Genomic DNA, 288358 nt, shown 5'->3' with positions numbered 1-288358 from the left:
TCTTGGCTGGCAGCAGCAGTATTAGAAAGTCTTTTTGGCAAGGGAGAGAAATAAATACAAATGGAATGCTACGTTTTGAAATCAGCAGACTGTCCAAGGAATGACATAAGGTATCAGTAAAGTAGCAAGGGGAAACTTTAAAACATTATTTATTGGGGCTCAAAAAAACATTCAAAACATATTCATTTGAAGGTCGTCACAATAGCTATGTCCAGGCATTTAGGCCAAGGGAAGTAAAATCATAAGAGTACACTTTTTTTTCAAGTTAAGGAGAATTTTTTAAATCCAAGTGTAACTGCTATAACAGCAACGTTAAACTTGGTAAACAATAATTGGCAACAAAATGAGTTTAAATGCTGTAAAATCCTGCCCAAACCAGTTCCAAGATACCATTTAATAACCAAGATGCAAACTAATTTTGTTGTAACAAGCCTAGACCCAATTCTATCAAACATGTCCTTGGTCAGTTATCCGGCTGGATTTAACGTTTGGAGAGTTCATTCGACAGCCAGTCCAGACCCTCGTACAGCCCAGTTCCTTGTGTAGCACAGGTAGCTTGAACATACCACTGTGAAGAAATGAGATAAAAAAGCCTATTAACAAGAGAAAACAGTCTGTTAAATTTCAAAAATGTCTTCTAAATCAGAACAAAGAAAGAAAATGGGTTTCCTACAAGCATTCTAAGCTTAGAACACAGAAGAAACTAAGTAATGAATCCTCAATCCCAAATCCCATTCTGTCAAGGAGCACAACCAACCCTAAACAAGACTACAACCACTTTTTGAGAGTGGGCAGATCTTATGATACTCATGTATCACAAAATGACATTTCTCCTCCCTCCTAACATTGCCATCCAGTATCTAACCAACTGAGTGACTTTAAGTCCCAGCTCTGGGACTCATTCTTCTCATCTGTAAAGAGAAGTTGGCTTTAACAATATACCAAAGTCCCTTTAACTCTTAAATTAAGAAAACGGAAATTAATTGGAGGATAAAAGAAATCTTGATCATAGCAGGAAAACACACTACAGGAAAATTACTATAATTACACAGCCAGTTGCAATCCAAAAACATCCAGCTACAAATTTACAAACTCATGCTATAAAAATACAAAGGCCCAACCAATGGGGTTTTTTGGTCTTTGTTTAGCTATACTTTTTTTTTCCTTAACAAGAAAGGCTTTTGGGATTCGGAAGGGAAGTAATAGAGAAATGACAGTAATGTAAAAAGAAGAAAAATCAATAAAACAATTCTTTAAAAATAAATAAGAACCAGCAGCATGAAGCACCTAAGTGCAATATGCCTGCTGAAGGGGCGAGCTCATTAAGGGATGCCTCTGGAAGTGAACTTAACTATTCTTGCAGACTCAAGTAAAAGAGAATGGGAAGGGGTGGAGCTGGCTCAGCACCCCATCTGGGTACTTGGTGTGTTACCACATTCCTCACCTCTTCTTCCACCATAATGGACCCCCTAAATCACAAGGGAAATGAGCTATTTCCAATGAGCCTTTGCCTCTGCACAGTTTAGTCAAGCCCACTGATGCTGTCCTACAACGAGTCTTCTCCATCTGCTGCCCCCAATGATGCGAGGTCAGCTCTGGCTCCAGCACTTACAGTTCTGTTACGAAGGGACTGCAGGCCTAGTTTATCTGTCATTTCACTGATCGCCATGGCATTGGGCAGATCCTGCTTGTTTGCGAAGAGCAGTAGCACAGCATCCCGCAATTCATCTTCCTGAAGCTGGAAATAAATTGGTGTTAATAACATCATTACTTGGAATAAAATCCAATTTCCATCATTAAGCTAAGTGAACCTTTCCTCCTTCTGTTCCAGTCTCACAAATCCCCCAGTTTCCTTCAAAGCTCAGCTCAGGGGCAGCCTCCAACATGCTTGGCCTGATACCCCACCTCCACAGTACTCTGTACATTTCATACCAACTTACCTGTGGGACAAGGTGCTCCCCCAAATAAATTCTTAACTTCTTGAGCGCAGGATCATTGGGGTTTTTTCCTTTGTACCCCTAGCACCTACCCCAATAAGGTGGCATTGCATGCTGAGTCACAGGGCAGGCTTAAGTATTTACCAAGTTTCAGATTCTTCACAGACAAACCCAATGCAAAATCATTCAAAGCAACAGTGCCCAGCGAGATGCCTATCTACCAATTCACCTTCTATGAGGGAGGACATCAGCAGAAGTAAGGAATTGCCAGTCGCTAACTCCTTTGCTTCTCCTGCTCTTTTCACTTATCTTCAGCCAAGCAAGATGAGAGTCAAGACAAAAGCTGGTGGGAAATCAGCCACTCTACAAAACCTGGCCACTTGTGCCTCTACTCACAAGGGCTGCCCGGAGCCTTGCTAGGGGCAAAGTACCTATCATGAAATTTACAAATGATGATGAAGACTTGGCAAGATGCAAACAGGCAGAGAAAAGGTGCCACCTCTGTCCTCAGATGTGAATGGAAGAACATGTATACCCAGAGAAAGGAGTCTCTAGGACCACAGGGTCCTCTTTGCCAAGATGGGCCATTATGGCCAAAGATTTCTGACATAAATGAAAAGGAATATGGGGCAAGCATCAAGTGAGCTAGGTATGCCAGTGGGCACTCACATGACCTCTTTGGAGCTTAGTTCCTTCATCTTAAAATAAGTGTCTGGTACTAGAATTCCCAATGGCCCTTCCAGCACTAAAATTTGATGTCTAACTACAAGATTAAAATATTACAATCATCACCACTTGATGGAACAAACTCAGTTGCTTCGTCCTGAAAATCTCTCTAGTTGAACAACATGCCAATTTTTAATTGAATTATCTATTAATAATGTTAATTTACTTATTTTCTTACCATTTTCTGCAGCTCTTCGGCTCCTTCTTGAATTCTCTCACGATCATTGCTATCTACCACAAAAATAAGACCCTGGAAGGAAAAAAACAATTCTGATGAACTAATCACTGAGTAAATATACCCCCCAAAAGCCATATTATTTCTGTCAGGATTTTAAAGTGATTCATTCCATAGCATGAACAACCAACTCATACACAAAAATTTTACTAAATATGCTGCAAAGTTGTAAAACTGACTCATTTCACCCAAATCCTTTTCCTTTCTTCTCTCTTTTCATGGAAGTAGCCACAGGAATTCAAAAAGTAGTACAAAACCAAAGCATCTAAACATTCATGTTTTAACAATTTAATCAACAGTTGGCTCACACAATTAAATACATAAAATTACAACTAAAAACAGATCAAATAAGAAATTCTAGCAAACTTGATTTCCTTAAAACAAAGCTAAATATTAGGATAGCTTACATCCATGGAACAATTTATGGTTTAGAAAATATTTCCCCCAAACAATGCTGACAGGTAGGTACCCAGACAAGTAGCTCAAACATTCCGTGACATCTAAGATCAAAGAGCCCTTCACAGACATCGACCAAAACTTGGGGCTCTTGTGCCAGTCAGATGCACCCTCTACCAAAAGCCAGAAATGAAGAGGACCACTGTGGGGAGAAGGGAATTCTCAGATACTCTGAGAGATAAGAAGAATGTCTCCAAGATGCAAGAACATAAGCTGGGAACATTTCATTAACAACATGAGACTGAAGTCTCTGGAGGGGATCTCTCTTCTGCACTCCCCTCAAGATGTCTGTTCAGAAACACACTTGAATTTGTTGGCATTCCCTGGTTTAAGACCTTAGTGGCCACCGCTAACTACAGCAGTCAATATATATTAGCCCAGACACCAAAAGCCCAAAGAAATGATTAGAAGTATCTATGGTGCCCATCATCATGGTCAGGCATGGCTACTGGGACCACAAGCCTGGCGAACTCACCACGGTGTCCTCCAAGGTCAGCCCTTGTGACTCTGATACTTGATGGAAGGCTATCCGTATCATCTTAGTTCTTGGGCCTGAGAAGCTATTGATGAAGGCAGAAATGGGTGCCTGCAAGGTGCTACATTTCAACTCTGTGTGACTTCACTAAAGCTAAATCTGACATCGTCTACCAAACCTACAGCAACCAACTGTGACTGATGGAAAGGGACTATGTGTTATGAAGTCTAACAGGAATTCATTGACCATCTTGTAAAGACAGATAACAAAACTGTTTATCCAGAGAACCCAAGCAGGAGCAGTGACTCCTCCATCAATGTTTATGTGTAAACACAAAAAGTGAATTGTGCCTGCAATAAAAGTTAAATCCTAACACCTGGGCAGAGATTGGAATAAAGGTCTTCTAAGGCAGTTGTTCTTTGTCACCATATTATGACATCTAAAACTAAGTCTTCAGAAAAGAATTGACCACCTTGATTCCTGTGTAATACTAGGGGGATCCCCAGTACTTAGGATTATAGTTACTACAATTCGGATTCCCAAATCTAGCAAGCATTGTAAAAAAGGGAACATGAGCCCAAAACAGTAATTTTTAACTAGAATATGGTGGGGGGAAATGAACCATATTCTGTTGTTCTTATAATAAGGACATGAGGAATCTGGGGGAAAAAATTTTAATGAACAACTGGTATCATCTTTAGTTTAAAAAATTATTAATTAAAAAATTTTAATGAACAACTGGTATCATCTTTAGTTTATAAGAACATATGCTATGCCAAGGGGAATAAGGGCTCCTCTCTAAACTGCCACCTTTTGACTCCAACAGCTGGAGTTCCAGTCACCAAATAATCAAGGGAATATTCTAGTCCCAGTCAGATAAACCTCTAAATGTGCTTATGATAACAAACAGTGTCTACTCAGTTTCCAGAGAGCAACACAGTGGCAGTGCAGAAAGGAATCACCAGGAGCAGGCCGGAAACCTCAAAGACAGTCTAAGGCCCAGAATCTCCTGACACTTCACTACTTTTATTACTTAGTAATTCCTCTCCTGCCCCCACTCCTCCCTCCCTCCTTAATGCCAACGTCTTCAGCCTCCACCTCTGGGGGGGGGGGGGGCCTCAGAATTCCCCATTCCAATCTTCCTCTCATGTTCCTTCTATCTACTTGCACTCATTAAGGAAATACGGCCCCCCTAAGGAGACTCTCTCAAGTCCCTGGCCTCCCTTTGTGTATCCCACACCTACCTAGCACAGGGCCCTTCATATAGAGGGTGAATAATACATGGTTTGAGAATCTAGTTCAACTGTTAAGATGGTGGATTTTTTCCTCTTTGTACAGCTGTTCAAGTCCATTAGTTGCATGTATTAGTCCTGAAGCAACAGTAAATTACATTTTTTCTGAGAGAACATATTTCAAATGCCAGCCAAAGAAGTATGCCAAGATGGACACTCATGCCAGGAAACATGAAGACAGAACAAGGCTGATGGAAGCAAGATTTTCTTCTTATGTCTGTTTTGCAGAAGTTTCTGGGGAGTGCCCTTATTTTATGCCCATAATGCAGGGTCCTCCAGCATATTGCCTGCCATTCACTGACAATTCTAGGCCATCCTTACATGGATCTCCCTAGTGACTTCCCCTCCTTTGATGTTCAGTCTCATTCACACAAACAAGCCCACAGGTTGTTTATTCCCTTTTCTTTCTCAAAGCGTTCATTACTAGAATCACAGCCGGCCTTTCCGTCACCCAGCCCCATGTTGGGGCCTTTTATATACACACTACACTGATGGCCCCTCAGATCATTACCTCAGTAAACACTTAATAAGTGCCTACCATGTTCCAAGCACTACGATGCTGTCCTATTGGCCCTTTCCTAGCTAGAAACTATGTTGTTCAAAATGTAATCTTGAGAGAAATCTAAGCACTTCTAGAAAGCAATAAGGAAAATTTTTACTAAAGCAATCTACATCCAAGGCAATCTCTCAACATTCCCAATGTTAAAGATATCCTGGTAGACAAAAGAAAAGTGCTTCTCTATCTGAAGCATTTGAGGTGAGCCCTTCTGGGGGAAACAGACGTAAAAGCAGAGCCCAGGGATGAAAGAACATGGAGAGATATGGATCTACACTCCTGGAAGGAATATCCAAGGCACCACACAGCTAAATGCCAAACATCGAAGCACCCTTGGGGAGGGGGAAACACTCTGGCTGAAGATTAGAAATTAGCTCCTTTCTGAACGGAGTAAGTGAAAAGAGTCACAAAATTTTATGTTTCACAACACAGATACATGATTTCCTCTTTGGGTACAAACTAGGAAAGAATACTGCATCCCTTGCAGGTCAGAAATCTGTTAATGGCCAAAGGTAAACTAAGGCCTTGTCTAACAGAGATGAGTTATGATCAGGCTTTCCTAACAACTCCCACAGCCAGCTATGAAAAGCCACAAGGACTTCTGACAGCAAACTGGACCACAGCTAATTCCATAGTAAAGGTTTGAAGCAAATTAGAAAGAAGTATTTTAATTAGATCTGAGTATGAGAACAAGATTAGATTTGGCTATGACTGATAGGAATTGGTGAGAAAAATATGAAATTGAAAGTATGCTAAATGTCTTCTTTCGAAGCCTAATAAGGGGGGCAGCTAGGTGGCACAGTGAGTAGAGCCCTGGCATCAGGAGGACCTTAGTTCAAATTCGGCTTCACACACTTGACACATGTACTAGCTATGTGACCTTGGGCAAGTCACTTAACCCCAATTGCCCTGCCAAAAATATAAATAAAATAATAAAAGCCTAATAAGTTTGGTATCAGGCAATTAATTATTACCAAATTATTGATAACATTAACATTAATGATAAATGATTATTAGTAATTAATTAAGTTATGCTATTTCAATACATACTTTTTTAATTTAAGAAAAAAAAAGAAAAGCACTCTCCTTTCAAAAGATTCTTTTGGTACAAACAAAAGATTCAAAAGGTACAAACCACTTGACCAAGGGTACCTGAGTCCTAGTGATAGAATCTTACCCCAACCGCAAGATAAGAACTTTGATACATGAATAAACAGAATTAAACCAGCAAAGGTAAGCAAAGTGCCAGAGTCATCTTACTCTTTCTCTGGCTAAAAAGATTTGCCTTCAACATCAATTTCTTTGGTCCAGACCTGGGATTTCACCTCTATGAGGGAGCTTGAAAGTGAGGAAGCTTCCTGAATCACAAAGGTGGGTCAGCACCTTGGAGAGCTGCCTGGGGGTTCTGGGAGGGTCAGAGACCCACTAGCCCTGAGTCACTCAGCCAGGATGCACTGGAGACAGCACTTAGAATCAAGGTTTCCTGTCCACCACACCTCACTGCTCTCCAGCCTCAGCTCCATGTTAATACACTGTAAATGTGGTTCGATGCCTGTACCTTCTGTCCTCAGCTAATCACAACTCTGTCATCCCCTAGGACTCACACAGGAGCACAGCTTTAAAGATGGAAGGGCTCTGGGGACACATCTAGTCCAACTCCCTCATTTTACAGATAAAGAAACTAAGTCCCACAGAGGTTATGTGAGCTTCCAGGCCTCAAACAGGAAGTGACATGTGAGATGTGGATACAGGATTTCATGGAAAGAACAGAGACCTGGTCAAGTTGTTCTTTGCACACAAGTTCTCCATAAACATTAGTTCGATAACATTTTGCAAAATACATTCGAAAGATAAAAGGCCTGAAGTTCCACTTGGATATATAGAAGGCGTAATAGTAACAACAACAAATTATACTCCCATTTTACAGATGAGAATACTGAGGCTGGGAGATGTTAAGCGACTTGCCCAGTGTCACGCGGCTAGTAAGAGCCTACGGCAAGATTCCAGCCCAGATCTTCTTGACCCAAGTCCAGCTCTCCACCCACTCTGCCAGCTCACAGCCACCATGATGAACAACCCCTGGTCCCCCATCCCCCCTCTGCTCCTGGGACGTGCGGCTCTGAGGCGGCTCCTTGAGTCATCCACCATTCCCAAACTGGTGCGCCTCCCCCAGCTTCCTTTTATGTGCTAGGTTTCTTCATTAAGACCTAAGCCTCTTCAAGGTTGAGCCGTCCTGGCTGCTTGTCTTTGTATCCCTAGTCCCTAGTACAATGCCTGGCATGCAGCAAGCAACTGATAAATGCCCTCTTTACCAACCACGACTGAAAGGCTCTCACCCCAAGACTAGTCTCCAGCTGATTAACTGCACACTAAGATGAAGAGGGGCAGAGACCAGCACCAGGGAGAGGCACACACAGCAAGGAAATACTGACCACTTTACATACTATATTCCCAAAATAATCAACAAAAGAATTAATATACTATAAATTTTGTTACTTTTTTTTTTTTAAAGAAAACTATACCTGATGAAATTAAAAAGGCTTCTAAAGTTGGTGTTCAGTACATGAAAATAAAATTTCACTCTGGGTAATTCCCTATCCCCTGCTATTTTTTAAACTAAGACTGAAAAGTCAGTAAAGTGAGGACAGTGACAAGTGGTGGGTGGGACCCAAAAAGCCTCCTTGGGATCACTCAATCAAGTCTACCTCTCCAGGCCAAATTGAGTCCACATGAGTAAAAGGCGGAGTCCACCCAGGGACATGAAAATAACGATAAGAGGAATGATGACTCATGTCTGAAAAACAGCTTGTAATGCACATATAAACACATATTTACTATGTCAGTAATAAGTAAGAAAATCGGTATCCTACCTGTGTATTTTGGAAGTAATGCCTCCAAAGAGGTCTAATTTTATCTTGACCACCAACATCCCATACTGTGAAACAAATATTTTTATATTCTACTGTTTCAACATTAAAACCTAAGAAGAAGAAAAAATAGTTAGGGAAATTGATCAACTGAATCCATGGCTGCAGTATTCTATCATTCCTTTAAATTCTAACAAATATTTAGCAAACTTTCACAAATAAAAACTCGTTTGGATCATAGCAGCATCTACGCAGCAGTAAGATGCATTCCTCCAAACTTTAAAAGCTCTCTGGCCACTTTACAAATTAGAATGAACCATCAGTTTCCTTACCAATAGTTGGAATGGTGGTGACTATCTCCCCTAACTTCAGCTTGTACAAAATAGTCGTCTTTCCAGCAGCATCCAAACCAACTGGAGAAAGGAAAATAGATTTTAGATCCTATTCCAAAGTGTGAACTACAAAATCATTTTACAATCAGCCTTACAGAACTTGAACATAATTTTTTCTTTAAAAAGTAAAACAGAAACATTTCAAGGAATAAAAATAAAAATTAAAAATATCTTTTTACATTCTTTTTGAGCCCTAGACAAAACATATTTCAACTAGAGAAAATATTTTCAATCAGAACTGTCCAGTGATTTAACTTTTATAACAGCCACATCAAATATCAAAAAAATTGATTACAATAAGAGAATATAAACAAAAAATATCAATTCTACTTCTTTGACTAGTATTATAAAAGAGGGGAAGGGGAGAAAGGACTCCAAGATATAAGGGCAAAAATTACCTTAGTATGTCTAAACATCATCTTCCCAAGGTAGACCAAGAGAAACAGCACAGTGTGGAGGGTAAAACTGCGTTGAGGTCCTGTACCATACACTGACTAACTGGGTAACTGTGTAAGACCACTAACTGCTCTGTGTATCAGTTTCCTCATCTGTACGATGACATTGGACTCAATGGTCTGTAAGCACTTTTCAGCACCTAGCACATTGAAAGCCTCATACATAATATACTAAACCTTTAATAAATGTTTGTTGATCGACTCTCTAAGGTCACTTCCAGCTCTGAATCTAAGATCCTGTGAACCATCATCCAGAAATTTAAAAACTAAGCCCAGTAGTGAATTGGGGTAAAAATCTTCTGCAACATAAAGAACGTTCTTCTCTTCAGAACAGATCATTATAGGCCTATTTTAAAACCTGGAAGGTAAAAAACTAAGAGAACAATTCATATTTTTCCCTGCATGAGGCTCACAAAACATTCTACTTCCACTTAGCTCACTTGATAGAGAGCACTTAAGAAATGTTATTTCATTCATTTGTATGATTGACTACTCCTTATTTCACAAACGAGAAAACAGGCCTGAGGGTCTGGCAAGACTGTTCCTACCCACCCCTCCTTTAACACCAAAGCCTGAAAAGACATGGGGGCCCCATCAGAAGGCTTCCCAGCACAGGAGGGCGATTGAGGGAGGGCAGTAAGGAGGGGCAGCTTTCTTGCTGGTGACAAAACCCACAATAAATAAATGAATGAACAGAAGGCAGCTCTCAATCTCAGTGGTCATAGCCTTGCTATCACAGAAGGCATCCAGACAAGAATCATCAAACTCCGCTTTGTCTACCTTACCAAATACACATAACCATATTTTTTAGAGCTTCTGGGGCCTCACCCAGACCACAGAATTAGCTAAAATTTGCAACAATAAAGAAAAATACCAGTTAATTATTTAAAAGAACAGAGTAAAATACATCTATAAATACAAATCTCAAGAGATGTGCATACTTTTAAACATCAATTCCTGGAGAATTCATTTAATGAGAGATCAATAGCACACAATGATTATCATTTTTTGAGATAATAAAAACATCAAATTTCCCCACTTGGTTTTTGTTGTGTCGTTGAAGACTCAAACAAACTGAAATGGCTAATTTTCCACTGTAGTCCAACTTGGCAAAAGGAGCCCAAGCTTTTGAGTCAGAAATTAGCTCTGATTACTATACTATTACTCGCTAGATCCACCACCTCAAGTACTGAAAAATTAATTTTCAATTTTCTTTCAAAAAGGTACTCAATTAACAGTACATTTGGACTCACGGTGGGGGGTGGGAGAGGTTTCAGAGACAGAAAGCAGGGCCTATGATTTCATCACATCCTAGCACTGAACTCTCTTTCTCCAAGAAGATCAGCAATTCATAATCTTGGAGTTAGTTGGACCTTAGAGAGTAAGCAACTTGCCCAGGCTTCACAGAGCCAGCATGCATCGGAGCAGGCCACTCCTGAACCTAACTCTTCTTGACACCAAGTGGGGTCTCTAGCCAATACCATGCTGTCTCTCACGGACTGATTTCAGTTTCAGATGACTGATTCCTTCTGCAAAGAAATTCTTTTTACTTTCCCTTTCCTTATTTATCATGTATTATGGCTTATACTTTTCAAGAGCCTATACCACTCTTTCCACCATCAGTTGTCAACTTTTGTCTTATGGAGGAAGCTACTACCTTCTCCAAGTATGTCAAACAAATTTAGACATTTTTAAGAGGGAAACAGAATTTTTAAAACTTGTAAAGCACTACTAAAATAGTTCAACTCCCTTGAGCATCTTCACCAGGATTACAGGGAGCTCTGATTTCCAACATGGCTACATCCGTTAAAGGTCTGGCATCCCCAGTGGCAGTGGAAGGGAACAGGAAACACTTGCCATACTGACAGGGAGCTTAGTCCACGGTGAATAAATTTCAAAGTGACTTTATTCAAAACTTAAAATTAAAGCAAAACTCACTTCTGGCTAAACAAAACACCATCAAGTCAAAATTATAGCCAAGTTTGATATTAAAAAATTGCCTTCAGACAACTAGTCCAGGAAATATGCAACTTATGCTAATTCTTAAACAAAATTTTGTTATTTCAAAAAAATTTTTAAATATGTTTTATGGATGGCTTTAACTTCTACAGTACTGTCATTTCTAGATATACCCTACTCTCAGAGAAGCCTCCCTTGGAAACAAAAATATTTAAGCAAAACTAACCCTTGGTACCCAAGTATTTGACAACATATGCAGATCTTTGGCATGAACAAGCAGTCCCCACTCTACCAAAAAGAGAGTTGTTTCCTCCTCTCCTCTGGGGCTAAGACTGGTTATTGCACTGCCTTGGACTTAGGGCTCCTTTCAGCACTTTTTGGTGTACATTATTTGGGTCACTGGGTATGTGATTGCTTATTCTGCATCAGTTCTTACAAGTCTTCCTGAATTTCTCTTTTATATTCTGATATATTTTCATACCAATTGGTCGAGTCACTTAATTTTACTTGCCCCCCAAAATATGAACTGCCTAAGGTGGCATACACAGAGCCTGGGCCTGTCTCAGGGCCTCTCGCCCCCATCTTGCAATATTAAGTTCAGACTTTTTTACTCTTTTAGAATGCTAAATTGATTAAGTGTCTTTGACTGAGCCTTACTAGGTGCAAAGCCCCAGGCCCAAACCCCTATTTACTAGGTGCTAAGCCAATGTGGGTGTGAAGCCCCCAGGGCCTAAGGGGAGTTGCTAAGTAAGACCAGAGCCAATAGTAGATGCCCAAGTTCTGGACGCTCAGATGACATTTGATGACAGCTGAAAACTATATAAAGAGAACAGTTATTTGCTTGAGGCTCTCACTCCTGCAGGAGTGTTGGCATGGGACTCTGGGCAGCCCCTCTAAGAGCCTCCCAACTTGTGAACCCAGATCCTGATGGTCTCTTGGTAACTATGAATTGTGCTCTGGTCTGTTTATATTGTGTATGTTTGTAACTTGTTTGAATTTGCTCTAACGTTCTGGTTGCTGGTTTTTCCTCCTGAACTAATTGAGTTTATATGTATACATTGGATTAAAGTAAGACTGTTAACCCCTTAACCATTACTTTCCTTAGTAAAGCCGATCAAAAGAACAGGTACCAGCAGTGCTCTTATTGTTGGGCTTGGGCCGGTTTTCACCCCCACAGCGGCTGCTAGCCAAATTGTTGATACAACCTGCCAAGCCTCAAGGAGCACAGCTCTCTCTAAGTCAAAAGGTACCCCTCTCCCTACAGGCTTCATGGCTTTTCTCACACAGCTAATTACTTTTGTAAACAGATCTTACTGTAAAATAATTTTGCATAAGAACCTTAAGAATCTTTCAAACACCCACACTAAGGTAATAAGTATTTATAGAAGAAGTGCTGTCATATAAAGTTGTTGGTTTAAGAATTAGTTATCTATTAGACACAAGAATATTCATTTCAAAAATAAAAAACAAAAATGCGGATTAAACTTTAGTGTCTTTTATAAAATGAATACATAAATAACAAGACTATTAAATGCCAACTAAAAGGTACAATCATGAAATTATGTCAGTGATCCATAGCTTCTCCCAAGATGTGCTTACTAACATACAGCATAAACTGATACATATATCTTGATATACTGGAACACCAAGTAAGTGATCTAATTCACTTGTGCTAACCATTTAAGTATGAATTTCCTAATGTTGCTACAGTCTGCAACAGTACTCAAGAAAAGGAAACTAAAGCTAATTCTGATTTTTCAGAAAGCTTTTTAGTTTTAAATACATAATTTACAGTAAGTTTGATAAAAATAGATATATTATGAAATTACTAATTTCTATTTCAGCTTTAGTTGAATATATAAAAACTATACATGAGGTAGAATTTTTACATAATCTGCAAACAACTCAGTGCTGTCACAGAATGAAGATGAAGAAATTCAGGAACTATTTATATGACATCTTGAACCAAGCCAGACTTTTAGTAGAGGTGCTAATCATCAGCAAAATGATCAAAAGGTCCTTTCTTCTCAGCTTATTGCATGTTCATCAGGAAAAGTGAATTACCCAAAGAATTTTATAATACTTTATACCCCCAGTACTCTGGCCACCAGAGCAGTACAGCAAGTGCTATGCTCTGAATGTAGTACACAACAAGTTGCTGTGCCGAGATCTGGCCAGTTGAATCTGCTTGTGCCCAAACACATCAGAAACGGCACCCAGACGCGAAGGTGGCACCCTTACAGGGCCAGATGCTCTTTATCTACATGACGACACTAAGCTTACTGTTTCAACTCTTAACAGCGTAAAACTATGAAACTTGGCAAGTTCTACCATCTACTTTAAATTTGTAGTATTCCAGAAATGCCCCCAAGCCAGAGTAAATACTGATTTCTCAAAGTGTTATGGGGACAAATATTAAGGTGAATGTTGAGTGATTTTTTTTAAATGCCCTGACAGAAACTTGGGGAGGAAACACTTCTGCCAGTACATGGAACTTCCACAGAAATGAAGTCAGGATAGACAAGAATCTTGGCTTCTGCATCATCAGCAAAAATCTACCTTGTATTCCGAAGTTTCCGCTAAAGTTTCTTTCACTTCTAGAACTGTAAAAACTCTGGATATCTCAATGAGAGAACAAAACCTTCCAATTTCTCTACATGAGCTTGTGATGAACTGCCCCAAACAAGGAAGTGGAGGATCTAGAGGCCTGGGCTGTGGTTATCCCTGACACTAACTTGGGAGACTCCAGACAAGCCATTTCCCTCCACTGGGCCTCAGCTGCCCCATGCAGAACACCAAGAAAACTGGATTAGATGTTCTTGAAAAGGTCCCTGATTAAATCCTTCCCCCAAAGACAAGCAACTTCATGCTCTTCTCCAACACTTCAAAAATGTGCAGCCCTGCCAGCAGAATTCGTTAATGTGTTCCCTTCCATCCACAAAACTCAGAGCCCCTTTGCAACTCAGTAGGTGGCCTCCATTCAATAAGATGTAAGCTCCTTAAGGGCAGGAACTGTTCCGTGTATCTCCAGCACATAACATAACATATGTATATGTGTGTGTGTGTGTGTGTACACAGACACATATATATAACATATATATACAGAGAGAGTGTGAGAGTGTGTGTGTGTGTGTGTGTGTGTGTGTGTGATTCCACCTGAAGAAAAAAACTTAGGATCACACATTTGAAAGGCTTTCATCTCTGGAGACCATTAGATGTATCCAGTACCACAGGATCATGGAACATAAACAAGACCAGTAAGCAGAAGACAGAGACAAAGAAATCAACTTTGCCTCAATACTAGAAGGTTTCCCACTCTATTCAAACAAAGACTGATCATTTGTCTGGAAAAATATTAAATGGAATCATTCCTTAGGTAAGGATTTTTAAAACAGATGGATCACCTGAGCGAAGTTATTTCTCCTATCGGCTTCCCAATCTATAAAATGGAAGAATTGGGTTAGATGACCTCCAAAGTACCTTTCAGTTCTAAAAGCATGATCCTATGATCTCAGAGGCTCCTTCCAGGAATACCGTCTTCAAATACAGCTTTAGACATTTGCTAGCTGGTAACCCCGGGCAAGTAACTTCACCATGACCTACCTCCCAGAGTTGTTGTAACAAATAAGATATCATATAAATGCTGGCTACTATTAGTACTCATGTTATTTTGATAAAAGAATCACTAAATTGGACATCTTATCATGTACGTAGATACATTTTGGCAATCAAGCCCAAGACAGTATTACAAAATTACCCATCAATTTCCAACTCATATCTCATTGGAAATTCAAGTTAAGGGTAAATCACCTTCCAGACAAATCTATGTATCATTCATATGAACAATTTTTTTCCCTTGTAAGAACTTCACTTTGCTACAGCAGTTTAGTTGGCAGGAAATATTTTAAAGTATATGTGACCAATTTCTTATAACAACTGAAAATTACTTAAAGACAAAAGGCTGAAAATCGAGAATTCTTAAAAGCATTTCTACAATAAGTTATAACCCCATATCCTTAACCACCTTTTAAAAAAGGAAATCCTGGAAAAAAAACACTGGCTCAGGAGGTACAAGGGTTACCTACAAAGGAACAGGTGGAACCACTGGCAAAAATCATGTTGTGGTTACAATGAACAAAATTGTGTCCTTTTAATTGTAAGATTTCAGGAAGGCAAGAGGCTTCATCCGGTTCTCTCATCCTAGCTATGCTGTAAATCTTAAACCAAGAGAGAAAATCTCAACCTTTAAATTGAAATAAAATCTTTCTTAGTTTGTATTTTACAAACACCTACTCGTTGATTAACATATCCTTTATATGTCTTCTAACAGTGTACTATCTTTGAATTGTAAACTATTTAATAGTCTTCTATATCAAGGGGCATGAAGATGGTTTTAAATCCAGGGAACCTAATAATCAGCAGAAGTACAAACAGAAAAGCAGAAAACCTAGATGAAGAAACTTCAGTTTAAATTAAATAAGCTTTCTTTTGATCTAGAAAAGAGGTAAGTGGCAATGTAAGTAGCTGCCATTTCTATAACCTTTCAACATCTTTTACACACTTTCTCACATGACAGTAGTTATAATTACAACTTTCCTCAATATCCTGCCTCCTTGCCTTCAAACCAGGGTTTTCACACTCTCCAGAACAGTCCCTTTAGCCGAGCCTGGACAAACAGCAACTGAGACACTGTGAACCTAAAAACTCTCAATTCATTTCCTACGGGTTCTCAAGTAAAAGGACCCATCCATATTATTTTTGCCACAAGAATACAATCAAATATAATTTACTATCTTTAACATATAGGTCGGAAATTAAATTACAGTTCAAAGTCCTTCCAGACTTCTAATCTCTCTCCAGGTTGCCAGATTTCAGCCATTTAAAGTTGTGCTGTTTTGTAGAAGAAAAACTGAAAACCAAGTGCTCATTCATCCACTGGGGAATGGGTAAACAAATTTGGGCACATGAATGTAATGAATTTACTGCACCATGAGAAAAGACAAATATAAAGAGAAATATGAGAAGAGTCATACGAACCTGAAAGCAGAACCAGAAAGAGAATATATGCAATTATTACAAGGATGTTATGAAGGGGTTTGGCCTGGACCTGTGATTTCACTGGTATAGCAAAGTCCCAAGGAGTAAACTCCTCCATCAGTGCAGGTCAGACTTTCTTGGTAATTTGTGGAGTTATAGAGCTACGTAGGGCACTGAGTTAAGTAATTTGAGCCTAGGTCTTCCTGACTTCAAGGCAAGCTCTTTATTCACAATGCCATGTTGCATTTCATATAAATGAAAGCCAACACCAAAATGTATTAGAACTGGGATTTTACACATACACACATTTTGGTTCCAGAGAATCAATGAGTACAGCAGAGATGGTGGATTTCAGGTACATACTATCAATTTATTCAAATTGTTTTTCACCAGTTATAAGAAAAAGGCCACGTAGAGGCAGCTAGGTGGCGCAGCGAGTAGAGGAGCAGCCCTGGAGTCAGGAAGACCTGAGTTCAAATCCAACCTCAGACACTTGACACTCTTAGCTGTGTGACCTTGGGCAAGTCACTTAACTCCAATTGCCCTGCCTACACTCCTCCAAAAAATTAAAAGAAAAAAAAAAGAGAAAAAGGTTAGGAAACGAACAAATACTGGGAAATGATCAATGGTTAAACAGCATTTGTAAAACTTGTGCTGGGATGAAACTGAATCCAATACACAAATGAAACATGCAAAGACTCTGGAGACCTCTTCACCAGGGAAACCTGAAAAATAAAAATTAACTTTGAAAAAGGAAACCATCTGATTTCTAGCATCTCCTTAGCACAAAATAACAGGTATTGTGTTCATGAGGCCTGGAGAAGTAAGTTTAGGAACAAGAGAGAAAAAGAACTCAACGTGAAGTCAAATTTACGTAGACCTATTCTGTTACTACGAAACTTTTCTTTAAAAAAAAGTTTCTTTTAAAAATTCTGTCGTCACCCTAGTAATCATCATACCAGAGCCGTTCTTTCTAGTTGTAAGATCAAAACTTTAGCAGCCTGCAACACTAGTTAATCCCTATCCCTTTGATGCTCTGAAGCGGGCAGTGACCCGAGTTAATACGGAGGAAATGAACTCTACCCTGAGGAAGGGGTCGCTTTGCATCTCACTCCAGAGACGGCCACCCGGCCTTTATCTCAGGGAAGGAGCGCTTGGAAAAAACCTTCTAAGTGGAGGAAAGCAACTTTTTCAAACAAACCTACTCACCCTCGAGGGTTTCAACAAGTTCACTCGCTAACGTCGGTCACGAGTCAACAAGCATCTCTGCAGCGCCTACTGTGTGCTAAGCGCCGGGGATACAAGAAAGGAGGACACCCCTCCTCTCAAGGTGCTCGGGTTTAAAGGGAGAACCCCGTCGCCAACAACTTGGCACAAGGATAGAGCGATGGACACCGGCACTGAGGCCGGGGTACTGGGTGTGAATCCCGACCCTCCCCCTTACTACCTGGTGACCTTGGGGAGTGGGTGGCCTTCCCCGGGCCTCAGTTTCCCCTTGGTAAAAGGAGAGGGAATGGGTTTCAACGCCCCCTGGATCTACGACACGATGGAGTCGGTCGGTTGGAGAGAGGAGCTGAGACGCCCCCGTAACTCGCGGCCCAGGTCGGGCGGGCGGTCTCTGCTGACCACGGACCCGGCTCCTTCCACTGCCCTCGGACGACAACACTCGGGGGGCGGAGGGCAGGCCGGCCTCGATCCCCACCCCCACCCCGAGCCCTGGCTGCGGGTCAGCCCCGACCGCGGCAGCCGGGCCGGGGACCTCGTGCCCGGGGAGACGACGGCCCTCCCTGCGGGGCCCGGGCCTCACCCATCAGGATGCGCATCTGCTTCTTGCCGAAGAGGCGGGAGAAGAGCGACGAGATAGTGAGGCCCATGGCGGCGGTGACGGGAACAAAGGCGGCGGTGACGGGGACGGACGGGGGCGGCGGGCCCCGCGGCCTGCGTGGCTCTGCTCGCGGCTTCCGTGCGGAGGGGCGGCCCCGACACCGGCTGGGGCTCGGGCGCGGGCTCAGACGGCAGGAGCGGCTGGCACCGGCGGCGGCTCGGCGGGCATTTATTGTAGGAATGGGGCGCTTGCGCTCGACGGCTCGCGCTCGGGCTCTGCCACGTCACGCGGCGGCGGTCACGGCGGCGGCTCCAACGCGGACAGAATCGCGTCAGCGCTTCCACCCCCACCTCCCTTTCTCCGCCCCCTTTTCCTGCCGGCTGGAAGCCACTGCGCCGGCGCCGAGTGGGAGGGGGCGGGGCCTAGGCTGGAGGGGAGGAAGTGACGACACTAGGCCCGCCCCGCCACACGCCCTACGCCGCACCGAGGCCAATAGGGCGCGCAGGAGGTCCCGCACCGTCCCCTTCCACGTCCCCCTCTTCATCAGCTGTGTGCTGATTCCGCAGCTTCCGCTCCGTGGCATCATGGGAGTTAAAGTCTTTTCTCGCCGCCCCGCCCTTCAAGGGCGCGGCCACTTATTGTGGGAAGTGGAGCCTACTCGGCGTCGCTCCAGTACCGCCCTGTCTATCACGTGATGAGTAGAGAGGGTCCCTCGGACCGGAAGTGGAACAGGGTCAAAGTTCGCCCCAGGACCGGGGTAAGCTCCGCGTGTCCTTCCGGCGGGCGACGCCCAGGCCACGCAGCTGCCTCCCTGGGTCCTGAGCCGGTCTAACCCGGAGTGTACAGGAAACCGAGCCCTGAGCCGCGTTTTCTTGCTTCCGCTCGGGAGCGTAGGGCAGGGAGGGGCCAGCCCGGAGGCCAAGCGCTCTCCTGTAATTGGACAGATGGGGAAACTGAGGCCCATGGGGTGGGGTCAAGTGTCTTAGGATCCCAGGGCTAGAGCGAGAAGGGCCTTGTCCAGAGGCCAAGCCCCCTCCTGTAATTCGACAGGGGAGGAAACTGAGGCCCCCACTGGGGCAGGTGACTTAGGCCCAGCGAGCTGGAAGGGGCTTCAGGGGCCACTTAATCCGGCTCAGTTACAGATAAAGAAAATTCGGACCCAGAGGCTGTCCAAAGTCACACAAGTAGTAAGAAAAAGTGGGATTTAAAATCAGATCCTCCGCCTCCGGAGCCACCTGGCATCGGACAAATTGGTGTCCTTTGGGCACTTCAGCGCCCAGAGCTTGGCTCCCAGCAGGGTTTCTCAAGGAAATTCCCGTCTACTCTTAGGCTCGGGGCCCTGGGGATGGGGGTGGGCTCCGGAGGTCCCCGGGGGGGACCTGAGACCCAGAATCCGGAAGCAGCACCCAAAACAGCATTTCACAGCCTTCCTTTTGGGGGACATGTTCCTCAAACTGGCCTGCTTGCTTAAGGGGGGCTTCATAGCGCAGCGGGTCAGAGCTTGAAACCTACCTTTGCCCAGTGGGTGGTGGGTGAGGCCCTTAGGCTCTCTTGTAGAACGCGGGAGTTGGATTAAATGGCGGGTGAGACCCTTTCTTTTAGCTCTCTACCTGTGAACCTTCCTTGTTTTCCCTTCCTTCTCTACCAGACTTTGAAAGATGAGCTGCAGCAGCTCGGGGCCTAGTTTGGACAAATCTCGACCTTTTGCTGGGATTGCTGCAACGACACAATGCAGTATTCTCTTTCAGACAGCAAAGGCAACACGGGCCTGAAAGCAAGTGTCTCACTTCCCTAGAGTGAACTGCTACGGCCACCAACCAAAACAGGACTTTTATTTTGAAGGGGGGTGTGCATGTGCTTAGGGCGCAGAGTTGGTTTGTTTGGACGCTGAGCAAATACTTGAGAGTATTGCTTTTAGTATATAGTACAAAACTTGTATACATTTTGTATATATAGTATATTACATTTCTATTATAAGCATACTGTGCCTTTTTATTGCTATAACATTATATCACAGGAGATACATATATATGTAACTGATCATAGAGGGAAAAATTCAAAGGAGAATCCTCAAGGCACTTTTTTTTTTTTTTTTTTGGTAATCAACAAACAGTAAGTACCACAGTGGTAAAAGTGCTGTCTGGTGAGGAATATTCAATGAATGATTGAAGCATTACCTTCTAATGTTTTATCAGGGAGTCTTCCAAGAAGGATGTGTAGATTATTCTGACATTTCTACATATTCTAGAAAATAGGCCAGTTCTCTATGTTGCCCGTTTTTGTTTTAGTTTAAAACGTTTTTAAAAAAAGGTCTGAGGTGGTTGTGTTGTTCTCACATGCCTTTGGTATAGACTAGCTAGATGACACAGTGGATGTAGCACTGTTTATAGATCCAAGTTCAGGTCCGACCTTACTGGCTATGTATACCTTAGTGTCTTCCCTTCCTTAGAAACCTTGAAAATCAATACTTTAGTGACCTCAGAATCGTGTCACTTCCAATCTAGTTCAGCTACTTTTCCCATCATTTTCTTCAATGCCAATTTCACTTCCTCGAGAAGCACGTTGGAGACTGTGATGTTAGAATCTCAAGGTCGGTCAGTGTCACAGGGCTTGATGAAAAGAGTGTGACGTCTTTTCCAACTTTTCTGTTACTTGTCCTCGTTCCAGATTCAGTTTTATACTCAGGATGAGTTTGCTTCTCTGAACTATCATGTCCTTAAACCTGAAGCTGCAGGTGAAGAGTGTATATATAGCATTTAGAGTCAGAGCAGGTTCAAACTCCACCCTGACATTTCCTGCCTGTGTGACCCCAGGAAAAACCATTAACTTCTCTAGACTTAGTCACCTCTGGACTTGGGGTCAGGAAGGTCTGAGTTTGAATGCTGCCTCAGATAACAGCTCTGTGACCATGGACAAATAGCTTATTGCTGTCACCCTCAGTTTCCTCATTTGTCAAATGGGGATAATTATCCTTGGAGAATTGTGAGGAGCGAATGAGATCACTTGTGTAAAGCAGTTTGTAAGTTGTACATCACTGTCTAGCAACGGCAGTGATGATGATGGTGAGGATGTCAAAAGGTCCTTTCCTGATCTAAAACTATGATCCCAGAACTTTGCCTTGCCTCAATAAAGTACTTGTGAGAATGATCTACACGCAAGTGGAGGGCATCCTTGTTGAAATATATGTGGAAGGATCAGACAGGCTTTCACAAATGATTTCATACTGAAGACATACTTACACAACTGAGTAAAGGGGATAGATCAATCATATAAGGTTCTGTTTTTGACTCAAAGCAAAGCACTGCCATAAAAGATCTGTCATAAAGAAGTCTCTTGTACATGTGTTATGATCATACAAGATTTCTCAATGAATCTCTGATTATCAGTATCAAGGGAAGCACACACAGAGAAATGTATACTTACAAAGGTGTTTTTCACAACCCCTGAAGACAGCACTGCACAAAGTGGAATCCTTTATAGATAGTGAGGTCTTCCACATGCTCCAGTTTACAGATATTATTTTAATCAGTCAATAAGCATTTTTAAGTTCCTATTACTATGTGCCAGGCACTATGCTAAGTACCAGGGATACAAAAAGAGGCAAAAGACCTGCCTCAAGGAGAATACAATCTAATGGGTGAGATAACCTGCAAATAAATATGTACAGACAAGCTATACACAGGACAAATAGGAAATAAGTAAGAGAGGGAAGGCATTGGAACTGGGAAGAATGAGGAAAGACTGCCTATAGAAGATATGATTTTAGCTGGAACTTGAAGGAAAACAGGGAAGCCAGGAGGTGCATGATGAGGATAGAGAGCATTCCAGGCATGGGGCCAGAGAGAATCCCTGGAGCTGAAAGATGAAGAATACTGCTCATGGAACAGTCAGGAAGCCAGCATCACTGGAACAACATGGCAAAGTCTAAGGTGTAAGAAGACCGGAAAGGGAGGGTGGGGCTTAGTTGTGAAGGACTTTGAATACCAAGCAGAGGGTTTTATATTTGATCCTGAAGGCAATAGGGAGCCACTGGAGTTTATTGAGTTAGATTGGGGGAGGAGTGTTTGTGACATGGTTGGAGCTGCATTTGACTAACTAAACAAGCCACTGCATGCTTGAAGACCTCAACCAGATGGCCATGACTGATGAGAAGTTCAGCCTAACAGTCATGGTAAGCCAAATATATGAAAAAATGGCTGCTGTTCATATCATAACATGTAGATTCTTAGACTTATGTTGGACCAAACCATCAGCCTGTATATGTCTAGCCAGGACATACATAGCATATGGTACCAGCTAGGTAAGGAAATGGGAAGAAAAGAACAGGGATATTGTATGGTGCTTTCAGTGATCCCAGCTTTCCTGACATTAAAACCCATCCTTTTTTTTAAATACTGAGATTATTCTGGAAATTTGTGCAGTCACAGATGATAGAAGAATCCAAAAATCTAAGGGACAATGGAGGGATGCATAGCAGACACAAGACAGCTACAACATACTACCAACAATGATTTATGCGCAAATAGTGTTGTAAGGCCTATCATCCAGGAACAGTGGAACTTGAAGAGGAGAGGGGCCAGGCACGCATTTAAAGCAAGGAACAACAAATGGCTAGTGCAGGGGACCTACAAAATTGAAGAAGACCTCCATTTTATTGCATAGATTCTTTATGGAGGATTTATGGAAGGTGATGAACAAGAGTTGCACAGGGATCAGGTAGTGTAGGGCTGCTGTCTGTATTGCCAAAGAGTGTGTTCATAGCAATGAAACAGTGAATCCACTTCAAAAGAGAAAGCATTTCTCAAGCACTTGGGTACAAAGCATTATTCTAGGCAACCAGTCTGTTAACTTTTGACATGTGGTTGAAAACAAACTTACTTGGCTTTATTAAATTTCATGAATTACTTATTAAAATATGTAGAGGCTTAAGAGGCCAGATAGTGGGCAAATATCAGATTCTAAAATTCCTATGAACCAAAGATGATGGTTAACATGTAATCTGAAGCCATTATTTGCAAAGCAATTTTTATACAAAGGTTGGGGACCAGGAAATTAAAGCAGGAGAACTTGTAAAAGTTTGATTGCAAAGAAGTCATAATTTTGTGTGGACATTCTATCTATGGACAGAAAAAGGAGCTAATAGTTTCTTTTTTGTCTTAATTCATCAAGTCCAGAGTCCACACAGACTTTCGCCTTACAAACAAAGAACAAAAGGGGAATGTTTGGTTAGCAAGGCATGATATTAAGGAAGCACTGTAAAACCTTTTCTGTAAGCTATATGCGGACAGTAAAAAGGTCTGTCCCATTATAGACAGATTTGCCCCACCTTTTGAAACCAAAACTCTTTTAAAGAGTTGAGAGCTGACTGCAGTGAGCACAGCCCAGATCTAGAAACTCTAGAGTACTGGGTGAAATAGAATACATAAATCAGAATAAAAAAAACTAGAATTATATTAAAGAATGTCAGCAGCCAGATTTAAAGGAAAAGGTGTATCAGTGTCTTGAGTTTCATTAAACCTTGCTCTAAATGTTATGTCACTTTGTTTTAAGTAGTAATTAAAATTTAATTCATATGGTACAAAATATTAATGGTAGCTTTATGATAATAAAAAGAAATAAAATTTGCACCCACCAATTAGGTCAAATGGCTGAAGAAACTGTGGTGTATGAATTCAGTGGTGCTACAAGGAACGCTCATGAAGAATTCAGAAAAATACGGGGAAGACTTCTATGAAGTGATGCGGAGTGAAGAAAGAAGGGCTTTTTGGTACCCAGTAATTGCAATGAGGCAAACGAAAACAACACTAAGAAGCAACATAATTTGGGTTATGTACAGTGGATAGCATTTGTACCCTAATCATCTTCATTCAGTACATTACTCCCTCTTACCTACCTGGACACCAAAATCAGTGTTATAGAAATGTTAATTACTGTCATTATTACTTCTGTGACTAATAATCATACTACATTTCCATGGCCTTCCAAACTACTAGTTTGTTTAAGGACAGGAACTCCAGGGGTAAGTCATGGCAAGTCACAATAGAGTTTCCAGATTTCCACTTGGAAATAGGGAATATCTACTGGCTTATATAGATGGGAAGACAGAACCTTGAATGTGGTGTGAATGATTTATTGCATGTCAGTCATCTAAGTATACAAGTGAGGAAACATTCACACACATACCTACTTACACCCTAACTCAAATACAGAACAGACCCAGAACAAAAATGAGACAAAGGGATGATGAAGGGGTAGTTGCTTATAAAAAGACCATGTGGAAGCTCTACTTGTTTATTATCCGTTACTCCAGGAATTTCCCCCAGCCTCTATCTTCACATCTCAATATTATAGAATAACTGAAAAAGTATTAAAGTAGGAGTCAGGAAACCTAGGTTTTCAGATCTGTTCTGATTCTGTCAGTAATCCCTCTGAGCTTCAGTTCCTCATCTACAAAGCAAAACAGTTCAACTCAATTATTCTCAAGGATGCTTCTAGCGATACAATTCTCTGTATCACAAGAAAGGCAGGTACTTAATGTGTTCCTGGATGTTTTAAATCAAGATGACTTTTTCAACATTGCAACATCTGGAAGCTGAGAAGTAATACTTCAGATGACAGTGTCCACTTTTTAATACTTTGCATACTTTCAAAGTTATCAGAACCACTAGTTCATGGTTTAAAATTTTCATGGCTAACTCATGGTACAGCAAGCATATAGATTGGTTAAAAATATTTCACAGGACCATGCCTAGCCTTTTTCCCCCCACATTCCTCTCCTCTTCTTCACTTCTCTTCATAAAATCTCTTAGGCCTTGTGACTATTTAGACCACTTCTTTGTTATAAAATACGAAAAAAAAAAAAGAGAAGTAGCCTACCTTTCTTATTGAGATAAGGAACTCCTGATGAAAAACTTCCCCTCAACCAAAGCACATTGTCACCTACTCAGAAACTTCAAGTCCCACTTTCCAAGGGCACTGAAATCAGGCTATTCCTGAAGTCACAAGCCTAGTAGGTTTCAGAGGTAGAGTTTGAACCCAGCTCTTCCTGGCCTTTTCCTTGACTTTGCTGCCTCTAATTATATTATGTCTTAAAATGTAAACATTCCCATCTTCAACAAAGTATTTATATGCTCATTTCAGCCCTTCAGCCACACCACTGGCACAGGAGACCATCCTATGCTGTTCTGAATTAGAGTCGCGACCTGATCATTTCATTGCCAGATGGATAGACTCTGTGCTCAGCTGCTTTATCTCTGACTTTACGGGAGGGGCTGTGTGGCCCAGTTGGAGAACAGCTGGATTTGGAGTCAGAGTCCTAATCCCAGGGCTGCTACTTGCTACTTACCTACCTACTACAAAGTTCTTAACCTCATTTGAGTCACGTACCTCTTGGGAAGTCTGGTGAAGCTTAGGGACTCCCCTTCACAAAGTGTTAAATGCATAAAAAGGAAACAAATTAGGCTGAAATACAGCTATCAAAATCTTAGAAAAACCAACTTCCTAGACCCCAGTTAAGAACCCCTGGCACTAGATGGCCTCTGAGGTCCCTTCCAGCTTCATATCTATGATCCTGCCCTGGGAGATGAGAAGGAAAAAAAAGCATGGATGGCCAACTGCTGGTACTGCCTCGAAAATTGAAAATGAATCTTTCTGGTGAGTGGCAGCCCACAATGGCAATGTAGAGAATGGACAAACTTCGCAAAGTCCAAAATTAGACCTAGCAAGGGAAATGTCCCCCACATACTACAAGCGTTGCCTCTGAAATCCAGGCATCAGAGAAACAACTTTGAAGGCAAAACTTTTGTTGCTCACATAGAACTCTCTTAAAAGCTGTTTATCAAACCACTATGGAATTTGGATGAATTTGAAAAGTGCCAATTCTCTATTTCATACCAGCTTCTTTCATGTATGTCAAGGAATCAAATAATTAGAAGATGTGGGAAGAAATTCTAGAATCAGTACTGTATAAACAACAGATGCTTGATCTATTTGCACAGGATGGCACTATATCTTTGATACGTCAATGAATCTATCATCTCATCGATGTTTACTTCTCTTGGATCGGTTTTACTTACTCCACTAATCTTTGTAGCCAAGTCTAACGAATCATTTATTCAACAAAGCCCAAGCACGTCATGAGGTAACTTGGGCAGGTACTGTCCCAGTTGTACACCAGAGGAAGCTGTGTTGGAGAGAGGAAGTGACTTGGCCGTTGTCCCAGAGGCAGTAAGTTTCAGAGGTGAAATTTAAGTAAAAAGGAGCAGAAAGAACAACTTAATGCTCAGCAGTTTTTTCCCCTGAAATAATACCAAGTCTACACAGTTCTATTCTAATAGCTCATCACAGCCTGGAGGTGACCCTGGTTTTCTCAAAGGCAATGCCAGGGGAGTAGTGTAAGATCTGCTAGATCTTGCCATGAAGGCCCAGGGAAGGCCATGGGTCTGTCATCCAACTAGTAGCAGCTTGACACCAAGCTGGCTGCTTCAGGGTGATCTATTTCTCAGCACAGAAGGGCTACAATCTGGGTTATGGGAGGTAGGACCTGCACAGACACATTACAGATCCTTGGAATATGGAAGATGGACTGCCCACCTAAAAGCAGCAAGGTGGTGCTGGGCCTGGAAAATCTCAGTTCAAGTCTAGCCTCAGACACTTTATAACTGGGCAACCCTGGGTGAGTCACTGAACCTCTGCCTCAGTTTCTTCAACTGTAAATGGGATAATAAACCCTACCTTCCAAGGTTGATGTAAGGATCAAATTGAGATAATATTTGTGAAGTGCTTAGTATATCTTATGACATATACGAGGAGATATAGAAACACTTATTCCCTTCTCCCCTCTCCCCGCCCCCATGAGGACCAAGCGAATTTATATTTGTAAAGTGCTCATTCGCAATGCCTGGCATAGAGCAGCACTTAATAAACTTTTGTTTACTTCTTGCCCCAAAATGACATACAATATTCCAAAACCTTTTTAACACACAAGACTTTTAATTATCCACTCGCAGACCATGACCACAAATTCCTCCTCCTCAGAACCTCTGTTCATTTCCTCAGTCAGTAGAAGGCACAGAACATTCCAGAGCAGCCATAAAGCCAGGACTTCTTCAGATGCTGGTGATGGTGGCCACAAGATGTGAGGGGGTTCAGACTTTAAACAGTGGTTTTTCTGACATAAGAAAATCATTGAAAAATTAAAAGCTTCAAATCAATCTCAACTTCCTAGTAATTTTATGGTCCTTTACAAATTCATAATTTTTAAACAAGCAGTAAGCTATGGCAACATGATATGGTTGTCAATATTAGGCTGCAGGTAAATACAATATTTAAATGTAAAGAAACTACTGCCGTACTAATGGGAATCCTTAACTTGGCTACTCTTTAACTGTGCAAAACAATGTATCATATAGTGGTATAATTTTAAAGACATTCGTGATACAGCACTATGAGATTTCAACTTCTGGTCACAAATTGCATACAAACTGTATGAATATTAAAATACATCTGCTTTAAAAATATACAGTGGTGACCATTTGTACCTAAATAATGCTTCTCAGAAATATATGAAATCCTTTATAATACAAAAGTAATTGCCCCTTTCCCCAAAAGAGAACTGTAGGCTAACAAAATACCTCACTTGATCCAAGGCAAACTCTTTATTTAAAATAGGGTAAGAAGAGCATATTTTTTATAACTTTGAGGTATGATCCAAGAGACCGTATCCATGAGGAAAAGGTTTATGTAATCAGCTTCTCCTGGTGAGGAAGCAGCCTAAGAGTCAAACCAACAAGAACATCTAGCACAGCCTCTTTAACTAGTTTGTCTTTTCCTAATGACTGCAAACACGTTTGTTTTTCTACAGGGTGACAGGATACAGAGCTGGTTACAAACATACTGCTGGGCCTATTTTTGAGGGGCTTTTGAAGGAGTCTCATGTTCAAATGAAAACCCAACGAGTGATATTTTACCAGCCCATCTTCTACAGTTTCTTGGCATGGTGGATATGTGGTCTAAAAGGTAGTTATGACAAAAAATACAGGATTTTATATCTGTCAACAGAGGAAAAAACACTAAATTAGGATGTAGGTTATTTTTAAAGACAAAATAATGACACTGAGGGCTAAATCAATACAAAACACTAACACAAAAGGCCTGTGAATGCTCTTTTCCTAAGAATATTTTAGTTAAAAATACTTTCACTGTGAGGTTTGTAAGTTAGGAGAGATGGCTTTGAGGACAAGCACCCAAACGAGTTTATTTAAAGGGTAAAAAGGTAACAGCTTCTCCTTCCTAATCCATGATTAGTTTTAGACACCTTTCCATCTTTGGAGAAATTGGTAAATTTTAAAAATAGCAAAGAAAATAATGGAATGAAAAAGTACAGGGCAATAAAAACATTTCTATCAATAAATGTTTTGGGAAGGAGGCGTCTGTGATTTGTAGGCAATGATTAGTCAGTAAAACACTTGGTAAGTTTTGCAGCAGGGGTGAGTCAAGACCAGCAGCTCCGTTTTGTGAAAATGTAGGAAAAAGGAAGGCACTAATTACGCATTAATTAGCTAGAGTTATACTAGGACAGCGTGAGACTTTCCTTCCTTTAAAAAAAAACATATAGCCAGTGTGACCAACACATTGTTTCTCCCTGAGTTTTCCCATGTTTTGACATGATTGGACCCAGCAGCACCAGTGTTCGAAGGCTGCAATGCCAGCACTGCAATCTGGGCTCTGGCCGGGCCAGCTTCAGCCTCCCAGGCCTGGCTCAAGAGCACTTATCTTAAGCACAATCAACAGCCCAGAAAGGCCTCTGCACGCACAGACTTCAAAATACTTCAAAATAACGCAAACATCAGAGTCATCAGAAAACAGCGCGCCTGCGCCTGCTGTCCTCTCAGCTCTTCCGCCATGTTGCTGGGTTTCATTGGGGCGTCTTTTTGTTGTGTCTGGGGGGCTCCCCTGTTGCACCATTCTTCTCATCTGGGAAATGTAGGAAGCAGCCCTCACTCTGTGCCAGTTTTGAGCAGTATACCCTGCAGGTCTTCTGGCAGTGCTAAAATAATTGCATCTATGTGAGTCCGTAACTTTTCCAAAGTGCCAGGTTTCACAGGCAGGTGTTCCTGATGAGCCTGTAACTATATAAAGAACATGCAAGAGCTTTTCATAGTCTCTACCTCAATCCAATAAACATTTATTAAATGCCTACTAAATGCCAAGCACTGTGGATACAATTAATAAAGACAGTCACTGCCTGCTTTTGAATAGCTTACTTAATCTTAAAGGATTCATTTATAATCTAAAGCCATTTTAAAAGTTAACTGCTTAATTCGGAGCAAGGTTTGACATCTTATTTTAAAGGATTTTCAACTGTCTGATGTGGGAAATTTTAAACTGCCCTTCCCTGCTATTTATAGCCTTCTTCGGGAGGCACTTTATTGAACAGTATTAATGATGCGCAGAGCCCAAATTCAATAACAACCCACACGAAGAGGTGCAGGGGCTGATGAAAACGGGCATGGTTTATGAAGCTGACCTTGGCTTCCTTGTTTCTCACATCTCAAAATGACAACCATGTGTTCTCAGGAGCTTTTGTGTATGGAGGGAGGACAAAGCACTCCAGTCTCAAGGCCTGGCATTAAGAGCAGTGCGTTGGTGAATTCCCCACACGGGCCAAACCAGATTTAATTCTCACATCTACGTACCAATTTACTCTTCAGCTTCAACACAAGGTCAACTGTCTCTACTTCAGTGTGTTTCTGAATCCAGAGAAGCAAATCCTATAAAGACATACCAACCCAAATGAAGACATTTGTAGAAGTTTTTTCGTACAGTTTTACATGCTGGTGGTCTAAATTAAGATGAGAAAATCTCTTTTCAAAAGGAAAGTAAACAATCCCCATGATCATCCTTCAGGTTTCTTCCTTGTGGCATTTCCATTTACAATGACCATCAGATAATGATTCAAATTAATGGGAGCCACCAGCCTCTTCTTAGCCTTGAGTACATACAACACATCATCTTGGAACCACAAACTTGTACCACGGACAGGGACCTCAGAGGTCACCTGGACTTAATCTAGCCCTTTTTCCAGAGAGGCCACACCCAGAGTCAGTGAAGAGGTTACTAGAAGTCCCAACTCCCAAACCATCCAGTTAATGCACAGCCTCCCCAAAATTAATGCTTTCTGTGAGTCTTTGATTAGAGCTTCCTTCAATCTAGTTTCCCACTCAAACACCACTAGTGTCCACTGCTCCGTCAAAGGTACTTCTAAGCTTTCAATTTCGAAGTTTTCTTTGATAAAATTTCGTTAAAGGAAAAAGTCCGAAAAGCTAGTGATCTAAAAATTTGATAGGGGGCAGCTACATGGCAGAGTGAGTAAGAGCACCAGCCCTGGAGTGAGGAGGAACCCTGAGTTCACTCAGGCTTCAGACACCTGACACACTTACTAGCTGTATGACCTTGGGCAAGTCGCTTAGCCCCAACTGCCTTCTCCCCTCCAAAAAAAAACAAAGAAAACTAACAAGCCAACAAAAATTGATAAACATGTTCGCCTAATTCCTATTCATATCAAATGTTGAATGCTGAATTTGTAGAATGGAACTATTTTGCAATTCTTCATATTAAGTAGAGATTCAAAAACATCTATAAGGGGGTATATTTTTCCAACTAAAAACATACCTTTTAGCTTCGTTTTTAAAGATATTTACGTACAAAAGAAGTTAAAAAGACACTTTCTTACCTCTTCACAAAGAGCTTCTAAATGTAGTGCTTCCAGTTTCTGGGTCATCTCCTTCCTTCGGGTCCTGAACCAGCCGTCAAAGTTTGGAGATTTTAGAAATTGTCTTAAAAGAGAGGGGGGGGAGGGAAACAGTCAAGGAAACATTAATTCTGACTTTGTTATTTCCCCATATCAGTATCTTTCCTAAATATGGTTCAGTGAACTCTGCACAGGAATGAGACTGAACATTCTGGAAGTCTGAGCCTTGAACTTGTGACTAACCTGCATGCGTACAGAAAAGATTAACTGACCTGTAAAGTCCTCTCCAATCACCCTTCAATCGGGACGTCAGCTGGGGGCCTGCTTTCTCAAGGGTTTTCATAAATTCTTCTGGAAGAAACTGTCTCAACTGTGGTGGACTCTAACAAAAAAGACACAGACTATTTAAGTACTGGAAATTAATATGTTCGTAGAAGTTAATTCACAGGCCAGGAATCAATGAAATAAACTGGAACTTTGTGAAAATGTGCATACCTTCCATGGAGAAATGCTCTTTTGCAAAGGCATTAAGCTTGCGACGTATCTTTCCTAAAACCAGAAATAACACAAGTTAATATAAGGGTTAAATGCCTTTTGTTCTACATTCTTGCCATCAAGGTTTATTCATTGGTAGCTTACTTCTGAAACATTTTCAAATCAAACTTCTAAACATATCTGCTTATGGTAAAGTAAACCAAACCAGGAAAATAATAAACACAATGACTAAAACAATGTAAATTGTAAGAAAAAAAAGCAAAAAGAAACTGAATGCCATATAATTATAATGATGAAGCTTATTCTCAAAAAATGAGAAAATGCACCTTCTTTAAAAGAGTAGGAGACCACAGGTTTAGAACATTGTATATTTTGTCGGGTTCAATATGTTGGTTAGTTTTGCCAAATGCCTTCTTTGCCCCTTTTTAAGATTTTTTTAAATCACAAACATGGTTCATTGCATGGGAGAGAAGGATATATTCAGAAACAAAGGTAATGTAGAATCAAGACAGCAATCAAAATTTAAAATTCCACATATGTCTGCTTAAACTAAGGAGATGAAAAGGTTAAAAGGCATTACCTTCCCCCAACTCTCCCTGAGCATCCCCATGGGATCCTACAAATTATTCCCTAAAATCCATTCTTACCTACATAATTAAAGAGCACAATGAACCTCCTGTTTCTCTATTGCCAAAATAAAGGCCAAAATGAAAAAAGGGATTGTATTTGAAAAACTCAATAGATGGATGTGGCCTGCTAATTCCAATCAAAGAATTCAAAGGTTTTCTCCCCAATGACTGACTTCCCATGACCTGAAGTGTCTTCACTCCTACCCCCTTATCATACGTGATGGCACCTAAATCTTGCATGAATTTAATAGAGGAAGCCTCCAACTACCAAAGATCCTCCCACTCAGAGATCTTCTATACTAGGGTTGACCTAGTAGAGGGCAGCTTGGCTCTGAGCTGGTCTAGAACTAAAAATGGCTGCTCTCAGGACATTAGAAAGCCAGTCTCCCGGAACAGCACTGTCTAGTCAGTTCCATTCTTTGACATAAATGCATAAATCTTTAACGACATAACAAATCTAGAAGGGGAATAAAATCTGCAGGAACGTTAATAAGATATATAGTTTTGTGGGCAGGGGAAGAAATGTTAAAGAAACAAAGAAAATTTAAACACGAAATGATGAGAGGAGAAAGGAAAGGCTCCTCAGTGCTGACTGTAGTGGTCTGAACAAGGAATAAGCCTTCTCTGCTTATGCAGCCTGGAATTAGCTCTTAGTACCAAAAATGCAGCCTGAGATTGCCAGCTTCCCTATCCAGCACCAGCTACAACAGACAAAACTTCCCCACTGCCCCTCTCACCTAATTGTGCTCTGTACCAGATACCCTTTATGCTGGTGCTGGCAAAGCAAAGGAGACAGATCTGTCCAACTTGCAGGCACCTTGGCTGGTATCCCAGGCTAAGCTCCTAAGAGATAAGATCTGACAGCAGGGCTCATCAAGGCTCCCCACTGCTGGATATCCCTAAGCCTAGAAAAGATCTATGCCACGAATGCCAATGGACGGTCTAGGCTTGATGCCTCTTTTGGGGGCTCAGCTTCCCTCTTGCAGACAGCTGACCCAGGCCTCTGTACCCATCTAGACAAACAGGTCAATGACACTAAGCAGACACGGAATCACGAGAAGGACACAGGTCAGTGATTCCATCCAGTAAGGGAGGGAGGGAAGAGGAGACAAGAGCAACAGCTGTGGGAGGCTCCGGAACCTTGGTGTCATACTATTAAATAAGTAATTGGTAACTAATCTTTATGGAACTGAAGCTTATTTATTTTGGGGAAGAAAACCATTTCTTCTAATTTGGTTAAATTTTTTTAATTAAGTGTGGTACCATTCTATAAAAATATTTTTCAGTGTATAGGTATGTATTTTTCCTTTGAAAGAGATATTATTTTAATGCTTATATCTTAACTCAGGGCTGTCCAAAACACAGCCTGCAGGTCGCATGCAGCCTGCAGTGTGATTTTATGGGGCCCACTGGTGGGTTTTAATTTTCACGAGTGAAAAAATAAAATATTAATTTGCATGGAATGCATATTAGATTTTTTAATTCTATCACTAACAAATAATCTCGTTGATGTTAATTTTCTTTGGTGTTTTTAAGCAGTATTACAGACAGAACATATCGCACGGGATTTTTGATCCATCTGTGGGATGTGCTCTGTCTGTATGATGCAGACTAGTCAGTATGCATCTACCTTTATACTGTTGTCTTGTCGCTTTGTTGTTTTGTGTTTGCTTTTGTACTTTGTGTCTTCACCTGTCATATTGATGACACGTGTTCCATTTTCTATTAGTGTACTTATTTTTTATTCTGGGTGCAGCCCTTGAATAATTATTTTATTTTAATGCAGCCCTAAGATAACCTAAAGTTGGACAGCCCTGTCTTAACCAACGTGACAAATACAGTGTTCACAAAGTAAGTGTTCTATGGAGTTCCAATTAGGCAAGGTAGAGGAAAGGAAAAAGGTTAGGTCTAACACAGAGGCAGAGGAAGTATCAAGACATGGAGTGGAGCTGGAAAAATTGGAGCTACTGTGACATCCAAGTCTGCTCCAGTAAAAACTAAGGGGCGGAGAGCAGAGTCTTTGCCCCATACCAGTGTGCCCAACAGAAGCAAACACAGTGCTAAGTAACCAAGGCCATGGTCCCCACACTACAATTCCATGTACGTAGTAGGTACTCATCCAGATGCCAAATTAAAGTAAACATTATACAAAGATCAAGTCAGGTAAATTACAATGACTGGATAATTCTATATTCTACTTAACAATGATAGCTTGGGAGAGGAGGAACAGAGATCCAACCAAGAAGTTCTTGTATGTCTTCAACACACTGATAGTACAATCTACATTTGTTAATTTACCAATGGAATGATGAAACTCTGTGTCAATTCCAAGAAATAACGTCGAAGAATCACACTCTGGGCCTCAGAAGGACGCTTCTGCTGTACTCCCTGAAAAAGAGAACTACATCTGTAATCTATCTCCGACCGTTTGGGAAAGAAGCAGTGTCCTTAAAGACCAAGGTTCTAATTCATAGAAAAATAGCCATTTTTTCTTACTATAAAAACTCAGAACTCTAGCATGAAAATATTGATAGGATTTATTTATATAACTAATTTATATGGTGTGTGTGTCTGTGTGTGTGTGTGTGTGTGTGTGTGTATCTCCTGTGAAGTCTTTCAAAAATCAGTGTCAGGGTTAACACTAACTAGATTGCTTTGGCCCTGTGAAATCTCCTTGCCTTAATTCCAAAATCTCAATCCACATGGGAAAAAACCCCTCTTCTATCTTGGTGCCATGGCTATGGTGCTCAGTGAATAAATAAATGCATCCATTCGTGGCTTTGATGAACAAATGAAAAAAGCATTTCTTCCGAGCATAGTGTGAGCCTCGAGTGTGTGCTGAGCACCAGGGAGCCAGAGAGGAGTCAGAGGATCCCTGCCCTCAAGGAGGCTCACGAGGCCTAAAGGAGGACACCGGGAACCCGGTGGTCCTGAGGGGACAAGGCCATGGTCATTCACCTTGTTCAGTGGGAGTTGCACTGATCATAATAATAATGGCTAGTCTGTGCCAGGCACTGGGCGGGTGCTTTACAAATATGATCTCATCTGATCCTCACAACAGCCCTGCAAGTAGGTGGTGTTATTGTCCCCAATTTATGCCTGGGAAAACTAAGGCAAACAGAGGTTAAATGACCTGCCCAATGTCACCCAGCTAGTGTCTGACACTGATTTGAACTTGGGTCTTCCTGGCTCCAGGCCCAGTACTCTATCCACTGTACCGCTTTATCCCCATTTTACAGATGATCTACTGACTGACTGAGCCTCCTCCCCTGCCAGTTGGGCACAACAGGGATGAATGAGTGCTTGAAGCAATTACATGGATAATTCAGGTTTGAGGGTTCTGAACCCATGCACAAGGTTCTCACAAATCAAGGAAATGAAGGAAGCAGGACTCGCACAGGATCCACAATGGCTACAAAGACATAACAGAAAACCATTGCCTGAAAGGCAGGCAAGGCTTCAGTTAATTGTAGGGCCCTGTCTGGTTCTCAGAGGAGACATGATGAGACATGCTTCGAGCCTCTCTGCAGAGAGGTGGGGGACTATGGGAGTGGAGTCCTGCAAACACTCCCAAGTGTAGCCATTTTATCAATGAGTTTTGCTCTCTTCTGGTTCAAAGGATGGTTCAATGTATGTGAAGATTGGGATAAGATTGCAAAATAAAAAATAAAAGTCATCAGTAAAACTAAAAAAAAAATTTTAACTGAAATAAATATCTCATATTTACATTCTACCTGCCTAGGAGAAAGAAGCCAGGACAGTAATTGGAGAGGTGATTAAGTCACAAGCTTCTTGACAGAAGCTGTTATATTCATGATGCTATTCCCTCCTCCTCACCCCCAGCCCCTCATCTGTACATGAAATTTAATAAATTTTTGTCAAATAAAAATTATTTTAATTACCTTCTGTAACTGTTTTATGATATCTTCATCTCTATTTAAAAATGGTTTATAAGAAGTATAAACTCCTAGAGGGAGGGAAAAAAAAGGAAAGCAATTTTTAAAAACACCCCCACAAATCATGACAATATTTAAAAGAATAAAAGTTATTACCAGGTTTAGAATCCAAAGTCTTTAGGTTCTTCAGTTTTTTTACCTTGACCTGTTTGGGAATTTCACCTGCAAAAATCATAAGAGTCTTGAAACTGTTCTAACTATATATATTATCAATTATAATCAACGTAAAGAGAACACAGCCTTTTACAAGGCTAATTATCTCTATGAGGAATAACCCAACTTCATTATTTAGCCAGGGATGTTAAACCTAAAACAGTTTTAAGTTCATGATGAATTGTTTTTTTAAGCCTTCGGGCATCACAGAATTATAGTAGTGAGAAACTTAGAAACATCTGTACCAAATACATAACCTTCCACTGAAATCCAAGGTCCCTTCATTATTTTCCCTTTACAAAAACAATTTTCCTTCTTTTGAGATATAGTTAAAAGCTTAATCCTATCTGAAACCCATTCACTGTACCTTGTGAGAGACACATCTCCAGGAACTTGGGTCCCCTGTGACAACTGAGTCTATTACATCACTTCGAATTTGTGGATTTTTCTGACTTTCAAGATGCTGTCCTTGCAATGTAGGAACTTATGCCACACTAGGTGATCAGTGGTACTACTGGCACAGGCCAAGAAAAACATACCAAGGATGGAAGCAAGGGCAAGTCTCTGAGGACCCAAACAAACATAAGGCACAATCTTTTAGGAAGACAATGAGAACACTGACCCTGAGAATGAATGGAGGCTGGCAAGGAACCAAAGAATGCTGGGGGAGGAGCCTCAAAGATAAGACACATAGGACCACTGCTCTACAGAGAAAGTCAGGCCTGCTCAGCTGCTACTTTGGCTGTTTTCTCTGCCAAGGACTGGAACAGACCACAAAAATGGCTAAGAGGGACTTGAGAACCTGATGAATGATTGGCCAGTGTACTGGGAGAGCTGGCGGACGTGATTACAAAGCCACCAACCTCTGAAAGGCAAAGAGCTAGCATTGCTTCATCAAGATCAAGTCTTGCCAGAGTAGCGTTCTTTCATTTTCGACAGAACTGCTAGACTCAGTGATTAAGACACAAACTTAGCACAACAGACAGGGCCGACCGCGGAACCAGAAAGACCCCTCGGTTCAAATCCTGCCTTGGACATATGTCAGTTATGAGATCAAGGCAAGCTCCCTAGCAATCTTCTTAGACTGTAAACTACAGATGAGTTTGAAAGAAATGATTATTAATAACCAATTCTGGTTTTTCCCTGTTCAAAGCCCAGCCTTGGAAGGACATTACTGACTGACCTCTGCCAAAAATTTACCCCACCTAGCCCATCTTACCCAGGTGAATCCCTGTTCACCGTGTTCTATTCAGGTTTGGTTGGGAATAAATTCTTTGATTAAATTACTCAAGGCTGCGGGTGATTTGGAGGTAAATGACACAATCAAAGTCATGTCTCCCAGCCCCTCATTAGAATAGCTCCACCTCCATTCTCTCTCATTACTTGTTAACCAATCAGAGTTGATGGCCACCCTCCGGAATGCCCACTCTTCCAAGGGCATATAAGCACTGAGTGGGTTCCAGGAGGGGTCTCTGGCATTTGAGAGTGTCACTGACCCCCTTTATTAATAATACACTAGCATTATTAATAAAATGATTAATTACCCAGAAAATATGTCCCTTTAACTTTTTTAATGTCACTAGTTACAGATTAAATCAATGGAGAAAATTTCCACAGATCCAGAGTGGACTAGACTTAGATTAGGGGGAATGTTAACCTAGATTTCAGCTAAGCATCTGACAAAGTCATCCCATTTTCTAGCAGAAAAGCCAGAGGGTTATGCCTGACTCTAGGGCAGTTAGAAGTGTGATGACCAATGATGTGACATCAGCTTGGCAGGAGGTATCTAATGTTTTCATCCATGATTTCAATAAAGGCAAAAATTTCATGTTTAAGAAATTTGCAGATGGCTCCAAGCCTGGGGGAATGAGCTAACACACTGGATATGTCAGGATTCAAAAAGATCTTAAAAAGCTAGAACACTAGACCAAATCCAAGATAAAATTTAATAGGAAAAAATGTAAAGTCTTACACCTGGGTTCAAAAATTCAGCTTCCTAAGTACAAGATGAAGGAAATATCATAGCTAGAAAAGCCTGTCTGAAGAAAGATCTGGGGGCTTAAGGGGACCATGAAGTCACTATACACCTGCAGTGTTGATATGCAACCAAGAGAGTTATGACAATCTCAGGCTGCCCCAAGAGAGGCACGGTGTCCAGGTAGGGACAGCTCTTCTGTCAGCTGCCTTGGTCAGAGCCCACCTGGAGTTCTGTGTTCAGTTCTGGGCACCAGGGTGAAGAAAGACAACGACAAGATAGAGACCATTCAGAAGAGACCCACCAGGATTGTAAAAGGCATCGAGATCATGTAATGCAGGGATCAGCTGAAGGAATCAAAGCTGTTTAGCCTGGTGAAGAACAGACATCAGATAGGAGGGGAACATGAGAACTGTCTGATCTTCAAATAGATGAAAGTCAGTCAGTTAGAAGAGGGTTGGATTTATTCTGCTTGGAGCCAACACAGAGTTGCCAAGAGGCAAATTTATGCTCCATGTAAAAAACCAAATGCTCCAAGTGCCCCACCCAGCTAGGAAGCACTACCTCAGCAGGACTGGGTTATCTCAAAGTAGGGACCTTCCAGCAAAGACAAAATGAGCCTTGAGCAAATATATCGTTAAGGGAATTCTTTCTTACTCAGCTACAGGTTGGTGTAGGCCACCTATGAGATGTCATGGTTTTCTGTCAATGTTAAGATAAATACTTTACATTCAACACTTAAGGGATTAAGTCAAAATGGTCAGAAGTTTACTAAGTTTTTAATTCATCATTTCAGAATAAATCTTTTTAAGGTAGTAGGCACAAAAGCATTACCTTATAATAATTTTAAGTGCCTAGCACAAGTTCCTGGCACATAGTAGGCATATATATAAATGCTAGCTATTATCATCATCATATTTCTTAGGATAATGAAATTTTTCTTGTTTTCAGTTTTATGATTTCTCCAACCACACTATAACCTTGTATATAATCTCAAAGAAAAAAAACAATCATCTTTGGATTCATCCCAAATGTTGGATTTTGCGTCTACACGTCTCCAATGGCTCTGAACCATGCCTTTGGTTAAGTTACTGAGCCACAGCCCACAGCTCCAGGGCTGACTGCTTATTTATACAAGTTAAAGCCCCACCTGACATGTTTATGCATCTGACTCTAACCGTAAACGAAATACTGGAATCTTTTACAACATCTCAGAGGTGAGCTGCAGAAGCTTCAGAGAAGGGGTCAGGAGTTTAATTACACCTACAGCCTAAGTAACCCCTCCAAGACAGAGAGAAAAATAAGCCTGTGCAGCAGCAGCCTAGTGACTAGTCAACTTTCCATTCGAAAGCTGAAGCACCCAAAGGCTCCAAGCACCCTCCGGTTCTACAGAGGCTTCAGCTTCCCACTCTCTAGAAAGTCCTAGCAGCCCACACTCTACTATCCATGGATCAGCCTAATCAAGGCCAGAATTTGCATGAGCCAGTTGGGCACCAGGTCAGGATCATAAAATCAGGGATTTAGACATAGAAGATCCCTCAAAGGACCTCTGTAGGTAAGAAAACAGGCACGGAGAGGTTTCATTGTCAGAAATGAGATATGAGCCCCATTCTTCCGGACTCCAAGTCCACTACCCCCCCCCCCCCGTAATTCATTCCACCATAATTCACGCTTATCCCATGGCAAACTACAACATAAATAGGCAAAAACAGGACAGGGCCATCAGCCTTAAGCAATCCAGTTCTGCTTGTACAGTGGCAGAGCAGTGGCACTAAAGAGGACAGTGGGGACGAAGAACCATAACGCTTGGAGGCTGTTTCCAAACATCAATCTAACTGCTGAAATGCTAGCTGTAATCCCTTTGTCCAACAACCAACAAAGGGAGAAATTACTAGAGAAATTAAACCATAGTGATACTGACATTTTCACTTAAAATGAAACAGGAAAGAAGTAACAAGTTACCAGTAAATGGAGAACTGGCTGGCAGGTTCTCCTTGGCAAGGCGAAGAAAGGAGCGGCAGTGTTTTGTTTTGAATAAAATGAGGGAGGCATAGGGACCCAACTGAGCAAAAGAATTCCTCAAGGTGTTTCCCTAATATTTTTTAAATTTAACTTGGACAAGTACTTTTTTTTTTTCTCTCACGGCAAGGCTGATAAATTCAATTAAGAACTGAACTACTAGATAGGAGGGAACCAGTCCCCTTCCCACACCCCTGCTTTTTACTTTCCCTCCTCTCTCCAGCCCCTTCCATCTTTTCCCTAGGCTAGGATGACAGAACTGTCAGCCTCGGATTGTCCTCTCAAGTCAACCAACTTTTCTTTTATGGGCCTACAAGGTCAGCACTAGACAAATTCAGCCAGTAAACAAAAGTAGTGGTCATTCCTTAGCTAACAGAGTTGGCCCAAAGAGTTCCCCTAAAGATGCCCATGGATCGACTACACTAATAAATCATCACCTGTTAAAACAAAGGGCTCAGACAACAGTGTCACCAAAGTCTTTTCTTGCTTTAAAATTTAAAGCTTCTAAGTAGCAAAAAAAAAAAATTAAAAAAAAAAGATTCAAAAGATAGAGAGGATTTTTTGCTGTTGTTCAGTCTTTTTTTTTTCTATAACGCTAGTGAAATGTCAATCCTAGAATACCTCCTACAGTGGAGCAGAGAACTGGGTCTGCAGCTATTGCCTCAAAACTCATCCCAGTGTGGAAATAAAAAGTACAATGTCCCCTTGATACACTACCTCTCCTTTAAAAATCTGATGTCAAAATCCAAGGTACGTTATTTTGTTAACCTTTATGAGAAACTATCTCACCGAACACCAACTGAAAACCAAAGGCTCCAAAGAAGTGTGGTCAGCTGTTCTCCAGGCCTGCGGTTCCAACTCTGTCCACTAAGCAGAGCAGCAAGTAGTCCTCATTAAGTGTTTCCAAGAGTGACCTGGCACATCCCGGGGGGGGGAAGTGACAGTGTGTGTCAGAAGTGGGGCTCCCTGACTCCAAGGTCACCCCTCTCTCCGCTCTACAACAGAAACTCCAATGTTGAAGACACTGGTAGCATCCAAGCCTTTTTCTTTCAAAGTTTAATCTTCAGTCAGGTCCAAATCATAAATGTAAATTCGACTTTAGTGGTGTTGCTGTGTGAAGAACAGAACCCTAGAGGGACAGGGATAATCCATGGAATCCCACTAGGGTAGGAAACACTTTCCTCTGGTGGCAGCCATGCCTACAGGACTGTTTCTATCAATCAATCACTTTCTGTCAATGCCTACTAATTAGCAAGTCTCTGCTCCCACATGATACCTGTTAATACCACACTACCAGAGGGAGTGAACAGCCTCTTTTTTTTTAAGACCAACCAATAAATTAATTACCAGGGAACATAGTTTGTAAGGACAGCTGATTTACTGGACTGTCCATTAATAAGTGTCTGTTGTGTTAAAACAAGATATATGAATAATATTTTTTCATAAGAAAAATGTTCTCTTAAAGAAAAGGGCTAAATTTCTTATCTGGATCCTTATTTTTTCTAGTGCAGACATAACTTATATAAAAGTTCTTACCCTGCTAATGACTTCATGATAAAGCTCTATTAATCTGTGTACAGAAATCATGGAGAGAGGCTTTTTCCACTAGAAAAAAAGAAAATTAACAATAGAAGACTATTACAATCACCTAAATTGTTTTGATTAGTAGGACAAATCTGCTGAAATAAAATCTCAATATGGGACAGTGGGTGGAGGAGGAGTGCAGAGACAGACTTTTCTTACAGCCTGCCCATCTGCATTGTGAGAGGGAGGTTTCACCAGGAGCTCCTTAAATCTATGAAATAACAGTTCTGGACCAAAAAACTGTCTCTGGGTTATTCGACCACCTCAATCTAAAGCTTCTTAAACTTTTTTCCACTCAGGACCCTTCAGTACTTCTTAAACTGTGGGTCATGACCCCATATGGGGATCTAAAGACTCTACAGGACGTCATTCTTTAAGAATTCATTTAGACTGTAAAGGATCTCCTTCTTTAAGAAGAGTGGTCTTTCCAAATCTGATCAAAGCAAACAGGCTAGAACTTTAAATTCTCTTCAAAGCAAACAAGATCACCTTTTTACACATGGAAAATAAGGATATTTAAACGACTAAGGATTTCAGTGAAAGATAAAAATATAATCAGTTTATATTAAATGAAGGAAAGTCCTTGTTACAAATTATCTCATGATATTTCTATCTAGACTGGTTCTGAGTGCCTTAAAACAATTTTACAAAATTAAGAAACATGTTTTAGGTATAACATCCCAGATTAAATAACAAAGATCCAAAGGGAGAAACCGAGTTTCTCCACTACATATGAAACAGATATGAAAATTTATCAAAGAAGAACATCATATATGGTCATTCTTTTAGTATCTACCTTTTAATAAAACATCCCAAACCACTGGAAAATTACAAAATAGCAAATATCCAACTTAAAATTTATTCACGTAATTTTTTGAATGAATGAATGAATGGATGGATGAAAAATATTAATGTAGCGCCCAGCACTACACTAAACAGTGGCTATATAAATACAGACATGAGATAGTCCTTGCCCTCAAGAAGCTTACATTTGAATAGGGGGAGACAAACTATAAAGTAGCATGATGGCCAGGGAGGGGTGTTTGATGGTCTATATTCAAAGGGCAAGACTGCTAGTCTTGGTGAGGAATATAAAGATCTGAATCAGGCCTAGGGGTCAGCAAGGCAGGTGGGTAAGGACTCTGATGCAACTCCTTTCAATATTTTAAAAAAATGAATATTTTGAACCCAAGAAAATTCCCCTTTACCTGAAAGGTGTTTATTTCGTGATGCAATGTTGCATGATGTTTAGTAAGGCCTCCACTGTTCTGGAAGGCCCTTACAACAGGCACCACTGTTAAGCCTTGCCTAAGATGCACAAATGCCGTATCCACAATCTGAGAAAGCTACTCCAAAGCCCGTACCCCAAAGTAGTTTATAAAGTAGTAATGATTCCTCTTGAGCCTTACAACTTCATAACATAATTTTTTATAACTAAGATTAATTTTATTCTGAGAACTCTTGCAGCACTTTGTGCCCTGTGATAATTGCAATGAAGGTATTACAACAATTAGGGCTCCCTGTTCTAAAGTATAAAGATTTTCTCTGGACTTCCTCTACCTCATATCTCCCACTGTCCCTTCCTCTACCCTAAGAGGCTCTTCTCATCTCTTACCAAGACTACAGCAAGAGCCTCCTAACTGGGCACCCTGGTCCAGTTTCCCTTCCACCTCTAACCCAACCTCCAAACAGCAGCCAAAGTGACGTTTCTAATGGCCATGTCACTCCCTGACTCAAAAAACTCCCAAGGATCCCTAGTGCTTCTGTGAAAAAATGCATAATCCTCTGTTTAGTATTCAAAGCCTTTCACAATTCAGCTCCCACCTACTTTTCTAGGCTCATAACACTCATATCCTCTTTGAGAACTCTACCTTGGAGCCACACTGACAACACTCATTCCATTCTTCTGTTTCTGAGCCTCAGCAGCCTGTTCTGCCATACCTGAAATGCATTCCTTTCCTCCCTTCCCTCTACTTCTGCCTCCTTCAAATCCCCGGTCCCCTAGAGCTTAGCTCAAGTGCTGTCTCCCTGAGCTGCCTGTGTCATCATCCCAGAAATTACTCTGTATTTACTACTTACCTAGAGAGGGACATATTATGGCCCCTTTCAAAATGTAAGCTCCTTTGGGCCAGACTTCTATTTCTGTCTTTATATGCCAGTGCCTACATCAGTACTTAGCACATAATAGGCACTTACAAAATTCTTGTTGATTCACATATAAAAATAGATCTAGGTCCTAACATTTCATTCTATTTCTAGTCATCATTCAGTTTCTGTATACCATTAATACAATTAGTAATAGTGGAAATAAAGAATCCCATATAAACATACATTCATTACACCAACAAATATTCCTTTCCACCAACTCACTCTCCAATTACATGATAGGGGCATCAATTAAACAAACTTTCAATTTAACTGAAGTGTGAAAGCAGGGGGTGGAGAGAAACTCAGAGCGCCACTGTAAATCATTAAAAACCACACATAAAGGGCATACTTTACCTGCCAGTTTAATATCTCCTATTCGAATGATGTGCGGCCAGTGCTGCAGCGTTTTAGCAAAAAACGGATTGGTCACTCCTAAAATAACTGAAGGCCTAGATTTTTACAAAAAGAAAAAAAACACACAAGCATGTTCAACAGGTACAACAAAGTTAAACCTAATCTATAGAGAAACTAATGAAATTCCTTTATTCCAATGATAAGGGGAAGATCCTTCACCTCAATAAATCTTTTTCCTCCCATTATTACTGACTCTTAAGATACAAAGTAACTATGTTTAGATAATTGGAAATGAATAGCATCTGGCAGAAGTTTCATCTTCTAGCCAAGACGGCAGAAGGAACCAAAGGAACCAAGACCAAAGTCCAAACTCTACACATCATCCTCAAAAAAAAAAATGACAAAACAACAACAAAGGGGAGAAGGGGCTGGCCTTGGCAAGGCTGGAGGAGACAAAGAGAGAATACGGGATGATGCAAAAGGCTCCATTTTGAAATATGGAACAGGGAAGAGGAGGCAGCTCCAAGAAGACATCCCCTATTTTCTGAGTAAATTAGTAAATTAGAATGAGAGGGTGTGGAGGCATATGGGTGCCTGGAGGGAAAGGGAAAGCTCTGGAAAAGAGTCAACTGGGGAGAATTAAAGCACTGCCACCGAGCAGTCATACCAGACAAGACTAAATAATGAGATAATAAAATTTTCAGTAAATAATAATTAGCTAAGTAAAACTCATCAAATGAATAAGTGATGATAAATTATAAAAATGACATTATATAAGAAATACATATTTTTCTACACATCAAAATCTATAGGATGTAGCCAAAGTAGTGTTAAGAAGCAAATATATCAAGAAAAAACTGAGTCTGCACCTAAACTTTTAAAAAGAAACCAAGAAATAAATCAACAGTAATGGAAATAGGCACAATCGAAGGGAAGTAAATATGAATGAAAAGAAGGAAATGTTAATGATAAATACAAATAGTTGTTTATTTTATTTTAATACAAAAAAAGTTAGCAAGTCTAATCACAAACTAAAAGTAAATCCAAATCACTAAAATTGGGGGGGGGGGAGGCAGATCACAGTAAGGGCAAAAGAAAGAAAGAAAATTCTCAGAAGTTACTATTCACGGCTCTTTACTAATAAATCCAAGAAGGCAAATTAAAGGACCACTATCTACAGAAGCATAAAATACTACAATTAACAACAACTACCAAAAACAGAAGAGTAGATAACCTAACAGAGCAATCTTAAAAGGAAAAATCAGTCTAGCAATTAAAGAGTTACTCTGGAAAAATACACAGATGATTTCACAGGAGGACATCAGCAAAATTTTAGAGAACAAGCAAATCCTATCTGTAGAGACTTTTCAATATAGATAAATATGAAAAGCTACTTATTTCTATGGAGTGAATGTCATTTTGACTTCTAAAATGAAAAAAGCTAAAAAAGAAAACTACAACCTGGTATCATTCATGGATACCAATGGAAAAGTATTCAATAAAATATTCAAAGAGAATATAGCAGCACATCCAAAAAATTATCTATCACAAGCAAGTAAGATTAATAAATGGAACATGAGAGTGGTTGGATACCAAGAACACGATCAATTGAAAAACCATATCAATGAGAAAAAAAAAACTGCCTGTTATTAAAGATATTACAAAAAAGAAGAGAAATATATGACAGAAAAATAAACAGAAGAGGGCAGAAGGAAGTCCAAAAGGGGACACAGATGGAGGACACAGTTGGACACAGTTGAAACCACCATGTGAAATTTAAATTGTACAAAAAATGTACACAGTAGGAAAAAACACTGTACAAACAAAAGTTTGTAGTTTCATATACAATCTCCTTTTAAAATTTTTCTCTGTATACTGAAATGTTAGTCTATTAATGTTTATTAATTTCAACAATAAACATTTTTAATTCATTTTTTTTCCAAATCAAAAGGCCTTTTTCAGTTTTTATCCTTTTCGATTTTTTTGTAGCATGTGATACTATCATCCATCTTTCCCTACTCCTAAATACTTTTTCTTCTCTAAGTTGTCAAGATACTGCTTTTTGTCCTCCTACCTGTCTGACCACTTCCCTTCCTTCTCCTTTACTGGATCATTGCCAACATCACACGCTTTGACTAAAGTGGACCCCAAAGTTTTATTCTGGGTCTCTCTTCTCCCCCTACACTCTTCTCAGCTGGCAACTTCACCAGCATGGATTTAATCAACATGTCTATCTAGGCAACACCCAAATTCATATATATCCCGGCCTGATACACCTCTGAGTGCTGATCTCCTATCACCACCTGCCTACCGGACATTCTGAACTTGATTTTCAGTAGGCATCACAAATTCAAAATGCCCAAAACAGCATTCATTATATTATTCCTCATCTTTGAAAGCCAAGACAAGTAAGATGAATATTTGTTTTAGAGCGCAGTCTGGGGTCATTAAAAGCACTGTGGAATTACCAAAATGCAATCCAACCCACTCTCTCCTTGTGGACCCAGCTCAGGGTCTCTCTGCAACATCAGCCAAAGCTAAATACACTCACAGACCCACTCCATGGTGGGTGCCTGTCTAAATCTTGACAACAGTTTCACTCATTGCATTTCCTTGTGTGAACTTTTAGGTGGCACCAAATAGTTAGGAATCTCATTTAGAAGCTCTCAGGGTGACATCCCCCACAAACAGGGGCCTCCAGAGGGTGTCACCATCTGGGAGGAATCACTTTCTCATCCTGACCCTGCCCTGCACATTCTCCATGCCAGCGTCTAACACCTTTGGTGAACGTCCATACCTCTACTTTATGATTTGCCCAGGGTTGATGATCAGAGGACAACTCAAAGCTGTTTCTGTTGTGCTTATCAAGGAATCATGTATGTTCTTAACATTGCCAGACAATAGGCTATACAGCTGCACTTTATTCAGTCTAATCAAAAACCTTTTTGTTTTAACAGCCAAACAATAAACAAATTGAGATCCTGTCTTCTCTGCATGTTTCACTCAACTAGACGACTCTAAAAATGTAGAGCTTGTGGAGGCTGTAATGTCCCTTTCACATCCATTCACCTCACTCAATACACGAGTGGTTCATTCTTCTGAAGATCTGGTGGGTTGGTAGTTATTCGTGCACTCTCCATCACTTCCTTTTGCTTATAATAGCATCCATTATTTTTTTCCATGCATTTATGATGCTCTCCTCTTTCAGACACAATGAGAATCAATTCCTCAATGATCTCAAAAGTGTGTCACTCCCAGCATGGATCTCCTTGTGCACATCTGGCTTACTTCAGCTGCTCCTCCCACCTCCATTTTATTTTGGGACATTTTCACTTCCTTGTGTAGCACACAGGGATTATAATGTTAGAGTTCAAGTATGACTATTCATTTGTTAACAAAGAAAATAGTTACTTACAGAAAGGCCAGGTCTTTCCCACTTTTCACCTGTTTTCCTTTCAATTATATCTTGAAAATGCATATTTAATATCATACCATTTAAGAAGTAAAGAGATGATATGAATTAATTAGGTGTCACAGCAAAGTTTCTGCAACTCATTATCACTCTATTGCTACTCTTCCATGAGGTAATAATACTGATTCCAAATTTGCACCATTTTTCTGTACAGTTTTGCAAAAGAGTACACGATTGGCTGTCATGCGTCTCAACTTAACAAGTGTTTTCTGGCAAAAGTAGTTTCTTCAAAAGAAAAAACCACAATGCTTTTTATTGATGGCTTTTGTCTTCTGTCAATTGTAACTGTCCCCCGTCCCTACCCCCCAGCCTTGTGACAAGAAAAACAATGGAGCAAAAGCGCCCATTACAGAAACCTTGTTTGACACTTTCCACAAAGTTCTGTCCTAGAAATCCTCCCTCTCACTACCATGATGAAAGGGTATGTTTCATGATCTCTTCTCTAGGACTTCTATTAGTTTTACCATTACTAAGGCAGTTTCTAGACCCTTCTGACCACTTTATTGGGCAGTTGCTTAACATCAGATGGTGAAGAACATGGAATCCTGGGCTCAGGGTCAGCAATAGGGGTTGGAAACCCACCTTTGGTCTCTTTTGTCTCTTGACCATAAACCACACTTTTCAGTGTATTTTTAATCATACTCTCTTCTATCCACCTTTACAGCAAAGTCTCTAAATGTCTGCACGGAGTCTATGTTGGTTTACTTTGGAGAATCCTAACAAGTTCTTCTGTAGAACTTCTCAGCCTCCTTATCTTCTGCTATAGATGCTGGGGTACAAGCTACCATCCTCTTCATGGTAGTTCTTTTTGCTTATGCTCATCATGAGCACTGTAAGGCAAAATTCATGAAGGGCCCATGAAATCTGTCTTCTGTTGTCCTGGGGCGCAAAAGAAGAAAGTGCCACTGCTTCTTCCTTATTTACTCTCCAAGGATGACTGGGAAACATTCTTCCACTGAGCTGCAACTTCCTTTAACTTCTCATTTACCTTAGAGAAGAATGTCCATACTGTTGTGCTCCACATCTTTGACTCAGTCACGGATGAGAATCTCACATTCAGCATGTCTCCAATTAGATAACGAATTGTAAATGGTCTAGAACTCTGCGGCCTTCAGCATTCTCTGCCACTTGACTACAAGGCTGTGCCTACTGGAAATTAACTTCTCCATTTGTAGCTGAGAGGGTTATCAGCGCGAGTCACCGAGGCAGGCCTTACCAACATGGGAGAACTTGCCCAGGCTAACAGGAGGGGAACAAGAGTCTCCAAAAATCCACTCACCTCCGTGTCAAAAAGAGATATCCAAGCGGAACTTTAATGTTAAAAAACTTTTTTTAAAAAGCAACAGAAGGCTCTTTCATTAATATCACAAAAATATTTAAAACCATGAGTTAATCTTATATGACATAAATACAAGCAACAACAGTAACAGCCAGCATCGTATTATTACACGGTCTCTCCTTCAGCCCCACAAGTTGGGTGCTACCACTACTGTTCCCATTTCACAGATGACAAAGCTGAGGCTGAGGAAGCTCGAGGGATTGGCCAAGGACCACACAGCTAATACAAGAGGGGCTTCTGCCATCACTATCCTATCTGACATACTTTTAGAAATCTTAGCCATAGAAGGAGGGAGGGTGATGCTATGGAAAGAGAATCGCCTCTGGAGTCCAAGGACCTGGGTCCATATCTTGTCTCTAAAGCTACCTGGGTGGCCCTGGGTAGTCATTTACTCTCCAGGAGCCTCAGTTTCCTCATCTGAAAAAATGAGGCAAAGTGATTTTATTCACAGACATTTCCTCAAACAGGTGGAAACCAGTGGAAAAAGACTCAGGTGTTTAAAAAAAAAAAAAAAACCTTTACAGCAGAACTTTTTGTGGTAGCAAAGCACCAGAACCTCAGTAGGTACAAACAGAGTACTTGGAGATTGGCTGAACCAATTCTGGTAAAGAAGTGTAGCAGAAATGACGCTTTGGAGAAACCTGGGGAGATCTGTATAGATAAAGGCGTAATGAAGTGAGCAAAACCAGGGACAATTCACACAATGGCCCCAGTAACAAAACAGATAAGAACCTCAGAACTCAGGCCAATGCACAGGGAAAGCTGACCATCTACCATGCCTTCCACCTGTTGGCAGAGAAGTAAGCAGGGGGTGAAATGTGCAGAATAAGGAGAAAGATATTTCATTGGTTTGCATAACTCTACTTCTCTGTTACAAAGGATTGCTTCTCTTGAGTAAGTCCACTGAGTGGGTAATGATTGTGATCCAAGAACAGAAGAAAAAGAGCAAATGGAACGTTGGAAAACGAGACAAGAAGGAAGTTCAGAAGAGCCCCCAGACAAGAGGGGCAGTTTTGTATTACTGTGTTAAATTTAACACGTTTTTGAAGTGACAGGAGATCAAGGCAATATGCAATCCTCTCTTCTGTTCTTTGTGCACCAATATGTCTGTTACTTGGTGTTTGTTAAGATTCTTATAAAAACTGAATAAGATGAACAGGCTGGACTAGATCGCCTACAAGGGCCCTGGCTCAAGATCTCTGATCCTCTGAAAGGAGCAAGTGTGGCAAACAACAAAGTTAAGATATCCCTATTTACCAGTACCGTGATTCTAAACCTTGAAATCTAGGATAATCAACAGTTAAAAAAAAACCCTTTAAAAAGTAGTCAAATTCAAGACCTAAAACGTTTGCGTTGTAATATATAGCCATCAGGAATGAAGACAAACTGAATGAGAAATAAGCTTAAAAAATGGTAAGAAGCATCAAAGAGACAGTAGTTTATAGAATACAGGAAAACTATACAAAGGCCATTTCAAAATGATTTTCACAAAAATGAAGAAAGAATTAAATAAATGCTCATGATTTTTAACTCTGCTCATGATTAGATCAAAGAATTATGGTTAAAATGACAATGTTTTCTAAGTTAATTTAGATTGAACACAATATCAGCAAAATGACTGATCCTATAGAATCACGTCATTATGACCAATTTCATATGGAAAAGGAGGTTGGCAAGAATATCAAGAAGCACCTGAAAAAGAAAACCAGAAGGAGGGCAGTTGCACAACCTGATCTCAGAATATGCCATTTAAGCCGTCATTATAAAAACTGCCTAATTCTAGAAGAGAAGAGAAAGAGACTAGTGGGATAAAGTAGAGAACTCAGAAATACAAGTCAGTACGTGTGAGGGGAAAACCAGAGGTGAAAGATTTCAGGAAAGGAACCACTGTTCAATAAAAGCAGCTGTCAAAACTGAATAGCTACAGAGTGGAGAATGAGCTTTGAAGGATAACTTACTTACATTATACGCCACAATAAATTCTTACTGTATCAAAGTATTTAAAGACTAAAAGAAAAAAGGATAATAAATTTGCTTCAACATTAAAGATCAAAAATTAAAATTTTGACAGAACAAATGGAAGAAACTGCAATATGGATCTGATTATACAAAAATAAAAGAATTTTGCAAAACAAAGATATATTTTGCAAAATTAAATGAAAACAGATTTGGAAAAATATTTGCAAAGACCACATCAGATATAAATTAAAAAGATCTATTCTACAACTGTCAGATACACAGACTCCAATGATGCATTCATCGAAGAAGGTGAATAGATGATTTTCAAAGAAAGAGATAGAAACTATCTGTCAATAACCCCACAAAAAGATGCTCAAACTCTCTAATAGAAATGCTACTGAATACAACCTCAGGACATTACCTTCCACCCACCAAAGAGGGAAACACAGCCACAAACTGATGAAATTCAATTTTAGAAGGTTTGCAGGGAGAAAGTCCCTCTTCAAGTATACACTGTTTGAGTGACACAACACAAAATTAAGTTTCAAAACACAGGTCTTCTATTGCTAGAACTTTATCCTAAAAATACAAAAGGTTTATCTTTACAGAAATATTGTGCTTTATTCATATTTAATCTTATTTTTACTGATGCTTGCTACTTTATATCACACTCTTTTCCGAACAGAATATCCTCTTCGCCCCCTGCAAGCCATTCATCACAAAAAAGATTTTAAAAGAAAAAGAAACAAAAAGTTCAATAACCCTAGCCAACACACTGACCCTGCTGGACATTATGCTACATTCCACATCCATACCCCACCTCCTTCCTTGCCCACTGCCATGGAGAGAAGGAGAGTTTCCTTCATTTACAATAAAAAAAAAACAATTGGAAATCACTTATGTCCCACACCAGGGGATGGGTGAGTAAAGGACGGCAAGTTAAAACAATGGGATATTATGGTACTATAAAAACAATCAAAAGAATCTATCTGTACAAAAATAAAGAACCTATCTGTAGAAAAATATTTATAGCAGCCCTTTTTACGGTGGCTAAGAACTGAAAACTGAGGGGATGCCCATTAATTGCGGAATGACTGAAGAAGATATGATAGAGTACCTTTGTGCTATAAGAAACGACAAGCAGGATTTCAGAAAAACTGGATAGATTTATATGAACTGAAGTAAAGTGAGCACAACCAGAAGAACATTGTACACAGTAATACTGTACAATGAAGAACTGTGAATGACTTAGCTATTCTCAGCAATACAATGATCCAAGACAATGCAAAAGAACCCATGATAAAGCATGCTATGCCTCCAGAGAAAGAACTGCTGTGTCTGAATACAGACCGAAGCATACTATTTTTCACTTTCTTTTTTTTTGTGGTTCAAGTTTTCTTGCATAAAATGAGTGCTATGGAGATGTTCGACATGACTGCACATGTATAACCTATATCAGCCTGTTTACTATCTCATGGAGGGAGGAGGAGAGGAAGAGACAGAATCTAGAACTTAAAACTTAAAAAAAAAGTTAAAAATTGTTTTTGCATGTAATTGGGGAAAAAAATAAAATATTATTTAAATTTTTAAAAAATTTAGACAATAAAAAAAGAATGGGGCTACACTGTGGGGGAATAAAAAGATCAACAGAAAACAAGTAAGTGTAAAAGATCTGGATATTCAGTGTTGTGAAACAAAATCAGCGGACCCAATAACTGAGGAAAAGAAGCCCCCAGTGGTAGGGAATTCTGGAGGAAATCTGCCAGAGGCCTAAAGTCAACATAGATTCTATTTGTTAACGTGCTGAGTTCTACTTTGTTAAATGCCATAAAAATTATTGTAAGATTTTATTCCTTATTTCATAGTTTTTCCAAATTAATTGGTCTTTGTAAATCACTAAAGTTAATGAATTTTCTTTAAATTCTGCCTTTTCAAAAGATACATACAGACTCAAAATTTAAACAAAACCTTTCAATTCGGGTTTCCCAGGTAACACTTGAACCCTTTAACAACAAAAATGCCATTCACTCACGGCGCTTGGGTCCGCGTAGTGTACTCCTTGAATTCACTGTCATGTATGGTAAAGTATGGTCTGAAATCACTGTAGTACTTGAGCGGTGAAATACAGCTACAGACAAGAAACAAAGATCATAAATAAAACAAAATTCAGAGTTGACTAAAGTAACTACTCAAGAGTTATACATAGAGACAAATGAATATATTATTTGCTTTAAAGCGTTAGTTTTCAAGACATGGAGGAAAATAAAGAGAAGATACTAACCTAACGAGGGCCAACACGGTTTCTGAAGATTCAGATGGGGATGGCGCCATGACAACAAGGGGTTCTCCTAACAACACCAGCTCCCAAAGCATCTGGCTGTGCAGGAACACAGGACAGAAACACCTGAAATGACAACGGAAAACACCCCGAGTGACAAGCATAGGGGCCAGGCACTGCACTAACTCCTGGGGGATACAGACACAAGGGATGACACAATCTTAAAACATGCCCAATCACACACACAACAAACTCAAGGGAGAGGGGCCCTGGCAGATGGTGGAGTGCCACACAAGGCAGCATCTGAGCTGGGTCTTAAAGGTGAAAACGGATCATGTGACAGGGAGGTTTGGTTAAGGAGGGGGCGCATTCTAGGAAGAGGGGGACAGCCCCTACAGAGCACAGAGGTGATCTGAGTCGTGTGTATGGAGAACAGAGAGCAGGCCAACGTAAAGGGAGTCAGAGAGGACACAGAAGTTGGAAGAGCAGGTTGGAAGGGCTTTCAAAGCAAAACATCAGCATCTATGGAGTTTATGAAGAATGGGATAAAGAGACATAGTCAGATTTCTGCGTAAGGAAGATCACGTGGGCTGCTGTGGGATGACAGAAGGGAACAGGGAGAAACAAGTTATAAACTTGTTGCTATGATCTATCATAGAAGGACGTGGGGACTGAATGTGCACCAAGACAGAGGAGGCTGTGATCAAAGAGATTCTTACAGACGCAGAAACTGCAAGATTGCAAGGGGTCGAGCAGGCCACAAAAGCACAGACCCGAGAGCCTGGAAGAATGACAGGGCCTTTGATAGGAGAAGAGAAGGGCAAGAAGCAACTCGGGGGGAGCAAGGAGAGAGATGATGAGGTCTCCTCAGGACATGTGAGCTGAAGACATCCCTTGGGACATCCAGCAAGAAATATCCAAGGGCAGCTAGTGACATGGGACTCAAGTTTCTTCATAACCAACATGAGGCTTTTTGATGTTCTCATTGTGAGAAGAAAAGGTTAATTATATTCTAGGAAGAAGTTATAAAAATTCAGAGATGATGCAAAACCATAAAACCATGATTCTCGAATCACCTCCCTCCTCTAGTCACCCAAAGGACTGTCGGATAAAGACCAAATGAAGACGTCAGACACAAACTTACTGACAAAACAGAGCAGCGCAGATGCTATTTTTCTGATTTAGAGAAAATTTTCAGACATTGGTGCGGATATTACTTTTTCCCTCTATGTCAGAATGTTATCTCACTATACTGACAACCAATCAACGAGCATTTCCGCAACACTTAATGGATGACAGAATCTGGACCTGTGATTTCCTGAGCTTAGTATGCAAAGGAGCTCAAATTTGTCCATGACCATGACAGGCTATGTGACCTGCTGACAGTCACACAACTGTTTTGTGTCAAAGGCAGGATTAGAATCTGTTCTTCCTGATTCCCAGACCTGGCCCTCTGTCCCCAGTGGCACACTATAATACACAGTAAAGGAATATAAAGCAGGGGCTTGATTATCCTATACAACAGATTTAATCTTTCAGCATAGCAATTAAATTCAAATATTCATTAGTCGCTTCCTATGCCTGGAATTCACTTCCATCTCAGAGAATCCCAAGCTTCCTTGATAGCTTGGTGCAAGAGCTGGATGTGTCATTCAGGAAAATCCCCACCTCGCCCCTCCACTTTCAGAAATTTGCTTTGTATATTGTTTGTATCTACTTCTTTGTGGCTATAATAGTCTGTAAGGTCCTAGAGGAGCTGACATTGTGTTTCTGTATCTGCGCCCCCAAAAGCTAACACAGTGCCCCACATGCAGAGTTGCATCACAAGGGCTTCTTGTGTGTGGAGCTCTGGGCGAGGCCCTGCAGGAGACAAGATGGCTGGCTAACACACAATCCTTACCTCCATGCACCTGACAGTCTAGAACAGAGATTAAACCAACATATGATAAGCAACATTAGAAATGGGAAAAAACATGCCCAGGGAGATCTTTACCAACTTTGAGAAGGGATGGGAAGGGGCAAAGGAGAAGCGGACATTCAACGGGGGGCCAAGACAGAAGGAGAGAGCACCTAGTCACAAACAGTAGGGATTCAAGAGGTCCCAGGTTTCTATTTTTCTTACAATTACAGGTGCTAGCATTACCAGAATATGTCAATCAGGGGAAAAGTTATTATGTCTTTCATGGGGTTGTATGTTTTAAGAAGAAATCACTAGGCCATTCTTTTTCTTATTACAATAAAATTCAGATTTAGGAAATTAAGTTTGACCCTGAATATATACTTCTCCTAGATTTCTTTATTAGTTAAAAGAACTGAAATCCCTGTGTGCTTGGGCTACAGGAGGCTGCTCAGAATCCACCACAAGAGGGAGTGCTCAGTCTGGATCATGGGGTCCTTCCTGTGTGGCGGGGACCCAGACCACAAGTGATCCCTTCCAAGAAAGAAGCTGCCCATTTCTACATCTATGGCGCTTGAATGATGTGGACACTTGTCAGGACACTGCTAACCCTGCACAGTCTGGCCAAACAATTTGGGTAACCCTCATTCTTTCTATAATCCCTCCTCCTACAGCTCAGGATCTTTTATGCAGATATATTACTTATCTATGAATATGAGTGTGAGTGTGAATGACCACTCCTCCTGCCTTAGAAGAAAAAAGGAAATGTGCTAAGCCTTGAAGGACTCGGCCAATTAGGAAAGGGACACCAGAACAGCAGTGAGGTGTCACATCATCAGTGGTCTGGAAGATAAAGAAGCTACAGGCCATGAGTGTTCAGGGGCTGGCCATGGGAAGAGAGGCAGGACCTCCTGAAGAATTCCTATTCATGTGACTTTTGAAAAATGAGGAATTCTTCTGAGGGCAAGTTACATCTTACTTTCTCGAGGTTTGAAGAGGCAAGGTCACATTTGCTCAAACAAGTCTTAAAACAATTCACAATTTCCACAGGACTGATGACATTCAATTGCAATAGCTCGTAAGAATAATATACAAAATGTGGGCAGCATGGAGGTGCTGTGTTCATGAGATGAAATTCTAATTTGCAGCTTTTGTGTCTTTTGTGAATTTTAAGGGTGCAAACCAAAAATACTGCTAAAGTTACAAACCAAAGTGTAATACTAATTTCAACCCAAGCCAACTAAAAAAAATGCCTAGTAGTTGGTAATTTAAAGTACTTGAAAACCTTTCATCATTTTTGTCTTCTCAAGTCCCACTGCCTCTCTCCCACTTCTATGACCAACTGCCAAGTAGAAAACTAATAAAATCTCTTGGTATTAACGAAGGAACAATAAGGAAGAAGAGAGGCTAAAATTAGCACAACAAAGAAGCTTTAAATTTTCACCTGAAAAGATCCACTTCATGAACAGTAGGTAAAACCATAGAGATCTGTGAGTCTGTCTGAAAGAGAGAAAAGGGAAAAAAAAAATCACAAAAATTAAAGATGACCACTATGTCCAGGCCTGATGATAAGACAAATATGCTACATAAGAGAGAAAAGTGTAGTTTTTATAATTTGGAAGGAGGCATATGTCTCCAGCTCTAAAGTAAACAAACTGTGAAGCTCGCTAATGCAAATAAAGGTGAAAATAAGCTATTTTGTTTCCTCCACTTCTGTACAAATAATCCAGCAGGCATTAGGATACTTTAGAATGGCGAATAAATAAATTCAGACTTAAAAAGTGAAAAATTCACCTCCACCCACAAATGGATGTAGTCCCTCCCAAGAAATAACTGAAAGCTGATCCAATCCAGTGAATCCTTTAGACCAAATTTCCTAAATGAGAAACCAGCTAGCCCTGCTCCATGAGATGCGGGGAAGCATCTTATCCAGAATCGGTTTTTGCTAAAGTATTTGCCCCAGCCTAGCAAGTACTAAACACATTTCTGAATTCTCCAATATCCACCCAACAGAAAGAGGAAGAAAAAAGGGAAAGAAATTTCAAGCAGTTTCTCATCACTATATTTCAATATACACAAAACACTATGCAAGCACAATGATCAACTGAGAATGTGTGTAAAACAACTGATGACCTCAGCACACAAGAGAAATGCCGGCTACTGTTATTTTTCCCAATAAGTCCGTAGGAATCCACCCATGAGCCTCCCTCTCCCTTTGCCACATCTACCTGTTGAGTTAACTGGGCTATCTGCGTTGTTCCAGGCTTGTCATGGCATGTTGGAATTCGAACCTTAGGAAGAAAACAGAAGACGTTAACTTTTCCCCACAAAATGGCTCATCTATGAATCCTGTGCCTATAACAACTTGCCAAAGAAATCAAACTAAAGACTCATAAAATCTCTACTCTACTAAAACTAGTTTAATAGAATTTTTCATTATGCCAAAATTTGGGGGAAGCCAAGATATTTGTTTTTAAATAAAGAAGAGACTTTAGGGATATGTATTTTCAGTAATAGCATCCCAGTCAACTCCAACACACACAAATTAACATCTTTAATAACAAATACTATGAACCCAAATGGGAAGCAAACAGAATATAAATAGAGAAGTGACCACTATTATTTAATGCTGATTAATCCAATTTTCTTTTCAATATCCACAGATCCTTACATAGCCTCTGAAAACCTGCTGATAAGCTTTGGGATAAACTATCAGAATAAATTAAGACAACTTTCAAGCATTCACATCTCAACCAAAGCTTTAACTTACAATTCTTAATTCTATTCTCAACGAGTTTCAAAGTGGACAGCAGTACACATTCAGTGAATATTCAGAAATGACGCCTTTAATTACCAGGCACTTTCGAAGTCTTGCTGTTATACCCACACAAATAATAGAGGTTTTTCCCCCCATAATATACTTGTGAATAAACAAAAGCCAGAAAAGGAGTATTCAAAAAAAAAAAAACAATTTTATGTGAGACAAATGCTTAAATTCACTTAAGATAAAACTAACTGAAAGAAGTCAGCAATATCCTTAACAAAGAACATGCTACAGACAGCAGAAAGGAGACAAAGCTATGCCTATCTGTTGATGACATGATGGCTTACATAGAAAATCCTAGGGAATCAGCAAAGAACTTAACTGAGACAACAGCAAAATAAATACACAAAAATCAGTATTTCTACATAGCAATAACAAAATGCAGAAGGGCAATAACAGATAGGTAAGTCCCATCCCTGGGTTCAAAATTTATAAAATATCTGAGAACCAATCTACCAAAGTACACTCAGTACCTGTTTCAATACAATTTCAAAAACTCCTTTAAAAAAACAAACTTAGAGAACTAGAGGGATATTCCATTCTCATGATGGGCTGATACTCAGTGTGCTAAAAATAACCATCCTACCAAAGTTAATTTACAGACTTAGTCCTATATCCATCAAATTATAAAAGGAAAGCTTTACAAATTTAGACAAAATAATGACGAAATTCATTTGAAGAAATACAAGATCTAGAAAAGTGAAGGAAAAAATGAAAAAAAGGCAGTAACAAGAGGCAGCTAGGTGGCACAGTGAGTAGAGCACCAGCCCTGGAGTAAGGAGGACCTGAGTTCAAATATGGCCTCAGACACTTGACACACTTACTAGTTGTGTGACATTGGGCAAGTCACTTAACCCCAATTGTCCTGCCTGCCCCCCTCCAAAAAAAAAAAAAGACAGTAACAAAGGGGGAATAGCATCTCCGGGTGTCAAACTATAGTATGAACCTATAATTTTCAAAACCTTTTTAATACTAGTTTAAAAATAGAAAAGCAGATCAACGGAATAGACTAACTTAGAAGAATGAGAAATAATCTAACTCAATAACCAGTATTTGATAAAGTGCGAAAGACAAATTACCTAGGAAATAATTTCTTATTTAAAAAGAATATCTGGGAAAACAGAAAGCAATATGGCAGAAATGAGGTTTTAGTCCAACACAGTGAACTAAAAAACAAAATGTCAAAATGATTACAGAGCCTGAATATTAAACACTATTAAAAATTAGAAGAGAAGCAAAGCATATACCTTTCAGAGCTACTGTTAGGGGGTGAATTTTAACTAAACCAGGAAGAAAGAGAAACAAAAGACAAAACAGATAACTGCAATTACATGAAGTTGAAAAGATTTTGCATGAACAAAATTAAAACAACTCTAAGAAGGGAAGCTGTTAACTAGGGGAAAATTATTTTTTATAAACACCCCTTTTAAGATTCTGCTATCTCAGACATACAGACAATTAATGGTACTTTATAAGATCAAAAGATATTTCTAAGTCACTAATCTGATACAATTTGATGTAAATGAAAATAACACGGGGAGGTCTCACCTCATACCCAATAAACTGGCAGAGATGACAAAATATAGCAAAGGTCGTCGCTGGAGGGGCTAGAGAAGGCCAGGAACGCTAACTCATTGTTGCTGGAGACACCATTGGTAAACATCTTCAGAAAGCAATTTAGAATTGTGCAAAGGAAGGGGTCCAGACCCAGAGATTCCACTGCTAGGCACATAGCCCAAGGAGGTCGAGCACAGAGAGGAAGGCCTCAAACATACAAAAACTATTCATAGTAGCACTTTTTGTAGCAGTCCAGAACTGGACTCAAAGAAGATGCCCATCAGCTGGTGAATGGCTAAACAGACTGTTGCCCATGAATGCAACCAAGTACTCCTGTGCTATGAAAAAAATGATGGATACAGAGAAGCGCAAGAGGACACAGGAAGTGATGGAAAATTCAGTCCACAGAACCAGGAAAACAACATACAGAACTGCTCCATCATGCAGATGGAGAGAACTACAACCAAACTAGCCAGTGCTCTGAGGGGTGCAGCAGTTACAGTGTGAAAGAAAGGCAGGGGATGTGAAAACAAGAGATAATAAAAACCAACAACATGCTGAGAACGGCACTAGTGTGTTATCAACCATTCTGCTAATTCCCCTCAGCATTCCCCATCCATTCCCAGAGATTCTTCTGGTGGGACACTCAGTTTTCTGCAGACAGCAGGCTCCCACAGGCCAGCGAAACCCTTGACATTCCTCAGGCAGAGGGAGGGAAAGCAGGGAGGGGCTTGGGGAGACAATGAAAATAAAATCCACATACTTATTTTCTCTAACGTCTAGGCTAAAAAGAAATAAGTTATGAACAAATTACCTTTAAAACCACCCCCATAATGGGCAAGTGTAACATTTTCCCTGGTACTGGAGCAGGCCAACGATCAACATCATTACAAGCTAAAAAACAGAATGAAATATCTCATTTGTATGAGTGATACAGTTTTAAAAAATGTTAAATATATACTTTACAAAGAAAATTAGAACAAAACAGCTTCAAGAAGTTAGCTAAATATCCATACTAGCATACTTCAGTTCTTCAGGACATTTGTTTAATTTATTTCAAACTACAGAAAAACACCTAGGGCTACAGCAACTATGTGGCAAAGTGGATAGAGTCAAGAAGACCTGAGTTCAAATCCTGCCTCGGAAGCTTACTAACTTATATGCTCCTCGGCAAGTCCCTTCAGTCTCTTACCCTCAGTCTCCTCAACTGTAAAACTGAGATGAAAAGAACACTCACACATCCCAAGGCTGTCGTAAGATCGAATGCGATAACATCATACAAGTGCTAATTATTAGTGTTTATTGATATTAATTATTATCATTATCGTAAAAGGCAAAAATGGGGAGAGCAAGGATGTCTTCCTCTTGATTCACATACCCAGTTTACTGTCTTGGGATGAAAACAGGCTCGCCAATTTTTAGAAAGCAGTGAATAAAATGTTTTAATGAATGTTACGCGAGTTCTCCCTTTGTTTTACTGTGGCTAAAATTCTCCTAAAATTCTCCATGAAGCAAAGCTGGTGGTGCACTCCACCTAACGTCATTACAAGTTCAGCCACAACGGTGCTGAAAAGACATCACAAGAAATAGCTGAACAATGATACAAACGATGATCATCGACAGAGGAAGGGGAGGAGATTCTACAATTTTATGCCAGAGTTGACTTATTGGACACAGTGTATATACTGAATATACTGGATATACTGAAAAACTACAGTGATTGGGGCAAGCATATGAGAGCAATGTCTGATATGAGGACTACTAATAAAGAGAATTAAGTATAAGGGTGTCTGTTAATCTACTGCCAACAATTCAATATTTAGACTTGTCTTAATAAAAAAGTTCCATGCATTTCACTCTAATTTATTTTCAAAATGGCAACACGGTCTAATACTTCAACACATTTATAAAGTTACTAGAAGAAGTTTAATTCTTGATTCTCTCCTTTAATTCATAGCTTTAAAATCTTCACTGACTGATTTTCAGAAGGTTTCATTTTTCATTAAAACTTTACAGTTAAGTATCTTTTAATCCATCACAAGGATCATATCATCAACATAATGTTTTACTCACCTGCCTCCAAATAAGGTTCACTCTTTTCAAAATATTCAGGTGCTATTTGTTTAAGCACCGTGTGAAAAAAATGTGTATATGGCAGCTTGCTGATCAAAACCAAGGACTGGAAAACAAAGAACACAATGTCAGACAATACTGAACAATCTCATTTTACTTTCACCTTCCTACATTCAGAGCTGCAGAAAGCCTTACTGCTGAATATGTGCAGATTCTGAGCAGAAAAGAGCCATTTGTGTGAGGCCATTATTAAATGGAAATAAAATGAAAATGGCCACAAAATGCTGCTCCTGGTCTTACCACAGACCAGCTGCTTAATTAGAAGCAAAAATCTGTGAAGCAGTTAGAGCTTGACGCTGTTTAAGAAACTGAGAGATAAGGCAGCCAAGTCCAGCGCCTGCCCACATGGGCGAGGGAGCACTAGGATTCTCCAAAGGAGCTGTAAGGATAAAGCAAGTACAAGCAACCCTCACAACAAGACGCCAGTGGCAGACCTTAGGCTGTTACCACGCAGCTGGAGCAGCAGGAAGAGCTCCTGACATCTTGGACTTGGACTTGGCTAGGGTCAAAAACGCTTTTCTTGAAAACTGCCTTCCTCTCTGGCGTCTACACACAGCTCCAAGATGGATTAGCAGGAGGAGCTGGGCAACCTGGACAGTGACAGGCTCTACAGACACAGAAAGCATTCTCCACCCCCGCTAGCAAAGTTTTAACAGAAGCTCACTTTTATTGAGGCTTTGTTTGTTTGTTTTTAAAAGGAAAGGGGAAAACCACCCCAGTCTATAACCTATAGCATGGAAAATATGCATGTTCAGATGAGAGGCAGCTGGGCAATGAACACCATGATGTCCTGGGTTCAAGTCCTGCCCTCAGACATCCCCGCTGTGTGGCTCTGGCCAAGTCACTTCATGCCTCATCCCCAGGGGCTCTCTAAGAGGAGGCAGCCAACGTGCACTGTGGAGGGAGCATCCTCATCTCCTTCTCTCTACCAGTGAAACCACAGGGGGCGCACACCTAAGTTGGAGGGGGGTGGGGATTTCTACAAGGGATGTGCAGGTACTTAATACATCTTTGACTAATACCATTAGAGTGACACTATTGAAAGCTGGGTGATACAATGAATAAAGCACTAGATTCAGAGTCAGAAAGTCCTGTGTTCAAATGCAGTCTTGGACCCTCACTGGCTGTGTGACCTTGGCCAAGTCACTTAAACTCACTAAGCCTCAGTTTCCTCATCTGTCAAATGTGTGCTCCACAACCTTACCATGCTCCATTTGTGTTAACTATCGTTACTAATATTACTGACAACAGAAAAGAAACCATACTTCACTAACTGAAACCTAAAACTCCATGGCTATCTCCACTTTAAATATGTGCGTAATGTGTGTTTGTGTGTGTATGTATATGTTATAGAATGCAGATCTTCCTAAGCAGTCACACTTTGTTTCTCCACAGAAATGTAGTTTAAAATGATAGCTTTGCTAGCACTGAAGATGCTCAAAAGAAGGGGCAATCCATTCCACAGAAGGAAGGTGCAAAGACCTTCTAAGTAACAATCCTCCTTCTAGAACAAGCCTCTGGGTGATGGGATGACCCTCCTAAGGACGCAGAAGGTTGGCTCTGCCCTCCTTAACAAAGCTGCTCACACCTCATTTTCCTGGTGGCACAAATTTAGGTTGGCTCAATACATTTGAAAAGTACACAGATGGACCCACATGTACGAGAATATTTAGGGCAACATGTTTTGTTCAAACAAAAAACTGGAAACTCAGAGGGGGAGCATCAATCAGGGAATGGGAGCACCAAGGGGCACAGTCACGTGAGGGAGTGTTCCCTTCGATGATAAAAGAGCCTGAGTCAGAGAAACTTGGGAAGACTTGTCGGTACTGATGCAGAGAGAAACGAGCAGAACCCGGAGCACATGGTGCCCAGAGACCTAACAGAATGGAGAATGATTCTGAAAGACTTCAAAACTGACCAATGCCATAACTGAGCACAACTTCCAAAGACCCTCAAAGTAACAGGAAAATACAGGAGAGATTGTTTCTAGTGGGAAGGGAAGAGGGAGGAGGGAGGAGTTGGTGGATCATAACAGCAATGAAAAATGAATAAGAAAAGCAAGAAAATACACATGAAACATTTTAAAATGAAGAGAATGGAGGGAAGATCAGAAGGGAAGAAAGGCATGCAGGGCAATTTTGTTACTACCATTTTAATATACACTAAAAAATGGAATAAAAGTTAATTTTAATATACAATTCTATTCTGTATTTCGTAAATTAAAAAGTTCATGTTTTACTTCATAACAAAAAAGGAATTTTTAAAAAGACTATAAATTACCTTCTGAAAGTAGCCTCTTTTTAGTGTTTTATCTCGAACTTGTCGAAAATATACATAACCATAAAAATATGCAGGATCTTTCTGCCAGAGAGGTAAAATAAAATTAAATCCTTATTTCAGTATTTTTTAAAATCATACTTCTTTGCACACCAAAAATAAGATGAGACTCAAAGGGTCACAACTCAACCTTATATCTGAATATTAAAACGTTTAAGTACCATACACAGAATTCTGGAATCAGTTTTGCTTAATCTTATCCAGGAAAAAAATAATCATATGATCAAAATACTAAAAGACAACCAGAAATTAATAAGAAAAATGAAAAAAAGCCATAGGAAAAACAAAACCTATCTAGTAAAAGTTTCCTTCTCCTCTCCTCAACACATATAGTGTTAAGTGGAAACGGTTGCTTTGGGTGATAACCTGGCAAAAAACCCTCTTGGCTCAGACTCCCAATCTCGACAAAGGAGCTAGTAACAAAGTACAGAACAATAGCATTCTAATTTATTCTTGAAATTTTCAATGAAACTAAGCACACTGCGAGAACTTGTGAAGGCTCCTCCACGCTTCTGAATAGTCAGTTTCCTTCCCTCCAAAGCCCTCCATGTGTCACTAGAGGGTGCAAATGAAAGCACCAGCATTTCTGCCAAATACAACCAGTGTATGACTGTATAAATGTTGAACCGATGCTGACCATCTTCTCTACCACAACGACCTCTTCCTGTTACTATTTTTCTAACCTTTAAATACACGGGTGAGTCTCGGTCCAAATGATCTGGGATACAGCGCATTGACATCCTCCGGCCAGATGACTGTCGAAACCTAAAACAAAACTGCGTATCTCCAAGACAGCCTAATGAAAACAAAAATAAAAAGGGTGAATTGAGGAGAGCTCACTCTAGCATTTATTTATACAGAATCACAGAATTTTAGAGCTAAGAGGGGCCTGAGCTTACCTACCTGCTCATTTTGAGGACCCCAAAGTGACTCGTCCAAGACCACACAGCCAAGCTGTGAAGAAGCTGGGACTAAAACTTCAGTTCCATACATTACATTTCTATGCCTGTTAATTTTCTTTTGAAATGCTTATACACAATGTTTAAAAAAAATGCATACAATTCAAGAGGACAACAAGCAGTAAGCCAACTGCTTTCTTCATTATGACTTATTTTTAACTATTAACTAAAGCTCACTTAATTTCATAAAACACTCTCCAATTTAAAAAGCAGTTTATCAAAAGTCCAGACCCAAAGAAGGTTTAGCCAGAGGCATTAATGACATTTTTAAAACAACCAATCCTTACCACATCTTTTGAAGAAGCTACAAAGTGATTCCTAAGGACTCCCAGCTAGATTAGCAAGAGGACTGTCAAAGTTCTGGCTACCTGGGCAACAGCCAGGTTTTCCTCTACCACCTATAGCTGAAAACAAAGGGGTCTCCATGTAAGCTACAAAAAACCAGTCCACAGTGTAGAGGTAATGTGCCTGACTTTGGGGCTGCCTACATGGTCCTCTGTGACTGACCTGCAGGAATCCTGGCTTCTTCCACCCTTTTTCCTTTAGTGAGCCAGACTTCAGGAGCAGCCCTGCAGAAAGGGCTGGCATGAGAGCAGGGAACAGTGCCCAGAGCCTCCCTCCTAGTAGCATAGAACAGGGTTTAGAGGATGACTGGGGACCCAGCTCACTCTCCAACAAAGGCCTGCATTTACCAATAATGCAATCCCACTCTTAAAAACCCCTAATACTTCTACCTTTCCTATTACTGTCCGCACAAAGATATTATTAATTAGTAATTACCGCACTTCCATTGGTAACAAAGACCTTGTCAGGACCTCAGGAATCATAAATTATAAATAGCAGGCAGGGTCTCGAGAGGTCGATCCAGCCCCACACCCTCCTTTTAAGGACAGGACACATACCCAGACCAAAGCGACTTGCTTCCTAAGGTCTCAGGGATAATACAGGGCATTGTGTGGCTGGTGCCACCAGTGCAGCTAGTGCTCCAAGAGCCACCCTCAGAAAGAACAAGGAGAACCCGAGATCAAATCCTGCCTCTGACCCAAGCTGGCTGGCTGACCCGAGACAAGTCCTTTGAGCACTCCAAGCTCCAGGCTATGCTCCAAAGCTTAAGTTTCAGAGAAGGTGCCAACCAGCATGGGGAGAGGGAGTTTCCTCATCTGGAAGTTCTCCATCCCAAAGATATCACAGCTATAGCCCTTACTCTATTCAGAGACTACAAAACACAAAGAATTAAGAGTCCATTTGAAAACATGTTGCAGAAGAAGAGGAGGTATTACTAAATTGATTACACAGAATTTCAGCTCTCAGATGTTTTTTTTCTAACTCCTCCATTAATAGCAAAGAGCAATGGATTTTTATGTATTTATTTTATAGGCAAGAAAATCCTCATCTAGGACATCTCCATGTATAGCGCAGTGTATGTGGATGCACCAGGAGCTGCTTTGGTTTTGTTTCTTATATATATTAAAATCTCTGGCTAAATCTAAATGAGAGGTGGACTTTTGAAAATTTATTTTTCTAATGGAGGACTGTTTTGTGTGTTTACCTCATTAAATGAACTTTAGGTAAAAACTTGATAGTGGAAAATAAATTCATTAAAATGAAGGCATTGACTATAGCCACATTATCTCCTTATAGACTTTTCCTGGGGTTTTTCAGTGACAAGACCAGCCTGTGGGTGGCACCTTCCTTTCAATGAAGCCTTAGAATGGAAGTTGTCAGGAGCTTCTTGTGAACCTTTGTCCCCTAAGCTAGGAGATGTGAGTCCATTTAAAGATTCCTGAGACCATGGGATGCTTATTTTGAAAGCTGCTTTTAGAACAGCCCAAAAGAGAAGCACACAAGGGGAGAATTCTTTAGAGAATGAACATTTGTGGTGGCCAATTTTCTCTAATAAGATTTAGAATTGAAGACTAAGGTTTTCCCCAGGTTCCCCTGACTCATCCTTTCAGGAGACCTTAATTAAGCTCCTCGAGGGCAGGATCTGTTTTTCATTGTCTCTATATCTCCAGCATCTAGCAGGTGAGGTAGACATTTACAAGGCATTTGTAGAATTGAGCTACATTCTTGGGTCTCACCCACACTGACTTAAGAAATATCTGTAGATGCCGAAAGAAAAGATTTCTCTCATCTTGTCTCAGTCTTTACACACCTTAGGCAGTAAGGATTCAAGGGTATCACCACAGCTCATGAAGCAGGGATTCCCCACGTCCAAACACTGCTAATGAGCAATAAGGAAAAAGGCCTGGCAAGTATCTCTCTAACAGCTCTAAGCTATGGGTAAGAAGAGGAAATACTGTTTATATTAAGTGGAAGGGCAGTGGTAAAAGCTCCTAATGGCTGGGAGGAGTCGGGGAAGAGATTTCTTTGGAAATTTGATGAAATCTTCCCCACAACACCTACCTATATTTTTCTTGACTTTTTGTAAATGAATGATCTAAACTGTTCTATTTTTTCTGCTGATTCCATAGAAACCAAAACTCCATTTTTACTGTTTCCTGAAGACTGCAATACAGATCTTGGGTTTCCTTCCACAGAAATAAAAGCTATTTGAGGATTTTTTTAAAAAGTAAATCCATTTCAGAACTGGCACAGTCATAACAACCTCCATTTAATAAGCAACAAGCTGTTTAGAGAGTCACAAAAGAGAATAATGATCTAAATCACATTCCAAATGTGTGGTCTCTTGGCTGCCTGCACTGATGCTCATCTGTCAGGATGGCAAGATGCTGGCTTTCAAGAGAGATCAAGTTTACTCAGACCATCCAAACTTCGGGCGAGATGAGCCCTACTTCATGCAGGGGATCAGGCCAGAGGATCATCGATCAGGACCCAGAAGAGACCTCGGTGGTCCTCCAGCCAGAATCTCTTTTTTAAACCCTTCCTCCAAAAAATGTCTGCACACATCTGCTGATAACACAGCAGATCTACTCTAAACACGGCGATGTGTGCTTCTATTTAAGTCGTTAAGCCTTGATGCTCAGGTGATGTTCTGGTGCTTTTGAGGGGCACGGAGAGCCTACTCCCAAGAGAAGTCAGGGCCACGCCAGCAGAACAAGGCTGGAAAGGCCAAGCCAGTTCCGGCAATGGACTTCGTATCTGCTGTTCAAGCATCAGTCTAGTTAAGTTCAGACAGGCTCCACATCAGATCCGTCACCAGGAAAAGAATTCTTTAGCCACAGGAACTCCAGACACTGTCACTAAGACACAGAGCGCGTGGTGGGAAGAGTGCTCACGCTGATGACACCCCACACATCTTTCTGAAGTACTGAAGGATTTCTTCAATCAAGAAAAAAGGGACATAAGGGACAGACCTCAGCCTCACCTTCCAGAAGCAGAGAGGGGAAATAAAGGGTTAACTCCAAAAAAAAGGACTAATAATAAATAAATATTAAACCACTACTCAGACTGCCCTCGCTGCTCAGCCCTGGTGCCCAGGAGAATAGTTAAGCTCTAGCAGGAACTGCATCGGATTTTATCTGCTTCCCCAGTAACAGCTCCACTTTTGTAGCACTTCAAGACTGGCACAGCACTTCACAAATGTTATCTCATTGGTCTGCACCACTACCCTGGGAGGTAGGTGCTATTATTTCCATTTTACAGATGAGGAAACTGAGGCTGGCAGAGGTGAAGCGACCGCCCAGGGTCACACAGCTGGTAGGTGTCCGAGGCTGCCCACCAGGGCAGCCACTTTGTACACATTTGTTGACATGAGGGTAGCAGGGACCCAAATGACCGGCTAAGCCTCACAGGAAAGCCACAAGGACCATGTGACATATCATCCTTGGCCACTCAGGGAGGCTAACATGCGGCCTGCTCTGCTTGTGGTAAGCCAAGTTCACTGAGTAGGGGAAATGGTTTGGATGATTATTCAGAAGTGCAGATGTAGCCCAACAGGGAAGGAGCCCACAGGCACAGCCTGCAGCTTATCTGGTTTAATAAAAAACCAGCACTGCCATTAATCTGTAGGCAAAAATTCTAAATATTTAGGTCATTTTGATAAAAAGGCAAGACAGACCAATATCTTATAATCCTTACATGCCTTTCTAGAATCTCTCAAAGGCAATAACCCCACACACATATATCGTTCTTAATTTTGAAATAAATTTTACTAATCCATAAAAGGCCTATCCACAGAAGGACACCAACTTTATATGACTAATTTTAGAAGTGATTAAAGAAACTGTTTCAGCAAGCTCTAAATCTGTAGCAAAAATTCGGGAGCATGAAAAAAAAGCAATAAAAAAAAACCAGGGAATGTTAAAAATGGTCTCTAAGCCCCCTAAATCAGAGAAGCAGGATTCTTATAATAGAATTCTTTAACTGTATAAGTATCAGCATGCAAAAACAGCACTAAAATATGCCTGCTTCACTGGGAGCCGTCCTACCAGTGGGTGGAGTTAGTACCACTGGGAGGCCTAGACGGAGCTGGAAGTTGTCAGCAGCCCAGACCACACACAAGGAGGACAGGCCAAAGGAAAAGACCCCCACTAATAAGCTCCTCAGCTGAACAGAGTCTGCCACTGTTAACCCTCTCTTGTTTAAATGGATTCTAACCTCCAGGCCCGGGCCTGGTCACTAACACTGACTGAAGGCCGCCCACTGATAGCAACTTAGGAAACCCATCTGAACGTAGGTCCAACTGCAGCCACTCCATCAACTTGTCCAGCTTGTGGCCTCTGGATTTCATAATGCCTCACTCTACCCTTAAAAGCACAATGGAAACTATTCCTGCCTGGCACAGCTCCCTCCCTGGACTCTCCTAGGCACGCTCCAGCCTCAACACCCACCACACACACACATTTAGAGTGATGCAATAAAAGCATTACCTGAATTCGAATCTGGAAAAGACAGATAGCAGATATTCGTTTTCTGAAAGAAAAAACAAAAACCACAAGGTATGTGTGCTGCAAAAGAATCAAACAGAAATGGACAGTAGTAAAAGACAACGACTTACTTCTTTATCACTAAGTTTGGAATACTCAGGATAGATTACCTATAAGACAAGGGTAAAAATGAATTAGAAAATGAGATCAACATTCGCTCAGCAGATACTTAAAAATAATATATTAAACCAAGATATTGATTTAACATGGTCAGAATTTTTCTAAAAATTGGAAGAAAAATATTCATGAAGAATTAAATTTATGCTTAAAAATGAAAGCCTGCATTTGACTACCCCAAAAGCCTGGCAAAAACTGACTATAAGACTGGCCCAGACCCTGCCTGGGAGAAACAAACTACCCATAAACCATCCATCAGTAACTTAACAGCCCTCAGGATCCCCTATGGTCACGACAATATGGTGTGATGGAGAGAGACCTGAATCTGGAGCCACAAGAGGCCTGCTTTCCACTCAAGCCTCTTCCAATCTCGCAAGTTCTCTGAGCCTCACTCAGCCTTCCAATGTTTAAAAAGGGAGCAGGCCCGGATGATTTCTCAGGACTCAATCAGCTCTAAATCCTAGGCTTTCCCGGGATGGCTGTGAAGCTCAAATGAAATGATACATGTACAGAAAATGGGCCCTAACCATCACTGCTGACCTTCCAAGGCCTGAACCTCTACAGAAGCTTGGGGCCGCCTCTCCATCCCCTAACCAAACCTGCCTCTCCTACAAGTGTCACTATTCGGAGGACCACAGACTTGGAGGTGGAAAGAACCTTGCAGTCTTCTAGTCCAATTTTTACAGAACAGGAAACTAAGGCCAGTGATACGAAGTGAATTTCCCAAAGTCCTACAAGCAGTAAGGGGAACTATGACAATCCCCATTTTACAGATTAAGAGACTGAGGCTCAGAGATGAAGTGATTGATCCAAGGTCACATAACCCCTGAGTAGCACATACCCATGGCTTAAATCCAGGGGGCACCACACTTGGAGTTCTGCTACCCAAAACCAATAAAACCACAGGCCTATTTCCTTTCCCTATTCCCAAAGAGCTGCAAAATGGCAGCAAGGGTAGTCAAAGTCACACCTCTGGACTCATTCTAAGCCTCTGTCCTAACCCCAAGGCCTTCTCCAGAACCTGAGGCCTTTCTTGGATCAGACCCAGCCCTCATTACCAGCTCCTGCCTTGGGCTGCACCACCCCCTGCTCCTGCACTAGATTATAGGGGAGTCAGAAAACTCCTTGCTTCCCACGGCCACTTCCAGACTCTTCCTCTCCCCGAATTACTCAACTCCCTTGAGATTCATTCATTCCAAATTTATTATCCAATGAAGACTGTGATAGCTATTAATTTATCAAACCCCCCTAGACACATTCTTTTCTCTCTCAATGATTCAGTACCTGGCTCATAGTCTTTCTCTCCTCCCAAACCTTTGTCCTCATAATAGAGCTGACTTCCACATACATACTAATCTTCCCTCAAATACTCCAAATTCCCAAGTTCTTTTTTTTTCAGATCCATTTTTTTTCCTTTTTATTTTTTTTTTTATTTTTAGTTTACAACACACAGTTCTACATAATTTTGAGTTCCAGATTTTCTTCCTTCCCCCCCCTCCCCAAGACGGCATGGAATCCCATATAACTTCCACGTATAACTTCACATTGAATTAATTTACACACTAGTCAAGTTGTGGAGAAGAATTATGACCAACAGAATGAATCACAAGAAAGAAGAAACAGAACCAAAAAAAAAAAAAAAAGACACAACCCAAAAACAAAAACAAAAGAGAGAAAAAAAAAAGGGGGGGGAGAAAAAGGCAAGCATGAAGTGTGCCTCAATACCCGCTATAAACAAATTCCCAAGTTCTTCAACTCTGTTATGGCCTACTCTCCCACCCCACCCCAGCTACACACTGAAATGGGTGTCCCCTTGGGACTGCTATCACCCACAAGTTCAAAACCTCTGGAAATTCCTCTGCCGTCTTTCCTTTGGCCCTACAACCCTAACCTTGTTCCATCTCTACCATGCCCTCCTGTCCCTCCACCCCACTGTTTTCTCAAAGGCATACTAGCTACACTCTCCTCTCATCCCTGCCCCTTCCCTTCCCCCCTCCCCTCCCCCTCCATGAACAAGTCAACTCTGGCCTATCCTCTACAAGCCAGTCCCTTGCCCATTTAGCCCATCACTGATCACACTCTGCCAAACCTTGGATTACTCCTGCTATCAATAGATAACCTTCATTCTTATTTGCATACTGCTCAACAGAGCTGGAGGAAAGTCATGAAACCACAAAGAGCGAATCCACTACAAATTACACTACAGAATCTCAACTGAGCCCTCACTGTAGCTTGGCAATCCTTTTATTGGTCCCTAATCAGTTCCCTATCCCATTCACTGCAGCAGCTAGACCAAATCTTTTCATCCTTCTCCCCCTACTCCCCACCCTACCCCCACCAGCTGACGGCCTTGCCTTGTACTTCAAAAGACCGAGGCCATGCAATGAGAATTTTGTCTCCCCTCTTCATTCACATCACTCAGGTGTTGTCCCCCTCTAGTTTCTACCTTCACACAACTCATGTGAAGAATTGGCCATTCTTGCTAAGGTTAAGTCTCTCCACATGCTTGACTGACCCCATTGCCTCCATCTTCTCCAGCAAACTGCACTTTCTATCACCAGTGTCATTAATATTCAATCCTTCCCCATCTAATGGCTATTTAACTGCTGCCTATAAACACAACCTCTTATATCTGCTACCTTTAAAAACGGTCACTGATCCAGCCATCCCACTATCATGAGATCATCCACTAGACACCCTCGTGCCATTTACTCCCTTTCATGGCTAAACTCTTTGAAGAAGCCATCGACCATCAATGCCTCCATCCTTCACTCAGCTGCCAAAGTGATCTTTCTAATGTGCAGATCTAACCATGTCACCGTCTCCTCAACTAACAATGGTGGTTCTCCGCTATCTGAAGGGTCAAATAGAAAACTCTCAACTTGGCATTCAAAGCCCTTTACCTGCCCCCTCTGACCTTGCCAGTCTTCTTATACTTTGCTTCCCTCCATACAGTCTACGATCTAAGCAATGATGGCCTTCATGCTGTTCCCCTCCACCCCCAGCTCTACTTCCACATCACCAGATGCTAGGTGCACATTTCCAACTGGACCTGCCATAGGTACCTCAGACTCAATATGTCTAAAACAGAACCAGTCTTTCCCCCAAAATCACTCATCTCCCCAGCTCATCTATTCCTGCCAAGGGCCCTACCATCCTTCCCATCACTCAGGTCTGCCACCTCAGAGTCCTGCTTGCCTTTTCTTCCTTTCTCCCAGTAGCTGCCCAGTGGTGAGCATTCCATTCCCACATCTCTTTCCCCATCCCCTTTTCAAATAGACACAGCCGTCACACCCAAACTCAGGCCTTCATTACTTTTCTCCTTAACTATTGCAAAAGCTCCCCAATTGCTACAGGACTCTCCTTCTGAAATTCATCCACCACACAGCTACCAGGTCCCTGATAAAGATCTAGGGGTTCCCCAGCACCTTGAGGATAATACACCAGCTCTTTAGCCTGGCAAGAGCTCCAGCCAAATTCTTGTCCCTCTCATATGACCTCTTATCTCCCTTCACCATGCCTTTGAACAGGCTGTTCCCCATGCCTGGAATGCACTCCCTTTTACCTGCAGCTCAGAGAATCCCTGGCTTCCTACAAAGTTCAACTTAAGGGCCACTTTCGACACAAGACTTGTTCTGATTCCCCTCTTACTCTCGTTTGGATCATGAACAGGATATCCCCCAAAACTATGACTATAAATCTCTTACAAGCAAATGACTTCCCTTTATATGGTTCATCTGATATAATTATAGTCAAATCAAAAAGCATTTATTAAGTGCCTAAGTACCAAGCACCATGCTAAGCAGACATGGTCAGATCTTCTAGGGTCACCGAACAAAGCTGTCTCAACAGCTGCATCTAACAAGGAATTTTATAGAATTTTAACATATGCATGGTAGATACCTTGTTGGAACAAAGCCTCTAAATCTGCATTTTCCCCTTGCAAATCCAATGCCTTTTAAAAACCAGGCATTCCCTATTTTTAAAAACAGAATCAATTTCATTTTTGTGAGATTACTCAGTACTCTCTCCATTGAGGGCCTTCCAGTTTTTCTTGCAGTATGTATCCAAAATAAACAGTGAAAAGGCTTCTGATTAGGATTTCATTTCTTTAATTGCTTTCATTTCCAGAAGATCAAAATCTATTTTTTTATCATCTTGTCCCATGCCCACCTTCCCAACTAAGTCACCAAGTCAGCCATGTTAACTTGGTTAGGTGGACTTCAGTTTCCATTCCCTCTTAATCAGTCTTCTGGTATTCCCCATATTCCTCCTTAAAGAAGGAATGCCTCTAGCAGACATTCTTGGGGGACTCCTCAGGACACCAAACCCTGAAAAAGCCAGCTGGACAGCCAGCTGTGTGTGGGTAATACATTTGTGGCTCCCAGACACAGCCCTCTGCAGTTAGGGAAGCCTGTGATAAGGCTTGCCCAATGCAACCACAGACGACCCTCTAACAAAGCATCGAGCCAGGAACCTAAGGGGTAGTCAGAGACGCAGACATAAGATACAAACCGGTGAGACTGACATCAATAACTGGGAAAATTCTACATCATATTATTAATGGGACAGCTTGTGATCACTAAGAAAAGCAAGACATCAGCACTGACAGCCTGCACAGTAAAGAAATGATGCCTATACAGCACTTTCAAATTTACAAAGCATTTTAAATACTCATATAGATTCATTAAGGACAGTCACAGCAGACTGTCTTTACCTCCTTTTCTCACAGGATTGCTAGACTAATCTAGAAGCTCAAGAGTTGCCACAGCTCTAATCTACTTGATTTCATCAGAACAGCAAAGACAAAGCTTCCCATGAAAATCTAGTGGACAAAACTATACACTGGATAATGGTAAAGCTGGTTGGGTATGGAAATGGGAAGCTGGCTACCAGAAACATCTTAACATTAAAGTCAACCTAAAAAGATCTCGAATCCAGAGCATCCTAGGCCTCTGGCACCGGCCATGTCTGTGTTATATTTTTATGAATAACGATAATAACAGTTAACATTTATACAGCGCTTACTGTGTGCCTGGCGCTGTACTATGTGCTTCACAATCGTTACTTCATTTGATCTTAACAACAATCCTGGGAGGGCGGTGCTATTATCACCCTCACTTTACAGATGAGGAAACTGAGGCAGAGACCAGATGAAGGCATAGAGGGAAGGCATGTTGACTAAATTTGCTGATTACACAAAGCTGGGAAGGATAGCTAATATAGTGGATTAATGAATGACAGAATCAGGACCCAAAAAGATCAACAGACTCTTAGAGTGACCCAAAGTAACATCCTGTATTTGGGTTCAAAAAGTCAACTATTGCAGCCAAGGGATGGGGAAAGCCAGAAAACCATTCTTGTAGCCAGACCCTGGGGTTCCAGTGGACTACAAGTTCAACCTGAGTAAGCAGTGAGGTGGCATGTTTATCACATGTTACTGCTTGAGTATTATCCAGAGGCAGATACTGACTTTTCTGAGTTAGACAAGCCTTGGGAAGGCATTTTATACGGAAATGTATGTGTTTGTATGAGGCTCAACTCACTGTGGGGTCTGAAATGTTTTACCTTCACCAGACTACGTCTAACACACTGGTAATTTAAATAGTTCTGGGTGCCTGTCTGAGGTCCGTTTTAGAAGGACGGACACTGATACACTCGTGAGCACCCAGGCTAGTGAGCAAAAACTGGTTAAGTTGCCACATGTGGGGAAACAAAAAAGTAACTAAGTTTTGCCCCCAACAAGAAGGCTGGGGGGTGGGGGGTACAAGGACAGAATATCACTGCAGTCCTCAAGTACTCAGAGGACTGTCATATGTAAGGAATACTCTGTTTGCCCTCAGATGGAAAGTGCAGAATGTCTAACTTTGTCTCGCCATAAAGCAAAGTTTCTGAGAAGTCCCAGTTGTCCAAACACAACAGGGTTAGCCTCTGGGAGCAGAGTTCTCCTCATCACTGGAAGCCTTCAAGCAGAAGCTAGTTTAATGGGGGAACAATGATCTGGGTGTGAGCTAGATGAGATGACCTCGAAGACGCCTTCCAACTCTAACATCCTATGAGGCACATTATTTATACCTCGATACCTAGCCACAAATCCCGCTTTCAGTTTTCCCATTCTGCAGCTCAACCCACAAGGCCACTGTTAAAAGACACTCCAGTTGAGTGGTATATTAACCAATATCTTTTAAAATCCATACCAATGAGCTCCTCTATTACAAGAAATTACATGAAGTGACTACATAACTCATCAAGAAAATGGGGGGGGGGACACATTATGTCATCACTAACTGAAGAAAGAGTTAAAAGAAAATAGCATAAGTACACCTTCACTAGAATGCAAAGAATATAAAACAATCACAGGAAAATAACAAAACTCACATCGACACATCAAGGACCTGTGATTTCCTACATGACCTTCCTTAGCCATCAGCCTATAATCAAAACTCCACCTATTACTTTGGAGATAAGTTCGAGTGGGGGGAGGGGGGGGCGTTGCTGGAGACTCAGATGTGCCCATTGTCACACTGCTAGAAAATGTATGAGGCAGAATTTGATTCCAGGATGACTCCAACCACATCATTCTATCTACTATATGAGGCTGCCTTTAATGTTTAAATTTACCTTTAAAAATCTGTGCTAAAATCATCATCCAAAGTCGGAAGTCTAAGAAGTCAAAAATGGGTCATTGATTTCCTATCAAGGATAAAATGGTCCATGTGGATCCCTGCTGCTGTCCCCTAATTCTCATACCTGGAGCTAGTCTCTGCCTAGACCTCAGACCCTGGGCTTCCTGTACCTGATCACGGTCCCCAATACTGTACCAGACCTGCCCCACTGCTGACCATGCTGCTCATCTAGACCATCACTGATCACCTGTGCTCCCCCTACCTGGAAAAATGACCTAGGTCTCTGTATCAGACTTCTATGGCCTTTGTCAAATCTTCCAACTTCCAATACCAACACCCTAAAGCAGATGTGGGGAACCTGAAGCCTTGAGGCCACACGTGGCCTTCTAGGTCCTTGGGTGTGGCCTTTTGACTGAGTCCAAGTTTTACAGAACAATCCTTTTATTAAGGGGATTTGTTCTGTGAAGTTTGGATTCAGTCAAAGGGCTGCGCTTGAGGGCCTAGAGGGCCACATGTGGCCTTGAGGCTGCAGGCTCCCCATCCCTGCCCTAAAGGAAGAAGAATGATTCAAGAAAGTAACTATCAAAGAGAAAAATTTAGATCAAACCTGACACACTGAAGTATCATAGCCAGTTTTTTGTGGTATTATCTGCATTTTACATTTCTTATTAAGAATACAGTCTGGCAAACAAGATGGCCCTCTCCTGAGAGAAGACCAAAGACAGGAAAAATAAAGCTTAAAGGGAAAGACACCATGGGACAGTCTCTACAACTCCCGTCCCCAACTCTACAAAAAGCTCCCAAACAACAAGGTCTCACCCACTGACTGCTCTCTTTCTAGCCTAAGTCACCACAACGCTGCACAGGACATAAGATTAGGGTTTGTTTCTTAATACAAGCAGTAAAAGCAGGGCTTTCCTCTCAGTCTGTATATGCTGAAGACAGGCCCACCAAAGAGCTGGTCGTGCCCTACAGCCTCCTGTTCACACCTGCTGCCTTTTTGCCTTGTAGTGCTGGGGCCTCTGCTCTGAACTTGGGCCTAACACTACATGCATTCTACCTGTCCTTTTCCCTCACAGACTGATTTCTTAGTATGGAATTTACTTTCAGAATCATATTCCTGCTTGCCCATTCCTCAGCCCTTTGCTACCAAGTTGCAACAGCCAGCCTTTGCCTAAACAAAGGGTCTACATACACTTGGGGTCCTAGCTGCCCAAATGCTAACCTGCTGCCACAGGAGCTCTGGTTCTGACAGAAGTTTTACAAAATGATGATTAAACCTTAACCTAGGATGAGAGTACAAGTTTCCAACAAATGTTGCACATTCTAAACAGAACAGCAAACAAACAACCTTCTTTAAAGATTCCATTTGATTACAGTTATAATCCAATTCCATAGTTATTAAGTATCCAATCTGTGCAAAGACCACCCCCCCTTACTGTAACAAAACAATTCCCAAGTTTGATTTCGGCAGTGAAACCGTGGCAGAGGAGCAACAGACAACAATAGCCAGATGGAGGTCTTGGGTTCAAAGTCTGGCTCTGCAACAGACCACCTGGCCAAGTCACTGACACTATAAAAACGGACTAGCTAATCTCCAAGGTCCTTTCTAGCACTAATTCTAGGTCCTAGGATTTCATCTCATTTTTAAAATAGTCACAATCCAGGAGGTCAACTCTAGACAAAAGACTGGAATCAAAACCCAACCACTAGCAGAAGTCAAATTAATCCATCTCCAAAACACACTAGACTCAAATAAGTTTAAAGCTCTAAGAAGGACACCCAGTTTCAAGTTTAAGAAGCTAATCTTAAACTGCAGCATATTCTCTAAATTTAGTCTTTCAAACACGCATCCAACAAGTTCAAAGGCAGCCCACAAACATTTCAAGAGGATCTTCCAAAGAAAGGCATAGATAGGAGTTTTCATTCCTTTGACATTCACAAACAAGGGATGTCATTTACCATTCAATGATTTTCATGACCTTGGTTAGAGGGAGGAATGGGTACTATGAAGTGGCAAGCAAGTAATGCTAGATCTGAGTCCAAATACCGTAAGTACTAGAAATTCTTCTGTATCTTTTCACCTCTACTCGCTGTTTTAAAACTAATCCCTACAATGAGATTTCTTACCTTCAAAGTACATGCATCAAGTATTTCAACCTCAGCATCTCTGCTCCATCTAAAAGTCCCCTCCCCCTTCCCTCTGCTCATCAAAATTCTACATCCTACCGCCCAACCCCACACAACTCTGTCTCAAATACTACCTCATCCATGAAGCCTTCTGCTGTTTCACACTTCACTGCCATGAGATTTTCAGGGTTTGGGGGTGAAACACTAAATATGAGTAATAAGTTAGCCTTTTCCCCAAAGCATAGCCTCCTTCATTGGTTCAGGCGAGTTCGGCTGGGTCATAAGTAATACCACGATCATCCACAGAGAGCCACAAAAATCATTCCTCCTAAAGTGGAAATGATTCCACGTCCCTGGCATTCTAAGTGATTTCCAGTTAGAATATGGCTTGCAATTTCATGTTTCGAAAACTTTTCATTTCCACTTTAATCTCACTGCATTAACTCTTCATCCCACTCATTCTTTAGTGCTTAGAACACAATCAACAAAGAGATAAATAACTGGAACACATCTTCTATGGTCTACCCTCCCCCTTTCCTTTTCCTTCTTCATCATCTTAAGTCAACAAAGGCTTGGAAAGAGCTCAGAATGCACACCTGAGGCGAGTTCTTTGTGCTTCTTCCTCAGTCTCTCCCTAGAGTTAGAAGCAGCCGGAATTCTAGTTATTTGCATAATTACTTCAAGTGGAAACAGGAACTGAACAGAATCAGGATTTTACATAATTTCTCCTCCAACATCAAATTATCCTGTGTTTATTTTCCTGTTATTTTCTCAAACTATATTGTCCCCTATCAACCAACCATCGAGCACTTGATTTAGTGCCAATGGGCCAGGAGCTAAAGATTTGAAAAAGAAAAAATGTTCCTGCCTTCAAGGAACTTATGTCAAAGTTGGGAGTTTATGTACATGCCCATTGCCCCACGACTAGGTCTGCACCCCACAGAGATCAAAGAAAGAAGAAAAGGGCCCAGAGGTACAAAAATACTTATAGCAGCTCTTTTTGCCATAGCAAAGAACTGGAAAATCGGGAGATGCCCAACACCTGAGGAATGGTTGTATGGTGTATGAATGTGATGGAATATCATTGTGCTGTAAAAAATGATGAAGGGGATGGTTTCAGATAAACCTGTGGGGACTTGTATTACTGATGCAAAGCAAAGCGAGCAGAACCAGGAGAACAGTTTACACAGTAATAGCAATAAAGAAAAGAGAATCAACTGTGAAAGACTTAGGAACTCTTATTACCACAATAACCAACCACGATTCTGAAAGACCCACAATGAAATATGCTATCCACCTCCAGGTAGAGAAATGATGGACTCAGAGAGCAAACTGAAGCATATTTTCTTCTATTTCTGGCTTTTTTTTGGGGGGGGGGCAGGTGATGGTGGTGAAATACGGCTAATGGAGAAATCTGTTTTGCATATCTATACATGATGGTCATGGGTTTTATTTTTCTTGGCTTCTCAATGGCAGGGCTAAGGGGACGGTGGAAAGAATCTGGAACTGATACAATTGAATTTTAAAACAATTTTGAGTTTACTAGTTTGAAAATATTGTCCTGCTACAAAAGCATAAATATGACTTAGCTCTAGATCAAAACAACAAAATTTGCAACATAGTATGTTAGACAAGGCGGTAAAGAGAATTGTGTTCAAATCCCAACTCTGCTATTTACTACACAGGTCAAGATAAAACTGTTGATTTGTTGAAGAAAGAGTTTCGGAGAAAAGTGTGAAGATTTGCCTGGACTGTCGCAAAGTGGAATAAGCAGAAGCAAGAAAACAATGTATACCGACATTGTAAAATGAGCGACTCTGAAAGACCTAGGAATTCTGATCAAAGAAATCACAATTGCAGAACTACCCATCTCCCGCAAGAAGTGATGCAGATATACAGAAGGAGACACATTTTTTAGACATGGGTAACATGGGAATTTGTCTTACTCAACTATTTATGTTTGTTGCAAGGGTTCTGGTTTTCTTTCTCTGGGGCTAGGGGAGAGGTAGAAGAAAGGCAATAGAGAGGAAAAAAAAATGAATGCTTAATAATTTTAAAAATAATATTTCATTTTTTAAAAGAACTCATGCTTATTCCCCTGGGGGGGGGGTGAGAGAGAGGAAAAGTAATTGGCTGATAATTTTTAAAATAAATTTCATTTTTAAAAAAATTAAGATGAACAAGTCACATGACCTTCTGAGCCTCCGTTTTCTCATCTGTAAAATGAGGGAGCTAATGATCTCTCGGGTTACCTTCCAGTTTTAATCTTATAATCCTGGAAGATATCTTAGCCTTTATTTATTAATTGTGTGTTCCAAGTTGTACAGGCCTCCCCTTAGAAGGGCTATTATTTCCCTAGCCCAAGAGTAAGTTCTGAATTTTCAAAGCTGAACATCTACATTCGGAAATCCAGTAAAGGCTTTTTTAAAAAAAAAATCTCTGCCACTGATGTCACACATTGGGCCAATTTCAGTTTTCTTCATTTACCAAATGGATAGATTCTCATTACTCACTACATTACTGCATTCTTGAAAATACAAAGCATAGCAGAAATTGTCAAAACAAGCTGGGTATACAACATTCATGTTGGTCCCAGACAGAAGTAATTTCCTTCAGCTCTGATATAATACTGGGGAGAAACCACAAAATGATTTTATATCTGGAAACAGCATTATGTCTAACAATTAGGGATGCTAAATAAGTTGTGGCTTGTCAATGGAACAGATTATTATCCCACCACAAAAAGCAACAAATATGAAAAATACAAAGAAATATAAGAAAGCATTACACAAATGAGAGAAAATAAAGCATAGATAAAACATGCAGATACAAAAAAAAAGCCCAAAAGTCTGTTAAATACACAAGATGAAAAGATCAGAAAAGAATAGAGCAAAAAAGAAGTTTTTGCTTATTCAGTTCCTCTTTTTGAAGATCCTTTTCATTTTAGCAAATTACATTAAGTTTATGCTTTCATGTACACTTTACAACTTTGATTTTTGGTTGAAACTTACTTTTAATCAAGTTTCTTCTTTATAAAGAGAAGGCAATTTCATAACTGACTAACTATAACTGTCAAGAGATTCAAACTGAAATCGCTATCTGGCTACTCCAATTCCTCCCCAGGATCACTGAAGGCTCTGTCAGTGCGGTACGAACCCCTGCCAGCTGTAACAAACTGGGAAGGCTTCAGGTATGAGCCCTGAGAGTATGTGCCTGCCTGAGGGCTCTGGGGACCCCAAGAGTGCCTGCCTAGGCTAAGTAGTAGCATAGAACAAAGCAGCACATAGTAAGCACTTACTAAATGCTTACTGACTGACTGATTAATTAATTAGAAATTCTGGCACTGCCCTACCTGGCTTTCACCTCCTACCATTTCTTTCCTCCCAAGAGTTGCTTCACCCCTTCTTTACCCTCATGAAGATCTCTCATTCTTCCACCTCTTTGTACTCTCAGACTCTGACTCTACTTTCCTCTTTCTCCAATCTTAGCCCAAAAGTCATTCCAACTGTGGTCTGGAGTCCAGGGCCCTCTCCTCCTTCCCTCCCTCTCTCTTCTCTTGTCCAACTCACTGCCTTGCATCTCAACTCCTCCTCCAGAGCCACTGAAGAAAGCTGCAGCCGGCCTCCTAACCTTACTGACTAGGCATATTCCAAATGCAGCAGGCCAAGCCTTCTGTCCTCTAGTGCCTCCCTAAGCGATTCCCTACCTCAGGACCCACAGAAGCTTTCGTCCCTCTCCTACCGCCCCCCCCCCCCACCTCAGCTGAGAACCTTGCCTCTTTGCTGAAAAATAAAAATGGAGGCCACTTGACCAGAGAAAACTCCCTCTTCTCCCATTCTATCTCCCCTCAGATCCCTTGCCATCATCTCCCAGCCTCTCCCACTGTTCCCTTGTCTCTGAGAAAGGGCCCTCTACATGGGTTTTTGATCCCACCCTCTCCTGGCTTCTCCAGCAGACTACATTCTCAACCGTGCCCTTTGTCCCTCTGACCTCAGCAACTGCTCCTTTCCCTACAGCTTTCAAATATACCCAAATCCTCCCCATCCTTAAAAACCCTTCACTACACCCTCCCATCTCCTTGAGTGCACATACGCACGCACATTTTAATTCAAGTGAATAAAAATTTGGCCAGCAAGTAGTGGCTGCTGATCACAGCAGGGCTGAGGAAGAGAGAAAGTTGAGATAAGACACAGTGCCCGACCCCACTAAAGAGGTTTACAGGCTAGTAAAGGCCTATGACATGGACACTGACAAGGACTACAGCAAACATCCATTAGAGAGCTACAAAACATGTGTAAGAGGGAAAAGTCATTACCAAAGTGGAAAGTGAGGAAAGGCCTCATGGAGAGGGTAGCACTGGGGCCGAGCTTTACAAGAGGAGAAGAAACTCAAGCAGAGGGAAGAGATTAAAGGCACCGGAAACAACTGTATTCGAAAATAATAATGGCTAACATTTACATAACACTTAAAGTACTTTCCACATATAGAATAAATCTTGGGTCACAGATTTAGAGCTGGAAGTCACATAATGATAATACCCAAAATTCCTATACAGTGCTAAGTGCCGAGCACTGTGCTAAGGGCTTTACAATTATCTTGCTCAAGTCTCACAACACTGGGAGGTAGGTGCTATTATTACCCCATTTTACAGATAAAGAGACAGAGGCAGACAGAAGGGAAGCAGCACATATCACACAGACATTAAGCATCTGAGGCGGCCTTTGAACTCAGGTCTTCTCAGCTGCAAGTCTAGCATTCTCTCCCAGCTGCCCTAATCAGACAAGGAGACTGATTTCTTCCCCTCTGCCTGACATGCCCAATTCACCCCACCCTCAAATAACATTCACTTAACCCTGACTTCCCCTCAAATGGTGGCCCAGTCTCTCTCCTCCAATGCAGGGCCACATTCTTACAAAGTCATCTACATAGGCTTCGGAACATCCCACTTGGAATTTGGCTTGAGTGCCCACCATTCCACTGAAACTGCTCTCTCAAAAACTTACCAACCCTCTCTCAATTACAAAATACAATGGTCTTTTCCCAGTCTTCAGCCTTTCTGAATCCTCTGCAATTTCTAACATTGTCAATCACCCATTCTCCTGGATCCTCTCCTCCCTGGCCTCAACGCGTCTACCCTCTCCAAAGTCTCCCTTGCTAGTCCAATAACCATGATTTATTAAGTGGCCATTACATGTAAGGCACCATGCTAAGCCAGGTCACACACAGATAAGAAAAAAAATAGTCCCTGCTTTCGAAAGGTTTATATTATTATTATTATTCTTTAATCTCACTGGTATTTCTTACTTAAATTCAGTTAACATCAGTTACTAGCTAGTAGAAGCCTAATATTTACATGGTTCTACTGTGCAGTGGGAAAAGGCAATGACAAACAAGCACCAAGGACAGTAAGCCAGAACCTCACACCAACTCTCTCCCCATAGATACAAGCCAACCCAGACCTCATCATTCTGGGGAACCCACCAAAGCAAAAGACAAAGAAGGAAAGCTCGAGGTAGATATCAGAGATTTCTTATCTAAACAAGAGAGAGTGGCAATTAGGAAAGATAAAGCAGATAATTTGAATTAGAGGAAACTGAAAAGTTTCTGTACAAGAAAATTAATGCAACTAGGTTAAGAAGGGAAGAATTAAATGGGAAAAAAAATCTTAAATCAAATTTTCACATAAGGATTTGGTATCCAAGATATGGAGATAACTAACAGACCAAGGCCAAAAGCCATTTCCCAAAACATAAGTGGTCAAAGAATAAAAACAAATTTCACAAAAGAATCAGAAACTATTAATAATCATATGCAAGACTGCTCTAGAGCACAAGACAAATGAACATCAAAATCACTGAAGTTTCACTTACTATCTGGCAAACTGGCAAAGAGGACAAAAGTTAGGATCAATTACTACTGAAGCACTTGTGGGAAAACAGAGACACCAGGGCCTGGCTGGTGGAGTTGTGAGTCAGTGCTATCATTCTGGAAAGCAATTTGGATTTACAGATAAAGTGACTGAAATGCCCATATCCTTTGACCCAGAGATTCCACTACCAGGCATATAAACCAATGAGGTCATTGATAAGAAATCCCCATATTCAAAAATATTTATAGTAGCATTTTTTGTAGTGGCAAAGAACTGGAAAGTTGATCCTCAACAGGGGAAGGGCCATACAAACTGTGGCATGTGAAGTAATGTAATGGTAATTACTATGTTATAAGAAATGACAAATATGATCAACACAGAGAAGCCTGGAAAGACTTCTATGAATGGGACGGAGTGAAATCAGCAGAGCGAAGAACACAATATAGGCAACAACATCAGTGTAAAGAACCACAAAATAACTGAAAATGAATTTTGCAGAATTACAAAGAACAAGCCTGGCCCCAAATGAGCGCTACAAAGACAGCTCCCTCCCTCCTCCCACACTCTTCAGCAGAGGCTGTAGGGTGGGAACAATGCACGTATTTTCAGACTTTTTGAACCCTATTAATTGGTTTTGTTGATTTGTTTCTCTACTTTTCCCCTTTTAAAAAATTTGTTATATGGGATGGCTCTGTGAAAGAGGAACGGGAGAGGTACTTATGTGACATAAAAATAAAATATATCAAAGTTTATTCATGAAAATCTAAAAGAAAGCACATCAGGTGCATATATGCATACAATCAGCCTCAATCCCAAAGCCAGATTTGGAGGAAAAGCCTTTTCTCTGCTTCCAAAATTAATCCCCAGACTGATGGCTGCCCTTAAGTGAACTTTTCCTATTCAAAACTGACCTTAATATTTGTTAAGCATATTTCATCTAAATCAAAATGTTCAGAGATCTGTACCCAGAGTGAGATTTATGTGGGTCCCCGAAATCCACTAAAGATAATCCTGCCACACTAGCAAGGAGACTGGAGAAGGCTGTATGAGAAGGATTAATCTAATGCTATTCTGAAGTATGGGGGGAGGTATGAGAAGAGTAGAGGCAAGATTTGTTTCCAAGGGGCCAAAAGCAAAGCGTTTCCTACTGTTAAACAGAAAACCCACTGAACCTCAATACCATATTTCTCAGGAGTTCAAGTGCAAAGACATCGAGAAGTAGAAAGAATTTCAAGTTAATAGATGGTAAGGTTAACACATGGTTTATAAATTTCTTCATTCATCAAAGCCTTGAAAAGCTGTGCCCCTGTTGATGAGCCGTTCGTTCACTATCTTTGATTAATTCTTCAACTCCCCTATCTACTCAGATTATGTAATGGATCATCTTTATAAATCTGCTTAGAGGGCAGTGCTAATAGGGTCCTAAGCTCCAGGCTCCACATCTTTCAAGCACCCATCCTGTAATCTCAATGGCAGAAGAATCTCCCTCCACTAATGAAGATGGGTCCCTATTCGGCACTGTAAAGTCTTGGAGAGTTTCCAGGTAAACTAAGAGGTTAAAAAACTAGCCCCAGATCCCTAAGCGGACATGAGTCAGAGGAGGGGCTAGAACTCAGGTCTTCCCAACCAAGAGGCTAAGCTAGCCCCCTGTCCCTAAATCCCAATCCAAGAGCCATCCCTTCATTAGATCAGTAGAAGGTCCCTGAGATCAGACTGAGCCATTTCTTTGGTGTTTTTGCATTCTGTAACACAGTGCCAGGCAACATGGGAGACATTCAATAAATGCTCTGGTATTCAATAAATGGTCTTCCCATCTCAGGTAAGAAAAGCTCTGTACCACAGTCAGATTTCACCCTTCATCCTAGCCAGTCTTCTGGCAAACCCAGCAGGTCACAAGATCAAACGAAATAAAAACCCAACGCTAATACTGAACCAGACAACTTGAAATGCATGTCCCGTAGACAGTGACAATTCATAATACTTGCACCCATTTTAAAAAGCACCTTCTTTTTGTCTACAAATACTGGACTCCTTATATAGAAGGGACAAACCAAACTCAAATTCCTTTTTAACTAGCCCCTCTGCACCAAAAATGAAACCAAGACAATGCTTCCTCTTCTACACCCATTCAGACATTTACTTCCTAAATATTCCAGAAGCACTCATCAGGGTCAAGAAAAAAACATCAAAAAGGGAAATGAATTTAAATAGAAAACACTTGATACGAGGGCTGTTCCAAGATTAAAGACTCCGTGGAACAGTCGGATGCACCAAGAGTGAAAGCCTCAGTTTCTTCATCTGTAAAACATGGGGGAAGGGGCAGACTGGATGGCTCTGAGGTCCCTGAGGCTTCTCCCAGCCTCTTCCCTCTTGCACTGCCCACCTCCCCAGCCCCCAGCCCCCCTCGGCCCCCCCCCACCCCAGGTCAGGCCACCTTTTTCCATTACGGTTCTAGAAGTCAATGGCAAACACCCAGGCCCAAGCTTCCCTCCCATCCACCTTGCCCCTCATGAAGTCAGTCAAACCAAGGGGATCAGTGAAAAATTGAACACTTATAGAACAAAGAACAGAGAATCAAGCGGTCATGCCCCTTTTCTCCCCATCCCCAGCACGGCCAATGAGTGCAATGCAGAGTTGCTGGGTTTGAGGTCGAATGATCTGAGATCAAATTCCACCTGACACTACCTATCTGTGCCTCAGTTTCCTCTTCCATAAGATGAGAGGTCTGAGCTAAACAGCCAGCTCTAGATAGTTTTTGTTATTTAGTTGTTCAGTCCTGCCTGACTCTTCATTATGGGGTTTTCTTGACAAAGATAATGAAGCGGTTTGCCGTTTCCTTTTCCAGCAGATTAAGGCAAACAGAGGTTAAGTGACTAGCGCAGGGTCACACAGCTAGTAAGCCTCGAAGCTGGATTTGAACAGGTCTTCCTGACTCCAGGCCCAGTGCTCTATCCACTGTGCCACCTAGCTGCATTCTAACGCTAGGATCCTGTAGTAAATGGAAAGAAATACGCATGGTCTTTTCCCACTCTCAAAAAAAGTATCACAGGCAGTTCAGCTTATCAACTGCTTTCTTCCACTTCATCAAGGATCCAAAGCAAACTCCCTGCTTAGCTTTCCCAGGGTGAAGTCGAGTCAATCCACGGAAAGATGTCAGTGAAAAAACCCAGTATGAACAGAGCAAAGACGTTGCCCCTTCGTCCCCATCCTGGATCACAGCCAGTGAGATGATTTAGAGTCATCAGACCTGAGTCTGAATCCAGCCCAATACCGAACTACTGATGTGATCTTGGGCACGACCCCTGAATGCTCCGTGCCTCAGTGTCCTCCTCACAAAATGAGCGGACTGGACCTCGAGTCCTTGACAGCTTTAGGTCCGTGGGTAAGAGAACCAGCTGGGGGCTCCCAGGCCTGAGGGGGACACAGGGGAAGGACTGAAGGGGAGGGTATGGAGAGGACAGGGGGAAGGGAATGGAGGCAGAGGAAAGGGGGGGAGGAGAAGAGGAATGGAATGGAGAGAGGAAGAGGACGAAGGAAACAGGATGACGGGGATGGAGGGGAGAAAGATGGAGAAGGGTCACAGGGGAGGGGCATGGAGGATATGGAGAGAGATGGAAGGGGACAGAGGTGGGGGGAAGAGGGGAGCAGATATGGGGGTGCTCCTTTGTCCGGGGGAGGGGAGGGTGGGGGAGGGGGAGAGCGCGGCGGAGGGGGAGGGGAGGGGGCTCCCGCGCGCCCCCGGCCCCGGCCCGGCCCCGGGCCTCACCTCCACGGCCTGGCCCAGCTCCAGGTCGAAGCCCACCACACACACGCAGTGCAGCCAGGCCGAGAAGCCGTCCCAGCGCAGCCGGCGCCGGCCCAGGCCTTCCTCCTCCTCCTCCTCCTCCTCTTCTTCCTCCTCCTCCTCCTCCTCCGTCGCGCCTGCGGCTGCCTCCTCTTCCTCCTCAGCCGCAGCCACCTCCTCCTCCAGGTACCGCCCGGAGCCCGAGCCCGGGTTCGAGCCCTCCAGGCCCTGCCAAGCCATGGGCCGCCCCCGCCGGAGACGGCTCCGGAAGATTGCCGGATGGCAGGGCGCGTGCGCGGGAGCAGCAGGGGAGGAGCTAGGGGCGGGGCCACTCGGCCACGTGACCCGCAAAAGCTGCGCCGGGAGGGGAGGAAGAGAAGGAGGCGGGGGAAGAGTGGGAGGGGGAGGAGAAGGAGGGGGGAAAGTGGGAGGGAATGGGAGGGGAAAGAATGGGAGGAGGGGCAAGAGGAGGAGGGGGAGGAGGGGCAAGAGGAGGAGGGGGAAGAGGGGGAGAAGAGTGGGGGGAGAAGAGTGGGGGGAGAAGAGTGGGGGGAGAAGAGTGGGGGGAGAAGAGTGGGGGGAGAAGAGTGGGGGGAGAAGGGAGAACCGGAGGAAGAGGAATGAGACATCCTCCCCTCCTCCCCCTCTCTGATAATAATAAATTGAGAGGAATTGATTGATAGTGGAGGCGGCTGGAACCTAAAGGATCAGAGCTGACCTTGGACAAGACTTGGATTCAAATCCTCCCACATATACATAACGAGTGACCCTGGGCAAAAGCCTTCCGGGCTCTTAAAGTCTGTTTTGAACCTCAGTTTTCTAATCTGTAAAATGGAGATACATAACTTCCCTCAAGTGGATAGGCTTGCATAGAGAGAGAAAAGAGGGCTGTTCTTGAGGTCAGGAAAACTTGGGTTCTTTTTCTGACATTTACTGAATTAATGAGCGTCCTCACATGACTTCCCTTCAACACCCTGGGCCATTCACAGAGACTTAAAGTTGTAGGAGGCTTGTCTGTCAGCTTTGACAGATAGAATTTCCCTAGGGAGGGCTCTCTGAAGTGATGACACTATAATTCCACCCAAAAAAAAAAAAAGGAAGGAATAAAATGGCCCCAGTGGTACTACCAGAGTCTGCTGTGTCGTGTTCTCTCTTTGGAGGGAGAAAGCATGATGGTTGTCACCTAGGGCAACCTCACTGCAGAAATCTACAACAGCCCCGAAAAATGACCATCCTGATATGACAGCACCTAGGATTTCGCCATCTCAAAAAGATGCCATTTGGGGCTAGTTCTAAATGTTAGAAAACATATCCCTGACCTGAGCTGAAATCTGGAAATTCTGGGAACAGGGAAACTCCCTTAGAGGTTTGCCCTAGCCTAGGTCCTAGGGCATTGAGAGTCTGTTGAGGGTCCCATAGCCAGTATCTGTCAGAGGTAAGATGTGACCCTGAATCAGACTCCTTCTGTATTCACAATGCCTCTAGATATACACAGGAGAAATAAATCTGTCATCCATCCAAATCCATCCTCGTCTTCTCTTTTCCGAGCTAAATATCCCTGATTTGTTCATTCAGCCTCAAAGGACATAGGTGCCAGACCCTCCTCACCCCCATCTGGATGTGACAGTCTTTATTGCAACCTGCACAGACAATCACAATTATACTCGGTGTAGTCCAACCAACAGGATACAATGGGACCACTCTCTCCTTTGATTGGGACTTGATACATCTATTAAGGCAGTCTGGGATCGTGTTAGCATTTTGGCAGCCATAAGACACTTTTGGCTCCTAATGCCCCTGCAGGCATCTAAAACCCTCATCTCTTTCACTTGAAAGCCAGGCTAGGACTGCTTAGCCAAGAACATGATGGGATGTGTGCATGCATGACTCTCCTGCCTTCTAGTATTACTAGAGAGCTCTGAATAAAGGCTTAAGAGCTTTCCAAACCTGGCTCTCCTCACTAGCCAAATTCCTGGCACTTTCCCTATCTTTTTGGTTCAAAAAGAAAAAGAGAACACTGCTCCCTGATGGGGCCTCGCTCATGGTCTCATCTTATGGAAGTAAAGGAGAGGAAACCTGAATTTATCCAAGTTCATATTTGTGCTGCTGTGGCTTACAGCTACGAGGAATAAGCTTATTATTCCCAACCCAGCTCAAATTCCCACTTCCCCTAGGAATATGGGGTTACATATTTTTAAAAACACTCTCCTCTTCCTCGTCCCTCCCCTGTGTCCATAACATCTGCAGGCAGAGTATCTCTCTCACCCTCTCCTCAAATGTCATGGATATCATTGCAGTCAACAAGCGTGTGACAGACAGGAGACAACATGCACGGTACAGTAGAAAGAATGGCGTATGTGAGGTCAGTGTACCTGGGTCCCCTCCCAGCTTTGCTGCTATAACGTGGGTGACTTTGGACAAATTGATTGACTCCTCTGGTCCTCCATTTACTCATCTGTAAAATGAGAGGGTCAGATATGAAAGCTTCTTACGCCTCTCCCATTTCCAAAGCTATGACTCTGTGACCCTTACTGTAACACTGTTACATACATCCTTGGCACCGTCCCAGGTTATACCCAGTCCACCTTCTCTAGTCTCCTTGGAACACTCTTATGGTAACTGAATATCCAGACTCATGTCATGTTTAAAATTCCTGTGGCCTCTCGGCGGATGACTCCCTCTCACCCTGACCTCCTCTAGGGTCCAGTGAGTTCCACTGAGTCTAACGTGATGCTGTGGAAAGAATGTAGGATTTGTATATAGTCAGGGGACCTGGGTTCAGATCCTGGTTTTGCTATTATTTACTTGCTATGTATGTGACCTGGACGAGTCACTTAACCAGAGTGATTAAGTGAGACACAAAGATAACCTTAAATGACCCTTACGATCCCTCCTACATATCCTATAATTTATCCTGTCTCTTCCTATATTTCTTGAAATATAAAGATTGGGCGGGGAGGCCTGAACCAAGCAAGGTTATTTCTAAATACTATGGAGAAGGGACTCAACCTTTTCCTGGGTGATGGAGCCCGCTGGCAGTATGGGGAAGCCTATGGACCCCTCAGAACAAAATGTTCCAATGCATAAAATAAAATACATAAATTACAAAGGAAACCAATTATATTGAGCTAAAGATGTATTTTCCTTTTCAAGTTCGTGGACCCCTTGATATCTACCCAGGGGTCAATGGACCCCAGATTATTAACCTGGGCTTGAGCCAGCCACTATCCGAAAACCACAGTCCCACCCTTCCTTCTCCTTTGGAGAGTTTTGTACCCTTTAGCCAACATAAAATTCACCCCCCCCTTTCACTAAATGCAATAGAGAATAAACAAGAACTACAAATGAAAAAGAAATTGTAAAAGGTGGGAGACCCTTGATTTGAGCTCTCAGTTATTAGCCCATGTGGAAATCTCCAAAGGAATTGGCTCCTCTCTCCCTCTTCTGCCCCATCATGTCATCCATGGGAGGTCTCCCTGCATGTGCTTGGGAGTTAGGAGAATCTAACACCCTTCTCTAGAAGAGCCCTTTGGGCTGTATTGAAATCTTTTCTGTGAGGAGACAACACCCATTAAAACAAGCCTAACTTAACCAGCTCAGAATTTTTCTCCATTTCCCTGCCTATAACCTCTAGGTGGTGTCAGATACCTCCAACCTGGCCCAGAAAGGCCTGAGTTGGCCAATAATTTTCTGTCATTTCAGAGACTTTTTGTGAGGAGCTACCTGGGGACCTCAGGGCAGAAGGTACTTCCCAAAAGATAGGAACATCTGCATCCCAGGGGCACAGACATAGGGGGAGGGTCATTGCAGAGGAGGGCGTGTATATTAGGAAGGCAGAATTTATGATTTCGAAGAGAATCTCATATGTGCCTAAAAGGTCCGGAACCGCAGGATATAAGGAATTCTCTAGGCAGAAGGCAGGAGAACTAAAGCATGTATTTACACTCCACAATAACAAGCCCACAAACCAGCGTCCCCATTTTGATATTTTCATCAAAAGCTTCCAGGCCCAATAAGTCCGCCTTATAAGGGTAACCAGAAGGCCACAGAGAAGCGAGATGGTATAAGGCAAAATCGTATACATGCTTCCCCTCTACGGTAAGAAGATTACCCACTAGCCTCTAGTCAGCTCTGCTACCGGCGGCTCAGCTTCGGCTGTAGGTGTCTCTGGCTCCAACCAGAAAAGGAAAGGAGGATCTTCAAGCTGTCCTCTCCCCTCTTATAGAGTTTTTGACATCATCAAGCGCCGCCTGAATGACCAGGGCCGATTGGTTCTTGACTTGGCCCCTCCCCCAGCGTAGACCACATTAACACACCTCCCCTCAGCCAGCGCCACGACTCATCACACAGGAAGCTCTGGTCCTGCCCCGGAAGAGCAAGCCCCAGCGTCCAGGGAAGCTCAACGAGGCAAGCTGAGTCATTCAAAGAAAACAAAGTCCATTCTGGCTACACTCCACCCCTCACAATGTTCTAGGATGCACAATCCAATCATAATTCAAATTAAATTATATATCCTAGAACATTGTGATCCAATTATGCAGGAAACTAAAACATATCATTCACAATAAAGCAAAACATATCATTCAGTGACATTCCCAAATATTGGTTTACGATTCAAATGTGATCCACCCCTAGATCTTCGTATCCATTACATAGGATCAATAATATCATAACAATAAAACAATATAGCAAGGATAACACAAAATAAGTACACAGAACACTATCATCATCCCCCCCTCAAACAATTGGGGCTCAAAATCTTGGGGTAATGGGTGAAGGTCTCATTTTCCATAGCTTCTTCTTGCTGAAATTGGATGTAGAGGTGTCCCTGCCCCAAAGAGTCCAATTCCAGAGTTCAGTTCTTTAGCGAGCTGGCAGGAATTCCAAGAATGCTATGTGCTTAGGCAGTCACCGGAAACTGCAGGGTGCTTAAACCTGCAGGAGACAGAACTAGCGACAAGGTTAACTAAAACAGAGAACAAAAAGAGTAGGCAAGTATGGGCTATTATCCTTTAAATAAAATCATCTCCAGTTTAGTTGAAATTTCAGTTATGCAGAGATCCAATATCAGAGCCAAACTCAGATGGGAAATGTTTCTTTTTAAACGGAACACAATGAAGAAACTAAGCCAAGAAGATCCCACCCTAGATGGAGACCAGGATCGTCCTCCCAGCCTTTCCCCAGATGTACAAGGGAAACCAGGAGGATCCCATCCTAGATAGACTAGGATTGTCCTCCCAGACTTTCCCCAGATGTACAAGCTTTCATCCGTTAATCACACAAAGTCACCTTCCCTCTGAGTGGCTTGTGTCAATTACCAGCATCAGCCATACCTGTGGGGTCCGTGAATCTAATATTATAGCCCTATTCACGGTAAAATATATGGTTCAGGGGCACGATTTGGTAATTATCTTCCCCTGAATAGACAACTGTTACAGTGTTGTTCTTCCCATGGGCTATGACTTCTGCAGCCTTTGGAATATCATCTGGCTTCCGTTTTACCCATACCTTAGCTCCCAACTTTATTCTATCAATGGAGCAAGCCCCTTTTGCCCCTCTAGTAGTTATTTTGGGAGGAGGGTCAGTTTTCACAAAGGGTATTTTTTCACAGGGGATAATAATCACTTGAACTATCCTATCATTCCTACCAAATTGTACAGGTTTTTCACCCAAATTCTGGAGTGTCACAACAATTTCTTTTTGATAATTCGAATCTATCACTCCAGCCAATACATGTACTCCTTGAGCTGCTAATCCTGGTTTAGGTAATATCTGTCCAAAATGATTCTTGGGGATTCTCATACATACTCCAGTAGGGGTTTTTCTTATCTCTTTCCTATTCAACCTAAAATTCTCTATACAATGTAAATCATATCCTGCCGAATCAGGTGTTCCTGGACATGGTAGGGGGACATCTTCCCTCACAGTCCAAAATTCAATATTTTGGATCTCACGTGTTTGCTGTTCTCTAATCTGCAAATTTGGGGTCATCATTCTGGCTAGAGGTGTACTCCCCCCTAAGGGCCTATTATTCAAATTACGTAAGGCAATAGACAAATTATCCTTCCAATGTCGATATGAATTATTAGAGCTTAATTTTCTCAGCTGTTCTTTCAACAATCCATTCATTCTTTCAATCAGCCCAGATGCTTGTGGGTAATATGGAATATGATATATCCATTCTATATTGTTCAACACACAATATCTTTTCACTTCTTTGCCCTTGAAATGTGACCCATTGTCACTTTGAATCTGCATTGGGGTTCCATAGTATAAACTTACAATATCTAGGGTTTTACAGGTGTTTTTCTGAGTTGCGTCCTTATAAGGACAAGCCACTAGTACACCTGAATAGGTGTCAACACACGTACATACATATTTACATCCTTTATCCTGGGGTAGTGGGCCAATATAATCTATCTGCCAAATTTGGGCTGGAACTTTTCCCCTTGCTATTTCTCCAGTTACTATCCTAGGAAGAGTTCATTCTTTTTCTAATTGACATATACAACACCCCTCTGTTATTTGTTTTAACAACGCATGAGAGATACTGATACCCCGATCCTGTGCCCATTGGTGGGTGGCCTGGACCCCTAAATGGCCGGCAGTCTGGTGGACCCATCTTGCTAAGGCTGAGTCATCAGTTGGAGTTGGAGTAGGGACAATACATTCAGTGGCAATCTTTGCTAGTCAATCCGCGTGTGCATTGTACTCACGCTCTGGTGTGGTCAGGGTCGCGTGAGCATCAACATGAAAAACTGACAAATCCGTAACCAAAGACATGTCCCATATATTTTCCCATAACTCTTTACCCCAAACTTGTTTGCCATGAATCTCCCAATTCTGATTCCTCCATATAGGCATCCAAGTAGCTAATCCATTAGCTACCGCCCATGAATCAGTAAATATATGACACTGTCCTCCCTTCTCCATTCTGATGGCCTGATGTACTGCCATCAGTTCAGCATATTGGCTACTTCCCCCTATCCCAGAACTTTCCAGAGTTCACCTAGTACAGGGGTTATGGGCTACTGCTTTCCAATGTCTCTTCTGTCCTAAATATTTTGCTGTCCCGTCAGTAAACCAAGCGTGTTTCTTCTGTTCTACACTTAGTCCATCATATCCATTATTCCATTTCACTAAGGATGGCACCATCTGTTGCTTAGATTCAATGGGTTTTTCATTTCTCTCAGTGCCAATGTTCGCCACTGATTCATGTAAAGCAGAAACTCCACTTTTGCCTGCTCTGGACCTATTCTGAATATACCACTTCCATTTGATTATGCTCGCCTCTCGTGCATGTCCAATTCTGTGAGAAGCTGGGGTACTCATTACCCAAGTCATAATTGGAATTCCAGGCCTTAATATCACTTCATGACCCAGGGTTAGTTGCTCAGTTTCTACTAAAGCCCAATATGCAGCTAACAGCTGCTTCTCAAAAGGTGTTAAAACAGCGTGGCTGACCTTGGAGAGAGAATGAAATACAGCATGATTGCCCAAGAACCACAGAATCTCCTTCCATTTGGGTGGGCAGGATCCCCAACATGCTTGTCATGGCATTTATCAAGGATAAATGTGATCCTGCAGCATTCACCAGAGCAGCCTACTGGGGAGAGCGGAGGGGGCTTCCAGGGCAGGGACAGAGAGTTCTTTCACTACCCAGGCAGTCTGCATGGAGATCTAAGCCTCTGCTGAGCACTTTGGTTATCACTTGACAAAGTACTTTGGATCCCTGGGTAGGGATCCTTTGGATCCTTCTAAAGGCCCCAGCTTCACATGGATCCGAAATCAGATGACAAGACCCCTGGAACCTGTCCCTGGGCAGTCTTCTGGACTTGAGCAAATATCAACAAATCCTGTGTTGTCCTTCTTTGGCCCACTTAAATCCACTTAAATCTCCAATGGGGCATTCCATCAGCTCTTCAGCCCTCCTTCATTCTTCATTATCCAATCAGTCCCCAGGCCACATCTTGCCAATGCTACTTCCACAGCATGTGTGTGTGTGTGTGTGTGTGTGTGTGTGTGTGTGTGTGTGTGTGTGTGTGTGTGTGTTTCTTTCTCTGTGGGTCTCTGTCTTCTCTCTCTGTCTCTCCTCTCTTTCTCTTTCTGTCTCTATCTTTCTGCCTGCTCTTTGTCTCCATCTCTGTCTCTCTGTGTCTGTCTGTCTGTCTGTCTCTGTGTCTCTATCTCTTTGTCCCTGTCTCTGTCTCTCTCTGCCTCTCTCTCTCTGTCTCATCTCTCCTTTTCTCTACTCACACCACCACCACCTTAGTTCTTAGTTCAGGCCCTTGCTCCTTCTCAGGTCGATGCTGTAATAGCTACTTAATCAGTCTCCCTGCATCCAGCTTCTCCTTTCCCCAATCCATCTTCCTCACAGTTGCCAAAATGATATCCCTCAAACAAAGGTCTATGTTCTTCCCCTGCTCAAGAAGCTCCTCATTTTGCCCCAAGATTCAAATATAAACTCCTCTGGCTGTCATTTAAAGCCCTTCACAATCTGACTGCAATCTATCCTTCTAGACCTATTATATATTACTCCCTCCTCAGGGACATTTCCCCTGGTTTCTTAAAGAAATCCAATTTAACAAGCATTTATTAAGCACCTACTATGTGCATTGCACATAGATGCTGTGGAAGCAACTAGGTGGTGCAGAGCATAGAGTGCTAGGCCTGGAATCAGAAAGACCCCTCTTCATGAATTCAAATCTATCCTCAGACACTTGCTAGCTATGTGACCCTGAACAAGTCATTTAAGCCTATTTGCCTCAGTTTCTGTCTGTTAAAAAAAAACACTCCAGTATCTTTGTCAAGAAAACCTCAAATGGGGTGACAAAGAACAGCAACAACCATATGCCATGTACTAGGGTTACAAAGTCACAAACAGTTGTTGCTCTCAAGCAGCTTACATTCTACCAGAGTTTCTACACACAAATAGAGAGCAAGGAAGACCGAAGGGGGCGGGGCTGGGGGTACACTGACCACTTGGGGGAGTGAGGAAGGCCTCACAGAGAAGGTGGTGTATGAACTAAGCAGGTCAAGATACTGAGAGGCAGAGATGAGAGCATGCATTAGAATGGCCTATCATAGAACATTCTGTGAAGTTTGGATTCACTCAACAGGCTGCACTTGAGGACCTAGAGGGCCACATGTGGCCTCAAGCCCTCAGATTCCCCACTCCTGGCCTATACAAATGCATGTAGGCAGGTAACAGAATCAAGTTCAAGGAACATGTAATAAACAATTCCTTTTGGCTGGAACATATAGTTCATGATGGGAAATGGAGTGAATCTGGAAAGGCTGGTTGGAGCCAGATTGTGGAGTACCTTGGGTGTCAGTTTAAGCAGTCTGGATTTCACCCTCCAGGCAATGGGGAGCCCCTGAAGATTTCTGAGAAAGAGAGACATGTACCCTACAAAGATTTCTTTGACAACTCCATGAGAGGTCGGTTAAAGAGGACTAGAATCAGGTAGATGATTAGGAGATACCAGGTGAAAGGTGATGAAGGCCTGTTCTGGGGTGGTGGGTTTTTTAGTAGAGAGAAAAAAAATAATGCAAGAGATGTGGTGAAGGTCATATAGGCAGGAACTGGAAATAGATTGTGTAATGGGAGTGAAGGAGAGAGAAGAGTCAGGGAAGATGCCAAGGTTAGAAACATGGGCAATTTGGAAAGTCATGTTGCCCTCAGGAGAAACAGGGCAGTTTAGGAAGGGTCCACAGAGTTGGAGATACCTCCAGGCCACCAAAAGGTGATATCGAGTAGAATGTGCTGCTCAGAGAAAGATGAAAACTGGATACTTCGATTTGGGAGTCATCTGCAAGGAGATGAGCCTTGGACCGTGGGAGCTGGTAAGGTCTCCAAGGGAAAGTATTAAGAGAACAGGAAAGAGGGAACAGCACAAGGACCTAGAGAATCCATATTATCTTTCATCGACCTTTGTTGATCTGACCTTCTCAGCTCCCTTTACAGATGCTAGAATGGAAGCTCTGTGAGGGCTTGTCTTTTGGCTTGTTTTTGTATCCCCGTCACTTGGCGCAGTGCCTGACCTGTGTAGTTGTTATTCGTGTGACTCTTCTAGACCTTGTAGACCACATCACACCAGTGCTGTCCATCCTGGATTCCTGGAGGGATTTGCCATTTTCTTCTCCAGTGGATTAAGGCAAACAGAGGTTAAATGACTTGTCCTGGGTCACACAGCTAGTAAGTTGTCTGAGGCTGGATTTGAATTCAGGTCTTCCTAACTCCAGGACCAGCACTCAGTCCACTGAGCCACCTAGCTGCTTCCTGCCTGAGGCATAGTAAGCTCTTGATCAATTCTCCTGACTTGACTCGGATTTAATTAGCTGTCCTGGGAGGTGTCTTTAAACTCTAAGATTCTGTGATTGTTCCATTATTTTCATGTACAGAAATAGTCAAGCCAAAATTAGAAAGGAAAGGAAGTTTCTGCTACTCCTGGAATTCAGTCTTCATAGATTTCACATCTCCTGTTCACTTATATGAATTCAAGAAAGTCAAAAATAAAATGTCTCTTGAATGTGGTTCAAAGTCAAGTCATGGGTATGAGTGCAGTTATACATCACATGTCCAGGGACTTTGAAATCTATGAAATACAGTCAAAAACTGATCAGGGTCATCCCTCAGGGCCTATTAACTTTTACTTTACCAACAACTCTAATAAGATTAATTATCTGGGTTCTCATCCCATTGTAGATCACAGGTAGCAAACAATTGTGGGTAGGAGAAGAAAAGTCAGTATTCCTAAGTGTAGGCACATTGACAGCAGCAAAGTGTGGGAGGTAACAGTCTTCTAAAGGAAGGAGACCCAAAACCACCAAAGGCATTGCCCGTTTTGAAAAGCACCATCATCATTCCTGGCTCACCCTTGTGCAGGATGTCAAGGTTCACAAAGCATTTTACAGGTGTGATCTCATCTGACACAGCGGCATGATAATAGAAAGCCATTGAGCACAGCAGCCTCAGAAGCCTCATTAGCCCTTCACCACCACACTCTGGGGTTCTCAGGATGCCTTCCCCCTCCTCCTTAGGATTTCTGTTTGTAATCTTAGCCAGATAATTGATGAGGCAGACAGCAGAGAGTTACTTGACAGGCTTGTGATAGGAAGCAAACGAAATCACATCCACATAGGACCATTAAAATGTAGATGATTATTATTATTATTGCTAATAACCATAATTATTATTATTAAAGATTACTGAGTGCAACTGTATCTAATCACAAGTCTATAATTAAGGTTATAATTCACTACCTATGGGACTTTCACTCGGCCTCAGTTTTCTCAAAGGTCCCTCCTGGCTCTAAAATCGGTCTTCTCTATTGTATGACGCTTAACCTCTCTGGGCCTCAGTTTCCTCCTCCATAAAATAAGAGATTGGAGTAGATGAGCACAGAGGTCTCTTCCAGCACTAGCTCCATGATCCTGTTGTAATCAGGTGTGAGAATGTATGTGGACTAAAGGGGAAGGGCCACTGGGAAATCCCACCTCTACCCAGCACCGCCAACACACACCCACACCCACATACCCACTGTTCTTCCAGGATGCTACCCCATTAGACCCATGCTCTCTGCCTGCCAGTAATGTGTATATGTAAACGTGTGTGCCTGTGTGTATTAAATCAGAGCTTAAGACTTAACCAGATTGGAACCAGAAAGCAAACTAGACCTTTGTTTGTTCAAGAACAAGGGTCAGTCCAGAAAAGGGAAAATAATAGAGGTCAGAATGCCTGGTGAGGACAACCTAGAAAAGCAAAGATCTAACCAGCCTGGAAACTATTTTCTTGCCCCCTTACAAATCTCCCCTTGTGTGGGTGAGGCCCACCTGGGAAGCAGGTATGGGCCTTTATTTAAGGTTCACACCTGAGAGGCAGCCCGGCTCCTATCAGCCAGAATTTGACATTTCCAAAATATTCAGAAAACATTGCCTTTGTCCTGGATAAACTTACATTCCATTCTTGTGACGACCAAGTTTTCCCCTCCATTGGCTAGAATATTTCCATTCCTGGATCCTTGTCACTCAGGCAGATTGTCAACACTGAGTTTTAGCATAACAGAAATAAAACAAGATATTGGGGGCTGGTGGGAGAATGTCCAAGTTTTATTTATATGTACATATATAAACACATATTAATGTCAGGTTAATTCAGTTTTACTACAGATGTCTGGGGGCTTATTTCATAGGAATAAAATTTTATGAAGGTTCCACTTTTGTAAATCAGACTCGGAAAAAGCTGGATACTTAAGGCAGTTTCTCTGTGTGTTAGAGTTGCTGTGCTCTTGGTTCAGATCAGCTCTTCTTAAATCAACTATTCCATTCACTCATTTTAATTGTATTTCCTCAGGGTTTTCTTGAAGCAAAAATTAAATGGTCTTTCTTGAAAGCCACAGTTGTTTCTACAAATAAAATGATAGTGGTCACACATTCATTTCCAATCAGACTGTAAAAATCAATTCTGAACAATAGCAAATGAAATGCCTTGGATGTTTATTGCCTTTATTTTTCCTGGCAATTTTATTTTAGAAATCTTTGTTGGAAGAACGGCTCTTACTTTACTATTTAAATCTTGGCTGGGGATCAGGCTCAGCAATCTATGGCATGGATATAAAGGGATATTCTGAGGTAGTAAGGAATGACAGGGCAGCTAATGGGCACTGGAGGGCATAAAGTGCTGGGCCCAGAGTTAGGAGGACCCCAGTTCAAATGTGACCTCAGACATACACTAATTGTGTGACCTTGGGGAAGTCTCTTCACCCTGTTTGCCTCAGTTTCCTCACCTATAAAACAAGCTAGAGGAGGAAATGGCAAACCAGTCCAGTATCTTTGCCCAGAAAACATCACAGTTAGACAGAACTGAACAAGGAATAACAAATAGGAGGAATTCAGAGAAGCACAGGAAGGTTTGCATGAACTGATGCAGAATGAAATTAACAAAACTTGAAATGACAGCTAAAAGGAAGCCACACCACAGAGGCCCCTGGCAAAGAGAAAGGTTTCCAGAGAGCCGAGAATGTGACACTTCTCTTCCGCAAGCAGAGAGGCTTCCCTGAGACAGCAGAGCTTCACGTGCACTGTTAGGCAATGGTCTCCAGCAGTTACCATCGTGGTTGTTTTTGCTCAATTCCTTTTCTTTTTACAAGGAAGGGTTCAATTAGTGTCAGGAGTAAGGTAGGATATAAGAGGCATAGGGGAATGTATCCAGAAATGACAGCCAACTAAAAACAATAAGCCACAGTCAATCAAGCAGTAAGCATTGATGGAGCACTTACTATATACCAAGTATGTGCTGGGTCGGTGTTGAGAATACAAAAAAAAAGCTTAAACAGACTTTATCCTCAAAGATTTTATATTCCATCAATAAAACTTATGTGGAAAAAAATAAAAAGTCAAGGATAGCAATAACATATGTACACACACGTGTATTTTATATATATATATATATATATATGTTTATAAAGGCATGTGTATGTATATATACACTCATATATGTGTATTTCATTGTTTTGTGTGTATGAGTGTGTTTCATATCTACCTGAGAGACAGTCCTTTGGGGTACTGCCTAGGGAATGCTCTTAGGAAGGTAGAAAGGTAGAAAAGGTAGAAGGTAGAAAAAGACTTAAGAAGATGGGAAGTAGCCTCTCAGCAGGACTGTATTTGTACTGGAGCCAGTAACTGTACTCCTGAGGCCTGGGGCCCAGGCATCTGACCGTAAGAGAATAAAGATGCCACTCAGCCAAGGCAGGAAGAAGCAGTGTGAAGAAGCCAGATAAAAGAGGCTTAAACAATGTCTCTCTGTCTGTTTGTCAAAGGTATATGGATATATGTTTACATATGTGTTTATACATACACACACACACACACACATATATATATATATACACACACAGACACATAAATGCATGTATACACACACACACACATAGACAAGCTCAATAGAGTCTGAGTGATAGACATTGTTCATCTACTTGGTTTTTCCTGGTTGATAATTGAGCTAAACTTGAGTGGTTATAAATCTCATTTAACTGTCTCTGCAGTGTTCTGATAATTGATGCAGTTTGAACAGTGTCAGCTGCAAATAGGATCATCTGGAGCTGAGAAGCCTGAGACAGCAGCAGCCCAGAAACCCTTCCAGAGAAAGGTCAGCATCAGCAAATGAGAGCTTTGGAATAGAGTCATTTTTCAGTCCCATCTGAACCCCATTTGGCAGAGATATGGAGTGGTTTGCCATTTCCTTCTCCAGCTCATTTTACAGATGAGGAAACTGAGGCAAACAGGGTGAAGTGACTTGCCACAGTTAGTATCTGAGGCCAGATTCGAACTCATGAAGAGGAGTCTTCCTGACTCCAGGTCTGGCATTCTATCCACCGTGCCATCTAGCTGCCCAAGTGAGAGCTACAGGGGTGGAACTGTACTAAGTGGCACCTTAGGAGGCCAAGACCTTCCTGGAGGACTGTGCCAGTTGCAAGGAAAGGCAGCCCTGCCTCACCCAGGAACACAGGGAGAATTTGCTTCCTGCAAGATCTCATCAGTCTTGGGAGTCCACCTCATGAGTCCTTAGGAATTGTCTTGGCTCATTGTATTGATCAGAATAACTAAGTTTTTCACATTTGATCATTTTTACAATATTGCTTAAACTGTTTTTTCCCTCTTTTTAGTTTAGTTTAGTCAGTCAATCAATTCACATTTATTAATCACCTACCACATGCTATGCCCTATGCTAACTAAGCACCGATGATATAAAAAGAGGCAAAAAATAAAAGTCCCTGCCTTCAAGGCAGTCTCAATCTAAGAATAATCTCATTGCTATAAGGGATGGTTTTCTGGGAGGAGGAGAGAAGAAGAATACATTGGAAAATGTAGGTGATGTAAAAACAAAATATATCAATTAAAATGTATTTTTTTAAAAAAAAGAGATAAAAGAATTCTATCATAATTAAAGGTTCCAATGACAATGAAAAATTGTTTTGGTATTTAATGGTCTAGCAATTATATTTATAAAGGAAAAGTTAAGAAGAATGACAACAGTAAGAAAATCAGTAATATTAAGAATTGGAAAAGTCCATTCATTTCTTACAGAGAGCTAGCCTCAGAGACTTGAAAACCTATGTATAAGCCTCACTTCTGACCCATAATGCCCCAGGTGACTCTCTATCCATCCCAGAGGAGGTACCAACACCTGTTAGGAAGTAGGTTTCTCATGATGCTGATAAACCACAGGTCTGGTCAAAATAATATTAACAATAAATAATTTAATAGGATAAATCAAGCAAAATTATAAATGTAACATACCCTTTCCCCTTAAACCATGTGGCCTTGAGAAACTTGAAGTTTTGATGTTGTCTCATTTGTCATTTTCAATTGTAGGAGCAAGGAATAGAGTCAAGAGCTCAAGCTATGGGGATCTTGAAGCCCAAAATTCCATGTTGGATGTTGCAGCTCTCCTAGCAGGGAAACCTCGAGGAGCAATCGTGTGCTAGTCCAATGGGGTTTTGAACTTGAACTTAGTGGAACTAATGCTATGTAGGAACTAAATTAAGCAGCAAGTCTAATCCCTTCCCCCACCCAGAGACCAAGGTGGTATGAAGGGATTATGTCCCAAGGTGTTGTTAAAATGTTTATTTGTTTGTTCTTGCTGTGCCTTTGAAGTAAATGTTCCTCTGTAAAAGCTAATCTGACATTGAATGGTTAAATGGAAATGAGATGCCAGTTACTGTTGTCAATAGCCCCTAAAAGGCAGTGTAGGGAAACAACCAGTGGGGAGCTCTGGCTAATGGGAGAGAAGAGACACCATCTCCAACTCCCTCAGGGTAACAGAGAATGGCTGAGGATGGGACTGGGGAATGTAACATCCCTGGCTCTCAGAGAATGGGAACAGAACAAACACATATTACATAAATATTAATCATTTAGAGCATTTGTTCATATGACTATTGATAGCTTTGATTTCTTCTCTGAAAATTGTGTGTTTGTGTTCTTTGACCATTTATCACATGGGGAATGGCTCTTATTCTTATACATTTGAATCAGTTCCCTATAAATCTTAGAAATGAGACCTTTATCAGAGAAACTTGTTGCAAAAATAAAATTCTCCCATCTATCCGAATCAGTTTCATTTGTGCAAAAGTGGGTAATGATACATCTACCTGACAGGGTTGTGTGAGGATCAAATGGGATTGTGAAGCATTTAGCATGGTACCTGGCACATTCTAAAAACTAGAATTTAAAAAAGAAGTAAAAGCTTAGAATAGGTCACTGTCTGAAAAAGGGATTCATTTTTCAATAAAAATTACTAGAAAAACGAGAGCAAAATGACCCAAAAATGGGATTAGAATTGCATTTCATAATATATATCAAAATAAATTCAAAATGGCCTACATGTTTAAAATAAGTAATTAGGAAAAAAAAACATAAATTGCAGAGAAGAGGAAAGTTTGTAATTATTCATCAAATAGAAGAAATTATAGGGAATGAAATGGATGCATTTTGTCACATAAAAATAACATTTCAGTACTATAAAAAGGAAAGAAACAAATTGGGAGAAGACAGTTGCCCATAGTATTTCTGATGCAGTGGATTTAAAAGGGGAGTTAGCTGACCAACTTGATAAGCTTGTAGGGTGGTGAGCCTTTGGGACTTCAATTGTATCTCAACTCATTGGGAATGAGTCAACGAATGAGTCAATGTATTGTTTGTGCTGACGTATAGAGTGCCTGAAATCAGGAAGACTCATCTTCCGGAGTTCAAAAATCTGGCCTCAGACACTTCCTAGCTGTGTAATCCTGGGCAAACCAGTTAACCCTGTTTGCCTCAGTTTCCTCATCTGTAAAATAAGCTGGAGAGGGAAATGGCAAACTACTCCAGTATCTCTTCCAAGAAAACCCCACATGGGGTCACTAAGAGTCTAGCACAAACCAAAGCAACTCAACAACAAAAGAATAAAGAGAATCAGTTGTGGAATTTCTTTTTTCTCCCTTTTACTATTCTGTTTTTGAGACTGAGGGAGCTAAACATAAATAGAAGAGTAGCAACCGGAAAATGGCCTTTGACCCCTAGTTCCCTAGGAACCAAGCAATGGTCCTCAGTGCCAGAATGGGCAGCCAGATAATTTCTGGACCTTGAGCTCCTGGTCTATGAAGATCTAGATTCAGCCTTGGTCAGCAAGAGGCATGTGACAGTTGTGCACAGGCCCAGAGCCATGGCCTCTTCCAGAGAGAAGAGCTACATGATGCTGCAGCCCTCTAGAGAGAGGGAAAGTAGTGCCAACCTTAGGGAATTCTGGAACCCAGACTTCTAGGCAGGGAAAATTCCTGGACAGACCAGCTTCCTAAGGAGAAAAGGGTTGCACATGAGACCCCCTCAGAACAAGAAGAGCAGCAAGGGACTAGAGCCACACATAGGGAAGCAAGATACCTGAACCTTCTCTAGTCTCTTGCTATAACCTTGCATTACTTGGACAGTTCAGCTCTAAACAGAATGTTGGAAAAACTAGGTGTAATAGATCTGTGGGATCTGATGGGAAAGATGTTACCAATCTAGAAATTCCAATTTGGTTGACCATCCTGCTGGGGGCAGGAGGTGAGTGCAAGTACCATGAGTCTGGAAACCTGTAGCGGTATCTGGGGTGAAAGTGGGAGGACTAGAATGGTAGGGGAGTTTCCTTTTTAGCAATCCTAAGTATATTTTACTTGGGGGTGGGGGTGGTCCGTACCCTTAGGATAGTACCATAATACTGGATGCCTGGAGTGAAAGGGGATTCAGCACAATGTTGGGGGTTGGTCCCCTTTGAAAATCCAAATTTGTTTCCCTTACAATGGAAATCAGAATGACCGGGTGATGCTATGAGTCTGGGAGATTGAATTGGGCCCTAGGACAAGATGAGACTCACTGGACAGGGAAAGGGAACCCTATTAATTATCTATGAGCTGCAGTGAATCCCTTAGGTTGTTTTGTTTTTTTTTTTTCATTTTCTGTGTGGTGCACTAAAGGTTTTTCCTGTACCTAATATGCATTGTTACCTAGAGTGCTTTCATGAAATCTGGCAACTCCACATCTGTGAAGAGCTATATTGAAGTAAGATTTGGAGATTTGCCCAAGAAGCAAGCCCCCCAATTTTAACCCTGTCTGTGTTAAGTCCAGAACCTGAGTCCCAGGCCATGGTTTATACTGATAGAAATCTAACAACCAAAATATATGAGAAATTTACACAAATCTGTAAGAGTAAAATTCATTCCCCAATAGATAAATGATCAAAGGATATAGGTTTCTGAGGTAGAAATGATCAACAACTTCACGAAAAAAATTTTCAAACTCTCCAATAATCATAGAATTACAAATTACATAAATTCTGAAATATCACATCATATCTATTAAATTAGAAAATGTAATTTTAAAATGATAAAAATTAGCTGCTGGCCGGGGCTCGGAGTGGCCCTGGCCAGGGCCTTCTGCTGGTATCCAGTGTCCTTGGATGCATGGATTTAATCCAGAAAAACATTTTTGTTGGGGTTAGAACAATGAACAGGTCCTAAAGCAGATCTTAGTGATTGTCCCTAAATTAGCTTGAAGCATCTTTGTGAATTAGAGATGGTAGGATAAAGTTCAGGGGTCTGAGGGTCTGCTTCACTGATTAATCTGGTCCAGCTTCCTAACTGACCTCCCACAAGATGGTAAGCTGCTTGTAATTATGTTCATTAATTTTGAATGGGAATTAATTCATTAACTAATTAATTATTTGAATTATCTACAGCTCCATGAAACGTACCCACTTTATTTTTTAAGACCAAATAAAATTATAAATACCAAAAGGAAATTCCTACCCACTTAGTCCTCTCCCAGAGACAAAAATAAACAAATAAAGGGAGCTTATGTTTCACTGGTCAATAAACCAAAGGTTTTTTTAGATCAACAGGGAAAACTAGTTTTAGAATATGTCCTTTGTCATTACATTCAGAAACCTTTCTAGGAGGAGGTGCAGTTTAACTGGAAGTGACTATGCTGTATAAAAGATGTCAATACAATTTTAAATTTAAAAAATAGGGAGGAAGAGAAAACTTTTCCATAATGTTAAGACTTTGTCATCATGACAAGCAAATCCTCAGTTGAGTTATTAACAGTCTTCTGGGCAGTAAAGTAGTTTTTCCCCCTTTACTTCCTAAGGAGATTCTAGCAGACATTTCCATCTTCCCTTTCACAAATCATAGCATTTTAGAGCTGTCCAGGGACTGTGGGTGTGGAACATTGCATATACATACTGTCAGACTCAGTTGATGTGTTGGCTACTTTTCCTGAATTGCTTTTTTTTCTCTGTTAAAATCCTTGGTTAGCTTACTGGGAAGGAGAAAGGAGAGATCTGGAAATTAAAATGATGTAAAAACAAAAGACATCTATACATACATTAATTTTTTGAAAGAATTTTAGAGCCAGCAGGGACTTTATTGACCATTCTAATCCCCAACCCCTCTTTTTACATATGAGGAAATGGAGACACAGAAGATTTTGTGCTCAGGGCCAGTTAATTTCCTGAGTTCTCTGTTCCTTTTGGCAGCTGCATCCCTTTGTTAGTGGCGGAAGTAAAAGAAAGGTTAACATAGCCAATTCCAATAATGAGATTCCTACACACACTTCATCTCCTTCTCTCATATCCCTGAGGCTATTTGGACCAATTTCCATTTAAATCTGAAGTTTAATTACAGGAAGAAATCATAATCTCTATCCTACTCCCTCTAAGTAGCTTTTCTGAATTTTCTTTGGAGGTGGCACAGTAGAGCTGTCTTTAAAAAGCAAACAAGAACAGCACCTTCACTTGACTCCGCCATCCCCGCAAGCTATCGTCTTTTATCTCCCTTCCCTTTCACTGTTAACTTCAACGATATTAGTTGCATAAGACTGATGACAGCAGCCACCAATTTTGCCTCTTCCCCCTCTACTTTTCTAGGACTTTCTTGGGCTTCTTGTAATCTCAAGATAATTGGCATTAGGTCATCAGAGGGCTTGACCGGAATCAGAAAAAAGGGATGGAAATGGGTGTAAGAAGAGTCTGATAATACCTCTCTAGAAACCCCAATTTGGTCTATCATCTGCTGGGGGCAGGGGGCAGCGGGCGGGTGCAAGTCCTTAAGGTACTACTACAAGTCTGGATACCTGCAGGGGTCTCTAGGGTGAAAGTGGGAGGCACTGGAGTGTGTTCTCTTTTTAGCAATACTAAGCCCGTTCTCCAGCCTCCCGGAAAGTGTTATTGATAGTGAAAGAGGCACCCAGAGGCAGGGAAAATGTGAATACAATTTAGCTAGCCTAATTTATCTACAAGTGCAGGCTCCAAGTCAACTGCAGGTTGAAGAGTCAGTCAGCCAGTCTTCAGGGAGGCTTATCGGAAGCTTCCTAAAGGAGCATTTAATGAATATGGTGTAGGCTGACTAATAAAAAAGTTGAAAATGTGTTAACCAGCCCAGAGCATCTTCTCCCAGGCTGTTTCGTTGTGTAATGGGGACTAGCTGATGAGAGCCTAGCCTTAGGAGCATATCTCATGGTCAGATTCTCTTCACTTTTAGAAAAGCTGGGGAAGTATAGCCCAGCAATGGATTGGTAGCAGCAGCTGAGGTGGGAATAGAGGCAGCAACAGAGAAGAACAATGAAACCTTGATAAGAACTAGAGTTCGAACAAAATCAATTGTGTGGGCCTGGAGGTATTGTCTTGAACCGATTAGGGGAGTTACTAGTTTCATCAGAGAGCTTTAAACACTAAAGCCCAGGGGTAGTGAGTTTCAGAGCCAAATTGTAGAGGAATACAGACCTTCCCTTTACAAGTACTGTGAGTCGTGTGTGGACTGTATAGATCCAGATCCATTGCCCATACAAAAGCTGGCTGAAATTGTCCAGGTTATATGACAAGAGGAGTCCATCTCTATAAAGGTAAAGGAAATAGATTGTCCTGTAACAATCACAGAGGTCTCTCTCTTAGTCATTGCTGGCAAGATTCTTGCCAGAGTCCTCCTTAGTAAGCTGATCCTTCACCTGGAAGGTGGTCATCTACCTGAGAGCTGGCGTGGCTTTAGAAAGGGCCCAGGAACAGTCAATATGGTGTTTGCTGACTGACAACTCCATGAGGAATGCCAGGAGCAGAACAGAGGTCTGTACACAATGTTCATTCTTCTGACCAAGTCCTTTAATACTGTCAGTCGTGAGGGCTTTTGGAAAATTACGTCAAAATTTAGTTGCCTGGAGAAATTCATCATCATGCCTGGTGTATATCAATTTCACTGTATATCAATTTCACGACAGCATGCTTGCCTGGGTACTGGATAATGGACGATGCTCTCATGCTTTCCCAGTGGCCAGTGTAGTGAAGGAAGGCTGTGTACTTGCTCCATGCTTTTTAGCATGACGTTTTCAGCAAGGTTGATGTCTTCAATGAAGATGAACATGTCCTCAAGGTCATCTACCACACGGATGGTAAATTATTTAACTTGAAAAGGCTACAAGTCAAGACTAAAGTAGAAGAAGAGTTGGTGCATGATTTTTGTTCACAAATGATTGTGCATTCAATACAGCCTCTGAAGCTGAGATGCAACAAAGCGTGGACTGATTCTCTGCAGCTTGTGCTAATTTTGGCTTAAAAATTAACATCAAGAAAACACGAGTGCCCTGGAAGCCAGCAGCACACCATCCATACATGGAACCATTGGTTACAGCAAATGAAGAAGTTTTGAATACTGTGTTCACTTATCTTGATAGTATGCTTTTCAGGAATGTATGCATTGATGCATGCATTGCCAGAGCTAGCTCGGTGTTTAAGAGGCTTGGAAGGAAAGTGTGGGAGAGAAGAGGTATTAGACTGTCTATCAAAGTGAAGGTCTAAAGAGCTGTTGTGGTGACCTCATTCTTGTATGCTTGTGAAATCTGGACAGTATTCCAGTGCCATGTCAGGAAACAGAATTGCTTCCACTGGAATTGTTTTAGAAAGATGCTGAAGATCACCTGGCAGGATAAGGTACCAGACACTGAGGTACTTTTTCAAACTAAACTGCCAAACATTCAAACTACTGCAGAGAGTTCAATTCCTACGGGCTGGCCACCTTGTTTGAATGTCAAGTGTATATTTGCCTAAAAGACTATTTTATGAAGAACTCCTGAAAGAAAGGTGCTCACATGTAGTCAGAAGAAGCAGTACAAGGACACTCTCGAGGCCTCTCTGAAGAACTTTTGAATTGATTGCATGACATGGAAGACACTGGCACAGGACCACCCAGCATGGCAAGTCTGTATCAAAGAAAGCCTGTGCTCTATGAGCAAAGCATAATTGCAGTAGGGCAAAAGAAACATGAGATGTGCAGATTTAGAGAATCCACCCCAAATGTTCCCATGGACTATTTGTGTGACCTGTGGTAGAGCATACAACTCATATTGGTCTGATCAGCCACCGTTGGACACACTGTAACTTGACTCTAACGTAGTGATGTCATTTTGGTCCTCCGAAAGAACGAAGGACAACCGCTACCAAGGTCCAAGTAAGCAAAGGGAATCTCTACTTATCTCAGTTCTTTCTTCAGTTTGGAGGGACTTCTAACCCTGGGTGACACTGAAACTAAAGAGAAATTGTATAGTCTCTCTGGAAAGATGGGGCCCACCAGAGAGCAAAGTTTACTTAACTATGAGTATGTATACTGTCAGAATACTTTCTTTTGTATGAAAACACACACACACAACATGTTAAACATTACATTCCTTACAATCTTAGTGCTTGAAAGAACACTCAAGGAAAGCTGAAAACTAGCCTAATTCTTTTTTTAAATAGTATTTTTTCCAATTACATATAAAAACAATTTTTAACATTCTTTTTTTACATAATTTTGAGTTCCAAATTTTCTCCCTCCTTTCTCTCCCCCCTCCTTAAGGCAGTAAGCAATTTGATATTGGTTATATATATGCAATCATATAAAATATATTTTCATATTAGTCATGTTGTGAGAGAAGAAACAGTTTGCAGAAGGGAAAAAACCCCTAAAAATAAAGGTAGTGAAAATGGTATGCTTCAATCTGCCTTCAGACTCCATAGTTTCTCTGGAGTGGATAGCATTTTCATCGTGAGTCTCTTGGAATTATCTTGGATCATTATATTGCTGAGAAGAGCTAAGTCAATCATAGTTGATCACCAGTCTAATTCTAATGTTCTCAAAGTAAACTAGTGCTGGGGTACAAGCCAGAGTCATTATAGAAACACTTCTAAGATATGAAATTGGGTCCATGTGATGCTAGAGCTTTGGCAATTGATAAATGGACTACACTTATACTTGCCACCTCCACATCTCAAAGCCCACTCCTCAATTTCTTACAGTTTGGCTTCTAAGTTCAACATTCAACTGTAACTACTCTATGTGAGCTAGGGATCAATTAACATTAAATCTGAAGGCCTTTTCTAAGTCTTTCTCTTTCTTGAACACTCCATCTTCTGATGTTGTCAACTATCTCCTCTCCCTGGTTGTACTCTTCTCCTTTGATAGCCTTGACGTTTCATTTTCTTGGTTCTCCATATATTTGAGGAGTCAGATAGGTATGGGATCCTCCATCTTCTTTATGGCACCATCCATCATCTGGTTCTTCTCCTACTTCTTGGAGTTTTCCTTATGATGTTCCTTTGCTGAATCTTCATCTAGGTCAAATTTATTAAGTACGAGTGTTCGCCAAGGCTCTGTCTTGGACGCCTTCTCTTTTCCCTCTATACCAACCACCTCACTTGATGATTTCATTGGTTCCCTTGGATTCAATTATCATCTTTCTACAAATAATTCCCAGATCTGTGTATGCAGCCCTAAACTTTCTCCTTAACTCTGGTTTTACATTTCCAACTGCCTCTTGGACAGCTTGAACTGAATGTCTTATAGACATCTCAAACTCAGCACGTCCAAAACAGAACTCCTTATCTTTTCCCCCAAAACTTCTCTTTCCATCTTCCCTCTTATTTTTAAGAGCATCCTCTTGGTCACTCAGGCTGACAACTTAGGTATCTTCCTTGACTCTTCACTAGCACTCAACCCAGATATCCAAAGGGTTACCAAGTCTTTTCTACTTCCACACCTATTGCATGCATCCCTTTCTCTCTAATCACTGAGCTACCACCCTGGTGCAGGTGCTCAGGTCTCACACATTGAATATGGAAGTAACCTTCTGCTTGTTTCCCTGCCTCAAGTCCTCCTACCTCCAATCTATCTTCCACTTAGCTACCAAAGTGATTTTCCTAAAGCGCACATCTGTCCATGTCACTCTCCCCCTCTCCCCTGCCCCAATTCAATGAAACCTTGTGGTTCCCTATTACCACCAATCAAATAGAAAGTTCTCCTTTGGGTATTAGGAACCCTTTATAACTTTACCTCTAACTTCTTTTTGGTAGTTCAGGAAGATCCAAAACAGAGAGAAGCCCCTGGCCAGAAGGTTAAAAGTAGTTGACAAGTCAGTTCTTTGAGATCCTATAAGTTTCCAGCCAAAACTCCTAAAAACTGCTTTTGTGCTCTTCTTGCCCTAAGGACCCCAGGTGAGTCCCACAGCAATCTTCCTGGGAGTAAAGTTAACTCAAAGGAATGCAGACAGGCACCACAGCATCCTTGCTTACAACTGTCCTACTGGTATAGAGGGAGTATGAAGGCTTAACTCAGGCCCTACCAGTTCCACCACCTGGTCCACCACAAGCGGTGTTTTCCTTTTCTTTCGTTCTTTCCCCCACATAGAATCATTTTCTGAGTTTTGTTTCTAAAACCCCAACACGTCTTTAATCTACGTCCATCTTCTACTCATATTGCACTGGCTACGCTAGTTCATTCTCTCATCATTTTTCTCCCAGAACGCCATGATGGCCTCCTCACCGAGCTCCCTCTAGATTCTCCCTTCTCAGATCCATCTTCCTAAGGCACAGTTTTGATTAATTAACACCCAGTTAACGGTCTTCGATGGCACTCTATTGCCTTAGGGATAAAGGACAAACTTCTCAGTGTGCCACTGAAGGCCCTCGGGCATCTGGCTCCGACTCATTTTTCAGACTTACTTCATAGTACTACCTTTCATGGATTCTATAATCCAACCAAACCAGACCAATGGCTATTCCCTGAATTCAACCATCTATCTACAAGTTGCATGTGCAGACCATTCCCCCATGCCTGGAATGCTCAGAGAAGCCTCATCTTCCTTCAAAGCTCTGTTCAGCTCTGGTGCTAACATCTTCCGTGGAACTTTCCCTGATCCACACACGTTAGGTGCCTCAGTAGGGGGCACTGGGCCTGGAGGCAGGGAGACCTCAGTTCAAATCCAGCTTCAGACAGACCCTGGCAAGTCATTTAACTTCTGTCTGCCTCTCTTTCTTCAACTGTAAAATGGGGATCATAATAGCACCTAGCTCCCAGGGTTTGGGTGAGGATTTAATGAAATTATATTTGTAAAGCACTTTGCATAGTGCCCGGCACATAGTAGGTGCTTGATAAATGCTCTTGTGCCCTTCATTTCCTTTACAATTCCTTGTCTCTTTTCTTCTTTGATTTACTCAAAAGGATCTGTGGTCCTTTCAGTGTGGGTGTTCTTTACAACAACATAAATTGAAAGTCATCTGTGCCTGCCCATGCTGTGAGACTCCTGTCCATAAGTTTGTGATGGGGGTCTACCCAATGTTCAAGGGACCTTGCTCACTGTCTCTTGACATTGGAAAGATAGTAGGGGAGCCCACAGGCTGGATATGTGTCGTTGTCTTCTCTTGCCATGTGACCAGCCCATCTTTTTTCTCACTCATGCATTTCTTTGGTATTATCCTTTATTCTACTTCATAATTCCACATTTATGTTGTAGCCTATTCACACCCACCATGAATCTTTCCTTGCCCTCTGTGTGACATATATATTTTCAATTCTTCAGAGATTGTAGTGTTCTAAGTCTCGCAGCCATACAACAAAACAGGAAGGATTTGGCATTAAAAAGATGAGCCTTTGTTTCAGAGGGAAGTTTGAGGTAAGTAAAAGGATTTTACATTTTTCCAAAGGCGATCTAGTCCACTCTCATCCTCCTGTTCAAAGCTTGTTGATTTGAATTTAAGTCCATTCTCCATTCAGCTTTCAAAGCGATCTTTCAAAAGCTGAGGTCTGACCATGTCACTCCCCCACTTACTCCCATGGCTCCCCGTCACCTCCAGGATCAAATATAAAAATCCTTCGTTTGGTGTTCAAAGCCCTTCATAACCCAGCCCCTCCTACCTTTCCAGTCTTCTTACATCCTACACCCCACCCTCACCCTCACCTACTCTGCTATCTGGTCACACTGGCCTTCCTTACACCACATATTCCATCTCCTAGTGACTTCGAGCTCTCTCTGCTCATCTTCATCTACTGCCTTCCTTCAAGTCCCAGCTAAAATCTTACCTTCTTTGGGAGCCTCTCCAAATCCCCATTAATTTTAGTGCTTTCTCCCTGTTGATTATTGCTAACTTATCCTATACAAAGCTTGTTTGTACATAGTTGTTTGCATATTGTCTGTAGACTGTGAGCTCCTTGATAACAGGGAATCTCACCTTTCTTTGTATCCCCAGTGCTTGGCACATAACTGTTGTTTGTCCTTGTTTTTGAAGAGGACCAATGACATCACAGGTGATGACTTGACTTGTGTGTGAACTGGATTTAAATGAGGCATTGTAGTACAAAGTTGACAGTCCCGCTCTCTTTCCCTGAGTAATCAAAGTCCAGTGGCAGGACAAAAGTCAAGAAGGCTGGTGATGGCCCAAGAGTAGGTGGATTACCTTGGCATCTTTGATGTCTGACCAAGCTCTAAGCTGCCTTCAAATTGTTCTTATCTGACCATTCCACCAAGGAAAGTCTTCACATGCTTGGCGTAGACATCTCCTTAACTTGCTGACAGATTGGTGGCCAGTGGGTTACCCTTAACCTGGTTTAGCCTATCTGCCAAGGTGGTTTTACCAGGGTATGGTCACTGTCATGCTACAGCTTCTTGAAGCCACAGATAAAAGCTGGGTGGCAAATGGACAGCACAGGTGGAGGAGCAATCTTGAAAAGGGCTCAGCAAGCCTTCACACCAGAGGCACCGGTCCTCCCTGAGCACCCCATATACTCCATACTAGCACTTAATGAATATTGATTGCATGGACTGATCTGCAAAATCTGTCCAAAATATACATATACATGGTGTGTCTGTATGTATGAATTTATGTGCGCGCACACACACACACACACACACTAACGGACAAGCTCAACATCAACTGAATGACAGAAATTATTCACCCACTTGTTAAGCCTGACTCTTTTGACTGCTCATAAATCTCATTCAGTTGTCTCTGCAATGTTCTGATAATTGATGCAGCTTGCATGATGTCAGCCACAAATGGGAGCATCTGGAAGACTTCATCACCTATGAGCAATCCCTCTTGGCTTGAGCTCTCTGTTGGATCTCCTCCATGAGGTGGCATGGATGCTATTTTTTTAAGTCAGTCACCAGTAAGCACCTTGGGATCTTACATGCTCTACATCTTTGTAGATACCTTGGTTATTACACCCCTCTCACAGGCATCAGATTGGCCTCAGCGCTGTTCCTCATATGGGATACTTCATCTTCCATCTCCATGCTTTTGCACTGGCTGTCCCATCTGCTTAGAATACACTTCCTCTCAAGTCTGCCCCATAGAATGTCTTCAAGATGTAGCTTGAGCACCTTCTCTGGGAAGGCTTTCTTGATCTTCTCAACTGCCAGGACCCTCCCTCTCAAACTAACACGTGAATTACCCCCTTGAGGTTTACTCTCCCAAGATACTCCTTAGGCTGGTGGGGGAGACAGCTCTTTTGCCCTCAGATATAATCCTGAGAGGTTGAGCCCCCATTAAATATGCTCCCTAATATTGATTAACCGATTGAAATCAACCAGACAGCAAGAGATAATTTGCTTTTAGAAAGGTGTATTTACTAAGGTGGTATAGTAAAAATGGTTGGTACAATATCAATCCCCCTGAAAATCTGGAACCCACTCTCCCACAAGTCCCTACTGAGTCCAAGGGAAAGTGGGCTCAGACTTAGGGGGCACACCTGGCAAAGGGGTAACTCATAGTTCCTGGTTGGATGGAAATCCTTCTCTCCCTTCTGAAATCCTCATGAAGTTCCCCTTAGCTATGGCTCTCTGCCAGACTTTGAGAGTCAGTGTCCATGCAGAGAGCAGATGCTGCCTTTGCTCACTGTCTCTGGTTTCCTTGGTGAGTCTCTCAAGTTCCAAATGCAGATACAGCTGCTAGCCATGGCTATTCTGCAGATACTATTACTAACAGCAACAGTAAAGCTTCCAACTTTTCTATGCCCAAAACATCTTGGGTCAAAGGAGAAGGGAGAGAGATACTCAATCCTCCTCCCCACTTGCTGTCCTCTGGTTACAAGTGTCTGCCTCCTTAAAGAAACTTGGCTCCCTTTCCTGCTCAAATCCTGTCTCTGAGATTGTTGCTGCCGTTGAGCTGTTTTTCAGTTGTGTATAACTCTCTGTGACCCCATTTGGCGTTCTCTTGGCAGAGATATTGGAATGCCATACATTTACCATTTCCATCTCCAGCTCATTTTACAGGTGAGGAAACTGAGGCAAGCAAGGTTAAGAGACTCGCCCAGGGTCATACAGCTAGTAAGTGTCTGAGGTCACTGTAATTGTGAGTTCAAGTGTGGTAGATCCATTGTCCTCGATGTTGAAAAGGAGTTTGCAAACACTTTCTGTCTTTCATCCATTTCTTGGCCTCCTTCCATCTTAATCTTTAAATGCCTTCAGGATTACTTTGAACAGGCTTTACCACCTATTGTTTCTCTCTATCTTATGGAACAACACAGACAACCGACTTCTACCCCCCTTCTCTGTTTGATTTTACAAATGAGGTTGTCTTTGCTTGGCAGATAAATCAAGTGTTTGCCGCATCTACTCATTAAGGCAATTGGTTTATTTTGCTTAAACATAGGAGATTAATATATTCTATGCCTATTCCTTTTCTTTCCATACCTCTCTCCCCTTTTTTGACTTCAGCATGGACTCACCATATCTTTCTCTCATTTTTATTCTTTTGTCTAATTTTGTATTAATTTTGATCTTTGTTACAACAAGTCAGTGGTCTGACTGTATGCAGTCAGATGATTCAGGCATGACTCCTAAGTCAGTAATGAGTCAGATTCCGTGGGTTAAAGCATAATCAATTTAATTTTTTTGGATGTCTTTATTTGGTGCTTGCCTTTTCTGATACCTTCTGTACCTTCCCCTCCCCACCAAAGTGTAACTGTTACACAGTTATGAGGCTTCTGTTCAGTATGTATACCTTTGGCCTCCCTCGTTCCTTACTTCTGATTCACACCTGTTCTGGTTCAATCTTGTCCAACTCTTGGTGAGTCTTGGTTTTCTTGGCAAAGATATTGAAGCAGTTTGTCATTTCCTTCTCCAGCTCATTTTACAGATGAGAAACTGAGGCAAGCAGGGTGAAGTGACTTGCCCAGGGTCACATAGCTAGTGTCTGAGGCCGGATTTGAACTCAGGAAGATTGAGTCCAGGCCGTGCGCCCTCTGCACAATGGCGCCACCTAGCTGCCCCGTGCTTACTAGCACATTTTTCACCATCCTCGCCTATTCCTACCATTATATTGAAGTCCCTGAAAATCAAAGTTGATTGTACTTTGAAGGCACTGAATTCTTCCTAGAATTTCTCTACCTTTTCCTTGTTTGCCGCAGATCGATCAATGAACAAGCTGCAATTATTTTCATGGTGGACTTTCTGCAGATACTGGTCAGGAGTGCCTTGCTTCAAGATAACCCAGTGACCCACAGAATGATACTTTCTTTTTGCCTCTGGAAGAAAAATAAAGCCAATTCTGTCCACTCCTTTCTTTACTTCTCCAGGGAGAACCTGGGAGTCATCCTTCCATCGACCTGACACTTCCTTCCATCTTCTCGTTTGGTTTAGGGTGAGTGGATCAAGGTTGAGAGGAGACAATTCAGTTTTTTCATAATGTGGCCACTGGTGGTCATTGAACAAGGACCCACATTCACAGTACCAGCAGCTAAGAGGATATATATTTATACACTGTCTAATAACTGATTCTTAGCTCCCTCTGACCCCTGTTCTACCACTTGGCCCCCGTTATGTCAGAAGAAGGAGGCCCCCAAGGCCAAATTGGTGTTTTTTCTTTGTTTCCTGGGTTTCCAGGATGAAAAAATTGTGGTCAACCTATTCATAATGTTCCTCTCCCTACTCATCTAGGCTGATCAACCAATCAATCACATAGCATTTCTTAAGTGCCAGGCACTGTTCCTGGGACTGAAATTGAAGCTTTCCCAGCATGGCAGAACCTGTCAGAACTTGTATTTTGCTGGCATGCCTTTGAGCATGCCACCTGGGCCACTGCCAAGCCATGACGAGGGAGGCATCCAAATAGGTCTTGGAGGAGTCTTTCCCACCCCCCACCCCAAGGCACACATGCTCTCTTTTTGTTCAGTTGGCCTGTTATATTTATGTGTTCTCCACCTGGATCCCCCTAGTAAGGTATAAACTTCTTCACAATTGATGAGCAATAGAAGGGAAACTCCTTGAGGGACATGATGAGTTCATTTTCATCTCTACTTCCTCAGGGCCTGACACAAAGGAGGTGCTGAAGAAAGAATTACAGCTAACATTTATATAGTGCTTACTAGGGATGGCCATGAGGATGGTAGAAGGGAAGGGCCACACTGGGAAATAAAGGTGATGGAAAAATAGAAGATACCAATGCAAGTTAAAGGATGCCAGGAAGGCTTCCTTGCCCACCTTGTAGAAATGTGCCCTCTGTGACTTGATTTTGCAAACAAGGAAAGATGCCTTGGGCCTTTCATGGGGATGTTTTCACAACCACAGCTGATCTCTCCTTGACTAACACATGTGCAGATTGTGCCTGGGGTAGCTGGCTGGCACTAAGCCATCAGTGAGCACTTTCCCCGTCAGCCACCAGCTTTGTCATCCACAGCAGGCGGTGGATAGGGAGCCAACATGGGCCTCTAAGACAAACAGAAGAAGTCTCTCTCCCCACACCAGTGCCTGATAATTCTAGCTCTCTCTGCTAGGCACACCCTTTGCTTAGGCCTCAGGCTTCCGCCATGAATCTGGTATGCCTGTAGTACTGCAGAGAGTCCTGCATTTGGAGTCAGGACGATAGCCAGTTCAAATCCTGATTCAGACACTAGCTAGAGTTGTGACCCTGGGCAACTCATTTAGTCGACTGCTACTTCTCACCCAGCACTCCCAGCAGGCTTTCCACAAGAGAGGCAAGGGGCAGCAATGAGTGCTGGTACCACCATGGTAGGTTGAGTTCATTTTCCACCTAAGGGATCTGCCCCCTGTTATGTCAGGGTAGAGAAGGGTTAGCAGTGCTGTGCTGGCTAACACTTAACAGCCTGGGTAGGGTGGAGTGGAGAAGTACAACCTTTTAGGTTTACTCTGCATCATGCACATTTACTCCATCACTTTCTTCAGTCTAGACAATCAACGAAACAATAAATCAAACCCGGGTTTGCAGTGTTGACTGATTTCTTGAGCTGAAGATGCTCATGGGGTCTTTCTAAAGTATACGAAGTGCTGGGGCAGCTAGGTGGCACAGTGAGTAGAGTGCCAGCCCTGGAGTCAGGAGGACCCATGTTCAAATCTGACCTCAGACACTTGACACACTTACTAGCTGTGTGACCTTGGGCAAGTCACTTAATGCCAATTGCCCGGCCTCTCCCCCCTGCAAAAAAGAAAAAAAACAAACAGAAAATTGTACAAAGTGCTGAGCTACCAAGTGGCTCATCATCCCCAAAAACCCAAGCAACAAGTCCCTTGGTCTTTGGGATCCCCAGAGATTTCCAGAGAGCTCTGGGTACATGTTCCCTGGGTTGGCTTATGGAGGCTCATTCAGCCTCACTACATTATTACTTGCCAGGGTCATATAGCTATAATCTTCAGTGTCTGAGGCTGGATATGACTCTAGGGCCAGTGCTCTAACCCCTGTGCCACCTAGTGACCTCAGACACTAGCTGTGTGACCCTGGGCAAGTCACTTAACCTATTTACCTCAGTTTTCTTATCTATAAAATGAGCTGGAGAAGGAAATGGCAAACCACTCCAGTGTCTCTGCCAAATGGGATCAAGAAGCATCAGACATGACTAAAATGACAGAACGGCAACAGAAATGCTGGAGGAGAACCAAGAAAGAGCAGAAAATTTGGAGTCAGGACTTCAGAAAAGAAAAGAATCGAGGAGAAGAGAGCAATTGATGGTGTCAAAGGCTACAGAGACGTCAGGAAGCGCAAAGATTGAGAAACTGCTGCTGGGTTGGGTGATTATCGGTAACTTTGGACAGTATTGCTTTAGTTGAATGATGAACTTGGAGGCCAGACTACCGAGGGTCTCCAAGGACGTGAGAGGAGTAGCAGGGGGAGGCCCCAGGATGGAGGACCGTCTGTCAGATGATGGGTGGTGATGATAATTGGATGAAGCGAGGGAATTTTTTTTAAGAATGAGGGAGGCACGGGCAGGTTTGTAGACTAGAAAAGGAGATTGGATAGGGAGAGTAGTCAGATACTTGTTTTCCTTCTGAGGGGAGATGGAGACAGAAATGGAGTTTTAGAAGCATATCCATGGGGATCATTTTGAGCCCACCCATTGGAAACTTGATCCAGCTTGATTTGGAATGATTGAGGCTGTCCTATTAAAACTCTTGACTTCAGCCCAAATGAGATTAAAATGCAATAGAGAAGTGTTTGACATAATAAAAAGTACACAACATAGATAATGTGAATTTCTGGTTTTCAAAGTCAAAATGCAGGGATACGTCTCTATTTAAGTTTGACACCATTGCTGTAGAACTCTCTTTCTCTTTCCATATATGTGTATTTGTGTCTGTATGTATTTATATATTTCTATTGATCATTTCTAGGTTATTCATTTTTAACTTACATTTTTTGGATTGACATCTTTTGTTTCCCCAAAGAGAAATCTATCTTCCCCCTAGCCAATTAGGAAGGCAGGAAACAAGCATTTACTAGTCACCCACTGCGCTCTGGGCACTTTGCTACGCATCGTACAGACACCATCTCATTGAATCTTCATGACAACCCTAGGAGGAAGGTACTATTATTATCCTTATTTTATAGTTAAAGAAACTGATGCAAAAAGGATTAAGTGATTTGTCCAGAGTCACACAGCTAATAAGTGTCTGCGATTGAATTTGAACTCAGTAAGATGAGGCTTTTTGGTTCCAGGCCTGGCACTCTGTACACTGTACCACTTAGCTGCCCTTATACAAAGTGCTTAATAAATGTTTATTGGTTGACTCACTAAAGTAAGAAAATTACATTTTTGGGTGGGGGATGCCACTTTATAATGCTTCTTCAATTGAATTAGCTACTTAGTTTATAGCTCTTAAGGGTTTATTAAAAAACCCAACTAGATTCAGAAGTATTTTTTAAAATATGATAAACTATGATAAACAAAAAGCAACTTGAGAAAGGTGGAAAATTATTAAAAGAAATAAAATTCTTAACCAAAAAGGGCATTTTCCTATAAATGAATATTTATAATAGTCTCCTAGGTTGAGGATAACAGCAGATATCCCACTGGAGGTACCTGGTTTGGGGGAATTGACCAGATAAAGCATGGAGACCCATGTATCAGTCTATGAAAACCCAGGTTTGGGGTCAGTGAAAGCAGCTTTAGGCCACTGAGAGTGCCTACAAAGGGATATATCCTTTGCAAATAATCATTGTGCTGGGTCAGGATTCAGAGGCCAGGGTTCCAAGACTGTGGCAAAAGCTAAGGTGTGGTCAGCATGTAATATAATACTCTGAAATGTACACCATGCATGAAGAGCTTCCAGGAGCAGAAGTTGATTTTTCTAAGTGGTTACCTCCCAGCTTCCACTATCTTTAGAGCCCTTGGGCAGATACCTGCTGAGTAATGTGGTGGCTGCTTAATAAAACCTAACCTCCCAGAGGCTAACAAAAGCCTACTTATTTAAAAAAATGAAATGCTCAGCAACAAGTTCATATTGATGGGTGTGATGCTTTCATAAATAGCAAATAGACATTTATCAGAAAATAAAAAAGTAATAAATTTTAGTTTATAGGATTTTATTAAAATGAAACAGAAAGTAGAATTGTATTTAGTAAAGAGATTTTATATATGTATGTGCATACATACTATATATAATTAAAAGTATTAAGGCTGAGGGATTAGTAATAACCAGTTACCATAGGCATGATCTGCTTGTGTCTTTATCAATGAGAGATCTTAGCCACAGTTGGAAAAAAGCTCATTATTGGCAAAGCCTCATCACCCTTTGAGATCCCATCAGCTTTTGGACTCCACCTTATCACCCCACTGTGTCCCTCTGATTGGAGGATAGAACCATGAATTCCAAACTCTCCCTTTAAGGAGGGCACTCAGCTCAGAACATCTCATCTCTCACCTGGCTTTACTACTTTGGGACTTCTCTGATTTTTTTTATCATGTTACCTGGGAGATTTTCCAAGTACTCCCCTTCCCCCCATATTTCAGGTGTCCCTCAATAGACTGTAAGATCTCTGAGGGCAGGGAGTGTCTTTTTTTTTTTTGGCATTTGTCTCCTCAGCTCTTAGCACAGTGCCTGGCACATAGTGGGCTCTTAATAAATGTTTACTTATTGATTGATGATCGACTGGATGGATGGAACCAGCATTTTGTAAGGCCTACTATGTGCTATGCACTGGGCTAAGTGCTTTACATATATTATTTTGTTTGACTTTAATTAAAAACAATTCAACAGATCCCACTATGTGAATATCGCTGGCTAGTTCGAGTCACGCTTGCCTCCACTGAAGTCCTCTTTTGATCCCCCATCCTGTACTTAGATGACCTTGGTTTCCTGTAAGCCAGTCCAGTGGAGTTCAAACTGTGGTAGGTGCCACCAGGCTGGAGTATGGGCCCATCAATGGGCTGTATATCTGAGGACAAGCCTCGTTAAATTCGGGGAGACTCATTCCCAGCTGAGCTGCAGTTGGATGAATGTTTTAATCGTAGCTACGCCCAAAGACCATTCACTGAAGCCAAGTGGGAGAAAAGAGAGCAGACAGACAGGTAGAAACAAGAGAACTTTTCCAGGAAAACCCAGGGAGGAGAGAGTGTCTCAGAACAGGGTCTGTTAGTAGTGTCAAATACTAAAGAAGAGAGGACAAGGATGGTGGTGAATGCACATCTGATTTAGCAAGGATGATTTGTGGTTTGGTACTGAGTTGGATAAAAGTTGCAGCTAGGTGGCGCTGCAGGAGATAGCACGCTGGGCTTGGAGTCAGGAAGACCAGAGTTCCAATATAACTTCAGAGATGTAGTAGCTGTGTGACCTTGGTCAAGTCACTTAACTCTGCCTCAGTTTCCTCATTTGTAAAATGAGTAGGGCTTCTTAAACTTTTTCCACTTTCGACCCCTTCAGAGCTTCTTAATCTGTTAAACTTTAACTATGTTAACTGTGTTCTTAAACACAGTTTAAGAAGCGTTGATCTAGATGGCATTTGAGGCCCTTATCTATGAAGTTACAAATCACCTTTCTGGTTCAGGAAAACAACAACTTAACTTTCAGGTTTCTAAAGAACAAAATGGCATCTTTAAAAAAGATTTTTTTTTAGGTGTCTGTATTGGAATAAAAAATTTGTGGCAAATCACAAAAATTTGTGGGATTATAGATGTAGCTATAGCTTCTCTGTCTGGGCTTCTTAAAGTATCGTGTCATACCGCAGTGGAAAGAACACACGTCTGTCTGAGGAACTGAATTCTAGACTCACCTTGGCTCCACAAGTTGTTTTTTCTGTCACTTGGGGCAAGTCCAGTCCTGGTCTTCCTCCCTGTCAATTGGAGGCTGTTGAATCTGGGACTTTCTAAGTTCCCTCCCGGTTCTCCTAATCTATTATTCTCAGAAAAGGTGCTTTGTGAGTTTTCCATGTCAGTGTTTCTTCCTGGGGCACTTTTTATTACCTGAAAAACCAGAGGGCCAAAAATAGGTGAGTATAGGCTATGGAATGTTTCGCTGCTCCACCCAGGACACCTGGTCAATGACTGGGTATTTCCACACACTGCAAACCGCCCTGGACTGAAACAACCTCTTAACAAGGAAAGAAGGATCAAGATCGCTTGGGTCTTAATAAAGACAATAGAGGTATTATTTTTAAAAGCATTGGATGCTTTCAGTTTGGACTTCTACCTAATCCTGAGCTAATCCTCCATTTTTGGCTTAATGATATTTGGTACCAGCTAGCTTGTCCTAGCACTGTAATTACACAATGCATATGTGGAGGAAGAGAGAGTCCAGCGTTTGATCATTAACCAGACTTAGAGAAGTATTCTTTGTTGTGCCTTGGAGTTCCTCAGAATTATTTGCTAGTCTTTCACACTGGTAGGTTTGTTTTTTTTTTTTTTTAATAAGAAAGTTGCAAGTGTCTGTTTGTTCTTCCACGACTGATTTGGGCTCCAGAAGTGGTAAAATTGACATCCTTCCACAAAAGAGAAGGCTACTTTATAACTATCACTGTTTCTTAAATTGTATAGAGTTGGTTTGGGACAATTATAATTGTGTGTGTATGGATAGTATATACAATTAGGTAAAAGAATGTCCAGAGACCTTGATGTAACATGTATGTAGTGCTTTAAAGTTGACAAAGGTATTCTCGTCATAACCCTTGTGAGATACGCATTGTAGTAGTAGTAGTATCTCCATTTTGCAAAGAAGGAAACCTCAGAGATGTGGATTTACTTGGGCAAGATCACACCAACTATTAAGTGCCAGGTCAACTAGCATTTATTAAGCACCTGCTGTGTGCCAGGCACTTTGGACACAAAAAAAGGCAAAAAAACAGACCTTGTTCTCCAGGAGCTCACAATGACAGCCAGGCCTTCTGAATCCAGGCCAAAACTGCTTCACCTTTACCACTTTGCCTAAAACAGTAGGCCTGGGATTCTCAGCCTGGAGTACTTATTCAGGTTTGTTTGATTGGGTGTGGAGAGAGATCTTCAATAGACTATTGGCTGTTCAAAGTATTTTTTGGTGTATCCGTATAAATGTGGAATCCCTTAAATAGCCTCCTTGGATTGTGCTAGCAGGTCCAGACTTTTGAGAAGACAACCCCCTGTAGGGGAGGGAGAGTTGAAGTGAGGCTTTAAGGGATTTGTTAAATAGAAAGCAACTTCCAAACAATTTTGCTCCCTTTGCAATTGTTCTGTTTACTAAAGAAGCATTTTTTAAAAACAAACAAAACAAAGTTGTTTTAGTGAGATCTGATTCTTTGTGACACCATTTAAGGTTTTCTTGGCAAAGATACTGGAATGGTGTTTGCCATTTCCTTCTCCAGCTCATTTTACAGATGAGGAAACTGAGGCCAACAGGGTTAAGTGAGTTGCCCAGGGTCACACAGCTAGTTAGTGCCTGAGGCCAAATTTGAACTCAAGTCTTCGTGACTCCAGTGCTCTGTCCACTGGGCCACTCAGCTCCCTCTTAGTGCCAGGTATTTAAATTATAATTATGTGGTGCTGGAAATGCAGCTGTGTTTGTAACTAGTCATTCTGGGTCCATTCTCCTCTTGAAAGCTACATCTTCCAGCAGCTTCTGGGTATTCAAAGACCCAACCATAGGAGAAGACTTACTCTTGCTGTCTTACTAGAAGGGAAAAGTCTAGCCAGAAGGAAGATAATTGAGTACAAAAAGGAAGGTCCTGGGATGCTACAATGGAAAGACCCAGAGGGCCTGGATTCAAATCCCTCCTCTGACTCTTACCACCTGCATGACCTCAGATAAGTCCGTTCATCTCTGAGGTCTCAATTTCCTCATCAGTAAAATGAGGTCACTTAAGTGGTAGTGGCCAGTAGATACAGCCCCAGCCTGGGAGTAAGAAAGACTTATCTTCCTGAGTTCAAATCCAGCCTCAGACACTTCCTAGCTGTGTGACCTGGGTAAGTCATTTAAGCCAGTTAGCCTCAGCTTCCTAAAATGAGCTGGAGAAGGTAATGGCAAACCATTCCAGTGTCTTTGCCAAGAAAACCCCACATGGGGTCACAAAGAGTTGGACGCCACTGAACAATAACTTCTGCTTCAAAATCTGAAACTTTTACCCTGAGATCACCAAAACAAAAATGGTGGAGGCCAAACTTTTTCCCTTCTCACTTAGAGATGATTTTCTTTAAGATTTTTTGGACTTCTTATTGAGTTCACCTGGGAGTCCACCCCCTGGGACTCCAAGACCCAGCTTTTGGTATGATGACAATAAACGTTTACAGTTTTTTTTTTTTACAGTGTATTGTATAAGATCTATAGTCTCTGGATCTTCCTTTCCTTGTTTGTAAAATGGGAATGAGGAAGAGGGTGTGAAAGAGCAGGCAGTAGATCAGCCTTCTTAATTTCCAAGTCTCTCTCTACCCATAGCCATCGGTCTATAGTTGGAAGGGATCTTAGAACTCATCCAGTCCTCTGAATTCCTTTTAGAGGAGGTAACTGAGGGCGGGGAGGGAAAGTGACCTGCCCAAGCAATAGCTGATAAACATTTATTGAGTGCCTACTGTGTTCTGGGCAAGGTGCTAAGTTTGGGAGACACAAAGAGAGGCAAATATAAGTGCTGCCCTCGGGGAGTTTACAGTCTAATTGGGGAAGTTAACATGAAAAAAACCAGGCACAAATTATTATCTATCTACATATATGTATATATACATATCCACAAATACGTTTACATTTTATGACCTCGTTCCAATTTGTCAAATATTTATATCACATATATTTATATTCGCTATACATAAATGCATATGATAAATTGGAGAAAAGTTATAAAATTACTAAGTGGCAGCGGCTGGATTTGAACGCACAGCATGGAGGGGTGGGGGGCGGGGGGAGGGGGGCGCGGTATGATGGAGGAGGAGGGGCACTGGGAGGAGGGGAAGGTGTTAAGTGCCAGCACGCCCAGCCACAGGTGCTTACGACAGAACAGGGAGGGAGGGGGAGGGGTCAAGGGCAGGGGAGTAACGAGACGATAAGGCCAAAATGCGCATGCTCAGTCACTAGGGCCAAGCTCCGGGGCGAGTAAGCATTTGTCCTTTGGGACCGGTATTTGTCCCTCCCCTGCCTCTCATTTCGACTTTTTTTTGCGCGACTTCCTCAAGCCTCGCGAGACCTGCCTGCCTACAGCTAAGATGTCTGCCAATGCACTTTGCCCTTGGGTGGGAGGCTTCCCATCTCAGGGAAGCATCACGGCAAGTCCCCTGGCCGCAGTTTTACCTCCCCACTGTCAGACAAAATCTCTTCAGGTGGAAGAGGACCAAGGCGCCGGCCGCCACGCTAAGCCCCAGTCTGTAGTCCACTCCCCACTCCCCGGATTTCGCTGCCCTTAAGCAACATGGCGGCATTCGCCTCTCGGTGCGCCCCACCCCCGCCAGTATGGCGCCCCGGCAGCCCGCCCCGCGGCCCGCCCCTCCCCGGCCTCTTTTTGCCCACACCCAATAGGGCCCCCGCGGCGTCGGTCACGTGGGCCTGGGAGTACGGCGCGGGAGAGGGGCCGGGCGGGCGGGCCAGTGCAGGGTGCGCGCTCCCGCGGCCGGCCGTCCGTCCGTCCCGCTGGTAGGTCTCCGTCAGAGTCACTATGGCGGCCGGGGCCGGGGCTGGGGTCGGGGCCGGGGCGGGGGCTGGGAGGGGCGGCGGGGCGGCGGGGGGCGCCTGACGGGCCGGGAGGGCGGGCGGCGCCTGACGGGTGCTGGTCGCGGTTCTTGTCGCCCGCAGGTCGGAAAGTTTGGCGGCGGCGCCGCGTGAGCCGGGGCGGGCGGCCGGAGAGGGCCCCGCAGGCCAGCGTTCGAGGAGGCGAGAGAGCCCAGAGGAGCGGCGACCGGGGGGGCCAGCCGCCGAGCCCAGCCCCCCACCCGGTCCTCGGCCCCCCACGCGCCGCCGCGGACACGCGAGAGCCCAGCCCGGGCCGCCCCCGACGCGCGATGCGCGGCCCCCGCTAGCGCGAGCCCGGCTGGAAAGAGGGAGCGAGCGAGCAAGCCAGAGAGCCGGCCCACGGGCGAGCCTGCCGGCCCACGGGGAGGGGGGACCGTGCTCCATGCGGCAGGGCCGCCACCGCCAGTGTCAGTGCCCACGCGAGACCCGGTCCCGGCTCGTGTCCCCGCGGGCGTGAGCGGCTGCTCCCCCAGTGACTCCCGGAGCGGCCGCGGGTGGATGCGGGACGCCCCCTCCGCGCCGCCCGCCGGGAGTCTCCTCCAATGTGGTTGGAGCCCCTGGGTGCTGAGCCCCAGGGGGATGGAGTGAGGGGCGCCCCCCACGCGTGCTGCTGCTCCTGCTGCGGGGCCCCGCACCCCGGCCATGCCCGGACCGCTCCCACGGTGGTGACCCACGGTGACCCCGACGCGAGGGGCTGATGCCGTCTGGGCTCTGATCGACCCTGCTTTGGGGGGTGGGACGGGACACGCGTGGCGTGGCGGGCACGGCCGTGCTCAGCAGCGTGGCTCAGGAGGAGCTCCTCTTCGGACCCGGGCCTGGCTGGAGCGGGCTCCCCGAGCTGTCCTCAATGCCTTCGGCCCTGGCCATCTTCACTTGCCGCCCCAACTCGCACCCGTTTCAGGAGCGCCATGTCTACCTGGACGAGCCCATCAAGATCGGGCGCTCCGTGGCCCGGTGCCGGCCGGCCCAGAACAACGCCACCTTCGACTGCAAGGTGCTGTCCAGGAACCACGCGCTCGTCTGGTTCGACCACAAGACGGGCAAGGTAAAGCGCCGCGGGGGGAGGGGCTGCCACCAGCGGGCACAGGTGCGCCCACCTGAAGTGTGGGTTCTTACAACCTTGGACCCGGGTTCTGTGGCCGGAGAGACCTGCCGGCCCGCGGGAGGAATCGGGGCCGAGTCCTGCTTCTTGCACCCGGGCAGTGTGGCTTTGGGAAAGGCCCCAGAGTTACCTGGCCCAGGGCTGGCCCCCTAGCACGGGCAGAGGGAGTTTCCTGGTGGAGTTGGTGGAGCCGGTCCGGACCGATCAAGGGCCACGCAGGCCGGAGAAAGTCACTTATTCCTGCTACTTTCTTAGGTTTAGCCGAGGCTCTCAGAACTGACCGGAGGCCAGTGCAGGCTTTTCTAAGAGGATTTAAGAATCTAGGACTAGTGCATTAGGGATACTTTGCAGTAATTCGAGAAAGTCAGACTGGAGGAAAAGGGAAGAAAGTGCTTTGGAATTCTCTGGAATTCCTTGGTTCTGAAATTAGGGTGATGCTGAGTCAATTAGCTTTTAAAGGCAAAAGCAAAAGTTATCCTCAAGTGCATGACATCTGTGCTCATGATTTGGGTGAGAGCAAAGAATCACATTTTAATTTCCTTGGCGAATACCAGCACACTCCCTTACCTGTGGAATACATGTGTCTTATCTCCTCTCTGGAAGTGCAAACCAGGCTTCCTGGAACCTCGTGAAAGTGATTCCTAGGCCGAGTAAAGACCCTCCTGTCGCACAGTCAGCTCTTTCCCATTTTCTTCTCATCAGGTGTTGCATTTGCCCCCAGTGCAGATGACCAGGTGGATTTTGTACACTCAGTGAGACAATTTAAACACCACCTTAAATTTGGGGGGAAAAGTAGTAACTGGTAACCTGAAGGAATCCTTTCTAGGACTGTGGAAAGATAACATCCCAGTGGCTTAGTTGGAGATGACTAAGACTCCAACCGAAGTGGGTGGTTTTTGGCATGGGAATTGAGATGACATGTTAAAAATTTGTACAAAACATGTTCTTGAAAGCTCTGCAACCACAGTTAACCTTTTTAAATGAAACAATTGGATCATTGCTAATATCCTCTTTTCCCACTACCTAAGAGAAGATATGGAAAGAATATTAGCTGTTTGTTAACAGTGCGGTGGTTGGCAGGATTAATCAATACGTGGTACCGTGGCCGATCAGATTGAACCTAACGGTGCGGTGGTTGCAGGATTGATCAATACATGGTACCATGGCCGATCAGATTGAACCTAACGGTGCGGTGGTTGGCAGGATTAATCAATACGTGGTACCATGGCCGATCAGATTGAACCTAACGGTGTGGTGGTTGGCAGGATTAATCAATACATGGTACCATGGCCGATCAGATTGAACCTAACGGTGCGGTGGTTGGCAGGATTGATCAATACGTGGTACCATGGCTGATCAGACTGAACCTAACGGTGTGGTGGTTGCAGGATTGATCAATACGTGGTACCGTGGCCGATCAGATTGAACCACGTGGAAATACAGGCCATTTTAGCTGGTAGTCATTTGGAATTGAGTTACGTAGGGTAGAGAGACCAGTTCAATGACCGTGTTAGCGTTTAATGTTCTTGTGAGAAATGTCCATTGTGAGAACTCTTCTGTGACCTTTATTTCCCCCTTTTCCCTGACCCCTGTCACCCCCTCCTTCCCTCTAGCAGCTACCAGTTTGGGACAAGTTCTCAGTTTCATTTACACTGAGCCACTTAAAGCAGAAATTGCAAATTTAATTATATGCTTGTCCCTGAAGTTAGAGGACTTTGCGTCATCTCATTGAAACAAACTCCAAGGAACTGTCCAGCTTCTTTGGTTGTGCTGGACTTTGCAGAGATAGAATGAGTTGAAAGGAAATCTCTGGGACCTAGAGCATCTTCTGTTAGAGGAGATTTTTGTTGTAAATGAAACAGAGCAGAGGGGCTGGACTGGATGGCCTCCCTTCCACCTCTAAACTTTTGAATAGTAATAAATACATTTGCATAGTGCTTTACAAGAATCTCCAGTAATTTTCACAACAACCCTGGGAGGTAACGCTCCCCGCCCCGCCCCCCCCCCCCCCACCAGGGGAGGAGACTGAGGCAGAGGTTCACACAGCTAGAAGGTGAGAGGCTGGATTTGAGCTCAGGGCTTTCTGACTTCAGGTCTAGTGCTCTCCCCATGCCATTCAGCTACCTCTTTTACTTTATCTGTGTGATCTTGTGAAAGGCACTCAACCTACCTAACCTGGGCCTCAGTCAGTCCTTTGTAAAATGACAGAGGTGGACATGGTTTCCATGGACTCTTTTCATCTCTAAGAATAATAGTGCACATTTGTGTAGGCTTTTGAGCTTTGCAGAGTCTCATTTTATCCTTTTAGCAATCAGGCAGTCAGGAAGAATTTGTTAAGAACGTACTATGTGCTAGGCACTGTGCTAAGCACTGATGACTCAAAAAGAGGCAAAAGACAGTGTCTGCTCTCAGAGAGTTCCCAGTCTAGTGGAGAAAACAGCCCAAAGACAACTTTGTAGGACCATGATCCAGACGGGACAAAGTGGAGAGAATTAGCAGTGATTGGGGGGAAAGCGCTAGCATTAATGGAGACCCATAGAGGCTTCCCAGAGAAGGTGGACTTTTTAGCAGGGACTTGAAGGGATGCAGGAGGTGGTGATGATGGGGGAGACTTCCAGGCTTGGGGGGCAGCCAGAGAGAAGGCCTGGAGCCCAGGGAAGGAAGGAGGGTCTTGTTGGAGGAACATCCAGGAGGCTGAGGCCGCTGGATCACTGAGTACCTGCTGGTGAGGGAGGTGTAGGAAGGCTGGAAAGGGAGGAGGGGGCTGGGTTGGAAAGGGCTCTGAATGCCAAGCAGAGTGTTTTGTATTTGATCCTGGAGGTGATGGAGAGCCCCTGGAATTGGCTGGATAGAGAGGGGTGGCATGGTCAGGCCTGCACTTCAAGAAGGTTATTACTTTGACAGCCTGAGTGGAGTTTGAACTGGAGTGGGGACAGACTAGTCTGGGAGATCAGCCAGGTTAGTGCAGTTGTCCGAGAGTGAGACAGCGAGGGCCTGAACCAGGTGGGGCAGTGTCAGAGGAGAGAAGGGGGCATCGAGGGATGTTAGGAAGGTAAAATCAATAGCACCTGGCCCCTGGATGTGGGGGAGCCAGAGAGGGAGGGCTTGGGAGCCTGGGGGTCCTCAGCAGTAACAGCAAAGGGAGAAAGAGAGGAGAGTTTTGGACTTTTGGACATGTTGGCTTAAGATGTCTACGCATCGTCCTTTTGGAGATGGCCAATTGGCAGGGTGCGAGTCTGAAGGTTAGGAGGGAGATCCGAGAAGCTTCCCTGTACTTCCTTTTTCAGATGAGGAAAGAGAGGCCTAGGGCCCTTAAGTGACTTGCCCATAGTCACCCAGTAAGTTACTGTTTAAGGTGGGATTTGAATGCATATCTTCTTATCCACATCTGATTGTCTGCTGTTTCCTGCTTTACCATTAATGTTGTTCTTTGCCTGATTTATCAACTGGTAGAGACCGAATTTTGAATTCCAAACTCATTGTGGGCTCCCAGTGGCCCCTTTAAAGTCAGCTTTACACAGAGTGTGCTGTGATTGTGCCCTGACAGAAAAGAAAATAAAGATGAAATGGAGGGTATGCTCAGAGGAATGATAACCTGGCGCTTTCCAAGTCAGTGTTCTCTGTCTACCTGATGTTTCAGACCAAGGCCAAGGGGCTACAGAAGGCTGGCCCTGGGGCCCAGTCCTTAGGATCCGACTGTCTCTGATGACTTGGGTGACCCCGTGGGGACCCTCTATGGGGAGGAGCCAGAGGGCAGGGAGGCTCCAGGCCCTTTGTTCTGCCACCTTCATGCCCTTCTGTGTCATGCCAAGTTTGTGTGGCAAGGCCTGCAGAGCACTAGAGACAAGTTCTCCAGGAGTGTACCAAAGTCCTCTGGGAGTCAATGCCCCAAGCATTTATTAAACACCAGCTCCCATGCTGAAGGTGCTTGCCACCGTTCTCTTGTTGTGTTACATGAACACATCAGTGATTGGAGAAAGAAAAGAGAAGGGGGATCAAGGAAAGGCTCCCTGTAGGAGGAGGTCCCTGAGCTGAGCTGGGAAGGAGGCTAGGGGACAAAGTGCTGGCAGCTTTGTGGAGCCGCCTAGAGGAGGGGAATGGAGCCATTTGTCCTGGGATGTGCTCTGAAGAGCGGGGATGGCAGAGCAGTTTGCAAGGTTTGGCAGGAGTCAGCCTAAGAAGGGCTTTTGGTGCCCAGCAGAGGAGGGGCAGCAGGAAGCCATAGAAGGTTGTGGACCAATGCAGGGAAAGTGGCCACACTTCACCTGGGAGAGGTGATCCTTCTTTCAAGACTCTGCTCAGTCTGTTAGTGTCCTCCCTCCCAAAACTAGCCTCTACTCACTTTGTATTATTCGGTTTTTAGGTATGACTGACTGATTTCCCTAGGTAGAATGTAAACTCCTTGAGGACAGGAACTGTTTGCTGCTAGAACATACTTAGTGAGCATGTAATATGTGCTTGTTGATTGACTGCTTTAGGAAGATTATTTTGTTCGTTTTTGGAGTATGGGTGATACCAGAGAGATACTGGAGACAGACTAAGAAGGGTCAGTAGAGAGAAGAGATGAGGGAGTGAGCGAGGGCAGTGCGTCTGTGAGTGGAGAGAAGGCACCAGCTGTCAGAGATATTGTAGTGATAGCTATCGAAAGAGAGTACTGAATGGGTAAGAGGGTGAGGGAAAGTCAAGAGGCTTGTGAACCTGGGTGATGAAAAGGAAGGGGGCCCAAATTGGACAGTGGGAGTTTGACAGGTTTATTTAGTAGGTGATATGGAGCTCAGGAGGGAGAGAGTCGCCCGATATATAAATTTGAGAGTCGTCTGCATAGACATGATTGACCCCCAGAAATTGGTGCTATCAGTGAGGGGTGGTGTAGAGAAAAAAAGGGCCCAGGACACAGCCTTGGGGAAAGACTCAGGGTCACAGGGTTACGGGTGGGTCCAGGAAGGAGGCTGTGACAGGGCAGTTAGGGAGCAGGAGAATCAGGACAGGGGAGTGACCTGAATGCTAAGGCACAGAATAGGGAGAGGATGGGTAGGTCAGTGGTGTCAGAGGCCACCAAGGCTCAAGAAGGATGAGGAGTTGGGGAGCCATTACAGGATGTGGGTGAGAGGTGAGTGACATAACCCAGCCAGGGTTTGAGGAGGATGTGGTAGGAGTCAGTGTGATCCCCTGGGGATCTCCATAGATCCAGCAGCTGTTGGTTGTGGGAGTTAGAGAAGCAACCATTTCAACAAGTGTTGGGAGTCTTCATCGACTGGGACCTTCATGGCAAAATATGGATGGATGGGCCTTTGTTTGCATTAGATATGAGTGAGGAAATTGAGAATGTTTATCAGGCACTAGTAAATGAAGAACAGTTTTGAAAGCCTGGTCTCCTTTTTCACTTAATTTTTAATTACATCTCAGGACAATGAAAAAGAAAATGTTAAAAGGATAAATTCTTTCAATCTGTTTAGAGGAAGAACCATGTACAAGCATGAAGATCTGATTAAATTTGTGGATTCTTTGTCTTGATAATGGAGTACTTTGGTTTTTTCCCCCCCAGACCAACTGCCTCTTTAAAGGGACAAGGCTAGGGATTGGTCTTGTTTTCATTGATAGAAGAAACACGCAAATGAGGAAACTCCCTTTACCAATGCAGGTTGGCACCTTGTCATTACTTAGTAGTCTTAGCTGCCTAGAGCAGAGGCATCCAACATGGGCTGCCTGCAGCCCCAAGCAGTCGGAGTGTGGCCTGAGCCAGACTGACAGGTAATTGTGGAACATTTAACAAAATAAATAAAACCCCAGTAAAACACAGATACTATTAACAATGTGTGGTTTTCTAAGTCAATATGCGGCCCGAAGGGATCCTCACATATGGATTAGTGAGTGGCTCCTGTTTTTAGTTGAGTTTGACACCACTGACCTCGCACAGTGAGAGGGTCAGTGACTTCCTTCTGCAGGGTCACTCAACTGGGATGGAAGTGCTGGAGGTGGCATAGTAACGAAGGAAAGGACATCTTTGTGTCTCTAGCTCCTGCTGCTTTTCCCCTCCTTTAAGTGAAAATGATGGTGGAAGAAAGGTGGTGAGACTGATGTTCTTGATGTAAATTCCTTCATGTTCATTTCAGACGAGGAGAAAGGGGACGACAGCATTTAGCTTCTCCTAGTTTCAATCCCCAGAGAAGTTTAGGACTCTTCCTTCCAACCACTAGAGAGTTTGGGGCCTAAAGCAGCCAGGCTCTTACAATAATCTCATAGAGCACTGGGTAGGTTTTTTAATGTTAAGTTTTATTCCAATGCATTTAATTGATGACTTTTGTTTTCTGTGCCAGTCATTCTGAATATTAGTCTTCCCTCTGCCTAAGGCCTCCCCTTTCATTAGCCCTCCCTGTATCATGGGAAGACAGTTCGACAAGAACAGTTGTCACAGTGAATGGTCTAAAACATATTCAGCATTCTGCTCCTGATGCCTCCCACCTCTACTGAAAAGGTGATGCTTCTGCCACATCTATTTTTCCGCCAATTAGTCACTAGAATTACTCAGACCTGTGTCATTTTCAAAGTCATCTTTCACCTGTGGGCATTTTCCACACCAGACCTGTGAGGAGGGCAGGGCAGCTACTGGTTCCATTTTACACGTAAGGGAAAAGTACCCTTGAAAGTGCAGGTGACTTGTTCAAGATTAGTGGCAGAACCGGCCTGAGATCTGGGTCTTCCAAAGAGTTCTCAAAGTAGTCCACCTGACTCTCTTCTTAGAAACTTCATTGCTGACTACACATTTTGTAACTTTGGTGAAGTGTCTCAGAGTTTTCACTAAAATAATTGTTTTAAAGAAGACATGTTTTTGGAGTTTTAATCTCCAGCTCTTCTAGTGACCTGCTACTATGTTGCATTGTAATCTAAACTGTGGCTTTGTGGACACAACCAAAATGGCATGTGACAGAATTGCAAAGCCTCGGTTAATTATTTCTGGGTCAGCTTACATTTTTGGCTAATGCTCTTGCCCCTCCTAGAGGTAGTTTGAGGCTCTTTTCTTCTTTGTCATACATTTCAGCAGCTGACCTAGGTTTGGGGGCTTGTACCTATGAAACGAGACATTGAATGTCAGACATTAGTCTGATGTTGACATTTTTTATTTTTTAAGCAACACCTTTTTTTAGAGGCATAATTTAAGCAGCTAGGTGCCACAGGGGACAGAGCACTAGGCCTGAAGTCAGGAAGATCTGAGTTCAAACCTTGTCTTAGACACTTAGTAGCCACGTGACCCTTGTGTTTGCCTCAGTTCTTCATCTGTAAAATGGGGGCATGCTGGAGAAAGAAATTGCAAACCACTTCAGTATCTTTGCCAAGGAAGCCCTCTGGACAAGTGACTAAACAACTATTACATACAAACTGGACAATGCGGTATAATTAGGTTTTTGTTCTATAGGCTTGATTGTTAAATATGCTACCTTTGGTTTAGACTTTGTATTGAAAACATGGCTAGATGTGTAAAGATTTAAATGTTTTTAGGCTCCTTTAGGCAGGCATTTTTATTTAAATTTATAACTACATAGTGTGGCTTTTGATGCCAAATGATTATAATTTGTGATATAGATGCCGTATTTTAATATATTTTGCAGGTTCTGTGTGAGGAAGAGCGCTGGACTAGGCTAGGAGTCAGGAAATTGGTTTCTAGTCTCCTATGTCACAGATTGGCTGTGTGACCTTGAGCAAGTCACCTGTCTAATCTTTAGTTTCCTCATCTGTAGAATGAGGGGATTGGCTTAAAAGATTATTTAAGGTTCCTGTCAATTCTAACATTCCATGAGTCTATGGTAAACATATCTGAAATATTGCTTCTATTTAACAGAATTCTGTAAAATTGGTTCTGCAGAATTTTCTTCTGTGTATTGTAGAAGAAGAAATCAGTATGTTTATATGTGAATTTTTTCCATTGTAGGTTAGAAAAATGGACAAATATGCTAAAGAGGTTTCTTTTTGGTAGGAATTTAATACATGTTAAAATGCTCTTTCCATTTGGTGTTATGCTTTTAAAAAGTGAGAAAACTGTTCACTCCCTGTGACTCTGAGATAAGGCCAGCGTCTCAAAGATGTCATGTAGACAAAGTAAAATGCCATTGACATAAAAACAGTCTTAGCAGCACTTTTATGGTAGCAAAGAACTGTTAGGGAATGGCCAAACATATTGTATGCCCAAATGTAGTGGAATATGGGTAACTGTGCCATGAGAAATGATGGTTACAGAGAATTGAGAGAAATGTAGGAAGACTTAGGTGAACCAAGGCAGAGTGAAGTAAGTAGAACCAGGAAAACAATATATACAATACCAGAGAAAGGATGAGAGAGATATGAGAATAATCCACCCATGTACACACCTTTATGTTTATGTCGACTCTGTCCGGCATAGATTGCTTCTGCATGGTCTGGTTGTGCCTCCCTGAATTGGTCTTCCCTCATGCTAGTTCTGTAGCCTTACATTGGAGACTGTGGCAGTTGGGTTGCATGTAGTGGTTATGTTCCTGTTGCCAGTGAGAACAGATGTCTCCAGGAATCATTAGTGGACTTGTTCCATTTTGTGTTTGTTCTCCTTCCAGTTTCATCTGTGAATGCAAGGGAGGTGACTTGACTCAACTGGATCTCCCACCAGGCTCTCGTCGGGTTTGTTCTCAGCTGCATCTCACTGTTTTGTGAGGCTCCTCTGAGCTGGTTTGGCCTTTGGTGGTCAGCTTGAAGCAAATTGTTGACTGGATAAGATGTTTTCTGCTCTCTTTCTGCCTTCTTGTTTCAGTAATTTTGGCTTCATTTACACTTGTCTAAGAAATTAGGGTGGGATCTTCTTTACTTTTACTTGTTTCCCATTTTTCGGAGTTGACAGGTTGGTTTAGAGAGCCTGCATCCGGGTAGCTCCTTTTCCATATTCTTTTTGCTTCTTATTTGGTGTGGACTTTGACATTCATTCCAGCCAGACTGTGACTTTGTTTGCGCCACGTTTGATTCTAAAATGTCTCCTCCATTTGGTACTCCATGTGGGTACTTGTTTCCCAGTCATGGTTAGGTCATTCTACTGCTCTGTGATGGTGTTTGAGATCCATCATTTTGGGTACCTTTTTGAAAGACTCTTTTCTTGAAGAAAATATTCATAATAGGAGAATTTAGGTAAGTTTATAAAAAGTCTTTGGTATTTTCAGTTCTTCATCCTGAGTCATGATTTCTAATATAATTTTTTGCTATTTTCTCCTTCCCTCACCTTTGTATTTAAATAACTGAATATGTTGCTTTCCTCCACTGGAATGTAAGTTCCTTGAGGGCAGAGCCTTGTCTCATTTTACATTTATATCCCCAGTCCCTAGTACAATGCCTGAGACCCTTAATGAATACTTTTTGGATGATAGAATTTTGAAGTAAACATTGGCTTTGGAAGAGGTCATTTTTCATAGATTTTTCTTTACTTATTTGTTCTTATTTACATAAATAATATTTATTTTTTCCCCAATTTCATGTAAAATTTTTTTAACATTCATATAAAAAATTGAGTTCCATATTCTCTCCTTTCCTTCCTTTCTCCCCTCCCTCCTCATTGAGAAGGCAAGCAATTTGATATAAGTTATGCATGTGCAATCATGCAAAACACATTTCTGTATTAATCATGTTATGAAAGAAAACACAGGACCCTCCCCCCCCCAAAAAAAAAACCCAACCCCAAAATAAAGTGAAAAATAGTTTAGATCTTTAGTTTAGTTTAGACTTCATCAGTTCTTTCTCTGGAGGTGGATAACATTTTTCATCATAAGTCCTTTGGAGTTATCTTGGATCATTGTATTGTCGAGAATAGCTAAGTCATTCACAGTTGATCCTTACAATATCCTTGTTACTGTGTACAATGTTCTCCTGGTTCTGCTTACTTCACTTTGCATCAGTTCATGTACGTCTTTCCAGGTTTTTCTGAAATCAGCCTGCTTGTCATTTCCTACAGTTATTCATTCTTCGCAGCACATCTTGGTGAATAATTTTCTTTGCAGTGGTCTGCTGGCTTGTGAGTATCAAGCATATGCAAGATGAAATAGCCTAGTGTTCCATAAAATGATATCTCTTGTTGTCTCTGGGTACAGGACGAAAACAATGTCTTTATATCTCTGGGAAGACTCTGCCAAATGAACATCCATTTAATGGAAGCTTTATGTCACCTCATTTCACTTGTGGTCAGAATATCACCATAAACAGAGTTCATTTCTTCTGGTCATGAGTCAGTTCTGTTGTTGGACAAAATGTCGCATGTTAAGTACCAGTGTTTTGGTTGGTTTTGCCAAACTTTGTTTTTAAAATTTTTTTATAAAGTATGGCATTCTAGGACAGGGAAGGGGAGGACAGATATGGAAATGGGAATGTAAAGACAAATGATATAGACATAAGATTTAAACAATGCATCAATAAAAATAAGAGATAGGAAAAACATTTAAAAAGAATGCCAACATTTACATAATTATCTGCAGGCCATCTCAGCATCCTCAGCCCCCTCAGCTGCCAATCTCAACACTCTTGCCTATGAAAGTGGAAGGAGGCTGGCTGCGCAGGCCAGAGAGCAAGTTTGTGGTCTTGTCTGTCTGGGGCAGCACCTGGTGGCCGACCTTCTGGTGATGAACCTCTGAGCAGTCTGGCTGGTGCTCGAGCAGTGGGGGCAGTGTGGCCTCTCACCAAAGCCCATTTGCCCTGCTATTAGAACTATTGATCTGGCTGCTAGTGTAGCCTTTGAGAACTCCGGGTCCCCTCTGGCCCTGAGGGGTCCCTGTGTCTGTCCCCTCTGGGAAGAGTTTTATATTCCATCAGACCTTAAGTGACATCTGTGTAAAATGACTTTTCCTCACAATCAGAGTCTTTGTGTTAGGGGATCAGTCCTCTGGTCTCATTCTCTTTACCCAGCAGCCCCTGCTGCCCACCTCTTACACTCACCTGTCTTGTGGGAGCGTCAGGATCCTTCATGGCACTCAGGCCTGTCCGAATTCTGCAGTCAGTTTGGAAAGAGGAGAGGCCAGGTCAGGTCCTGCCTGGAGCTCGTGCTGGCTTTGTGACTCGAGCCTCCTTGCTTCTCCGTGAAAGGGGATACACAATTGCAATAGCTCAGAAAGAAATGTGTGAGATGCACATTGAGAGACGTTTCCACTCCAGGTATTTATGGCATTGGTGTGGTCAGCGACAGCTGGACGTGCTGTGCCTTGACCCCAACATAGTGATGTCATTTTGGTCCTCTTTGAGAATGAGGGACAATGACCAGCCAGCTGAAGATTGAATGAGTTCATGTGTGATTTGTGGATTTTATAAATCGCTGTATAAAATACATGTGACCTTTTGAGTCTTTTCATGCTGCTTCCTTCTTACTTGTCACTCTCTAATCCGTGCCCTTCATTTAAATACTTACTGTGCATCAGACACTGTGATCGGAGGTGGGGGTGCAAAGATACAAATGAACCAGTTCCTGCCCTCAAGGAGCTTCCATTTTACTTGTGGAGAATATACCTAATATGTCCCTAAGTGTATATGAAAGACAGAAAGTAGAGTTATGAGCAGTCGGGGGAGGCACTTGAACTGAGGTGGTGGTGAGGTTGGTAGGCTTCCCAGCCCTGGGATGTGCCCCTGTGGCCAGAAGGGAGAGACAGAGGGGAAGGAAGGGCTGCCTCCTGAAACTGGAGGCAAATTGGGATTGGATTTAAATGCTACACTGAGGAGACTCTGTTTGAGTCATAAGGTAATAGGGAACTTGATGACCGAGAATAGGTGTAGAGCGTGGCCTTTGTGGGTGGGAGTGTGTTTAATTTTCAGTGTGCCAAGAGAAGAAGGAAAAGGAAAGACTTTGGCAAGGACTTTCCTCCTCCTCCCCCTGTTCCTTCTCCTTCTCCCACCCTCCCTCTCCTTCTTAGACTCCTTGTCTTCCTTAAGGCCTGCCTCAGGCACCTGCCTTTTCCAGGAAGCTTTTCTTGATTTCATCCAGTTAGTACTATCTTCTTTCTCTGCTTATTTTGAATTTATCTGTTTAAATAGTGCATCCCTCAATAGAATGTAAGCCCTTCAGGGGAAAGGAGGGAGGATTTTTGTTTTGTCTCTGGGCAAGCCCCCAGCTCCTAAAACTGAGTCTTGTTCAAAGTAGAGTTGGTGCCAGTGCTTGTTGGATGTAGTTGAGATTTGGAGTGAGTTCTCTAGAAGATCAGAGAAGGGAAGACTCAGCATTGGAAGGATCGAGGACGTGGAGACCCAGCCTGGTCTCAGAAGGAGCACTGGCTTGGAAGGCAGAGGCCCCAGGTTCAAATACTGCCTCTGAGTCTGTGACTTTTGGTGAGCCAAGTGATTTCTCTGGGCCTCAGTTTCCTGCATAAACTAGGGAGTTGGATTGTACAGCCTTAAAAGGTTTTGTCCTGCTCTGAATCTCTGCTTCTGGGCCTTTATGATGGGCAATATTTGAATAAGTGATGTGAATGGATAGGGCTAGGTGGTGTTCCAGGGGGGATCAGAATGAGCAAAAGCATGCAGGGGAACATGAGCATTGGGGCCAGAAAGAGTTTAGTTATGTTGGAGCACGTGGGAGGAGTAAATACTGGATCTGGTTTGCCAGGGAGAGACTCAAATGAAATCCCCAGATACTTGGCTTTTCTCTAGAGTAGGTGAGGTTTCAGTTCTTGAGGGTATTTGTTTATTGCTGAGGTGAAGGGCAAAAAGGGAAGGATTGCTTACCAGATACCCTCTTTATTCTGCATTCTGGTGACCCCTGGGAATCCTTTCTTGATAGTTTAGATTTATGTTCCAAGGGCATTTGTTTGAAAATGTTTTTCAGATCTAATTACGTATCTCCTTTCCACTGTTAATCTCTGTACAACTCATTTCCAAAGGCTCCCTCTTGATTGCAGCCCTCGTGAATTTCTTCCCCTGTTTCAGGTGGCCATGCCCTTCCTCCTTGTTATCTTTCATGTAATAAAAGCCTTCTTTTGCATCTCTCTAATTCCCTTCCGTGTGTTTATTTTGTGTGACAGTGTTAATGTATGCCCAGCCCCGTCCAGATCGAAAGATATCTAAAACTTTGTCTCTCTATCTCAGGTATAGAGTACAGGGGCGGGGGTGGGGTACTTTTAAATGTTGACTTGTCTCCAGCGCTTCGAGGCTGCTAATTTGATATCGAGATGAGAGTGCAAAGGCGTGGGGGTGGGAGATGGAATGGAATGGATGAGGAGGAGCAAGTAGTCATCTAGGATGACTGGAACATGGAGCGTGGGAACGTGGAGCTTTTGGCCTGGACACAGGTCCAGGTCGGGAAGGACTTTAACTGCCAGGTGAGTACGTACTTTCTCCTAAAGGCACGAAGAGCCGTTGAAGCTTTGTGAGCATGAGGGTGACCAGGTTTGATGGAAAGGTAGAGTCTGAGGTCAGGGAAGCCAGTGAGGAGCAATTTGCGCTGGTACAAGTGAGGCAGCTAGGGTGGTGGTGGTGTGGATGGAGATTAGGGGGATGCCAGAGGTACGGAGGAAGTCGAATCAGTTGGGCGTGGGAGTGGAGAGCTGAGGATGGTCTAAACCTCCCCAACATCTGGTATTGAGGGTGTTGCTATAGTATAGTTAGGCCTTCCAGACTTTTTGGTTCATAGGGCTGTTTTTGACCCTACACCAAATGGTTTAATCTCTTACTCTTCTGGCTGCTCCACGAGCTTGGCCCTGAGAAAGAGCATGGACAAGGCCTTGTTTCCACCCCTCCATCCCTCCATGTTTGTGGGGGTGCAGTGCCCTGAGGATGGGCGGCTCGGTGGTGCAGCGGACAGAGTGCCAGCCTGGGGCCAGGAAGACCTGAACTCACAGTGTGTGACACATAGTAAGCACCACATAAATGTTAGCTTGATGGGTTGGTCAGTTTTGTTGAGCTGTTTCTTTTCTATAGGAAATTGCTCTTGGGCGTAGGGTTGTGTCGCACTGTGGTATAGAAACAAGGATATCAATAAAAACACTTGTGCCCCTCCTCCTCCGCAAGACTATCATAATGACCAAGTTTGTCCAGTTTTTACCTCTCCCTTCTTCACACAGCAGGAGAGCCTTGTGTGTGCCGTCAGACTCATTGGGTGTGGCCATTAGATTGGCTCAGTGCTTTTTTTACCCCTGAATTTTTTATTACTAGGACTGGTTGTTAGTGTAAGGGATGGGAAGGGACAGGGATATATTTGAAAATGAAGGCGATATTAAAAGAAAATGTATCCATAAAAATTAAAATAGACTTGATAGCATGACCTTTAAAACCAATTTTTAGACAAAACAGACCAAGTAGTATCTCATTTGTTTCATGATGAGATGATTTTCCTGTCTCTTTCCTGCATTTGTTGTATTTAAAGTTAATTTCAGTAGTCCTGCCAATTTCCCTTTGACTAACAAACTAAGTTGTAAATATAGATCTCTTTGTCATGAAGCAATATGAAATTTCCTCCTAAATGCAACAAGTTTTGAGATGCAGTGTGGTACAGTGATATCAGAAGAGTCATGTGTCCATATCTCCTTTCAGCACTTCCTAGCTCTGTGGCCATGTGCCAGTTACAACCTCTTTCCCCTTTGGTTTCCTCATCTGTAAATGGGGACAAAATAACCTCTCCACTCTCTGTGGGGTCGCTCTGGGAATCACAATCGAGTTTCCAGCCTCCAGATGCTCTCACCTCTTTTGTTGTTGTCATATTGGACATTTAGCCTGCTTCTTGGTGTCTCTTCCGTCTACATCATTGGAGGTTTTTCTTTTCCTTGCTTATTTGATCAGAAATGTTCTATGACAGGCACTGGCTCTGTTGTGTCTGTTACTTTACATCTTGGTTTCCTGCTGGTTAACAGCAGTGGGAAGTAGATTATTCTTATCTAATTCTAGCCCATTTAAATTATTGCTGCTGGGAAAAGTATTGCTGTGCTTTGGTGTTGTGCTGAATCATTTGTGCGGCTTCTTAACATCAATGGGTGTGGGCAAAAGCACAGGCATGGAAAGAAAGAGGATTCCAGCCCTCCGTGTCCAAATTCACTTGGAGTTGAAATTTCCAAGCCAGTTGGGCCCTTTGAGGTCACGTGTGGGAAAGAGTGGTGGGTTAGAGGCAGAAGCCCTGGTCTCCAGTTTTGCCTTTGTTGTTTAGCGCTCAAATAAACCTAGATGAGGCTCTCTAGACCTCAGTTGCCTTCTTTTTAAAGGGCTTGGACCCTTAACTCTTAAAATATATTTTGAGCATATGTAATTGAGCGCTCATAAGGAATTCAGCATGCTTAGGTTGCTTCTTTGTACTTTTTTGATGCCCATATATTTATGGGGAAGGAAATGACTTTATATTAACTTTGGGATTAGATAAGAGGAGGATATTTTCTTCACCAGCTGGACAACTGGACGTTAATTTGGTTAAACATATAAGGTACCAGGGTAAGAAGCTCTCTTGAATGTTACTTAAAAATTATAAATAATATTTTAGTAACGCTTGACCAAATGGATTTTTTTTTTAGCTTTAGTGGTCATACAGCGAGATCTTTTTGTTTTTATTATGGGAAATAACTAACTTTTGAAAGAGAATTTAGAAAATATATACACACTTAGGACTCAGAAACATTCACATTTTAGTTCTTGAAGGTGAGAGTTAGTTTTTAATATTAGTTATACAACTTTATTCCTTTTCGTATTAGTGCTTTTACTACTTTGGATTTGTATGGGTCTGCTTCATTTATTGTTAAATTGAATTTTAGAATAAAAGTTATGAATACGTTTGGTGATTTTTCTGAATGAAAAAAACATTATAAGTGTTTCTTTCTTCCACAAATCCTTGCTTTCAGGCTGCTTGAATTCTAACTGAGGGAGATAGCCCACACTGGAGGCTGCATTGGATGGAAGGCCCAGGGGTTCCACTGAATGCACAGAATTAAGTTATATTTGAACAGATAGGCAATTATTGCTTACTGATAGAGGAATCATTTCTGAATCATCTCTTTGCAGATGTCAAAGTCAATAGCAAAACTAGGAGAGGATAAAGATGTAATGATGCACATTGTCCTCTTAATAGCTCCAGTCAAACCTATTCAAATTTGTTCTATCATATTTTTGCTAGGAAGTGGCTAAAGGAAAAGACTTTGAATATCCAGCAGTTGCTGCCCAAGGGGGGTGCCTGAAGTCCCCAGGAATCACCACAACTGGCATACAGCTTCATATTTTTGCAAGTAGAGAAACATGGCAGCCAAAGACCCATGATTTTAGGATGTAAACCTACTTATAAAATATTGAGGAAGAAAATTATGAGCATCATTGTCTCAGAGACTCACCACTCCTAAAGTAGAACTCTTTTCCCATAAACCTCTTCCAAACTTCTCTTTCAGTCAAAGGTACCACTTGTTCAGGCCCTCAGATGTGTACCTTTGGTATGATCCTTGATTCTTCACTCTTCCTTACCCCACATACTCAGTTGGTTGCCAAATCTTGCACTTCCTGCCTCTATGGTATCCCTCAGATCTCACACACGAGCCCTGTCTCAGTTCAGACCCCTGTTACCTCTTACTATTGCAGTGGCCCTCCTAATGATCTCCTCCTTTAAGTGTGTCCCCACTATAAACCATCCTCTACAGAGCTGCCAAAATGATTTTCCTAGCTGCAGATATGATTATGTTACTCCCCATATTCAGTAAAAATCCAGTAACTCTCTGTGTGTGGCTTATGTGGGATGAGTGAGGGAGTGTGAAGAGTCGAGAATGACTTCAGATATGCAGTAGCTGGGGTGACTGCAAGGGTAGAGGTGCCTTTGTCAGAAATAGCCAAGTTAGAATAGTGGTGAGGAGGGTTAAGGGGAAAACCTAATGAGGATGTGTCAAGTTGAGTTACCTGTGGGACATGGAGGTGGAGATCTGCAGAGGGAGTTGGTGATGCAGTATTCAAGTTCAGGAGAGAAATGAGGGATGATAGGTCTAGTGACATGGGAGTATCCTGCATAGACATTGTAGCAAAGCCATATGTTTGCTGCTGAGGGTGTGTAGAAAGAGAAGAGAAGAGGGACCAGAACTCAGCCTGGTCTATACTGCCACATCAAGGATGGGGCATTGATGAAGATACTGGGAAGAAAATAGAGAACAATCATGGGGCAGTGATAGGAGAAGCAAGAGGGAGCAGTACCCTCAAAATCTCAGGATGAGAGTCTGTGCAAGAAGGGGCTGTCAGCAGCCTCCAGAGCTTGAGAGGCCAAGAAGGGTGAAGACAGAGGAAAGGCAGCTGATTGAGCTGTGGATCCTTAGAAGGCATCTGGAAGTGGAGGAAGTTAGTGTAGCCGAGTTTCCCAGGAGTTTCACTGTGAAAGAAAGGAGATAGGGGTTGGAGCCAAGATGGCGGCTGGAAAGCAGGGACTTGCGTGAGCTCCCCGCCACATCCCTCCAAAAACCTATAAAAAATGGCTCTGAACAAATTCTAGAACTGCAGAACCCACAAAATAGCAGAGGGAAGCAGGGATCCAGCCCAGGACAGCCTGGATGGTCACTGGATGAGGTCTATTGTGCACAGAGTGGAGGGGAGTGGAGCTCAGCGTGGGAGGCAGCAGGACCAGCCAGACCAGGAGCCGGGCAGAACAGGCCCTAGCACCCTGAATCAGTGAGCTGTGGCAGTTAACAGACTTCTCAACCCACAAACAACCAAAAACAACATAGAAGGTTAGTGGGAAAAGCTTCGGGGGACAGAGTTCGTGGTTCAGCCACCACCCCAGGGGCAGCGGGGGAGGTGCAGCTACAGAACTACAGCTGCAGTTACTTCCGGCGCCAGGCCCACATGGTGGGAGGAATTAAGCATCGGATCAGAGCAGGAGTGCAGAGCCTGCTGAAGATTTGTGTCAGGTCCGTGTTGGTGGTTCTTGAGGAAGGAGGAGTGCTGGGGTGGCAGAGCTGGCTGTATAGAAATAGCTCTGAAATCAACGGCGCATCCCCTCAAGCTTGGAACAAAGTACTCTTTGCTCTACAAGCAGTCATACCCTGCTGAAAAACTCAAGGGTCAAGTAAATTGGCTGGGAACATGGCGCGGCAGTGAAAACGCACCCAGATTCAGTCTCAGACTTTGGAATCTTTCTTTGGTGACAAAGAAGACCAAAACATACAGCCTGAAGAAGTCAACAAAGTCCAAGAGCCTATACCAAAAGCCTCCAAGAAAAACATGAACTGGTCTCAGGCCATGGAACAGCTCAAAAAGGAGTTGGAAAAGCAAGTTACAGAAGTAGAGGAAAAATTGGAAAGAGAAATGAGAAGGATGCGAGAAAACCATGAAAAACAAGTCAATGAGACCCAAAAGGAGACCCAAAAAAATACTGAGAAAAATATTGAAGAAAACAACACATTAAAAAACAGGCTAAGTGAAAAGTCAAAAGAGCTCCAAAAAGCCAATGAGGAGAAGAATGCCTTGAAAGGCAGAATTAGCCAAATGGAAAAGGAGGTCCAAAAGACCGCTGAAGAAAATACTACCTTAAAAATGAGATTGGAGCAAGTGGAAGCTAGTGACTTGATGAGAAATCAAGATATTATAAAACAGAACCAAAGGAATGAAAAAATGGAAGACAAGGTCAGATATCTCCTTGGAAAAACCACTGACCTAGAAAATAGATCCAGGAGAGAGAATTTAAAAATTATTGGACTACCTGAAAGCATGATCAAAAAAAGAGCCTAGATATCATCTTTCAAGAAATTATCAAGGAGAACTGTCCTGATATTCTAGAGCCAGAGGGTAAAATAGAAATTGAAAGAATCCACAGATTGCCTCCTGAAAAAGATCCCAAAAAGAAAACTCCTAGGAACATTGTCACCGAATTCCAGAGCTCCCAGGTCAAGGAGCCAGAAAGAAACAATTTGAATATTGTGGAAAAGCAATCAGGATAACATAGGATCTGGCAGCTTCCACATTAAGGGACCGAAGGGCTTGGAATACAATATTCCGGAGGTCAGTGGAGCTAGGATTAAAACCAAGAATCACCTACCCAGCAAAACTGAGTATCATGCTCCAAGGCAAAATATGGATTTTCAATAAAATAGAGGACTTTCAAGCTTTCTCAGTGAAAAGACCAGAGCTGAATAGAAAATTTGACTTTGAAACACAAGAATCAAGAGAAGCATGAAAAGGTAAACAAGAAAGAGAAATCATAAGGGACTTACTAAAGTTGAACTGTTTTGTTTACACTCCTACATAGAAAGGTGATGTGTATGACCTCAGTATTAGGGTAGCTGAAAGGAATATGCATATATATATATATATATATATATATATATATATATATATATATATGTGTATACATATATATACATATGTGTGTGTCTACGTATGTATATATGTAGGTGTGTGTGTGTGTATATATATATATGTATATATACATACACACACACAAAGGGCACAGGGTGAATTGAATATGAAGGGATGATATCTAAAAAAATAAAATCAATTTAAGGGATAAGAGAGGAATATATTGAGAGAGGGAGAAAGGGAGAGATAGAATGGGGTAAATTATCTCACATAAAAGTGGCAAGAAAAAGTGGTTCTGTAGGAAGGGAAGAGGGGGCAGGTGAGGGGGAATGAGTAAATCTTGCTCTCATTGGATTTGACCTGAGGAGGGAATACCATACACACTCAATTGGGTATCTTACCCCACAGGAAAGAAGGAGGAAGAAGATAAAAAAGGGGGGACGATAGAATGGAGGGCAGATGGGGGGGGGAGGAGGTAATCAAAAACAAACACTTTCGAAAAGGGACAAGGTCAAGGGAGAAAATTCAATAAAGGGGGATAGGTTAGGAAGGAGCAAAACATAGTTAATCTTTCACAACATGAGTATTGTGGGAGGGTTTTACATAATGATATGCATGTGCCTTATGTTGAATTGCTTGCCTTCTTAGGGAGGGTGGGTGGGGAGGGAAGAGGGGAGAGATTTTGGAACTCAAAGTTTTAAAAAGAGACGTTCAAAAACAACAACAACAACAAAAAGTTTTTGCATGCAACTAGGAAATAAGATACACAGGCAATGGGGCATAGAAATTTATCTTGCCCTACAAGAGAAGAGGGGAAAGGGGGATGGGAGGGGAGTGGGGTGACAGATGGGAGGGCTGACTGGGGAATGGGGCAACCAGAATATACGCCATCTTGGAGTGGGAGGAGGGTAGAAATGGGGAAAAAATTTGTAATTCAAACTTTTGTGAAAATTAATGCTGAAAACTAAATATATTAAATAAATTTTAAAAAAATTAAAAAAAAAGAACTGAAGAAAAAGAAAGAAAGGAGATATGTGGGATGGTAACTTAGAGATAGGATGGGAAGGTCGGGAAGGTCAAGTGAAAGTTTTTTTAAGGATTGGGGCAATTTGGGCCTCTTTTGGACAGTAGTGAAGGAGCCAGTGGGTAGGAGAGGTGGAAAATTAGGGAAAGGGAAGGTATAATTGAATGATTTTCATGTTCCCTGGAAATAAACCACGTTTTTCACATCATTAGGATGATGCTGTATGGCTGAGAATCATGTCATACCGTACTTTTTAGGAATCCAAATTTCAGGAGGCAAAGGAGAGATGTATATCCTGGGTCTAAGCAGGCCTATTTATTACTAATCCTGTCTTCACTCACAGTGGGGTATAAAAGATTTCATCGATGACATGCATCATCAAAGTGTGAGGATCAAACGGATAGGGAGAGTCAGGATTAGCAGATGGATGGCAAAAACTAGAGGCAGACTTTTTGCTCTTTGGGGAAGTTTTTGGAGGACTTCTGGAAGAAATAAACCATAGCTGTACAGGATTGAGACAGCTTAGAAGGTAATCTTTATTGGAAGATGTACACATATTGGTTAAATATTGAGAAAAGACATTTATACCTGCTTACAGAAGCGTGGAAGGTGTTCAATACAGTACTGTGTAGAATTGAAGATTATTAGAAATCACAAAATTATTTTTTGAGTATAATATATATTGTATGTATACATACTATTTCTGTGGAACATACCTCCTGATATAAAAAGAAAATATTTTCCCTGATTGAGGACCATATGTTTATGTGGCAGATTAAAAATTGAATTAAAATATAACTTATATTAGGAATAAAAATTTTCGGTCGCTTTACAATGTAAAGCCATGTGTAAAATACCTTCTAGTGCAAGTATTTGAAACAAGCATATGTATTAATGTGCTAAAAGAAAAAAAATCACTTTATAAATATGTGACAGAACTAAATGGAGGTCAGGGAATGCTTTTTAAAAATTACGCTTTTTGGGTAATTCATAGACTCATTTATATTTTATTTGGAGAGAATGAATTCAAAAAGAGAAAAATGGAGATCAGATAGCTGAGCCATACTTAGGTGTTTTTCTTGAGTATATATGTTGACACTGGCAGCATAGAGTATTAAGTGCCTTTTACTAATTTGATAAAAGCTAAGTAATTCTTAAAAATCATAGTAATCTGCTTCATTTGTATTCAGAGGCATTTAGATAGAATTGTAACATTAAAGTGTGCTCCCTAGCTTTTTACTTGTATTTTTGTTTGTAACACATAAAATCTGCACTGTCACTTCCTCATTTTAAGTTAAGGCTTGCTTTGCTATAAAGGTGACGGTGACATATGAAAACTTAGAGATTGTTTTTCATGGCTTTAAGAACAAGTCTGTACTGGAAGGAAACAAAATCCCCGAGGTAAGTTATCGTCTTATTTTAGGGAATATGCACATTTCCAAGTTAAGTTTAATACTTGGTTAAGTTTTAGGTGATAAAAACATACCTTGACCAACATTTAGGTATGGAATAAGGCTTATCTTTGTTTATAGTCCATTAAAATAGCAAACTTAACATTTCTTAAATTTTTTGCTAATTTCCAAATTGTAAAGTAATTCATAATCAATTAGTTTATTTTTTTCTTGGTGATTCTTTATGCTTTAATAGCATCTATCTTTAGACTTATAAGATGAGACATATTGTAACTTCAAGAGAAAAGTATAAGAGTAACAATGATAGGCAGCATTTAGATTTACCTTTGAGAGTTCGCAAAGTACTTTACATATGTCATCTCACTTATCGGTGTATGTTTTTTAGTTTAAAATTCTAAATTACTTTGGACTCAACAATTCACAGCTCCTTTTTTCTGTAATGTTTAATTTTCTCATCTTTGTTAATTCGGCTCTAATAGATGGATCAGAGTTGTAATGTGCATTACTTTGATTATTAGCATTTTGACCACTTTTAAGAATTTCTTCTGCCTTTCCTGTCAGCACCTACTATTGGAAAATGACTCTTGTTATTTTAAATGTATATCACTTCATGTTCATTAGATGTTGGATTTTTATCAGAACTTTTTAGTGCAAACCCCCCCAAACCCCCCCTCCCCCATTTTCTTCTTATTCTGGATGCATAGCTTTTTGTTTTATGTCTCTCTCTCTCCCGCCCCACCCCCACCCCCTTTTCCTTTTGTCTTCCACCTCTCCCTGTCTACTGCTTCCTTTCCTATTACTTACAAACTTTCCTAAGTCTCCTTCATCTTTTAAAGAAACAAAAAACCTTTCACCTTGTTTACTATCCGTATTTGCTTTCTCTTACTCTCTTTTAAGCCCTCAGCGGTCTGGCTTTTGACCTCCTCAGTACTCTGAAACTGCCCTCTCCAAAGTTACTGGTGATCTCTTAATCCAATGACCTTTCTCAATCTCATCCTTCTTGACCTCTTTTGTAGCCCTTGGCACTGTTGATCACTATCTCCTCCTGGATTGTGTGTCTTCTCCAGGTTTTTGTGACTTTGTTCTCCTTGTCTGACCACTCTTTTTTCTGTGTCTTGATGGTTCTTCTTCCAGGTTGTGCCCACTAACCATTGCTGTGTGGCCCAGTCCCTGCCCCCAGCATGCTGTCCATTTACCATCACCTCCCGTGGGTTCAGTTCTCATCTCTATGTAGATGATTACCAGATTTCTGTCCATCCCTAACCACTTGCCTAAGCTGTAGTCTCAGAGGACCATCTCAAATTTAACTTGTCCAAAACAGAAATAATTTTTTTCCCTAAAACCTTCCCAGTCACCCAGGATCACAAACCTCGTGTCATCTTCAACCCTTACCTCTTATCCAATCCACTGACAGATTGAGTGTTTTCTACCTTTCCATCTCTTGTATACATCCCCTTCTCTCTACCCAGACACCCCGCTTCTTACCGGTACTACCAAAGTAGCCTTCTCACTGTTTTTTCTGCCTCAAGTCTTTTCCCAGTTCAGTGGCTGCCTGTGCCTAAAGCTTAGGTCTGTCACCCCACTCTGTGAACTCCTGTGCTGCTTTAGTGGTTCATAAAGTCCTCTGTCATTTAAAACTCTTCTTTCCCTCTTCAGTCTTCTTCCGCTTCCAAACTTGAGCTGTATTGGCCCGTTTGTAGGTCCTCAGACATGGCCCTCCTCCTCAGTACTCTGTCCTTTTTCACTGGCTCCGATCCTGAAATTCTCTGCCCTCTTGGCTTTCTTCAGGAGCCCTTGCCCTGGTCTTCCTAGTTGCTAATGCCTTCCCTTTTCAGACGACTCTATCTGCTTTGTATCTGTCTGGTATGTGTCTAATTATTCCCATGTTGTGTGTGACCTTTTGGAGGGCATGGACTTCGCTTTGCTTCTTTGTAGCTCCAGGGCTTAGCACAGTGCTGGAACTTTGTGAGCATTGAAGAAAGAAAGGTGATAGTCTTTGCCTGGTCACTTGGGTTTTTTATCAGCATTTTATTCCTCCAGTAGTGATCCTTGGCTGTGCACAAGGGACATGGTTAGAACCTTTTCTCTAGCAACAAATGTGTTTTAGGAAAGTTTCCGTATTTGATCTGCGGCTCATCTTATTTCTTTGTTGTTCATATGCTATTTGACCACTCCGGTGTTGTTTTTTCTTTGCTAATTTGGCTCCTCTAGGGTCTTTATGTGTATTTATACAGTATTATAGTCATGGTATTTCAAGTATTCAATGATAAATAGTTATGAATAGTCAATTTTTCTTTTACTTTCACAACATGTATATTAAGCCATAAAATTTGCACACAGAATAAATTAGAGAGTTTATATTCACATTGAATTATCTAGTTTTTTGTGTTAAGTATGTGGTGAATTTCTCAAGTGTATAACCTGGGATCACTTAAAGTTTTTGTGGTATTAGTATTGTTTAGCAAGAGAATTTTTAAAAGATACTTGTTGGACAGAATAGAATGAATACATTGAATAAAAATCTCTGTGAGGCACAATAGGAAAGAATCCCAGATTTGTATTCATTTCCACTTGCGTGTGGAAGGCACTAAATAAAGTGTTCAGTTCGTTTTCTGCTTTCACATATTATAGATTGAATGAATATTCTCTTTTTATATTTTTAAATTTAGAATTCCAAATTCTTTCCCTCCTTTGTGCTGTTCCCCCACCCATTGAGAAGGCAAGCAACATGGTAGCCATTGTAGATGTGAAGACATGCAAAACATATTTCTATATTAGCCGTGATGCAAAAAACACCAACGCTACCACTAACAAAATCAAGAAACATAAAGAAAGTAAAAAACAAGTCTACTTCAATCTATTCTCAGAGTTCATCAGCTTGCTGTGGAGGTGGGATAAGTATTTTTCATCATAGGACCTTTGGAATTGTCTTGAGTCATTTTCTTGATCAGAATAGCTAAGTCACACAGTTGATCATCCTTGTGTTTGTCCTTCATTTTCAAAGAGGACCATGACATCAGGGAAATGAAGACATGACTTGCATTTGACTCTGATTTGAGTGAGGGAGGGCTGTGCAAGGTCACCAGCCTCACTTTCTCCTCCAGAGCCATCTGGATCCAGTGACCAGATATTCCTCAGGATGACTGGTGATGATCCAGGGTGCAGTGGGAGACCATTGCCCTTTTAGGCTAAGGCCTTTTCATGTACTCATTTACAGTGAGGTAAATCCCATTCAGTGAGAAGTGAGCCAAGGGATGGCCCCTTTAATTAGGAAAAAAAGAAAAAAAGTCAAGCTGGGAGCGAAGACCCTTAGGGTTGCTGTTCCAAAGAGAAACTGTTACCATTGACATTCACTCTAAGCCAGGAGGGCTCGAAATACAGTCTTTAAGTGGAGCTTGGGCAGGGACCTATTGTGGTCCAATCTATGAACTTCAGAGTGGACTGGGTTTAAGGTTTTGTGAAAGAAAGAGAGGGAGAGAGAGGGCGGAATCAATCTAGGAAGGAATCTAGGGCAGCACCTAGCCAAAGGAGAGAAGAGGGAGAGGGAGAGGACGAGCTGAATTACCCAACTAACTAGGTCCCCTTTCAGGCAGCTTGGTCTACTCACAGGTTGTGTTCGTCCTTCACTTTTGAAGAGGACCATGACATCCTGATGTCCTTTGCCTCATCATCCTTACAATATTGCTGTTACTGTGTACAATGTTTTCCTGGTTCTGTTCACTTCACTTTGCATGAGTTTGTATAAATCTTCCCAGGTTTTTCTGAAACTATCCTGCTACTTATTTCTTATAGCACAGTAGTATTCTATCACAATCATATACCACAACTTGTTCAGACATTCTCCAGTTGATGAGCATCCCCTCAGTTTCCAACTCTTTGCCACCACAAAAAGAGCTACTATAACTGTTTTTATACATATAGGTCCTTTTTCCTTTTCTTTGATCTCTCTGGGATAGAGACTTAGTAGTGTTATTGCTAGGTCCAAGGGTGTGCACATTTTTGTATCTCTTGGGGCATAGCTCCAAATTGCTTTCCAGACCATTTCACAACTCTTCCAATAGTACATCACTGTCCAGATTTTTTCACATCCCTTCCAGAATTTGTCATTTTCCTTTTCTGTCATCTTAGCCAGTCTGTTGGGTGTGAAGTGATATCTTAGAGTTGTTTTAATTTTCATTTCTTTAATTACTAGTGATTTAGAACATTTTTTGTGTGACTATTGATAGCTTTGATTTCTTCTTCTGAAAACTGTTCATGTCCTTTGACCATTTGTTAATTTGGGGAATAATGCTTATTTTTATAAATTTGGGTCATTTCCCTATATATTTGGGAAATGAAGCCCTTATCAGAGACATTTGTAAAAATTTGTTCCCCATTTCCTGCTTTCCTTCTAATTGTGTTTGAATTGGTTTTGTTTGTGCAAAAACTCTTAAATTTCATATAATCAAAATTATCTGTTTTGCTTCTTGTGATCCTCTTTTCTCCCTGTGATCCTCTCTATATCTGTTTTGTCATAAAAATCTTCCTTTATCCATAGATCTTAAAGGTAATTTCTTCCATGCTCCCCTAATTTGCTTGTGATATCACCCTTTACATCTAAATCATGAACCCATTTTGATCTTATCTTGGTGTACAGTTTGAGGTGTTGGTCTGCGCCTAGTTTCTGCCAGACTACTTTCTAGTTTTCCCTGCAGTTCTTGCCCCTAAAGCTTGGAACTTTGAGTTTATCAGACAGTAGTAACAATGGTCATTTTCTTCTGTATATTGTATACCTAATCTGTCCCACTGATCCACCACTCTACTTAGCCAGTACCACATTGTTTTCATGATTATTGTTCTGTAATACAGTTTGATATCTGGCACTACTGGGCTGTTTTCCTTTACTTTTTTTTTTTATTGATTCCTTGATATTCTTGACCTTTTTTTCCTCCAGATGAACATTGTTTTTAAAGCACTATAAACTAATTATTTAGTAGTTTGGTATGGAGCTGAATAAGCAAATTAATTTAGGTACAGTTGTCTTAGTGTAGCTTTAATCTAATAATAGCTAACAGTTGTGTAGCCTTTCAGAATTCGCAAACACTTTAGCATACATTATCTTATTTGATCCTTGCAAATAACCTGTGGGGTGGGTGCTATTCATCTCCTTTGAGACTGAGGGGAAGGTGTGGTGACTTGCCCTGGGTCACACCACCGGGACATGTCTGGGTGGAGTTGGAGCTTGGGTCTTCCTGGCTGTACTTGTCCAGTGCTCCATGTGTACTATCCCACCCTGCTACCTGATCTCTAGCAATCAGTGTCACAAGTACAAACTATTCTTAAATACTGTAAGTTTAACCCTTAGCAAGTATATGAAAGTCATTAAAAACATTTTTAAGGAAATTCTTCCTACTTCAGCATGTCAACATTTCTGCTGCTGTGACTACTTGTTGCCCAAGGCCCTCTTCCTTCACATTTGCCCTGATCTCTTTTCTCTCTAATTGAATGCGTTCTTTCCTGCTATCGTTTATTTGTACCTTTGCCCCAAAGTGGGGTGTGACCAATATATGAAGCTTTTTCCTTTTAAATTGTGCAGGTATTATTAAAAATCATTTATTTCTAAACTGTCTTTGGTGCAAGATTAGAATGCACAGACTACTCATGAATATATGTTAAAATTAGGAAGGTCGCAAGTCTTACCATATCACATGACTTACTCATGGCAGCTTCACCCGGCTACCTGCTCCTCTTGAGCCTTCAGCTCTTCGTTGGGTTGAGCGACCATGCCCTTAGTACTGCAGTGCTCTAAACAAATCGCATGTTGGCTTTTGGAAATATACTGACAGTGCCTGTGCACTGACAATTCTAGACTTGCAGCGCGCAGGAGAGATAAATGGGTATCCATATGTCACCGAATACATTGCTGCTCTGTTTGCCTTTTAAGTGGAGTGATAAACAGAATTATACCATGTGATGATTACACGACGAACAGCTATAAACCAGTTTTTGGACTGGGAGAAAACCAAACCAAACAGGGTACACCAATTATGTGGGGAAATACAGTATTTTGTACTTATTTTTATGTCCCTAAGGACCATTTCCTCCCCCCACAATGCACACACACCCTTGCAATCTCCTTCAGGATAAGGATTGTATTGTTTTGGTTTTTGCAGCCCTGGGACCTAGCACAATAGATATTTAATGAATTTAGTTGGGGGACCTCTTCCTTCCCCAACCAAAAAAAATCAGCTATCTTTTTTAATAGTCATTAAGCTTTTTTTAAGTGCCTGCTGTGTTCCTGGCACTGTGCTAAGCCCTGGGGATACAAAGAAAGGCAAAAGACAGTCTCTGCCCTCAGGGAGCTCGCAATCTAATGGGAAAAACAACATACAAACAACTATGTACAAACAAGCTGCATACTGGGTCAATAAGAAACAGTCAATAGAGTGAAGGCTCTAAAGTGAAGAGAGGCTGGGAAAGGCTTCCTGTAGGAGGTGAAAGAGAGCCAGAGAAAGCCAAGAGTGGAAATGAGGAGAGGAGTGGCCTGAGCGATGGGGGCCAGCCAGAACGAATGCCTGTATTGGAGAATCAGAGTATCTTGTTCTGGGAACAGCCAGGTGGTGGGAGAGAAGTGTCCCAGACTTTTTATGAAGATGGAAAAGGAAACTCGTCCCATTAGCCTGAAAAGAACACATGGAGAATTTGAAGGGGAACCTTTTAAAATTTAATGTACTAATTAGCATCAATAGGAGTGCAACAGGATCTGTAGTTGGATAGAGTTATCTAGAACCCAGTAAAATAATATCCAGTTTAGTCCTCAATGTGATTTTCATATGTTTAGTGCAACTAGATGAATCCTATGCCCTTTGCGTCCTGTTGGGAGCACTGGTGGAATCTGTTGAGGCTCTGCACGTGGATCTGACCAAGCTTGCTGCAGCAGATGTAGCATTAGTGAAACAATGGGCAGATTGGAGAGGGGGCCCCCCAGGAGTTGCTCAACGGACTTAAACTTTAAAAAGACATCATACCATGGTGGAAGTAGGGACCACAGGTAATGGAAGATGGATATAAAAATATGACATTGTCTTATATGAGTGGGGTTGGGACAGAGCACAGTCAGAGGAACCCTGGGCAGCTGCTTGGTGCCAATGAGACCACGATAGCTGGTAGCAGAAGGAATGCCAGGGTGCAAAGGAAAGTGGTCCTTAGCCTGGGGAGAGAACAGGAAACCTGCACTAGGAAGTTTGATTCGCCAGATTAAGAAGGACTTAGTAAGAGCCACCCAGCTGCTGCTCTTACTCAGTTCATGTCACCTTGACCAGATTAACTGGATTCTAGGGTATTTAGCAGATAGGATTGATGACATGCCGAGAGTAAATATTGGAGATTTTCGAAAACAGCAGAAAATGGAATCTGCAAACTATAGGTCAGTGACCTTGACTTTGACTCCTGGCAGTAATAATGATGGTGATGATGCTAACAAAAGCCAGCATTTATATAGTGCTTTTAGATTTTATCACAAAGGGCCATACATTTGTGATCTTATTTGATCCTCACAGAAATCCTGTAAGGTAAGTGCTACCTCATTTTATAGATGAGGAAACTGAGGCATCCAGAAGGTAAAATAATTTGCAGGGTCACACTGCTGATGTCTGAGGCAGGATTCAAACTCAAGTCCTGGACTCTTATTGTAGAAACGAGCTGCCAAATTTAGAAGATTTTATTGAAGAGATGGTTAGTGAAATCTAGCAAAAGGAAATAGTGATCATGAAGAACCAGGACCGTGGTTTCATCAGGAATAGGTCATCATCAACTTACCTATTTCAAGTTTGGTTAAAGGATTACCAGACCAGTAGATTGGGGATTTCAGTAGATATAATTTACCTCATTTTTAGCAAGGTATTTGACAGTGTCTTGTGCTTTTGTTGTTCGATAAATTAATAGGTGTAAGCTGGACAGTAGTATAGTTAGATGGATTCTAATCCCTCTGTGGATGCTAAGAGTGATGATTCAGTGTCATCTTGGAAGGATGTTTTCAGTAAAGTCCTTCAAAGAACTTTGCTTGGCCATGTTCTAGTTAACATTTTTTTTAATTATTTGGATAAAGGCGTAGATGTGCCATCCACCAATTCCTAAATGGTCTAAGGACATGGGGGGACATCTGTTACTATATGGAAAAACACTAACTCACTAATAAGAATGGCAAATTAAAGTACCTCTGAGGTGTCTCTCTTCACTTTTCCCTCCCACTAGAATATAAGCACTTAATTATTCCTTTTCAATTACTTAAATGTATTTACTTTTCTTTGTTTCTCTGTGCTTCTGTGTTAGGGTTCTTCCAATAAGCATCCTTCTACCCTTCCCCACTCCCCTCCCCCATCATACTTTGTCTTGCAGTCGCAGTTATTCTTGGTTGTCAGCTTTTATCTTTTACCTTTTTCAGCGTCACATTGCCAAATTTACTTCTTTCATAGTAGTTGTGGTGAAGTCTTGTGTTATTCTGACAGTGATTCTTTAGTATTGAACTCTTTTGGCTGCTTGCTTTATTTTTTATTTAACCTAAAAAATCTGGATTTTGACTCTGTGGGAGTTTTCATATTGATTTTTCTTTTAGGAGGTGGATTCTTTCTCTTTTCACTTTGCCAACTAGTTCAGGTAAAGCTGGGTAGTTTTCAGTTTTTATTTCTTGAAATATGGTATCCAGGCGCTGCCTGGGGGTAGGGGAGGAATGAGAGATGAGGTTTGGTCATGTTTTTCAGGAAGTCCATTGATTCTTAAACTATCTCTCCTTGACCTGCCTTTGTGGCCACTTGTTTCTGATGGTAGTAGATCTCCTACATTTTCCTCTATTTTTTCAGTCCTTTGATTTTGTTATAATCTTTCTTGTTATTTCATGGAGTCATTGTGTTCAGTCTATTTCTAATTTTCAGCGACTCTGTTATTTGTGTAAAGTTTTCCATCTTCTAAGCTATTTATTCTCTCAGTTATTTACTCCAGAGCTCTTATTTTACTTACAATTTCTTTTTCTTTTCTTTCTTTTTTTCTCTCTTTTTACATATTTTGCTTCATTTTTCTGTATTCCTTGTGGACAATCGTTTTTTTCCTCTGAGGCTCTGCTGGTAGTTGCTGCACAGTTGCTTTCTTTTTGGTTTATCCTTAGGTATCTCTTATGTTTGCTCCTCTCTCCAGCTTCAGTTCTTGATTTGAGACTTGGTCCTAGGACTAGACTCCATCCCCTCCCATATCTCTGGATATAGTAATCTAGGACCAGTTTTTGTTCCTGAGCTTATTTTCCTGAGGTCTCCCTCACCTCCCATTGCTCTTTATGCTTTGCTTGAAGGCCTCATTTATGCCTCCTGGCCTGCCCCCCGAGCTTGGGCTAGCTCCTCCAGTGGCACCTTTTTCCTTCTCACCATCTTTTTGTGCAGTCTTGCTCCAAATGAAGGAGCTTCCTGCTGGTTCTCGTTGCATGTCTTGATCATTATTCATTTTCAGATGGTGGTTAGAATGTATGTGGGAGAGCTGGGTTTTCTATTCATGCTGACATCTTCACTACGAAGGGGGTAATGCTCATTTCTCATTTATATTATGGTGTATAATTTACCATTACATGAATAAGTCATAATGTGTTCAGCCCTGCTGCATTTGTTAAATTCATGAACTACGTCAGTGGTGAATTTCTTGGTACTCATTGAACCTTTTTTTGAACGATATTTCAGGATAAATTCTAGCAACGGATGACAGACTCATAGCTTTAGAAGGGGGAACAGAAGGGCATAAACAGCTATACGTGCCAGGGACCATGCTGTTTGTTGTTGTCATCTAGTCATTTCAGTTGATCACATTTGAGGTTTCCTTGTCAAAGATACTGGAGTAGTTTGCCATTTCTTTCTCCAGCTCATTTTACAGATGAGGAAACTGAGGGAAACAAGGTTAAGTGACTTGCCCAGGGTCTCCCAGCTAGTAAGTATTTGAGGCTGGATTTGAACTCAGGTCTTCTTGACTCTACTCCTGGCCCCTGTGCCGCCTGACTGCCCTTGGACTATGCTAAGCACTTCACAAATATTCTCATTTGATGCTCACAAGAACCTTGTGTGGTAGATGCCGTTATTATCACGTCCATTTTAAAGTTGGGAGACCAAGGCAGACAGATTGACTTGCCCCAAGGTTCCTGACTCTAGGCCCAGCGCTCTGTCCATTGGGCAACTTAAAGGCGAAAGGCATGTGAGAGATCTTCTAGGTTCCCCCTCTCTTTTTACTGCTGAGGAAACTGAGGCCTGTAGAAGTTTAGGAATCCTCCCATAGATAAATAGCAAAGCTGAGGTCTGAATCCATGTTGTTAAGACTCAGATCCAATGCTCTTTAGTGCAGTTACAGGCACAGATTGAACTGGCTCTGAAAGTCAAAGCTTTCCTGAACCCGTTTCTTTGGGATTTTTCTTCTTTCACTAATGCCTTGAGATGTTCTTATTACATGGGTAGCGTCTTACAGACTGAGAAGTCACTCTCAGCTGGTACGATATAACATCTAAATCTTAGGTGATTTTTGATTTGACAAATTGTTAAAATAAAGGATAGAAGGATTTAAAAGGAAGAACTTCTAAATATATCGTTATGCTTCATTATTGAGCAAAAAAAAAGATTGCTTTTCTTTGCAGTAGATTTCTTTGAGATGGTAATTTTGTGAAATTAGGGGAGAGAAAGATGAAATTATGGCAAAAAATAAGATTAAATCCTATTAACTAGTAAAACTCTGCCTGTTCATTTCATCATGTTTGTTTGCATTTGGAGTGGGGAAACAACACTTTGCATCTATATCTTTGTTGGATCTCCTAATCTTGCCCTCTGATTGGCCCCAACCTTTCTGGTAAAAAAGGGTCCTTACACATGCTCTCAGTTTTTGAAAGCCCAAGGGCTTTAAACAAAACTGGAACGGTCCATGTTGATGTCCAGACTTGCTCTGTACTTGGATCTCCCCATCCCATCCTCAGCAGTGGACCATGACTCCTACCTTACTGGTGAGCTGAGCTCCCTCTTTCCCCCACTTCACAACTCATTTCATGGCCCCCAGTTTCTCTCCTCTTTTACTTTAGCTTCATATTTAGAACTGGCCCCTTGATCTTGCTAAGGCCAGCCCATCTACTTGTGCTCTTGCTCCCATCCCAAAACATCTCTTTTTTTTTTTAGAGGGAAATTCAAAGTAAGAGAGGGAAAGCACTAGCATTACAAGAGTTGGGAAAAGCTTCCTGTAAAAGATGGGATTTTAGTTGGGAAGAAATCCAGGGAAGACTGTAGGCAGAGTTGAAGAGGAAGAGCGTTCCAGGTATGGGGCATAGCCAGAGAAAATGACCTGAGCCAAGAGCTGGAGGGACAACTAGGAGGCCAGTGTTTCTGCATTGAAGAGTAGATGTTGTGGAGTGAGGAGTAAGAAGGCTGTCAAGGTAGGAGGGGGCCAGGTTATGAAGGGATTTGATTTTGGAGGCCATAGGGAGCCACTGGAGGTTCTTGAGTAAGAAAGTGGCACCGTCAGACCTGCTCTGAATGGAGAATGGACCAGAGTGGGGAGAAACTTGAGTCAGGCAGATTGCAGAAGTCCAGGGTAAGGTGATGAAGGGCTCATACTGGGGGAGAGAAGGGGATGGGTTCTAGAGGGGTTGCAAAGCTGGAATGAATAGGCCTTGACGATAGATTGGGGATGGCGAGGAGGGGGTGAGTGAATTATGTTGTAAGCCTGAAGGACTGCTCCTACAATAATAATTGGTGAGGTGGTTGGAGAAGAGGGTTTAGGAGGAGAGATAGAGTTGGATTTTGGACACGCTGATTTTAAGATGTCTCCTGGACATCCAGTCTGAGGGGGATGTAGGATGCTAGGTCAGCACAGAGGTTGGGGCAGAGAGGTAGATTTGAGAATTATCAGCACATGGTAGGGCTTAGTAAATGCTTATTAATTAGTTAAATAATTGCCATGTGATACATACTTCAGGCTTTAAGAGGTCAGATTTCAAAAGTTTTAGGAAAGAATAGGTTAGAATGCTACAGCTTGAAATTCTTCATAGTACTTAGGCTCAGAAGGGATGTGGTGCTTTAAGGAATGAAATTCTAGCCAAACAATTGATTCAGGTGAGGAAGAAAAGGGGACATTATCTAGAGGGAGACCTCTTTGGCTGTATAGAAAACATATCAACTTCGTCCTGTTTTAAAAGCCTTGAGGAAAATACTCTAATTGAATAAAGATTCAGAAATATGAAAAATAGAAGGAAATCTGGGAAAGTACATTATGAAATAATGCAGATTGAAAACAGCAGAACCAGAATGGAGCTTATACTACTGCCACCACCACAGAAAAGGAAAGTGTATGGGAATGATTGGACAGAGGAGCTTGGTCTGAGCTTAGGGGAGGGGATTGGCAAATTATATCATTTGAGGCAGTAATATAAATTATTCACATGTAAATAGTTGCAGATTAAGTTTAATTGATTGTATCAATCTTCTCTGGGGACCTGGGCTCAAATTAAATGTCCCCATTAAAAACCAGAGAAACTAATTACAGTTATTTTGGAACTTCAGAATTGGATCTGTGATCTAATCATGTGGGTACCTTCTCTAAGAATGCAGATGCACGCCTTCCCATTCTGGCCTACTCTCCTGGCTATGTCCTGTTACAGGAGAGGGCAGTCCAGTATATTGGGGGTCTTCTTCATGTTCTTTTCTGACATCTGAACGTGCCTACTGTGCCTTCGTTGTCCCTTGCTCTCGCTGTGACCGTATTATTATTTTTTTCCTGTCCTTCATTTCTCTAGCGATGTCTTTTACCTGCTTCTGCTTAATTTCTCATTTGCAGTGTCCTGTAGCCTGCTCATATCCTCAATGCCTAGAATGCTCTTCCTCCTCATCTCTGCCTCCTGGCTTCAAGTCCTAGCCAAAATCCCACCTTCTATAAGCTGGATTATAGAGAAAACAAGGGAGTTCCAGAAAAGCATCTACTTCTGCTTCATTGACTGCACTAAACTTTTTGACTGTGTGGATCACAACAAAATGTGGCAAGTCTTCCTCAAAGAGAGGGGAGTACCAGATCATCTCCTGAGGAGCCTGTATGCAGGCCAAGAAGCAACAGAACCATGGAACAACTTATTGGTTTAAGATTGGAAAAAGAATACGACAGGGTTGTATATTGTCACCTTAGTTATTTAACTTATATTCAGAGCACATTATGCAAAATGCCAGACTGGATGAATCAAAAGCTGGAATTAAGGTTGCCAGGAGAAATATCAATAATCTTAGATATGCAGATGATACCGATGAGGTTAGGGAACCACATGTTGAGGTTTAGGGGTGCTCAGGACCCCAAAATACCAGCTCACCAGGTCCTGCTCAAATGAATTCGACTCAAGCCTTCTTTCAGCCAAAGAGAAAAACAGTTTAAGATTTGCCGTATTAGGTAGAGTCTTAAGAAATCTCACCATTTATTTTGAGCTAGATTGAATCTGAGTACCTTCATGGAGGTAAGATGGATCTTACATACACAAAGACTGTGGGAGGGATCTAAGGGTGGTTCTGGGGTGATGAGAGGAGGGATTTAGGGAGGGTCCTGAGGAGGAATCTAAGGAGGATATTGATGGGACTGGGGTGACTAAACTCCAGGAATGGGATTAAGGGTGGGAAACAGCTGAAGGTTACCTGCATATGACAGACAATGGAGGGCTAGGAGGGCTAGGGTAACAGATTTGGGTATAGATATTTTGGTAGGATCAAAGGTGGGAAGTAGCCAGACAATGGAGGGCTAGGCTAGGAGTAACTAGAGATTCCGGTCTAGTGATAATGAGAGGTTTACAGCCACAGGCAAATTGGGAAGATTCAAGGAGAGTTCCAGGGGGCTCCTAGAGCCTATAGCCCATCAATACCACTCTACTGGCAGAAGGTAATACAGAAGAATTAAGAAGCCTCTTGATGGCAGTGAAAGAGGGGAGTGTAAAAGCTGCCTTGAAGCTAAACATCAAAATAAGATCTTGACAACCAGGTCTATCACTTCTTGGTAAATAAGGGACAAGAAGCAGTGTTAGGTTTTCTGTTCTTGGGCCCAAAGATCACTGCAGACAGTGACCGCGCAGCCATGAAATGAACAGACGCTTGCCCCTTGGAAGGACAGCTTTGGCAAATCTGGAAAGCAGAGATATCACCTTGCTGATGATGGTCCATATAGTCAAAGCTATAGTTTTTCAAGTAGCAGTGTATGCCTATGAGAGCTGGGGAAGCTGAGCAGCACAGAGCACCCACTCGTTCTCAGTTACGTCTAGTTGCCAGGACTGGACAAGCTCCACCTTGCGAATATGAGTTTTTAGTGGCTTTTGGTGAAATGGTGGTCAGAGCAGCTAAGGTGATCTTAAACGACATTCATAGAAACCTAGAAGTCATCTGACCCGGTTAGACCCCTTTGCAGTACTGTGTTTGATTCTGAATCATGCTGTCTCCTTTCTGGATTTTTTGCCTTTCTTAGTGTGGGCCAAGATCCCATTAGTCCTTTTGAATGCCCTGCTGCACAGTTGACTCATCATGTGATCAGCTTCAGTAAAATGCTCAGACTTACTTTGGACAGACTGCTGTGTAGCCACACTGTGGGCATCTTGCATTTGTGAAGTTAATCTTTTGTACTTAAAATAGGACTTTATTTTTATCCTTAAGAAACTTCATCAAACAGTTGCTGAAACTTCTGGTATGTCTACATCAGGAAGTGAGGTTGGCCTTCTGAAATCATGTTGTCTGGCTTGTGATCATGATCTTTTCTAGAAGTTCATTAACCATCCTTTTAATATGATATGGTATGTAATTTTTCCAGAAATAAAATGCCAAGCCCAGTTATTAATCCCAGTGAGTTATGGCATGCAGATTCCACTGTTCTCTTTTTGCAAAAATTGAAATATTTTCCTTTTTCTTCCTGCAGTACCTCTTTTTTGCATCATCCTTCAGGGTACATAAACAGTTAGCTGCTCAGCAGTTGTTTGAGTACCCTGAGATGTCCTTCATCTGGATCTGTTGACTTGAACTCTGCACAGGCATTTAACTTCTTTTTTGCTCCTGGGTCTTGACTCCTTACTATACGTTTTTATTTTGTTTTTCCCCGTCTATTCTTTCCCTCTTCCCCTCAGGCCAAAGGACTGACCGAAAACCAAAGTGATTTAAGAGTCGAGTGCTTCACTCTTCTTTCTGGGGAGCTATGTAGTGCTTCCCTGGAAGCTGGGCTCTTTCCCTGTGGGGCTTGTAGGGAAGTCCTTCAGTTTATGTGGGCCTCATTGTAAAATGAAAAGTGAGCAGTAATAGTAGCTAGCATTTATCTAGCACTTTAAGATTTGCAGATTACAGATATTGTCTCCTTTAGTCTCACCACCACCCTGGGAGGTAGGTGCTATTGTTATCCCGATTTTACAGATGAGAAAACTGAGGCAAACGGAGGTCGAGGGACCGGCCCAGGGTCACATAGCTAATAAATGTCTGAGGCCGGCTTTGCTGATTGCAGATCCAGGGCTCTGTTCATGGTATTAGCTAGCCAGCTGCCTCTCCAAAATGGCCTCAGAAATCGGGTCTTGTTTGCTCTTCCACTTTCTCCCAATGTAAGCTATTAAACAAAACCCTTTTCATTGTCCTTAGCATTCATTAGGAGTTTCAGGTGCTCCTAGCACTATTTTTATAGGACCAAAACACACTTTTGCATTTCTTTTCTGTTACCTGCCTTATGTATGTATTTAATTTAATAAACCAAACAGCTAAGTTGTTAGATGTTGTCTCTGTGCATTCCCATCCATTTCTTTGGACAATACCCTTTTTCTCATCAGAATTGTTTCTATTTGTCTTCCTAGATATTTCATTTTCTTTTTCTTTTTTGAGATGAAAGTTCCGGTTCAGGAAGGGAAGGTGTTGCTTAGGGCTCAATTCCAGTGGAAGTTTTGACCTGCTGTGTTCCTGACCCGGGCTAGTTTCCCCCTGGCACCAGGTTGCAGACTGGCAGTCTGATACCATTGCCCCTTCCACCCCAGCTTGATGCTGTCCTTAGTGGTTCTGCCCATTAAGTTTAGCATTTGCTGCTGCTCAGAACTCCTGAGTTTAGGAGATCAACCTGATGGGGTTATGGGATCTGGACCCCTAGAGGAAAAGACCACATCTTTGCCCTGAACTTCATTTTCACCTGAGGCATTGGTCCTAGGAATCTGCCCTCCTTGTTGGTGTTACAGTAAAACTACTCTGACTGAAAGGTTTCAGTAGTCCAATCCCTTTTCTGAACCTTTTGAAATTTACTCCCTCTAAATCTTAAGTGTTTAGCAGATATTTTCTTGGGTTTCCTTTTCTTCCCTATCACCAGTTTTAAGGCCATTTCTACTCAAGGTCCCACCCTAGTAGCCTCTTTCTTTCCCCCCCCAATAAGAATCATATCCAGCATAGAATTCCACTTTGTTTTTTGTACCTTTTGAAGGATGAAATTTAAGGAAGCCTAGAGTATATTAGTTGCTTTGAGACAGAGACAGAGAGAGAACACGAACACCAACAGAAACTCATATAATACAAGTGTGCCAGCACTCCAGTGTCTCACCTCCGTGCCAGATTGCTACATTTTTTTTCTCCTTTTGTATTTAACGATGATTAGTTTTTTTAGTTTCTTATGGTTTTTCAGAACTGAATGCAAAAGAAGTTCCTCTTTTTTTCTTCTGTTGCTTATGTATATAGATTATTGTTATTTATAGTGATATTCATGGGTCAATGGAGCACTATTTTAAGACCTATATGGTTCAGATTTCAGCTGTTACACTGATCTATTTATAGGTTTATCAGTTATTTAGTGTTAAAGTAGCTAATGGGAAAAGAGCCTTAAAAATATAGAATGAATTAAAGAACTGTGTGTTATATTTTACATAGCAGGAGCTCTCTCTTCCCCTCCCCTCCCCCCTACTCTGGATATGCCCCCTTCCATCTCTACTCAAATGAGCTTTCTTTTGTGACAAGAAAAAGGACAGTGAAGCAAAACCCTTCCTAGATCAGCTTTGCCTCACACAGTATACAGGCTTGCGCACCCTGCTGGTGAATAGAATCAGGTGCATTTACTCATCTTGTTTCCAGGGCCGGAGATTAGTCCTTAAAATTATACAGTATTAAGTTTTACTGTTCTGGTTCTGTTTACTTCACTAGCACAAGTTCCCTTGAAAGAATTCTCAGAGAGGGAGCTTAAAAACCTTTGGTGGATATATAATTACATGTATTTTAAAAAACTAACAAATAGCCTTTTGTATGTGTTTAAATACAGATATGCTATTACGCATACACAACTCCAGTAAGAATGATTGTCAGTGTCCTGGCTATAACCACAATAATAAACTCCTATTTAGCCCAGTCCTCTGTGCCTAATTGGTTAGAGTTTTCCATGTTTAACCCTCCCCAGATCCAGTACATTGCTCTCTAGCCATGTTTTGAGCATCTGCCACATCCCTCCTCCACTCTGACTCCAAAAGCGAGCTCCAAATCCCTCCATGGGGCCCTGCGTCCCTTCTTCTCTTCTCCCTTTCCATTAATAACTCTGGGAACAGTACTCAAACCATCACTACCATTCCTGGAAAAGACGTGTCAGTCATTCCACTCACCATCTCTGTTATTTCTGGGACCATAACACCTCTCTCTGGCTGGCTCTCCCTTATTACATATTTATTGGGCTTTCCCTATTATTAGTTTAGCATGGTGCCTAACACATTAGCTTTTAGTATAAGCTTTTTCATTCATTCTTTCAGTGATAGCAAGAACTAAAGGTCAAGTTGAGTATCAACAGGTGTCTGTCAGTGGAGGTCAGAGAAAGTTGTAAAGGGAATGAAGTCTCTGAATTGAGCTCTGCAGTTTGAGTTGACTCCTTTGTGGTCAGAGGGAAGGAGATAGGAATGAATGATGATGCTAAAAAGATAGGAAGAATAGAGATAGCAGAGCCAAAGGGCTTTGGTCTTGTCAGTGATCAGAGGCTGTGGCATCTGCTAATTGCTGTAGGTTGTTCAAAAAAGAAAAGGTTTGGAGCAGTGGCTCTAGGGGAGGAGATGTAGGGAATTCACAGTGGATCAGCAGAAAGATCATTTGAGAGCAACAAAAACTCAGCTGAGATTGCCTACTGTGAATTTTTAGTGGGTAGAATCATCTTCATTTTGCAATGTGAGTAATTTTTCCATGGGGAAATCATAGAACATGGACACAATTTGCATAGATGAGAAGGTGTGGAAGGGTTCGAATTGATCTTGGTTGCTGAAGGGAGCAGCCCTTGAATGCAGCTGTATACTTTGGATCTCGACTGTTTCTATTGGTCAAGCAGATGGTGATTTATTCACAGTTCATTCTTTTCACCTCTTGCCCATGTCCTCTATAGATTATAAACTGCGCAGCAAGGGCACTGGAAGCTTTCCCTTGAGTCTTTTAGCATTTTATGAGTCCCAGGAAGGCAGCATCCAGCCTGTCCATCAGTAATCATTCTTAGTCCAGGACTCAGCTCACCTCCTCTCTAGGTGTGTGTTTCTTGGATTGTAATTTTGATGCTATTTCTTTTGGTTTAATCCAGTGCCTTTTCCCAGCTTTGTTCTTTCTAGTGTTTCTAGCTTTTCTGTAAGCCCTTTGGGACTGGGTGTTAGGGTATGGATATGGTGGGTCCATTGTATTGGATTGAAAAAAAAAGTTTGTTAATAGTGTTTTTGCAAATATTTTTTATTTTGCCCTCTTCCATTTTCACCTTCAAAGGTCCTTGAGATAAATTTACTTAGCTGGATACTTTCTAAGCTGTCTTTAAATTTGTTTTACCCTCCACTGTTTGTTTCTGCTTTTATAAGAAGACACTGTCATAATAATCCATCAACCTTCTTAATAAGATTTTACAATAAAGTATATATTCCAACTTATCTTTGGAAGCCATCTCTCCATCTCTAAGGCTGATGGAGGCACTTTCTAGGCTCTTTTGATCCTTGTGATATTTAATGTTCGTTGGTTAAATTTATGGGTAAGTTTAGTTGAAGTCATTTCTCTCATCAATTTCCCATTTTAGAAGTTTGTAAATTATTCCTTTAAACAGTTCAAGGTTAAGTTGCTTCATTCACATGACACTTTTTTTCCTCATCTTTTAAACAACTAATTCAATCTTAGCTGTGATAAGTCCATAATCTGAGCACATATGATTCAGTGAAAACTCTGTCAGTATTATAAAGAATAAAATAAATTATACTTGAGTTGGTGCTTGCATTTTCCTACTTTGTGGGATTTTTTGTTTGTTTTTAGACTGTATCTTCCTATTTTTCCCAGAGTGGAATTAACTTCAGATACTCACAAGCCAGATTTTCAGTACTGATTGATGTGGAAGCTTTAACCTGCTCCATTTTTCCAACCTGGGAAGGTTTGCCCCTCCTTAGGCAGCTGTTTTGCCCTTTACTTTTGGGGACTCATCAAATTGGTTCCATGCTCACTGTGGCCATCAGTTCAGCTTTAACCCTGATGCAGCTCAGATCTCCCACACTTAAGCAACCCACCAGCCTCAGCCCCACCAGCCTCAGCCTCACCAGCCGTTGGCACTCCACATAGGTGTCATCATATTTGGTTGGTTCTCTTTCAAAGAATGTGTTGATGATACAGAAGTATGAGGCTTTTGTTTATCTGTAAGTCCTTGGCCTCATTCATTATTTTTCCTTGAACCATGTCCCGTGTATTTCTTCCCATCCTTACCTTTTCCCACCCTTTCGTTGAGGTCATCAAGTATCAGAATGTATGGTCATTTGATTTGTAGGGTTTTATTGAATGCTTTGTAGAATTTTTCTACCACTTCATTTTCTTTTTGTACATAATAAGCTGCAATTATTTTCATGATCTTTTTGCAGATAATATCGTAAGAACTACAACATGTAATGACCAAATATCCAGAGGAATAATGTTTCTTTTTGCTTTTTGGCATATGTTAAATCCACTAGCCATCTCTGTTCTCTCCCTCTCCAAAGAGTACCCTTGGAACCATCCTTCCATTTCGTTGCAGCCTTCTTCCTTCTTCTGGTTTTGTTTTTTTAGCAAGCATGCAGGGTTAATAAAATGTCAAGGTCAGAGTTCCAATAGTCAAATTAATATTTGTTGGTAATCTAAAAATGGTTATTCTTAGCACCCTTGTCCACTATCACAGCAAAAGTGGAAGAGGGTTGTCCAAGACCGAGAACCATTTGTTATTTATTTATTAAAAGACACCAGTAGCCAATTTACTGGTGGTAGGCTTCTCTGTGGTTAGTTAGGTTGGTCCTTGGCAGAAAAAAGACTAGTTTTCTTGCTGAGGCTATCCCTGAAGCCTTGCCAGTAAGAACTGGCTAGAACTTAAGCTTTGTTGTTGTTTAGTTTAGGCATGTCCAACCCTTTGCGACTCCATTTGGAAAACTGAGGCAAACAGGGTTAAGTGACTTGCCCATGGTCACATGGCTAAAAATTGTCTTAGGCTAGATTTGAATTCAAGAAGATGAGTCTTCCTGACTAGCTGCCCTTAGAACGTAAACTACTGAGAACCTTCAAGACCCCAGTGTCACCTGAACACCCCACTGAGGCATTGGGGTGGGGCTTTTGAGGGGAATATTTGTTGACATGGCAGGAAAATCAAGTGTCTGTTGACCAGGATAGTTTCTGGGCCCTTTTTCCCTCCCATCCCTCCTGTGATGACTGCTGTATGTCGTTTAGATTTCTGTAGAAAATCAATATTGTGTTGTTTATCCGTTTCAAATTTTTTTGGGTATTATTCAAACTAGTCTGGTTGGAGCTGTTGTAATGCATGATGCCGAATTTTAACATCTTGATATCGACTTCTAGTTTTCTGACCTGCGTGACTTTTGACAAGTTTGTGCCCCAGCTATACAAACAGCTGATTCAAAAGCCTGGTCCCTGAGGTCACTTCTGGCTCTGATAGTCTTTGTTGTATGTTCTTAGGCTCTTCCCAGAGCCACCTTAATATCCCCCCAGGCTCTAACATGATCCTGTGTCCCCAGAAGGCACTTTGTGGTGGTCACAGAGCCCTGTTGGGTTTCATGTCTTTTTATAAATGCTACGACAAAGATCAGCTGCCCAAGTAAAAGATGAAATATAGGAAGGGATTGATGTGAAAAGACCCGGGGAGCTTAGTGACCTGAAAACTTCCTATGAGTCAGCAGTGTGGCACGGCAGTCTGATGTGAGACTAGTAACAGAAACAGGAGAAAGGAAGGGTAGACAAACAGAAAGCAATGTGGTTCCCCATATGTAGTATGGGGGTGTTGTTGTGTGGCTCAAAATTGAGGCAGAATAGACATCTTTAGCCTCTTTTCCCACCCACCCCTCTCCAAGGGAGACTTTAATTCCTCAGCAGGAAGAGCAGCAGATTGAGGCCAGGTGCTTGGCCACTCTCCTCTCAGAGAGAGGGGTCTACTAGGCTAGAATTAGATCTCTCTGTTCACTTAAATACTATTAGTCTAGAAGATAGCATTCTCAGGTTCAAGTAATGTCCTGTCAGTCATTTCACAGCCTTTCTGAGTGGGATGTCTGCTCTATTTCCTGTCCAGCCTGAAGAGTCCTTTGTTTTTTAATTCTGAACTATATTTTGTACCTTTTTGCTCTCCTTCTGGTACCTGCCTTTGTGTGGAAGTCACCAGGTGTTAAAGAGTACATAGAGGATCTTACCATTCTTTGGAGAAGTTTTCTATCCCTGCCTCTTACACAACAATAAGGTGCAACTATTTAAGGTCTTTTTTTGCTTATTCTTATCATGAGTTCTTCAAGGGGAGATGATGTTTCTTGTTGTCTTTGGGCACATATGCAATAAAACCAGTTCTGCCTTTTGCTTATTTTTTTGAGCTATTCTCCTATTGAACCATGACTTCTTTGTGTCTTATTTAAAACAAGACTGCCAGTATTAATGTAGTTGACTTCCTTCAATGAAATGTTAACTTGGTCACTAGACAGGGATCTTAGACTTAGAATTCAAACAGTTAATTTTTTTTTGTTTGTTTCCTTGAGTCAGCAAGCATTTTGAAGTAATTGTGTGCCAGGCACTGTGAAAATGAAGAGGGTTAAAAACAAGGTCCCTGACCTCTAGGAGCTCACATTCTACTGGGGAAGATAGCATGTAAGTTACCGTGTACATATAGGATACTTATCATGTAAATGGAAGGAATTCTCCAGGGAAGGTACTAGCATTGGAGACAGCTGGAAAAGGCCTCTTATATAAAGCAGGATTCAAAGGAAGCCAGGAGGTGAAGGTGAGGAGGGAGGGCATTCCATGCATGGGGCACAGGCAATACAGAGGCACAGATGGTATATAAAAGTGATGGAATACTTTTGTGCTTTAAGAAATGTTGAAGAGAATGGTTTCAGAAAAACCTGAGAAGACTTGGATGAACTGGTGCAAAATGAAGTGAACAGAACCAAAAGTACAGTTTATACTGTAACAGCAATAATGTAAAGATAATTAATGTGAAAGACTTAATAACTCTGATCAACACAGTGACCCAACACAGTTCCGAAGAACTCATGATTAAACATGCACTCCCACCTCCAAGTAGAGAGCTAATGGACTCACAGAGTACAAACTGAGGTACATTTTCTTCTCTCTCGGGACATGTCTAATGTGAAAATTTGCTTTTCATGACTTCATATATACATGCATACATACATACTACACGTACACATATATTTGTAATGGGTTTTGTTTTGCTTGCCTTCTCAGTGCAGGATGGGGGGTGGAGGAGAGAATTTGAAACTGAAAATTAAATTAAAAAGACCTTTTATGGATCGGAGAATAACTCCAAAAAATCTATAAGCATAGCCTTAAAAGAAAACATAGTTTGGGCATAAATTTAACTAGAATTCTTAGAGGAGATAAAGCAAAAAAGAATTTTTTAAAAAAGCTTTAAAAAATTGTAAATGAAATGAGGGTGTTAAAGGAAAATAATTGGAAAAGAGTATGGAAGAAAGACTTGAAACAATAAGAAATATTCAAAGTTAGAAGACTAAGAAAATAGAAGAAAGCTTAATGTATCTTGTAACAAAAACAATTGAGTTGGAAAAGAGATGAAGGAGTAATCATTTAAGAATAATTATACAACCTGAAAATCATGACTAAAAAAGAGACTAGATATTATATTTTGAGAAGTCATAGAAGAAAACTCTTCAAATCTTTTAGAGTCTGACAGAAAAGTGAAAACAGAAAGAATCTCTCAGTCACCTCCTGAAAAAAAAGCCCAAATAAAAACTTAGATGAACATTATTATAGTCAAAATCCAGAGCATCCCAGTAAAATAAAAAAAACTACAAGCAGCCTTTGTATTGCCTGTGGCATGCCCTGAACTCAGAAGACAATAAAACCAAAACTGCTACATCCAAAGCCTCAAAGAAAAATGTGAATTGGTCTCAGGCTTAAGACTAATTCTTAGAAGAGCTCAAAAAGGATTCTAAAAACAAGATAGAGGAAAAATTGGGAAAAGAAATGAGAGTGATGCAAGAAAATAATAATAAAAAAAGAGTCAACAGCTTGGTAAAGGAGGCATAGAAAATTACTGAAGAAAATAACTTCTTGAAAACCAGTAGGACAAATGGTAAAAGAGGTACAAAAACCCACTGAAGAGGATACCATAAAAAGCAGAATAGACTAAATGGAAAAGGAGAGACAAAAATTCAGTTAAGAGAACTCCCTAAAAAGTAGAATTGGCCAAATGGAAAAGGAGGTACAAGAGTTTACTGAAGAAAATAATTCCTTAAAAATTAGAATTGGGCAAGTGGAAACTAATGACTCTATGAGACATCAGTAAACAATAAAACAAAATCAAAAGAATGAAAAAATAGAAGAAAATGTGAAATATATCATTGGAAAAACAGTTGACCTGGAAAATAGATCCAGGAGAGATCATTAAAGAATTATTGGACTACCTGAAAGCCATGATCCAAAAAAAAAAAAAAAAAAAGAGCCTAGATAGCATGTTTCAAGAAATTATCAAGGAAAACTCCCCTGATATCCTAGAACCAGAGGGTAAAATAGAAATTGAAAGAATCTACTGATCATTGCCTGAAAGGGGTCCCAAAAAGGACCCCTGCACCCCCAGAATTTTACAGCCAAATTCTAGAGCACCCAGGTCAAGGAGAAAATATTGCAAGCAGGCAGAAAGAAACAATTCAAATATCACGGAGGCACAGTTAGGATAACATAAAATTTAGGAGTTTCTACACTAAAGGATCAGAATGGTATTCTGGATGGCAAAGGATTATAACCAAGAATCATCTACCCAGCAAAACTGAATATAATCCTTCAGGGTTAAAAATGTACATTTACTGAATAGAGGACTTCAGGCATTCCTGTCGAAAGATCACAGCTGAATAGAAAATCTGTATTTAAAAATACAAAAGCCAAGAGAAGCATAAAAAGCAAGTTTACCTGATAGAGGCCTCATTTCTCAGACATATAGACATCTGAGTCAAATTTATAAAAATAAGACATTCGCCAGCTGACAAATGGTCAAAGGTTATGAACAGACAGTTTTTATACAAAGAAATAAAAGCTAGCTGTAGTCATATGAAGGAATGCTCTAAATCACTGTTGATTAGAGAGATGCAAATTAAAGCAGCTCTGAGGTGTACCACTCCACACCTATCGAATTGACTCATGTGACAGAAAAGGAAAATGATAAATGTTGAAGGAGACATGGGAAAATTGAGACACTAATGCACTGTTGGTGTTGTGAACTGATTCAACCATTTTGGAGAACAATTTGGAACTATGCCCAAAGGGCTATAAAACCGTGAATACTCTTTGACCCAACAATATCACTACTATGGCTATAGCTCAAAGAGATAAAAAAACAAAAAGGAAAAGGACCAATATGTGCAGAAATACCTATAGCAGCTCTTTGGTGGCAAAGAACTGGAGATTAAGGGGATGCCCATCAATTAGGGAATGGCTGAACAAGTTGTGGTAGTTGATTGTGATGGAACACTATTATATTATATAGAGTACTATTGAGGAGCAGGCTGATTTCAGAAAAAACCTGGAAAAACTTGCATGAATTAGTGTTAAGTGAAATGAGCAGAACCAAGAGAACATTGTACACAGTAACAGCAACATTGCATGGTGATCCACTGTGACTGACTTAGCTATTCTTAGAAATATAATGATCCAAGACAGTGCTGAAGGACTTATGATGAAGAATGCTATCCATTCCCAGAGAAAGTTCTGGTGGAGTCTGAATGTAGATCAAAGCATACTTTTAAAAAAAACTTCCTTTTTCTTTTTTTTTAATCTGTGTTTTCTTTCACAGAATGGAAATATGTTTTGCATGATTGCACATGTATATATAGCATATCAAATTGCTTGCCTTCCCAGTGAGAGGAGAGGGACAGCTTTTGGAACTCACAATTTAAAAAATGTTAAATTGTTTCTGCATGTAATTGGGGAAAAATAAAATATGTGTGTGTGTATATATAATATACATGTATAGTATATATATACATATATGTGTGTGTATACATATATATATATATATATTTTCTTTTTTTAAAGGTAAGTTGCTATCAGACTGGGAAGGGCAGGACCAGTCCAACTATGAAGTTTGTATTTTTGTCTGGAGGCATCCTTCTTGAGTGGGGAAATGAATGGCTTTGTGTGATACTTGTGCTTTAGGACTATCAGCTTGTCTTTTTAAATTAAATTTCATTTCTTCTCCCTTTTAACAAGTAAACAAACCCTAACCCTAAATGCCTGTATTGGCCATATGCAAAAATGTCTGTCTCAATCTGCATGTTAGTGTGTCTCCTCCAGCAGGAGACAGACTGCCTTCTTCTTCCTCATTCCTCTGGAATTGTTACTGACCATTGTATTCGTGGGTATTTTTTTCATTGAAATATCACTTTGGAAGCTGTGTGTAGGATTGATTGGAAAGCAGAGACTTGAGACAAGGAGACCTTTTAGGAGGGTGTTAGAATAGATGCCTCAAGAGGTCTGAACAAAACTAGGAGTTCAGATGGAGGGGTGACAGTTGTGTCTTGGGGAAGGTCGAAGAATAGCTTCAACAAACCAGGGATCGGTTTACTGGTTCCCCCTAGGAATTGGCTGTAACCTGTTTTTGGAATTGTATTGATGTGGACTTTGAACTGGGCCTTGAGTGATGGAAAAGGTTTCTGGATTTGATGTGGCAGCAGGAGAAGGCTCCTTGAGGCCAAGGTGGGGAGAGTGTGGCCAAAGGTTTTGTTCAACAAGTTGGGAAGAGGTAGGCTGGAAGAAGACCAGGAGCAATTCAGTTTCCAACTTTGCTCCAGATTTCTGAGCAGGAGAGCGACAGAAGCATTGTGTGTAACAAATTAGAGAAGGTGGGATCCATTAGTAGACTTGAAAATACACTTTTTCAGTTAATAAGCCTTTCATTCTTCCTCAGTCTTTTCTCCCCATCCCAGCCGAAAGACAAAGAAAAACCCAACACTGGTACAAAAGTGCAGCCAAGCAAAACAAATTCCCATGTGGACTGTGTCCAAAAATGTGTGTCTCATTCTACATTTTGAGTAGTTAGGAGGCTTTTAGGAATAATATAGTTGAGGGGTAATTGAAGGCTGTATCTATGGAGTGGTCACTCCACGTATCCCATATTCAGCATTGTCTGCATCTTGAGGACGTGAAGGTAGTAACTCTTTTGAAAAGAGAGATGAAATTTTAGGATTGAGAGAAGACTCTTTAGTTAGTTTGTTTTTTTTTAATAGAAACTTGACCATGTTTGCATTCAGAGAGGGGAGCTGGGAGATTAAAGAAGAAAATGAATTAAGCAAAGTTTTCTGCCAGTCTGCATAGGGAAGGAGTGAGAGAACAGGTGAAGAAACAAATGAGAATTTTTTAAAGCTATTTAAGAAACTCAGAGAAGTAAGAGATTCACCAGTCACCCAGTAAGCGTCAGAGGTCGACTGAGGCCTTCTGGACTTCAAGCCAGTCCCATGGCCCTCTGCCTCCCAAACCATCCCAACACAGAAGTGACTTCCAGGGCCAGTGGGGCCACATCATCAAGGCTGGGACGTTCAATCCCACCTCTAACCTTAACCCAGCACCTGACACATAGTAGGCACTTAATACATGTGTATTGATTAATTTGCTGGGACTGAATGCAGTCCCTTCTGCTTTCGGGTCCTCAATGGAGACACACCTCACTGGGCACATAGAATCTTAGAACCAGGAGGAAACTCATACACTGTCTTGCCCAATTCTTTCATTTTATGGAGGAGGAAACTGAGACCCAGAGAGGTTTTGTTTAAATATTAATGACTGTCAGGCATGAATTGTATCTTAGAGTTGGAAAGGAGAGTGGTCATCTAGTCGAGCCCCTTCATTTTGTTTATAGTAGGTGTACTGAAGCCCTTCGTTTTTACATCACCACCTTTTCCAGGTGTTCTCTTCCCCTACCCCTGCACCTTCCCTTGTAACAAAGAAAAATAGTTAAGCAGATACGGCTTACGGAATGACTTCATGTGATACCGTATGGAATGCTTTACCCCGTCGTTCTTCATCTTTTTTCCAAGAAAGAGGTGCGACCACCGTCATTTTAGACATATCCTCCGGTACCTCTACTGGCGATTAGGATTTCCTTTTGTCATTGAGTTAATATTGAATGAGGCCAGAAATAGCTCTTCTGTCAAGCATTGCACTTTTCTCTTGAACTTGTCATCTCTTCAAGCACCTTGTTTCCACCACTTTAGCAGCAAACTTGTAGGAAAAAAAAATCTGCCAACATTCATTGCTTCCAATTTCTCACTTCACTTTTTTGCCCTTTGCATTCTGGTTTGCACTCTATGGGCCTCTGACCTGACCCCCAGCCCCTTGCCGCACCGCCCCACCCCTCCCCGGGCTGATAACATTCTTTCCAAGGTTTCCTTTTAAACAGTTTTTTCCTTTTATTTTTTATTGCATTAATACATATTCATGGAATAAACCAAGTATTTCCATAACATAGTACAATAAAAAAGATGATTGTACACAAAACTGCAAATTTGTCATGCACAACTTGCTATTCCTTTCAAATACACAAAATTGTCATGTAAATTTCTTTTTTTTTCTCCTTTTTTCTTACTCTTACTCTACCCCAGCCTAGAGATGGCTGACATTTCTCTCTCTCTCTCTCTCTCACACACACACACATGCACACACACACACATGCACACACACACGCACACATACGCACATGCACACACGCGCGCACACACACTATTCTCTCCATATTTCTATTTACCAGTTCTTTCTCTGGATGCAGATAGCATTTTTCTTCATATGTTCTTTATAGTCAATAAAAATAACTTAAGTCAAAGTCATTCTTAAAACAATATCGTTGTTACTGTATACAGTGTTCTCGTAGTTCTCATTTTGCTCTTCATTATTTCCTGTAAGTCTTTCCATGCTTTTTCTGAGATCATAGAGCTCATCATTTCCTATAACACAATAGTGTTCCCCAACTCGTTCAGCCATTTCCCAGCTGATGGGCATCCCTGCAGTTTCCAGTTCTTTGCGACACAAAGAGAACTGCTATAAACATTTTAGAACATTGAGGTTCTTTTCTTTTTTCTCTAATCATCTTTGGAAATAGACCTAGTAGTGGCAATACTGGGTCAGAGGGTACAGAGGCTAGTTTAACAACTCTTTGGGCATAATCCTAGATTGCTCTCCAGAATGGTCTAATCAGTTCACAATTCCGCCAGTAATTAGTGTCCTAATTTTTCCGTATCTCTCCCAACTTTTGTTGCTTTCTCCTTAAATCATTTTTGCTAATTTGGTAATGAGATCTCAAGGTTGTTTTAATTTGCATTTCTCTAGTCAATAGTGATTTAGAGTATTTTTTCATAGCACTATAAATTGTTTTGATTTCTTCATTGGAAAACTGCCTGTTCATATCTTCTGACCATTTGTCGGTTGGGGAATGTAAAGGAAGGAGGTTTAGCAGTATCAGATCTTAAATTATATAGTAGTGATTATTAAAACTCTGATACTGGCTAAGGAATAGATAGGTAGATCCATGGAATAGAGTACCCCTACAGGTTACAGCAGCAAATAAACATAGTGACCTTGTACTTGACAAATGTAAAGACTTAAGATTTTGGGATAAGAATTCATTATTTGGTAAAAGTTGTTGGGAAAATTGGAAAACAGTATGGCAGAAACTGGGCATAGACCAGTATCTTACACTGTTTACCAAGGTAAGGTCAAAATGAATGCATGACCTAGATATAAAGAGAAATATTGCAAGAAAATTTGAAGAACATGAAACATATTACTTAAGACTAATGGATAGGTGAATAATTCATAATTAAGAGATAGAAAGGAAAATTAGGTGTAAAATGGGTAATTTAGATTGTTTTAAATTTAAAACTTTTTGAACAGATGTAGCCAAGATGAGAAGGAAAACAGACAATTGGGGGAAAAATTTTTGTAGAAAGTTTTTCAGATAAAAGTCTGATATCTAAAATATGTAAAGAACTTTATCAAACATATAAAAATACAAGCCATTCCCCAATTGATAAATGGTCAAAGGATATGATCATTAATTTCTTAATTTCTAAATAGAGGACTTTGTCTTGAAGTCCATCCTCCTTGATTTTATTTAGTTTTTGACCCTGGCGACAACTCTCCTTTGGGTCACTGTTTTTCTCCCTCAGCTTCCTTCTACCTCTTTAGCCAGTCCTCCAGACTCCTTTACTAGATCATCTGTGTCTCACTTGCTAAGCCTGGGAATTCTGCAGAGTTTTATTCTGAGCCTCTTTCTGTCTTTATACCTGTCCCTCTCTAGTTTTGAAACTCCAAGACATTGCACCGGCTTCTCTGTCCAGATGACTCATATCTGTATATCTAGTTTTTATCTCTTTCGAGCTTCACCAGCTGCCAGCTGGATATCTCTCACTGACTGCCCCATAAGCATCTCAAATTCTGCATTTCCAAAATGACGCTCACATTACTCCCTAAACTTGCCCCAAACTTCCTTATTTGTGTTGAGAGTACTGCTGTCCTCCCAGGTTCTCAATCTAGGAATCATCCATAGGTCTTAACTCTCCCTCAGCCTCCAAATCTGGTAAGTCTGTCTGTCTCTGTCTGTGAAGGGGAAGCCTGGGACAGGCACTGTGCTCAGCTCTTTACCAATATCGTCTCTGGGAGATGGCTGCTCCTGGGGCACACAGGACTTAAGTGATCTGCCCAGGGTTTCCGAGGTCGTGAGTTGCACGTATTTGGAAACCTTCCAGAGCTCTGGGAGAGCTCTCATCACTGCCGTCACCGCCCTCATCACCATCGTCATTTTACTGTTGTCCCTCTGACTTTGAGAAAGTCTTTTGCTTTTGCTCCTTTCATTCTCTTCACCATCTTTGTTATCTCTCATCTGGGCAGTTGTTGCAACACTATCTTAACTGATTTCTCTCTGCAGACTGCTAGGTAGCCCAGGAAATAGAGTGCTGGGCCTGGAAAGAAGACCTGAGCTCAGATCAAGCCTCAGATACTTAACTCTGTGACCTTAGGCAAGTCACTTCACCTCTGAACTGTAAAATGAGGATAAATTTAGTAGAACCTACCTTGCAGGGTTGTTGAGATAATATTTGTAAAGCGCTTAGCACAGTGCTTGGCACATGGTGTCGCTGAATAACTCCTTGTTTCCTTCCTTCCTTTCCACATAGCTGTGAAAATCTTCATTAAAGCACATACATGACTGTGCCCTCTTCTGCCCAAGGATGTTTGGTGGCTCCCTATTTAATGGCTACCTACACCAGGGCTGTCCAACCTTAGGTTTTTATTGAAACAATAGACAGTGTATTGTGATTTGCCTTTTTAGTGAGAGCTCTGTGATAGCTCCGCTTCTTACTAAAGCATTTATGTAAATTTCTGTGCTTGTAGGCAGGCTGCATAAATTGCCCTGTGGGCCTCGTGCGGCCCTGACCCACACCATTTAGTGGCTGCCTGCCTATACAATAATACACAAACTCCTCAGCTTGCCATCCCTTGATCCCAGGCCTTTGCACTGGATGTCTCCCTTGCATGGAATGCAGCCTCATCTTCTGCTCTGCCTTTTTAGAACCCTCCCCACCCCCTTTCCTTCAGAAATCAGCTCAAATATTGCCTTCTATAAAGATGGAATTGACAGGACTTGGCAACAGATTGGCCATGGTGGATGAGAGAGAGTGAGGACTAGGGGATGATATCTAGGTTACAAGCCTGGTGAAAGGGAGGATAGTGGTGTCCTCAACATTAAAAGGAACATTAAGAACTGGGGGAAAAGATAATGAAGTTGTTTTTGGATGTACTGGGTTATGATGTCTACAGGCTAACCAGTTTGAAATGTTTAGTAGACATTTGGAGATGCAGAGCAGAAGGTCAGGAGAGGGGTTAGAGTTAGATAAATAGATTTAAGAATCACTAGCCTAGAGAGGACAAGTGAATCCATGGAGGCTGATAGATTACCATGAAAAATGGGTTAAGGAAGAGGACCCAGGACGGAGCTTTGGGAGACCCCCATGATTAGCTCTGGGTCATGATACGTACAGTTTTATACTCAGATTTGTTTCTTAGGAATTTTTCATCTTTCCTCAACTGAGATTAAGAGTTTCATATTAGTTCTAGGCAACTTAAAGTATAATCAACTTGAGTGTGCTAACAGAGGGAATTAATGGTAATAATTTAACATGCACATTTCACTTTGAAATTTTTTTAACAGTATTTAAATTATAGAAATGTCTAATATAAAACTCATAGTATTCCATCAGTTACTTTATTATTCGGATCCAGCTTGGGAACAAGAAAATGTCAAAATTACATGTCTGATTTAGGTCCCATCTCCTTTTTGGGACAGGTTGTCCCAAACATCTTAGCTTAAAAGTGTATTAAGACTTTTAGGAAATCCCATATTCTTCGGGGGAGATGAATGAGGTCACTTCTTGCGTTATGAAATGCTAGTACATTTCCCCAAAAGTTGAAATCATTGTGCATTGGGCAGTAGTTCTGGATAAAGTCACATTCCTTAAATCTTGTTTAGAGTAAGCTAGAAACCAAACTGACCCCCAAGGATAGAATTAATACTACTGAATAATGAAACCAAAATGTGTGGTTAAAAAAAGGCAAACAAAACGTGTTATAGAGCTAGGGACAACAAGAACTAGTAGATATATTTTCTAATAATATTCAACTGGAGCATTTTTCAGTTTGTCTTTGCACAGAACTGAGGTTTGTGTAAAATGTTATTGTCCTTTGAAAAAATGCATGCCCAAACCTGTAGCTAAAGCTTTTCTTTTTTTCCTTCTGTGGAAGAACGAACAAATTAAATTTACTCTTATTCTCCACTTAGAATATGGAAAGCCCCCAATTTAGAAATTTTTTACTGCCAGAAACTACAGGGAACCAGAGATTAAAGATAGTACATGTCGGCAAAATTACAGCAAATCTTAAATCTTATTTTCATCATAATGTTGGAATCTGATTGTGAAGGGCTTTAAATAACAGATTTAGGATTTTGTTTTTTATTCTACAGGAAATAGCAAAGCACTAAAGATTTTTGAGTAAAGGAATGACATGGTTATAGCTATATTTTAGGAATATTAGTTTGGCAGCTATGTTAAAGGGTTGATTAAAGAGGGAAGAGAATGGAAACAGATCTAGACTAATTAGAAGGTTATTGAAATAGTCTACCAGCAGTCATGAGTTCCAGAACTTGGACCGAGGCTCTGTGAGTGAAGAAGATAGGATGACTGGGAGTGATATCAAGATAGGATTAGTAAAATTTCACATCTGGCTGTGAGGGATAAGGGAGAAGAATGTGTCAAGGGTCTCTCAGTTTGGGAAGCTGGATGATTGGCAGTGCCCTTGAGAAAAATGAGCAGGTTTGGAGGAGGGCTAGATTATGGAGTCGAATTTTAGACGGGTTGAGTTTGAGGTGATTATGAGATGTCCAGATGAATATGTTCAATAGAGAGCTGGTGATGCAGGACTGTAGTTCTGGAGAGAGATTTTCCCAGGATCTTTATATATTTGGGGGTCGTTTACAAGAGAAGGCAATATAAAATAATGTTGCATTGGTACCAAGTGGAAAAGCTAGGATTTAAACCTTTCTGACTTAAATCTACAAACTTCCCATTGTACTGTGCTTATCTCCCTCTTAATTTTTACCCTATCTTTCTCTCTAGAATGGATCTACATCTGGAATGTATTCCGTCTTCTCTACCAGCTCCTCCTAGAATCCCTAATTTGCCTTGTCCTTGGGCTCAGTTGCTTCTTTCTGCATGAGGCCTTTCCTTATTCCCCAGCTTCCAGTGGCCCTTTGAAATGACCTTTTAAAATTTTCCAGTATGTTTTCTTTATACCTGTTGTCTCCTCCAAGAAAATATCAGTTGAAGAGCAGGAATCTTTTTTTTTTTGTCTTTATGTCTCCAGCACGTAGCCTGGGACATAATTAGTGCTTAATAAACGTTTCTTAATTGACTGATAGAGCTAGGTGACTGCAGGTTGGGATTGTTCTCTTTGGCCAGGTGATTGCAAAATATCAGGTGTGAGTTGGATTTGGAGCTCAGAAGAAATTCTGGATCACCTATTTCTGTATCCTCTTTCTTCCCCTATGAAGACATTCTAGGACATCCATATCCTGACTTAGTGGTTGAAGAGCTTTTAGACTGTGTTATAGTGAGTGCATTGCTGGCCTTTCTGTGTATCTCAATAGCCTCTTCCTTTTACCTCTGATTGTCTCTTGTTTCAGTTGAAGAAACCCCTTTTCTTCATGGAGACAGGCAGAACTGTTCTGCAACCTTAGAGTGTTTTTAAAATACTGTATCCATCTGTTTTGTATTTTTTAATATCACCATCATTTCCCAATATATTCTTCCCCCACCTAGAGAACTATCCCTTATTACAAAGAATTTTTTAAAAAGAAAAAAAATTCAGAAAAACAATGCTAAGACTTCAGATCTTAGTATCAAATAATAGCACTGCTAATAAAAATTATACTGGTTTAAAAAAACTTTATTAGGAAACAAACTAAAGATGCACCAGAAATAATTAAACTCAACATTCCAATGTTTAATAAACCTGTGAACCTAAATTTTATGGGGAGGAACTCCCTGTTTGACAAGAACTGCTGAGAAACGAGATTGCCATTTTGTGTCATTTACCATACTAAGTTCAGAGTAGATGGCTGGCTGCCTGTTTAGGTGGTGGCTCATGGTTTAGCCTCTGAAGACAAGGGAAGGGTGTGCCCTGCCATGTCTCTTCTTGAAGGCTAAGCTGGGGCATTACCTTCACTGTGTTCATTCTTGCTCTTCCCATTTACTCAGTGTTACAGTCATTGTACATATTCTTTTCCTGTTTCTGTTTAAGTTCACTTTGCATCAGTATCTTTGAGTCTTTCTGTGCTTCCATGTATACTCAGAGCTGACATTCATATTTAAATCTTAGCCCAAAATTTTCAAAGACATTCAGCAATTGCTTATACTTTTTTGTCAGAAATTAATGTGATAGAGTTTCTTTTCATTGCCCTTCTTCCTAGTGTGGCCCTGCCCCACTCCCCACACACCACTCCCCACCCCATCTTTAGCTTGTCATGTTGGAGGCGGCCCTAGTTATTTGGGACCAATCAGGTGTGGTCCCTTTCTTCTCTCAGCAAGTAACAGAACCAGAGCCCATTTTTCTTTTTTTTTTTTATTTATCTATCTACTTATCTATCTATCTATTTATTTCAGAGCCCATTTTTCTAGAAAGGAATTGGACCAAAGTCAACCATGGGATAAGCTATACTTTCTCCCTCTTTCAACCAACAGAATGATCAAATTTCCCAAGTGTAGAAATCTTTTTATGTATTCTTTATATTTTTTATAGCACAGTAACATTCCATCCCATTTTATGTATCACAGTTTGTCTACCTCTTCTCCATTTGATGAGCATCCACTTTATTCCCAGTTCTGTGCTACCAAAAAACCGCTATTAGTATTTTGCTGTATTTTTAATTACTTTGACCCTCCTCTAAGGGAGGAACAAAATAATAACAAATTTCATTTGGAGGAATAAAGGCCAAGAATCTCAAAAGAAATGATTTTAAAAAGTTAGAATGAAGGGGGATAGTAATGTTCCAACCTCAGAATATACTACAAAGCAGTAATTATTAAAACTACTTGGTACTGCTTTAAAAAAAAATCAGTAGAACAGACTGTCAGGAGTGGGAAACCTTTAGTCTCAAGGGCACACGTGTCTCTCTAGGTCCTCAAGTGCCCCACTTTGACTGAATCCAGACCTCACAGGACACGTTTTGTTATTCACCTGCTGCAATTACATACACTATTAAAGACATTGTCTTAACAGAAACTTAGGTAACAGCATTTTTTGATATTGATGGCGTGTTAATATTACCCATTAACCTAAAACCGTTTCCCTAATATCAAGACTAAAACATCAATTTGATTATCTAAGAATATGCACTAAGGAAAGCTAGCCCAGAATGGGGTAGAAAGATGAAATATTTCTCTCTTGCTTTCAAATCACTTGACTCCAGTCGACTCCATTTTTTTCTTTTGTAGAATAGTTGGACTCAGTGGTCTTGAAGGTCTCTTCCAGCTATAAATTTGTAACCCTAAAATCATACAGTAGCAAGTTTGAACTGATTAACTAAAGAATGGCTGACATTGAAGCCCAGAGTCTTTTTCTGTGTGTGGTTTTTAGATCAATATTATATTCATCAGACTTTGTACCCTGGGACTGAAGAGAAGTGATAGAATAATCAAATGACCTGGCTTACCACCTCTTTTTTTTGGGGGGGGGGTTACCACTTTTTAAAAAGGGGTGTGTGTGTGACTCTTTAAACTTTAGGATTAGATGATTTACAGGTGAATTCTAGCAGACATTCAAAGCACAATTCTAATATAACAAACTTTGTGAAAATAAAAAAAAAGATGTGATACTATCAGATTCTTTTTATGAGAGAATCCTTGTTTTTTAAATTGAGTTATTGTATATATCCTACTCTTTGACCCCATTTGGGGTTTTCTTAGCAAAGATACTTAGGTGATTTGCCATTTCCTTCTCCAGCTCATGTTACAGATGAGGATACTGAGGCAAAAGGTTAAGTGACTTGCCCAGGGTCATGCAGCTAATAAGTGTCTGAGGCTGGATATGAGCTCAGGAAGAGGAGTCTTCCTGACTTCAGGCCCAGCGCTCTACCTACTTCTCCACCTGGCATCTGGCCTCAGACACTTCACTAGCTGTGTAACCTTGGGCAAGTCACTTTGTGTGCCTCAGTTTCTCCAACTGTAAAATGAGCTGGAGAAGGAAATGGCAAACCACTCCAGGATTTTTACCCAGAAAACCCCAGATGAGTTCTTAAAGAGTCCAGACATGACTGAAACAACTGAACAACAGTAACAACAAATATATACAGATCTCTCCTACTTACAGATCTGTGCTGTTACAGTTAAGTTACCATCCAAACCTTTTTGTTTTGTTTTTGCAGTTTTACCTTCAAGACACTAAAAGTAGTAACGGTACCTTTATAAATAGCCAGAGATTGAGTCGAGGGTCTGAAGAAAGTCCGCCATGTGAAATTCTTTCTGGTGACATTATCCAGTTTGGTGTAGATGTGACTGAAAACACGCGAAAAGGTAAGAGTGTGGGTCGGGTGAAGTGGCTGGGTTGTGCTTTCTATATTCTGTGTGTTTAATAGCTCGAGCTTAGATCCCTCTCTGAGAAAACTCCATTTGTCCAGCAGAACCGAAGTTCCCTTCCATTGTCTTTGATGCACTTTCCACTGGGCCAGGGAAGCCAACCTGTCACAAAGTGGCTTTATGAAAATCAGGATAGCCCAGACTTCCTGGTCGAGGTGGCTGGTGAATCCTGGTTTAAGAATGCCTGATAAGGTGCTTGATAAAGCAGTTGGTTGGCATTTCTTTGAATTCTTGAAGTGTAATAAAAGTTAGTTACCGTGTTTTTTAAAGGAACTTAAAGGCTTTCCTTAGTTTCCTGGACCCCTCATCCCTTACTAAGCTGAATTCCATTTGCTGTTTCAGAGCACACTGAGCAGAGTTAATTAATGGAAAGAAGCAAAGTGTTTTTAATGAGACATGAGTTAGTGTCATTTCCTTCAACCTCCTTCCCCAAGGCTATTTTGTTAATCTTGTTTCAGTTGTATTTCAGCCATGTTATGGGATAATCCAGTAGTGTAGGCTAGCCTGGGCACCTCACTATCATAAATAAAAAATATTTATATTAGAAAAGTCAATTTTCAACAGCACGACTGGCAGGTAGCCAGAAGAACCCCAGTGCTAGAATTCCTTCTTTCTCTCTCTTGGAATTCCTGAACCCCATCACTGCCTAGAACTGTCCAGTTCATTTTGGAGCATTGTGAGTGGGGTGTGTATTAGAAGCACTGGCAGTGACAAAGGTAAGGGCAGAAGGGAGGAAATCCTTGCAAGCCCCCTTCTCCCTCCTTTAGGTTTCTCGACCTCTTTGGATATCCCCAGCCTTTGTTTCATCTCCTCCCTACCCACCTCCAGAGCTCCTACTGTGTTTCTCAACCCCTGTCCTATTACAGATCCGATTATAGTGACTGCTCAGATCCTAAACATGAGATTTCTTTTAAAAAAAATGACAAAAATGACTTACCTGAGCCCTTTGTGTGCACACAGACACCATTAGCATCTGTGTAGACTTTCCTCAAAGGGTTCGGGTTAGGTGAAAGGGGGGAGAAACTAGGAGGGAGGGTTTTTAAAATCCATCATTCATTTTTTATTCTTTATAATAATATAACAATAAACTTTGAAAGCCTTTGGCTGTGTTATTCTTAAGGGGAGAAGTTGAGAGATTCCTCTCAGTTCTTGTTGTGTAATGGAATACTGAGAAACCTTGGTTGCAAGTACCTGGGGCAACAAATTGAAAGTATGTGAGCTCGTACTTGGGGTGCTCAGAAAACAATGAAGGGAGTGACCAGGCACCTTTAAAAGACTGCCAGGGAATTTGTACTGTAAGAGATGCATTTCATCTTGCTTCCCTGTGCTCCTCACCCTTGGCAATATAAGAGCTTGGAGGGGCTCCGATGTGGTTTTTTTGTTCTGTTTGTTTCCTGTCCCCTCACTTCCTTGGCAGTCTGGTGAATCCCAGAGCCCCCTTCCCAGAAGGTGTTTTAAATGCCTGATATAAAAATATGTTCTAATAAAGGAAACAATTATGTGGAAATAGCTATCAACAGATCAGATAAAAGCAAAACCTTTGATCTAATGATTTTCCTCTTCCTTAGCCCAATAACCTTTTATTTTGCCTCTCATTCTAACATCTTTCTCAAGCCCAAGGGCCAACACTGTTCTGGTTCCTATGCTAACTGATCAAGGCATTGGAGGTAGAAGAGGTGCTCTTGGCATCCTAGTTGGAACTCTAACCGCATTTTTTCATAGAAACATAGCTGGTGGTTCAAGGCAGTAGGACATTTAATACAGTACTGTGCTTTGGACACTTTATGGTTTAAATAGGTTTTTGTAGAATGACTCATAACTTGAGCTACAATTTATTATAGGGTTGTTTCTATAGGTAAATTTGTTCTGATTTATAGACTTTGGGAATACAAATCTATTCACAAGTTTTTTCTCCTGTTTGTAAAATTATGATTGTATATCATTAGTCTCTTGTGACTTTAAGTGATCTCAGTAGAATGCTTTATAGAATGCTACATACTTGGGTGTTCAAGTACAATATTCAGATATTCAGTGGTACAATAGAAAGGATGTCGGGTGTGGAGTCAGAGGGCCTAGTTGTGGAATCGCACCAAAGGCAGAAATGCCTTTGGGCATGTTTTAACATTAACAGCTTTTCTCCTTGGTATAGAGGCATTTTTTTTTTGTTTTTGGCATATAGAAAATTACTCTGTCATTGATAATATTGAAAACAGTGGTGTACAGAGACATTTAAATGTATTATGTAACAACTAAACAAATACTTAGTTTCTAGGTCCTATGGGCAGAATATCAAGTATCAGTTTATATTATAACTTGATTGTTCATTGAACCTGAGCGTGCAAATAAATGCAAAAAATGACATTACCAAAAACTGCGGCAAGTTAGTAGACATTTGTTAAATGCCTACCATGTGCTAGGCACTATGCTAAGTGCTGGGAATATCAAAAGAGGCCAAAGACAGTTCTTACCCGCTCAAGAAGCTTACAATCTAATGGGGAGACAACATGCAAATAAATATATGCAAAGCAAGTTATATGCAGGGTAAATATGAAATAATAATTAACAAGGAAGGCACTGGGATTAAGAGGGATTAGGGAAGGCTTCCTGGAGAAGGTGGGATTTTAGTTGGGACTTCATTAAAGGAAGTCAGGGAGGTTAGAGGAGGGAGAATATTATGGGCATGAGGGATGACCAGAGAAAATGCCTGTAGCTGAAATGAGAGCTACGTGGACCATCCACGAGGGCAGTGTCACTGGGATGAAGAGTACGTGTTGTTAAGGTGTAAGAAGACTGGAAAGGTAGGAGGGGGCTAGGTAATGAAAGACTTTGAATGCCAAACACAGCTTTTTATGTTTGGTCCTGGAGGTATAGGGAGCCACTGGAGTTTATTGATCAGGGAGATGATGTGGTGTGACCTGTACTTTAGAATAATCACTGTGAGAGCTGAATGGAGACTGGACTGGAGTTGGGAGAGCCTTGAGGGAGGCAGCCCCATGAACAGCTGTTGCAGCGGTGCAGGCCTGAGGTATTGGGGGCCTTTACTAGGGTAGGAACAGCGTCAGAGAAAAGAAGGAGGTGCACTCCGGAGATGCTGCAAGGGAGAACTCTGTAGGCTTTGGCACTAGCTTGGATATGGGGATGAGAGACGATGAAGAGTCTAGGATGACTCCTACGTTGTGCGCCCGAGGGCTTGGGAGGACGGCATTGCCCTCTACAGTAACAGATCAGTGGTTGGGGAGACTTAAGGAGGAAAGATAATGAGTTCTGTTTGGTGTGCAGAGCTTTTCATATTAAGACATATAGATATCTAAAAAGCAGTTGATGAAGCAAGACTGGTGGTCAGCAGAGAAGTTTGAAGTGGTTAGGCAGATGTGAGAACTGTCAGCATAGAGATAGTCATTATATCCATGGGAGCTGATGAAATTACCAAGTGAAGTAATAGAGAGAGAAGGGGAGAATGATCAGGACAGAGCATGTGGGATACCTGTGGGTGAAGAGTGGGATGTGGAGGAGGATGTAGCCATAGAGACTGAAAAAGCACAGTCAGAGAAGTAGGTGGAGAACTGGGGGCATGGAGAGGGAAAGAGAGTGAGAGAGGAGGGAGAGGGAGAGAAAGAGAGAGGAGGGAGAGAGAGGGAGTGTGTGGTGTCTCAAAAAACTCAGAGAAGAGAGTCTAACAAAATAATTATAGAAGCTCTTTCAAGCCTGAAAGAAGTAACATCTTATGTGAAATAATGTTGGCAAGCTCCTTATGAATTGTGCATTGCTTTCACAAATATTAATTAAGGTGGCCATCTTACTCTGTAGATAATTTGAAGAAAAATAAAAGGTCATGGAGATAAAGAAGGACTAACATTCTTACCATAAAGCTCTATAAAAATCAAAGCTTTGGAATACATTGAGTTGTACAAGTACATTTCGTATAACTCTAAATTCTAAAATGAGTGTTTGAAGGGTTAGAGTGTTATCTTGCCCTTTTGAAACAACTTGAGCTAAAATTATATTTGAACTGAATAATTCTTGTAGCTAGCTACCTTCTCTTGGTATCTTTACTTACATTTGTACTTCTTAGTTATGCATGTTTCTCGAGTTTATTTTAAACATTATTTGTATGTATAACATTGATCTTCTGAAGTTCAAAGCTTATTTGAATTTCTCATGTTACTTTCAAAATGACAGAATATTCTGGAAGTTATAATGATCAGAAATTGCTGGGGGGTATGTGCTTGTTTTTACCTCTGTCGCATGAAGGTCAATAATAAAACTTCATGTTAAGGTCCAGGAATTTTAGTGCAGCCTTGAATTCTCCAGGAAGTCAGTGAGATGTGCCATAATTTATCCTAGTATTATCTTTTAGAATGTAAATTGTGGGTATTTGACTAAAAATAAATTATAGATTTATGACTAGAAAACTATTCTCATAGCATCTATGGATATTTGTAAAGTGAAGAGTGAGTGATGTTACCTCCTTTATGTGAGATTTCTCTCAGCCAAAAATAACTCCTCACTTGATCCTGGTTGTTAGCCTTTCCCAGCAGAGCAAGACTGGGCATATAGTGTTATTGTTTGCAGACAGACTTGTAACTTGAAGCCTTTCTGGATGCGTAGCCCCTGGAATCACCTTTGGGGACATGGTTTTCTCCAAGGCAGGCTAAGGCACTGGAGGATTCCTTTTAGTTGGGAGGGCACATTGGGTTTGATCACTTTTACATGTTGATTGTGGTGGTTTCGTGTAAGCTTGAGGAAGATTTGGGTTTAGTGCCAGTGAACAGAAAACAATACCCCTTAATTTTCCTTGAATCTAACTGTGTTTGGACCAGCTGGACCAACTGGATGCAGTTATTGGATTCATGCTTAGTTAGATTTTTCACATGCTAGTCTTTCCTCGGCATTTCTTTGCAGGCCAGCTTATTTTCTGTCTTAGCATTTTATCACCCAGCACTTTGTATTGTACCTATGTTGGACCATAAGCTCCTGGAAGTCAGGAACTTGGCTCTCTGCTTAGGGAGGGAGCATCACGTAGGGCTGTGTTGTTTAAACCCCGTGTTTCATCACTTCCCCAAAGAACATTGCGTCGCAGTTTGCTTCTTTTTAACACTCTGACATGTTGCTTGTTTTTAACCTCTTTGTTCTACTTTAAAAATGTTTATTTTCATTCTTTCTAGTTACCCATGGATGTATTGTTTCCACAATAAAACTTTTTCTACCAGACGGTATGGAAGCTCGCCTGCGGTCAGAGTGAGTATAGTTCGTTGATGGCGATGATGATGTGGATGGCCCAGGTCGGTACTGGCGCGCTTTCCCCACAGCGACCCCGGGAAGAGAGTAGGGCTAGCAGTAGTATTATTAACATTCTACTTGTGAGGAAGCTGAGACTTTGGAGGACTAAACAGTCTGCCCAGAAGAAAATGGAGTTAATGTCAGAGCAGGGACTCAGATGTGATATTTCAAGGAATTGGGAATGTTTGACCTAGAGAAGCTTTGGTAGGGTCCTTATACTGTCTCAAGTTGTGTGAATGGCTGTCACTTAGCAAGGGCCGGTCCCTGGTGTGTTTGACCTCAGATGTCACATCTGCCTTACAGTTAGAGGGTCTGAACGTGACATGGGCTCCTCCTCGCTGAAGATCCTCCAGCAGAGCCCAGGTGCCTCCTTGGCATGTGAGCTCAGGAGGAGATTCATGTTCAGCTATGGATTGGTCCACATGGCTTCTAGGTTCTTTTCTAATTCTGTGATTCGAAAGGTGAGGAGAAAAAAGAAAAGGTACAAGTGGAAGGAAAGGAGTCATTAAAAGACTGAAAGGAAAAAAAACCAAGTGGTTGAAGCAGCTCGTCAAGTGGGATTGGAGCCCCTCGAGCTAGACCTTTTCTGGAATCCTTAAAGAATACAGAGGCCCCGAGTTGAGCCTGAAGACTAGTGGTTCTTAAAGTGACTTGATCACTCTTCAGTGATTTGCTTTGGACATACCAATAATGAATGTTTTTCCTTTTGCAGTATTAGTTGGTAAATGGTTGGTGTGGACCTAGCTCACAAGAGGTGTAGCAAAGCAAGGGTAACCTTATTTCTTGTGAGCAAAGTGTTGGAAGATTTTTTCGCTTAAAGCAGAAATTTTTCCCAGGGGCAAAAGGCTTTGTGATTTGCTATTCTTAACAATTTGGGGTCTCACAGGTTCTGTAATGTTCAAACTTTAACAGAATCACTTAATAAAATAAAAATTTACTCATGTTTCAGCAAGTTAGTGCTGTCTGGGCTGCCTTTGGCTTCTTTCTTGTTCCTCCTTTTCCCTTCATTACCCTTTCTCGTATTAGGCAGGTGAATATACTTTGGAGCTCATTTCCTCACTTTAAAAATGGGGATTGTATACTTTGTATACTTGCACCAGCTTCTAATTATGCATGATAATTTCTAATCAATTCTATGAATATTAAAATTCAAGAATTTCAAGTTAAGTGGTGACTATGCTAATGCTTTTCAGTGTTTGCTCTGATTGGTTTAATCCATTACACTTTTAAAAACATCCCTTCCCCCCCCCCCCCTTAGTATTCTGTGTATTTCAGTGCCCAGGAAAAAGTACAGCTCAGCAGGTGTAGAACCACATTTCCATGACCATCACGTCCAAAGCAGCAGGGATGATGATTTGAGTATGGGGTGATGTTAGGAAGCAAAGAGAGGGAGGAAGAACAACTAGTAAGTCAGGGAAGGAAGAGAAGAAGAAGAAAAAGGTGTCAAGAAATGGAAAGGGAGAGAAGTAAGAAGGCCTTGGAGCAAGTGTTGAGTCATTAGTGTGTTTTTGATATTTTGTGTTTTTATTAGGATGATTGAGTTAAATTTAAAAGGGAAACACGAGATGGGGGGCCTTCCAGGTATGGCAGTGAGCATCCCAGCCCTCATGTTGTGCTCAGGCATGTTTATTCACATGCCTCCTATTCCTCCTTTTAAAAAAAAGCCTCTGCCATGCTGGCCTACCTTTAAATCACACATCACTATTTATAAAGCTCTTTCACATCTGGTATTTTTGATTTTCACAAGAGCCTCTTGAAGTAGATAAAATAGAGATTCTCCTCATCCCTTTTTGTAGACTGGAGATTTACACAGGTGGTGAGGCTCAAAGGTAAGAGTATACCCTGGTCTAGCACTGTACTTGCTCTGTTATAAAGTGGAACAAAAGATGAGTTCATAATTTGCAGTAAGGTGCAGGATGAGGCTTACGCAGGATTAGGAATTAGCAGCTCAGGAACAGGAGTTGGACTCCCTATATTCCAAATAATTGCATCTTCTTTCACCTAAAACCTGTTCTTCTTGACATTACTCTTTCTGTTCAAGGCCTTGCTATTCTTCCAGCCATCTTTGACTCCTTGCTGGCATCACTCGTTTTCTGTGCCCAGTTGGTCAAAATATATTGGATTTTTTCCATTATTGGATTTTATAGTATCTCTTCCCCACATTATTGCAGTCTTTGCCTCTGCCCTCAGACCACCATCGCAGTAACCTGTTACCCTATTTCATGGCTGCTCAGAACTCTTCATTGTCTTCATCGCTGTCAAGTAAAAGCCAGTTCTTTCACACCAGCCACGTGGGACATTTGGTCCTGAGGCACCTTCTGTGGTATTACATTCGTCTTGAGAGCCTGCCCCACTGAAGCCCCACCTGGCAGCTTGTGGGACTTGAGGGAAATCCAAGCTCAGGCTGAGCTTGGTTGTCCTGCTTTGGACTACACCGGCATGATCCCTGGCTGGCTCTGCTATCTCAAATATGCTATTCGCATGGCCGCTCTTGACTGACATTTGTAGTATTATCAGGAAATTAGTAGCAATTAATGTTTTCTGTGAACTTTTGGAAAGGTGGGAATTTACAATTTTAAACTAAATGGCAGGCAGTTGTAGGAGGTTGGCTGTCTGATTGTCTCAGTTCGTCTCTATTGTTTACAAGATCATGCAGACTTCAAGTTTGCATCCTTGTTGCCAGTAAGCACTTAAAATTTTAAGAACTTATTGCATCCAAAAAACCCCCAAAAAACAAAAAAAGGGTCAGCTAGGTGCCGCAGTGAGTAGAGCACTAGCCCTGGAGTCAGGAGGACCTGAGTTCAAATGCGGCCTCAGACACTTGACACACTTACTAACTGTGACATTGGGCAAGTCACTTAACCCCAATTGCCCTGCCAAAAAACAAAACAAAACAAAAAAACCAAAAAAACCCAAGAACTTATTGCATGGTTATGTGCAGTTTAAAAAGAACCATTATGTACATAATTCCGAAGAAAGGTTGTAAACTAGGAAGGGTTTGTATTTTAACAATTGTTCATTTTAGCAAAGGATAATTGTAGGGAATCCTTTCAATAGAAGACCTTCCAGTAAAATAAAAATGCACCTTGATTTGTGAAAATTAAGTTGTTCTGATCCTGAAAAGTATCTTGCTTACTGTGGAAAGCTAGGTATATACATGTTTGAATTTGGTCTCTGTGGGAATTTTGCACATTTATTAAGCTTTTAAAAATATTTCAGCATTTGTTAGGCCTTTTTAGTACAAATTGCTCTTTTATTTTCTTCGGTCGTAAATATAAAAATCAAAGGTTGAAACTTTTGAGTTACGTACTCACAGGACAGACTCTTTCTGGGTTTTTTGAACCCTTTGCTTTCAAAAATTGTTAGATTTAAATGCTCTTTTTTTTTTTTTGGCTTGTTTTCAGTGTCATCCATGCTCCATTACCAAGTCCCGTTGACAAAGTAAGTTATTTCTATTATTTGTGTTTCTTTCACCCTGAGAAAGCTTTTACTAGTGATGAAAAACAGATCTTACAGCTTGATCCTCTTTTGTTAAGAAGGGTACAGAATGAGATATTTATTATGAAATGCAAATCTGCAAAACAGTTTCGAGGGGAAACAGACCTGCTCATACTGAGTATTGGTGCCTGTTCTAGTATGGAGTAGAAAGGGAACCAGGCTCTTTTTCCCTCCTTCCCCCTAAAATTAAAAAAAAAGCATCCGGAAGAATCAGAGTCATAGACCTAGCACTGAGCGGGACCTCGAGGTCAGCCCTTTCATTTTACAGATGAGGAGACCGAGGGCCTGGAGACTGTGATCTGCCTGGGGTCACACAGATAGTAAAGGAAGGGTGGCTGAAAAAAAATCACAAAATGAAACTAACCTGAACATTTATACTAATTAGCCATTATTTAACAGTGACCACAATGGAGAACAGAACTGAAGACAGTGCAGTCTCATTTGGAAATAGAGGTTCAAAAAATCACTTTATTTTCCAGAGAATTTGGAAAACATAAAGAATTATTTAACAGTCCTAGGAAAGGTCAAGATATATTAACGTCAGGATTTCTGACATCTTCCGCCTTTAAAAAATAGAATTCTAAACAATGTAACTCAAGAAATTGTCAGACTTTGCTTGGAAGTATTCCTAAAAAGTGACAGTACACAAGTAGAATTTATGAGACTCAGATAAGAAAGAGCCCAAATTCAGTAACTCTCTATGCATTATAATTAAACTGTGACATTATAATGATGCAGCCAATTGCTTTGAGGTTGCAGAAGAGGCAGAAGTCACTTAAATTCACCCGATTCACAACGGAGTTTGTGTAGAATGCAAAGGGATGGTGAAGGGAGGAATTGGAAGCCGACACATAAACAATTGAATAGCGTGAGACATGGAGTCAGAGGACACACCTAGAAGACTCTGCTTTTTTGAAATGTAGAGAGGGATTGGAAAAGCCTTTAGACAAGCAAGTTTTTGCTAGCAGATAAGCAGTTAGTCAATTTGTGACCATCAGGCTTCCATCTGCAACAGGTAAGTATACAATTCATGCTTTAAAAATCAAGGTAGAAGAGTTGTTAACAAAATACGTGAATCTTAGCTTTGGCCAGAGGACTGCGTTTTTCAGAAGGATACTTCAAGAAAGTAATATGGGTGAAGATACCCTAGAAGGTGGAAGGCATCGGGAGTAGTGTAGTGTCCAAGTAAAACTTCTGTTTTTGACAGCGAAGATATCCTAAGTTAAGAAAGTCTGTAAAAGTAAAGAAAATAGTTGTGAATATAGGAGACAGGATCTTTTATATAGTGGCTTTTAAGTTTGGCTAAATAACATAACAAGAAGGTGTTTGTTCTCTTTCCTTTATGTATGATTGAAGAAAAGATGAAAACCTAACCTTTGTAATTCTAAATGTAAACACCAGATTTTTCATTAAGACATGAGAAAATCCCAGAAGAAATATGAAAAAGGCTGTTTGTAGGCATTATCTTTAATATGGAAAGTTTTTGCACTTTTAAAAATGCAAGAGTTCCTTCCAATTTAGCATTTACCTGCCAGATGATAACAGAGTTAGAATGTGGTATCAGCTCAGGTTAAATTCACAACCTAGACAATGAGAAAAACTGAACTAACATATTATATCGAAATATTCTATTCAGCATGAGGTTTTGTCAGTTTAGAATACAGATGTACCTAATAATTCTATCGTAATAGTCATAAAGGAAAATTTCAGTCTTTCAGAAATATCAAAAACACAAATAATAGTAGAACATTAACTATCACATGTAATTGGTACATGTAAAGAACTTAATGAAGACAATAGAGTATACTTTATATGAATCGTAACTGTGAAAAAATCAGAGATGGTATTGACTACATTTATGTATCATACTGACATAAATCAGTCGTAAAAATTGTAATTGTGAATAAAAGTTGTAGGTCCAAGTAACAACTAAAAACATTATTAAGTGACTAAAAAAGAACTTTTTTCAATCTGGATTATGTTTGTGATAATGACTATATCAAAAAAATCTATAGGATGCAGCCAAAGTAGTACTTTAATTTTGAATCTGTTTTCTTGGGTCCATACCTGTTATTTTATTGATGTGTGGAAACTCCTTCCTCTGAAGCAGATCAGACTTCATCTGTATTTTATAGTCTTAGAGTCATGACTGAAGGCATTGATTGGTTAGTGGTCACATAGTAACTCCAGAGAGTTGGAGACAGGACTCCATTTCCAGAAATCCAACTCCAAGGCCATCCTTCCCTCTATTTTGCAAAGCAGCCAGTGAGAAATAGAGAAGAGGATTGGAGTCTGGACTTGAGAGACAAATATCACTCTTTTTACCTTGTAGGGGAGGAAGCTACAACTGAGTATCTGATGGGTTCCCTTGCCCTTGGTCACACAGTTAGGGTGGGAACCAGTCATTAAGCATAGGCCTCTGCCTCTCAATCCAGAGCTCATCCATTGTCACCCGGCCTGGTGGAAAAGACTACAGGTGAAAACAGGACATCTGATGACCTGATAAATCAAAGAGTCCAACAAAATTGATAAATTACACCTTGCAAGAAGACTGCAAACCCAAATTGCCACCATTTGAGAATGTAAAAGAAATCTGTGATTGATTATGGAAATATAAAGCATCATAGTTCACAAAACTAGAAATGAATGGCTAATCAAATTTGAACAATTTCAGAAGAAATCAGATCAACCCTTAGGGAGCTCTCCAGAAAAAAAGACAGCAGGCACAAGTGGGTCCATAGGCAAATTTGACCCAACCATTAAAGAAGAATTAACTAGACCGCTTTAAAACACAGAGGAAAAAAATAATACACTACCCTGTTCTTTATGTGAGACAAATATGGTTTTGACTCCAATATGGAAAAAAGACAAAGTTGAAAATATAAACTAAAAGGCAATGTTAATGTATTTTAACATAAAAGTAAGAAATAAAATACAAGGACATAGAATACAATAAGAAGTCCAAAATTTCAACCACAATGTGTAAATGAATTTAAAAAGCTTTTATTAAGTGTTTACTATGTCCAAATGGTAGCTCAGAGACCCTCCTTACACTCTCTTAGGGCAAAACAAAACTTAAAGGAAGTGGTCCTACAGAAAAAAGCTTTTTGTTTGCAAAGCCCAGGGTGATGAGGTCAGCACACTCTTTCTAGTAGGATGGCAGTAGGGGGGAGGGAATGTTTATAGTAGTAGAAAAAGACCCTGGAGTTGGATTCAGGCAAATTTGGTTTCAAATCCCACTTGATGTACTTTCTAGCTGTGTGACTGGGCAAACCACTTAACCTTTCTCTGCCTCAGTTTCCTTATTTGATTCTTTGTTGGCAGGTCAGATGGTGAGAACAGGCTGGGGCGTGGAGGGAGGTGCTTAGCCCAGTGCTACCTGGCAAAGACTAGGTACTTAATAAATATTGATCGAATGACGGAGAGGATAAGCTCTCTCTTTGGAAATGACAACATTTACATCGGTAGTGGGGGGATGGTTTAATACTCTATGATCATCTCATGCAGGAAAAACCTTTGATAAAAGAGAACATGCATTTCATTTTATTTTTTAATTTCTTAGAAACATTAAATCACTAGCAATGGAAAGAGTAGAGTGGTTTAGCAGAAAAATCACTGTACTTAAAGTCAAATGATCTGGGTTTGCATCTAGGATCTGCTGTGTGATTTTGGACCGTTTACCCTCTGTTTCCTCATCAGTTAAATAAAAGAGTTTGACTAAGTGATCCAGCTCCAAATCAATTATCTTATGTTCTTGATTGAAATATTGAATGAAAAAGCATTCATTAAGGCCTCGCTAGGTACCAGACATTATAGTAAGGAAGTCATGGGGAGAGAATTACAAAGGTGAGACCTTTGACCTCCAGGTACTCACATTCTGTGGGATAGGGGAGTGATGGAGGACCTGTGCCTTAGGGAAGAGTGTTTTAACGTAGGAAGTCGTGAAAGTGACCGGTGAAATCTCATGACAGTCCACTGACATGCTCAGTAGTAGGGCTGATTTGGTTATTGTTCCCATGACGAGGTGGTGGAGGGCTAGTACAGGATAGGGAGAAGTAGAGAAGGAGCATCAGGTTGGGGTACACACCCAGCACCCTAAAGGAAGGTGGCTTAGATGACCCGTGATATGGGGATTAGGGGATGGTAGATAAAGTGGGCTGTGTTTGCTTGCTCCTTGCTGCATGTAAGCACACTGCAGTCCCAGGGCAGGAGCTCCAAAGCTGAGGGCCGAGTTCCTTTTGGCTATTATCTCTATTTAGTTGGGCGGGTTGGGCAGTAGGTGGGCCACCAGGCAGAACAAACCTTCCTTTTATAGTTAAAAGGCATGTGTTTGATACCATGAGCTAATAGCAAATTCAGAAGAGAAAAAAATCAAAGCAATCCCGTTAAAAACATATAGAAAGCTTTCACAACAATAGAAAAGAAGTTTGGAAGAGGAAAACGGAATATGCTTTGGTAGTGGAGTTGAACTATCGGGCCATAAGGGACCAGCACTACCAAAATTCAAAAATAACTCAAAAATAAGCAGGAATTTAGAAAAAATGGTTCTGTAATAACCCAGAGTGAAGTAGCTCACTGACTCAGAGGAGCCTTTGAAAAGAACCTAGTAAAGGGTATATTTTTTGGGGGGGGGGGCAATTAAATGATCATTCCTAACTTTGGAGAAAGCAGTTTCAGATGAATGAGAAGTTCAGAAATGAGATGGTTTGGAAGAGTGTGACAGGAGAGGAAATGGAGACATAGAGGGTGGATAGCTTCAAGCAGTTTAGCTGAAAAGGGAGGAAAGATTTGGATGATAGCTTTAGAAGATGGAGGAGTCAAATGAAGGTTAGGAGCCGGTAGTGTAGAGATGATGGTGGGAACACTTTGTTACAGATTGGGAGGGGATAGGACCAGGGGTGTGCTTTTGCAAAGGGTTGCCATGAGACGGTTGTCTGAGTTATTGTGAGGTGAGGAAGAGGAGAGGCGGATGAGATCTTCTGCTGAGGCGGTGGGAGCCAGTAGATAGGGTGAGATGGAAGAGAAGAGGGTGGGGGGAGGTATAGGCAGAGTAGAGTGTGAGTGAGAATCGGTTAGGATGCTATAAACAGATTGCCTTGCTGCAGTGAGGGCCCAGTTAAGGTTACATAACACAAACTTGTAAGGGATCCAATCTCCGCAGTTCAGCGGCACATTAATAGAAGTGAAGGAGACAAAGAGCGGACAAGGGGTCGGAAATTCAGAGTAGCTGTTAGTGTTGAGTTGAACTAGTTCACTAAGTAAGGGATCAAGATAAGAACGCAAGGAAACAGTATTTAATATGGAGGTGTTGACTTTGGGAAGAACTAATAGATGGAGGGAATACGGGGATGGAGAAAGGCTTAGGGATAGATGCGGCGATAAAAAACTTTAACTGCATTCAGCAGTCTAAATATTTTTTTAAAAATCCAAAACAACTGGAAGGAAAAGCTTTTTTGCCAAACAAATGGAAAACATTACTGGAAATCATATTCCATTTGATTATATCTAGTGGAAGACTTTTGTACAACAAGAAACAATCCTCCGAAAGTAAAAGGAAATGCAAAGGTCTGATAAATTTCTGATGGGCAAAGGATGTAAACATTTCTCGGAGGAGGAAATGTGAACCATGGGAAATGATGGGCAGGAAGCTTCCCTAATTTTAGAGAAACATATTAAAACCACCTCCAAATGCCACCATATTGGCAGATTGTGCAAGGAAATACATGGAAATATTCCACATTGGCTGGAAAAAACATGCTAAGACGTGGTTGTTTGAACCGTAGACTGGTTCAGACATTTTGGCGACATAAAAAGTCACAAAGTTCATAATACTGTTGGATCTAATTATTACATCACTGAAGACTTTATACTCCAAATGTCATGAAAAGGACCAGTCTGTACACAGTACTCATAGCTGCCTTCATTGTAATATGGGGGAAGAACCCACAACTGGAAATAACTTGCATTTCTGAATAGAGTAGTGGCTGGACAAATTATGTTATTAATGGAGTATTATGTTTCTATAAAAATGATAAGTGTTAAGCGTACCAATAAATGTGGAAATGACCTTTATAAAATGAAACCACATTAGTTTAGCAGACTCTGAACAGGAAATACATTGACTACATCTATAGATTTGCTTTTTAAATATTTTTTTCCCTAAAGTGTAATTTTAGATCTATTTGAAAAGGTGAGAGAGCGAATGCTTATTTTTTGTTATTAATTCATTTGGTTTTGCTTTGTTAAATGTTGAGATTCATGTAAAGTTTTATTCTTTATTTTCTATTTGGTTTAATGGTTATTAAGTTGATAAAAGTTATTTATATGTAGAATCAAAGTGATTATTTTATACCCATCTCAGAAATAGAATGTTTGGCTAATTATACTTAACTTTATCCTTGTCACTTTATAATAAAAATTAAATGTTCAAATTCTTAAATTTTCTTTTGACTGTTTATTGTGCTATGCTATGTATAAATGCTTATTGCGTGATTTATAAACCATCTCACTGAACAGTTTCCTGGTGAAATATTTCAGATGAGGATTAAATGGGACATGTTATGATGTACTTAGAGAAAGGCTGTCACTTCTAAAAGATTGGGAGCTCCTTTTTAATCTGTTGCCTATCATTGACTTTCTAATGAAAATGTACTTAAGTGGGATAATGTTTCTTGACTTTTTTTTGTCTTGATCAAAACATGCTAGAAAGTGTTTGATTTTTGTTTAGAATCTGTCCCTTATTAACTTGTACAAATAATTCTTTCATGGTTAATATTTAAGACAACTAATATTTTGGATACCACTTTGTTTGATAACTGGTATGGTGTGAGGATTACACATGCTTAAAAAAAATCAAGGTTTTTCTACTTTTTAAAAAATTTTTATGTATAAGTTTTTTGTACCTTTCTTTCAGATGGCTCATCACCAAGCTCAACAATACAAAGAATTCTTCTTGATGTAACTAATGACATTTGTACCCTAGCATAATATCTTTCTTTTTCCAGTTTTTTTTTAAAATTAAAACTGTGTGTGATTGATGATAGTGTTCATTCTACTTATTATACTGATTGTAGCAGACTACTATATCTGTGACACAAAAGGGGCATGACATAATTCAATTTAAGAAATATTTATATTACTATGGGTTTGGAATATGAAGACAAAAATAATTATAAGTTATTCCTTGACCTCAGGGAGCTTCCATTTTATTGGGGGTTATAACATGTACATGGATAAATAAAAATTTCTTTGAATTTTATGGACCTAAAGCCTCTGTAAAGTACCTTCAACAAATTTTGATGGCGTATCTCCTCTTGTCTGTAGGTTGCTGCTAACACTCCAAGTATGTACTCTCAGGAACTGTTCCAACTTTCACAGTATCTACAGGTAAAAACTAGTTTTTGAGCATTTGAGAGTTTAGAACCTATAAATGAAATCCATAGTGCCTTAAGTCACTTAACAAATGCAGGATGGAGAAAACCTAGCATTTGGGCACAATTGCGACGCAGACTTATGTCCGTATGAGGCTGTGCGTGGGAAAATTGAAAGACTTGTGGGAAAGACAAGTTGAGGAAGGTGCTGCTAGTGAGGGGATCAGGCAAGGCCTACTGCAGAAGGTGGATTTCAGCCGAGTCTTGAAGGAAACCAGGGAAACGAAATAGGAAAGGGGAGGGGTCAGCATTCCAGGTGTCAGGGCAGTGGTGGCTCACGTTCAAGGAAGCACTCTCCGGCCCACAATACAGGACTGGAAGGATTCCAATGTCGGCTTCCCTCTGGGTTAGTTATAAGCTGCTACTGATGACTGTTAAAATAATCTGGTGAGTGAGCCAGTCACAAATCTGTCCAGTTTTCTGTACTTTGCATTGCAGCCTGTTGCCCACAGTGATGTTAGAACCATGGTCACATGAGATGCCATAGTATTGAGGAAGCATAGTGTGGTGGTTAGTGCTGAACTTCAAGGTTCACACCCAATGATCCTATGAAGTATGTGGTCATGGACTATTCAGTCAACCACTTCAAACCTCAATTTCCTCATCCGTAACATGGGGATGAGAATGCCTCCCAAACTATGAAGTGCTTGTCCAAAGTCTGAGGACTCTTTGAATGTTGACAGTTACACTAGCATTCCCTAATCTCTGTCTCCAAAGGACATAAAGGTCTCTGTAAGTGCTTGCCAGGCGCCCCTTTAGTAACAGGTTTTCAGGAATTAGATTCTCACTCACCAGCCTGTAGATGGAATTCACCTCCTTTGTTTGAACACTGGAGTGTGCCTCTCTCAGCCATTTCTTCGAGTGCTCTGTCAGTTGCTTGGTGACTTTGGGTGATTGAACGCATCAAAGCTTTTTTCGATTTTGTCTTTACTTGACTTTGAACTCCTTGTTAACTGTTTTTTATTTTCTCCTTCCCAGTCTGAAGATTGTTTCCTTTGGTATGTTCAACAGAAGCCAAATAACACTTGGTCATTTTTTTCTTCCCATTCTTGTTTGTCTTCTTCCTTCTCTTTCTCTTCCTCCTTCACTTTTTTCTCCTCCTCCTTATTCCTTTCTCCCTGACAGCAGGCTTATGATCTCTTTGCTCTTCCCCTGTGACCTTAATTTAGGCTTTTGGTTTTTCTTAATGACTGAAGTAGATCTAGAAGTTCTGTTTCCTGCTGTCTCCAGCCTGTCCTCCTGTTCTGCCTTCATTGGCTTTTCCACAGTCTCACTTTTCCTTTCCTTATTTTTGGTCTTCATTCTTCTGCAATCCTTTTGCTCTGTTGCTAGCTCCTGTTAGTCATCATTAGCAGACTGAGCCTTCTTTGTCCTCAGTTTGGGGTCTTATGCTGTGAGTGTGCTAAAACTTGGGGTCAGGAAGACCTTGGGTGACTGACTGAGTCACTCCATATTCTGAGGCCCCAGGAAGTCCCACCTGTGTGGGTGGGGCAGAAAGGCAGAGTGTATTGGATAGTGAGTTGGGTTCCAGTCCTCCTTGTGCTGCTTTCTAGCTGTGGGACTGTGCTTTTCACTTATCTCTCAGTGCCCCAGGCCCCTCTTCATACTGGTTCTTAAAAAATAATGTTAGGCATCCTGCTGGGTGTTGAGGATACAGAGACAAAGGTGAAGAAGTCTTGCCTTCAGGAAGCTCGTGTTTTATACCAAGGGCAAAAGACATATATGTATGTAGGTATGCAGAAAATATGTATAGGGTTGAGGTTAGTACAGCAGCATGTGGGGTGGGGAGGAACGGACAGGAAAGGTCCCATATGGGAGCTCATTCAAGCTCATTTTTTTTTAAACATTGATTTTCTAAAAATTTTGAATTTTGAATTCACAATTCTCTCCCTTCAGCCTTTCCCTCACCCATTGGGAAGGCATACAATATGATACCCATGCTAAAGATATTTCCATATTAGCCTTGTTGTGCCACCCCCACCTCAAAAAAAAGGCAAGAAAAATAAAGTGGGACAAATTATGCTTCAGTCTGCACTCAAAGAACATCAGTTCCCTCTTTGGAGGTGCATGGCGTTTTTCGTCGTGGGTCCTTTGGAATCATCTTAGGTCGTTATCAGATCATTATCGTGATCAGAGCAGCCAAGTCTTTCACAGTTGATAGTTCTCACAATGTTGTTAAAATGTTCGCCTGGTTCTGCTCACTTCACTTTGCATCAGTTCATGTAAGACTTCTTGGAGCACAGGTGTATTCCATCTCACTCACATATCCAGCTTGTTCAGCCATTCCCCAGTTGTCGGGCATCCCCTTAGTTTCCAATTCTTTGACACCTCAAAAATAGTCGAACTCAGTTTTGAAGGAAGCTAGGGATTCTAAGAAGTAGAGGGGAGGCTTTCCAGGCCTTGGGGTCAGCCAGTGCAAGGACCACTTGCTTTAATGTATCTATTGAGTTGTAGATGGATTGTAGGGCTTGGTCGGACTGAATATTTTGGATCTGCCTTTTATCAAGAAAAAATTAAGAATCTATCAGTAATAGGCATTTTAGATTAATACTAGAGTAGTTGAATAATACTAGGATAGCATTACCTGCCTTGGAATTGAAAATATTTTCTTGAAGTAGTAGATTTTAGTTGAGATGTAATTTGTGTTTTGGGTGCTTCAACTGAATTGAATTAAGTACATTTCCACCATCTAGTGGAATATTAAAAAACTTAAGACACCTATTCATACTGTTTTGAGGTAAATGACCTATTTGTGAGAATAAGATGCCCTTTAACACTAGTTCTGAGTTGGCATGGATTTCATTTTTGCTGTTGAGTCATTTCAGTCATATCCAACTCTCCATGACCCCATTTGGGGTTTTCTTGCAAAGATACTGGAGCGATTTGCCATTTCCTTCTCCAGCTCATTTTACAGTTGGGGAAACTGAGGCAAATAGGGTTAAGTGACTTGCCCAAGGTCACAGCTAATAAGTATCAGTGGGCAGGTTTGAACTTAGGTCCTCATGACTCTTGTTCCAGCCCTCTATCCACTGTACCACCTAGCTGCCCAACTCATTTAGAGTTCTTCATTTCCTTGTTTATAGTTGGGCTAAAGGTAGAAGATCTATCTTAACTAGTATTGGTTATCAGTATTTCCCAAATATCATTCATCCAATATGTAAAATGTAAAAAATCCACATTTCTAGATTTTTCTTTCTTTAGTACATCTGACTTTTTGTTTGATGTTTCCATAGATAAAAAATTTTTTTTTTGTAATGGAAACAAATATAGTAGGAGTTGAAGTCTGAAGGTATCCCTCAGTCCTTAAGGACCCTCTTCTATGTGGCTGTCATCAGCTTGGCTGTTGACTGAAGGGCACCCTCCCAACCACCCTTGGATGGTAGGCAACATCATCGCTTCCTCACATCCTGCTCCCCTCTATTTTGGGCAGTGTGATTCAGTAGCTTCTCATGCCAATGGGCAGGCGTTGAGCCAGAATACCCTCTTCACAGGTGCCAGGTGGGCCATTTGTGCTGCAGACGCTCACAAGGGAGGCACAATTGTCCTTTAGGCCAGATTTTTTATATTCTCAATTCTCATTTTTATTAAATAGAATTAGGTTAAGTTCTCTGCCTTTTAAGCAGCTTCAGTTAGCCTGTAAACTATTTAAAAACTATATGCTTTTAATTGGAGTCTTTTTGAACCGATACTCTTGGATTTAAATTGTATTTCTAACACATAGACTTGTGTTCATTAGCCAATTTCACTCAGTATTCATGTCAGTTATGAACAATTGTTCAAAATAATATATTTTTTGTAAGAGTGGATTTCAAACCAGATGTACTTCAATATCACTAAAGACAGACTTAGTAGAGTCAAGAAGCTGAAATGACCTGAACTTATCACAAGTTTGTTAAGCACATTGTAAAATGTTAGAAGATAAGGTGTAAAATAGTGTTTTCCTCTGTTTGGTAAATAAAATAAAACTTTTCAAAATATTGAGTTCTGGGTTGTTTTTTTTTAACAAGAATATTCTGACATCGGTTTTTGTAATTTTTTTCCCTCAATATTAGGAAGCCTTACATCGGGAGCAGATGTTGGAACAGAAGCTGGCCACTCTTCAGCGGCTACTGGCCATCACACAGGAGGCTTCCGATACTAGTTGGCAGGTATTTGCAATGTTTGCCTCTTCCTACGTGGAACATGAGAGCTTCATTCTTTGATATGGAAAAAGCCAAAATACATGGAGTCATAACAGGTTTCATAATCCCCAAATAAATGTTCTCACTTGAAAGAAAGCACTTTATTAAGTAAGGTTAGTTAACCGTGTCATTACAAATCTATATTTGACAATGGAAAGGTGCACGCGCACACACACACACATGCACACACACACATGCATACATACATACATGTGTATATGTACATAGATATGATTTTTTTATCCATAAAAATCTAGTTTCAGAAAAGAGCAGTGCTCATTAGCCATGGTGAAATATTTATATGCATTTTAAACCTTTTCTTTTGCAGGCTTTAATAGATGAAGATAGACTGTTATCGCGGTTAGAAGTTATGGGAAACCAGTTACAAGTGTGTTCTAAAGTAGGTGCAATGTCTTGTTTCTGTAGCACAATTGGACATGGAGAAATCCAGGGGTTTCTTTTCTGTCTCCATGCCCTCATGTCCATCTTGTGGCTTGGGGAGGAAGTGATTGTTTCCAAGTTTGACAACAAGTCTTGAGTCTGGGTTAGGTTCTTGGGTTTTGGCTAATTTCTTCCTGTCAACCACCTGAATTCCTCCCTAGAAGCCCAAGTTGTAGGTCAAGCCTTCAAGTGTCCCTGTGGTCTTAAGGGCCAGAGGATATCCTTGACTAAAGACCTCTTCAACCAGACTTAAACAGGCTGTGCATTTTGTAATTATTTGGAGAGGGAGGCTGCTTGAAGGTGGTTGTGCTCATGGCATCCATACTGCAATCAGTTGTTCATGTTAGAAGTGGCTGGTTTTCTTTGTAAACTTTTGAGTTCTGTGAGAACAAGGACTGGTCTTTGGCCTTTCTTTGTATCCCCAGCATACAGAGTGCTTAGAGAATAGTAGGTGCTTAACAAATGCTTATGAACCCACTGGCTTTTGTAATGATTTTTCATTCTTAGAATCAGACAGAAGATAGTTTAAGGAAGGAACTTGTAGCATTACAGGAAGATAAACACAACTATGAGACGACAGCCAAAGAGTCCCTGAGGCGGGTCCTGCAGGAGAAAATCGAAGTGGTCAGAAAACTCTCAGAAGTGGAGGTAGGTAGAGCTCTTCACTCGTTTCTTTTTGATTGATTGCATTATCTTACCAACCAGGAAAACTCATGGCCATAGGCCTGTGATAGAGAAATGACTCGGTGTGCCAGCTTCCTCTGCTCTTTGTATGATCTCATGCTTCTGGGGGTGCTTTAACTTTTGACAGTGTGCTTTCCTTAAAATCCCTCCTTACAGGTACGAAAACTGAGACCCAACAAATCTGGTTTTTATCTCATGCTTTGTAATGGGAATAGACAAGGTTGAATGATATTCACCTGTTCTGCCAACGTGCTTGACAGCCTCAATATGTAAATGGACCACAGCTTATCATCTGTTAGAGGGTGAAGGTACTCGGAGGTTAATCAGAAGTCTGATTGATATTAACCTAGTTTGCAGTGGTGCTTTTCCCTCTCACCTGATGGGAGTGGTACAGTCATGTAGGTAGGAAGACTAGAGTTCTCTAACTTCTGACTCATGAGGTTCAAGAAGAAATCAAACGGGGTTTTTCACTAACACATCAGGAACAAAGTTTATTGGTTTGAGCCACATGAAAAATTTCAAATCATGTACTCTAGCAGCATTGAGCATAGTGCTATACCTGTGTTAGGTACTTATTAGCAAATGTTTATTGAAATGGTAGGGAATCTGAGTCGTCTTCATTCCGGTATAAACTAGATTATAAGAGACTAAAAGATAAGCAGAGTGCTGATCTTCTTTTGTTGCCAGAGTTGAAGTATTCATTCCTAAGTGTCAGCCTACTGGTGATAAGTATCTTTGTATTTAGCTACCCTTGGCATCATAAAGCCACCTCATTCTATGACCAGCGTGGCACTCAGTCTTATTAGCATGGGAAGAGCTGCCAGGGCTGACCTAAGCTTTCACAGACCCAAAGTCACCTCTTTGCCATGATGAGCCATTGAAGCATCTTGTGTGGATGATTGTAGTAGGACTGTAGGCCATGGTGCAGTGCTGTCCCCCAAGAATTAAAAATGAATGTCCCCAAGGGGTCATTGGAGCAGCATGAAGACTAAAACACGGAACAAGTAAGGGATTTCAAAGAAGAATTAGATCTGGTGGTACAGGGGCCATACGGAACAGCTGTGATGTAGGATCCAGAAATGGTCTAGTCATGTGGTGAGATCGAGGAATCCAGCTCCAGGCCCCGTGGTGGCCTGCTTTCATTGTAATGTCTGTGGAGCAGGGAGTCACCTGGTGTAGACAGCCATGGCTCACATAAGATGGAAAGGGCTTTGAGAATGCTCATGTCATGGAGAAATGCTATTCTCTTTGTAATTATGGATGATGTTATGATCTCCATCCTTGGAAAGAACATCCTCCTGGATCAGAACAAGAGGTCTTCACCTTCAGTTCACCAACAGATTTCAGGGGCTCCAGGAACTTGAATGAGGACAAAGGAGCTCTCTATTTTCACTCACCTCTAACTGAAGTTGAGCACTTCCTTCAATTATTTAAAAACATTATTCTGAAAGGGGGTCCATAGGCTTTACCAGGCTGACTGTCAGAGGGAGGCCATCACACAAAAATGGTGAAGAACCTTCACATTAGCAATTTGAATGCTAATTGTCAGTTTTGAGGTTCTGGGGGCACTTAACAGTCACTGTCTCATTTAGCAGGTGGCATGAGAGGTAAACCTCTGCCAGGGAAGTTGGAGTACAATACACTTAGCTTTATTGTAAGCAAAGCCAAAAACAAAACAAAAAACAACCCTCAAAACCCCAACCAACAATTTCTCTTGCTTATCATTTCATCTCTTTTGAAAAGTTGACATTAAAATGTCTTCTTGGATTAAATTCATACCTATTAGGCTATTAGGCTAGCTAAGTGTTTCAGTGGTTAGAGTGCCAGGCTTGGAGTTAGGAAGACCCAAGTTCAAATCTAGCCTTAGATATTTAATGGCTGTGTGAGCCCGGCCAAGTCACTTAACTCTGTTTGCTTCAGTTTCCTCCTGTAAAATGAGAAAGATGGCAAACCATTCCGGTATCTTTGCCAAGAAAACCCCAAATGGGGTCATGAAGAGTTGGACATGACCAAAACAACTGAACAACAGTAATGTTAGGCTATCTTCAAAGCAGAGTGTAAAAGCAACAACCTCTTCCCTTACCTTTTTGTTATCTGATTCAGAATTAGAAACTCTCCCAAGAACATGGATTAACTAAATTTAAATTGGAACGTTTAATTCAGTCTCCAAATAAGAGTACTTTATGACATTTACTGATTTATGACAAACACAGAATTAAATTAGGTTTTATTTCTTAATCATGTTGCTTTGGGAAAAGAATAGACTTGTAAATTTAATTTTATTTCTCAGACTTTTGAAGCTCATTTTATATTTACCTTGATATTTCATTCTCATCTGACTAGAAAACAACAGCCAGTGATTACTTTGAAGAATTCAAATAAACCAAAATCTAGATTTATTCAAAAGAGGAATTAGAAAAATTTAATTCCTTTAAATTTTGCTAGTGAATGGAAAATCATTTCAGTTTCTTCAGTGTATTATGTAAAATGAGCTTGTGTATGCCATGTTTTGGCATTTATTAATTGCGCCCCTTCCCCCCACCCTCCCCTTTTTTTTTTCCCCATTACAATGAAAACACTGAGAATATAACAAGATAAGTGTATTTTAATTCTCTTTTTTGTAAATTGAAATTGGAATTTATTTTATTCTAAATGAGTGACTTAATTTCAGCGAAGTCTGAGTAATACTGAAGATGAATGTACCCACCTGAAAGAAATGAATGAAAGGACTCAGGAAGAATTAAGAGAATTGGCCAATAAATATAATGGAGCGGTTAATGAGATAAAAGATCTCTCTGATAAACTAAAGGTAAGTGTTCAACTCCTTAGAGGTGTGCCTCTGTCCCTTAGGACCTAACAGCAGAGACAGCTAATGGTCTCTTCTTGGACAGTGATCTAGGTTGAACAGTTATAGCTAAAATGAGGCATAGTTGATAACATAGACAGTTACTTATCCCTATGATTTCTGCCTTCCTTATCATAGATCCCTGAAAGTTGGGGACAGTGAATAAAATTTCATAGTAGTGATAGAGGAAATCATGTAGATAGAGGAAAAACCCTATGAAAAAGTCATTTAAAATTTCTAGTGTGAACAGGTGGATTTCAGAAAAACCTGGAAAAACTCATGTGAGCTGATGCATTTTTTTTTGGGTTTTTTTTTCCCTTTCAGTCTGTTTCTTTTTTTATAACATGACTAATATGGAAATATGTTTTACATGAGAAAACCTATATCAAATTGCTTATCGTCTTTGGGATGGGGGAGTTAAGGGAGGGAGGGAGAAAATTTGGAAATTAAAATTTAAAAAAATGAATGTTAAAATTTGTCTTTGACATGTAATATGAAAAAATAAAATACTATTTAAAAAAAATCTCTAGTGTTTATGACCCTAGGACTTAGTACCACCTCTATTCAGATTATTTCCTAATCTTCTCCCTAGCTATAGCCTCTCCCTTAGTTTCTTACCTGCATTTCCATTTGCCTGCAGAGCATCTGACTCTTCCCTGGGGGATCAAGAGGTCCTGAGGGCCCTGGGCAGTCTGTGAGGCTTATTCCAGCTTTTATATTACTCTGTTTTTGACAAGGATGACAGTTTTTTACAAGTCCCTGCCAATAACTCAATCTCAGCATGTCTAGAAAGAAATTTACTTTTCCTCTCAGGTCTCCTAAGCCTTGCCTCCCCCCAGCTTTCCTTTTGCTGTTGCTCCATTAACCCAGGCTTAAAACTTGGATGTCATCTTTGGTGCTTCTTTTCCCTTATTTGCCATATTTTTTAAAAAAATAAATTTTTATATATTTTTTCAATTACATGTGAAAACTATTTTTAACATCCTTTTAAAAATAATTTTTAAGTTTCAGATTCCCTTTTTCCCTCCCAACCCCCTTTCTTGAGAAGGCAAGCAATTTGATATAGGTTATACATATGTAGTCGTGCAACACATTTTCATATTACCATGTTGCAAAAGAGAATATAGACTGAAAAAAAGCTCAAGAAAAATAAAGTAAAAAAAAATATGCATCAGTCTGCATTCCAAATTCATCAGTTCTTTCTCTAGAGGTGGACAGTATTTTCCCTCATGTCTTTTGGAATTGTCTTAAATCATTGTAATGCTAACAATATTGCTGTTACAATGTACAATGTTCTTTTGGTTCTGCTCACTTTGTATCAGTTCATATAAGTCTTCCAAGGTTTTTCTGAACTATCCTCATTATTTCTTTGAACACAATAGTATATTTGCCACATTTAATCAGTTGCCAAATCCTTTTTAATTTGCTGCCACAATATTTTCTGCCTTTTTTCCTTTCTCTTCACTTTTTAGTGAGAGTTCTTTCCCCTCACCTTGCCTCTTCCTAATTGGTCTTCCTCCTCTAGTCTTTTACCCAATTTCTCCTTCAATTACTACTACAACAAGCCATTTGCCATCTAGGCCCACCCTCCATTGCCAGCCTGATTTCACCCCTTTTGATTTTCTGGGCTGATTCTGCTATCTCCTGCTCCCTTTTGCAGCCTGGCCTAGTGGAAATTGTGTTGGACCTCAAATCCTGTGTCTTAGACCACCTACTTGACCCTAGACAAGTCATGACCTTTCTGAGGCTTTTTCTTGACTTGATCGAGGCTTGTCATGCAGCTCAGGTGACATTACTATGTGAGGCCCTTTTCTACTCTACTCTCCAACTTCTCTTCACAAGGTGTTCCATACTCTTTGAATTTAGAACATTTTTTGTCCAGCTCCCCTTTGCTTTGGCTTCATTCTTCTGCCTTCTCTCATACTTGTCTGGGGTCCTAAGCCACCATGTGGTTCTAAATTCCTTGTGATCAGGGACTGTTATTTTTCATCTTTATATCTTTTACAGCCAAACTCTGTACCACCAGGCGTTAATAGTAAGCCCTTTACAAATTATAAATAAGTGTCCATTAACATGAAATATTAATTGTTAATAAAATGTTAATAAATATAATAAAGATGCCCATTACCTAGTGGGTATTTAATAAATGTTTGAACTGAGCAAACAGAAAATTAAGTATTTTGCTTAATGATATAGCAAGATACGTAAGGCAGGGAAACTTTAGAAGTAGTATACAAGAAAGTGGCATTGAAAAGAGGACAGACTCCAAGGAATCCATTGTTGGAGAAGTTTGGGACCAATGACGTGATTCTCCCACGTGTGATACACCTGTCCTGTGCTGGCTAATGCCAGGTGGGTTTCTCTTGTGGCCCTTGGCCGGCTGACCCATGGCAGTAGTCACTGGACTTTCATAGTTAGAAGCTGAAGGCAGTTATACAGTTATTTTAAATGTTCCAGGTTGATTTCCTTATCATTTTTTAAAAAAAATAGGCGGCTGAAGGAAGACAAGAAGAAATCCAGCAGAAGGGACAAGCTGAAAAGAAGGAATTGCAGCATAAAATTGATGAAATGGAAGAGAAAGAGCAAGAGCTTCAAGCCAAAATCGAAGCCTTGCAAGCCGACAATGACTTCACCAACGAACGGCTCATGGCCCTGCAGGGTAAGCTGGCCAAGTGAAAAGATTGTCTGGTTGCATTTGCTCTCTTTTCCTCAGTGAACTATCTCTTTCTTGGAATTTGGTTTACAGTCAGGTTATAAAATCTTCAAGTGAAAACTCTTAAAGAGCTCAGAAGTGGAGGTAAGTGTGGCCTAGACTTCTATTTAAAGTTGCACTTTGTCATTCAACTTTTAGCTCTGCTTATTTCAAAATGTAAAGGAAATGACTGATTTATTGGAGAGCCCTAGTTTAGAATTAAAGGGCTTAAAAACACCCCCCCAAAACCCAGAAAAACCTTGAAGCTACCACCAGAGGGCATCACAGTTCAGGCTTTGAAGTATCTCAAAGGAATTGTGCTTATCTAGGTTAGTGCCCTTGGGGGCTTTTTGCTTGAGAAACCACTCTAGCTAGGTTTTATGGTTGTAGTGTATGCCTGGTACACAATTGTGTGCTTTTCAGATCCTTATTTTGTGTTCAAAGCAATGTATTGTTTTGTTTTGTTTTTGAACAAGTGTGTGACAAGAAATTGAGGTCATTTTGTAAAAGTTTAGTTTGAAGGCAGTGAGGTAATCCAGAGTAGCACTAGGTCATTTGTTGCCTTGAAGATCAGTTTAAAAAACATATATTTTCTTTGATCAGGCAATGATACTGTTTCCTAGTTGTAGGGATACAAGTTGATGACCTCTTATCTAAAGTTAATGGATGCACAGAAAAAGGTAGTGTAAAAAGATTAAATATTTTTCTTTATAAACATTTCTGCCCCCTTCTTTTTAGCTAGAAAATGAAACCAGGCTTTTTAAGTGTTTAGAATGTTTGGAATGAAAGACAGCTAGTCTCTTTGTAGATTAGCAGATTCTGGCTTTACAACCTGGTTGATTCCAGCCTTTAAAACCAAACATTCTTTTAGTTTGTAATGATTAGAGCTGAATGCTCTGGTTGGTTTACCTCACTCTAAGTGAGTACATGAAAAGGCCTGAGACTAAATAAGGACCAGGGTCTCCCATTGCATCCTGGGTCATCTCCAGTCATTCTGATGAATATCAGGTCACTGGATCCAGATGGCTCTGGAGGAGAAAGTGAGGCTGCTGACCTTGCACAGCCCTCCCTCACTCAAATCAGAGTCAACTTCAAGTTATGTCATTTCCCTGATGCCATGGTCCTCTTCGAAAACGAAGGACAAATACAAGCAACTCAGTACATTTTTATTTAAAAGTAATAGACAAGTTAAGGAAAAAATGTCCTGAATCTTATTAAATTTGTTTTTTAGTTTTGATTTTTCTGTTTAATTCAAATATTTGTACCATTAGTTTGTTCTGGCATGTTTTATTTACGGTGGTTATAGTGACTTCTTCCTTTCTCCCAGAAAAAGTATCAACAGCTTTCCTTGCCCTTGCTCATTCATTGATTAGGGTATAAGTAGATGGGGTGAATCATTATTAAATTTTGGAAAGCCACACTTAGTTCTTGGGGCTGTGACCTTGCTGTCTGAGAAGCTAGTCATACCTCTTCAGGCCTTCAGGTCCAAACCATTGCTGCAGTATGGTCTGGGGGTGGGGGTGGGGGGGTGGCATCCCAGTCAGATGGCAGGCTTTTGCTAGTCATCTAGATTACATTTCCTTTTTTAAAAAAGATTGTATGCATTGCTAAAATATGGCTGCTCTGCAACCAAGGGATTTTCCTAAAGCAATGATCGCCTTTTTTTTTTTTTTTAATTAATAAACGTTCTAGGGGCAGCTAGGTGGCTCAGTGGATAGAGCACTGGCCCTGGATTTAGGAGGATCTGAGCTCAAATTTGACTTCAGACCCTTCCTAGCTGAGTGACTCTGGGCAAGTCACTTAACCCCAGTTGTCTCTCTCTCCTCCCCCAAATAATAAAAAAAAAAGTTCTATAAGAGTTCTGTATATCAAGGAATTTCTATGTCCTATTGATTGGGTGAAGTCCAGTGGCTTTTTAACACCACTAATAAGAGAGACACAAGCAATGTGTCCTGTGCGAACTGGGAGTTGAAGACATAACTATCGCCTGTTCAAGAAACATTGTAAAATCCTTGAAATAAAGCTTTTTAAACTTCATTAATCTTTGCTGATATTTTTGGGGTAGACCTTTTGTGTATGGTAAAATATACTGATTTAAGAACTAATTTGATCTCATTTCACTTGAAGGAACCTGGTTACTTTTTTTAAAGGTTTAGTTTTTATTGATTCCACTTTTTAGTGCCGGTTTCTATCACTGATTGGTAGTCAACATTTTTAACAAACCAGACTCAATCTATGTATTTTCTAAAAACTTATAGATCTTAAATTCAAAATAATTTGGTTACTTGGCTATTTTGATAATGTGGCATGCAAATTAATTTTTTAAATGATAAAATCCCCTACCCTCCTGACTTTGGAGCAGATATTCTTAATCCTGGACTTAATTGTTCAACAGAATAGTATATCTCACATTTTCAGAGTTAACATAAGCTCCCCTATCTATGTTGTCTTTCCTTCTCAGAACTTAAGTTCCTTTGAGGGGCAGGAACTGTCTTGCATGCTTGTTATTGCATCCCTAGTCCTTAGCCCAGCTAGTGCCTGTCACATAGTAAGTTCTGAGTAATTTATTTTTCATTTGACACAATCTATGTACACACTAAAGCCTTTTTTCTTCCAGCTTGATTTCTTCCCCTTTCCCCAGCCGTCATTCATTAGAATACTTTAAATCCTTTACAGTTTCTTGCTTCCTACTAATGGACAATATTTACATGAGGTACATAAATTTATAATTCTATCATCCTAGATAATTTGAAGCAAATCTTTGTGTGTCTACAACTTTATTGGAGGATGCAGTGTGTTTGATTTTGGAGCTGTTTTTGGAGAATGTGAAAATTAAAAAAATGACTAAATTGGCTATTAATGGATTTAAAGAAATGATAGCTAACGTACAAGGCGTTAAAGTTTCACTGTAATACTTTTAGTTGTTAGGGTAGCTGATTCCTAATTGTGCCCATCTTGGACTTTTCTCACAGCTGTCACTCACTATGAGGCCCTAACTGTAAAATAGCATCACCTGAGCAGTGCTATCTAAGGCATTTTTAGGAGCACTTGCCAAATGCATAACCTCCATTGTTGTAGCTGATTGAACAGGGTTGGAGTATGTGGTTAAATTGTCCTTCAATGGAAGACTGGAGAGTGCAAGAATCTGAAGCTCAGGAAAAAAGCCACGATGCTGACGGTAGGCCAGGTCATGAAGCTGTGTGTGAGTCTTATTTTAATGATAGGATCCAGAACTGGCAACCAGATATTTCTAGAATCTGTTCTTACTCTCTCTATTCAAGAGAATCAGCAGTGTAAAGCTGGAAGAAGCTCAGCTCTCTCTCGTGCTCCATCATAGTGTGAGGTGCTCCTGGGGTCTTCAAAGCTAGGACCATGGAGCAGAAGCCTGGCAGCCTTTTCTTCTGGGTGTGGAAGCCTCCCTTCGATGAGCCAGCTTTTCCTGGGCTACTAGTATGGGGATGAATCCCTTGGCTGGGGCAAACTATCATATTAGAATGGTGTGGAGATTATTTTAAGCACCAATGAATTGTATTTTTTTAGACTAGTTAGATCCAAGTATTCTAACAAGTATAACTTTTGTGATAATTTTCTATTTAATTCAGCTTAAAATTAACTTGAAATATTATCAAGGCTTGCACTGTATGAAGTTGCTTCAGCTATGCTACTTCTCAGGATCATGTTTAAAGAATGCAGTATAACTAATCTCCATTGTCACATTGTAAAATTCTAAATTGTGAGGCTTCTGACCAGGTAGGACTTTTTTGCTTTGGGACTAATGGGTCTCTAAATCACTGTTTCATGTAACATTGTGTCTTCATGAAATCATCAACATTAATGATGATTTTTTTTCTTTAAAAGAAAGAAAATATATAGACTATTAAAAGAAACAAGAACTCTTAGAAGAAATAAGTAAATGTAATTTTTAATAAAAAGGATCCCATCTTAGTTCATTGTTTTAGTTTTGATTCTCTTCACATTCATGCCACCTTATTCAGAATAGGCCTTGGCCACATTGAATGATTCATGAGTTAATCAGTGTGGGTGTCCTCTTCCTCAGGACTTACCACATCCATGTTTCATGAGCTGTTCAGGCCAAAAATGTCATCGCTAGTTTCTCTATGTGTAGCCAGTCTGGTCCTTGTGCAGCGGGCACACGGGTTGTTGGACTTACAGGTGAAGCCTCATTTCAGCCTGAAAAGATGTTCTGGAGACTGCCAACTGGCGCCACCTTCTAGAATCCAGGCTCACTGGACAGCCAGGGAACTCTCCAGGGACTCCATTGGACTACAGGGAGTTTAAAAGTAGTCACATGTCAGAGTCAATAAATAGCTGGACTTGGAAGTCAAGAAAACCTGTGTCAAAAATGTCCTTTGACCTTTACTGTCTGAATGACCATGTGCTTTCTGAGCCTTTTTCCTCATCTGTGAAATTGGGATGATAACAATGCCTAGAATTGTAACTTCTCACTTGTGGCAAGTCTCCAGGGAGATAATGTCTGTGAGGCCATTGGGAATAGTTCCTGACTAGAGTTGTCTCATGTTTTTCTCTCTGAACCATGTGACATCATAGTTTTCACTCAGTTTTTGTGTTGAGTTCACTTTAAAATGAGAATTGATTGAAGGATGAATTTAACAGGGAAGGCCTGGGTGATTGGGACTCAGACCCTTGGAACCTGTGGTTTGTGGTGACTATCAATCATGTGTAAGTCGACAAGGTGATAGGGGCAGGGGCTGTGACTCGTCTAACCACGTGTTAACAGGAAACTGGTAGCTAAACATTAGGTTAAAATAGGGTTGGAACACTTGGAGATGTAGGAACATAGTTACGTACTTCAGGTTCTAAAAGAGAAGATAATGGAGGTAAGTGCTCAGCTAACTTTAAAGCTTTATGTATATGTCAGCCATCAACATCACTCTTGCCCCTTAGATGGTGTGTTTGCTGTGTAATTTGAACTCATTTAGTGTTCTCTGGGTGTCTCTGGATCGGTTGGCCTTCTTTTTGTTAGTTTTCACTCTTTCAGATTTCTGTGGTGTTTAGCATTTTTCCCCTTTAGGGGGCAACATGACACATTCAAACAGTGAAGTTCTTTTGTCTGCATTGGTCCTTCTTTCCTAAGCCACCTTTTGGATGAATTCATTGATGTCTTGTAGTTAGAAGGATCATAACTTGTAAAAAGTCAGTGTCCTGCTCGGGTACAATCAGGAAAGGACAAAGCAAGGGTGAGGGATGGCATTTGAGGAAGTGAGGCAAAGAGTGACAGAGAGGGACATCTAGTCCCCAAATGGTCACATCAGAAAGAAGCGTGTTTTGTGCCTGTTGTGTATGTTCTCCTGTTATGTCGAGATCACATACAGAAAAGGAGTGAGGTAGTGGAGGGGAAAGAGGGCTCCCTTAGCTAAATGATGTTTCTCACTTCTTTTATTTAATGGCCCTTGGCTGAGTCAGCTTCCTTTGTGTGGGCAGATGTTTCATTGGATCAAGACTTCTATCGATAGGGCCACTTCCTCCATTGTTACAGATCGAAGCTCATCCATCCGTGTCTCACTCTCCTGGGTGACTGTTCACTGTACTCCCATAAGTTTTCTTCTGTGAGTACACTCAGCATTGCTCCAAAAAAAATAGTAATTGTTTGTAAAATATGACTAGATAACCTCTCCTCTGCCTGGCTTCTCCATCACTAGCTATCTGTTTGATGTCTCGGTTTGGATGTCCCATCGACAGGCTCAGAGCTGGCCTGGTTTTCTTTGCACACTCTCATTGAGCTCACTCTCTGCTAAGCGGACATCTGATAGGGAGCTTTCCACCTCTTTCCCAGGCACTCAGATTTTTATTCATATCTAGCTTTTGTTTTTGCATTACTTGCACTTTCCCTGGTATTTCTTCCTCTATTTCTCAGCCATTTCTTAAAACAGAATTTTTTTTTAAAAGGAGGAAAAGGAAGGGAAGTTATATAAAGCTAATTGCTACGTCAAAAAATGTCATGCCTTGTATGTGGTACTCGTCCTCTGCAAAGGAGGGTGTGGGGGAGATATCTCTGATCCTCACTTTGGGTTGTTTTCATCTTCATTCTGTTTCATTGCTGAGGTCTTTGGTGTATACTTCACTTTGTATCAGCTCATGTCAGTCTTTGCATGTGACTCTGTGGTCACTGTGTTAGTGGTCTCTTGTAGCTCAGGAACATAATGTTGTGGTCATATACAACAGCTTGTGTAGCCATTTCCCAAGATGGTGTGTGCCTCCTTTGTTTTTAGTTCTTTGCTACCACAAAAAAGGTGTTTCAAATATATTATTTACAGAGCCTTTCTTTTTGTCATTGACTTACTAAGGGAACATACGTGGCAGTAGAATCTCAGGGTCAAAACAGCTCAAAACAGCTAGTTTTGTCATTGTCTCTGTGTAATTCCCGATTGTTTTCCAGAGTAACAAGTATTAATTCGTTACTCGATTTGTTACCTTGGATGGACTGCATAGGTACGTGCAGTGTATCAGTGGATTTCTGCATGTGGTGGGGAAGTTAAGAGTTGTGTCGTATTTCTGTAATTCCCAATTGCTTTTCGGAGTAACAGTTGTATTAATTCATGACTGTCAGCAGAGCCTTAGTGCAGTGCGCCTGTCTGTCCACAGCTCCTCTAGCATGGGCTGCTCCCATCTTGGCCAGTTGCTGGGTTGTCATGTTGAATTTCTTGTTTTCTGTTTATATCCTTTGAAAACTTATCTCTTGGGGCCTTATTCTTCAGAATCTCTTGGCCTCTTTCCTCATCTTCGTGCCTCATGGCCCGCATCTAATCCGCTGCCGCGTTCGGCTGTTGATGCTCCAGCTCCATCTCCTGCATCTCTTCCCCTCTCTCCACACTCACAACTGCCCGTGTATTTTTGGTCCTCAGTTGCTCTCTCTACTCTGACCATTGCCATGGCCTCCCGATGGGTCTCTCTGCTTGTGGGCCCTTCCTTCTCGGCCTTGCCATGTTGCTGCCCTCTTCTGGGACCTGCAGACTTTGATTCACACCCTGGCTTCTGCGGCTTCTCCCAGCGGGACTGTAGGCCCGTCACATCTCTTCTCAGACTCCGTTTCCCTACCCGGGAAATCAAATTCAACTGCTTGAGTTTCAGATCTGTGATGAAAGGCAAACTCCCTGCTCTTGTCTATTCTTCTGGCCTTATTTCTGGTTACTCCTTCAGTTTTTCCTTCTAATCCAGCTGGACTAGCAATGGCAGACGTGTGAATATATGTTCATGTTAATGACACTGGATTCATTCTTAAGAGAACTTCTTTTTTGCACTTTAGGCAGATCTTTAATTTCATTCACTTTCATCTCTCACTCTGCCTTGGCTCATTGTCTTTGAGTGGTTGTGTCTTCCATTCCTCAAAAATGTTACTTTTTAGCCTTATAAATAAGCCTTTGAGCTAGGCCACATGAAGATTGAAGGGACTCCATCTGTTGTAGGGTCTTTTTGAAACCTTTTTACCTTAGTAGGCAGTAGAGGGCTTAGCTGCCCTAACAAAGCCTTCAAAAACCCAGTATTCCTTCCATCCATCATGAGACCTCAGAGAAGTGCTTATATAGATTAAGTGAATATGTGTGACTGAGAGTAAAAAGATTTATTGAAGAAGCCTGATGAAAATAAGTGGACAAGCCTTTATCTTAAGTTTATGTCTGCTTTGCTATTTTGTCCTTTTTAAATAATGATATAATACTACAGTAGAGCAAGCTGAGTGCATGAAGAAATGAGGAAAATCATTTGCCAGATTAAAAAAATATAAAACATAATTTAGAGATGACTCATTGGGGGAAAAACAAGATAGTTTTTTTATGTCACTGATAGGCTTTTAAGCATTTACATGTTCATACTTAAGAAAAATAAGTAGTTTTAAATAAAATTGTTAATAGGCTCCCTTGAAAATTAATTTGGTTTTAATGTGGGCATAAATGTTAAGAAGAAAAAAAGGTCATTTAGGGTTAAATTAGCTAACATGAAACAAAAGTTATTCCACGATGAATATTATTTCAGTGTGCTCCAAATGAGTTAAGAATACTTCTTAAAGGTTTTGAAAAAATATAAAAAGAAAAATAATTTCTTTGCCTTTATATTAAAGTTATACCTTTAAAGGTTAATATGAGTAAAAAATAGAAATAAGTGTACAGCTAGCTACCAGGGCAGAATGATCTTGTTAGAATAATTCCTTCCTCCATGTCCTTATTCATACATAAAGAATTAAGCTTTGTTTCTGGCAGTATCAACCTACAAATGTACAAAAGATAACTTTTAGTTTTCCTAGTTTTGTTGTTGATTCTAAAGGATAGCAACAAAACTGATGCTTAAAGGTGTTTCTTTATTAGAGCAATTTCTTTCAAAGAGTCGCAGGGACTGCTCTTTTCTCCATCATTTCCTAGCTTGCCAGAGTGAGTCCAGAGCGTTTTTCATTCTGACTTGATATGGGTGGGAGGATGTAGAATGGGGAAAGGAGGAAAAGAGCCAGTGAGAGGCCAAAGTGAAAAGCTTGGACTTCCCCCTTCGGGGAGGGGCAGTGCTCCCAGGACAGGCAGAGGTGAAGGCCAGCAGGTGGAATCACTTGAATGCCCGTCTTTGTGGGCTAGAACCTGGGGCAGGATAAATGGTTGTTAAATTATGGGCTTCACCAAGGAAGTAGGATTTTTACTATGTTGCACCAGAATGAAGGAGGTTTCAGGATTTGTAGAAATTTATTAAAACTCATACTGTACAGTTAATAAAAATGGTGGTCATATGTCATGCCCATGTTTAAGTACTTAATGACAATGAGATAGTAATGAGACTTTTTCATATTTAATTATAAAACCAACAGATTAGTCTCCAAGACCATAACTTAGAGGTGAACATCCTGGTAGAGGATATTCACCTGGACTGGCCCCTCTGGGGAATATCACAGTTTAAATTTGAGAAAAAGAAGTCTTGGTAATGTCAGCTTCCCTTTACTTAGAGATAAGGAGGGCAGTTGATGGTTTCCTTATAACCTGTAATTTCCAGGTAATTAGCAGCAACAGGCTCCAGTGGCTTGGCTTCATGGACAATACCAGAGATTACAGGTGTTCTCTCTTTGGTAATTTCCCATCCTTTCCCTTTTTGGTCTTTATATTTTTGTTTCCTCTCCTCCCCTCTTTTTTTCTCTTCTCTTTCTTTTCTCTTCTCTTTTCTCTCTGCTCTGCTCTTCTTGCACTGAATAGAATGCCCATGGTGGGTACTTAATATTTGGATTGGATTGGATTGCATTAGAGTGAATATAAATTCTTCATGAAAAACACAATGCCTTCTGTGTTCTAAAAAAGCTTATTGGAGCCAAGGGCAATGGAGGACAGTTTAAAAACCTTCAGCTGGTTTTTCAAGATATATCATCTGATTGTACATGTATAACCTGTATCAAATTGCTTGTTGTTTTGGGGAGTGGGGAGGGAAAGGAGGGAGGGAGAAAAATTTTGATCTCAAAATCCTACAAAAATGAATGTTGAAAACTATCATTACATGTAATTGGAAAAAAATAAAATACTATTAAAAATAATATCTGACATTAATTCAGTACTAAAGTCCCAAATTTTATAAAGATAGGACATTGTCTTTACTTTTGAAAAATGTACTTTACCGATTGTTTTTTTTTAATATCTGTTTGTTGGCTATTTTAGCTAATAAGATTATTGAGAATTATCATAGCAATTTTATAACAAATTAATTTATCTCCTTAAGCCAGTTATTAAATCATTGCCAGGCGCTACAAAGATGCAGAGAATGAAACACCAGTCCCTGTCCTCAATGAGCTTGTATAAGGATAATAAAGGAAATAAAGACACAAAACAGGGAGTGAGGCCATCAGCATTTGGGGGAAATGATATATCCACCAGATGAGCAGAATTTTGTAGCTTTGTTTTGTGATTTCTGTGTTTTTGGTGACCAGGATGGCCTGGAGAAGGGGATGTACTGAAGTAGTTGGCACATAGTAGGAGGTAAGACAGTCATTGTGTGTCGAATTGAATCAAATTTGATACTCTGCTAGGAAGATCTTGGTGGGAATTCTTATTTTGTGGGATATCTTATGGAATGTAGAGCTTTCCTGTTGTCTCTAGGATAAAGTATTAGCTCCTCTGTTTGACTTTTAAAGCCCTACATGACAATGTGGCCCCAGCCTGGCTTCCAGCTTAATCAGATGTTCCCTCCCCTCCCACACTCTGCAGTCCAGCAAAACTGGCTTTTGCTCTCTGTTCATAGCACTCCCTCTATGTCTGCAGGCCTTTGCACTGGCTGCCTTGTGTGCCCCAAATGCCGTCCCTGCTTAGAAAGGGTCTCTTCCTTTAAGACACAGCTCAGGAACCATCTTCTTCATGAACCCTTTCCTGGTGTCCCAACTACCAGCAATCTTCCCATTGTATTTAGCTCTGTGTATCCTTTTTATATTTATGCTGTATATATTAATATAGTTGATTGTCTCCTTCATTAGAATGTAAAGCATCTTATGGAGAGCAATTGCTTCACTGTTTGTCCTGGTGCCCCCCCCCCCCCCCAGTGCCTAGCACAGACATTAGATATTCAATAAACATGATTGTCCTTAAGTCACATTTACAGGGTGCTTTCTTTAAAATTTTGTCCAGGGTTGTATGTACAATACAGGGATGGGATCGGGTGTGGGCCTAGGATTTTGTTAATTAAAGGGAACTCTCAGATCAGTCAAATCCTCCTAATTGGTAAACATTTATTAAGTACTTACTATTAAGGCACCGTGCTAAGCGTTGGGCTACAAAAAGAGACAAAAGGCAGTTTCTGCTCTCAAGGAGCTCACAGTCTAATGAAGGAGACTGTAAGTACACAAATACACACAGACAAGCCAACACAGGATGAGTAGAGGGTAAGAGAAGGGAAGCACGAGAATTACAGGGGTTGGGAAAGGCTTCCTGTGGAAGATGGCATCTTAGTTGGGACTGAAAGGAAGCCAGAGAGGTCAGTAGGTGAAGATGATCAGGGAGAGAATTCCAGGCATGGAGTCCTGCCAGGGAAAATGCCCAAATCTGAGAGAGGACCTGTCCTTTTCTGGAACGGCCAGGAGGCCAGTGTTCCTGGCTTGAATGATATGTGGCAGGGAGTGAGGTGTAACAAGACTGGAAAGGCAGGAGGGGACATGTTATGGAGGACTCTGAATGCTCCTGGAGGCGATGGGGCCCCTGGAGGTCACTGAGTAGAGGGTTGACATAGTGGGACTGTGCTTTAGGAAAATCCCTTTGATGGCTGCATGTGGAGGCTGGGTTGGATTGGGGAGAGTCTCGAGGCAGGCAGACCCACTAGCAACTACTGCCATAATCAAGGTGTGAGGTGGTGGAGGTCTGCACCAGGTTGGCAGTGTCAGGAGAAGAGGAGGTGTCTATGAGAGATACTGCAAAGGTCAAATCTATAGGCCTTAGCAATGGATTAGATATGGGGGATAAGAGAGAGGGAGGAGTCCAGGATGACTCCTGGGTTGTGAGCCTGAGAAATGAGTTGAGCTTATTGCCCTCTATAGTCATAGGGAAGGTAGGAGGTGGGAAGGGTTTAGGGGAAAAATAATGAGTTCTGCTTCGGAAATACTGAGTTTAAGATGTTTGCTGGACATCTAGGTGGAGATGTCTGAAAGGCAGCTAGATGCTAGATTGGAGGTCAGCAGAGAAGTTAGGGTAGAAGAGGTAGATTTGAGAATCATTAGCAGAGAGATGGGAATTAAATCCATGGGAGCTGTTGAAGTCACCAAATGAAGTAGTCTAGAGGGAGAAGAAGAGAGTCCAGGCCATGATCTTGAGGAGGATCCAGCAAAGGGGACGGAGAAGGAGCAGACAGAGAGGTGGGAAGAGAGCCAGAAGAGAGTGATGTTGGGAAAACCCAGAGAGGAGAGTCTTAGGGAAGGGACAGTGATTCATGGGGTCAACAGCTGCAGAGAGGTCTAGGACAATGAGAATGTAGGTTGACTCCTTTTCTGCAGCTTCTGGCCTTAGAGAGTGGCCTAGGGTGAGCCCTGAGAAGTGAGGAACTCCTCACTGCTGTACACTGCTTAGCCTCTCCCTGCACAATGTTTGCTACAATGAAACTTGACTTTCGGGACTAAACTTTAGAACTCAATACAACAAAGAGAGAGAGTGTGACATTAAAGTTATGGTGTGCAAGCATGTGAAGAATGCCAGGTTAAAGAGCTTGAAGAGATGAGTAAAAAGGATAGATCTGGTTGTGAGGAAGTTTGATCTTGAAGTAGGGTCAAAATTGGATAGAAGACAGGGACTGGAGGCCAGAAGACTGGTTAAGGGCCTAGTACACAGTTTAGTCGCTTATTGAGCAACTGATGTCCTTCCTTCAAAATGAAGCATTGAAGAGTGATAATCCCTATACACACAGCCCATTTGTAGAGTCAGAAAGGAATTTAATCATAGTTTTCAGGTTGTTGAACCTTGTTAAAGCTTGTTTCTCCTGTAGGAATGCCAAGAATCCCTCTGTAAAGTTACTAAAAAAACAACAGCCGGCTACTTTTCTTTTCTCCTGGAAAGATAATCTCAGGTTTAGTAGATGGGAAGTTTTGCAGTGGTACCCAGTTTCCTTTAGTTACTTATTAAGTTATTATTTAGTTATTTATTAATAATTTATTGTTAAGTTATTTAGTTTCTAAATTATCCTTTGCAATAATATCCTATTATTCTCCCTTTTTTTATTTTTAAATTTTTATTATTTTCGGTTCCAAATTCTTTCCCTCCTTCCACCTCCTTCCCCACACATTGAGAAGGCAGGAAGTATGATACCCATTATACATAAGAAGTCATGCAGAACATCTTGTTCTTGTACCAGACTCGATGATTGCTGATTTTCTCTCTCCTCCAGTTTTCTTGTAAAATTTTTTAGACTCTCTCCTTTGCCTTCATCATGCCCTACCTTGTGTTAAAATTTTCTGAGTTATTCTATTTTTCCTCCCAATGAAGTGGCCCTTAGAGGTCACCTAGTCCTGGCTTCTCATTTTATAGATGAGAATTGGAAGTGCAGAGAAGCTAAGTAATTTGCCCAGGGTTATTATCTGACTAGATAGCTGGGATTGGAACCAGGTCATCTGTCTCTGGATCCAGGCAGGAAACCACCTCAGGCCTTTAGCAAGGGGATGATATGGCTAGGCATAAGAAATAGCTTTAGAAATAGCACTTTGGGATATGTATGGAGAAGAGAAAATGTCAAGTGAACAAACTGTAAGGCCTGGCCAGAGGTGCTGAGGCTGGAACAAGGGTAGACAGAGTTTGAAGGAAGAGTTGAGGATTCCTTCCAGGTCCTTCTCAGATTATCAGGAAGGGATGTTTGCTGACATTTCTTTTCCTTTTTCTTAAATTGTCAGGCAAAACTTACATCACCTAAGGGCCTTTTAAATATCTGTATGCTCAAAATGTGCTTCTTCCTGTTACTTTCATCCCTCACTCTCCCCTCCTTTTGTGAGATCTCCACCCTCTTGGGGGAGGAGGTGGGGCAGTGGGATTTTACTCTTGTCCCTGTAATTGGGGTTGGAAAAGCACTGGTTAGATTCTGAAAGTTGGAAGGGCCTTTAGGAGTCTGTCTTGTGCATCCCCACACCTGACCAAGAAGCTCCAACTGTCACAATAAGGCCCTCAGCCCCTGGCCTTCCCGCCTTTTTGGGTAGCTCTGGGTGTCAGGAAGTTTCCCCTCTTGTTACATGTAAGTCTGCCTTTCCGCCCCTTGTTGTGCCAATTTTGCTGTCTGAGGCTAAGCAGAGTAAATATCATAGCGACAGTAAATGACATCGATACTTCATTGGGTCTGTGATCTCAGGGTGGCCGTTTACTCCAGCAAAGCAGGTGGTCACTGGAGGGCACAGTGGGAAGGGTCCTGCCTCTGAAGCCAGAAGGCCTGGCCTCGGATTCCACCTCTGCTTCTTCCTGCCTCGGTGACCCTGGGCGAATGACGTAGCCTTCCTGGGCTTCAGTTTCCTCAGCCCCAGGTCCTGTGATGTGTACCTACCCAGTCCTTGCACGCTTTGTGATCTTTTCCATGTTCTCCCCTAAGTTCTCTTTGTGTGTGAGTTGTGTCCCCCAAGTTTCGGAGACCTTTGTTCATTTCTTTGAGATTTCAAGAATTCCACTGAGTACTTCTTCCTCTTACCACAAGATCAGTCCATCTTTTTTTCCGTCATACATTTCTTTGACATCATTTGCAACACTTTCCCCATAATTCCTTGTTTTTAAGGTATTGTGAAGCCATTTGTGCCCACCACATGCCTCTGCCTTTGTCCTTAGAACAACACTCAATTTTCCACTTTTGTAGACAACAGAAAACCTTTCCTAGCCTTCCCATTATCTCCAGTCTGGCTTGTCTGTCTTGCTTGTGCAAATGTGTGTACATGTTGTCTTCACCACATTTAGACTGTGAGGTTCTTGAGGGCAGGGGCTGTTTGAACCTCTTTGTATTCTCAGTACCTAGCAGAGTGCCCGGCACATCATTGGCATCAATATTTATGCATCAGATCGGTCTATATTCCTCTTTCTCAGCTTTGCTTCTCCTTAGTTTTGTTTTTAAAAGAAATTTGGTGGAGTGTCAATGTGTTTGATTGCTTCCTATATTTTTTAGAATAAATTTTGTGACATAAATATTAATTGTCGTTTAAATGTTTGATAAACTTTCCTTGTAAATCCATGTGGCCTGTGGTTTTTCTCTTGGCACTTCGTTTATGGAGTGCTTAAATTTTTTTTCTGATACTGGATTGTTTTCTTTCGCTAGTTCAAGTATTTTGTATTTCTGTAGATATTTATCCACATCCCTACAGTCTTGTTTCGCTGGCAAGTAATTCTGCCTGAAAGTTTCTGATGATTGTCTTTATTTCCTCTCTGTTCGTTGCAAATTGGAGGGGTTTTTTGGGGGGGGGGTAATTTAATATCCTTCTTATTTCTCTCATACTTCATTAAAGTAGTTAATGTTTTACTAACTGTGTTAGGTTTTTTAAGACAGCTCTTAATTTTTTCAAAAATCAGTTTTATGATATTTTTGTTTCTAAGTTTCTCTGTTTTTTCTGATTTTAACAATTTCTTCCTTTAGACTTGTTTCATGATTTCTGTTTATTTTTCAGTCTTGTATGCTTTTAGTTGTTCTTTTAATATTTTGTCAATCTAATTTTTCAGAGGTGAACATTTTTCTCTAAGTACTGTTATATCAGAAGTTTTGGTATATTGTTTCATTGGTCTTATTGGGAATAAGCATTTATTAAGTGCCTTTTATGTGTCCTGTGCTAAGCATTTTACAAATATGATCTCATTTGGTCCTCACAACAACCTTTGAGATGGGTGCTGTTATTCTCATTTTACAGTTGAGGAAACTGAGGCAGAGGTGAAGTGATTTACCGAGATTACACAGCTAGTCAGTGTCTGAGGCTGTCTTTTAATTCACATCTTCCTGACTCCAGATCAAACTCTCCATCCACTGTTTAAAATGTGTTTATGATTCTCTTCTGCCCTAATATGAAGAGAAATAGATAGATTCTTTAATATTACCATTCAGAAATTGCCACAGATCAGTCAAATCTGATTATTCCAAAGATGCATCCAGATCTCTATTTTCTTTATTACTCTGAGAGAGAAATATTAAAGTGTCCTGTTATTGTTGTATTATTTTAACAGTGCCTTTTGCAGCTTGCCTTGAATTTCTTTTAAGAACTTAGTAATTAATACATTTGGTGTGTATATATCTAGTAATGTTATTTTTTATTGTTTGTGGTGCTTTAAATCATTCAATAGTTTGCCCTTTTTCTCTTGACATCAGTTTTTAATCCTTTTTTATCTGAAAGAATAATTACAGATCCTTTCTTTGAGTTCCCTGAAGCATACTAGATTTTGTTCCATCCTTTAGTTTTCTCTTGGATGAGTCTTTAACGTTTAATCATGGTACATTAAACATAGTGTAGCCTCTGGAGGCAGAGGACTTGAATTCACATCCTGTCTTTGATGCTTACTTGGCCAAGTTGCTTAACTTTCTGTTAGGAATAAGCGACTCTTCAGTTATTTTTCCTATATGAAATTAAGTCTTCCACAACTATTAAGAGCCTGTAATGTGCCAGGAACTATGCTGCATGCTGGGAATAAAATAGAGGCCCCAGGCAGGGTGTGCTCTCAGGAGCTCACGGTCTAATGCAGAGCACAACACACTGATGAGATAGGCACAGGATGAGTGCTAGATGGTCAGCCACGGGGAGGCAGGAAAGGACAAGGCTACAGAGCGGAGGAAATGCAGTGAAGAAGAGAAGAGAACTCAGGGGACTGGCAAATGCTTCTTGTAGAAGGTGGGACATGAGGGAAGATAGAGATGGAGAGGGAGAGAATTCTGGGATGCAGCTAGCCTGTGAGAACGTTTGCAGGTGGGAGGTGAAGAAAGAGCAAAGAGGTAAGGAGGCCAGTGTTACTGCACTGTGGAGTCTGTGGAGAGGGAGGAGGGAAGTATGTGAAGACCAGAATGGGTTCATCTTGTGAAGGGCTCCACAAGCCACATGACTTTGTATTTGATCCTGCAGGTAATCAGAAGCTTTTGGAGTTTCTGGAATAGGGGAATTCTACCTGGGTTGTGAACCTGGGTAACTGGGTGGGTGGTAGGACCCTTGACAGTAAAAGGAAAGTGTGGTGGGGAGGGGACAGAGAGGAAAAGAGAAGGAGCTCAGTTTTGGACTTAGTGCATTTAAGATGCCTGCAGATCATCCAGTTCATCGGAACCAGTGGGCAGCTGGAGGTGTGAGAGTAGAGATCAAGAGAGATTGGGACTAGATAAGTGGACCAGAGAATTACCAGTTACAGATTATAGTTGAATCCATGGGTGTGGATAAGGTTACCAAGTGAAGTAGCATGGAGGGAAAAGAGGGCACAGCACAGAGCCCTGTCGAACAGTGACCATCAAAGGAGACTGAGGATTAGGACAGAGCACTGCCACAAAGCCTAGAGAGAAGGGAATATCAAGGAGAAACAATGTCAAAGGTTACAGAGAAGCCAGGAAGGGTGAGGGTGAAGGAAAAGCTTTGGAATTCGGAGATCACTGATAACTTTGGAAAGGATGAGGTTGGAAGCCGGGCTGCAGAGAGTTCAGAAGTGTGGGAAGAGAAATGGAGGTGTAGGTTGTTGTGTTTTCTTCTTTTCTTTGTTGTATTTTATTCATTTTGTAGCATTTTACATCATCTGGGGGTAGAAGGGCAGGCACCTGGCCCCTATCTCTTCTCCCGTCCATCATTTGTCCAGAATTTGCTCCATTCAGTATTTCTAACATTTTGCAATAAATGATTATTTATTAAGTACCTACTGAAAATGAGACATCATTCTTGGTGCTGGAGAGAAAGAGATGAGATCATGGTCCAAAACCTATCGCTGACGTACTTGCTGGGCTCTCATCCTGCCATCACCAGCTACCTGCGGGATGTAGCTAGCTATGTGGATGCTCTGTAGGGATCTACTGCAGAACTCATTATCTTTTGTCTTAAACCCATCTCTTCCCCTCACTTTCCTGTTTCTTTATTTAAAAAAAAATTGTTTTATTTCATTAAATATTTACAAATCACATGTAAAAAATTTTTTACCACTTTTTAAAAATTTTTGAGTTCTAGATTCTCTCCCTCTTTCCTCTGTCCTTGAAAAGGAGAGCAGTTTGATGTTGATTTTTTTATATATATATACTGTCATACAATTTATATTTTCCGTATAAGCCGTGTTGCATCAGGAAACAGACAAAAAACCCCAAGAAAAATAAAGGTAAAGTATACTGCTACCTTCATTCAGAGTTCATCAGTTTTTTCTCTGGGAATGAGGAGCATTTTTCGTCCTAGTTCCTTTGGAGTTGTCTTGACTGGAATAGCTCCGTCTTTCACAGTTGATCATAATACAGTATTGCTGTTGCTGTGTAATGTTCTCCTGGTTCTGTTCACTTTGCATCAGTTCATATATGTCTTCCCAGTTTTTCTGAAACCATCATGCTTGTCATTTCTTATAGCCTAATAGTATTCCATGACAGTCATATACCACAGCTTGTTCAGGCATTCCCCAATTGATGGGTATCCCCTTAATTTCTAGTTGACTTTCCTGTTTAATTGAGAATCCCAAAATTATTTTAATGATTCATGTTTGCAACCTCGGAGTCATCTTAACTCACACTTGACATGACATCTAATCAGTTGCCATCTCTGGTTGATTCTTCTCCCCAGTATATCATATATGCCCTTTTTTGTTTAAGCCTTCATCACCTTTGGTATTATTGCAGTAACCTCCCAATTGATTTCTCACATCACATCTCTCATTTCTCCAGTCCATCCTCCACAGAAGTGTTTCCATTATATGTCAAACTTTGTCACTCCTCTGTTCTAGAAGCTTCATTAACTTCCTGTTACCTTTAGAATAAAATACAAACTCCTTTCCCGGCATTTAAAAGTCCTCTCAGTCTGGCTCAGGTCTACCTGAATACATACATATTATTCCTATTCATACATTCTGCAGTCTTGTCAAGTTGGCCTGTATGCTGGTTCTCATGTTTTACATCCCACCACTTATCTCTGTGGCTTTACACAGACTATCCTTCATCTCCATAATGCTCTCCCTCTTGCTTTTGTTTCTTGGAGCCCCTTACTCCCTTCAACGCTCAGCTCAAGAATCTCCTTCAAAAGTGTTTTCCTTCATCTTCCCAGTTAATAGATTCCTCCTGCCACCATAACTCTGTATTGCTTTATTCATGTATTCACTCATGCATGCATGCATTTATTCATTTGATTCTTGAGAGAAGGGACTTTCTCATTCTTGAATTTTTATCTTAAGTGCCTAGCAAAGTGTATGATATGTACTACGTGCTTAATACATGCTTGTTGATTGATTGGTCCTCTGAACTTAGTTCAGGGTACCACTATCCTTCTAGTAACTACTCCTTGATAACTCTTCCCTCATCCCTTCCCCCATTCACACAGAATCTAACCTAGTTCAGACTCTCATGAATATTCACTCAAGCTGTTGTTAATTGCCTTCTCTTTGTTCTTGGGCCTCCAGTCTCTAACCTCTCCATTCCCACTTCCATCCTACTGCCCAGTTAATATCTCTAAAGCAAAGATCTGCTGATGTTCCTCCTTTATTGAATCTTGGGTGACTCCCCATTCCTCCTAGAATAAAACACATAATCTGAGCCCTGGCATTGAAATCCCTCCACAGTTTGATTTCCATTTCCATTTCAAGTCTCTATTTGATGTTATTCCTATTCAGACTGGCATACTAGCTGTTCCTTGTACAAGACGTCTCATCCTCCTCGGTGCCTTTGCCTGGGTAGCTCCTAGTAGCTGTTCCCCAAATGTGCTCTCTCGGCATTTTGTCACCGCTTCTTGAAATCCTTTGTTTTCTTCCAGTAAGAGGAAGAGATCTTTCTCTAATAAAAGTGCTTTTCTATTCCCTTCAGTTGTTAATTCTCTCTTCTACTTGAAATTACTTAATAAAACTTGGTATAGATTCTGTTTTTACTGAACCTGTCTCCGTGTTCTGTTTCCCTAGTAGAACTTACACTTTCCTTTGACTTTTCTGATCCTCCCAGTTAGGGAGTGTTTTTGACTCCTCACACTATGTTTTGCTCCCATATATTTTTGGCCCCTGTACCATCTTCCTCTCCCACATGGAGCACAGCCACCTAAGTAAGTCATAGCTCACAAGCTTCCCACTGATCCTTTTTTTTTTGAATCTGCCAGAAAACACAATGAGCTTACAAAGAGTTACAGCGTCTCATCTGTTCTAGAGCGTACCGTTCCCCAAATACACATACTCTTATAATGGGAAAAGTAAGCTTTGTGATCCTTGAACAGGGACTGGTTTTTGCTCAGCATAGTGGGGGGCACAAATGCTTATTGACTTGACTCAACTCGACAGGCTCAGGGACTATGTGTGTAGGGCTTCCTACACAAGTGATAAGCAAGTGTGATGGGGCTGCTCATAGCTTTCATCATGGCTGAGCTACTACTGTGTTCTGGTGATGTCATTCCTGCTGGTATTGTATGGTGTGGAATCGCTGCTGGGTGGTAGTTGATTGTGCCCTTGGTCATTGTCAAGCATGACTCTGGGCCCATGGTTATAGAGCAGGTCTATGCTTCTGTCTTCTGGCTGCAGCTAAAATTATTAGCTCCCAGAAGAGGAAGAGTGGGGTCTACAATCTTCTGGGTTAGAGTCCTGAGCTTAAGCTTTGTCTCCTTTAAGGGAACTCTTCCCCAGTGAGGGGAAGTAGGCCTTGTGCTTAGCATTGGACTAGGGAAAACCCTCATCTACCTTTCTCTCTATAAGGAGAAAAATCTGTTGATTCCTAACATTAGCTGTGAAAGAAGAATCTTTACCTTCAGAGACCAAGCCCTTAGAATAAAATCAGCCAGCTAAGTAGAAAGTGACAGGGGGGTGGGAGGCAGAGCCAAGATGGTGGCCGGAAAGCAGGGACTTGCTGTGAGCTACCCCCCACGTCCCTCCAAAAACCTATAAAGAATGGCTCTGAACAAATTCTAGAGCTGAAGAACCCACGAAATAACAGAGGGAGGCAGGGCTCCAGCCCAGGAAAGCCTGGATGGTTGCAGGGAAGGATCTATCGCACGGAGTTGGGAGCAGAGTAGAGCCCAGCGTGAGCCGTGCCTGGACCAACCAGACTGGGAACCGGGCAGATCAGGCCCTAGTGCCCTGAATCAGTGAGCTGTGGCAGTTACCAGACTTCTCAACCCACAAATACCAAAGACAACAGAGAAGGTTAGTTGGAAAAGCTGCAGGGACAGTGCCCCAGGGGCAGTGGAAGTGGTGCAGCTCTGAGGACAAAACTACAGCTGCAGTTGGCTTCAGGCCCCTGGCCCACCTGGTGGGAGGAATTAAGTGGCGGATCAGAGCAGGAGTGCAGAGCCAGCTTAGATCTGAGTCCATTCCGGGTTGGCGGTTCTTGGGGGAGGAGGAGCGCTGGTGTGGCAGAGCTTGCTGAGTAGAAATAGCTCTGGAAACAACAGCACAGCCCCTCAAGCTAGGGACAAAGTACTCTCTACTCTACAAGCAGTCATACCCTGACAGAAAGCTCAAGGGTCAAGTAGTTAGCTGGGATCGTGCACAGGCAGCGAAAACAGACTCAGATTCAGACTCAGACTTTGGAATCTTTCTTTGGTAACAAAGAAGACCAAAACATACAGCCAGAAGAAGTCAACAAAGGCAAAGAGGCTACATCAAAAGCCTCCAAGAAAAACATGAACTGGTCTCAGGCCATGGAACAGCTCAAAAAGGATTTGGAAAAGCAAGTTAGAGAAGTAGAGGAAAAATCGGGAAGAGAAATGAGAGTGATGTGAAAAAACCATGAAAAACAAGTCAATGACTTGCTAAAGGAGACCCCAAAAATACTGAAGAAAATAACCCCTTAAAAATAGACAAACTCAAATGGCAAAAGAGTTCCAAAAAGCCAATGAGAAGAAGAATGCCTTAAAAGGCGGAATTAGCCAAATGGAAAAGGAGATCCAAAAGACCACTGAAGAAAATACTGCCTTAAAAATTAGATTGGAGCAAGTGGAAGCTAGTGACTTTATGAGAAACCAAGATATTATAAAACAGAACCAAAGGAATGAAAAAATGGGAGACAATGTGAAATGTCTCATGGGTAAAACCACTGACCTGTAAAATAGATCCAGGAGAGGTAATTTAAAAATTATTGGACTACCTGAAAGCCATGATCAAAAAAGGAGCCTAGATATCGTCTTTCAAGAAATTATCAAGGAGAACTGCCCAGATATTCTAGAGCCAGAGGGTAAAATAGAAATTGAAAGTATCCACTGATCGCCTCCTCAAATAGATCCCCAAAAGAAAACTCCCAGGAATATTGTCGCCAAATTCCAGAGCTCCCAGATCAAGGAGAAAATACTGCAAGCAGCCAGAAAGAAACAATTTGAGTATTGTGGAAACAAAATCAGAATAATACAAGATCTGGCAGCTTCTACATTAAGAGATTGAAGGGCTTGGAATATGATATTCCGGAGGTCAGTGGAGCTAGGATTAAAGCCAAGAATCACCTACCCAGCAAAACTGAGTATCATGCTGCAAGGTAAAATATAGATTTTCAGTAAAATAGAGGACTTTCCAGTTTTCTCAGTGAAAAGACCAGAGATGAATAGAAAATTTGACTTTCAAACACAAGAATCAAGAGAAGCATGAAAAGATAAACAAGAAAGAGAAATCATAAGGGACTTACTAAAGTTGAACTGTTTTGTTTACATTCCTACGTGTGTGTGTGTGTGTGTGTGTGTGTGTGTGTGTGTGTATGGACAGAGGGCACAGGGTGAGTTGAATATGAAGGGGTGATATCTAAAAAAAAAAAAATTAAGGGACTAGAGAGGAATATATTGAGAGAGGGAGAAAGGGAGAGATAGAATGGAGTAAATTATCTCCCATAAATGTGGCAAGAAAAAGCAGTTCTGTTGGGAGGGAAGAGGGGACAGGTGAGGGAGAATGAGTGAATCTTGCTCTCATCGGTTTTGACCTGAGGAGGAAATAACATACACACTCAATTGGGTATCTTTCCCCATAGGAAAGAAGGAGAAAGGAGATAAAAACGAGGGGACGATAGAAGGGAGGGCAGATAGGGGGAGAAGGTAATCAAAAGCAAACACTTTTGAAAAGGGACAGGGTCAAGGGAGAAAATTGGGTAAAGGGGGATAGGAAAGGAAGGAGCGAAATATAGTTAGTCTTTCACAATATGAGTATTGTGGAAGGGTTTTGCATAATGATACATATGTGGCTTATGTTGGATTGCTTGCCTTCTTAGTGAGGGTGGGTGAGGAGGGAAGAGGGGAGAGTATTTGGAACTTAAAGTTTTAAAAGCAGATGTTCAAAAAAAATATTTTTTTGCATGCAACTAGGAAATAAGATATACAGGCAATGGGGCATAGAAAGCTGTCTTGCCCTACAGGAAAGTAAGGGAAAAGGGGATGGGGGAGTGGGGTGACAAAAGGGAGTATTGACTGGGGAGCGGGGCAATCAGAATATATGCCATCTTGGAGTTGGGGGGATGGTAGAAGTGGGGAAAAAATTTGTAATTCAAACTCTTGTGAAAATTAATGTTGAAAACTAAATATACTAAATAAATAAATAATGATTTAGAAAATGAAAAGGAAACAATTTTCAAAAAAAAAAAGTGACAGGGATCTGTTTAGCTGTCGTTTTTGCTTTTAAGCTTTACTTCATTCTCTCAGGGGAATGAATCTACATTCTTGTCACAAGCCTTTATCTGACTTAGGCCTTTAGATTCATCTATTCTTGATGGTCAATATGTATACCTTCAAAATAATTTTTAGAGGCTACTCTTCTAGAAAATCATCAAAGATATCTGGATTCCAGTCCTCGCTTTTGCACAAGCTTTTCCTTCTAAAATTCTTTGGCTCACTAATGGATGTACATGAGAGATGGAGCAAACAACAAAGAAAACTAGATGAAGCTTTCTATACAATCTTTCCCTGCCATTTCCAGACTTTAAATCACCAAGTGCAGAAATTCAGAACTGTTTGTCATTCAAAAAGCATTTAATCATTCAATAAACATTCAAAAAAATTATTTTATTTCATTAAATATTTTCTAATTACATATAAAAAATTTAACAATCATTTTTAAAAATGCTAAATTGTCTCTCTCCTTCCCCTTGGCCCCCTCCTTGGGAAGGCAGACAAAATTTAATTTTAATTATATATTTGAGGTCATATAAAACATATTTCTATATTAGCCATGTTGCAAAAGAAAACAATAATTAAGTTTAAAATATATTTCAATATGCATTCAGTTTATCAGTTCTCCCCCAAATTTCCACCTCCACTGTAAAAGCTCTTCCTTGTGTGCCTCTTTCATGTGAGATAATTTTCCTCATTCTTCTTCTCCCTTCCCCCTTCTCCCAGGGCATCCCTCATTCTTTCCTCTTCATTTGTTTTTACATCATCCCTACATAATCAACTCACTCCTACATCCTCTTTCTATGTTGCCAAATAACATCTGGTCCTGTGTCCATTACTAGCACAGGGCTTCCTAGTAATCTCTTTCTGACTAGTTGTCTTTACCATTTCTGGCTTGAGAGTTCCCAAAGCTCCTGCTGCTTCTGTCTCCACCACCTTGTTCCATCCCTGCTGTTTCATCCACGTGCGCCCTGGGCCAGCCTCCTCCTGCATCATAGATTTCCTTTTCTGACCTCCTATGTTATCTTGAGCTAGAAGAATGTCTCACACTGACTGACCTTTTGCTGGCTCTGCCACTCCAGAATTCTATTTGATGCATTATTTTAAAGTTGTTTGGAGGGGAAAGTTGGGAAGGCTCAGCTGAGGGTGCTTTCTCTAGTTTGCCATCTTGGCTCCACCCTAGAAGTCAACAGTAAACATTTATAAACACTACTATGTGCCAGACACTGTGCTTAATATTGAGGATACAAAGTGAAGTGAAAGACAGTTCCTGCCCTCAAGGAGCTTTAAAGTTTAATGGGGGAGACAATAAACAAATATATACAAAGCAAACTATATACAGGATAAATAGCAAATAATTAACAGGAGGAAGTCCCTGAAATTAAGAGGGATTGGAAAAGGCAACTATTAATAACGTTTTGTGGAATATTTTTCTTAGGAATTTTTATGTCTGTGACATACCAGGCTCTCACTACCACCATTTAAAAGTGGCTTTGTCTGCTCCTCTTGATACAGCATTGTCTAATGGTTAGAGGGAGGGACTTAGAGTCGGGAAGAAGGATGTTAAAATCCCCCCTTAAATTACCCTGGGCCAGTAACTACCTCTGTGGGCCTCTGATGACCTTCTGGCTCTAACTCAGTTGTTCATGTTTTCTAGAAAATAATGTCAGTCAACTTTTCTCTTATGAATTTGAATTCCTCCACTTAATAAAACAGGACCGTCTCTTTTTACAGTAGGATTTCTGTGTTCTCTCACTCGTCTTATGCTCTGGAAAGGTGGGCATTCCTTAAAGTTGATCTTTTTCTTCACCATCTTTTTTTCTTTTTTTTTTTCTGCATTTTTCCCCTTGAAAACTTTGAGCACTCCTCTGTTATCAGCAGTTTTCTCATTCTGGATAGGCTCCTAATTTTCTTTCTGTAGTTCTGACTTCTTTCCCAAACTAAGTGCTCCCTTTTCTAGTAGTGATTCCTTTAATTTATCCACCTGAATGGTCCTTTAATACCTCAGACCCAACACTTCTGAGGAGTAGCCCCTCATTTCTCTGAGTCATTCACGCTTGACAAGTGATTACCTTCTTATACTAAAATAACAAATGCTTAGATGTTTAAAACCTCCAGTAGACAAATGAATCAAATATTTGCTGAGTTCTTGAAGTACAGTTTTTGCCGTTGTAAGGTATTTTCTCGTGTCTTCGTATTACTGACATTCTACACACCTAATTTTATTGTGCAATTTGAAAACGTGCTTTTAAAATGGAGGTTGCAGTGTGGCTGGTGGATAGAGGGCTAACACAAGGAGACTTGTGTTCCCGTTTCATTCCTGATACCTACTGGCTCTGTGACCCCAGGGAAATCACTGAAGCTCTTGGGGGCCCCTGGATGAGACATGTAACCTTTGCATGCCCAAAGCAGCTTTCTGAAACTATGAGCTGTGATCTCCATTTGTGGAGGGGTTTTCCTAGACCAGTGAAATCACAGGCCCAAATTTAACAAGTGCTCACTAAACTCAAGCCATTGTGCTAGGCTCTGCCCATGCCCCCTGGGAGTGTGCTTTCGGCTGGAGGTGGGGGGACATACTACACATAAACTAAATACAAGATAATTTGATTAAGAAGAGAGTACCTAGCAACTAGGGGGATGCTTAAAGCCATCCCTGAGTCTGAGCCCTGAAGGAAGTCCAGGATCCTGAGGGCCTCCCGTTAGGAAGAGGGAGGGGAAGCATTTCTGATAGTTGGCACAATCTTTGTCTCCAAGGCAAGAAATGGAGTTGGAGATTCAGGAATCAGAAAGCATAACAACACAAAGTGAATCTTGAAAGTTATGCTAGAGCCAGACTGAGAAGCACTGAAATGGCAGGAAGAGAAGCAGTCAGGTGTAACTAAAGGTTGTTGAGCAGAGATGTGACTTGATCACATACGTGCTTTAGGAGGATGAGCAGGGCAGCTCTGTAGAAGGTGGATTTGAGGAGGCTAGGACAATATCCCAGGTAGAGCTATGGAAAGCCTGAACTAGCATGGTGGTAGTGTGAGAGAAGAGAAGGGGACAGATGTGGAAGAGAAATCCACAAGGCATGGCAACAGATGAGGGGGTATGAGAGGTGAGAGGGAGAAGAGTGGTCAGATTGCAGGCCTGAATGAGTGGAAGGATGGAGCCTTACCCTCAACAGAAACTGGCATGTTTGAAGGCGTGGTTCTTGAGGGATAAGAAAAGATAAATTTTGCATGTGTTGTATTCTTCTTTGAATAAAATCATAACATTCCTAACATTCTAAATAGGTCCAGAATTTGAAAAGTCATTCCCTCTTCATCTTTCTTTGTCCAGTGCATATGTGTACAAATTAGGCAACTCAAAAACTTCTGGTGAAATAATTTTGGTTATATAAAAGGAATTATGCCTTCTAAGGGAAGCTGATGTATAAAAATCTGATCTTAAAAATAATGAAGTTGTTTCCTTCACTAAAAAAATGGGCAGAAATGTGCTTAATAAAAAGATTCCTCCTATTTCCTTTTGAATAGCCATCTTCCCTTATAAAATCATTTAACTTGGGACAGTTACAGCTTTTGTTCAGCTCCCTGAGCACAACTATATTGGAGAAAGTGGAACAAGTATAGCCTATTTAGTCTTAACTTGTTGGCCCTGAACTTTTTCACTTAAGAGACCTTTTTTGGAAATATTCTTTCGTTAACGTAATGCCTTTAATTTATTCTTAAGCTCTTTAAAAAGCAACTGTGGGGGGAAAAAAGGCACCTTGTTAGTCACCTTTCTGGAAGCTTTTAATCTAGTGGAAACCCAATGAAGAAAAAAAAGAAAAGAGAATATTTCAAAATGTTTCAAAATGTTTTTACCTCCTGTGTTTTAAACAAGAGTGCAGTTGCTTGGTCATTGTCTAAATTGCTCTGCCAGCCACAAGTTTTTGTTTGAGCTTGGTAATAAGTATGAGTAATATTATCAGCTTTAAATTTGGTCATGGAATGTGAACTGCATAGCTGTGGACAGAAAGGCTCGTTCAATTTGAGCTTGGATGGTAACATTTATTTTCTTTGGCAGACAAGCTCATAGACGAGGGGCATCTAACCAAAGTGGTCGAAGAAACAAAGCTTTCAAAAGGTGAGCTTTTTTGCGGTTTATTTTTACTTCACTTTTGAGAGTTCCTTTAATAGTAAAAATTACTGTATATATTCTGAAGTTCATGACTGTCTTAACCCATTATTGGTTTCAAACAGGTTATTAAAGTAACAGGAGCCAATGAAAGCATTAAATCATGTTCCTGCACCAGTTGACATTAGGATAATCTTTCTTTTGGAGTCTAGTTATTTCTTCTTCCATAAAAAAAATATGTATATACCTTATTATTAACTAATTGTTTTAAAAGTAATTATTTTATTTGCATTAGCCACTAAAGGCTAGAATTTTTTCGGTTTGAACTCACTTACTATGAGATTTCATCAGCTTTTGTCCAGTTATGAGTTTCCTCTTCAGATCAGAGCCTTCATTTTTAGCCCATGATTATAAAATCCTTCAGCAATTTGAGCACAAATCATAATGAAATTAACTGTATTATCTGCTAACAAAAAGAGAAAAAATTGTTATAATTTAAGATCGTGTTTTTTAAATGTTACTTTATTTGAAAATTTACTAATGCTTAAATATTTAAAAGTTGATTTTTATTTCAAATGTGTAGCCTTTTATTTTCTTAACTTTTATAGGCAAGCAATACCATATTTGGGAAAAGAATGCATATGGCCCTCGTACCTAGCATCATGCTGGCATACAAGGCTTGGGTTTCAGAATAGTGAACTATTTTTAGCATATATGGTAGTTTATTTCCTCTTGATGGGTAATGAGAACAGATTTTAAAATAGCTTTTACTTCATCTTCTTAAAAGCTATTGAAATTAAGTTTGTTTGAAAGCCTGACACTTTAAAAGGGAAGGACAAACCTTATTAAATCTTCAGGAAAAATATCCTGCTGCTTAATGTTTTGGTGTGACAATTGCATGGAGTGGCTTGAAGTATGCTTTGGGCTCATTACTGAAAACAATTAGTACAGCCTTAAGAGTAAAGGCTTATCAAAAACTTTTTAAAATTCTCACCAGCTTTCAGAGTTTGACTAACTTAGTTCAGTAGTGTTGCACAGATGAATCTAATGGAAAGTAAAACTGAAAACCCAAGGTTCAGTGTTAGTGGGCTAGAAGGTCATACTGATGACCCTGTTATGTCTAATTTTCTTATAGACCTTGAACCTGGAAGTCTGTGCTAATCTGCATGGTAGAATTGGCATCTTGGGCATTCCTTTCTAGTTTAAAAGAATTTGAGTGTATATACAAAAGTCAAGCCAAGTCAACAGGTATTTATTAAATGCCGACTATGTAGCAGGTGCTGTGTTAAGCATTGGGGATACAAAGAAAGACAAAAACAGCCCCTGCTCCAAAATAGCTCACCGTCTAATGGGGGAAACAGTGTGCTTCTAAAAGGTTACCTCCCAAATTCCCCCCCCTCCCTTTTTTTACAAGAAAGTTCACCTACAGCAGAATGACAGAAGTTGCTTAATATTCAGAAGCCCAGATTGACCTGAGATAAGCATAAATGATGTATGTGCCCACTTGTACTTTTATCCTTGAGAGTGATCAATCTCATAGTATTAGAAGGTAACCCGCAGCCAGAATTTTAGGTTTCTCTTTACTGGTGTCTTTGTTCTCAGTATGCCCATGTGATGGGATGTCAGTGCTATAATTGTCCCTATTTAGAAGTCAGCTTAATTAAGCAAACTTTTATTACGAGAAGGTCACAAAGTCTTTGACGTTATGAATTATTGCTTTTCTTCTCGTCCCTGTGATTCTAAGACCCTGGCTTTCACTGTACCAGCTCTTATTCTCACTTGAACCCCATCCCCTACTGCCTACTTCCTTAGTCCTGTTGCCTGCAACCTTTCCTCTCACATTTCCATTCCAGATTTACCTACTCTCTTCCACTGCGCTCCCTGAGATGGCTATTCTGTTGCCACAATAAACTCATTTTCATCCTTAATTTTCTCCTTTTCTACTCCCTTCATCTTCTGGCTCTCATTGTGGCAGCCTCCTGATAACAAGCCATCCCTGGCCACCCTTTCCTGCACTGGCTGTACTCGTATGCCTTGACTCAGTGGTCAAAGGAGGAGAGTCAGTGTTTTCCTTGCTCCCTGGTGCCACGTCCAGACCTTCCTCTCCCACTGTCACTCGGTAGCCTCTCCATCTTTGAGGTTCATTCATTCCAGCTTTATGACCCAATCAGTTACCTACCGACTCCCACGACACGCTCCTTCCTTCCTCAGTGAATCCATTGTCTGACTCACCCTCTTTCTCTCTACCCCAACTCCAGCCCTCATACTGGGAGATTTCAACACAGGTGCTTCTTTGCCCTTATAAACCCTATTAGTCTACACAGATTTTGTGACCTGCATGTCCACTCTTCCCCAGCTACACACAAAAATGGACATGCCTTTGATTTTGTCATTGCTCACAAGTGTTCCACTTCCATGTTTGTGAACTCCCAAACCCTCATTTGACCATACTAGTTTTGCATTCTGTCATTCCTTTTGCCTTAAAGTGCCTGACCCTCTTCCTCCTCGCTGTGCCCTCAGGGCTCTCCCAGGCCTTCACTCCTGCACTGCTGCGTTGCTCCTCCTTTCTTAACTTAAAGCTTTGGTGGTTCAGTTCCATCTACACTCAGTCCCTTGCCACCTGAACCCAGCAGGGGGTTACTGTTCACACTGGCTGATTCACTACTGCTGCAGCTTTCTGGGAGTGTTCTCTGTGTCAGGTTTCTCCACGCTCCTGCACATCTTTCCCTCAGCCGCCAGGGGGATCTTCCTGAAGCCCACCCCAGACCGTATCACCTTTCTCTTCCGTAGACCCTCGGTTTGGCATCAGAAGTGCTTTCTAACTTGCTGTCTTACTACTTTTCCAATCTTAGTGAACTTCCTTCTTCTCTATATGGTCTGTGATGCTTGGACACCTGCTTCCTTGCTCTTCCTCTAACGCAGCTCTCCCCCCTCATCTCAGTGCCTTTTCAGTAGTTGGTCCCCAGGCCTGGAATCCTCTTCCTTCTACTGATTTCCCTGGCTTCCTTGGCAGCTCAGCTGCTGCTGCTGCCCTAATTATGGTCCCTTCCTGGTGTGATTACTTGCCATTCACATTGTCTGTGTCCTGCGTACGCTCAGCCCTTTGCGTGGTGTCCCTACCCCCACTAAATTACACGCCCTTTGATGGAAGGGGACTTGTCTTTGCCTTCTGTCTCATCCCCTGTTGTGGCACAGTGCCGTCATTGTGTCTCCAGTGCCTGCTGCGGTATCTTGCATGTAATAAGTACTTAGAAAAAAGGTTAGTTGAATTGAATTTGGTGACTTAACACTTGAAATTCCATTTACCTTAACTGACCTTCCATGCAAATTGACTCTCTTCGTTTTCATACATTTTACAGATGCCTTTTGTCTTTGCCTTGCAGTCATTCCTATCTTACTTGTTGATCTCCCCTTTGTGACGAAAAAAAAAGTCAAGAAATGAAACCCAAAACAGGGCCCAGTCTCACGCTGTCTACTCTGACCAGTGACGGGGTGTGTGTGCTTCATAATTTTTTCTCAAGGACTCTAATTAGGATGCTTTTAGTGATCTTCTCTTCATGATATTGTAGTCCTTGTGTATCTTTTGTTCTTTTGGTCATTTTTAGTGCAAAATAATACTCAGTTGTGTTGATGTGCCGTGGTTTTTCGGCCATTCCCCAGTTCTGAACACCGCTTTGGATCATGCTCTGCTGTCACCAAGGGCTACTGTGAACATGGTGATACATACCTTTGCTCCCCATGCCCCAATACTGCAATGCTTTGTATCGAAATAGGATCATTGATTGAAACGTAGGAGCCGATTAGTCACTTTGGTTACATAATTCTTCATTTAAATCCAGAGTCGTCAGTCCGCTTCCCAGCTTGTCGTTGCACCTGGCTTCCCATAGCCCTCCAGCATCAGACATCCCTCTCTTTTGTCATCATTGTCAGTTTGCACAGAATGAGGCGAAACCTCAGTGTTTAGTTTCTTTTCTTATGAGTTATTTGGAGCATGTTTTCCTGTCAGTCAGTAAGCAGGTATTTAACACCTCTGTGTCAGGGATTGTTCTGAGTGCCAGGCATATAAATGTGACACAAGTGGAACACCTGGGTTTTCAAGGATGCATTCTGTTGGGGGAGACAGCATGTATTTTTATTAGTATATGGAGAATAAATGCACAATAAGACGGGAGCTCACTTAAAGCCGTGGGGAATGTTCTGGGAAGGCTTGGTATAGAAGGTTGAGCCTCGCTGTGAAGAGAGAGAGTGAGTGGACGAGGCAGAAACGGGGAGTGGGGTAGCATACATCTCAGAGGAATAGAGAGCAGGCCGCGTGGTAGAGGGAGTAGGAAGTGAAGTCCAGCAGGACTGAGGAATAGTTGGGTTCAAATAGCTTATCCTCATGATACCTCTGGAAAATAGGTACTATGGCCATCGTGCAGATGAAGACATGGAGGCTGAGAGAGTGAGGAAGGCTTCTCCAAGGTTATGCACTCAGTAAACGTCTGAGGAAGGATTTCAGCTCCAGGTCCAGGGCCCTGTGCATTAGGCCACCTAACACGCTAACGTGCAGAATGGCAACAAAACGCATAAAATGTCTGGAAGTTAGTTTATGAAGCACACTCATTTCCAGCAAAGGTTAAAGTTACAAAATTCTCCTTAAATAAAATTCTCCATCATAATAAGAGTGACAAGTGGCCCTGGCTTCATGAACTGGGAGATTTGAGTAAGATGTCATTTCGTTCAAAATCTTTTTTCAGAAGCTAAATCTTTGTAGAACAAAATATTTAAAACAAAATTCGTTGCCAGTAACGTTTGCAAAACTTCTCAGCCTGAAGTTAGTGAAGCTTTGATTTTTTTTCTCTGAAGGATGGAAATGGAGAAAGAAGGCGTCTCTGCTACATGATGCCTCTAACTTGACTGAATCAGTCAGAGTGGTCCTTGGAAGTGTGGGAGTCATTTCCGTTTCCTAATCTTTTTAGAACTTTCACTTGAGCAACTCCATAGAATGAGCCCTCAGCCCTAGTAGAGAATCCAGAGTCATGACTCTCACATGACTAAGTTTAGACACTTAGTATCTCCTTTTATGAGCTTCTCCTGAGAACATGAATTACAATGATGCTCTCCTTAAAAATTTTTAAAATGCTGCTTATTTATGCAGTTCTAAACTGAGTTGACTTTAAAAGGAAAGTGTTCTGAACTTCAGTTTTTGTTTTTTTTTTCAGTTTGTAAATAGATTGTACCAATGCATTTTCACCCTTCTGGCTTTTGCTTTTTATTTATTAAGAGTCAGGGCTTTTCATCCATGTTGTTCTGCAAATTTGGTTCTTTTGTTGTGGTGGTTTTCTGACTACTTTAGCAAAGTGAGTTTTATGTGGCATTTCACTTGGCAAGGGTACAGCTTTGAGCGCAAGTCCCGGCTCTGTGGGCTCGAGCTCTGAGCCACACTAGTGTTTAATATTAGCAGTGACATTCCATTTTGGAACAGGGCTGCGAAAGAAGGAAACCCAGAAGCTGCTACTAATTTAATGAGTTCTATAGATAGCAGAAGACTTGGAGGACTGCTGGTATAAAATAAGTTTTGCCTAAATGATTTGATGTTAGTAGGTTTTTCCTTTTTCCCCCCCTTTTTTTCCGGCAGAGAATCAAGCAAAAGAAAAGGAGTCTGATTTGTCAGATACTCTTAGCCCGAGTAAGGAAAAGAGCAGCGACGACACCACAGGTAAGTGTTGATGTGGTGTGTGCAAATGTGTTTCTTCATTAAGGACTTTTAAGGTTACATAATATGTGTCAGGATAATTGAAATTTCTTTCATGTTAAAGCTATATAGTTCCATGAGAAGTGTCATAATTTATAGAAACAAGTCATTCTCTACATAAAATTTTGGGACATTTCCAGCTAGTTGATTTGAACTCTTTAACAAAGAATATGTGTATACGTTTTGCTCGTCAGTTATTCCTGGTTATTTATTTTAATATTGTTAGCTTGGCTGCTGGTGGTCTGAATGCTGTTATTAATAGTCATTTTCTTCCACAGACGCCCAAATGGATGACCAAGATCTAAATGAACCTCTTGCTAAAGTCTCTCTACTAAAAGGTAGTTTTAATTTTTTCCCTAGCATTTTAAATTATGGCTTTAGATGATTCACTTTACAAACAAAATATGCGAAGTTTTTGTGTTAGTTTTAAAATATTTGTCAAAACGTTACAGTAAAGTTAGGTGAAATAGTGAAGGCTAGAATTGAAAACAGCATCTTAGTTCCATGTCTAAAATTAAATATTTAATTGTCAAATGATAGGCTTGGGAAACTACGAGGTGGCTTAGTCTCCTCGCGAAAGCAGGGAGAAGAGAAAGGCCGTTCAGTTGCTCTGCTTCCTCACAGGCACATGCTGGTGCTCACGCTCTGCTCTCGGTAGAAATCCCAGACCTTTGGAGCTTCTGTTCCACAAAGCCTGGGGTTTTCAGACTGTTAGTCCAGGGTAAAACCATGTCTCAACCCCACCTTCTCCCCTACCCAAAACAACAACAGCAGCAGCCACCACCACCCACCTCATTAGGCCCTTAGAGCATCTTTCCCCTTGGCAGGCTCCCCCTTCCCCCATCAGTGTGTCTGAGCCCCAGGGCTTGTTTCTTTTGTGGAGGTTCACTACAGTTCCCAGTTTCATTATAAGTGAAGAGAGACCACTGGGAGTCGGAATAATAGAGGGAGACCCTCCTTAATTACCTTGGGGGAAGCCCTGGAGCAGTTCGCTCATACCTATTTTAAGCCAAGGTTAAAACTAGGGGAGAGGAAAGGGAAAGCCTTGCCCTTGTGTAGAGCTGTCACCCTGTGCTGATGGAATATCGCTTTGTCAGCAGTTAGGAAAGCCTTTTTAGAAGCTTGATTTTTCACAACACTCTTTTGAATTAGTTGCTGACTGGCTATAATGAAAAATGTCAAAATTAGAAGCATTTGTATGTCAGAAATGTCTGGCTCCTGGAATTGATCAGTAGAGCTGTGATCTGTAGGGAGCAGTGGGGTTTTGGTTTTGTTCGTTTCTGCTTTCCGTTAAGCTATGTAAGTTGTCGAAAATTATGTATTTGCTTTTTTTATTCGGAGTGCTTGTTAAATTTTGGACATATACAAGACTGATTATACTTTGTAGTTTGTTTTGTAATTAGCTTCAGTGGCTGGCAGCATTTTTCTCTTAAGGTAAAATTCTAATTAATTAGGCCAGAATATTAGTTTTAAGAGATAATAGGTAATAGAAAGGAGTTACGTCGATCTGATTTCTTTTCTGCCTTCCTCCATGGACTCATATCTAGTTTTCTTCACTTTTTTATGAGCACCCAGATGTTTTATTTAATTGCTGTGATTTTGATGATTAAAAAAGAAGTTTTAAAGTTAATGAATATGTACTTCCAGGCGTAAATATAATACTTATGGCAGTCATTTTTTTCCAAATTTGGGGCCATTTTCATTTTAGTGAGACCTATGAAAAAAGAAAAAAAAAAGAAAAATTGAAATATAACCATGAATTTGGCCTGAGAAAATAAATTTTGAATCACTAATGTGTCCTCAGCTCATTGGATTCAGTGCTTGAATCCAATGCCTTCCTGGTAGAGCTTTAATACAGTATCCATGGTTTGTTAAAACTGTCTATAAATGGTAGCTATTAGGTTTTGTTGGTGGGGAAAATGTAGATGTTTGTGATGGCATTGGCCTCTTGGTGAAGCTTGTGAATCCTAATTTTAGCTGCTTCTCCACTAGTCATTCTTAACAAAAATGATAGTACATCTCTATCCACCTTTCTCATCTAGGGGGTCTTTCTTCTGTACCCACTGACCCAGTGAGTGTACATACTCTTCCCAGTAACATCTCTACCTTTGAGGCTTATTCTAACTGTTCTTTATATTACGTGGTCCACCTCTCTGTTGCTGGCATCTGCCAGTCTCTGACATCTACCCTCTTATACTTCCCCTCATCTTATATTTCTTATATCATTTACCTTCTTCTTATATTTCTTTTTCTATTTTCAGTTATTTGATTTTATTCAAACACTTATGGTTGTCTTATAATCGTTGATTTCTGTTTGGTTCTCATTTTCAAGGAGTTCACTACTTGGGTAAAGCTTTCTACTTTCTCTTCTAAGTTACTTGTTCTCCCTCCATTTCTTTCCTCCAGAGCTTCTATTCTAATTGTTAACCTCTTAAAATCTGTGAGGTTCAGAACACGGAAACCTCAGGGCACTTACATCTCAGGACACAGTGCCAGAGACCTCGGAGGGCTTGGGTGCCTGGACTGTACCATTCTGACCACCACCATACCCTACTGGTTGCTGCCATTCCCCTGGGCTTCCAAAGCCTCCCTGGGAGGAAGAGACTTTCTGGCTTCTGCAGACTTTCCTTGTGCCAGGGGCCTCTCCCCTTGCCACTTTTAGACACAGGGTCCTGTAGTCTGCACAGATTTCTGGTCCCTTTGGAAAGCTCCAACTTGTTTGCCTACACTAGTATTTCCTTTGCTGTTGCCCACAAGTTTCTGGCTAACTCCTGGCACAATTCTAGGACCGAAGAGGCCCCTGATTGTAGTTTCTTACTGAGTTTTTTTTTTTGTTTTTTTTTTTTGATGATTATTCAGGATAATGAAGATTTCAGGTTTTTGCTGGCATAAGTGGGAACTGGGCAGTCTGCCTCCTTTAAGGCAGCTTGTCTTGGACAGACGTCTCTCTGCATTCTCAAGGAGTTGAGTACCTGGCTTGAAGTATTCTTTGGGACTCCTCCACATGTGTATGTCAATATCCTTGAGATCACCCTGCTTTTCAGGTGTTCTCAAACCTCTCCCCTTCACTTCAGCCTCTTACAAGGTTCTCATAGTCACCCCCAACTTCTCAGCCTCGGTGAACTCTGGATTCGTTCTTTCACATTAGAGCCTCCAATACTTCCATAAATATTTACTGAACAGTAGCTATGGATGCTGCCTAGTGCTGGACACTCACTGTCTGTTCTCTCTCTTCATCGTGCCCTTGAAGAGCCCCTCTAACCCTGCCTCTTCATCCCCTCTCTTCTGGCTTCTCCTGCTTCATTCCTGGTCTTCCTTTGTGATTGTTCAGTACAATTGTGCACTGCCCTCCAACCTTGAAATGCCTCAGCCCCTTTGCTCATCACTGACTGTCCTGCCAAACTGCAAACCTGGCCTCTTGCCCCTTCTCTAACCAGATATTGCAACCTCCTTACTGTGAGCACTACCTCCAGCAATGCCTGCAGGTCACAGCCTTTTAATAGTGTACATTTGAGTCTATGCCATGAATTTCAGGAAAAATGATCTCCTAGTTTGCTGGTCTCTGTTCATGTGTCTCAAGTATCATTTCTGTTGAGAGATTAAAAGACAGAGAATGTCATCTTTGTGTGAACCTTTAAGCAGGGTCTGTAATTCTTGGTTTAAATGGTGGGATGAACCTGAAAAGGCCTAGAATATCTAACTTGTACAGTCACGAAGAAGAGAATCAGTTTTTCTCTTGTTATAATTTCTTATTTTTTAAAAGTATAATTTCAGTCACATGCATTCTTATCTTGAGTGAATATAGAATGTCTTGGGAAATGCAACTTAACTGTATTTATCCTTATATTTATTTTTGACTATATTTAGAATATTATTTTTAATTTTCTCATGTAGATGCCTATAAAATAAAGTTTTGCAAGGCAAAATTCCTAGCATAGTGCCCTACGCATGATAAATACTGCAACCAATTTAGCTCTGTGTAACTTAAAGCATAACCGATAATTCCTTGTGAGTGTGATCTCCTCATAGGTTTTTTTGCCTTTTTGGTGTCGTTCACTCATTTTTCAGGTGTGTCCAGCTCTTTGTGACCTTGGCAAAGGTACTGGAGTGGTTTGCCATTTCCTTCTCCAGCTCTTTTTACAATGGGGAATTTGAGGCAAACAGGGTTAAGTATCAGACAGCTAGTTAACTGTCTGAGGCTGGATTTGAACTCATGAAGATGAGTCTTCCTGACACAAGGCCCAGCACTCCAACCACCTTGATTCCTTTTTACCTTTAAAGGAGAGGACACCTGATCCTTAGCTGTGAACTGTAAGCATCCCAAGCTCTGTCCAGCCACTTCCTAAATGTATGTCATTGATCTTACTGTGAATGAGTCAGTGACAGCGTGATTGCTTTAACTTGTCATCGATACTAGAAGGACATAATCCATATTTATGGACATGTGTATAAAAATTCAATGGATTTGGTCCACTCTGCAAGAGTTACTTCCTTTGGATAAAGTATTTGCCTTGCCCTTTCAGTGCCAGGACTGGGGCCCTGTGAGCCCTGTGTGGTGGGAGTGGAACTAGGCGACAGCTCACTAATAAGGCATTTTCCCACATAAATATCTGAAGCATGATGAGTACTCATCCAACCCTGGTAGTGCGTACAAATGGTGACATTTTGACCCTTGTTTTTCTAAGTAAAGGATCTACCAACATTTATTGATTTGCATATGGTCATTTGTATTGGTTATATTCATTAAATTGTTAGGTGAATATTTTGGTTCAGTAGATTCCGTTTTTTTATGTCTCAAGAATGTGTTTGGACTTATAGTATTTGGGTAAATATCATATGATAATTTGTTCCAAATAAAATGCATGTTTTGGAAAGTCTTAGTAAAGTGAAGAACAGCGTGTGTTTAATGATTCTAGTTTGCAGATACGTTAGGTAGAATCATGACTGAGATAGGTACCATACAATAAAAGCCCGTTACTGTTAGCCTGAAAGTGAAGTGTTAGTCTTTTCTTTTCCCGCAATATCCCTCGTATTGGAGGAAACAACTTACCTATAGAGTAAGCCTTATAAGGGCACTGTGTTTTAAAAAAATAAAATCTTTAGTGGTATCATAATATAAAATACATAATTACCAATTAGTGGTAATTATTCATTCTAGGCTCCTTTTAATTTACAAAAGGATTTATGGTAGATCCCTTAGCATGCTCCTCTAGTATTTTTAAAAAATAATTTAATTTATAAAGACTCAGTGTTATCCATTTTGGAAACATATCTGTTTTATACTAATTACAGTCAAACATTTGAGTTCCCACTTTGTGCTCTACATTGTGCCAAGCATTATGGGATATTCTGGAATTCACCTTCAAGAAGTTTACTGTTGGGTGGAGCTGAATGGTGAGCTCCCCTCTTAAACTCCTCTAAACAGATTTAGAAGATGCTCTAGACCAAATTCTGATGGTGAAATCCCAAGAAAAAGTCACAGTGAATCATTTTTCCAGCCCAGGTGGGCATAAACTCAGAAAGAATAGTCTGTGACCACCAGGGATGACTGTGGCCAAGAATGGAAACACCCAAAATGTTGTGGTGCTGAAGGAGATGCTGTGCACTGGGTAAGAGGAGTTTCTAGACTCATGCAAAGGCACCATAGGGTGCCTTAACAGGCGCCAATTGGCAGCTTTATTGTTCACTTTCTAGTTCTAGTTTATGTAGGCAGGATGGATTGAGGGAAGGAAACTGCACCCAGGGGTGGGTATTCTGGGATAGGGAGGGGCAGCAGGCCCATGGCTCTTCAGAAACAAATTAGTAGCTTTGTGAATCCCAGCCCAGGAGCAGAGCAGGGTCTCCCTTCCAAATTCTAGCCCAGCTTGCACCCTGAAGAGGAATAACTAGATCAGGTGTCCCAGACTGGAGGTCTATGCTTCAGAACCAGCAGAACTTCCCTCTGAGTCCAGCAGTATCTACTCTGGCTCAGACCTAAACCCAGGTCAGGAGCTTGTGGAGCTCGGGCCTAAGGGGAGAACCCTGAGAGCACTGAAAGCAACTCCCCAGCCTACTGTGTCCTTGAGATATTGGCAAAATACAATACTCAGTACCCCCAGAAAGCAGCAAAAGTACTAGCCTACATTTTCCCTCCAGAATTGTGCTGATCCTAGCCCTAAATTCAAATTTGAAGTCAGAAAGTAGGCTGAAAGAATGAGGAAACAAGAAAAAGGAACCCCACTGTAAAGAACTATACAGATAGCCCAGAAGCTCAAGACAGAAATACAGAAGAGAATGCCTTCAAAATGCATAGAAGGATGCCTCAGAGAAAAAGCCCAGCTTGAGCACAAACTCAACTAGAATTCCCAGAAGAGCTAAAACAAGAGCTTTAAAAAAAGAATTAAGATGTTTTTTACAAATAGAACACTTGAGGAAAAAATTGGAAAAGAAGTGAGAGCTGTGGAAGAACAAATTGGAAAGGGAATTGATAGCTTGGCCCAGTACATATGTAGCCTTGCCCAAGAAACAAACTCTCTAAAAATTAGGATGGACCAAATGGAAGCTAATAATTCCGTGAGGCAATAAGAAATAGTAAAATAAAACCAGAAGACTAAAAAAATAGAAGAAAATGTATCTCATAGCAGAAACAACTGACCTGACATACAGACCTAAGGATCACTTGCCGACTGGACTTCCCTAAACGCCATGACCAAAAAAAGAGCCTAGACATTATGTTTCAAGAAATTTTAAAAGAAAACTGCCTAAATCTCTTAGAACCAGAGGGCGAAGTAGAGGTAGAATCTGTCACATACTAAAAGAAACCCTAAAATCAAAACTTCCAGGAACATTATAGCCAAAATCCAAACCATCCAGGAAAAAGGAAAAATGCTGCAAGCAGCCAGGAAGAAGGAATTCAAGTACTGAGAACCACAGTCAAGATCACAATTTAGCACACTTTAGCAGCCTTCATTTTCAAGGAACAAAGAGTTTGGAACACGATATTCTGGAAAGGCAAAAGATACAGACGTATAGGCAAGAGTAGTTTCCCCAGAAAACTGGGATGTGGGGAGGGAGGAATGGACCATTAGTAAAATGGAGGATTTCTGAGCATTCCTGATGAAAAGATCAGAACTGTGTAGAAAGCTCGGAAGTTCAAACACAGGTGTTAAGAAAAACGGAAGTGGGTAAATAGGAACAAATATTCATAAGAGACTAAACAAGTATAAATTGCTTACCTTCTAGTATGGAGAGATGATGCAAATGTCCTCACTGAACCTTATTGTGATTGGGGGTCCTAGAGGGTATCTACATAGACAAGGTTCGATCTTGATCTTAAGAATGGGCAAGGGAAATACAGTAGGGAGGAAAGAAAGTTTAGGGGAAATTATGTCACATAAGTGCAGGGTGGAGTGGAGGAAGGTTCAGTCTTATCTGCACTGGTCAAATGAAGAAAGACTACATGCACTTGGGCACAGGGAAGGGGGAGAACAGGGAATTAGAGAGAGGGTGCATTTAAAAAGAGGTTTTGTTGTCGTTTGTGATCGTGTCCAACTTTGTGGCTCCATTTGGGGTGTTCTCAGCAAAGTTAATGGAGTGGTTTGCCATCTCCTTCTTCACTTCATTTTACAGATGAGGAACCTGAGGCACATGGGGTGAAGGGACTTATCCAGGGTCACAGTTAGGAAGCTATAGCTAGTAAGTGTCTGAGGTCGGATTGGAACTCAGGTCTTCCGGATTACAGGCCTATCCACCGTCCTAAGCAACACAAACTCTAGGGACGTGCAGAAATATTTATTACTTGTTTTGGGGTGGCAAAGAATGGGAACCTGAGGGAATGCTCTGCATTTGGGAATGCCTGAACATGTTATGGCACATCAAGGTGACGCAGTACTCTTCTGCTGTAGGAAGTGGTGAAGGGGAAAACTTGTATGAACTGATATAATCTGAATTTCACCGAATCGGGAATGGTAGACAGTGACAACAATATGGCAAAGACAATCAGCTTGGGAAGACTTTGGAGCTCTGAGCCACAATTCCAGAGGACTTTTCTATCCACCTCTTGATGGAGAAATGAAGTACTCAGAGTGTAGAATTAGCATACATGTTGGGGGAGACGTGGCCCAAGGAGAAATTGATTTTGCTTTCTCAGTTGAGGGGTGGGTGAAAGGGAAAGAAGGTGGATTTTTTCTGATTGAAAAAAAATAAAATATAATTTAAAAAACAAAGATTTTACTATCCAGTTGAGGAGTGTGGGGTATTTATGCATTTACTGGCAATACTGAAGGATATGAAAAATGAGTCAGATTCATCAGAGGAAGTTTCATAAAGGAGGTGGGACTCCCAAAATGGTTTGTATTTAGTTAGGTATATGGGGAAGACCTTGCAAACAGTTGAAAAGGATCAGCAAAGAGATAGAATGAATCTGACCTTAAGATAATAAAGAGATAGTTTAGGTCTATACTTAGGGCTGCCATGAACTTCAGAGGTTGAGCTTCAGCAGGAGATTAAGCCTTGTCTTTACTATTTATTAGGCAGGTAATTTGCCTGTGCCTTTGTGGCCTTCCCTGTGAAATGAAACCCTTTGCAGCTTCGACACTCTGGCTTGCTGAGGGAAGACTTGGACTCCAGTATTATTGTACTTCATCACCACTGATGTGTTTTGTCAGCTCATGAAAATCAAATCATGTTGGTGCTATTTATGACTAAAACCGTGTGACAAATATCATGATTTTGAGGTCTCCTGGCCATCCTCCACTGCCAGCGGCTCATTGTTCTTTTGGAGAGGAGTTCTTCTCCTGGTTCGGTCTTCCTCTTCTAGAGATAAGACCGTAGGACTCAGTAATTCATTGGCTGGGAGAGGGAAGAGTAAAAGATGGACAACAAAGTTGTTGGGTTTGGAGAAAAGGTTAGTCATGTATACATAGTCCTTTCTGGGTTGGTTTAGGATACCTTTAAAATTCTTAGGAACCTTCGAGGCCATCTGCTCCAAGCCCTTGTGTAACAGAAAAATGCAGATTGTCCTTGTGGGCGTCACTGAGGACCATCAGACATTCCCTTTTGGCTCTTGTTTGTTACTCAGCACGTTACACCAGGTAACCCACGTCTCATCTGACTACTTTTTTTTAAATTTCAAATTTTAAATGATGACACTCTGCCAGTCTCCTGACTAAGTAATTAGATAAAAAGAAATCCATTTTGAACTACTCAGGAAGCCCTGAATTCAAGTCCCACCTCCAACATCAACTTTGCTGTGTGACCCTGGACAAGTCCCCTGACCTCCTAGAGCACCTGGGCAACCTTGCCAGGCTGCATTGCAGGGAGGCTCTTCCCCGGGGAATTCCTCATCCGGTAACATCACGGGTCTTGTCCCAGCCCCTCGGCAACAGTCATCTCCACAGCTTCCAGCTGGGATCTTGGGTGTTACAACTTGGAGGGCCTGTGTTCCAGATGAGGAACCTTGAGGGAGTCTAAGGGAGGAAGGGTAGAGGCAGAATGTGATCAGGCCTTGGTCCCTTCACTCCGGTGCCTCTTCCCTTCTTTGATTTTCCCTCTTCTTTTAGCAGAGCCACCCACAGTGGTTAGGACGTAAAAAACCATTTTAGATGAGTAGAGTTTGCAGATAAAACTGCTTCATGACTCGAAACTTTCTAAAATGCATTACCTAGTTTAAGAAATCTGTTAGGGCAGCTGGGTGGCTCAGTGGATTGAATACTGGATCTGAAAAAAGATCTGAGTTCAAATCCAGCCTTAGACTGACTAGCTGTATGACTCAGGCAATCACTTAAATTACTGTTGTTGTTGTTGTCAGTATTAATGTGTCCCCTTTTGCTGCTGTCATATGAACGCGTTCATTATTTTCTGCTGCGATACAGTGATCTTTCCAGGGCTTTCTGTACTATCTAAGACTGCTGAGCCCTCTCCCTGTTTCACATGCCATGCCTGCTTCTGCGCTGCCCATTGGGCCTGCTCCCCACCCCCGCTGCCACTTCTGCCAGCCACCGTGTTCTTGGGGGCATATTTTATCGTTCTGATGCTTTGACATTGATGGTGCTTGGCACAAACAGCCATGACTAGCTAAAAATTGCTACTTCCTCCCCCCCTTTTCTTACTGGTCGCATTTCATTGTCTAGAATCTTCTGCACTTGCCGCTCTTTTTAGGGTCCAGAGTGCTAGACATAGAATAGCCAGATGATGAAGATGTTACTGTATTTTGTTGCTGTGCTATGCTAAGATACGCCTAACTGGATAAAAAAGAATGCACTGATAATTTACTTTTAACTTACAATTAACTCATTGTGAAGACGTACTCCAGCTAACTCTGCACGCCTAACAGGAAAGAGGCTGCTTCTCCTTAGGAGTAGAGGTGAATGTGTTGTGCTAACTTTGGCTTTAAACCCCGTGTTTTTATCAGATGAATTGCAGGGGGCCCAGTCTGAAACTGAGACAAAGCAAGACATTCAGCATCTTCACAAGGAGTTGATTGAAGCTCAAGAGCTAGCTAGAGCGAGTAAACAAAAATGCTCTGAACTTCAAGGTGAGACCGAGATCGATTTGCCTCTTCAGTGGCCATGTTAACAATGAGATGATGAAAGAAGAAAACAGATAGGAGAAAGCCTTCTGTTTTCAGCCAGTTAAGACTTGGTCCGATGACCTGTTCTAAGTTACTGTAGCCAGTCTTCTAGGCCATATCTGGGAGAGAAAATGAGTACTCCCTCTGATTCCTTATGCCTAAGTGAGCCCTCTAGTGATGCAAAACTCTAAAAGTCTTCAACTAGCCGTGGCCATGGCCCCTCCTCTTGTCACATGTTCCCATCATTAACTTTGCTTCCCTGCCATTGATTAGCACTTCATAGAAGATTATAGAGAGGTATGGAGTAGGCCATGGAAACAGCCTCCATGACAGCCTTTCAAGGGGAACAAGGAAATTCCTGTCATTGCTGCCTTGTCTTTCATAATTAGTAATGTTTTTAGAGCTGTATTCTTCCAAATGCTTCCAAAAAGTGTTAGATTAAAATGAAAGGCTTGTAAATCCCGTTAAAATTCCTTTTAAGGGACCATACATATTTTTAATGGGCAAATCATAAATGAGCATTGACTAAGCAAGCCACTTGCCTTGCTGTATGTCTTTTAAACGTCTGCATGTCAGTGAGTATATCACACTTGTTATGTGCCCAGCACTAGGTTGATCTCTAAATGCATATTGTTATTTCCAGTTTTCCGAACTTAGCTCTTTTACTTATGAGAACAAGGAACAATTCTCTTATTTCCATTATAAACAGCACACATCTTTGAAACATAGTTTCATAAACTTTAATACTTACTGAATCAATCTGGTTTTTCTGGCATCAAATTCATACCAGCTCAACAAAACAGAGGACTGAGATCTGAAAAAGCAGAACACAAAGTAGAAGCCCGAATGAGTACCCCAGAAGAGTGGTACACACAGTGTCCTGGGGGGAGGAAGGACAGATCATTGCAGATGAGGAGATCAGGGACGGGCTTTGTCAGGAAGGAGCATTGGCCTGGTCACTGACTACTTTGTTCATGTGCTACTAAAATGTTGAAACTGCTTGCCTAACAGTCGAGATTGGTGACTTAACTTTGGTTTCCTACAGTCAACTTTTGAAGGGCATTTCACTTAGAAATGTTTGGCTGGTCAGCTCCAAGATTGTTTACCATTTAATATGTTAAACTAGGTATATTTTTGCTTCCACTTTTAGCTCTTTTGGAAGAAGAAAGAAAAGCCTATCGAACACAAGTTGAGGAGTCTGCAAAGCAAATACAGGTTCTTCAAGGTATGAAGCAATTTGTTTGAAGGTGAGGGGCAGTGACAACTGATCACCGTCTCTTACAGCCTTCTCTCCTGCTCTTAGCCTACTCTGACCATAGCGGAATGATGTACAGATTTTATCTCAAAAGGGGAAAAAGACTTCACTTAAGCATTACCAGTGTTCTTGTAATTATTTTTGGAGGGACGTGGGATGTGAAAAGATATTTGAATTTTTTTGATTTGTTTTGTTAGGTGAGCATTTTTGCATGGTCACTCTCACGGAATAGGTACTATTGTATTATAGGGAACCTTAAGGGCCACACTGTTCACAGGGAATCGCTCTTCTGTGAAGGATATTATCTGTAATGGTTTCGGATATTGTCTATAACCATGGTGAACAGCTTTGTTTTATGCCGCATTTGATATTTGTGATTAAAGAAACACTAAATGAATGAAAATACATGATGCCAGACTCTTGATATGCAAATAAATGGGTGTTTCATCAAGTTATTCAGTATATGAATCTTGTCAAGACTAATGTCTAGTTGGACAGCGATCTAGGCCAGAATTGAATAGGAAGAAGAGAATAGATTTGGTTGTTTAGTAAATGTCTCAGTGTTTTTGTTGATCCTAAGCAATTGCTCTGACATAAATAAAAATAAAAAACTTTATTTATTATTATTTTATTATTTTCGTCTTGGTGCTGTGAATCATGAAATATCACAGTCTTCATACTATCAAGGTTATTGGTGACCCAGAGGTCAGTGGCATGTGTTGGATTTTAATAGGCATCAAGATATATGACAATTGATGATTTAAGCATAAAAAGTGAATTAAAAGACAACAAAATACAGAATAGGCAATAGAGCACAGAACCAAAGATAACGGGACAGGTGAGGGACTTCGCTGATGCCCATCTATGATGAAGGGTATAAAGGAAGAATTCCTGCATATTATGTAGATCTTATAGGAACACGGATGGAAGAAAACAGATAGAAATCACACACAGTGAGACACTACAGATGAGTTTCCATTGCTAACATTGTAAGGCAGTCCTTATCATCATTGCAAGACCACTGAGCCCTTGAGGTTCTGAAATAAGAAGAGAGGTTATCTGGATTAGATATGGGGCACTGAATAGTCATGTGGAGTAGCATAAAGTTTTTCTGCCAGAAGAGTCAGAATTAAAAAAAACATCTTGACAAGCCAGAACAGTGGACTAAAAACTAATAAGAAGAGATCGAACAGGGATCAATACAAAGTTTTAAACTTCCGAAGTACAAGTTGGGGGGGGGGGCTAGAGGAGAAATGGATATGGCCAATCAGCAGTTCAGCACACCATAGTAGTAGTAGTGGTTAGAGAAATAAACACAAAAACAAAAAAGTTACTTAGCCTAAGGAGCTTAACATTTTTTTTGGGAACAGAGAGAGGTGCCACACATTGTGATCACATAAAGTAAAAGGTGATTATAAGAGGAGAGGGAGCACTACCCATTTGAGTTTCTAGGAAAGGTTCATAAAGGAGGTGGTGCCCAAGCTAAGCATGGAATGCAGAAAAGGGTTCTTGGTGACAGAAACGTGGAGGTTCCATTCCAGGCATAGAATATGATGTGTGCAGATTCACGGGCGGAGAGAGTGGAAAGTTAAGTTCAAGGAATGGTTTGTATAGGACATAGGATTTGTTGGGTAGAAATGAGGATAGGTTGCAGCCCAAGTGTGGTGAGAGGTCAGTCCCAATCAGGTGGAAGAATTTGTGGTTTGATTTAGAGAGAAGTAGTCACACTGAAGTTTGCTGATCAGGGAAGGCACTTAAACAGCTTTGTGGAAGATAGATAGGAGAGAGTGACAGAGAAGCTAATTAGGAAACTAGCCCTGTGACAGTGGGAGTGGCGAGAGTTTGGTAGCTGATGGATAGGGGAAGGTAAAGGGAGCGAGGTCACAGATTACTTTTAGGTTCTGAATCTCTGTGACTAAAGAGATGAGAAGATGTTTTTTTAAAAAAAAATCAGGTAAAAAAAAAATCAGGTAGTTTTGAGGAAGGAAGAATTTGGAGACAAAGATGATGAGTTCACATTTGGACAAGTTATGTTTAATTGGCCACATAGTATCCAGCAAGCAGAATTGCAAATATAGGATTTGGAGTTGAGAAATATTAGGTCTAGGCTATGGATTTGGGAGCCAGGTAAATAGAAATAATATGAGATCATCAAGAAAGGAGAAGTTTAGAGAAGAGAACCCCTAGACAGCTTTGCATGGATGGTAAGTCATACCAAAGGAGCCTGAAAAAGGAGCATGAAGACAGATGTAGGTGAGAGTTGTCTTGGAATCAAAATCACTGTCAAGCAGCAGGGATGTCAAGAATCATGAAGAGTAAGGAAAGGTCATGGGACATAACGGTTATTATGTCTTTGGCAACGTTTGGGAGCCTAGTATCATGAACACTTGAAAAAATATTTTGACAACCCTTGGTTTATTTAGAGAAGCGATTTTAAAATTTAGATGACAAGAAGTTGAGAAATAAATTGGCAGACGGGAAGTAGAAGCAGAAAGTATAAACCCTTTCTTTGGGTTTGGCTTTTACTTTTACTTTTGACTTTCGAAAGGTTTGGCTTTGGCTTTGAGAAGGAAAGATGCAGGACAGTAGTTTAAGGGAGGCAACATGTTGTAACAAGTGGAAAGTTACTCTGGTTTTGGAGACTGAGAATTTGGGTTTAAATCTCGACTCTGTTGCTTAATATCTGTATGATTTTGGCCAAATCACTTCTTTGTAAAATAAGGGGATTGGACTCGATGACCCCTAAGGTACTTCTAGCTCTAAATGTTTGATCTCTTGTGAAGAATGGCAGGGTCAGATAAAGGTGGGTGTGTGTGTGTGTGTGTGTGTGTGTGTGTGTGTGTGTGTGTGTGTGTAAATGACTGATTAAGGAAGAGCCTTGAGTATATTTGTAGGTTGCTGAGAAGGATCCAGAAGATACGGAAATTGAAGATCTGAGGGAGAAAGAGAATAAATGAGTGAAAAATTAATTATGTGCCAAAGACTGTACTGTGTGCTGGGGGCAGGGATAGAAAAGGGATAAAGGTCAGAGGAGCAGGGTACAAGGGCAAAATTTAGGCAAATCTGTTTTTAAAAGAAAAGTGATAAAGTCACTGCTCTCTAGGAGCTCACTAGGTTTTATCACTGGGACACTGCATGTGTAGAAGGGTTCGGTTACATGACAGATGGAAAGAAAGAAGCAGTGGGTTTTAGGGTACAGCAGTAGGACAAAAGTCATTGCATCTCCTTTAATGCCATTTCCATCTATCAAACCACACATACCTGTTTCTGACTTGAACCATTTGACAGACTTTGGTGGTGAGAACATTCTTTAGGTCTTCATTACCTGTGGCTGACAAGGAGACAAAGGTTGTAGCATGTCCTAGGTATGGTATCTAGAGGGTTTGCGTGCCACCTCCCTGTCCCCCCCCCCCCACGCCCCGGACGGGTGGCCTGAGTGACCCCACTGTTCTTGGTGCTCTTGGATGATTGCTCTTCGGCAGCCTCCCAGGGAATCTGAGGAGAGGTGTTAGCCACAATTAAGCCCACCTCTTGTCTCTCTTGGTATTCTGCTGCACTGTCTTTTCCCTGCCTTAATTGAAGTGTACTAGTGTTTTCCACCTTTGCTTCTTGATACCCCACTATTGATGATCTTATCCATTTGAGCTTACTCTTAATCAGAAATTTGAGTAACCAAAGCTTTATATAGGACCGCAGTGTTGTCTAGGGCAGGATGGAATCTTCCCTTGCTCTTCTCCTTTTTAAAAACAATAACCTTGGAATTAGGATCATCATGGAGGACTAAGTGCCTTTCTACAGTATCTTTTTGTCCCTTGGTCAGAGAGAAAATACTGAGCTAGGTGGACCACAAAATCTGTGCCAATCTGGCCGAACTTATCTTCTGAATTTCGTTACTGTAGCCTAAGAAAATAATAGACGATATCTTTTTTTTAGCCCAGTTGCAGAGGTTACATACTGATATGGAGAACCTTCGGGAAGAGAAGGAAAATGAAATCACAAGCACGAAGCACGATTTGCTCAGTGCCCAGGATGAAATTCTGCTGCTTCAACAAGTAGCAGACAAGGCTGCATCTGAACGGGACATGGACGTTGCTTCCTTGCAAGTCGAGCTTCAGAAGGTTAGAGAGGAGCTGGAGCGGTGGCGGAAGGCAGCCTCAGAGTATGAGAAGGAGATTGTCAGTCTGCAGTCCAGTTTTCAGCTCCGGTGTCAACAATGTGAAGACCAGCAGAAGGAGGAATCCTCAAGGTTGCAAGGTCAGTCAGTGTGTCGGTCACCAGGATGGAAGACATGTTAATCATGTTAATAGGCACATAAAAATCTTTTTTCTTTACATTTCTTTGTAATACAACATCTATCTTTACTAAAGACACTAGAAAACATAGGAATAAATAGACCCTACCTAAATGTAACTCGTATGTATCAAAATCAAGACCCAGTGTTACATGTTGTGACAATAAATGAGACACCTTTCCAATAAGATCAAGTGTAAAGCAAAAACAACAACTTTACCAATGTTGCAGGATAGGAAATAAATCCACAGAAGTCATTAGCATTTTGGTTTATTACCAACGAAACCCAGCAGGAACAGATAAAAAAATTCCCTTTAAAATAACTACATTATGTATAAAATACTTAGGAGTCTATCTTCTAAGATATACATAGATACTACATAATGTGGCTACAAAATTCTTTCAAGACAAATCTAAATTATTGGAGAAATAATAATTGCTCATGAGTTAGGTTAAGCCAATATAATTAAAACGGCAATACTTTATACATTAATTTACTTGTTCAGTGCCACACCAAATTACTAAAGAATCTACCTTATCGAGTTAGAAAAAAATCAAAAGGTCAACAGTGTCAAAGGAAATTTTTTAAGATGTGGGATGGAAAGAGGTTCATCAGATTTATAGACTAGAAATACAAAGAAACAGTAATCCATAAACTCAAAGACCCCAACTATTAGGATAAGCATTCACTATTTGATAAAATTACTAGGAAAATTAGAAAATGTTTTGGCAGAAACTAGGTAGAGACGAACATCTCACACCACATGTACCATGCATCAAATAGATGCGTGACTTAGATGTAAAAGGTCACATTATAAGCAAATTAGAGGAACAAGAAAGAAATTGCCTTTCAGAACTGTAAGTAAGGGAAGACTTCATGGTTGAACAAGGAATTCAGAGGACCTCAGAAGATAAAATGGACAATTTTAATTATATGAAACTTAAGTATTTGCATAAACAAAGCCAATGCAGTTAAAATTATAAGGGAAACAGTTAATGGGGGGAAGACTTCTAGGAAATATTTCTGATAAAGGCTTCACTTCTAACATATATAAGGAACTGATTGAAACGTATAAGAATAAGGGCCTTCTTCAGTTGATAAATGATCAAAGGATATGAACAGGCAGTATTCAAAGGAGAAAATCCAAAGTGTTAATAGCCACATGAAAAAACGCACCAAATACTCTCTTGAGATTCTCTCTCACATCTTGTAGATTGGCAAAATTGACCAAAAAAGAAAATGACAGTTGTTGGAAGGGCCATAGGAAAACAGGTACATTGATACACTGTTGGTGGAGCTGTGGAGTAAGCAGTCTGGAACCACGCTCAAAAGCTTACTAAATGGTACATGATACCCTTTGGCACGGCAATACAACTGCTAGGCCTGCTACCCCAAAGAGTTAGAAGAAAGAGGCAAAAGACTCATGTATACAAAAATATTTGTACACTTCTTTTTGTAATGAAAAATAACTGTAAATTAAGAGGAATTCCTAACTGCTGGTGAATGGCCAAACAAATTTTAGTATATGAATGTAATGGCATACTGTTGTACAATCTGAAATGACAAAAGGGATGGTTCACAGAGACCTGGGAAGACTTGTTTGAACTGATGCAGAAGAAAGTGAGCAGAACCAGGAATACAATTTATACAGTAACTGTACCATCGTAGTGATAGACAACTTTGAAAGATTTCAGAATTCTGATCAATGCAATGACCAGTCACAGTTCCAGAGGACCAAGATAAAGTGTCCTACTCACTTTTTAACAGGTGATGGAATCAAGATACAGAATGAAACATGCATTTTTGGACATGGCCAGTAAAAGAGTTTATTTTTCTTCACTCACACGTGTTTGTGACAAGGGTTTTGTTTTATTTTTTTTTCTCAGTGAGTTGAAGGAGGTGAGAGGAAGAGAAAATAAATGCTTGTTAATTTAAAAAAAATTTAAATAAAATTGTACTAAATAAAAGATCTAATATAAACATTATGCTTCTTTAGGAATCATAAGATTTTTCGATCTACTTAACTTGTTCGTTTTGCAGTGAAATAATGAAGCATAAGTATGTTGTTATCTTGGAGATGGCATTAGCCCCTCTGTGCTGGACCCTGCCCCACAGCAAGCAGCTTCCTCTTTTTCTCCCATCAATGAGGGATGATAGACTTGGACAATAAATTCTGGTGGAGGTTTCTGTTCTCTCTGTGAAGAATAAGCCTGTTATTTGCACCATATGTCCTATATCAAGTCTTCAACCCTGACCCATACAGATATACAAGGTTTGCTTCCCCATCGGTGATCAGGCTCATTTGGAAGCTTTACTGATGTGTTTATTTTTAATATCAACCACATCAGTGCAAATGATGAGTGACTCCTCCCTGGTGAGGTTTAGCTATGCTGAACAGACACTTTAGAAGAGAATCGTAGCAGACTTCTACTTTCGTAGACCATGGTAAGATGTTACTTCTGTTTTCATTTTCTAGCTGCAATTGATGCCGATGAGAGGATCTTTACTTGTAATTTTCAACTGGAAGTTCATAAGCAATTGTGTTTAAAAGGTTCCACCTCCACAGGTGTGTTTGTCCAAATGCAGGCAGCTGAGTATATAATAAGTACTTGATTAACCGGTGTTTGAAGCATGTAACAAAGATATTGGAAATCGTAGAAGGGCAAAAACTCAGCATTCTAGAAGACCTAGCGATGAGAATTCACCACCAAAGAGTGGCCATCTAAAATCTGGATAGATATTTGTATCAGATCAGATTATGCTAGCAATACAAGGTGTACATGGTATGAAGAAAGGGATGCCTCATCTGCGTTTTAGTCCTACTCCGAGAATGTGAGGTCACTAAGAGTGTAATTTCAAAAATGGCAGTACATGGATGCTGGCCATTTCTAGAAATGAACCCCTGGATACTCATGTAAACCATTCTGGTCAGGAAATCACATCTTCTGGTGATTTTTTATTAGAATGAAAGTAACATAAAAGCTGGCAGTGGAGTCATAGTATGTGGGACTTTGTAAACTGACTTATTCAGTACCGTTATAATTTATAACTAGATTAAATAGAACAAACGCCCGCCCCCCCCCCACCCGCCAAATAACTGCTGCATCTTCAAGATGTTAGTAATTCTGACAGTTGGGTGGAAAGAGATTTGGTTCTAAATGAATCTTGAAATATACTCATCTAATTTGTGTCTCACCAACAGGTCCAAATAATGATAAAATAAATACAAAGCTTCTGATAAATTTTAAGGAAAAGTAAGGAATTTTCTCCATTAAGATAGTTGAATATTTTCCCTCTTCTTAGTTTTTTTTCCAATTTTAATAAAATATTTTATTTTTCCCCAATTACATGTTAAAAAAAATTTAAATATTTTTTAAAAAAAGTTTTCAGTTTCAAATTCTTTCTCTCCTTCCCCTCACCCTTTCCTGAGTTGGTAAACAATCTGATAAAGTACAATCATGTAAAATGTGTCTATATTAGTCATTTTGTACAAGAAGACTCAAATAAAAAAAAGTAAAGGAAGTGGAAAATGGCATGTTTCAGTGTTTCTCTGGAGGTGCATAGCATGCTTCATCAATTAATCCTTTGGGATTGTCTTGGAACATTGTACTGCTGAGAATAGTTAAGTGATTCGCAGTTCTTCATTGAACAATATTGCTGTTCCTGTGTACAGCATTCTCTGGTTTTGTTCACTTCACTATGCATCAGTTCATGTAAGTCTTTCTGAAATCCTTTGCTTGACATTTCTTATAGCACAGCAATATTCCATTACAATCATATACTATAGCTTGTTCAGCCATTCCCCAATCGATGGATCTTCTTAGTTATTCTCAAATGTATTTGACCACATTATGGATTAATATTCTTTGATTGATTCATTTATAGGTGAACTAGAGAAGTTGAGGAAAGACTGGAGTATTTTAGAAGCAGAATGCCATTCTCTAAAAAAGGAAAATATTTCACTTTCATCAGAACTTCAGCGACAAGAGAAAGAATTGCATAGGTATGTAATTCAGAAGGGAAATCCAGAATGTTTCTTTGTCTTAATTTTTTACGTTAACTTTTTTTATATCTGTATACTCTTTGTAGTGAAATACTCATTATAACTCAACTTGATATAATCAGCAATGTTGATTAAATAGCTGTTTTGTGTGAGGTATGGCAGTAGGTCCTGAATAACGAGATTATCTGTATGCCAGTTATTCTGTGTGGTTTTGTCCTGCCATGAGCATGATTCTAGACTTCCTCAGAGGATGCAAATCCATTGGAATATTTGGCTATAAGTAAAGCATAATTAGGAATGTGATTCTACTACAAAAATTCTATTGCATGTTAACTTTCAAATGCAAATGAATTTCGCCTTATCCGTACTGCTGATTCTGTCCCACACACATATCTCCCAAACTGTCTCAAGTGGTATGAATATTCTGTGCCCCAGATTTTGAATCCTAAAAAGCCATATGAAGAGAAGAAATAAGTAAGATTATGAATTCTCAAAAATGCAAGTCTTCTTTGTGGATTGCAACTTGCTGTAATATTTAGGTGTCAAATGACATTCTTATCCCTTATTGACTACGAAGTTGGAGAGGCTTTCAGCTAAAATAGATGGGGTTACCTCACCCTCCTCCCTAAAACAAAAGAGGAAAAAAGCTTATTGAAGCATGTTTTGTTTTTTTTTTTACTGTGCAGAAGGTATCAGAAACAAATAAGAGAACTTTGAGAGTTAGGTGTTGAATTTAAGCAGAGCAAGCTGTGCATAATAGATACCTGCACTTTTCTATATTTTTTCTACTCTGTGAAAATACTTGTTTTATTCAGTGTTTAGGTTTAGAATAAAATAAAATTTTAAAAAATACACAAAAGGAAGGTTAGGAGGAATCACAGAAAAGCACGTAGCTTTGAAAGTTACATAACAAATTTATTATATTTTAAAAGGAACTCAAGCTTTATATAATAGAGGTTCATAATTTCATGTACAGTCTTTTTCTATTTTACTATGTATGTGGGAATGCTCATTTTATTTTCCTTTTTGTTAAAGTAGTAAAAATCTTTTAAAAAATAAAATGTCTAGACCCCTGTAGGTCTCTGGGCAGTTTGTGCAGTACAGACCATGACTTGGCTTTTGTGTTAACAGCTCTCAGAAGCAGAGCTTAGAACTTACCAGTGATCTGAGCATCCTTGAAATAACCCGGAAAGAGCTGGAGAATCAAGTAGGGTCCTTGAAGGAGCAGCATCTGCGGGATTCAGCAAGTTGGAAGACCCTTCTCAATAAAGCTGAAAATGAAGCAAAGGACGTTCAAAAAGAGGTAAAGGGAAGAGACGTTGTGCAGACCCCATTGTGATGGGACTTCATGACAAAAGCACCTGATCTTTATTCAAGTTAGAACAGAAAGCAGTAGTTGCATCAGATGTCACTTAAAGGATGCCTGTAGTGCTTGGCATTCGTCTGTTCTTGTGTATCATGATGCATGTGTCAAGAATTGAAGAGGACCCAGTGCAGAGCATCACTTGTCAATTGACAAAATTCGTGTTTCCTTTTTAATTCTTATGTACTAGTTAACTAACTACATAGGGCGCCTTTCTCTGATTGCTGACCCTATCCTTGGTCTTTCAAAGCTGAGAGTATCCGGATGTCAGAATACAGTCTGACCCTTCCCGCTTGGCCTTTGCTGTAATGCTGCCTCATCCTTTAATTCAGTTGCTGTGCTGTCTCAGATGTGTTAGGAAGATTTACCTTATATGAGATTTCATTCTATAGCAGAGAGTAGCCCAGGGGGTTCTCTTCTGGTTTACTTTGCTCAATTTTCTTATGTCCAGAAGTGCATGGGCTTTATAATAGTATCTGCATTAAGGGACCTTTGATCCAGTAATCTCTTCCTTGAAATTATAAGGGATTGGGTTAATCTAAACCATAGTTCTCAGTCTTTTTTATGAGGAGGAGCCTTGTTTCAATCCCTGGATCTTTGAAATCACGGGAGATATTGATAGAAAACCAGCCCTCACCGGGCTCTTCAGGAGCTAATATTGCCACTTGCACTGCTCTTCCTGCTAAGAATCTTGACAACCCCCAGAAAGAGGAGTATGGCAGCATGTCCACCTACTGACCAGGGACCCCGGATGGAGGGTCTTTTTAATGAACAAGTCACAGCAATGAGAAAAGAGACTCAAGAAAAACTAGTCTTTAATGCATTTCCCATAGTGGTTGTTAGAAGATATTTGTTCATTCAGTGTAATTTTTTATTTTTGCTTTCCTTTCTTTGTAGTGTCAAATTTGGAAATGATTGTTCTTCTGTCTTCATGTTTGTTCCTAAAAACCTGTAAATTTCTTTGTGTTTTCCGTGGGTATTTTTATTCTGTAATGTTTTTCCAGTCTTTGTTAAATATGTTAAATCATAGAGAGGCTTCACTTACCATTTGCTGGATCACAAATTGTGTGCCAAATTACGTATACCACTGTTCAAACAATCTCAGCACTTTGTAGCCATCTTGTCATCCATATTCCATAATTCTATAATCCAGGAAGAATTATGCCTATGGAAGATGGTTTAATTGTATGTTAATATGAAGGCATTAGTCATTTTGTTCCATTATTCTTATGAATACTATGGTCATTGAACAGTAAGTCAATGCAGTAAGGCTTTAACGGTCCATATGAATGGCAGTAGCATGTTGTCCTAACTTCTTGAGGGTTGGTAGTTACTGAATCGCATTAAAGGGAGCCAATCATTTGACTATGTCTGATCTTGTCAGTGTAGTTCATGTGCATTTCCCTTTCAGTCTGTTTCATATTAACATGACATAATTGTGTGCAATCATTATATTATAATATAAGGTGGCTTATCCTCCCTTTTGTTGTGATTTAATTCAACTTGCTGTATATTATTCTACTATCCAAAATTTTGTGAATATGTAAAGCTTTGTGTATGCGGAATGCACTTGAAATTAACTGGTATTACTTTTTATATCTGTATGCATTTCTCTCCATACTCCCTCTTCACCTTCCTTTCTCTTATGGCACCATGGCATAAATATTAGGGTCATATTGCCCACTTTAACACATCAAACTGAGGAGGATAGACATCGGGTACCTCTGTAAAGGGTGACTCAGGCTGGTGGCGTGTATTACATGCTGCATTTCCCTGATTCCACACAGAATCTGTAATCTCAAGTTATTAAAGTTATCAGACGAGCTGACGAGGTTATGGGAATTCATCTCTAAACTGCTTTCTAGATTACCCAAGATGACTTCATACACACACACACACACACACACACACACACACACACACACACTCTCTGCTTGTGTACCTTAAAAGGCTGTAGATAGAGTAGCTATTGTTGCTGGTGATGTGAGGATGAGGCTGTAAGACAAGAAGCCAGTGGTAGAGAATCCAGAAATGTTTATATTTGGCTTTGCAAAGTGTTTTCATACTTTGAAATAACAGAAACCTGTTGTTCAGGCTTTTTAGTCACGTCCAATTCTTTATGACCCCATTTGGGGTTTTCTTGGCAGAGATACTAGAGGGGTTTGCTATTTCCTTCCCCAGTTTATTTTACCGATGAGGAAACTGAGGCAAACAGGGTTGCGTGACTTGCCAAGGGTCACACAGGCAGTAAGTATCTGAGGCCAGATCTGAACTGAGAAAGAGGCGTATCCCTGACTCCAGGCCTGGCACTCTATCCACCGCACAACCTGACTGTCCCATTAGGACTTAACTTATCCAGAAATTCAATGTACTTGTGATCCCTGCCAGAGTACTTCCCCTTCTTGGGACCAGGAGATTTAAAGCATAAGAGGACAATGAAGATCTTTTAGTCCAGGCTCATCATTTAATAGAAGAAAAAACCCAGACTGAGGAAGCTGAGGTGGCCTGCCCAAGTTTACACAGGTTTTGAGGCAGGATTTGAAACTGGGTCTTTGGATTCCATTGAATGATGGAAAATATTCTCAAGAGCTAAAGCAGACGGAGCTTGGTGTCTCTCAAACCTGCTCTGTCACAAATCCATGCCCTGCCTAGATTGGGATCCGTGGTTGAGCACTTCAGTTGAAGAGGCTTTCTGATGAACTCCAGACAGGGAGGAGCAGTCAAGATGGAAAACAAAGTCAGGAAAATAGAAGACTCCTTCACCTTCACTCTAGAGCCCCTAATCTGCTTGTCCAAATCCATGCTCGGAAGCTGTCATCGCAGTGCCAAGGTTTAGAGTACTTGGTACAGTAAGAGCCTGTTGGCCCTGGCAGATGGACTTGTAGTGACTGCTGCCAAAGGACTGTGCTCAAAGAAAACAGGCGTCAGGCCTTCCTTGGGTCTGCAGTCTGCAGAGCTTCACCCTGGGGAGAATTTTAGTATAACCATATAATTTCTTGGGTGTCTTTAACTCCTTTTGGGCACCCCTCTTCAGTGGCCCCATGCATAGCAGCAGCTCATATCCTGGGCCTTTCCCCAGCTTTGACTCATATGCCAAAACTGTCCCTCCTCCTCCTCTGAAAAGACCACAACCAACCAACCACATTTTCTTCAGTACAACTGATCTCAGTATAAGTTAATCTGTTTTCAGAGGTCCTCACACCAAGACTGACTCTCAGCATTGACTGGACCTTGGAGAACATCTAGTTTAATACTCCAAGAAAAACAGACATAATTAATAAAATTTCAGACACTGCAACAAAATGAAATTGATCTCAGGCGATGTTGGAGAGAAACTTTCTAGTACTTGGAAGTCCTGAAGGAATGGGGACTGTATTCAGTTTGTTTTGTTTAATTTACATCCCTTTGGAGACTTTCAGTTTTTTCTTTCCTTTCACTTGGGGACTTGAGAATAGGTCACAGTTGAGAAGAGGTGGCCCATTCACACACAGCCCCAGACACATCTTTCTCCACTGTCCTGCTGCATGTTTTGTCAATAGGACACACTATGTAAGAGAATTAAACCCTTCTTTTTTATCACAGCATCTAACACATAGGTACTTAAATTAAAAATGACATTTACTTTCTACTTCAAAACTGCTAATGTCAAGTCCATTTAATTCATCAAACATTTATTACAAACTGAATAAGGTACTGTGCCTAGTTCTAGGGCTGAAGGAGCAAAGAGCTTCTCCAAGGGCTTATATTCTCCTGTACAACAGTTACCTAAATAGAAAAACATACTAAAAGAAAGTTAAAGGGAGGATAGATTAACAGCTGGACAGCTGAGGAAGGTTCCATGGAGGAGGTGGTCCTGGGACCGAGCCTTACAGGAGCTGTGGATTCTGAGAAGTAGGAAATGAGGGGACGCTGCCTTCTAGCGTAGGGGAGAACTCGGGCATAGGCTCAGGACTTAGAATGTTAAATCCAGGGAAAAGCTGAGTGGCCCATTTGGGCCAGAATGTACAGTGTATAGTGGGGATTAATGTGAAATACACCTGGAGAAGTAGGTTGCAGCCAAATTTACCTAGGCTGAAGAACTTATGTGGAAAGGCTAGAAACAGGGAGATCATTTAGGAATTTGTTAAATGGTCTGAGGGAGAGCATATGGACTAGGGTGGCAGCCCTGTGAGTGGAGAGATGCATGTGAAGAACTTGGTGGGGGTAGACTAGAAGAAACCAGGTGGGAGGGGTGGAAAGGGGGGAAGGCGAAGGCATGTTGAATTTTAAAGGGGGGTGGGCCTCTGGAAGATGACAGAGATGGACTCGATGGTGGTATGTGGGTTAGGAGGCCCATATCCAGAAGGTTGGGGCGTGTCAAACTTGAAATACCTGTGAGGACTTCAGACTCAAAGACTTGAGGGCTGTGGGTGCTTCCCCAAGTAGACATTCCTATTGGCTCTTGTCACTTAAGCTTTGGAGTTTTCTTTTCTCTTTTCACTCATCTTCTCTTGGAACCTCAATGGGGTGGGGGAGGGACTTGCTTTAGAGACACAGGATAGACCAATGACTGGTAATAAGTTTTAAAGCTCCCTGACTGAAAAGGGCTGGTGCCATCAGGTCACAGTGAAGACTCCTCCCCCTTCCACGTTTGTCCAGGACAGTATAGAAGCCTAAGGAGAAGAAGCCCAGCTCCACACCCATTCTAAGCAGGGTCTGCCCACTGTTTTTTCTTTGCCTATAGTATGAAAGGACACAGACTCAACTCTCAGAGCTGGCGCTGAAGTTTGAAAGGACCGAGCAGGAAAAACAATCCATCACCAATGAGCTCAGACAATGTCAAGACAACCTGAAGCAGCTACAAGAAAAAGGAAACAATGTAAGTCTTTGCAAACTTGGGGCCGGTTTGGATGAGGTACAGAGAATGTAGGGCATCAGTTGGTATCCCCAAGTACCTGTGACAGATTGCTAGAGCCATCCTACCCATTGGCGTCATGGTAGACACCTAGGCCCGTCATCCCCAAAGAAAGGAAGTCATTTGTGGAGTCGCTGTGGTGGTCAGCAGGTGTGGTGAGAATTTCCCTCTTTGGACGCACAAATTTGGGTAAGTGCTGGGGGGCTTTGGTGAGGGAAACACTAAACTGCAAGAAGAAGAAGCATCCCCTATTCTAAGGATGAGGTTTGAAGTTCACACCCTCCACAATTGACTTGTCTTCTTTTCTGATCTCTGGGTTACTCCACCTAATGACTTTACGTGACCAGAAGAAGACATTTATTCCTTATTTTTGGATACACACAATGCCAATGCCCAGGGATTTTTCCATCATATCTAATGGAAGTTTCTCTAGTTAAGGTTAGAAAGATGGAAGTTAATCCAGTCTTTTCTCTTTCTTGGAAATATTAGAAAATATTTGTATAATCAAGGATGTTATGATGTAAATCATGAATAACAACAGTTTAAATTGGTATTTGCTCTTTAAAAGAAACATGAGGCACCCTTGATGTTGTCGTGTGTATTTGGTTATCGCCGACCTTGTGAGCTTTCACTGGTGGGTGTTCTTTCATGTGACTGACTGCAAGTGTTAGTAGCTTTGACTATTCTAAGTCTCCTGTCACTGCTTTGGGAACTGCAGTGGTTGTGACCGACACGTTTCTTGTGGACGCTGGCACGAGGCTTGATTGGCAGCACTACTGCACACATAGTAGTCATGCAACTCACTGGTCACATGCAATTTGTCCTTCCCCAGAACATTCTCTTTTGGCATATAATTGAGACTTGCTTCACGAGTTGAGGCCTCTTAAATTGGTGATAAGCCATGGGTGGTGTTTTTACTACCAAGTGATAATGGTTCATTTTTATTTTAATAGCTATATGAGGACTCCATAATAAATTCATATTTTAAGTTGCCTCTTTCTTTAGTTTTAATTATACCTTCCTGATTGTGGGAATTCAGTTCTACTTCTACAAAAAAAATTACCCTAAAAAGGCATCTAGCATAATCAGAATTATAGCCCCAGGGTCATTGGAACCAATAACTTCCCTCCTTAGTGAGGTTTAGAAATAAACAAAAACTCCAAAATAAAATGTTTTTCTCTCAAAAGGAACTTGCCGTTTCACAATATAAAAGTGATTCCGGCGCATGTTCCGTTAACGCACATAGACACGTATGCACCCAGAGAGACGTGTACCTCATGATTGAAATTTGTTTTGGTAATAGCACAATGACTTCTTAAGAGAAATAATTGACTGGAGTATATTTTGCCAGTTTAATATGATCCCTCTGACAACTTCCAACCCTGCAACTTCTTTGCTGCCTTTCTTTGAAAGGATCATTCATGGTCACTTTGGTACCTAATGCAACCCCAGGAACACGTCAACACCAGAGGACACAGAAGTGACTCCGCCCGGTGCCTTGATGAAGGATTTATCTGAGACCTTGTCCAAGAGTCAGGAAATAACCATATGGATCTTAAATCGTTAGTGATTTCCATTGGTTACCTCGTCCCAAGTTGTTTTGTGCACGTAGCTCCCATCACCGAGCAGTACACTAACAAGCAGTTCGGCGAGTTAATGTAAAATTGAACCAGGCGTTTTTCCTAAATTAAATTCCATTTGGTGTGGTGAAACCTACACTGATTTCCTTGACTTGTTTGAAGGGAGTAATGTGCTAATTTGATATACAACAATCTGACATTCTGTATTGTGTTAGATGTCTTTCATACATTCTGATTCATGCCAGACTTAATGCTGTGACTTAGCTTTCCCCCATCTAAATCATCTGATCTAATTTTTAGAGCACAAAATGATTTTTAATTCCCTTCCCTTCTTTAGCCGTCCATATTCCAACCCGTCCCAGCCGTTTTCATCGGCCTATTCCTGGCTTTCCTGTTTTGGTGTTACGGTCCATTGTGGTAGAGAAAGGTACAAGCTCCCTGTTGAGTCGATGTCTGTCCGTCCCTGTCACCTCTTTGTGCCATATTTGTAAACTAGTGCATGGGGGAACAACACAGGTGTTTTGTTTCCTGAAGCAAACCCTTCATTTTTGCTTCCTCCCACCAAGCTCAACGATCAACTAATCATGTAACGTTCTGTCTGTTTCCTCTGTGGTAATGCTAACCATGAATTAATTCCAAACGTACCAGTTGTTCAATGTTCAGCTTTCAGCTGGGTCTTTGTCTCTCGCAAAAGCAGAGTAAACTTTATGTCTGTAATGCTGCAGTGTCGGTCAGTGCTTTCCAAAAGAAAATGAAAAGTTAACTCAGGTTTGACCAAGAAATGAAGAGTTTGCCTCTCCATTTTTAAGCCAGCTTACTTTTCCTCCCCAACTCATCCCCTCAACACTATGGCAGTCATTTAATACTTTTTCTCTTTTCACTGTGGCTGTGAAGAAGATGAAAAAGGATGAAATTGGAATAATGGACTCGTTATCCCACACCTAATTAAGCCTGCACGGCTCTTCTCTTCCAACACACCCTTGGCCATAGCTTTTCTGATCTCTGACTTGTTAAAGAGGAAACATTAGTTTAAAAGTAGTTCGGCTTTTTTGGTTTTGTTTTTTGGGGGGCTGGGGGTGGGATGTGATCAATACTCCCTGGAAACAAATGAAAGAAAAGCTGACAACAAGATTAGGTTGGGCAATAAAAGGAAAGACTTAAGGTTGACTTCAGGGTGGGTTTGCATAGCCCATGGTGTTTTTCTCATTGGTGGGCAGATTTGTTTAACATGAAAGCAGTATGCAAACTGTGCTAAATTGGGTCAGAAATCTACGTGAAGCATGCCTACTGAAATTTACCACTGGTTTTAAGCTATCTGTTTTTAAGTCTTGTGTGGTCTTCACGTCACTCTACCCCTTACCCCCAGTCTACACCCACCCTCTCCTGTAGACCTGCCCGTAACACATGCTGGGCCTTGAATTGAGAAATCTAAAATTTAGCCTAAAATGTGTTGTGGTGGAAGCACCTCTGTACAGTTCATTATTTTAGACTGTTGAAAAATCCTGGCATAGTGTGAATAAAGGAGATTCAGTTCTGAGAGGTTTAACGGAAGTCTCTCTTTTAGGTGCCAAATGTGTAGCCAGATTGAGAACTGCTAAGGACATTTCCTGGTGATGTGTTATCCCTCTGCATAGTTGGCCACTGGAATTGTACCTGCTAGTCAGATTGCCTCTTTTGTTTTTTAAATGGGTCTTCCTGGTTTAAGAGGTCAAGATTTTCTGACCATGAGAGGTAGAATTAAGATTCACTCTGCTTTGTGATGAGTTCTCAAGGTTGTTTGGATGGAGGGCTTAGCTCACTAGTTGGTATGAAAGGCTGAGGGAAATATGATATTGACTCTTGGTTTCTTTCTACACAGAGACACTGGTCTTGGATGCCCATGTTGGCAGCCCTGGTAGCTGTGACAGCCGTAGTGTTGTATGTACCAGGCCTAACCAGAGCTTCACCATGAGAACTTTGCTTGGTTCCGTGCCCTGCCCTCATCTTAGAAGCTGGCGGGGAGAACAGATCCATTTTCTTCCTTTTTACCTCTTAATACAACAAAAGTGCAAGAAAAGAACAGTCGGGTCATTGCTTTAAATTGTATAAAATGTATCTGTCTATAAAGAGGGAATAAAATTGTGACTTTATTCTACTGTAAGCAATAATTTGCTTGCAATTTTTCATGTAATTTTTTTAATTAGTATGTTGAGATTCTAAATATTATGGTGGCCTAAAATAGGCTTCTTGGTACCAAATTATTTATAACATTTAGGTTTATGGCTATTTGACTCTAGATGCAGATTGCCAGATAATTCATTTTCTGATTGGACACTTACCCAAACCAAACAGCTGATAAATACATGGGAAAAGAGGCACTGGGTGCTCAGTGCCTATCATTTTGAAATAAATATATGCACATATATTTTTTTTACATATTGACACCATTTTTACTTGCTATAAACCACTGAGCTATTGGGAACAAGACTTAGAAGACAACTACTACTTCCATAGATTTTTCAAGGAAAAGACACATTTGGAAAAGGTTCTGTTTCAGCAGTGATTCGAGAAATATACATGCTTTTGTGTAGCCTTAATGTGACTTGAAGATGTGGATGGCATCAACCTGGAAAAACTTTGTAAGAGTGTGTGTATTTTCTTGAGTGAACTGAAGTATTTCTGGGAGCAAAAAGGTAATCATTTTACAGCTACAGCAACAGTAAACCAAACTATTCAATTGGAATGTAATTTATTCAACTTTATGCATTCAAAGCTGAGAGACCATTTCTTTACTTTCTCATCTACAACATTTTAGGAAGCATGATTTTTTTTTCTCCTCACTTATTCTTCCAAACATTGCTTTAAAGAAGGAAAATGTGTCTTCTTTAGATAAACTTTTATTGACCTAACTTTGTTATGAGAGTTTGGAGTGCATCTATAGCTAATCGATTTACTGGACGAGGTGAATTTCTGTAAACCCAGGGAATCTTACGGTTAGGGGTGCAAATGGCTTTGTTTTTTTTGTTTTTGTCGTTTTTAAAAACTGAGTAGTTTTGTTCACGAGAAGCACTACTTCAGTTGGGATGTTATCAGTTAAACGCCCAAGTCAAAAAGTGAGCTACAGTTTTTTGTAGCTCAACGGTTATGTCAATAAAGTTTACTGAAATCTCTATAATATACTGAAGTATTAATGGAGTGAAGGTTTTTTAGAAAATGGAGATGAGAAAAATCTCAGTGAATTGGCTTGGATTCTCCATGGCAATCTACAGGTCTCGCCAAATACTTTAATAGGAGTTTAGTATATAATTTGCCTTGTGAGGTTTTGGGGGTCATTGTTTATATGTTAAAGGATATATTTTAAGCTACTGGGGATTTGCTGTTGGGAGAATCATTAGATTTATGGAAGGATTTGTCCACAAATGACTTGTAGAAAATATCACCTTGTTCATTTCACCGTTTTTCTGTTGCAGGAAGCTCTTCCCCCACAGAATGCTCATATGCCAGTGGTACTCTGTACCTCTTGTATATAGGTTATTGCAAATATTGTTCTGAAATGCTTAACTTCAGAATTACATTTTTTAAAGTAAATAATTGTTTTAAATCTATTTTGTAAAGATATAAAGTACAATAGAATTTCTGGAATACAGATTAAACTATTTGCACTAACACACGTGATGTGCATGATTTAATAAAATAACTTTACTCTCCCTATGCATGTTTGAGTTGGATCTCATTTGAAATCTTTAGGGTTGACATTACTACTGGGTTCATAATACACCTGTCCTAAAATGGCAGTATGACAGTCACCTACATATGGTATGTTTGGTGTTCTTGGAGATTTGTAAAAACCTGTAAGTCTCATTTAGACCATTCGCAAGTCTCCTACCCCTAACATTTCTTTATTTTTCGTAACTGGTAGTGTTGTAAGCCATTTGAAAGTTCCAGTCCCTTAACATAAAGTACTGGTACAATTATGTGATGTGAATGAAGTGTTTGTAAGCAACACCTCCATCTGGATATTTTTATCCTAATACAAATACTAAGATATTGTTTTGTAATCAGGCAAGATAACTTGACAACCATTTCTAACGTCAGAGGTGAAGGTGTTTTAGGAGCAATAAATTTATTTTTTAAAACAAGGGGAAAATATTTTAAAGTATTTTGACATCTCTAAAATGAATTGACTGAACTTTTGGGTGGAAAGCTGTTTATATTTATTTGAAGTTTACAGCTTATATATACAAAGTGTTCTACCAAAGCAGATTAGCGAATTCTTGTTTTGAGCAAACACATCGTAAATTAGTGATATCAAGCAATGCTGTTGTTGCTAGAAGTAGGTTCTTATTGCTGATCTTAGAACTGTTGTTAGACACACACACACCCCTCTTCCTCATTAACTAATGAGATATAACCACGAAGGTTGGGTTTTGTTTTGTTTCAGGCAAAAATGTTACTTCCAAGCTTGATCACTTATTCCCCAAACCTAAATCCAGATGACTTTTTGTTTCCAAAGATCAAAACTATAAGGATGAAAATTTGTCAAGCAGAAGAACACACTCCTGGCTCAGAAGGCAGTCCCCAAATCCAGCAGTATGGCCATCGAGCATTCATCTAAGTGTGACAAGGGCCCTGCCGCTTTAAAGAGGGCCTCACTCACTTCCGTGCATGATGCAGCTTCTTCGGATCCCTAGAATCATCAAAGTGGGAGGAGCCTTAAAGGTCATCTTCTCTGATACCTTTATTTTGCAGATGAGGAATCTGAGGCAACCTGAGTAGAATGGCTAAAGTCACATTCATATTATCGGGCATCTGTTGTGGGCAAGGGGCTCTGCTTGGATAGGCCTGCATCAGGGAGCTTTGCAAGCTGGATAAAGGATAAAATATATCTAAAAAGAGCTAGACACTTGAAGAGGAAACTGAGTGACATTCCCAGGGTCATAGAACTGAGCCAGAACCTGCATCTCCCATTCCACCTTTCCCTCTATCTGGATTCCAGTCCTCTTCCCTAGTGCCAGCTCGGGCCTCATTGTCCTGAAAATAGCTCTCTTAAAATAACCATGCTAATAAGTAGGCTGGTGCCTCTACCAGGAACTATGCCCAACTTTTGGCAAAGGCCTTTTTCATGTGAGTACATAGGTTCAACAGTCCTTTCTGTGAAGACAGGGCTGAGAGACCATTCAGAGCGAATATGACCTTCCACCTGCTTAAGTCGACTTGCTGTGGCTCACAAAATATTTTTATGTCTCTGGCAACCTCATCTAAGAATGGCCTTCAGCATATCTTCTTCCACTGGAAATTTTAAAAACCATAGCCAGTTTTTTGACTCTCTTCGATTTACTCATGCCAAGAAGTCATATTACTTTTATAAGAATGTCTCTCCTTTTACCACACTTGTATTGTGTTAATATTCTTGTCTGATTTACTTTTCTATTTTAGTGATTTGGTTTGTTCTAAATACAGACACTTAAAATGCCATCTAGGACATGGATTCTTTTGCGAGACTGTGATTGGTAATAATAACAGCAAACAACTGGCATTTATTTAGTGCTTTAAGGTTTGCAGAGTCCTTTACATATATTTTATCCTCACGTCAACCTTGGGAGATAGGTCCTATTATTATCCCTGTATTACAGATGGTGAAATTGAGGCAGGCTATGCTGAAACGATTTGTCCCAGGTCACTTGGCTAGTGTCTGAGGCTGAATTTGAACTCAGCTCTTTCTGACTCCCAAGTCCAGTTCTGTATCCCCCGTGCCATCTAGCTGCTTCCTTCTTAAGGTTGAGGTTATATCTTGAAGCTGGTAGTTTTCAGTCTTCAATCATATCTGTCACTGTTTCTTGGAGCATGTGGTCAAGGTTTTGCTTCTCTGCCTCTTTCCACTTCCACTCCCTTTGGAATAAATGAGTACACAATTGTCCTGTCTTCCAGCTAATAGGTGTTTGAAGCAAGATTTGAACCCAGGTCTGCCTACAGCATGTGACAATAACCAGTTTGTTTAGCACAGTTACGTTAAAGGCTTTCAGAGCATTCCTATTTCCTCCACCCTTTGCCTTACAGGTTAGATTCACCAGCACTTAGCAAACAGATACCCTAAAATTCTGAGGGGCTCTTGAATTAAACAGCTATGAAAAGAATTGTCACTGTATGGTACTACCCAGTGCTTTGAGGTAATTAAAATCCCTCAAAACCCTTACTTGACACAAAAATCTCTGTTTACTCTGAGACCAGCAGGTGGAGTGAGGCAGATATTTCAGAGCTGAGAAGACTCCAGAGAACGATGAAGAAAGAAAATTAATCATTTCTTAGAGGAGATTTTAGGCAAAAAAAGTAGGGGGTTCAATCCATTTTTGCCCCAGGACTTCCTTGGTCACCAATGAACTCGACATCATCTGAACTGTGTGTCTTTGCTCAATGAATTTGTATCCACAGGGTGTGAGCTTTGGTGCTGACTGAGAGGGGAAGTGTCGTCAAGGTAAGCAATGTTGATGTTAAAAGATTTAGAGACTTTTTCCCCCTAAAATTGTTATGAGATTTTCTTTGCCCAAAATATTGTCTTTTCATTCACTGAAGTTTCCTAAAGATCAATGTTTCCTGTCACCTTGTTGAGCCTTCTAAATCTATCAGCTAAGTGACTTTGGGCAAATAAAGCACCTCACATCACACGCATCTTGTTTGTTTGTAACTTAGAGAGCTGCGTCGGTTCTGTGATGTTAGGTGATTTATCAGTCACTGCAGTAAGTTTGTACATCAAACCCACATCCACTTCCCTCTAACTTTTCCCCCATTGGTCTTTGGTCTACGTAGAGCCAAGCAGAACAAGTTTACTTCATCTTCTGTAGGATAAGCCTTCAAATTAGCGGAAGATTTTGTCTCAAATCTCTGAAGAGAATGACTAGGTTAAACATCCCCACTTGCCTCAACCAACCCATTGTCACGGGGCACCATTCTTGATCCCCTCAGTAGCCCGGTCTCTCTCTGTCATAGTCCTTCCTACAGTCTTCACAGAAATGCACCAGCTGTAGTCTGACCAGAGCAAATACAGGAAGACTATCCTTTGTCTTCTTTCAGGTGCTAAGCTAACCTAAAGTCACCTGGGGCCTTTGGGGTGCCTTGTGGCAGTCCACTAAAGCCCTGAAATAAGACCTAAGTACGTGTCCTGTTCCCTCCCCCCACCTCCTGTATTTGCAGTTTGTATATTTGTGTGTTTTGTAGTGAAAGACTTTTTATACTGATGAAATTTAATCTTTTAAAATCCTCCTCACTTAAGGGCTTCATGAAGACACATTATTGTATCTTACTTTTGTATCCCCTAGCACTAAACACAGCACTGGGTGCTGGGGACTGGGGAAGGCTGGTATCAGGACCTATGATTTCATCAGTGTGAGGAATTCCTGATGCTTAAGCTTCTTCTGCCCCATAACTTAGTCTTAGAGAACGGTTGCCTTGGTTGAGACCTTAGGTGACTTGCCTGTGGCCTCATAGCTTGGTGCCATGGAAAGGATTTAGAACCATTGGTTCTCTGGGCCTCAGTTCCTTATCTATAAGATGAGGAGGTTTGACTAGACCAGTGGTGTCGAACTCAAATAAAAATAGTGTTTGCTAATCCCATAGTAAGGATTCCTATGGGCTACATATTGACTTAGAAAATCACATCTGGGTTTCATTGTATTTTTATCTACTTTGTTAAATATTTCCCAGTTACATTTTGATTTGGTTTGGGCCGTACTCAGGGGAGTTGTGGGCTTGATGTGGCCACTTCTGGGCCAGGTGACCTTTAAAGTCCTTTCCAGCTCCATAACTCTGATCATATATGTCAATGAAAGGTCTTGAACCCAGGCTTTCCTGTGTGCCAAAAACTGTGCTAAGCCTAAGCACTAGGGATACAAAGTTTAACAAACAGCCCCATCTTGAAATCTGACGGGGAAGACAACAAACACAACATGTATGGGGTAAACTAGAGATGACGGAGGGACGACAATAAGGCTTCTTGCAGATGGCACCAATTTTTCAGGGACTTGAAGGAAGCCAGACAGGAAAGAAAAAGAGGGAGAGAATTCCAGGCGTGGGGGACAGCCAGTGAAAATGTCCAGAGTCGATTTTGGCTTTCAGTGGGGGATCATGGCACATACTAAGCATGAGCTCCTGACTGAAGATGATGAAAAAGGAACAGAGAAGAAAGCAGTTAATCCTTTTTTGTTTTTAACGATCGGTGTGACGTGAGCTATGTTCAGTATACACAGTACTTGGAAGATACCAGACCTAGGAACTAATGGAATGAAAATTGCTTCTAATGGTCTTAAGGGGAATACTTCTGAAAGCTGATTTACTGATCTGCACAATGATGAGATTGCTTTTCTTTGGTTCATTTGGCTGATTACTGAAAAGTTGAGGTTAAAATTGTTTGCCTTCCATGGAATGGACATTAGCTGATCCAAGTTCTGCTCCATGATGAGAAAACAGCAGTCCATGATTGAGTCCTATGTTGATGTCACAACTGCCAGTGGCTGCTTGTTCCACCTCTTTTGTGTTGGGTTTACCAAGAAGTGCAACCACCAGATCTGTAAGACCTTTTATGCACAGCACCCAATCCATCAAATTTGCAGCAACAACAAAAATGATAGAAATCATAACCTGGGAGACACAGACAAATGACTTCAATAGAGTTGTCAATAAATTGGATCCAGACAGCACTGGAAATACATAGAAAAGACTCACCAGTCCATTTACCCTTTCCTTGATGTTTGTGTTTGAAAAGTTAGAAGGGAGGGCAGATTGGGGGAGGAGGTCATCAAGAGCAAACACTTTTGAAAAGGGGCAGGGTGAAAGGAGATAATTGAATAAAGGGGGGGCGGGATAGGATGGAGAGGAATATGGTTAGTCTTTCACAACTTGACAACCATGGAAGCGTTTTGCATAACGATACATGTATAACCTATATTGAATTGCTTGTCTTCTCAAGGAGGGAGGATGGGGAGGGAAGAAGGCAGAGAATTTGGAACTCATGCCATCTTGGGGTGGGGGAGGATAGAGAAAGGGAGAAAATTTGCAACTCAAAATCTTCTGGAAACAAATGTTGAAAACTAAAGTAAATTGTAAAAATACGGAGATTTAATAAAAAAATTTTTTTAAATAAAAGGAAAGAAAGAAAAGCTGTTCTAGAAGCCTGAATTCAAATTGGGGAAACTAATAGTGTTTCATGTTGATGGGAGTGACACTGGAAAACATTCTGGAGATAGGCAGGAAAGTCAAAGGCTGGAAAGGTAAGGAGGGGTCAGATTTTTATAGTTGATCCTGGAGGTAATGAGGAGCCACTGGAGTTTATTGAATAGGGTAGTGATGCTGTCAGACCTCCACTTTGAGAAGAACCATTTGATAACTAACTGGAAGTGAATTGGAGTGGGGAGAAAGTTGAAACAGAGAGACTAACTAGAAAGCTACTGCAGTAGTCTAGGCATGAGGTGATGGAGGGCATATACCAGGATGGTGGCAGTGTCCGAGAGAAGACCGAGGTGGGGGTAAGGTTATGTGAAAGAAGCCAGGATGATAGAAATGGCACTACTTGACCCAAAATTGCATAGAGGGAGAAGAGGAGAGGGCCCAGGACAAAACCTATAGGGACTCCCAGGTAGTGGGTATGACTTGCATGAATGGAGATCCAGGAAAGGTGTCTGAGACGGAGCATTCAGACAGATAGGAGGAGAACCAAGAGAGCAGTGTCATGAAAACCTAGCAAGAGGTTGTCAAAGCAGGCAGACTTCAGAAAAACCTGGAAAGATTTACATGAACTGGTGCTGAGTGAAGTGAGCAGAATCAGGGAACATTGTACACAGTAACAGCAACATTGTGGGATGACTGACTTTGATAGACTTAGCTCTTCTCAGCAATGCAAGGATCTAAGACAACCCCAACAGATTCATGATGAAAAATACTATCCACATCCAGAGAAAGAATTCTGGAGTCTGAATGCCAATCAAAGCAGACTATTTGCTCTCTCTCTTTTTGTTTGTTTCTTCCTTCTTGTGATTCCTCCTGTTGGTTCTAATTCTCTACAACATGACTAATGTGAAAATATGTCTAATATGAATGTATATGTAGAACCAAATCAGACTGCACACCGTCTTGGGCATGGGGGAGGGAAGGGAGAGGGAGAAAATTTGGAACTCAAAATTGTATGGAAGTGAATGTTGAAAACTAAAAATAAATTGATATTTTTAAAAGAGATTATCAAGAGAGCATGATTGACATTGTCAAAGGCTGCATGCAGAGAGGCTGAAAAGAATGAGAATTGAGAAAAGTCCATTAGGTTTGTCCATTAAGAATGGTAGCTTTAGAGAGAACAGTTTGAGCTGAATAATTCAATGAAAGCTAGGCTGCAGGAGTGAGAGGAGAGGAAGTGGAGCCACTGAGTAACTTACCTTCTCAAGGAGTTTAGCCACGAAAAAAGGAAGGATGGTAGCTATTGGGAATAGTCAGGTCAAGTGAGCGGTTTTTCAAAAATGGGGGGAGACATGGTTGTGTTTGTAGGCAGTAAGAAAGCAGCCAATAGGTGGGGTGAGATTGGGAACGGGAGGGAACAGTCTGCTGGAGAATTTTGGAGAACTCTGCTGGAGATAGGTTGGGGTCATTTGTGCCTTGTCAAGGGAGAAAGGCCACCTCATTATTTGAGATATGCTGCCTCATAAATGTCAGTTAAATGAATATACTGCAACTGTAAAACATAATTCTTCTCCACAACTTGACTAGTGTATAAATTAATTCAATGCGAAGTTATACGTGGTAGTTATATGAGATTCCATGCTGTCTTGGGGAGGGAGCAGGGAGGGAGGGGAGAAAATCTGGAACTCAAAAGTATGTAGAACCATGTGTTGTAAACTAAAAATAAAAATTTTTAAAAAAGCATAAGACATTCCCAATGATTTTTTAAAAAAATATTCAGAGTTTTAATTCACTTAAATTTAGTTCCTGTTCAGAGTCAGTAAGATACATACATTTATTATTAGCCAAAATCTTAGTGGCATACAGGGAAAGCAGTATTCCAAGTGTATGATTTCTGCTGAAAAACTCCAAACAGCTGCCAGCAAAGTAAATGTCTGATACCCAAGAGCTGGCACCTCTGTTTTCCCATTGAACAGTGTCCCTACCTTAGGTACCTTTCCTGAATGTTTTAGCTGTGTTAGAAATTGAAGCTTTGCTTTCATTTGCCTTCTCTTACCTGTGAACTGTCTGATTAGACTAAAGGCCAAGAGGGGACAACTCGTTCCCCATGAGACAGCTCTGCTTAGTCAGTGAATACTTCTCATGGTGGCTGCCAAAGTTTCACTGATCGTTATGGGACTTGGCAGGCACATCCGTGAAAGTGAGAATGCCTTTCTATCATCAGCTTAGAGCAACCAATGAGAAATGTTGCCTGCTTGCAGTATTGGGTGTTGAATACAGAGCTCCTATATTCCCCAGCATGAGAGTACTGGTGGAAGGGTAATGGCGATAGGAATTGAATTGAACTACTAGGTTTCAGTGCTTGCACATCTAGGATACTCGTTCTTAGGATTAGTTCTATATTTCTTGATTAGGTCACTAATGGCCAGGTTCTGTTCCTTCAGGAACTTGTCTGTTGTTAGATGAAGCCAAAGCTTTTAGCTCATCGTAGACTCATGGCATTGAAAGAGACCTCCAAGGTCATCACATCCAACCCAGGATCGGATGGGGGCTCAGAGCTAGAAGGTATATCTTTGGAGGTCATTTAGCTCAACCTGCATTTTTCAAACGAGGAAGATGATGTTGAGAGACTCCTTTAGTCACAGAGGTGCTAAGGAGCAGACCCCCTGACAAAATCCCACCCATTTCAGCTGCCTTCTCTATAGAAGTCATGACAGATTAGCTTGGAAAGCAGGATGACATGGAGCAAGTTGTTAATGAAAGGATGATTACTAATTAGTGAATCTGACCACAAGGGACCTGATCAAGAATTGTACAACCCATTGTGCCTCCAAACTCATTAACTTTCTTAAGATGTTATCGTTCAGCAAATGAATCAAGCTGATGAAGCGCATCCTACTTGGAAGGTGCCTTGCTAGTCAATACAGAGAGACAGGTGTTTGAAGCCGGACTCTAGTGCTTAGATGGGATCTTGTTCATGTGGTTCATCTCTCTGGACTTGTTTCCTCAGGTGGAAAGTGAGAGGCTTGAACTAGAGGGATTTCTTTTCCAGTCCAAGATCTAAAATCCTTTGTACAAAGCCCGGTCCTTCCCTCTGCTCACTGTGTGCCAGACAGTGAGGCTACAACAAGGAAAACTAAGTCCCTTTTAGCCTGGAGCCAGGAAGGGAATGGCGTGGGGTGGAGATGAACATAATTAACACTTGGAGTTTTGAGAGACTTTAGGGGTCGATGCAAAAGAAGCAAACAAAAAGATGATACCAACAATTTATAAATCAGTCAACAGGCATTTAAGTACCAACTATGTGTGCCAGGCCTATTATTTATGACTAGGTACAACTATAAAGAATGAAATAATCCCTGCTCTCAAGGAAGTTCAGTAGCAAAAGATAATTTTTGGTACCGATGGAATTGGGAAACTACACGGAGAGTGTTTCGATTGATCCTTTGAGGGTTTGGGAGTGAGGACGGCCTACTGGCCATGAGCCTCTCAGTTCTGAGTTAGGCTGATCCTTGGGAAGGGACAGACTCTTGTGGCCCATTCTCTTTTCCATCATGGTAGACCCTGCCAGAGGTTGCCTGCTTGGCATAGTCTTCAAGGATTCTGAGTCACCTTCACTCCAGTATGAGGCAGCTGTGGC

General features: G+C 41.2%; 4 protein-coding genes across 10 annotated transcripts in view; 2 read left to right on the top strand and 2 right to left on the bottom strand.

Moving 5' to 3' along the window:
- ARF4 (ADP ribosylation factor 4) overlaps nt 1-18601 on the bottom strand; it is an 18978-nt gene extending 377 nt beyond the window's left edge. The window contains exons 1-6 of the mRNA XM_036738113.1: nt 18195-18601; nt 8877-8957; nt 8548-8657; nt 2842-2913; nt 1613-1738; nt 1-568 (exon numbers count right to left, since the gene is read on the bottom strand). The exon at nt 1-568 is cut by the window's left edge and continues 377 nt beyond it. Coding sequence (XP_036594008.1) covers nt 482-568; nt 1613-1738; nt 2842-2913; nt 8548-8657; nt 8877-8957; nt 18195-18261 — 543 coding nt within the window. The 5' untranslated portion in view covers nt 18262-18601 and the 3' untranslated portion in view covers nt 1-481. The remainder of the gene's footprint in view (nt 569-1612; nt 1739-2841; nt 2914-8547; nt 8658-8876; nt 8958-18194) is intronic.
- Nucleotides 18602-27182: 8581 nt separating this feature from the next.
- Nucleotides 27183-88733, bottom strand: DENND6A (DENN domain containing 6A). The gene is made up of 20 exons (XM_036738332.1): nt 88429-88733; nt 69992-70030; nt 69864-69906; nt 64756-64868; nt 64016-64096; nt 61676-61781; nt 60417-60496; nt 57450-57512; nt 56666-56721; nt 53328-53450; nt 53079-53174; nt 44277-44371; nt 36140-36205; nt 35990-36054; nt 34386-34475; nt 31459-31512; nt 31236-31345; nt 30946-31048; nt 29909-29983; nt 27183-29341 (listed from the first exon to the last, which is right to left on the bottom strand). The coding sequence occupies exons 1-20, from the start codon at nt 88684-88686 to the stop codon at nt 29210-29212; spliced, it is 1848 nt and encodes a 615-aa protein (XP_036594227.1). The 5' UTR covers nt 88687-88733; the 3' UTR covers nt 27183-29209.
- A 39119-nt stretch (nt 88734-127852) lies between these two features.
- Nucleotides 127853-128788, top strand: LOC118832316 (basic proline-rich protein-like). The gene is made up of 2 exons (XM_036739677.1): nt 127853-128073; nt 128233-128788. The coding sequence occupies exons 1-2, from the start codon at nt 127853-127855 to the stop codon at nt 128624-128626; spliced, it is 615 nt and encodes a 204-aa protein (XP_036595572.1). The 3' UTR covers nt 128627-128788.
- Nucleotides 128789-128916: 128 nt separating this feature from the next.
- LOC118831913 (sarcolemma associated protein) lies at nt 128917-279273 on the top strand. 7 transcript variants are annotated; one of them, XM_036739392.1, is made up of 21 exons: nt 128917-129214; nt 187373-187520; nt 192749-192821; nt 196268-196304; nt 203685-203747; nt 207844-207939; nt 208301-208372; nt 208921-209061; nt 211769-211906; nt 214433-214601; nt 241861-241920; nt 247532-247612; nt 247927-247986; nt 258039-258161; nt 259348-259422; nt 263386-263706; nt 267629-267746; nt 268878-269049; nt 273833-273967; nt 275921-276010; nt 277442-279273. In XM_036739392.1, exons 1-20 carry the CDS (start codon nt 129017-129019, stop codon nt 276002-276004), a joined length of 2364 nt encoding a protein of 787 aa, XP_036595287.1. In that variant the 5' UTR covers nt 128917-129016; the 3' UTR covers nt 276005-276010; nt 277442-279273. The 7 variants fall into 7 exon arrangements, with proteins under 7 accessions (XP_036595287.1, XP_036595290.1, XP_036595286.1 ...); XM_036739395.1 differs by lacking the exon at nt 258039-258161; XM_036739391.1 differs by lacking the exon at nt 275921-276010.
- Nucleotides 279274-288358: the final 9085 nt, after the last annotated feature.

The sequence above is a fragment of the Trichosurus vulpecula genome, chromosome 9 (assembly GCF_011100635.1).
Source record: "Trichosurus vulpecula isolate mTriVul1 chromosome 9, mTriVul1.pri, whole genome shotgun sequence".
Taxonomy (NCBI): Eukaryota; Metazoa; Chordata; class Mammalia; order Diprotodontia; family Phalangeridae; genus Trichosurus; species Trichosurus vulpecula.
The sequence above is the reverse complement of the archived record's forward strand: the minus strand, read 5'-3'. Positions and strand labels throughout refer to the sequence as shown.

What these genes read in the sequence shown, in the direction of transcription:
- DENND6A (XM_036738332.1), bottom strand. Translation starts at nt 88,686, where the DNA reads ATGGCTTGGCAGGGCCTGGAGGGCTCGAACCCGGGCTCGGGCTCCGGG. An exon ending in CCAAACTTAGTGATAAAGAA is followed by an intron (nt 69,907 to 69,991) that starts GTAAGTCGTTGT and finishes TTTTTCTTTCAG; the next exon opens with AAAACGAATATCTGCTATCT. An exon ending in CATGAAGTGGATCTTTTCAG is followed by an intron (nt 53,451 to 56,665) that starts GTGAAAATTTAA and finishes TTGTCATTTCAG; the next exon opens with GTGTTTCTGTCCTGTGTTCC.
- LOC118832316 (XM_036739677.1), top strand. Translation starts at nt 127,853, where the DNA reads ATGGCGGCATTCGCCTCTCGGTGCGCCCCACCCCCGCCAGTATGGCGC. An exon ending in GCCGTCCGTCCGTCCCGCTG is followed by an intron (nt 128,074 to 128,232) that starts GTAGGTCTCCGT and finishes TGTCGCCCGCAG; the next exon opens with GTCGGAAAGTTTGGCGGCGG.
- LOC118831913 (XM_036739391.1), top strand. Translation starts at nt 129,017, where the DNA reads ATGCCTTCGGCCCTGGCCATCTTCACTTGCCGCCCCAACTCGCACCCG. An exon ending in CTTCCGATACTAGTTGGCAG is followed by an intron (nt 207,940 to 208,300) that starts GTATTTGCAATG and finishes TTTCTTTTGCAG; the next exon opens with GCTTTAATAGATGAAGATAG. An exon ending in GAAAACTCTCAGAAGTGGAG is followed by an intron (nt 209,062 to 211,768) that starts GTAGGTAGAGCT and finishes ACTTAATTTCAG; the next exon opens with CGAAGTCTGAGTAATACTGA.